This window comes from Oenanthe melanoleuca, chromosome 2, assembly GCF_029582105.1.
Source record: "Oenanthe melanoleuca isolate GR-GAL-2019-014 chromosome 2, OMel1.0, whole genome shotgun sequence".
Taxonomy (NCBI): Eukaryota; Metazoa; Chordata; class Aves; order Passeriformes; family Muscicapidae; genus Oenanthe; species Oenanthe melanoleuca.
The window spans coordinates 112845629-113133986 of NC_079335.1; the positions used below are offsets into that span (position 1 = coordinate 112845629).

At 36.1% G+C, this 288358-nt stretch overlaps 1 protein-coding gene and 1 pseudogene across 1 annotated transcript; both read right to left on the reverse strand.

Moving 5' to 3' along the window:
• Nucleotides 1-50700: 50700 nt before the first annotated feature.
• KCNH8 (potassium voltage-gated channel subfamily H member 8) lies at nt 50701-224026 on the reverse strand. The gene is made up of 16 exons (XM_056484401.1): nt 223951-224026; nt 167670-167903; nt 152780-152911; nt 137989-138116; nt 135498-135738; nt 121486-121643; nt 116625-116832; nt 94918-95115; nt 90962-91161; nt 89042-89291; nt 84894-85108; nt 70113-70151; nt 68073-68431; nt 64096-64202; nt 62943-63019; nt 50701-52238 (listed from the first exon to the last, which is right to left on the reverse strand). Exons 1-16 carry the CDS (start codon nt 224024-224026, stop codon nt 51528-51530), a joined length of 3333 nt encoding a protein of 1110 aa, XP_056340376.1. The 3' UTR covers nt 50701-51527.
• Nucleotides 224027-271311: 47285 nt separating this feature from the next.
• On the reverse strand, nt 271312-284770 carry LOC130248825 (uncharacterized; annotated as a pseudogene).
• Nucleotides 284771-288358: the final 3588 nt, after the last annotated feature.

The following is a 288358-nucleotide window of genomic DNA, read 5'->3' on the forward strand; positions in this document are numbered from 1 at the left end:
CCTATACTCCTCAGGTGGCCTGATTGGCCCTACTGCACACTTGGTTCTTCTGTGTGGCTTTGGGGGTGTTTGTTGTTGTGGGGTTTTTTTATTATTATTTTTAGCATTTCCAGTCAACAATTTTGGATAGGATTTGGCTGTCCCAGCCCACACTGTGTGAGGACAGTGTGAAGAACACCCTACTTGCCATTTGAAAGATTTTTATTCTGTTCAGAAAATTTTTCAAGCTAAAAAGTTTCTTTGCAATGACAATGAGTGAGACTGAAGAAAGTGGTGGGCACAAACTGTACAGGACTGTTCCTGCATCCTGTTGATGGCTATCTGAATCCTGTTGCACATCTCAGTACAAACTGCATTTCAGTCTCTTTTCAGGCTCTGCAACATAAGCCCCAGCTGTCTCAGTAGGAGTTGAGCCCTGAAAAGACTCTGTGTCCTAAGATCAGGGTCCTGGGGAGCCCCTTTCTAGTCAAAGGCTTTCTGCAACAAAGGCAGCTGATCTTTGCAAATGTGAAGTAGGATTTCCCTCCCCCACCCCTCCTTTTGAAAATGATGGTTCCCTAGGGTTAAAGGTGTTGTTTTCTGGTGTTCTTCAGAGAAGCAATGTTGATGTGTTTGGTTTTATGTTAGGTTTTTTGTTTTGTTTTTTTGTTTGGGGATTTTTTTGGTTGGTTTTTTTTGTTTTGTTTTTTACTTCTCCACCCCCAGCTGTTTCCTCAGTTTGGAAAATAAAGGATTGGATGAATCATCGTTTCAGCTTTCCGATCATTATTTTACCTGCAATTTTTACAGCTCCTAATAAGCTGTAGGACTAAAATGTTGAGATTCCTGATAGGGAGACAAGACATTGTTATGACAAAGCAAATCAGTGGTGCTGTCTCTCATGGGCTAGGTTTCACTGACTGTAACTCCCAAAATAAGCATCAGTAATTTTATTGATACTAGCCATCAATAATTAATTTGATTTAACTGCATACCAGTTAAATCCATTGCTATGTGCTTGCTGACTTTCATAGTATGTCTTGCTCAAAACAGCATGATTAGCTGTACAAATTTAATTTATGTTAAATGACATTTCAGCCTTGGGGATAGTTGCCTACATGAAATATCCGAGCAATTTCTTCCTTCTTTCTGTGAGAATAGAGTGGCAGTGTGGGTGGTAATGAATATTTAGAGTGTTTTTATTTTAAAAAGAACAAAAGAAACAGCACTCACAACCAAACATACTTTCTAACAGCATTCATTAGAAATAAATTGGAATTTTATCAAGATGAATGTGGTTAAGCATTACATTGTCTCTAAAGGCAAGGGGGAGCTTCCAATGCACTGTGGAACTATACCAGGAATGGATTTGGCATGTGTTCCACATATTTACTTGAGGCTGTTTGGGGCAAGGATACTCAAGAGTTGGAGGCATGAGCTTAGACAGCATAATGGAGAGAATGTGCATCTGTGGTCCTTGTGACACTTTACAGAATTCTTAGGTTCCATTTTGCATTTGTTTTCTGAATACACATGTAAATAAGTGAGTTCTTTTGTGGAAGAATTTTATAGGCAAGGAAAACCTTACAGCAGCTGTGAAGGGACTGCAGATAACCCTGGAGCAGCCATTCTGTACCAACAAGTGCACTGTAGAGGAAGTGGTCTCCTAAGACTGTGAACCGTGGCAAAACTCCTTTGTGCTTAACCTTTGAAACAGATAATGATTCCCTACATAGCAATAATATGCTCAGCAAAAATTTGATTTACATTTACAACTTTTATTCTAATCTGCAAAGCCGTGGGAGCCTTGTGAGGGGTGTAAGTGACCTAATGAAAGGCTGGAGCTGTTTAAACAAAGCAGATCCTGTTCTTGTCAAGTATGGTTTCAAAGCAGGGCACTTGGCTGCAATGCAGAAAAGTTTGGTTTCTTGCCATACAGCAATTCTGTGATGTTTGGGAAATCTCTCCTTCCTGTATGCTTCATTTATCTTTCTTAAAATTTATAATGATCTCACTTGTATCACCATGAGCTTCACAGCTTAAAATCTAGATAAAATGGGATATAATCTTCAGAAAACCTGTTTACAGGATTTCATGGAACAAGGGACTTTATGCATGGCAGCCTGTTGCTTCGGAGACAGACAGATATGTTCTGTATCCTGCTCAGTTTCTCGATTTAAAAGAGGCAAATATTCTTTTGGTTAAGAATCAATATTGTACATGTTCGAGCAAACCACTCTGATTTGAAGCTTGCAGGCTGTATGGTTTGTCTAACAATTTATTTTGAATGGGTTTAGACAGTTTATTTTTTTCTTTTCCTTTTCTGTACCTCTGCTTCTGAGAGATGCATTTTCTGACATCTCCTGAAATTTGATTCCAAGTAAGAAATTAACATTTCTTTCCAGAGCACCAGGAATCCTAATGTTTAGCAAGGCCACCTTCCCTCCTGTCTACCTAACTCTTGACAGCACTTTTAACATTGTGCAAGTCCTTTTCACATTGCCTTTTAACATCCACTTATTTGAGGAGGTCCCAGGACACCTTTTGTTCCCCTTCTCCAGCTGGACCACCTGCTATTCTCTTTTGAGACTGTCTTGTCTTACCTCATTATCTAGAGCCTTCCTGAGCAGGTGTTTAGCTAATGAGGCTCTGGCACTGCACAACAAAAAGTATTTTTAAACAAATGTTCAGATTTTAGTAACTCCACAGAAAAGCTAGTTTTTCAGTGGAAGCAAACTCACACCTTTTTGAGGAGGAGAGAATTAAAATCTGACACTGAAACAAGTAAAAGTACTTTATGGCATTGCTGATGGACTGCAGCATCAGAATCCTGGAAAAATCTACTGTATGATTATTGATAACTTATTTTTGTGCTAGATGCTGCATGGACCAGTAAACTTGTAAGTTTTTCAATCACATAAAAATTACGTGGATTGAATCTGGAAGCAGGGTAGCAGGAGGTTGATTCTTAGAGCTTACCTTATTTCCTTAAAAAATATCAACTCATAAGGAAAAACTCTTGCAAAATTCAGATTGTTCTCAGCTGAATTGCTCAGCTACCTTTAATAGAATAGTCTCTGAGTCATGGTTGTCCTCAGGACTGCACTCAGCAGCTGTGTGCATGTGTAATAGGCTGAGGAATTCCTCCTTCTTGAAAAGTCAAATGGCTCAATTTTCTCATGAAACAAAATTAGTTCTGTGAGTTTTAAATAAAATACAATGAGTACATCATACTGCAGTGGAAGTAGTGGTGTTGTACCCTCCCTTGTAGCCTACATTGAAGGACACTCAAGACTAAGAGATCAGCTTGGTTCACACATTTTTGTTGTCTAAGTCAGAACACAGACCAAAATGCTAGTTTCCTCACATAAATGGGGATTAAAACCCCATGTTCTCTTCCTAGATTTGACAAATGTTTGATTCAAAATAGCAGGAACTAGCAGAAGTTCAATACAGGAGTACCATATGGTTCATGGCAGGAATATGTGCTGAGGAGAGAGACCTGAGTCAATTTCTCAGTTTAATTCTGTGGGTTTTGTAAATATTACATGAAAGGATATCAGATGGAATCTCCACAGAACTGCATTTCTATTAAATCAAATTGTTCCTGAACTAGACTTGACTATTATTCCTGCAAAGACCCTGAATCAGTCATTTGTAGTTTCTGATGGATAAACTGTTCTTAAAACAGGATGTCTATTCCTAGGCATCCTAATTTACAATCTAAACAGTTCTGTGCTAAGTACTAGTGATTGTAGAACGTTTTGTCACAGTTGAGCATGATTTTTCATACTGAGGTCACCATGACATTGTGATTGATCAAGTTGGTGATATTATAAATTCTTAAGTTTTTCTGAAATTTGTGCTCTTTTTTCAAACTAATCCTTTTTTTTTGAGCTGTCAAAATCCTCACATCCACAATTGGATCCCTTTTATTATACTACTTTTGTTTGCAGAAAACTATTACTCTTTAATAAGGTCTAAGATTTACTGAAATATAATCCTACTGTAGAAACACATAGAGTCAGATATTAATACTTCTTTGTTACCTATTACTTCCAAAAATATGCCACTGGAGGAAAGAGAATGCCCTACTCTCTGAAAATGAACAGCTTTGTGGTAGTTTAACACAGGCCAGAAATTAAATTCTAAATAAGCCACTTTACCCTGCTCCTTCTGGTAAGAGAGTGACAAAGGTAGAGACCATGGGCTGAGATAAAAATTTACTGAAAGCAAAACAGCAGTGGAGTAATAAACACACACTCTGTCCCCTCTCTGCAACCAGGACAAGCTTGTAATACAGTTTCAGTCTTATAGAGTGGCACAAAATCCCTTGAGCATAAGCCAATATCCCTTTATGTGGTCAGACACACTCAGGCAAGTTTACTGTTGTCTCCTTTTTGCACATTCTCTTGTCTCTGTCTCTGGTTTAATCATGATTAAATCTCTGTGTTATAAAGCTCTTCACACATCATGTTATCCATGGATAGACTCCTGTGAGGCAAAGCTAGTTGGCACATAAAATGTAAAAAAAAAGGAAATAAAAAAATAGAAAATACGAAGTCAAGGCTCTGGGAAATGCATGTTCAGTGGTTATATCAAGATACCTGTAAAGGGAGATTATCAGAGTAAAGTCTATTTATAGAAAGTGTGTGTCAGGAGCACAATGCACTGAATAGAAGAAGTAATCTTTGAGCTAGCAATGTGCACAGTGGCAGATATATATATATACATATATATATATATATATATACACATATATACATATATATATATATATATATCAGTGCTTCTATAGAGCTTCTATGCTCTACAGAGGTTTTGTGGCTTTTTTAAAAGTGAATTTATTTTTTGAGAAGGTCACTATAATAACACCATTAGAAATAGAAATCCTTTGGCTACCTGCAAACAGGGGAAAATATGAAAAAATGTCGTGTTCAAGCTTTCACTGTTAGTACTTGTTAATCCTTTTTAAAAGCTGTCATGTATCAGATGAATCCTCATGAGTTTTATACAATCATTTTACAATTCCAGTGTTTCAAGGTGCCCATGGAGAATGTCTTTGTCCCAATCCTCTTTTATTTTCTTGGCCAGTGCCATGGCTTCAGAGGAGAAACATCTTGGAGCATTTATATTGGTGACTGAAGAGAACTTTAAATTGAAAGTTTGTAATGATAACAGTGCTGTGAAGCAAGCAAAAAGGTTTCAGAAGAATTGTGATCTCTCTGGTTTACTGGGTGTGTTCTTGCTCTTGGAGGTATGGCAAGGCTTAAGAAAAGCTAAATTTGATAACAAGTGTCTCTCTTCTTCCTTCAAAGGCCCTAATAAAGGGAAGAAACAGAGGGGAAAAGTCATTATGTCCTGTCTCTAAAATAACTTGAAGGTATCCCATGCTGACACGTTGCTGCAAGAGACAAGGTCTCAAAATATTTTGTTCCCTTGACAAAATGACTAGGAGTGATCAAATTGAGATGTTGGAGTAGCATATGGTCTGAACATTTCTGCTAGCTTGCCATACTTCTTCAGTCCCTAACCTGACAGCTGTCACCTGCTAGGAACTGGATTATTTTTGAAACTTCATACTATGAGAACAATTTGGTTTGTCTTCAATCAAAAAAACCAAAACTTTTTGCATTTAAAAGAAGCCACTGAGCATTTTTCTTTCACAGTTCTCTCCTCTTACATGGACTACACCTTTGCATGTTAGTTTAGTTACAAAATATAGTCCATATTTTTTCCCCTCTCTTTCTCAGCGAGGTTAATGCTCATGTTTGTCTTTTTGCTGTGTTTTCTTTTAATTATTTGCACAAATTAGTCTTAACATTATATTTTTTATTATGCCTATTGTGGTAAACTAGTACAGGGCATTGTAGGTCAGTGTTCTTCACTGCAATCAATTTTACAGTGACTGGGTTTCAGCATCAGTAGTAATTCTGTGCTCTAGAAGATGGTTGGAGGAGTTGTTTTACAAATGTAATTGCAAATGAAGTATGAGAATTACCTGTGAAGATACCTGATAACACCTAGATCCAGATGTTCCTGGTCTTGACCCTATGAGTGTGACAAAGTAGGGGATTTTTCTCTGTCTCTTTATTCTTACAAATGTAGTATTAACTCAATATGTTCTGAAATTTTATGTTCAGGATATTCATCAGCAATTGAAGGAATCAAAAGGCTGGTTCTTTGTAGCAAGTTCATTTGGAATGTTTACATTTCCATTGAGAAAAGTTGTTCCTGCACACACATTTTCAGACAATCAGGAAAGATTAGTAAGTAGTAGCATTAAGACAGCAATTGAAGGAAGAACAGCCTCTAAAAGCCAGAGGAATAATTAAGAGTAGCTGAGCAAAGCACAGTTTCAAGTGTATTGGTGCCCAAGTCCTTTGAGATTCCTTTTGAAAGGGAGAAAATGCAGCTGAAGAGCTTAGGTCAAGATCCTGGGACTGTTAAGAGTCTAGGTGCTGGCAGTGGAGCCCAGAACAAGCCACTTAAACTGACTTTCCATAAATGCTAGGAAAGCTTTGTCTCCTTGGTTCCTCTTCTGTAAACTACAAATATCTAGAATTTAAGAGGAGGGTGGAGATGAGTACCTTAAAGTTGGGTAATGTGTAATATGAATATTCTATGAATGCTGTAATTATGAAATATGTAACATAAACTAGAAATCTATTAGAAATGGAACTGTAAGTCTGGCCTGGGACTGAAGTTGAATATATTGAAGTAAAGAAAATCAAGGGCTTTACATTAACCAAATAACAAGAGAACAAAATATTGCAATGAGCATGTGTCCATCTGTTGCACAGAATCATGTGTGGAGACTGTAGGGAGAAAAGAGAACAACATGTTTTTGCTAGACATTGGAATTCAGGACTCCTTTCATTCTGGTGTTTCCCCAGTTCTCTTTCAGCTTCAGAATGCTGCCAAACATAAGTGATACAATTAATTTTTCTTGAATTGACATTGTTCAGTCTTCTGCTTTCAGAGGGAAGTCATTATATGAGGATAAAGGCTGCAGTTCAGTTGTCATGAGGGATACATGTGTTCCCAGGATTCCTTGGTTTTGCTCGGTTGGTTTTGGGCAACTGCCTTGATGACGAACCGAGACTGTTGGAATAAATAATCTCTTGCTCATGTAAAGTTTCCTTGTGTACCATTTGTATGAGCAATGCAAAATGGCCTCTTTCTGACTGGAGAATTTATAGGAAATGCTGGATTGGCAGGATAGGGGACTAGTGAGACAGTGGTGGGTAGGAGTTTTGTGCCCTGCTGGTAACAAATGTTTACTACTAAGTTTTTGGCTGTTGTCTGTCCCATCCTTTGTTCTTCCTTTCAGACCAATGAAGCAGAAGTGAGAGAAAGAAATATATGTGTAGTTCAGAAAGCTGCATTAAAAATAAAGAGGTTGAAATGAAATAATGTTGAAGTTATTTCCTTTTTTATTTGCTGAACTAATAACTTTTCTTGAGTAAAGTTATTTGAATAACCAATATAAAAGATAGACACGAACACTAAATCTAACCTCCCATAAAAAACTGAAGGATTTAGTGACTGCAAAATGTCTTTTGATTTACCTAGGGTATTTTACTTCTACAAAATTCCTTGCCTTCTCTAGTTTCCATGGGTGCTGGATTGTTCTCTCTTTTGTTTTTGTAGCAAATCTGACTTTTAAACTTCCATAAAGAGGAAATCAAAATTAATTCAAGCTTCCAGGCCTGATACTCTCCACTTGTTCTCAAACAAGCACCATAATTTATATATATCAAAGCAGTTCAGCTCATAGGTGAAAAGAATCAGATTACAGTTGCAGTGTTTTTCCACAATATGGCAAACTCATTTCATTGCCATCCCTTTGTTTTTTGCCTTAACATTTTTTGAAATTTAATTTCTGGTATTCTTTATTTCCTTTCCCTTGAAGAGAATGTAATAGTTATTTGTCAGCTTTTGATGCTGGCATTAGAAAGGCACAGACAATTGCATGTCTATCTCAGACCTCCATTTTCATCTGAATAAGACACATTGATTGCACTAAAATATTTATCTGTCTCATGTAAAGCATGCTAAACTCCCTGGGAATCTGAACTGGAGGATATGGTATGAGACATGAGGAGCTGTCTGCTCCTTTGCTCCTAAACAGATTTTCTCTTCCAGTACATTGCTAGTTTCATATGAGAAATCTGCTGTAACTGTTGGATGATGAAATGTCAGGTGCTCAGGTCAGTGAGGATTCATTTGTTTGGCCAGTTCACAAGGAAATGTGAACATATACATATAGATGAGTCAAATTAGTCTCCTAAACAACTGTTGATGTCAGGTGTGTACAACCAAACTAGTATGAATTTGCTGCTCCAGGTTAATGTGTTTCTCATTTCTCTTCAGTTTATAATGACTTTCCATCATACAAGCAGGCAGACAGGAAACATAGTCATTTTGACTGGAAAAATCAAATGGGATTTTCCCTAACTGTGAATTAGAAACATTTCTAGTTGTGAATTTCAGTAGATTTTCTGTTTGGATCATATTAAATAGCATGTAGTGATAGCAAGATAAAAGAATGTCTTAAATGGTTTATTAGCTTGGGGGTTAATTTTGGTTATTTAGAAGTGTGCTTCAATCACCCTATTCTCTTTCCTGTTACCTCAGAAACGACACCTACTGTGGGCTCCAAACTCTGTTTGATGTGGACAGTGGCAAGAAACATATGAGGTTTGTTGGTATTTTTTTTTTTCTGTTATATGTTTGTTTGTTTTTTTTTTTTTAAAGCAACCAGCTGAAAAGTACTGAATTCTGAATGGAGTTGAGATCAGAGCTTTGGGCCACACATATATTTCCTTTGTGGGATGATTCTGTCAGAGAGGTGGGATGTTTCTAGAGTAAGAGCTGGATTCCAGCAGAGAATTGTAAAGGTGCCTCTGAAGGAAAATGTAGAGACCCTGATGTGTTACACCAGCCCACCAGTCAGTCAGTACCAGACCTCCCTTTCTGTGACTCTTGCAGACTTTGCAGTGAGTGGGGGAACATGAGATGGATGGGATAGGCATAGGTAGGAAATCTGTCCCCAGTGTTATCACACAGCATCCCCAGGTCTGTTTTTGACACACCAGAATTGATCTCCAGAGTAAGGCTGCTTTGCTTTTCCTTCATATTAGAGCCATACTTGAGCCTGGACATGGCTCAAATGCTTCTGATCTTGCTTGGATAGAAGAGCATTAAATGTCAGCCAGGCAAATGGTTTGGTTGTAGAACCATGTCTGTGTGCTTCAGTATTTAAGTAGGTATTAGCTAAGTATTCTTCCAAAGCCCTGACATGGTGATGTACAATCTCCTAAATGTAAGTAGTTTCAGAATGTCACAGTATTCTGTGTGGTCTCTTCAGCTCTATATGTGCTGTGTGGGAGTGGTACAGATGGAGCTAGATAAAGATCTTGCTTTTTATTTTATGTGCTCATCCATCTGAAACACACAACTTTATTTTTTTTATCCTGTTTGTGTGAATTATTAAACTACTCTTGGAAAAGTTTGTTGATTTTTGACTTATGACATGACAGATTCTCTGTGTGAGTGTGCATGTGTATTTTCGTTTCTTTTTTCCTTTCCTGAGATAAAAACATGCTGTCAGAATTTTATATTCAGAAAAGTAATTTTATATTTCTTAAGAACATAAACCTTTAGCCTCTTATTTTGTGCATTGTTATGCTGAATAGATCAAATGCTTTTTGGGGTAAATCATATATTTAAATGTGATTGTCAGACTTCAACAGAGAGTAAATAATCAATTCTGATCTGATATTATATGAAGTTTTTGCCACTAAAAGGGTCTAGTTCTATATATTTTTGGGAGGGAGTTAATATAATTATGTCTTGTGAAAGAGTACAATGTCTCTAAAGTCTTTGCAGTTTTATTGCTAAAGTGCTTGCATAAAACTAATGCAAATGGTTTAACATAATTTATATTTTGAAGCTCCTTCTAGGGTAGATATTGTATCCTTATTATTAATATTTCAGCCTTGATTTTAAAAAGTTTCCTCTGCATTTTTTTTCCCCTAAGAAGCATGAACTATTATTCGCATACTCTCAAAATACAAAATACAAAAAACACCCTCATGAAACCCTTTCAATCTTCAGGATTTTTATTTTATTTTTAATGCATTTCTTTAAAGGTTTCAGAGATATAGAATTAAAAAAAAAAAGTTTTCATTTCAAGGATTGTGAAGCTATCCAGCATTTTAACAAAGCTATTGTTAGTGCTTTGGAAAGGCTTTTCTTTAATCAGATATTTAATGCTGCAGCAATCAGAACAGGCTAATGGTGATTCTTTAGCAGCTTGGAAAATAGGGACAATGGCTATTGTAGTGTGTAGCAGTGGCCCTTAACTGTCTGTCTAACACAACTAAACACCTACTGAGAGCAAAGGAAGATGTTTTTCCCCCTTTTTGAAGAGTTTCCATCATCCTCTATTACTTTTGATGCAATACATGACAAGAATTTACTTGTTATTGCAATGATGAATATCTTATCTTGCTGTGATGGCTGAAATCTTTCCTGTTTAATGGGGTAAAACCTAGAAGGGTCATGAAGGTCACCAAATCCTTTCATGACTGGGGACCATATGCCCTTTTTCTTTTAATAAGTACATATTGAGTGTCCTCTTCAAACTGCTTAGCTACTTGAATTTCAGGTTGCAGTCTGACCCTGGAATTTTGTCAGGGAAAATCTGATTAAAGTGATTTCCACATTGTGTGATTTATGTAATACCTTCTTTGTTTGTAACTTAAGTAATAACAGAGTACTGCCAAACTTTTTTGCCTTCAGCAACCCTGTTACAGAAGATCTTGACTGAAATCATATACTTTTGTCTGAAGTTCTAAATTTCTATGGCTCTATGAATAGCCACAGAAACAAGATGCCTGTGGCCATGAGGGACATAGTGTATACAGGTCTCTAAGTATTTAATAATTGCATAGAAGAGAGCAAATTAAAAACATGTTGCTGAAGGAGATACACCACAGAATATCTTAGAGCCAAATCAGGACAAGAATTTCTTCTGAGAGCAGAAAATTCATTTTCAAATGCTTACTCTAAATAAAACATGAACTTTGGGGACCTTATTTAGACTTTAAACTAGTAGTAAGTAACGGAAAGATTACATTTAATGGAAAGACTCCATTTAATTGATTTTTGTTTCCAGATTTCCTTCAGCTTTTTTAATTGTCTCATTTAAAAATGCTGTAAGTAAAAGTGGTGTTAGAATCATTTTCCATTTAGTCTAGCAAAAATAACCAATGAAAAATCCCAAATCTTTTTGGAACAGAAAGTGAATGGAGGAACAAATTTCTTACAGACAAGGCATTCCACTCTCTGCTACTGAGTTAAAGATCAACAGACAAATCTTCCAGCAGTGCTGGGCACTTATGGATCTCCTGCAAAAATTACAAATTACATGGCACTAGCTTGTTAAAGAAAAAAAAAAATCTAACTAATGCCGTTGAATGACAGAAGAGAACTCAGTTTAATCTTTGCTACACTTTAAAGACCTGGACATGATCTACATTTATTGTATTATGTCTCCTTTTCAATACTGGAATAAGGAAAAACAGTGGAGAACTTCAGGCTAGTAATTAAGGAGTGATTTTTTGGCAAGTTTTTGACTTTATTTATACCTTTATTAACACTAGGATAAGTAAAAAGGTTATGTGCTTTGTAAATGGGAGACAAATATATCACAACTGTGAACCTCCTCATGGGAAAAACTGAGCTTCCTTTGTATTAAGGCTGTCAGCTGTCATGTGAGATATTGGTCAGTCAGAGCAACATTCTGGTAAAACTGACTGGATCCTGTTGGAACAAGAGCTGTAAAGATGACAACAGCAGAATTTTCATATGGTGAATTGATGAGTTTCCCTGGCTCAGAGTGGAAACTTGATTCAGTATTTAAGAAGACATCCATATTTTAAGTAAAGAGGGCTGGCTGATGATGAACTCTCGGTTTTGTGAAAGTTTTCTTTTTTCATACAAAATATCACCCTTTCCTCAAATGAGACATTTGGGAGATACTTTGCTCGTTTAGTAGAGGATTCAAGCAGGTAGGGAAGTATCTATCAAATCACTAATAACATTATAGATAAAGTCAAATCCAATGATTTACATGTTGAACATAAAAGAAAGCATTGAGGTAGTGGGAATCTGTCTGTTAATGCTGTCTGTATGAACTTTTCAGTAATAAAAATATTAACTTCAACCTAAAACTTTGGCTGTGGGAACAAGAAACCTGGTGTTTCTCCTTTGCCACACTTCTAGAATCTCAGAGTGAACAGCTCTCTTGCCATAGAGTATGGACTAGACTGGTGTCTCTGTTAAAAAGAAGTGTGGAAAATGTCTTTATATCACTGGGGTGGATTAGTGACTGTTACACATGAGAACAAATACTTACATGCAGGGTGCATATTGTTAGCACATGTGTGCTGTGAACCACACACAGACTGGTGCAGAGGATCCTGAGTGGACAGAATGGCTCTAAAGTGAGCCCACAGGGTGTTCCTTCCTCAGCAAAGTAGTGAGGTACCTTCATACCCAGAACATACTGTCAAATCTCTGTAAATCCCTTTCCTGAACCAGTTGTGTCTGTCCTGAACAAGTTTATATGATGCCTCTCAAAGCATTGCAATCCTAAAAAGCTGCAGAAGGGAGCATATTTAGACTAATGTTTTTCAAAGGAATGTCAAGTAAAGAAAATAGTTGCTTCAGTCTGGAGGGGCTAAAGAAGAGATTACTGCTCTTTAATTTAAGATCTCTGAAAGTCAAACTAGCAAACACATCGTAAAATAACACCAGGACAGCTGGACAGCTGGGTTAGAGCATGAATAAGAAAGACTTAACCTCTAGTTTTGCACTTAGCTGAATCTAAAGAGAGCCTTAAAAAAGAAAAGAAAAAAAAAGTCTTGCATTACTGTGCGCATCAATTCTGTCCTTTTGTGCAGGTTTTGATGGGCTGTAATTGTGTTCCTGGCATTCACAGTGAATCACATTAATTTTGCTTTTAACTCTTTTGAAATTCAATAGAAAAATATGCAAATTGTTCAGAAGGAAGTATGTAATTCAAAAGAGGTGTTATATGCTGGGGTTTTTTTCCCTAACTGAAAGAACAGAAGCTTCATTGTCTTTTCAGTACTCCTTTATTCATCTTGATAAATCAGGAGTCTGCTTCCTCCACAAATTTTGAAATTAATTTTTCCAGGTCCTGATTCTATTCTAGTGTTTCTAGTGTGTGTGGAAGGAAGAAGTGGTTCTTGTTGCTGTTATGTAATTGCATACATTCCTCTGTGACAAAATGGGTTCCTCCCTTACGGATTTTCTTAAAAGTGAAACCATCACAGTGATATTAACTGATTTATTCGGCAATGTAGAGATGAGATTAACTCTGCTCATAGTCTCTTTGTGAGTAAACTTGCTTCTGTAACTTTGAGGTGTCAGGGATCCAGTGTGGGAGGAAGGGAAGTAGAGCTTGTGAAGAGTCACAGGCATAACAGAAAGAGTTTTACCCCTGAGCAGTGGGATGGCTTAACACCACTCCCATAACTAACACTTGTGCCATCAGATAATTGCTGACAAGTTCTCTCACTCTGTCCCTCAGCAGTCCAGTACTCCCTGTTCAAATACTGATTCCAAACCCAAATGAGGATTGCCCTCCCTCCCTTTTTTGAGCAGAATGGAATATGGATGAGATAAGGAACAGAAAAACACCCTACCAAACAAACCCACTCCCAAAACCTAGCCCTGTGCATGAATATTATCTTTAGAGGGGTGATATGCAACTATTCAAACTCTTATGTTTAGCTTAATGGCAATGCAAAAATATATTGAAGTTGACCTGCTGTGAGCAGGAGATCAGGCCATACAGAAAAGCACTGGCCTCTCATCCTATGTGAGCTTCTAGAAGTTACTCAGTCCTACATTTGCTTTGATTTTCCAGCTTAGTTCCAAAAGCTGCCTTTGCCAGTATATTTTGTGAGCTGAAAAGAGAGAACAGCCTTACTGCCCCATGCTTCCTGCCAGAGTGTCCCCCTGGAGCACTTGTGTGTTTTTCTCTTATGAAATGAAGCGAGCTAGGACGGTAAAGACACAGGAGCACTGTAAATGGCTATTGACAGTCATTTTAATATCTCTCATCTTGACCTAGGAGCATGTTATTACCCATCAACTGCACTGCACTAAGGACAAAATAGAAACAAGAAGATGCTGTGGAGAAAACACCTTGTGCCAACTCTCCATCCTGTGGGAACTTCTGTTCCTAAAGCTTCGAGAAGAATGAAGCAATTAATGTCTGAGAGGCTAAAGTGGATATTGCTCATTAAGGTGTACTTCAAGTGTATTTCTCCTGTTGTATTTGTGACTAACATTGGCCCCTAGGGCTACCTGAGGGATGAAGTGTTGCTGCTTTAAGCATGCTGCAGGGTAATGGCTGCTGTGGATGCCACAGCAAGCTGGTAATGAAGGGGAAGGTGGGCACTGAGTGGGGAAAGGAAGGAGATTTGGGACAAATTGGCAGTGTGCCTGCTAGATAGGGAGAGAAACAATAGACATTTCTGCTCAGCAAGTATGTTTGGTGTACCAAAGCCCCCAGACTGCATCACCTAGGACCTTTTGTTTTAGCCCTATTCCTACATTTTGGGTGCTTTTAGTTTTGAGAAGGGTGTGTCTGGAGTATTTGTGCGCTTGGGGATAGGTGTGCTTCCGATAAAGCCTGCAGGCGAGGTGTGTGTGGGAAATACTGAAAATTACTGATGCTTCTAAAAGGTTTTCAGTCTTAATGCTCTTTCAGTCTGTTTCTCCTCACACCTGAGGTTCTGCAAATGCTGGGTTTGGTTGTGGAAAAGGCCTAAGTGTTGTCTTTCCCACCCTTTCTCTGAAGTGAAACAAAAATAACAGGCAATGTATTACTCCACTGACAAAATTGTTTCTGTTTCATTTGGGGAGTGGACAGTGAGCAACAATATAAGGTTGACAACTCTCTAAGTTAGCATTCAAAACAAAACATTCCTGGAACCACAGCTTGAATTTTTTCTTTATTTGTGTGAGAAATCTTTGCTGTTTGTGCTGGAATTTTTAATTAAGAGTGTATCACTAGACTTTTATGATAGCTGCAAGTATGTTCCTTTAAGCTTACTGTTGTTTCTTCACGATTTTGTAGAAATACTTTGAAGAAATAGATTTATTGTCTTGCATGGTATAGTGCTTGTTGGTTCCTGCATCTTGCACCTATGCACAGGTGCATTTCCAAGCACATTACTCTGAAAACTTAGATCCTGCAACTTTTCCATAGCTAAGATTGAAAGGTAATGTTTGATACTTCAAGGGATTCTGATTTTGTTTCATTTTTTTCAAAGACACTGATAAAACCCAGGTGTATATAATACCTACAGTGCATAAAACTCTTTGTAATATGCAGTTATGTTCAGAGTCTTCAGGTGGTATTTTAAAATGGAAAGGCTGCTGAGAATACATGAGCAAGAAGGACAACAACTTCAACTTTGTTGTTGTAATTCAATGTGTGTAAGAGTGCCAGGGCAGCAAAACCAATTCTCTGGCATCCTCATGATCATTTTTCTATCAGAACTATTAAAATGTAACAATAACACTTAGGAAAAATGAAAGTTGCAAAATTTTATTAAATATATCAATATGTCAATTGACTTCTGCATTTGGCAACCTGGCTTGTTGCTGTCAGTGGAAGAGGAAGGTTTTTGCACACCTGAACACTTAGAGAAGCTGTACCATTTTATGTGAAGCTGTACCATGTTATGTAAAGCTGTACCTTTCTATGTGAGCAGTGTAAAAACTGCAGATTAAGGTCACAGTTATTGTTCTCATGAAGGCAAAGAAACCTTGAACAAGAGAAAGGTGGTAGCTTTCACAGGGAGGTGAGGAGGTGGGAAAAAATAGGAAAACTTCACAAACTGGGCTATTGTTTTCCAGAAAAGCAAACATGCTTGTGAATGGGATTTAGAGCAGGGAGTTCACACCTGATTGAAGTGAAAGAGCAGAATCTTAAACATTTGGCTCCATCCTTTCTTGATGCATCCTTTTTTCACTGGCTTTCCCTCTTTGCTCATTGTCATACATTCCTGTTTTTACTAGCCCATCTCAGGAAGGGATTTCCTTTGGCATTCTCCTTTAAAAAAAGAGAAATGAAAAGTTTCTGAGTTTACATAAATTTATTGTCAGCCTCCAGGCTTGTCTTGCTGCACCTGTAGTTCAAAATGATTTTCAATACACTATAGGCAAATTGAGAATACTCTTGTGTTTCACTTTTCTTTTATTATCTGCAGCAATACAATCTGATAAAGAAACTTTATCTTTTCCATGCATAGTCATGGAATTAAAGAAGGATTCATTCTTTCTCCTAACATGGAGGAAAGTCAGAGACAGAAGAATGAAAGTGGAAAAATTCTGACCCTCTGCAGAAACTGAAATTTTATATCACTCAAAATTACATTCAAACCCCTAGGAAAGGTGCCCTTGCTGAAGCGTTGGCATTCTGCAATATAGCAATCTGATGCAGATTTCTCTTCACTTTTGTTCATTTCAAGTATATAACTCACATTTGGTCTCCACTTTGTAAGCAGTGTGAGTCAAGGCCACTGTCTATCTGTCGGAATTCTTGGAAAATTTCTTTACCTGATCATGCCTTCCCTGGGAGGAACAGGAGCTAGAAATAGCAAGAAAAATATATTCTATACCTAAAACAACAAATAGGATTTATGTCTCTAAACAGAAACACAACAATACAAATTCCCCACAACAGCTAAAAGGAATAAAACCTCTCCATGCTGTCAGTCTTGTTTTTGCTGTATTTCATTTGTAGTTGCTGGTTTTACCTGTGTGTGACAAACCCAGGGTTCAATTCCTTGTACTTTGCCTGCAGTATTGGTTACCAGGAGGACTTGGGAAGGTCCTTTCCATTTATCCTTCATGGATTCAAAATTCCAAGTCTTTACATACACAAAATCCCCAGGTTGGTATAATTTAAGAATAATTTTTACCACCTCCCTGTTTTATTTGTGTGACAGAGAAGGCCTCTGGCCATCCAGAAAATGTACCTACTGACACCAGAAGATACCTGTACCCTATTTGCCAGTAATCTCCAGGTGAATTTCCCTGTTAACTGTTACAGGAGGTGGCCTTTTCCCATTTACAGGATTGTTTTTTGAACAAATTGGACATTTCAGTGTTATTGATTTTGCAGTTTCAGTCATTCAGACACTAAGTACAGAATTTTGGAGACTAGAGGTCGTGGACTCAATTCCTCAGTGGGTTTTGTTGTGTTCTTTTTCCATTATTTTCCTCATTACAGGAGGTGGAACTGTAACATGTTGGCTGCCCACATCCCTATTGATTCTTAGTGGGTTTTAATATATTCTGAGTTAAGTTCTCCTCTGCAGGTGTTCAATACTGAATAAGTTGTTTCAGTATAAATTTAAAAAAAATTACCTTTTCAGTCCCCACCAGCAATGTAACCAGGGGGTCAGCTGAGGAAAATTCCCCTGGAGCCCTTCAGGGCAATGCTTCATCTTCATTTAAGGTCATGGGTTTGATTGATTGAAGAGCTGGGTTTAGGTTCCCTGTCTGATTTTCCCCCAGCCTGAGGACACTCCCTTTTCCAATGTTCTTTATTTGGCTGGATGCACAAGGGGATATCTCCTCTGAAATATCATGCCTGCTAAGTACAGAAGAAGATCCTGTTTGTATTCTATATTTTACATGCATATTCATAGGTTTTTCTGTGCATGTGCTCTTCTGTCCTGGGGGCCTCTTTGGTGGTCCCTTGTAGTTGGTGACCCCAAAGTCATACCTGATTCCCTGGTGGTAAAAGTTGGCATAACTGGACTTGTTGCTTTCCATTTCTTCCTGCAGAATGAATATAGTGTGGCTCCATAAGCCAGTGGTTTTTGAAAAATAATTATTGTATTAACCCACCAGGTGCAAATGATTTTTCATCTGGCAACAAATGGGGAGTGGAAAAAATATGCTCACAGAGGGAAACTTAAAAAGATGGGTTGGATGTCCCTTATGTATCAATAGTCTGAAAGCAGATTGCTCCCCCTCAACCCTACAACATCCCATGAGTGTGTTTCCCAAACCAGTCTAGTGAATTTAGGTGAATTAATCTCAGTTCTTGAGCAGCTGGAGTCATAATGTGATCTTGCAGAGGAATTCATAGTCTAGTTTAATAATACAGAGGTGCCTAAATAGATTACATGGCTTTTACACAATTCTGCTTTTCAGTGCAGGGAAGGCAGAGTCAGATGCTGTGTTCAGGAGCACAGCATAGATATAACAGACCTGTACTCCTACACAGATCTATGCCACAGGTGTGACAGCCTTCTCCTAAATTGGCTGTAAGTCTTCATGCTGTTCATCCAGCTCTAAATTCTCTTTTGTCTCTAAAGAAGAAAGGGAGTTGTTTGTACTGTGAGATTTGATGTGTCTAACTGAGCCTTGGCTTTTAATTTACACACCTGCAGAAAAGGAGGTGCTCTGCATTGTTCTCCTGGGATGTGTATCTTCCTCTGTTGACTGAGAGATGAGATGTGGAGGGAAAGGCAATCTTCCTTTACATTTAGTTGGAAAGATATGAATATATCCCATTCTCTCCCACTACCCATGCTGATGAATATTTTATTCAAGCAAACTAATTTCCAGACCTGGAAAAAATATACGAGAAAGCAGGTGGTGATTTAAAAACAGAGAAGAAGCTGTCATGGAGAACAGGCAAAATGCCATATGTGTTGGTTACAGCAGTAAAGCCCATGGTGAGAGCAGTAGGGACTAGAATTAAACAGCTTTGAAAGCCATTTCACTACTGGTGTGTAAGCTGCAAGGTGGAGTGAAAGCCAATTCATGAGCCTCACAATCAAAGCTGTCTGGGTTTTTAGTTGTCACCTGGACTGTCAGGCAGAGAAAAGTGTTTGGATTTACCTTTATGGTCACATCTGGAGACAAAGGTGCTTATGCACATCTCTGATAGCAGGCTCCTCTGCACTGCTCAGATGTGCTTCCAGAGGAATCACCAGGAATGCTTTGCACTCAAGAAAGGCTTAATTTTTGTTTAGATCTCCACCTCCCACTTCATAGCCTCTACCAAGGCCACTGCTGATCTTTGAATCAAGAGGGATTTCTTAGCAGGACTTTTGCTGGTGTGATTGGAAAAAAAAAGACTGGTTCTAGAAATGGCAATTCAGGCCACTTTAAATTTTCTTGAAAATTTAAGTATTTCAGTTACATTAGAAGAATTAAGTCATTAATTGCTTTATTGATTGATGTATGTGTACTTTAGGAGAGCACATAGTATTTACCTCAACCTCCCCAGTATAACTCTGGAACTCTGTGAGAAACAAAGAAAGAGCTATCTACCTCAGAAAAACCATAAATGTCTTCTCTCACTCTTTAATATTAATATCAGCCTACAGTGGCTTCAGTAAACTTTCTGATACAGTTAACATAAAATTCAATGCTAAGTAATCCAGAGGACAATCAAGTCCATTATAAAACCAAGTTACAAATCCCTGTGAGATCACTGATCTCAATGGAACCCATTGTTGATTTAAAATTTGGATAAGTTTAATAACTTTGAGTAGAAGAAGTGATGCTTGTCAGAATAAAAGCTAGGGTCCACTGTAGGGAAGTGGTAGCATTCAGATTTCAAATAACTTCTTTCTGTTTGAGAAGAACATATATTTTTTTCCTCTGCCCCAGAAAGAGTTGCACGCCCTAAAATCTGGACATTTTTGTCAAGATCACTGTTGTTTATGGGTACTATTTAAAATTCTAAAACTACTTGAGATTAGTTCTATTGATCTCTGTCTTCCTCCAGACTTTTTTTTTTTTTTATGTGGTTGTTTGGGACCATTTGTAAAGCTATTTAAATTGCAATGCAAGTAAGGTGCTACCTCTGTAATACCAAGGAAATATCTTTTATCTTAGATAAAAACTAAAGGTCTTGATGTCATTTTTTTCAGACATCTTATTAGCCAGTATGACATGTATGAGAAACTTCTGGTTTGTAACAGTCAATGTGTATTTGTTGAGAAAAATCATGTCAAAACAATCTAATTTCTTCCAATGATGAGGTAACTGGCCTTTGCATAGAAAACAGAAACAGATGTTGAATACTTTAGTAAAGCTTTCTCTTTGATTTGCACTATATTCCCACAAGCAAACTCAATATATTTAATTGTAACTGGTAAAAAAGAATTTCAGTAGCCATGGGACAAAAAGACAGACTGGATGAGTAAGCAAAGTAGGATGCTTCAGGGATCCATCCTGTCTCAAATACAAATCAGTGTTTCCATCACTTACTACGATGACAAAATTGAGGATGCTCCCTCAATTTTAACCTGAGGAACAACTGTGCAGGTAGCAGGTCTCTAAAACATCTGGGAGGTTATGAGATCAGTAGTTGAACAAAAGCTGACTCTGTAATACAACTATCAGGAGGAAAAAGGTAAATTAAATGGAAGGGTTGGAAAAATGTGAGATTCTGAACATTGGTAAAAACACAGTTGGAATGTGGTGGCAAGTTTTGGTTTAGAAGAGAATCACATTCCTGGCACGCTGCAATAGTGTGCCCAGCATGTGACAATCATGTGGAAGTCACACGTGGTTTATGATGATAATAAGAATTACTATGCTGAGTTTCACTCTGTACAATGTAATATAGGAAGAGTCCAGGGCAAAAATCCTAGGAAGGCACTGAATTCTTATCCTTGTTTTTACAAAACTGAGGTCACTGGTGGTTAGAACCACTCACTCTTCACAGCTGTAAAGTAAGAAAAATGACTTGAAATCACAGCAGCCTACAAAATAGTACAGTTAGTCTAAAAACCACAGTAATTCAAAATAAATAGAACAATAATTCAAAATAGTACAATCAAGAATGTTCAGTATCTAATAAACACTTAGGCTTCAGCAGCTCCAGAATTCTGGATTCTGCTCTTTTAATGAACTCAATGTTCAAGATAGAGGGTGTAAGTGACTCCACAACATTTATCTCTGATCACTACAGGCAGGTTTTAAAGTATCCTAATGATTTTAACTCCAATACCTGTTAAGTAATAAGCACTGAAGGACTTAGTTTCCCCTTTTCCTGCTGTTCCTCCTTCCCTTAGGGCTGCTGCTTGCCATGAAAACACCCACACTTTTAACTGTGTCACCAAAAAAACGAGTGACTTGCCTTAAAAACTCTAAACATCAGGCTTTTAGCACACAGGGGAACTTGGGGAAAGGCAAAATAACCCAAAAACAGTGGAAAATAATAGAAGTTAATTTGGGGTAAAAGCCACTGGGGAATTTGGTGTTTGGATCATGCCCAGCAGATGGATCAGTCTGTCACATGAAGGAAGTAAACAAAGTTAAACTTCCCATGCTCTGTGCTTATGCCTCATCATTCCAATAGCCTGGCTAACCCTCAGAGCCACTTCTGATGTGGAACTGGAGGACTGGGCAGTCTACCAGCTGGATCAAGGAATTACTTTCACCAGGAACTACAACTTTCATTTGTTGCCAAAGAGCAATGAAATTCTTCCTTAAGGAATGCCAGCAGCACTTGAACCTGTAATGGGTAGCAAGTCCACAGGAGAGGATGTGCCAGGATTTCACTGCTGCTCGGAAAGATGTGAATGATTAAAAAAAAATTTGTTTTTTTTTTCAGTGAGCAGCTTGCTTTCTTATTTAGTAAACACCAAGCTAGCCACCCTGTGCAGTACCACAGTTTACAGTTTAATTGCAGAGAAAACACCATGGGTGTGCTGCACCTGCACTAAGGGAAAGCAGCAACTAGCAAGCAAGAACAGTTGAGGCAGAGAAAAAAAATGCTGGTAAAATAGAATAAGGAAAAGAGAGAACAAGGGACTGGAAGAAATTAAACTCAGGAATAAGCAAGATGTACTCAGTGTTTTTCACCAGAGATTCTATGCCCAAGCTTTGGCTCTTACATTAAGTCTAGGTAGCACTGCATGTGATTCTTGCTTGATGTAGATAAATTAAAGCTGCTTTGCTATTTGGGATATGTGAAATCTTTCAGCACCTTTTGATACTTCTGAGAGTGGAGATGGGGAAAAGTGAAGAGCAGTCTGGAGTTGTCATCCCATCCACTGAAGAAGGGAGCTTGGGCATGAGTTTTTCAAGGTTTTGGATGTATCTGCATCAAAAATGAGTTCCTTGCCTCTCTGTCTTCCTCTTCCTTAGCAAATTAAGAGAGAAAGTAAATAGGTAAAGGCAAAATATTTTATCTGTATAAACTTTATGGTATGAATCTGAGTTGTTATGGGATCTGGGCACAACTTCATGCGTTTCCTTTCCACACACACTCCCTCTTCATTTGAGTCTTTGAAGAATTGTGTTTCTATATGTTTAAACCAGTTTTCAGCACCTGGGATCCCATTTGGTTAAATTATGTGCTGTGTTGCTGTTAAAGCAAAGTGTTTTGTGGACCAAGTTCAGTCTGTAACTTTTACAATGGTGTCTGCCTTCTAGGATTTGTGAATTATAAAAATATTTATTAAATATAAAAATATAAAAATATTTATTAAATGTTTCCTTTGCTCTTGGTGATGAGGTAAGTTTTATGAAGACAATTATTCTTCCATCTATGGTTATATCATTCAACTTTGTTTTCTCTGTTCTGTGTTATTCCACCTACTGTACTCAGCATCCCTGCTCCTGCTGTTACAAGCTGTTGTCCCAGTCTGCTCCAGATTTTTAATCTGTGAATCTTGGTGTTTGTTCTAAGTCCTCCTTTGCTGCAGTGTCCCTGTGAGTGAGCTGCTCTTGGCCTTCCTGCCCTGCCAGTCCTCCAAATTAACTCCTTTCACTTCCAAATTTCTGTCTTTCTGCTGGAAAGTAGATTGTGCTCCTGATACTATGATTTTTGTGAGTAACTATGCTTTTTATCAGTGAACCTCAGCATGGTTTCTGCTGCTTGATTGGATGCCTGTGCTGACCTAGCACGTCGCAGCAATTTCTTTCTCCCTCCTGCATTGCTATTTTTGTTTCTTGCCCTCTTGATCACTACTAACTTTTGGTTTTGTTTTTTTTTAATCAGCTAATGCTCATTCATATCATTTTCTTTACCTCATCCCTGTCCAATAAACCTGCTGCTTTTGACTTGCTCTTCCATTTATGTGGCTTCTTTGGCTTTAAATGCACATATACACATATTTTAGATGGACTTGTTTTCCCCTTTTCTCATATGGCTTTTGCAAATATGCCCAATTGCAGCCATACTGTAGAGAAGTAAAGCTAACCAGGAAAATTAAGCTTCTACTTTTTCTGTGAAAACTAGAGCACTGGAATGGGCTCCTCAGGGAAGTGGTTACAGCACCAGCCTGACAGAGTTCAAGAAGTGTTGGGACAACATCTCTGGCACACAGTGTGGTTCTTGGGAATGGTCCTGTGCAGGGAGGAGTTGGATTCAATGATCCTCATGGGGCCCTTCCAGCTTAGCAAATTCTGTAATTCTTTTTGGTTCTGTTACTGTAGCAGAAGGCACATTTTAAAGAAGTTTTGCTAATGTATGTCTTTCTCAGTTGCCAGTAAATATAGAATTTGTGTACAATTGCTATGGAAAATGAATCAAGTTTAATTATACACAGCTGTTTAAAAAAGCTATATCCTATGTTCTTTACCATATAAACAAGTTATTTTTTTCTCTGAAGGCTTGTTCAATTGACAGACTGGTGTTTCTGTCTTTTTTGCATGTACCTGGCAGCTGCTTTTGACACCCTTTTTGCTTTCTCTTTTATGGGGTTCACAGGCTGCTGTTGAACAATTTCCCATGCTTAAGTACTCTGTATATGACCTTTTTAAATTTTTTTTTAAACTGCATTTATCATATGCATTTTTAACCCCCGCCCTTTTTTCCTCTCCTGTAAAAACTAGCTGGAATGGAATCTCTCTTCTTTGGCTCTATCTTGCCAGAGGTTATTCTACTCAGGCTGTCAATGGAAATGCATGAAGCTAGAAAGTCTGTAACAGCAAAGAGTAGCTGTAATCCTTTAGTGTCATTCTAGAGGCAATGAGGTCTTTCAGGGGTAAAATAAGTTCACAGTTCAGGCCATAGCTATATTATGTCCCATCTCTGGGATACACTAAAAATGACTTCTGTTTCAGTACAGATTTCCTGGCATGGAGAATAGTGTTGGCATGGGTGACAGCATCTGTTTGGATGACTGTATTTCCAATTTCCAGAGTTCTTCAGAAAAGCTCTGTTACTCTGAGAGTTTGTGCTATGGCAATTCTTATTTTGTGTTGCCCCATCCAAAGGTAATTTTCTTTATTATCCATGAATTTCAGTAGTTATTTTCTACATGGAAACTGTAAGATCTGCAGTGGGGTTGTTCTAATTGAATACAGTTGAATGAAATAAGAGGCATCAGGGTAAGGCTGTGCAGGGAAAGGACTGTCTGTACAATACAGGGCTCTTGCACTTGGAGGAGAGGCTGGTTGGCACAGGCTGTAATGCCTATGAGGGGAAAACCTTATCTCTACTACTAAATTTTTCCATTTTCTAATGGTCTGTCACATACATCTTCCATCTCCTTGTCTGTGTTAACCTTAAATGTAAGTACCTTTCACCCAAAATTTCCCACCTGACATTTCAGGCGAGAGTGAACAATTCAACATGTTACCTGTGGGGACATGTTTAATTGTCATTCCCTGCCTAAGTTCTGTCAGGTACTTTCCTCAGCACTGCCTCTTTGGTGAAGGTTTATCCTTCATTGCTGAAGGTGGGACTGTTCCAGATACCATGAAATAGCAATTAGGTATTTCCTGTTTTCTGTATTGTCATTAGAATTGCAAGAATTCTTTCCATCTGATGTTAGGATGCTTTCTAAACTAGAGATTCACTAAATATGTTCTTCAAAATTATCATGCTGGAGATAAAGATAAAAATTTCATGAGTGACACTTGCCTAACTTGTCTTTGCTATCTTTTGTCAGTGAGGGAAGGGCTTGAAACCAAATATAACTGAACTTAAGCTCTCTTTCTTTAGTGAATAAATAAAAAAATGGAAATTTATAGTATCTGGCAGCGTGACTTCAGAATCTCTGACAGGGTTGTTCAAACACTTCCTTGCATGATAATAATTTTTATCACTGTTGACTACTATGTTTCTTAAATTACCTCTAAATACGTCTAAAGCAGTGAAGAGCCATGCACATGCTTGCAAAGCATTTCTTACACAACCCAAGGAAGAATGGGGGAAGAGATCCAGATCTGGGTTATCTAAAGAAGGAGGAGGAAGATTTTCTGGTGCAATAACCCAGAAAAGGACTACAAGAAGAATAAAATTTGATGTGAGAAAGTTTTAAAGATTTACATTGAACCTAGATGCAATTTTAAGATCTTGTTTCATCCAGATGAGCAGTCATATTGGCAGAATACTATAGAGAGTAAAGATGTAAAAAAAGGAGACTTAATAGCATGGGCAAGACTCATGTTTATGACAGCTTCTGAAGGCTCTGTTCCTGTGACTGGTCAAAATAAATTTTCCATGCTAAGTTGCCTGAGATACATTCACGTACAATATAAATCTGAGATGAAAAGTGCCATAAACACAGTACAAGTTTGGCTTCTGTAGGAGAGAAGTTCTTTAATCTGTATTGCAAATCTCAAAAGCTGTATAATGAACATAAAAAGCAATATAAGAAAATCATGTAACTTAAAATTGCTTTGGAGGAAATTATTTTTAGAATGGTGCAAGTAGGAACAATTTAAAATTACTGCATAGTGCAAAAGATTCTTTTCCATAAGAGTGAAAATTGTGGAATGCTTACGTCACTGTTTCTGAGAAGAGACTAGAAAGAAAATCTATGAGGTGTATCTCTGGAACTAGGATCTTGCCTTTCAGCAACCCTTTGGATCTCTGTGGCAGAGATCTGAAGGGAATTATTATTTCAGGGATGCCCTGTAACACCTAACTCAGTCTCAGACAGCTAAGAAGAAACACACAATTTTCCATTAACAGAGTGTAGAAGGAATCAGTCTGTTTTATAGCATGCCCTCTAGTAATTAGTCTGTGAAATCTTTCCTAAGATAGTACAAGTAAAAGTAGAATTTTTTTACAGCGGTCAACTATATTCTGCTTTGTTTTTCCATGCAGAATAGAAAATTTTATTTACAGAAACTTATAATAATAACAATAACAATAACAATAATAATAACAACAACAATAACAACAATAACAATAATAATCCATCAGTATTCCACTATCCTCTACCAAGTTATAGGGTAGGGATCTCACAGATAACCTTGATCACAATATATTCTTTTTACCAATGTTCTTTTTACAATATGTTCTTTACCATCATCTAGCTGCATCTAATCTTTTGCTGTCACAACAGACAGCTCCCACTGCTGATGCACTGCCATCCCCAGCAGCTGGTTTTGGACAGGATGCTCCACTGGCAGAAGAACTCTGAGCCAAGCCAGCAGGCTCCTAGGTCACTTCCACGTGGCTGACCACAGGCATGTGTTCCACCAGAGCTCCTGTCCAGCTGTACCATAAGGATGAGCTCATTTGTGCTGGGAATCACAGAGGGAAGAGTGCTTGGAGTATTAAGCAGCAATAAAGACAGGAGGATCTTTTGAAGGAGACTGTGTGCCACAAGTACCCTGAACAAACTCCTAATCTTGAGGGAATAATTTTTGTCCTATGCTGTAGTAAGCAAGCTTTTGGTTTAGGCCCTGACATGAGTTATGCTGAGAGTAAAATGAGCAGCATTGACCCAGCTGCAGATAGAATTTTTTCTGGCTCAGTGGAAGAAAGCCAGGGTGTGCTAAGGAGGATGCTGAGATATGGCAAATTGTTCCATGCCCTCCCATTGAGTGTACTAGAAGTGCTGTGAACTGCTCGGGTGTTGCCACTCTCTCAAAAGGAAACAGACTGACTGTCTTTGGGTAAGCCAAAAGAATATGTGGGAACCTCAGTTGACAAATTATTGCTGGAAACTTTCAGATTAAAAAAAAAAAAATAAAAAATATTTGTAGCTTAGCATGTATAATTTGAAAATTGGACATTTTCAGGATTTTCACTGCACTGTGATTTGGAGACAACCAGAGTGATGATTGAGGGAGAGATGCTATGTAGTTGCAAGAATGAAGATAAGAAGTAGATTTGACTGAAGTGAAACAGCTCATGGAGCATGGAAGTGCCCCTGTAGCATGCAGCTATCAACCCTTTGGACCTATGATGGACAGTTTTTGTGGCTGATAAGGAAATTAAATGATCTAATGGAGCTTTTAAGTGGTAAATAAAACTCAAGTGAAATCTAAAGACTGTGATACCTGAACAAAATATGTATTGGTAGTTCAATAAAAAATTATGAAATGGGACAACTCTTTTGCAAATGCAAGGTTGTCTATAGTTACATTTCTTCTCTTTGCTCTGATGAATAAGTGAGGAAGAACAGGCTGGTGGATCATTTGTATGATGTGGCTGATATAGTGAGCTATTTTTTATTGTAGTGTCTAAGCCCTATCAGTCTAGCTCAAATGTTTCACTTGCATTTGTGACCTAAAAGAATTTTAAGCAATTATTTTAGGGGATTGATATTACTAGTTTGTAATGTCTTTCCAACAGTTTTGGTTTTGGCAAATTAATATTTTCTGACACTTTGCCCTCATCTGTACCAAAAATAAAAAAAAACCCCACACCTAAAATAATTTGTCAAAAATACCATGACCAAACCAATCTGACACCATTTGGGGAGGTGATATCTTTAAACAAACATTGATTCCATGCCACTGATCTGTTTGAATGTTGGCTCAACATCTGTTACTGTTTGGCAGAGTGGCACAGAATGTACAGATTTGTAAAGCCTTGTAAAATGCTTTCAAATTTATGTAATGATTGATATTTCATTGCAGTTAATAACCTGATAAAATTCTTCACCAGAGGTTGGAGGATGAGAGAAGTTAACAGACATCTGCTTGTCTTTTGGAGATTCAACAAACTTTTAAATGAGATTCAGACTTGGAACTCCTTTTGAGTTTATTTTCATCCTGAATTCCAGAGAGGATAGTAATGGGCTGAAAGGAAACACTCTGTATTGCTGTGAAATGTGTCCCAGAGGAGCCTTTACAATTGGTCTATCACCAGTTTCATTAGTCAAATGTTTTCACTGGAGAAATAATGGGAAGCTGGCTGTTTTCCTAGCAAGTGAATACCACTGTCTATGACACTTCTATGCTTTAAAATATTCCATCTCACAAATGATAGTAATCATGTAATCATAGTCAGTGGAGAAAGACTTCTGCAAATACTGTTTAGAAATTCTGCAAGCATGGAAGACATTAAGTATATATATATATATATATATATATATATAACTCATTAAATGGCAGAAAAGTGAAATTTTGAAAGGAAGAAAAATAATGGTTGCCATCCCAAATGTTCAAGTGTTCTATTCAAGATATTTTTGTTTACATTTGAGGTGCATTGCCTTCAAACCAGATATTCAAACTTTAATGTAATTAGATGTTATCCTCAATAAGTTTCATAGTATTAAAATGTTCTGTAAGCCAACAGACAAGTAGATATCCCCAAGCTGATGTTCAAAGAACTCAAAACAGAGTGGTGCAGCCACTCCACTAGTCTCATCCTGTTTGCTGCTTAGCCTGGCAGCAGCTGGTGGAGCTGAGATTGGAGCTGGAACCATTTGCAGCATTTTGCTGTTCCATGGATGAGTGCCCACCTTGCCTGGGGGCAGGCTGAGATCCCCTGCAAGAAACACAGCCCAGAGCTCCTGCACATCCCTGTGGAGCCTGCAGCAAACTGCTTTGTCTTTTCCAAGGCTAACTGGCTAAACATGGCCAGGTGTTGGCTAAACCTCAGGTTCATACCTTTGAGTGGGGCACTTCACAGGGGCACACAGCTGTGTTCTCAGGTGACTGAATTTACAGAACTAGGGGTTTAAACTTAGTTTCTCTTTGACTTAGAAAGAAAATTATAGCAGCCAGTGCTGGAAAAAAAAAAAAAAAAGTGAAAGGATAAAGACAGATGGCAAATCTTGAAAAGTACATATGTAGATAAAAATAAGCTGTTTTTATGATCGTGATTTAGGAAAAAGCCTTAACTTCACTATAATATAATGGTGTGCCATTTAAGTTGACAAATTAAGCTGTGACAATTGGAAAAGGCCAGCTCTCATGAGTGTGTATCACAGCAAAATATTTGCTCTCCATAAGTTCTCTCAGTCTCTGTTACTCCCAGTATATTCTGTAATGGTTTTGAGCTTGAATCATCGAGCAAGCAGCAGAGAGTGAGTTCTTGTGGGTTTAATTTCTTTCACGGACCAAATGAAGGGGAAACTGTAGAAGTCTGCACTAGAACAAGTCCAGTATAAAGAGAACTTATTGGGAACACAAATACACAACAACCTCTGTGGATCATATGTGAAGTTATTTTCTCAGAAAGCTTATAGTTATACTTGTTTGAATCTATTTAACTATTTTGTGCATTTCCTCTGCTTTAAATAATAAAAGTTTTATTCAGTTATGGTACAAAGCTTTCCAATCTGAGAAAGCCATAGAAACATGGATTCCCAATCTTGTTCTGGAAAAGCACAGAGCTTGTCTCATGGTATTATCTGAAGTTAACAAACACATTTTGTTTGAAACACAAACAAGGCTTTGAAAATTTTGGCACCACTGACACAAATTTTATTAGATCTGTGAAGGCAAATGGGGTTGGATCCTATTACCAAATGATTGAATGGAACTTTTTTAGTAATGATATTCCCACTATTTAGACCCTTGAGTAAATTTGCTGCTAGAAAAGCTATTTAATCTGTCATTTCCTTCCACAATAAAAATCTGTAGTAGAAGAAAAATGAATGTTTACTAGATATTTACAGCCTGTAATAAAAGAAAAAAAAAATAAATTGGAATATTTTGATTTCAAAAGCAAAAGCAGTTGATGTTAAAAAGTAAAAATCATCTTCCCCAAACATGGCACACATCAATTCAAGTTTAATTAAAAGCAACAGCCTCAATACCATCTTGATGCTTGTCAGAATATTGAAGAGTTGTTGGCAGATGCTGGCAATATAGCAGTAAATATGAATATTTCCTTGTTGTATCATTTAATTTTTTAATGAAATCACAATGCTTATAGACTCTTCAGGTGCACTCAGGCCCACAGGGTATTGTGTACACACAGCACAGCACAAGCCAAACTGTTTTCTTAGGTGAAATCAATGCAAGTCTAAGAATAGCTCTATGAACATATGTGCTACAGTATTTTGAGGTAACCTTTGTTTTCTCACAACTTAATGTAATAAATCAAAACCACAGAGCCAAGCACATGCTGTTTCAGCTCCTTTTGCACAGCTATACATAATTTCTCAGTGCAAGAAGGAAACTTCTGATTTGTATATAATATAAAATCTGTAGATAGTACTTATGGTAGGGTTTTAAAAAGAAATAGTAGTGTTTGTAAGGAATGTACCTCTTTAAAAAACCCATATGCTAACAAAAGGGATGGCTGATAGGAGAGTAACTTTCTATTGAACTTTTTACCACTTTAAGTGCTCTATACTTATAGATCACCTGCTGGGTGGTTGCTAGCTGTTCCTTATCTTGTGGTTGTGTTAAATGAGACCAAGGTCTGTTCACCACAAGCCTGTCTCAGAGCAACTTGAATAATACATGGGCCTTTCACATTGTTGTGGGTTTCTTCATGGCCCAGTACTTAGCAACTGGAGCTGCTTTCATCATCTGAGGAGTAAAGCAAATTGCTATTGAAGCTGAAGAAACATTGCTCTGTTTTGGCAAGTCTAACATGTGTACTCTCTTCAGTGGGAAAAAGTTTGTCAGGTTATCACTCACGATTATTAAATTGGCTCAAGCATTTAAAATGTGAAAGCAAATTGCTTGTGGAAAACAAACTCAGCTTGTGACTCTGAGAAAACAAGCAGCTGTTGTGCTTGACAATGAAGGGCTGTGGGTGCCAAAAGAGGCTGCTGCTGATCAGCCTGACAGAAGGACTGAAGGGAAGCAGGAAGATACAAGGGAGCTGATGTGAATGTCAGCAGTGCAGAGAAACGTCAAGGAGGCAAAAGAAGAGATGTGTAGGGAAATGTAATACATATGCAAAGTTGACAAAGGCAACACCCATGGCTTCAAAGACCTGCACCTACCTAATCAATGAATATTAATAGCTCTTAGAACCATAACAGCAAACAGTGCAGGAGGGATGCTGTTGGTTTTCTGGTTTGTGTGTCTTGTATTTTGACATGGTAGAACTGAGTAGCAGGGTGGAGTTCAGGTGTTTAGTGGTTTCAGCAGGTTTTTACCTTTTTGTTTGAAACTGCTGTAGGCTCAGGTAATGTCCCTTCTTATGACACCATGTCTTTGTCAATTAAAAAAATCTAAATCTGCAATCTAATATTTGTCTGCAGGTGGGTGAAAGAGCAGTTCTGTAATTTAAAGCTATACCTTTTAGCTGCTTTTCCTCAAACCAGCTGAATGAAATACTACAAATTCTCTTAAATTTCTTGAAGGCAGTTCTCACTGTATTTTCTTTAAAAAAAGGTATTTTTACATTACTGTTACAAATACGAAATGGTGTTAGGACTATGGTTTATATAGATAAAATACACCTATCTAAAAATGTATCAAATTCAATTTTGGATAAAATAATTGCCAACCGTCTGTAATAAATTTAAATAAAGGCATGACTTACATTCTCTGTAAAATGATCTGCTTGTAAATTAAAAGTGCAGATTATGATGCATAGATGGAAACAGTGATATGGAGTCTTTGGTAGAAGATTGATTCAGCAGTTCATTTTGTGGGACTGACATTGTGCAGGTATTTTTGGCTTGTCTTCTAGTTAAGTTCTTAATCCTTTTCAATTTTTCTCCTCATTTGGCCTTCATATATTCCTAATATCTGTGGGATGTGGCCTTTCACATGGTAGCAGCCTCAACTAGCCCCTGAGTGCTGGTTTTCTCTTCCTTAGGCTGGATTCTGAACTTAGTGTGCTCTCTGCAGTTGGAGTTCACTGCTAGTCTGAGTGGTGAGGACAGCTGACAGAGGCCAGCCCAGAGCAACACATGCCCATTTACTTCTGGTTTAATGGGTGCACAAAAAGCAGAAATATTGTTGTGAGAGGCTGACTTTTTTCCTGTCTTTAACAGCAACTGAAGAGTGTCAGGAGGTCAGTCTTTTGCCCCACCAAGAACTCTGACTGAAGGAAGGATTCAGCTTCTTCAACCAAAGTGAAACACTCCATCCTGTCCTGGGGTAATTTTTTTAGTAAGTCATGGTCAGTGAGTAAATATTGATGTTTGTGGTATAATAAGGAAGGGAGGAATGAGGATTCTTACCTTTATTGCTCACCTGTTGGTAAAGAAGGGTTACTTGGAGGGAGATGAGAGCAAAGAACCCTTGTGCAGCCTCCTGGACAGCACTGGGGCTGGTCACAGATGAGGGAGACAGGCCATCACTGTGGGGAGTGCCAGAGTTGGCAGATTTTTTTGTCTCCTGTCAGAAGGCCACAACGTAGTGGGGTGATGTATTACATACAAATGCCATATGGCACCTCTTGACAAAACTGCTGTAGTTAAAAATAACACCTGAACACCATAAGACTACTGTGGATTTTAAGAATGTGGTTTTTTTTTCAATCTATCCTATTAGCAAATTTTCCATTGCATTTAATCTGATTGCATTCATTGAAAGGACACAAGCTATGCTTTTTTAAAGCACGTTTTCTAGAGTAAGTCACTAGAAATACTTGAATACAGAAGGTAAATAAACAAACACATCTGTTTTAAGACAGTAATCCCTTTACTGTAAATTATATCAAGCGTAGAAAGAGGCAAGTTACTCCACTCAGAGCATTTAATCCCTTTTGAGATAACTTTCTTAGTTTAGGCTTAAATGAAGTGTGTAAAATGTTAATGCAAGTAATTCTGCTTTTGTTGCCCGTGAATTATTCAGATTTGAGTATCTGCTACGTGTAGTCTGCAAGTTCACAGACAATCTTATCTAACTACTCTGACAGTCAATCATTAGAAGCTTTAAGAAAGTATAATGTGCTCAAGTAATGTAACTCAGCTGATTGCACTAGCACAGCTCAAAGAGATATATTGTACTATAAAGGTTATTAAGAAAAAGGTAGTTGTGCGTTATGAAGGCAGGTGTTTTAAACCACAATTACATCCAGTAAAAAATTGTCATGCAAAGTCTAGCTGTTTTTGGCTCTGCTGAAACGTGCCTCTTTTGAATGTTTGACATGTCTTGCAGCTATAAAAAGAACTCATCAAGAAACAATTGATTATAACTAATCTTTAACAATTATATATATACAAATATATAGATGCAGAACAAATTGATTAAATAGTGTAATGATCTGAAACTTGGCTTGGTACATGAAGAAATAATTGAATGGAAACTGCAGTGAGGTGGTAGGGGCTGGACCTCTGCTACTCTCTTAAGCAGTGCTTTTCACCTTTCCTGTCTTTTCCTTTTTGTCTGCTTGCCATTTTCTTCATGACAGATGTGACCTACAACTGCATGCATGCTGTGGTACATGACATCGCACACAGGGTCTTGGGACAGGGGCAGTGTTAAATCCTGTCCCTGCAATATGAAAGCACAGGGTATGATAGAGACAAAAGGGGTGCTGGGAGGAGATGGGTGTCATCGTGGTTTTCTGGATTTTTTTCTCTTGTAGCAGTCATTTGTGTAATGTGATGACAGAAATAATTCAGCATGTGGAGTTCACATAGGTGGATGGGTCTCTAGGAGAAACATATAAAGGGGAAAGTAAACATCTACAGAGGGAAATGTAGGAAGTTATAAAAAGAGAGAACAGATACAAAGTCTGTATTTCCCATGGAAGGAGACCTGACCCTGAAGTTTTAAAGGAAATTAACTTCAAAACTTTTTTGTATCTTTACTCCTTATGAAAGATGGGAGAATTGTCAGGGAAAGCAGAAGCAAGTTTGACACAGAATTCAAAAGGCAGCAAATGTTTGATTCACTTCCATGACTAGCATCCTAAGCTTTATTTTGAATTTAGCATTGCACACAGCACATTTATGAATGAGTGTGGCCATAATGACTTTTGTCAGAATGGGGAAGGAGATTTTTGGGCAATTTCCAGACATTTCAGACTGTTTTCAAGGTGGCCCAGCAGTCTGTTTTGGTGCTCCCTTGATCCCACTCTGCATTCCAGCCTGCTGCAGTAAGCTCCACTATAGCAGAGTTCACCTTAATCTGAAGGCCAAATGCATTTACTTTTCAGAACAAATGAAAGTCTCAGCTTTTTCAAATGTATCAAACAATGCAAACAGCTTCATGGCCTGCAACCAAGCCTGCCCTGGGTTCCTGGAAGGATTTTCTTGTTTGCTGCATCTAAATACTGGGTTCAGCCAGCTGATTTCTAAGTCTCAGGTGACACCATAAAAAAATCTCTTTATGCATACAGGCTCAGGTTGTTTGCCTGGTTCTGGTTTCTCTGTATCTGAATTTCTTTGAATAATTTCATAAGGCAGCAAAAGGATAAGAGGACATCACAACTCCATTTCTATGATTTTTTTTTTTTTTTTTTTTTTTTTTTAATTTTTTTTTTTTTTTTTTTTTATTCACATGCTACCCTGGATATGTTTTCTGGACATTCACAGAATCAACTAGGTTGAAAAAGACCTTTGAGATCAAGTCCAACCTGTGACCAAACAGCATCCTGCCAACTATAACATGGCACTAAGTGCCACATCCAATCTTCCCTAAACACTTCCAAGCACAGTGACTCCACCTCCCTGGGCAGCCCATTCCAAAGCCCAGTTGCTCTTTCTGTGAAGAAAAAGCATTGGTTCTCCTTCTGCTGTACATTTATGGTTCTTGTGGTGATTTTATGTGGTGTTTTTCTTGATAATTGGAATAGATTTTTCAGGAGCAGATTAAAGATAAGTAAAATTGTCAAAGGCAATATGCAGTAATTGCTTTGTTCTTCAGAGAGCTTAAGAGAAGTGGCAGACACTCAAATGAGAATTTTCTAATCCAGGATTTTCTATGAAAGTGAGAGATGATAAATAGATGTATTCCTTTTGAAACCACTCAAAAATGCTTCAGTACACAGTATTATTACAAACCACTATTAGAAGTCATTTGCTAGTGATGCATGAGTGAGTTAAATGTGGCTTTGGACATTAATTATTCCTCTTGGTAACATTTACTATTCAAATAAATATCAGACAGCATTTGGGCATAAAAATGTGGAGGAAGAAAAATGGAAATATGTGAAAGAAATATAGAAATATAACTATATAATAAAACTGTAGTAAGGGTATGGGAAGAGGGAGGGTACTAAAGAAAGGTAAACTCCTAGAGAAGATGGTTATTATTTTTGTTCTTTTGTTGGAGATTATGTGCCTCTCAAGGGACATGACAGAAATGTGCAGCTCTGAACCTCAGCATTATCCTTCTAGTACAAAAGAAGCAAGAGTTTCTTGCGAAAATGAAAGTTCAGGTGTGCAAATAAAAGTCATATGGATGTGGTTCAGGTTGCAAATGACTGCAGTAATGATGAACTTCAGGGACTGGCAGTCTGGAGGCTGTGAGGAGGGCACAACACTCACAACATCAGCCAGGAGAGGAGCAGAGGCTGGAAACTTGTGTTAGGAAGAGTAAGCTCTCATCCTAAGCTATGACATGTGTGCAAGCTGTCTTCTGCATTGTTAAAGAGGGGCTGTAAAGTGCTACCTGCATTTAACACTGTGTTCATGTCAGGCTGAAAAAGAATTATCAGTGATGGCTCTATAACTTTAATTAACTTGGTCTTTGTTAGCAAATCCCCCTAAAGTTTGAAGTTACACTACATGATATCAGCTGCTTTTGCACTGCATGTACTCATGTCAGCTTCTGAATATGCTTTTGATCTATCTATATCAGAACTATAAACCTTCTGAAACATATTAATGTGGTATTAAAAAAATCCAAATGTCTAGATATGTTTGACCCTGTTAAATACCCTCATTTATTTCAGGGACTCTTATCACTCTGTCAGTCTCTAACATTTCTTCCTGTTATCCATGTATTGACAGAGACCCCCATAGCACTTTTGTCCTTCTAGGCACATACTTTTTTATTTTGACTGTTTTTGCCTCTTTAAATTTTACCTGCTGCTTACTGTGTGGCAGGGATTGTGGGTTAGTAGCATTCAAAATTACATTCAGGAAATGTGCAAATTGCCTGGAGAGCAGTAGAAAGATGTTGCATCCATTTCTTACTGTACTTGAATAAGATAATGAGGCCACAGTTTTCACCTTGAGTGTCACCAGGAGCTCAGGGATGGGGACTGGTACAATTTTCATATGGATCATGTAATTCTTGAGCATTTGAAAGGCTTGTGCAAGCTGCCAGGGGACTGGGGTTGGTGTTGGTGGCCAGCCTGGTGCTAAACAAATGCAGGATGTGCACTGGTACCAAGGTGGGTTGAGTGTTAGCTGGCATGGGGAGTGCTTAGCAATGCTTGGGAGATGGTGTGGGCTGTTTGGAGAGGTTCTGTCCTGTGAATCCAGAGAGCTCCTGCCTGCTCCTGCTTTCCTTGCCAGACTGCTGTGCTGTTGCTGCTTTTGCAGTTTATGTATCTCCTTTATTAAAAAGGAAGCTTTTGGAGGTATGCATTGTCACAGACTATGCATTGTCACAATCTGTGCACTGTCACAGAGTATGCACTATGCATTTGTGCCTTGCTGTCACAAGGCTCTGCTGTGAGCTGTCAAAAATCCTGGAGAGTTTCCAACTGTCAAAACCTTTTGTAATTTCCCTGGCAGAATATTTTGCTGTGGCCATTCTGTCCATTCCTGTTTTGGGATTTTTGCCTCCTTCTTATAATTCTCAATAATTACCAGCTCCACTGCTATTTTTTTTTAAACACACCCATAAAGACATACATGCCCCCACCCTCCTCCCAGTTTTTCACTTATTGCTTCTCATGTGGTTTTCTTTGTCCCTCTCCTCTTTGCAGTCGAAGTGCCTCCCTCCCTGGAGGTTTATTACAGGTGCTTCTTACCTACTGCTGTGACTCTGCTTTTGAAGGATTATCACAATTCACTAAAATCTTTTGGGTAGGAAGCAGATTAAAATGGTAGCCAAAGAATGCTCAGGTTATAAAGTCCTTTACACCCTGGACACTGGAGTACTCAGATCTGAATGGCAAGACTTTCTCTGTGGGCCAAGGAGCCATTGAGTCTGAGTTAACTTGATGGAAGCTGATTCATCCAGTTGTTAATGGGCTTCCTTAAGGAATCTTGATTTGGGGACTGTTTGTTTCCTTCTTGTGAAATGGAGTGTGGAGTGAAACGAAGCTGAGGGAAGATAGGTAGGAAGAAAATTCAGCTCCAGCTGGGCTGCCTGGTTTGATTTTGCTTTGAATTCTGTCTTCTTTTTTCCCTAGGTTGGTTTGACTTTCCAGACACAGATTTTAGTCTAATCCTGAATTATTTGTAATTTAAATGTATTTTAGTTATCATCAGCTGCAGAAGTACATAGAAGACCAAAGAAAAAAAACAAAACAGAAACATGCTTTTTAGTTCACTGATAATGTAAATGCTGGTTTGGGGACTATCTCACTTTGAACAAGAAAAAATTAGATTTGAATTTTTTGCTGAACTGGAAGTTTGAAAATATTTGACTTTTAAGTAGATGTGCAGTGCTCTGCATTCAGGCTTTCTACACTTGGTTTTAAAATGAATGGAAAGAAATAATTGAAACAGCAAGAAACTTGTGTTAACAGCACAGCTAAATGTTTACAGTTGTAGAAGTCCTGTTTCTCTTGCTGCAAACAGTAACTTGGTGATTTTACCTGAAGTGCAGCCTACCTCAGACAATTTTAGTTTTCAGCTATAATGACATTTATTAGCCATTCAAGTAACTGCTTTCTCCATGTGATGCTTAGTGTTTCCTTAGAGAGTTCAGGGATGGAGGTGAGAGAGGTGAAGTGTTTTTATTGTTGTTGTGTGAGTCTGGCCAGGGTGGGATGTGATTCCTTCCTTAGCTGATCAAATACTCTGCTGTGACAGTTCAGGCTTCTCAGGGAACTGCACCTGATGGCAAAAGTATTGTATAAATAGACAAACAGAAATCTACCTGCAGGCTGGAAATCTGTGTTCGCATCCCTACAGCACATCACTTTAGAAGTGAAAGGCAAGGTATTATCAAAGGAAAAGAAATTGTTAATGACACACAAAGTATCAGAAATTTATCACAAAACTGTTTCAGAAAATAATTTGAAAAATCTTTCTCTGGCAGCATGCTGATTGTATGTGTGGAGAAGAGAGAGATTGATTACATATTATAAGGCCTTAATTGGCAGCCATCTGAGTGAAGAATTCTCTCTGGATCTAAGGGCTATGGAAAATGTCCCTCCCTAGACAATGGGTTAATACAACTTTTCAGGTGTCCTCAAAAAGTTTTTTGCTTAGAGAGTGAGCTGCTTCTGACTCCTTTAATAGATGAGAAATGCATGCTCCTGCTTGGACCAGAAGATAATAGGAAAGTGGTATCTGTGGTTTGCAGACTGGCTCTGCTTGCAGAGAGAACACACTTGTCCTTGACCTTCACATACCCAGCTAGCTGAAAGCTCTGGCAGAAAGAAAATGGTCTCTTCAAATAGATCAAGCAAGGATGGCAGGGGCTTTTCAGTACCCTGTAGTAGTTACTAATGGAAAAATAACAGCTCAAAATAATTTTCTGAAATGTTCCCATAGAATGAGCATAACAAAGAAGGATACTTATTTATTGAGGCAGTGTCAGTAAAGTACACCTTAACAAGATACCTGAGATGTGGTGGTTCAAAGCTGGAATTTCTGTTCAGTTTGAAATATCAGCAGCTGGTGTTTTAGCAATATCTGACACAAACAGGAGATTTTATAAAAGCTTTTCAAAGTATTTTCTTATGTAGTTATTTGAAATTGAATGATTTACTAGTGTGCATATGACATGGCTTCTAAAACTTCAAAGCTGAATTCTCAAAGTCCTTGAGATTAGAAATTAGGGTTTAGGGTTCCTTAGTATACGTGATCTAAATTTCCAGTGCACCCAGGGTTTGGTATCACACAGATGAGAACATCTGGTGTAGTGTATAACAGGGGTACCCTGGAAAAGCAGACTTGGAAAGCCCAAAGACTTTCAGGCTAATTGTCTAGGACCACTCTTGGTTTTGTTAAACATCAGTGGCAACTTAGATAATTTTAGAAAGCATTTCAGACTCAGTGATTCTAAATTTTCCAGTTAAATTTGTTTCACCTGAAAATTCCCAGTGCAGCGTGTTCGACAGACCTTCATCATTTATGAGTACACATGACTACTTTGCTGAGTGTGTATTTAAGTTATTAGTCTACAGCTTTTGGCCCACTAGTTTGAGTGGACATCTAATTTGGGTGGTTTTGAGACTTGCATATGATTGCTGTTAAGTCACATAATGCCAATGCTAGTTCAGCCTTGCACCCTAAAGAGTAACAAGCAGAAAGCAGAAGATATCAATTTTTCTCATTATCTGAAGCAGAGGCTATGTTATCTTTAATATGGAAACCATAAACCTACTGATGGATAGGGATGTTCCATCTTTGAATATCTGGAGAATATGCAATCAAAAGAAATTTTTTCTTATGGACAACGAGCACCATGAAAGGGAAATGTGCCCTATAAGTACACAAATGGAATAACCAAACATATAGAGAAAAAATAGAAAACCCACAGAAACGTTTTCATGAAAACATAAGATAACAAGCTGGAATATAAATTAAGAAGCTGTGTGGAAAAATAGAACAAGGACCCAAGATTAAGAAAAAGTGGGAAAAAGTCTTTCTGAGCACTTGCTGATGTACCCTAAAGAATAAGACAACTTAAGGCAGGTCTTGGGTTTCCATTACTGCCTTCCTGTGGGTCATTATCTAAAAACAAAGGCATCAGAATTTTTGTCTGATTTTTGTTACTGACACTAACAAGAGAAGACTTCAGCACTTAAGTCCTGAGGCTCCTCATTTATTTCAGACAGCTCTTGTATCCATCCCAGCTTCAGGATAATGCCACAGATTGCTGGTGAACCTCACATTAATGTGCTTTTGCAATCCCCTTCCTGTGTGTTGGTGATTCTTTCCCCTCCCTTGCAGTTAGCCTGTCTTTGGTTGTTGTTTTACAGGCTTTTCTTGTTAAATGTTTTCCAGCTGGCAGTGAATCATTATGTGTTACTTTATCTGCTTTCCACCCCTCTGAGGGTTTCTTTATTTATTAATAAGAACAATAGCAAACTGAAACACATGTCCTTTTCATAGTCATTATTTGCAAAGGACTTTGTTCTAGGCCACCTTGCACCTCTGTCATAAATAAAGCCTGTAACAGCCACTTAACATGCATACAATGAATATTAAAAGCAGTGTTCATTTGGCACCAATTTAAAAATAATAGATTTACACTCTGTGTAGATCAGCAGTTTTATTATTTGGCTGAATCTGAATAGGATAATGAATTCCTTTTATCTTGCAATTAAGCCATTTATTTTATACCAATGTTGCTCACATGACAGAGTTTATACAAGATAAAACAAAACAAGCTCAGGAGCTCTCCCTGTGGAGAGGAAAAAGGTTATTTCTAAGTCACCATATTCTGGTTTAAACCAAACAATAGTGGGAAAGTAGAAAGTGAGAATGGATTCACATCAATATTAAGAATTAAGAGTTCACTCAGGAAAGATCAGGCTGTGTGAAAGTCATACCCTGTCTGAAGAAATACAACAAAGCTGTAGTTAAGGAAAAAAAAAAATTATTAATTTCTGCCACTGACATTTATGACTGAAAAACCCTTAAGTGTTCTTCCATCTTGCAGAACTCAGCTTAGAGCTGGCAAGGGACCTTAGAAATATTAGGAACTTGTCATAAACTCTCTAGGCTAGACTAGGATGTGTCTGGAAAGTTCAGTACTGTTATTTGTGAGAGAGAAAGAGAACTGGGAACTGTTTCACTGTTGGAAACTTTCACTTCTCAAATATAGTTTGGAGAACAAATGCCACTAACAGTGGTAGGCAAAAAGCACGTTGGAGAGACAACAGCTTGCAGATTTAATCACCAAATGGTCACTGAAAAAAAACAAGACAAAGGTCCTGTACCTGGGTCTATTTTGGACTTCTAACCAGGGCATTGCAGAAGGTAACCTTGGACCAACTGGCCACATGTAGAGAATTTAAATTAAATGGAAAATAGAAATGATATACATATGAAAATCTGAAGTTAGTTGAACATAATTGTTTAAGGATATGAATGCTGAGGAGGATTTGCTTTTCTTCAAATCAAAGATACAACAAAATGTCTAAGCTCCCTATTCCTAGAAAAAGAACAATGTTTTTAGAGGCAGGTTCCAGTTTTAACATCTTCATCCACACAAGAATTTGTGTCTACATAGGCCTATTCAGCATCACATGGCAAATTAGTTAAACATTCAATTATCCAACTCTGTTAACAATATGGAATTTGTTCAAATTTGAAACTTGAATTTTGGCTGTAAATAACTAAAGGACCTAATTATTGCTGGTGTGAGGAGAGCCTGTTCCCATTCCCAAAGCAGCCAGCTTTTTCCTTACCTTGTTGAGTGTCTCAGTGGATATTAAGTCATACAAAGGCTATGTTAAGAGGCAACATTGAACATAATTTCCCCCTTTTTTCCCCCCCAGTTTGTTTAATTTTTATTACAATGTTTTCCAAGTTATAGTTTATTTCTGATATCAGATAGGGCCTGGGGTCTTCTGGCTCCAGCTTGCACAATGGCTGGGGGAAAAGGTGTAGAAGTGAAGTCACAGGGTGTCAAAAGCCTCTCAAGGACTTGGCTGCTGTGGTTGCAAGGTTGGCTGTGGCAGCAGCTTGGCTTGCACAGCTGGGCCTGCAGAGCCAGCAGATGTGCTGGAACACACTGTCTGCCTTCTTGCCCCTGAAAATACTTGACTGAGGCAAACTTTATCCTCATGGGGAGGTGTTCTTCAGATGTGATTTTTATGTCTGATGGCAGGTTAAGGAAAAGGGCTGCTGTGCTGCTCTTGCCAACCTGGGATTGCAGGTGTGATATAAGCCTTGCACAAGGCCTTCAGAGACTTCCTTTTATTCTACCTTGCACACAAAAATGGGCTAATTAATTATCAAACTAGCTGGCATAATTCAAGCACCTGCTCTCAGAAACTTTATAAGTTCAATTACAGGAACTGCTGTGCTATGCATCCCTCACCACAGACAACCCTCCCATATGTCTTGTTTGTAGGTACTCTATTTTTTACAGAGCACAGTCCTGGGAATCCTCTAGCATTTATGCTTGGAAACATATTCTGCTCTCCTAGGGCTCTGTTTCCTGGTGCAGCTCACACTGTTCCTCTGCTGCTGGGCAGCAGGGCAGGTGGGGAGTCCACCCTGCCTGCTGCCTCCAGGCTGGGCAGAGGGACCCATGCTCAGGCAGCCAGCTGTTCTGCTCCTGCCTCCCTGCAAGCCATTGTAGGATCTTGCATAAATTTTTCATGCTCCTTTTTCTCTTTGTGCAACTCCTTTTTTTGTAAGGTTGAAAGCTGTCTGAACTTTGTGTTATCTCCATATATTGTGGTGAATACAACAGACCCCTGAACTTTTTTAGGTGCTCCAGTTTCTACTGCAATGTGAATAATTGCTAAACTAAGTTCCATATGATGCCATTTATTTTCAAATACAACTTTCTTATTGAAGCAAAGGGCAACCAGTGCTTCAAAAGACTCTGTGCTGTGCTATGGCTCTGGTAAGGATATTGTCAAATGTCCCTGAGGGTTTTTATGATATGCCTGTTTAATTTTTCTGTTAGTAAGTAGCTATGTAGACACCAGCTTTTCATAACAGCTGGTTGCTCAAAGACTCTGTTCTCACCAACATTTGAAAGAACATCACATTTATATACTGGTATGCATCAGAAATAGGCAGCTTATCACCTTGGATGCCCTACACTTGTTACTGCTGAGAATTCGGTCCTGAAGGAGAGTATTAAACATTGCATTAGGTCTGGCTGAGACTGAGTTCATTCTGCCTCTCTCAGTTACCATCCTTTTCTCAAAAACCTTATGTTTCTGGGTTCCAGCCCCAAAAAGTCTAGTGGGGTGACCCTCTATGCCAAACATCCTCCAAAACTTCTCTATCTCTCCACTCTGCATCTGGACAGGGGAGAGAAAATATAATTAAGGGCTCATGGATTGGCATTAGATCTGAGATCATTCAGTGAATACTGTCATGGGCAAAAGAGACTAAATTTTGGGATATTATTTGAATTTCTTACTATCAAAATCAGAGCAGGATAATGAGAAGCAAAAACAGACCTTAATGCATCTCCTCAACTCACCTCCCTCCTTCCCAGCTCTGCCTCCTTCCCCCCAGCAGTGCAGGGAAGCAGGGTTATGGTCAGTTCATCACTTGTTGCTCCTGCTGCTGCTCAGGGAGAGGAATCTTTCCCCTGCTCCAGTCTGCATTCCCTACAGGAGACAGCTCTCCATGAACTTCTCCAGAGTGAGTCCATCTCACAAGAAACAATTCTCCATGGGCTGCTATAATGTAGGTCATTTTTCCATGGGGTGCAGTCCCTCAGGCTCAGCTGGGTCCAACCCGGGTCCCCCACAGGGTCACAAGTCCTGCCAGGAAACCTGCTCCATTGTGGGCTCCCCTGTCCTTGGGTCTGCAGGTTCCTGCCAGGAGCCTGTTCCAGTGTGGGGCTCCCCCATAGCTGCAGGGGGATCTCTGCATCCCTGTTGACCTCCTTGGGCTGCAGGGGTCCAGCTGCTTCACCATGGTCTTCACCACAGGCTTCAGTGCCTGGAGCACCTCCACTGACCTTGGTGTCTCCTCTCATATATCCTCATCCTGCTTTTCTTTGGCTGCAATTACATCTATGCAAGGATTTTTTTATTCTATTTTAAAAATCTGTTATCACAGAGGTATTCCCACCATTTCTGGTTGTCCCTGGCTATTGGCAGGTTCATCCTGGAGCTGGTTGGCATTGGCACAGCTGGACATGGTGGAGGAAGCTTCTGGCAGCTTCTCACAGAAGCCACCCCTTGCTACCAAAACCTGCCATGCAAACCCAATACAAGTATAATGTTTTACAAAAGACCAAGCACCAATTTTATTTTTTTGAAAAAAAAAAGCTTTTTGTGTTGTTGGAGAGGTGGAGAATAAGGAATTTTTACCTTCTCTGTGATTGTAGTAAAAGTGCCAGTAACTATTTTTGCACTCTATATATACATTCATCAGAGATTCTGTGGCACAATGTGTAACACAAACTAGTAATTCTGTATGGGAAAAAAAATAAGCAGGTGATTGCATGTCTTTGAACACATTTAAGCTGCTTGACAGTTATGACTGAATAACATTTTAAAATGATGTTATGAGATAGTGCAGCATTCAGAGAGAGTGTGTGTTTGTGGTGGTGTTCCCGTCCCTCCTGTGTCATGTCCTTGCCTTCCACAATTTCATTGCCAGCAAAGGCACAAAAGAGACTTTTGCTATTTACTTTTGGAAAATAATTTCAGACTACTGGGGGTGAGATGAAAAATATTTTCTATCATGGGGTTATAATTTTTCTTTCTTATAAACAAGTACAATGCAAAATTCTGTTCATTTATTTGCATACTACAGGCTTTAAAATTCTGCTTAGAAGCTATTTGCATGGTTACTGAAATAATGTTGGCATTTTTTAGTAAGAATATGAGCTGTATTTCTGTGGATCAGTTCTGTGTAGGGGTGGGGAAATGAAATCCAGCAGTACTATATATATGTGTTAAGTTAAAAAATCATGTAAGGAAACTTAGGAAATAAATGATTGTCAATGCTGGCCTTTAAAAAGGCATAATTAGTCTGTAACATTGATTCTTGTGTTTCCAGCTTGTGTCAGGGTGCTGCTGTTTTTGTCCTGTATCTGACTGCAGAGTCAAAAGGGAACTGGCGTGTGGGATTTGATTGTTTGTACATAGGGAAGTGAACACTGCCTGGGTTTTTTCTAATCTCCTTCTTGAAGGAAGCTTTGACTTTTTTGAGCACAAAGCAAAATCTTTGAAGTGCCTTATGCAGGCAAAACCTCTCCACATATGTGGATTTTTAGTCATTACAGTTATTTTGCATTGTATTAGGGTTAGCAGAAGAAGAACATAGTCTGTTTAATTCCACAAAGAAGTCAGAGGTAGACTACACTAAAAATAAAGAATCAGAATAGTTACTATTTAGGCCAGGACAGGGTGAATACAAACAAATAACATTACCCACTACATATGAAATATGAAATTTAAGTGCAGATAAAGTGCACTTTGACATTTGGAAATTTATATTGACTATTGTCCTAAAAATCCTGAGGAAATGTGAAGGCCTATAAGCTTTTAATTTGAAAAAAAATTTCTTCTTTATATTTGCACGTTTCCCTGAGAAGTCTTCTATTGCTCTTTCATTTACTTAACACCTCCACTATTGTTTCCTAAGACCCTAGAATTCTGCACAAAGGACCTTGAGGCATCACAAGAGTCACAAAGAAAATGTTCAGCAACAGGCAAAACTGCAAGTTTATGCACCTGTTCCTACAGCTGTCATCAATGACAGAGTTAACTCTTGCACCACTCTACATTTTGAGAGAAATCAATTTCATAGGTCAAAGGCATTAAAAAAGGCAATGAATTCAAATAGTTTTTGAAGTTGTAACTCTTTTAGGGACCCAATCAGAGAACTTTGAGTATGTGAGGTTGATAACACATCATCTAGGATAATAAAATTTGAAAACCGAGGCAATATTTCTCAGAAGCCTGTTGGTGGAAGCATTTATTTCATATTATATCAATACTGTTGATAGTTTATTCTATAGTTAAATACATACTAGCCATTTACAATTGTAATGCACAATATGCAAAATTCAGTGTCATTGAAGATAAAGATCTTTACTATTTTTTCTACCTTTATATTTCTTGCTCATATATAAGACCTTTGGATTTACCACAGCAAAAAAATCAGTGGGTTCCAGAAGACCAGTGAAGAGAGAATAAATTCAGGTGTTAATATCTTGGAAATTAATGCATAGACTTAAAACTCACAGTCTAGGCACAAATGTAAGGATCCATACTAAATGTTAAAATTTAAAACAATTTGAAAGAGGAAGGTACTGCTTTTCCTCTTGCACAGTTTTGTGGTTCCAAGTTCTGATTGACATGAGTCTTTCAACTCTTAAGCTTCATTAACTTCTTTGAGAGATTTCCAAAGTTTGGGAAATTTCAGTATCAAGGTACATAAACAAAATTTTATTTTCATCCTCCAGTTCCTCTAAATGAAATGATCAGATCTGTGGCATTTCTTTGTGGTTTTGAAGCTAGAAATTGCTGTTTCTTGTCGTTGTTGTTGACACTGATAATGTGTAATAGGAGAAATGAAGAGACCCTGGGAAGAGAATTTTATAAAATACACAGGAGATCAGTGGTTGGTCTGGGAATGATGATGGGATTTTACACTCATCTTGGAAGGGGTAAAACTAATTTTGCACATGGCATTATCTAACAAACTGGCAGGTGTGAAGTATTTTTTACTAGTATCTAACTATTTTGACAATTTGCAGATAGTGAATGAGACGAGCTTAGATTTCTTGTGATAAGCTGATTGATTTTCTGAGTGAGGCAAAGACTCAGTACCCTGTAGGCTGCTGGAATTGATGACAGCTGGACAATTTCCTTTTACTAAGACAGGAGAGTGATCCAGTCAAGCACCAGACCTTTTCCTTTCCTTATTTTCTTAGGCCACTGCTGCCTAAATGACCAGCTATAATATCATTATTTTAAGGCTGAGGTAAATTGTTAGAAGTATTTTTTCTAGAACATAGGAATGTGTCTGTGCAATTTTTGTGGTAGTCCCAGCAGCAGAAAATACCTGAAGTGCATCCCACAGAGAGGCATGTGAGGACCATGTGCTTTTAAGTTAAGGAAAGAAGATGCAGAAAATGTTGAGAACAGTTTGTTCCATCCCAATACTTCATTTGTGGAACACAGGATTTTTTGCAAGATTCCAGGTAGGTTGTTGACATAGTGTATTACAAAATTGCCTCACAAAGGGAAATGTGTTGAAATCTCATGTGCAGTTAGCAGATGGGCTAATCAGAGTAAGTTGTTTGTGGTAAGTAACCAGACAATGGTCAAAGTAAAGTTATCACAAGAGCTAGTTATGATTTGTAAAAAAATTATAAGTATTTGCAGAATTTGTGATAAGAATTTTGCAGAATTGTGATAAGTGTTTCTTAAATTGAATCTATTAAATACCATGGGCACAAGACAAATACATATCTTTAATGATGTATCTGAAACAGAAGACAAATTTCCTACTTTTGGTATTTTTGTTTGTTTTCCAGTGCATTTTTTTCATGTTTTCCATTATTTTTCCCATTCTCAGTGAAAGCAACTGCAGCATTGTGAGAATATAAGAGTGTGGGAGATTTTGGTTAGAGTCCAGTGATTTACTGCCTGGGTCTTCACAGAGACCAAATATGATGTCCTATTGCATGACTGTGTTCAGTAACTATTTAGTTTATTAGTGGCAGACTTAGGATGACTCAATAGAAAAAGTACCAGGAAATGAAAAGCATGGTTGAGTTTGATGAAGTTAGAGAGAGGATATAAAACAGAATAAGTGAGAAAAAAAGATGGGGAAATAGAGAGGGAAATAAATACAGTTCCTGTACAGAAGAAGAAACTGACAGTGATGGTAAATGCAAGAAAGGAAGAAAATGTAGCAAATTTAGGAAGTAAACTGATGCAGAATTAGATGAGAAGAGCAATCCTTAACAAAAAACAATTTACTTTTTTTATTTTTGTAAAGCTTAATGTAAAAAAAAGAATAAATCCAGCTGTGTGAACCAGGTGGTTGGATGTTAGGGTGAGGGATGCTTGTATTGATTTTCATACTGAGAGTCTTTTGAAGGTAACATGTAAATATTACAGTGGCTGTTGCTTTAATCCCAGATATCCTCTCTGTGTGTAGAATTATTATGTCCAGAGTAATCCTGCCTGGATACTGTTCCATTCCAAAAGTATGTGCCTTCATATTTGTCCCTATTAATTCTAATTTCACCTTCAAAACTGAAATTTTTGTACTGATTGCAGATATTTTCCAACAAAAGCTGCTTGGAGAATGCTTTTCTTGGGACTGTCATACTGTGATGGTGTCAGAGAGTTTGAAACAGCATAGTCCTTCAAGACCTTCCTCTTTCCTTCCTTGATTTTGGCCAGGTGTGCTGGTCTTGGCTGGGATTTTTAATTTGCCTCTCACAGCTCTTCATACCAGCTCTTCACAGCAGCTGGCATGGGGCTGTGGTTTGGATTTGTGCTGAAACAGGGTAATGAAAGGGTTTTTGTTACTGCTGAGCAAGGCTTGCACAGAGCCAAGGCCTTTTCTATTCCTCCCCTCACCAGCAGCGAGGGGGCTGGGGATGCTCTGGAGGGGACACAGCCAGGACAGCTGACCCCAGCTTACCCAAGGGACATTCCATACCGTATGGTGCCATGCTGAGCATGTTAAAGCTGGAGGAAGAAGAGGCAGGGAGGGACATTTGGAGTGATGGTGTTTGTCTTCCCAAGTCCCAGTTATGCATGAGTGAGTCCCTCTCTCCTGGAGGTCCCTGAACACCTGCTGCCCACGGGAAGCACTGAATTCATCCCTTGCTTTGCTTGCACACATGGCTTGTGTTTTCCCTGCTAAGCTGTCTTTAAGTTTTCTGGCTTTTACTTCTTCAATTTTGTTCTGACAGGAAGGAAATGAGTGAGTGGCTGCATGGGGCTGGGTGCTGGCTGGGGTTGAACCACAACACCTGGAATGAACTCTTGCCTTGTCTGAAGTTCCTCGAGCTTTTCCCTGGAAGGCAGTACACTCACCTGTGTGATGCCCATCTTACAGAATCTCTGAAGTTCAGGTGTGTTCCTTGGAACTATGGCCAATACAAACAGTGTAGTGTTTGTCATCTTTGGGATGTGTTTGACAGTTGCAGAAACAAGGAACAACTTAGGACAGATATCCTGATGCTATTTCTTCATAATTACTGCACATGCATTTTTTTTTATTTGAGAATTAAATGTACAACAGTAAAGCTAAGGCTGTGTATGCAAAGAGGTTTTTTGTGTTTCCACTGGCCTTTTTAGACTTTCATACAAAACTGACCCAAAAACTCCAGGACAAAACATCTGGTTTTAGTCTCATGACACCAGTGTTTACACTGGGGAAAAAAAACAAAAAAACCCAAAGCCAAAATCTTAATGCATATACATAATGGTTTAAATGTCATAAAATGAGAAAGCAAATTCTTTTCCTAATTTATATGTGTAATTGTTAAATGATATTGGGAACCAGGCATGGTGTGTTGGTGCATTCCCAGTCAATAACAGGAATAAGGGAGGCTGAGGGATCAGAATTTGTGGATGGCTGTGCAGGATGTGCCAATGCATCCCAAGGAACTGTGCCCTGTGGTGAGGACAGCAGAGGACTGTGGCTACAGGGTGCTGAGGTGAGGTGGGGCTCCTGTCCTGGGAATGGGAGCAGGCAGCTTTTCCCAGCCTCCTGCCCAGTGCTGGGAGACAGCAGATGGCTAAAGGTGAGCCAGGGCTGTTTGCAGAAATACACAGTCCTGTAATTGCTTCTGTATTTGCTACTTCCTATTCTTATTTTATTATTTTTTTTAAATTCCTGGGATATTCTTAATCATCACTTCTCTATTTAACTTTAAACTAAGCAAAAAATGGAATAGAAGGAAAGTAAGAAACTCTGTATATAAATACTCACTTCGAGGTGTAGACACACTGGCAAAATTCAGGCAGGCCAAAATAGGACTTGTACCAGTAGGAAAATGACTGTGAAAGGATGTTAGTTGGGCAGAGAGCACCAGCTGGGGTTTGTGCTCCCACACACAGCCAAACATTAAAATATATTCCATCTTTGAAGTTTTCATTTAAAAACCCCACCAAAACAACCTCTTAAGGAAGTTAAACCTAAATCTGTGCTCTGTAAAAGTTTTAATTTGATAACCACCAGTTTGCATTAATTATTAAATGTAACTTAGTTTACTTAAACATTTTAGGACATTTATTTTTCTTGTAAGCAGTTTTGGTTTTTTTTAGAAAGCTTGCTAAAGGATATGTAAATATGATACACACTGCTCATCTTTATATATAAAAACCAAAATTCCAATGCAAATCTGTAGCTTTGGTTGCACTGCAGTGATATGTTTCTAGTACATTAAATGCTAGAAGAAATTTGGGGGGGCATTAAGTCAGATTCTGGATTAAATAATTTGCCAAAGTATCCCTTTTTTAAAAAATTCTGACTAAAAATCAAAGCTAGTTTTTAGATATGAAATAAAAAGATCAACTAATAAATAACTTTTTAAATCTTATTTTTTTGTTTTGAACTCACTAAAAATGTAATTTTTTCTTTTAATATTCCTTAACTTGCTCATTGGTTTTAATCCCTTTTAATTTTCTTAATCAGATATAAAGCCCCTAAATAGGAATATATTTTTAAATGTTGACTTGGTCTTACAAATGACAGTGCAGCACTATGACATAAACCAAGAGTACTTAATGTTATCAGTATAACAACTCACTTTTTAAGCAGTGATACCTTATTGTAGGATACAACATTCCAGCTCTTTTATTTTTTTAAATAAAATAATACCTTAATTTATTTATATTCTACCAGAATGAGTACATTCATTGCAAATTGCATGCACATAAAAGGGAAGCCATTTGTAAACTACATGATACCTTAACAATAAATTGTATTTGATCTAACACATGATGGTAGTGCATTTCTTGTTAAAACTGCAAGCTTTTACCAAAATGAAACCAAACTCTTATTCTCTTTATAAATATTTTAAATAATTTTCAGGTACATGTTTCATACCAAGTATATAAAAATAGCATTTTTAGATAAATTAAGAGGTTTCATTTACATGACAAAGAACGTGCAACAACTAAGCACTCTCTAGCAGCTCTATTTGGTTGATTGTCTAGATGACATGCAGCGAATATTGTCCCTTTGCCTTCAAGGAACTGACAAAAAGACCAGCAGGACCCACGATCACCTGAAGCAAACAGTGCCATAGATATTGTTTGGGAACAACAGTCAGACACTCAGGGAAAACCTTTGCTTCGAGGAACAAAAGCCACCCACGACAGTTCTTTGTGCTAGACTTCCAGCTGCTCTGACCCTCAGGGTCTTTGGACCATCACAAAAGTCTGTCAAACAGGCAAGTTATATCTGTACTCAAAAATGTTTTTTTCAACATGCTTCTAGAATCTAGAAATTCATTGTTTTTCCTATAGTATGAACCAACATTGCCTTTTCTTACTTTCTTTAAGTCTGATTTTTCATGTTTGTAAGTCTCCACGATCACCAAAACAGAGATCAAATAAAGCAGTCATGCAGTACTCTCTAATTTAAAACTGGCAGCTGTGGAACATGCTTTGAGTACCACTTCACTGTTTCTCATACGTCTATGACTTGCCAATCTTTATCTTTAACATCCCTTGTGCTTGTCATGATGTCTCTTGGGAAATCTGGGGTCTGTGCAGAAGTTATTCCAGCTGTTCCTTCCAGGTCCCACGATCCTGGCAGGTTCTCAAGGCTTAGTGAGCTGATTGCTCCTTGGCTAAAGCTCCCTTCCTCTGATCTGCTGGGCAGCACTAGGTGCAGTGATGTCTCTGATGAAGAGCATACTGAAGGAGAAAGGGTTGCTGAAATAGACTGAAGAGGAGTCAAGGTAGTGTCTGAACGGGAAGAGGTGCATCTTAAAAACTGCAGATTGTCTTTCTGAATTACCTGATACTGGGAAGGGGAATTTTGAAGGCCTGTTGTATAATAAAGTTCACCATCCATAGAATTTTGCAGGTTGGGTTCAGTCCTTTGGGGACTGCTGCCTACAGAAGACAGACCTGTACTCCGAATGTCACACAGTGTGTTCCCACGACAAAGTTGTGCTTTGGTGAAAGTGAAGTTCCCAGCTTGCATGTGGGAGCAAGGCTGGTGTGCAGTCCAAGCCACCCGAGACTGCAGACTGTCCGCTGTGGGACTTCGAGATATGCTGTGCACAGCACAGAATCCTGGAGGCTTCTGGGAGGTGAGCAGGTTTTCCAGAAGGTGCATCACATTCTTCATATCCTTACGCAACTGTGAGACTTCTTGACTTAAAGTTGTCATCTGTAAGGAAAGGGCAAAATATCACAGCATTTATTCCTGCACCATGCCTAAAATATGCACATACATCCCTCTCTTCTTTCTAGCAATAGCAACTTTGATCTTTGGCACAGTGTCTCTACACTAAAGAAATACACTCTGCTACTGTATGTGTGGGAAATTGTCCTTCCAGCTACTTTAAGCCATCTGCTTTCAAATGATTCTCTGTATATAAAAATGGTCATATGGTCAGAACTGAGATGATTTCCAGTTGCAGCATAACATCAATATTTTCTTGATCAATCGTTTAATATTTTAAACCATAAAACTTTCTTATTAAAAAATTTCATGCTGATGATTTACATAAAAATGAGGTCTTATGAAATCTTGTTTAGAAATTCATGTGAAATATGCTACTGTCTTCATAGTCAAATAAAAGAAATCCATACTCTAAGTTGCTGGATGCAAATAGTAGTTATATGAAAATCTTGTGGACTACTACTCAAAACAGAAAAAAAAAGAAGGGAAACTTGAAACTCTAAAACCCACTTGCTACCTTTAATTATTTAAAAATATAGAAGATTGTGAAACAGTTTGTTGCCATGCACTTTTGTGTATGCTTGAAAGATACTACCATAACAGACAGTAATCCATTGCATAGATTTCTCTACTGTGTGTGAAAAAGGAAGAGTCAGATTTTTTATTAGACCTTTTCTCTTGAATGCTGGAACTACTGATAGCACCCATTTGGTTTCATAAAGTACATGAAGTCTTTCCTCAACACTGCTGTTTTGGGTGGGGATCAGATTGGCAAATTCTGAATTTGTGTTTTAAAGTTGACTGGCATTTCAACATTAATGGGGACATTTTTAAGGCCTTTATAAGGATGTCCTGGGCAGTGAAAAGTCTAGCTCAAACAGAAAAGTAACCCACTCATTATTTCAAAGGGTAGAAATTAAATTTTTCTACATGATAGCTATCAATTTATTTTAGGTCAAAGCACCATGACTACAATTAGAGTTTCTAATACTGATGCTACTCTGCTGAAAAAAAGACATGATTGCACATTCATCTTCAAGCCACATGTCAAAAAGTAAAAAAGCTAATTCAGGGGGACTTTCTTTGACCTCGAGTAAAAACACCACTGATTAGATGACCTACACAGACTAATTTTCATTGTTCTGGCAGGATAGATCTGAAGAAATCTGCTGGAAATACATTTCAGGCTGAGGCTGACTGTATTACTACAGGCACAATAATTATAAAGAAATTCTGAAAAGAAAGCAGGAAGCTCCAATACAGCTCCTATAGATCTATTTATTTTTCTCTGAGCTGAGAGGTCAAACCCAACATATTGTTTAATAGTTTTGTAATGATCACACTGCCTCTGGAGAGAAAATCCTTAAAGGGAGGAGACTCTTGAGTGGCAGGTGACAGGATCTCTTTGTCTCTGCACTTCTCTTTCTTTCTGTCATGCTGTCTAATAATTGAGTCATGGTAGATAGAAAATACCATGAGAGCCCCTTCTGCCAGCAGAGATTAATGAATGCCTGATGACTTCACCTAATGTGAGAAATTAAAATATGTTGCCAAAGTGTTTTATGAACAGACTTCTTGTGGGGGTCAGAGCAGCCAGTGAAGATTCTTGGTACAGTCAGACTGTAGGAAAACACAGTGAGATTTCTGGACAAATCAACTTCACAATAAATCCTATGTTCTGATGGACCCTAGGAGATGATATTGCAAAACCTCCAAAAGCATTTTTGGGAAGAATGGAGGAAGACAGACAATCAAACTCATGGCTATCCAGATTCAGTGGTCATCAGTTATTTTTAGGATTATCACTGGCCCCTACACCTAGTGGATACAGCAATAATTTTCTGTGTATAATTTCCCAGCTTGCATCATTTTTTCCAGGCTTTCTGCAGGTGTGCAAATAAAAATATTGACACTACCTTATGAGTATGTACCTTACCTAAACTATGAATGCTATGTGAAAATATCCACAATTTTAAAATGTCTTGTTTGGTTTATCCATGTTTTGTTTGTCATTTCTCATCACTTATGAGCTTTTCAGAAGTTTAATCATTATTTAGCAAGTTTTTTTGCCAATTCAATAAGAAAATACAGCAAAAATCAATCCCAGAATCAGCACTTGAGTCAGCCCTGAATTTCTGTTCATTACAATTGGCCCTAGTGCCCAGATACTCTATTTTTGATATATCAGCTAGCTCATAGAGTGTTGCCTTCTCATAAATTTGTTCTTGCACCAACATAGGAGTTTACCTGATAAACTCCTATAAAGTAAGCTTTAATGGTTTCCAGTAGTATGATAGTCAGAGTAGTTATGCCAAACTTAATTCACCACTACCAGTTAGTAAGACCTGTTTGGACCTGTTCTGGATGTCACATACACAAAAACATTTGTAGCTTTCAGAATTTTATGATTACAAGATTAAACTTTGAGTATCTATATCACTATCAATTATCATCTGTCTCTATATTATTATAGTTCTAAACATTCATAGAATAGTATTAGTGCTCCTATCAATGTTACACTGTTTCTGCTATTTTTTATACCCTGCAGAGATCCCTGAGCAGATGCAAATAAAAAGGTGTAATGGGGGGCAAAACGTTATCAGTGCTATTAACAATTTCACAGTGTTTGAGAAAGAGCAAAAGAGCAGGGATTAAAAGCTAAAGGAATTTTAAGTCTATGAAAGAGAAATTGCAAGCAGTACAGTTTCCTCCAGAGGAAAAAGGGCTAATTCCTGGCATGCTGGTAAGACTGCACTCTTTTCAGGAGCTCACTGATTATTGCTAGGCAAAACAGCTACTGGTACAAATGATTCCTGCTGTGCTAGGCAGACAGCTTTAAAATTATCTCTGAGATCCCAAATATACTTGAAATGCTGCCTTAACACTTCCTGGGACTTGAAAAAGATACTGCAATGTTTCCAGATGTAGAAACTGGGTTTATACAGATTTAGCTTCAAGTAGCAAGAGATTCTTCTCAAACTGATTGAAAGCAGTGTGCTGGTGCCTTTTCAGTAGACCATGTTATCAGAAAAGAATATATTCAAAATAGAGGTGAAAGTAAAATTTTTAGTAGACGTATTTTGTATTTACAAATTACTTTGACAGTTTCAGCAGAAAGAGTATCTTTCTTTACTACCAGCATTAAACTGTTGAGCAGTTTGAGTATTTTGTTCCATGTAAGTAGTTTGGAATGGTGTGATGTAAATTGATGGTGATGCTTATTCCTTTGTTTAAATGGCTAAACATATTTCTTTGTTATATTCCAATATCTAATTTTTTTGAAGAATTTTTTTCTACTGAAATGCCTAGCTCTCATTACTGTTCCTGGAAAAATCTGAAACAAAACTATTTTCTGATTAGAAGCTGATTCTGATTTGTACATATTTTTCTCTCTCTGTGTTTACTCCCTTTTGAAGTTCAAACTTCAGACCCAGATATCTTCCTGCTATGACTCTTTATGAACACCCAAAGAAGTGAAGATGAATATTGGCTTCTTGAGAAATGGAAACATTTTGGCAAAGTGGAGGAGCTTCCTGGCTCGCTCTGCATATGGCTTGCATATTCCCTTGCTTGATCTTCCATAATTTCTTCTATTCTGCTTTTTCATTTAGTCAGGGAGACTTTCAGCTAGAATGAGTTACCTTTGAAGGCTCAGATTGGCTAACTGCTGGTATTCCTTTTCTTAGTGACTGTGTTTTTGAATGAATGAAACAAGAATTGAGTTGACACAGACTCTTCACTGATCAGCAACTCTGTAGCCATTGGAATTATGGTGACAGACGTTCCTGATTTAATGGCTTTAGAAACAAAGCTAGCTGCAGAATGAGAAAAAAAAAATCCAGTGCAGCTAATCTGAGTTCAGATTAAATCTATAGGATTTGTGCAATGATATGATGATTCAGTTTCAGTGAAATAAATCCCAGAATCTGGAAGGTTGTGCAATTAGCTTTACTGTATAGGAGTAGGAAATTTGGTAATTTGCTGACTCTCTAGCCAACTTTTTGGTAGTGTAGTTCCAGTGCCCAGTTTGCCTGGGTAAATTAGGACACCAAGATTATTGCTATTAAACACAAAAGGATAAATGAGAGAAGTATAAAGAACTGGATTATTTAAATATATTTCAGTTAACAGAGATGCTGTGAAATTCTGTCTAGAATAGGGGTTCCCAGACTGCAGTTCTAATAATAATTTATGGCTCTTCACTGAGAGTAAGTCTGGCAGGAAGAAGAGGGGAGGCAGAGGAGTATGAGAGGAAAGTTGATGAACCACCTATCCTACAAGGAAAGGCTAAGAAAATTGGGATTTTTTTCAGCCTGGAAAAGAGAAGGCTTTGAAATAACCTAACTGAAACCTTCCAGTACCTGAAGGGAGGCTACAAGAAAAGATGGAGAGGATTCATTTACAAGAGTATGCAGTGACAGGACAAGGGGGAATGGCTTCAAACTGAAAGACAGTTGGTTTTGTTTAAACATTAGGAAGAAATTCTTTACAATGAGTGTGGTGAGGTACTGGAACAGATTGCACAGGGAAGCTGTGGGTGCCCCATCCCTCGAGGTGTTCAAGGCCAGGTTGGATGGAGCTCTGGGCAGCCTGGTCCCTGTGCATGGCTGGGGGGTTGGAACTGGATGATCTTTAAGGACCCTGCCAACCCAAACCATTTCATGATTCTATGGTTGTTGGATGTGGACTCTGCCTTCAGGTTGGCAAGGAATCAGGATGGTGTCAGCATAATGCTGGCAATAAAAAAATCAGGTTTGGAAATTACTGCTTCAAGGAATTCAAGGAAACAAAAATCTACCAGGGACAAACTTACTGACAAACTAGTGATTGAGAGAAAATGGAGAACTGTGGAAATCCCAGGTGGCTGGGAGAGGAAAAGTTGGAAATATATACTGATGAAGGGGAGCCTGAGGTAGAATATATGATATTGGGCAAAAATATTAAGCAACAATTTCTACAAGCATCTAAAGGAATAGTTAAAGAGAGCAAGCAACATTACGTTTCTTAAGAATAAACCATGGCAAAACTCTAATTCTCTTCTTTGACTGAAAAGCTGTTTTAAAATACAAGAAGAAACTTTAGATGTAATATACATCTTGTCAGAGTACTTCTAAAATGTTGCTGTATGCCTGACATTCTTCTAGAACTACAAGAATATGTGAAGAGGACATAATTACCAAAAGCTGGATTTCTACATGATTGGAATTATTTATGACCAATAGTTTGGTGTCATCCATGGACATTTCAAGATATTCTTTTTAGCACCCTGTTTTTGTTTAATGTTTATTTTTAATGTCTAAATGAAATTCATGTTCACTTTTAAATATCAGTAATATGAAATCCGAGAAAGATAAATGTTAAACATTACATCTGAAAAGAAAATGTCAGAGGCATGAATATAATATTCTGCCTATGCAGAGTGTTATAGAAAATTGTCTATGGAGTTCTGCTGAATGACACTTTGTGGGCATTAATCATACTCCCAGGATATACAAACAGCATATTTTCTTTAATTAAACTCTAGAAGGGGATTTTCTTTACAAGGAATTACTAAGGCTACTTGAGATTGTGTACTTTGTCAGTGACTTCAAAGATGTAACCAAAGACAATTCAAAAGAAAATGATACCAATTAAGAGTTTTTAGCAATTGTAATGGGCACAGAAAGTCAAAAAGAATTTGGTTTGCTGGAATAGCATGTTTCCAGAATAAATTTACTTTAGAAGGAGAAAACCAATCAAACTTTTCTTATGATATTCTACGTAAAAAAGAAAAAGCAATGAACTTATGAACTTGCATACACACAGGCACTGACATTTAGATGTTGGGAAAATAGATCTCATGAGTACAGGAACATTTTGAAATACCTATTAGAGATTAACTGTACAATAGTCATCGTCTGTAATGGTTATAATATTTTTTATTCAAATTTGAAGCCAGCTTTTGGTGTCCTGTTGATTTGCATACTGCATGGCTGCCTCTTGGTTAATTCCTTTGTCTCAGGTGCCTTTCCACCATGGAAAAGTGGAAGGGGCACCCCACAGAATATGGGACTTCTGCCATGTATATGCAGTGTGTTCTGCTTAAAAAAAAATATAATCTAAGCTTCAGAGCATCAACTATTTTTGTTACATTCATCAGCCAATACCTATTAAACTAGCCTTAAAAGAAGAAAAAAATTAGCTGGAAAGGCTTCTCTACAGCTATCAAAGTATGAGAGTAGAGAGACAAAACAACAAGGCAGAAGTTCATTGGAAACATGAATGTCAGTGCTAAAAGAGAAGATATATTTTTAAAAATCTCAGTGGGCAAAGTGTGTTTACTCTGCATGTATTGTTTAGAAAGCTTTTATTATTTCATGCAAGTGATACTTGGTTTTATGTCTTGGCTTTAATGTGAAATTTACATGGCTCAAATCCAAAATGGACAGATTAGTTTTAATAGTTTTCATCACCTATAAATGTCATTAGATCACTTTTTTGCCACATTTTTCTTGATTGAAAGATGTTTTACAAACCAAATCATTGGGATAGACTTGCTGCAAAGTAATTTCTGTGATATGATAATATAGTTATGAACTTGTTAAGAACATTTATTTAATTACTCCAAGTCAAGTGAGTTCATTATACGAACTCTCAAGTTGCAATTTGAACTTTAACAGTATATCCCCTGTGTAAAACTGAAAGCCTGATTGGATTCACCAAAGTTTTTTTAGTGGCCTTGATTATCATTTGCATATATTTTTAATATTAAAAATGTTGTTTTTTATCTGTACTGAGGAGAATGGGATTGATTTTTGGCAGCTGAATTTGAAATACATTTTAAAATAATATGTATAAAATTTATGATTTGGAAAATAAACATATTTGTTTAGGATTGTTCCTTTTGTTAGATGAAAGTTAAATATCCCTGTGAATATATTTTCTCTGTTCTGCATAAGTGCCAGATGCTTAGAGTATTTTAAGTACTTGCATTTAAAAAACCTAAAATTAAAAATAGCTGAATTTCCACTAAGTGCTCCAATGTGGAGCTAAATAGAAGGTAATTATCTGGCTCAAAACCTGACCCTTTTCATATTTCCTCATGTTTGTTTGTTTTTGAGTTGAATGGTAGAAATGTGAGTACTGTGTTCATTATACTGTAATTGTGGGATCTACTAATGTGGCAAAGCATGGAATGAGCCCCCAGATTTCTGAAGCTGAGGGAGGCTGCACTGGAGCTGGGTTGCATATGAGGAAACCAGAGGACATGACAGAGCAATCTGAGTTTGTCTTCATGCACTGCATGAGATGGCTTTTTTATCTGAGCTCAAAATACCCATGTTTTTGAATGGAGAATGTGTACATGTAATTAGAGGGCAAAATATGACTAAATATTGGTTTTTTTTCTTATTTTAACTGGTCTGTTTTAAATAATTCAGCTTTGGGCTTTTCAAACAGAATCAAAGTATTTCTCTGCTCTTTTCATACAGTGCATTCAAATGATAGAGAGTTAAAAGCCTAACAAAATAGAGGCAATGGGACAGTGATAGGCAGGTGCTTTAATCTAGATCTCTTGGCCATCTGTATACCTCAGAAAATCTGCTTAGTGGTTTCATATTTTTACTTTGTGGGCTCCTTAGTAGTTATCTATGATTGCATGGGGTAAATGGTGCCTCTGAAAATATTCTCAGTGTTCAGATACACTCTTTGATCAGGCTTTGCAGACAAATGCCTTGGAAAGACCAGGTCAGGTGTACAGATCTCTGCAAAGGAAGGACACAGACTTGTAAGGCAGAACACTCTTCCTGAATTCTTGCTCTTCCTAGTTTGGAGCAGGTCTTTGAATCAAGCTTTCCCCAGCTCAGCAAATGTATAATGCTGATAGATACTCACTGACCTAATCTTGAAACTGTTGCTTAAATAACTCTGTTTTTACCAGAACAAGAAGCTGAACCTTAGCTCTCACCTGCCATACACTGAAGTTACTGAGCTATAATGAATGTCATGCCTGCTTTATTTGGTGATTATTTACCCAAAGTGGAAGGGACAAACATGGTAAGAGATAAAGTAGTCCTTTTCCACTTTACCTTGCAGTACTGGACTGGAAGGAAATTCCTGTATCAGCTTGAGTCATTCAGGCTCAATGAGCAGTGAAGTTAGGCAAGGAAGTGAAGAAAGTGGTTACTTGGCTGAGCAGCCAAACCATGGAGCTGTACAACAGCAATTAGGGGTGTGTTCAAGTTTGTCTTACACCATGCTGACTCTGGAGACTACTCTCCTTAGAGGAAGTCTGTGCATTCATTAGTAGTAAAGTTAACAAATCTGAAAAGTAAAACCAAGGCACTGACTTCTCTTACTCTCTAAGGTAAATAAAATGGCCTTTGGGTTATGTAGTGAATGCCATATACCTAAAATATTGCCAAGAGGTCAACTGTATTTCTCAACTAGATATAGCTAGTCTTGTAGATTTTTTTCTGGGGTAACATTTTGCTTTGCTAAAAAGAGGCTGTGTTGAAAGCCTGAATGGAAAGACATGTGTCCTTTTTCTTCCCATGAACAGCTGAAATGCTTCTAAGCTAACTAGTGAATGCTTGTAATACAATTGCCTTTCATGAAAGCAGTTATTTTTGTATTTGTTAACTGATTTCTGATCTCCATGGAAAATGTATTAATGACAGTGTTTACTGCTGCTGGCTACTTGTGACCTGTTTTCTCATATTTTCTTTAGCAGGAGGAGACTGCATGTCTTTAATAGAGAACTTTGTTTCTGACTCTGCTGGTATTTTAGCTACTGCTAGTAGTCTGCTGCAGCTCCAGTGATAAGTTCCCATTACTGGTCATCATCAAATGATGGAATGATGAAAGCACTGGGTCTACAAGTATTCTATATTTGATACAACAACAAAAAACCCCAAGCAGCACCTACTGTGGATCAACAGGGCTACCCAGAGGCTCATTTGGGTAAGCAACAACTGCATAATATCACTTCAGAAACTCCAGCTGGGACATGTTGAGTACATATGGAATATGCAATTAAGCAGCCTTTCAGTCATGCAGTCTTTACAATGTAAATTTTGATCCTTGGAAGGACTTGGAGGATACCCATCCATCTCTGGGATTTGAGCCCACAATATTACCTATAAAATCTAAATCTAGTCCTACTGCCTGTGTTATGTTAATTTGAACAAACAAGTTGCATAACATTTTGTTCAGGTAGTGTTATTAGGGCAAAATAAAAATTGCATGTGGAGAAAAATGACCTTGAATACGTGGAGTTTTTTTCTTTTTTTTTTTTGATTAACATATTGCCCTGCTCCAAGATTTATTTACTTATCACTTTTCACCAGAAAAGCAATGAGAAGTCCAGTACTGTTCCAGTTGAAATGCTTGTTTAATCCACAATATGCCTTCCTTGGAACATCTGTCACCATGATATATTTTCCAATTGCCTCTTGCAGATAGCCACATAATACATCCTCCTATTTTAAGAATTACTGTCCTCAAAAGGGATGAATCAATATGACTTGTGTGTTTCAAAAGCATTACATAGGAAATATAATTTTCTGTCATGATGATGGTGTCAGTGAACATCTTGAAGATTTTTTTTTAGTTCTTTGACCAAGTCCTATAAAAACCCATAGTTTTTCATGACCCATGGCCAATGGGCCAAGAGACTTTTTTCTGAACTTTGCAGTTTGACACACAAATTAGATGATGCATCCATAGTAACTAATTAACCACTCATGCAGTCTTAGCCCAGGATATTTAAGTTATCTAATCAAGTTAAGCTGACTCAGGATGAAAGAGGTTTTCAATTATTTCAAGGAAATAATAACTAGATTACATGTACACAATAAAGAAGGAAAAATAAAAATAAAACTTGATATTTCTGGTTACAAAAGGCTCAGGGAAGAAGTGAAACTGTGTGGTGTGACTTATTTAAATGTTTCCTTGCATGGAAATATAAGGAATTGTCTCTAATCTTTTCACATTGAAAGACAGAGTAGGCTGGGAACAGATTTTGGTCTTGCAGTACAACTGTGAAGTTAGTCTGATGCTTTAATCTTGTTAGCTAAAGCACTGCCAGGGCTGCATAAATGAAACAGTTTAGCCACAGAACATCTCCTTGGTGCTGGATTGATAGCTGATTACAGGTTTGAAGTTATTAAAAGGGAGGAATAGAAAGTGCCACTGAACACTATTGGCCCTGCATTCCTCAGGCCATATTGCTTGAGCAGGAAGGGATGATTTTCTCTTTCATTCTAAGCAGAACACAGGTAAAGTGATTTGAATCATTTTATGTAAATTTGAACATTTATAGATTTGCATTTCTTTCAAGGAAATTCTCTAAAAGCACACCACTCTAAAGCATCAAACCAAGAAAAACTGGGAGAAGGAACTTGGAGAAATAATGAGAGGAATGAGACAAATAGAGGCATACCCAGAAGAGACTAAATCCTAAGAAAATCAGATACATTAACCTCACTTTGGTTTTAGCCCAGCATGTGACACAAACTTTTATGTAGGTTTCATGTAGAAAATTAATCTGAGAATGTGTTAAAAACCCCAAACTGCCCTGCATGTAGGAACCTCATCCAGTGGTATAAACTCATTTATAACACATTTATTATATTCCTGAGTTTTGTGAATTTTCTCCAGCATTCCTTGGATCATTGTTAATATCCTTCAACCCCCACAAAATATTTTTACCTCATTGTTAAGCTTGCTGATCTGCTGTTTGGTCTCTTCTGCTTTGATAATGAGCACAGCAGCACCAATTTCAGCCTCTGAAAATAATTCAAATTCATGTAAATGAGAAGAGTATAATCACTTGGAAATGATAATACTATTCTTGCACTTAACCAATGCTTTAAATTTAAACCTGTTTTCCAGTTGGCTAGAGTGAAAATTAAACCATGTGTTTAATGTTCATTGTATAATGTTTGAGAGAAGTGCAATTAATAAAGTCCCTACTGCTCTCTTCATTCTGGACCTAAAAGGAATGAAAATCACAATCCTGGTGCCATCCACGTGACATCTTGACACTTTTAAAAAGTCATAAATATGACTAAATTTTAATTATTATTTTCCTGTTTGGCTTTAAGAGAGACAATATATGTCCTAATTCTCCCCATGATAAAGGTACTTAGCCATGTGAGGACTTTTTATTTCTAAAAGAGGGGATATTGGAAACAGTCCCTATGTCTCTTTTTTAAATGCTTTTTTTCCCCCATCCTGGACAAGTTCCATTGCTTTGTGGTGCTACTTCATCAACTTTTTCAGGGTGTTGGCCGTTTAAATCTTCCTAGAATCCCTTGCTAGCCAAGGTTTTCACTCTTTTAAAAATCTATATACTTCCATACCCCTCCAGTTCTCTATATATCTTTAGAAATGTTAAGAGCCAGGTTTACATATGGCTATTAATGAATTGGGTGTTTGGTTTTTTGTTCAGTTTTTTCTTTTTTTGTTTTTGTTACTGGGTTGTTTTTTTTCTTATTTATGGCTTGTATTTTTTTTCAGTTTGTTATTAGAATGTTTCTATGTTTTGTGTTTGTTTAATTTTGTCCTTGTGTTTAGTACCTTCCATGACCAAAGGTTTGGGAGGGTGAGGCAGATTTTGCAATTCCTCTGGTAAAGCAGTTCCCTCCACAAGCTATTTTATCATGACCATCTGTTAGCAGGAAAGCAAAAAATTACCTTTGGGACCTTGTTGTATTTTTTACAATTGTGGCACTGAAATGGTACTGAGAATACAAATATATGTTTAATCGATCAAAGAGGAGGATCAAAGAAATAAAGGGGAACAAAAAGCAGTTTTGAAAACTGTTTTCCCTAAAAAGTCATTTTCCCAGGCAATGCTCACCTCCAGTTGTAGGAGAGAACCTGGATTCAGGCCTGAGCTGATCAGAGCTGAAGTCAAAGGTTTGGCTTTCTTCATTACGGTTTCCATCCTCAATCCCATCGACAATTCTGTTGAGAAAAATTAGAATAATGGAATAGTTTCATAAACATCATGTTCATAATTATGTTGTAAAAATTACTCCCAAAGGGCACATTTTTAAACAATGGTAAATTTTTCACAGCATTAAGTTTAGAGAAAAGCAGAACATATTATATTGGCATAACTTCTTGTGAGTCACTAAAAATTAAAATTACTGATAATGGAAGGAAGGTGAGGCCAAGTATAATTAACTGAAGTATAAATAATTATCATTACTTTTGCAGCATATTCTGGGTCCAATCCAAAACTACATGGACTAGAGTTTGCTTTTTATATCTACAGTAATCTCTTGCTGTTCTTTTTTTGCTGCACAACCAGAGGAGGCTTCACCAAGCTCTTGTGCTCCCTGCACATAATCAGGCTCTTCTATTAGGCTTACTTGGGCAGAGCCTAAGCCTGAACATAATATATTTATGAAAACATCTCTGTAAACTTCAGTCAAAAGTGTCATTTCCATGCAAATAGTTATTCTAAATTTCTTTAAAATGAAGTAGCTCAGGCAGGGCAATCTTGTTTGCCAATTCCATCTAGGAATATGTGCAGACCAGTCTGCAGTATCCCAGTTACATTAATAATGGTATTGCATCTGACTACTAGAAAAGGTATTTTTACCAGTTATTTCTACCCATGCACACCAGTTCTCTAATTTGCAGAGTCAAGAAAGCCAAAGGAAAAACAAAGCAGCAATATTTTACATAATAATCATGTTCTGCATGCAAAGAATAGAAAACAGGCATTAGAGGAATCAATACACAGTATTAAAATGTATAATTATGAATATTTTCTGTTCTCGGTTAAAATAAATTGTGCTATAAAGAGAACTATTTTAAAGTCAATGAAAGAGAATCATACAACTGCCATACAACTGATGAAGCATCAATTTCTTGTTCTGTCCAGAAACAAGCCTCCTATTCTGCCTTACAGCAGACAGATGAGTTAAATACTAATCTGGAAGGGCTAAGATAGAAAGTTCTTAGCCTCTCAGTTACTGGGGATAAATTTGTGATGATGGAAATCAGAATTTTCATCTAATAAAGATATTTTCAAGAAAATTTCTTGACTGTAAATGCCTGGAGAGAGAAAGAAGAGGCAACACAGAGATATCTGTGATGTGTTTGACTTGAAAGACCCATGTAACTCAGACCTCTGCATGCACACCAGGTGTTCTCATCCTTTTTGGCTCTTTGTGTAGGTTTAGATCCCCATGTCTGAGTGTTCATGATGCCAGTTGGATGTTACTAGACTTGACTCTAATCTTAATCAGCCCCTGGTAGAAGAGGAGACTCAAATGTGGTGCTTGAGCAGCCCTGGCCTATACTGCTATCTGCAGCTGAAAACCAGAATCATTACTTTGTTTGAAATTTGCTATAAAACCTGTTTAATGTCATTTGGCCTCACTGGTAAAAAAGGCAAATTTTAAACACCAATATCACTTTGGTAGAGGTTTCTAATTAAATAAAATGCTAACATTTTAACTGCCTTTAAAGCACACAGGAGAGAGCTTACTCAGATGTGACTTGAATTTATAGAAGCTACACATTCTTTACAGTGTTTAAAGATTCAGACTAAAAGGAAATTATATTAGTAAAAATACCTAGTTGTGGAGTGCCAGGCTTTTATGTGGGAAATACATAATGTGCAATATGCTTATTAATATACAAGGAACTGGCTGGGGAACTACATAATCTTGTAAACATGAGTGGACAAAGGCAATTGGTAAGCCTCACTCCTCTCTGCATCAGCTATTTTACAGCCCCAAACTTTCTCCTGAAGACAGAAAACTCCACTCCTGGAAGCCAAAAAGTCAGAAAAGATGATTAGCATGTGATCTCTTCTATCCAGTTGCTTAAAGCCAGAGAGCACTTCTTCATGAGGGTCTGAGGAGATTCAATTACATAAATGCCTCCTCCTAGGGCTGCCTTTATTATCACTTACATTTTCTTCCTTTTGGTGCTCATCCACTTCATAGGCAGTACCCAAAAAGTAATTGGGAAGACTAGGGCTCTATTCTGGAAACTACAATTCTAACTTCTGATCCTTGCACCAAGAGCTCTTTAAAAATTTCACCCACTCTCTGGGCTTTATTGCTTTCTCTGTGGGGTACAAAGAAAGAACCTGAAGCACCCATAAAGAATTCTAGTTAGTTTCCTCTAGGAAACATCCACAGCAGAAGTTTCTTAAGAAACTTTTGTTATGCACCTCAGAACAGCACTGACTGGATATTTCAACCAGAGTCTTGTCTTTCCCTTGCCAACACCAAATATAAAAGAGGATTTCAAATTAGGTCCTATTTTCTCCTTAATGCTAACAAGGAAACACTTAAAGCTACTTTTTAAAGTGGTATAAACTCATTGGTTTAAATATTATAATAATATAAACTCCTTCTAGGAGATAACATGAAAATATTTTGCCTGGAAAAAAGGAGGCTGAAAAACATACATCTTGGGCCATTTTCCAGGCTATTAACATGATTAGTCTGCAATTATAAAATTATGTATGGAAATAACATGTGTAAACATTCTTTTTTCATTTTTCCTTTTGCAGCCTTGGGTGCCAATGTCTGGCTGCACAAGTTCAGAGCAATAATAAGCATGACTACATTTCAGCAGAAAATATAAAAAGTAATTTTTCCCTGAATTACCACTTATTATGTGAATGATAATGACCTTTACTCATAGCTGAATGAACCAAATTCATATGAGATCTAGGAAGAAAATGAGAAAATATCACATAGTGCTATGGCTTAGTTGGTATAGTGGTGTTTTGTCAAAGTTGGACTCAATCTTGGAGGTATTTTCCAACCTAAATGATTCTGTGATTTCTATGAGTTTATGAGAAAACTAAAATTGTTTTGTATCCTGTTAATATTTGAAATGTGTCTTTACCAATAAAATATGTGATGAGGGGAAAGGGTTCTATATAACCTTCCATGTCCTTTTTATGATTGCATCTCCAGGGACTGGTGCTTTGATAAACAAATATTGTTCAAACTGTGTCTACTTCACATTTGCAATAGCAAGTTCCTGAAAATTCCACTCTGTCTCTAATGAATAAAGGAAGTGCTTGAACATGTAAAGCACTTCAATTTACAGAAAACAAAACTTGAACTGGAAGGTGAACTACTGTATCTCCTTGTATGTATGCTTGTGATTTCTCTAAAGAGCTGGTCCTAAAACTAGGATTGCACTGCAGCAATTTAGGAACAACTTACATAAATGTAAGTAGCATACAAATAAAAAAATTGAACTATTTTAAATTGTGCAGTAGTAATACCTCAATAAACTGTTATACAATGCTCCTTTATGTCAGAAGACACAGCAAAACAGATGCTAAACTGTGTATTTAATATATGTATGACTTCCATTATCAGATTTCTTGTCTCTAATGAAAAAAGATCCTCTAAATATTTTCCAAAATTGCTAGGCAATTGTTTTCCATTATAATTCTCTGTTCCAATAATATTTTGTATTTTCATGGCTATGCTATAATTTCATCTACTTGCTTTCTAAACTTTTGTATCTCTGATGAAGTCAGAATATTTTGTAGTGTTGTGGGAATGAATATTATAGACAAAATGATACCATAAATCCAGGCTGTTTAAATAGCCATTTTTGCACTTGCTCATTTTTTTTAACTGCCCTTTTTACAGGTATAAATACTTTAGTTTGCAATAAAGTTCTAAAGTAATAATACTCTGCATAGTGTGAAATGGTTCCTACAATAATGTGGGATGAACAGAAGTATAAGCTATTAAATAATGAATCTTATAGTGTCAAAAGTATTATGTTTTTAGTAGGAGTTACATGATAGAGAAGAAAATGACCATTCATGACTATTACCTGGGGCTCAGATCTGGTGGGCCACTGGTGGTCAGTGCTGACAGGTACAATTTAAGGTTTTTCTCCTTCCTTTTGGAGTAGTAATGGAGCTCTGTTTCATGTTTGGCTCTTGAGGGGTTTGAGCTGCAGGCTCGGATGGGGGAATGGAAGGGCACAGTTCCTGAGGCCAGCTGCTTCAAGTTTCTCCCAAGGTGGCTTTTACTGATTGAACTCTTCTTCTGCTGAGAGCTGTTTGTGCTTCGTGTATCAATTGGTGAAAGGGTGCTGCTTTCTTCGTCTCCTCCCTCCTCTTCCTCATCTTCATCTTCCACAACTGAAGGGAGTCTCTTCTTTATATTTCCATTTCCCTTGAGATCTGTCTAAATTAACAAGTAGCACATACTAGTGTAAAATTCAGAGCTTGATGTTGCAGAAACACATTTTTTATGGTGTATATTATAGAAAAAACCCAGACCTAATACAGCTTTCATTTCTCATTAGGAAGAGCTCTTCTGGAACTCATCCATAGCCTCAGCTATGGCTATATGTGCAGACACAAGAAAAATACAAACAAATTTAAAAAGGTCACTTGTGACACAGTCAGCAAACTCACTGCAATATGTTTTGTTACTAAGAAAGAGTACACAACTAGTTCTTACAAACTATTTGCCATATGTACACTTGAGAAAAAGATTAATTTTGTTTAGCTGAGGCATTATTTCTTGAATGTTATGCTACCAGAATCTTGGTGGGCCACAAAAAAGATCTGAGGCTGGCAATTAAAATAAAACTGCTTTTTCATCTAGAACCTTTCATGATGTATGAATAGCATTTACACCAATTCAGCTCAAGCCAAACGGTCTCTGTGTCTTAATTTTTGTAACTGAATTGTCAGGATGGTAGGCAGATTTTTCATATCACTCAAAGTCCCATTAATGCACCAACAGTGTGACAGTTTTGGCTTCAGAACTGAGTCAACAGAAAGCAGAGCTACATCTGGTTTGAAAAAAATGCCATTTAGATGCCTGATGTTGGAGGCATGGAAATTTAGAGGCAACATAGATCTGGGCTCTGTAATTTATGTACCAAATAAAGCACAATATAGGAGATCAATGTTATTTTTTCATGGTAAAAAAGTATGCTGATCATGAGTGTTGACACATGCCAATATAGAGAGGGTCAGATCATAGCTCAGAAATAGTTCCATTTATTCCCATGGTACAATTCACTGTATTGGTAGTAGGTGAATGGCCTAAGGCAGAGTCAGGCTCCAGGTCAAATTAACAAACCAAATGCAACTTCATGGTTTCAAAGGGAGTTGTTTTTAATTTATTTATTTTGTTTTACAGGCTTTAACCAAGCTTTAATCAAGCTTGATTAAGGCACTGTTAGCTTTAGATAGAAAGCCTCAGATGACCCTGCATAGTCAGATTGGCTGGGTGGAAATACAGATTTGGGGAATTTATCCAAGTATTCTAAGCCCCTATTAGCATCTGTCTAAATGGTTTGCAGCATAGATTTAATTTTGCTGTGTGTTGCAGCACGCTTTCATTGAATGTATGCTTTTCTCTTGGTATATGTTGACAGATTTAGTGAACTGGGACCTTTTCCTTTGAGGTATATATCAAGAGGTAAGAACTCAAAGTTGTGACAGAAGGCATGTCTTTATAAAATAGAAAAGCCTTGTTGTCAACTGTAGTAGTCATTCAAAAGCTGTCATGATGATCAAATTGTACAGGACCTGGCACTGACACTGCCTGTACTCTATAGAGAATGAGCATTACTCATATTCCAAACTTTGGCTGGGGTAGCCATGTATTTAAAATGTAGTGCTATACAAGGATGTTCAAACTTAGCACCTGAGAAAAAAAGATCATAAGCTGCTACTCATAAAATGGGCAGTGGCAGTACTATCTGCAGGATGCTATTTAAATTCTCATTCTGAAAAAACTGAAGTCTGTTTTCAAGAAGGAAAGGAGGGGGTTTTCAAGCTTTGTTCTAGTTATAATTATGTGAATGTTCAAAGTGAAGCTTGGCATAGCTAAAATGGGATCAACATACCTGGGACAGTGTAGGCTTGTTGGATAATTTTGATATTACCTGAAAAAAAAACAAACCAAACATGTAGGAAATAGGTACATCTGCACAGTATGGCTTCCAACAGGATACAAACATCTAAACCAAAACATTTATGCCAATACAAGAAAAGACACTCATGATAAAATATCTGTATTAAATTAAATGGTGGCATAACACTGAACTGAGGATAATCCTTTCAAACAGGTGCTGTGAGAGAAAAAAAAGTTGTTTCAGTTGTTTCATCTTAAATAAAAAGTGAGTTAATGAAAAAAAATTAATATTTTACTTTATTAAAAAAGTAGATAAAGACTCCAAACCTGTGAATAAATGTAGATGTGTAGATGTGTGTTTCAGCACTGAAATGCAGGAATTAGGGCTCTGCTTTGGCCCTGCTTGGCTTTAGCTCCTGTGCCAGCCTAGTCTGTGTGTGAACATGAACTGAGTGTCTCCAGCACCTTTGAGGAATTTTTAAAAGCAGTGCTGGGACTGAGGCAAGTAGGACCAAGATAGTCCCAAGGCAGAGATATCTAACCTATTCGAGGCCATAATATTTTATTTCCTCAAATTACATAGAAAGTAAAACAAAAGAAAAGGAAGAAGAAAAAATTATGCAACTTTCAAATGTAACTACTTCTAATAAAATTCACTGTAACTGCTCAGTAATATCTGTTGTGAAAATTCTGCTGTTTATTTGAATGCCCATATCTTGACCATGGGCAAGTCTCTGTCCCCCTATATATTATATTTATATGAATATTTTAGTCTGCCAGGTAAAATTTTGAGAAATTATTTTCAGCTTTCCTAAATCCACATATCAAGACAAAAAAGTGTTTAACCCATCAGTCAATTTCTTTTTCTCCAAACATAGGTAAAAGTTAGGCATATCTGAAAGTCATTTGAACTTCTCAGTTTGTTTGACAAAAAGTCTTCAGAACTCCTAAATATTCAAATTTTAGACACCAATTTGAAAAGAATAATTTTGTACTCTTTTTAATTAATTTTTTTTTTTATTCCTTTCAGGTTAACCTAGAAACTGTTTTGTAGTGAGGGTACTAGTAGTGATATAATACAGAAATACAGAATATTTACGTTTTCATAAGCAGAAATCCTACTGCACAACATCCAAGCCAGTAGCAGGTGTATCATCAAAAGTAGCAATAACACTCTAATAACTGCCAAACAGAGAAACTGCAATAATGAGGCTATGTAAACAAAATAACTGCTGTGCTCTTGCTGAGTTAGATAAAGTACTAGATGATATTAGCAGAGGATGAGATGTCAGATACTGAAATCTCACGAGTTGCATTGTAAGCTATGCCAACTGAAGAATCAGTATCTTCTTCAAGATTCAGGATGAGAGGAAACCAGAAATGTGCTAAAATATTAAAGTCAGAATTAGGAAATACTTCTGATCTGCTTTGCACATACGTTTAAAATATTAGTTTAAAATTGTGCCCAGGCATCATTTTGCTTAGCTTCTAGGAACAGGTACAGCAGGAATGTTAAATAACATCTTTAATTAAAGCTCTAGGCAAATCCCAAATATTAGCAGCTTCACAAAAAGCATCTCAGAAAGTCTGCATTTTCCTGCTGAAGGTTTTAGAAGTGACTTATCATTTGTAATTTGTATACTGGGAGAAGATTTCCCTCACTTTTTTGTTTTGATGTTGGTTTTTTCCTACTTGAATACATGTTGACCATGACTGTACGTCTTGAAAACATAGACAGAGAAATTACTATATGGGTTTTAAGCTGCCTGACCAGTTGCTCAGCACAGGAGCCACAGCCACCCATCAATCCCCCTCTGCTCTGTGTTACCCTGCCTTGGTCATTGCTGCACAGCAAATGGGCTTAGTGGCAGCACTTTGTTGCCTTGTGACCTTCCCAGAAGAAGGGTAAGGGAATTTTTGAAGGCAGGTTGCTTTTGGCAGGGAAGGGAGGGAGTGTTCTCAGGAGGCCGTGTAACAGAAAAGAAGGGCAGGTGCAAACACAGAGCAAGTGATGTGAGATGCTGCTGATCAGAATTCTCCTGTTCCCCAAACTAGCTCCTTTAACCCACTGGGGACAATTTCAGTCTGGAAATATTGTTATTTTAAAATAAACTAGAGACTTATAAACTACCTTTTCCATGGCACAAAGTCCACAGTAAAAAGCATTGTAATTGACTTCATATAAATATACTGCAACCATACTCACTGCTTGTAACTTTGGATACCCTGTCCTGCACACACAACAGGGGTCTGGGCTTTATGGCTTAGTTCTTGAAAGTTGGAAAAATAAACTAATCGGTGCCCAGAGAGAATTCTCAAGGATTTTTGATTCTAAACTTGTTCCAGCACTTCCTCTCTGTCTCTCCCTCCAGCATCAAAGAGAAGAGATGAACAAGAACTTGGACAAAGCCAGTCAAAGTGCAGTAAATTCAAAGTCCTCATTATGCACATAGCTTTATCTTTGTAAAAATGTGGTATCAGATTAAATAATTAGGAGGTGTTGCCCCAGTTTCTAGAATGCTAAAACCTTTTATTTAGGGCAATGCACAGGTGCAATCCTCTATAAAATGCTCTATTTTTTCCCTATGTAAAGAGTGTGTCAAATACCTCACATCGCTGCCTTTTAAAAGAAATACAGCTCTTAAAGGATAAGGACTGCTGAAAGAAAAAACACACATATTTAGCTTACTATGCATTGAGAAAAAAACAAAGATTGATGTTAGCATGAGTTATGTGAAATAGTGTCAAAGAGTTCAATTGAATTTTTAATTTCAGCCTTGCAATCTCTTTCTGTCATAAAATTTTTCCATATATGGAATCACAAATCTATAATAATCCAATTTTTTAATATCTTAATGCACAGATTTGAAAAATTCAGTAATCCTTAAAATTGTTTATTAGAAGCAAAAAAAAAAAAAAGGAATATTTATCCATTTGAAAACAATAGTGGTTTGCTGTTGAAAGCCAGTGATCTGACAGTTTTTTTAGTGTCAAGAGGCAGTACTAAGTTATAAAGAACCTCTGCCAGGAGCTGTGGCCAACCCAGGTAATTAGATGCACAGTAATTCAAAATTAATTCCAATGATTCCAAAACCCTAAAAAGAAAAATATAGAGACACAGCTAAATTGGAGGCTAATACATTTTATGTCCAGTCAGTAAGTTTGTGTGCTGGGGCTCAATAAAATGTTACCAGTGTTTGCTGGTCTGATTCTCGTTGCCTCCACAAAAAGTAGGAATAAAAATAGAACCATAATTTCACTTATTTTCTCGTAATCTTTGGTACTAAAATACATGAATAATTCTTTATATTGAGGAGTCAAAAGGATAAAATACATTTTCAGGGAAGGATTTGAAATCAGAGTATTAATGTTCTTAGTCAGCATTTGGAAATGGGAAAAACCCATTTAGGAGCACTGGCAGTGTGGGAAAAACCCCAAGAATGCATGCCAGATGTTCTATTCTTTACAAATTTACTGTATGGTAATGGAAAAGATACAAGTACATAACAAGAGATTATTGTACTGCTGCAAAACTTAATGCCTCACATGTGCTCAGGCCTCAGTTTTCTGTAATCAGGAAATTTAAATGAAATATCACAAGTCCTCTAAATCACAAAAGACTCAATCACTCACAAAGAGCTTGTTAGGTATAATTGTTTCATACTGAGCAATTTGCCATGCCCAGCCCCTATTGGGTATTTTCTTGTTTTGTTTTTCTTTTTAAGACTCTCTATTGTTCATTGGCTTGTTCCTGTGTTTTCTCGAGGCTATTCTTATCTTCCTCGCTTAATGGACAGATAAAGAAAGAGTATTTTGTGGAAGCAGATGTTTTCAGCATTCTCTGATGCTTCTTATAGAAGAGAGTACATTGACTTAGCAGCAGAAGTTGAACAGCAGATCTGTCACTGGTATTTTGTCCTAGAGAGACAGTAATTGTGAATTGCTGTGAGCTCTCCAATCTCCTGTTAAGATGTTGTCCTGAAAGTTTTGTTTCTTTGTAGTTAACTTGAGAAGTTGGTACAAATGTTCTGTGACTGGCTGCTTGTGGTTAGCTTTGTATAGTTGGTTTTTTTTTTCCCCAAATAAATACTTTCTTGGATGTAAATCTCACATGAGCTTTTATATTTGGTGTTAACCTCATTGCATTAATTACATTTTTTTAAAAACTAAATTTAAATTTTTTCATGAGCAATACAGCATGTATTACATTTCTTAAAAAGATGCTACAGAAAGAGAAAACTATCCCTGTCACTTGTGCCACATTAAGAATAAATAAATTGGAAACGTGGATAGTATAATTAATAATTTTTACTTCTATTTGCTTACATGCCTCTATCCCACCCCAAAGCAGGAGAAGGAATTAGAGTCTCAACTGCTCTGAAAATGCATCTTTCAGAGTAAATCTGTAGCAGTAAGAATAAAAAAAAAAAAAAAAAAAAAAAAAAAAAAAAAAAAAAAAGAAAGAAAAGAAAAGAAAAGAACAGTCTATCAATAAGATGAAAAGAAGACAAAAGGAGGAATTGTTAAAATACACAGTAGACCTGGCACTGACTGTACTGTCTGGGAGGTTGTATTTTTGGAAAAGCTTGCAGATTACTGCAGAAAAAAAGATATAGGGGGCAAGCTTTTTAATATTCTAACAGTTTGATTACAGTCAAGTAAAGAATTACATTATAGAAATTACAATAAAGGCTAACACCTTCCAAAGTAATAAAACTTATATGCTTAACTTCAAGCAGCTCTAAGGTCTTGAACAGGCTCATAAATATTTGCATGATTGGCCCTGGATTGATTTTCGGACTCCTCACTTTGAGGCTGTAGATACAGTGAAGGAGTTGTGATTGTATTGTTAGCTTTTTATTCAAATGATAAAATTGTGCTATCATTTCCTTCATTAATTAGTCCTATATTATCCAAAATAACAAAAGGACAAGTCATTGTAAAAGTGCTTCTAAATTTAATGTCCCCAATAGATCAGTATTATACCAATTCAAATAAAAGGAATAATGAAAAAAATATTAAAAATCAATCCACTCTCCAAACTGACAAAATTTTAAAGTTCAGCTATATTAGGATTAATTTTATTTTCCTTTTTTCCAGCATCGAGACAAAGATAATATTAATATTGTAAAAGTTATATTATCATGTTCCCTGAGGGACATTGAGACATATTAGGAAAAAAGTTATCCTCTAGGATGCCTGTCTAATTAAAATAGAAATATGATTAGATTCCAAGGCAATACTCTGAAAGCCAGGAGCTTTTCCTGTCTAAAATTCTGTTTGACACAGTGTTTTATATCTTCCTCATACAACAGTCTAAAAACATCAATAAGCTGCTTTGCTAGCCTGGATTTTTTTCAATGTGTTACCCTTGGGTTAAGCTTTATAATCTGATGCAGAATGTAGTAATCCCAGGAAGTGAAATGAATGGGAATGGAGAGTGCCCAAAAAGACTCAAAAGTTAAAATTAGAAGTAAAATTTTGTCACTTATTTAAACATGTTCATTCTAGTTACATTGATTTTTTTTTTTTTTTTTTATTTGTCAAGGAAATGCTAATGTCTACTTGTGAAAAGCTTTTAATAAATATTTAAAAGATTTTAATAAATAATGTAAAGCCCATAATTCCTGTCTCTTAATCCATTCACAAAAGTAAGAGTCAGAATCTGGGCATAGGTCACATATACCTAACATAGTCCCAGACTAATGCAAATAGGCTAATTTCCTCCCCTCTTCTTTGGCCTTTTCCATATCTTTTGTGATTCAGTCTTACAGTGAATTACAGTCCAATTGTTTTGGGTGTAAAATGGGAAAGATTTATAAAAATACAAAAATAAATGAAAAAAAAAAAAAGGAAAAAATTACATAATTGCTCAAATAAATTGTGGTGGGATGAATCTTCTAACTGGAAAATGACCACAAATCAGAAGAAAAAAATTACTAGAGAGAAAACCAAACAGTGTAGGTGCCTGTTATTATTTTCAAAAATATTAGAATAACTGAAGGCTAAAGAAATGTAGTGGGAGATTATTAGTGAATAAAGATTATTTGGGTAAAGGTACTGGGAAAGAAAATAAAAAGACCAAGCAGTCTTTTTTGAATTACACGTTTCCTTGTTGCATTATTTCTCAGTGGTGTACCATATTGAAGAATATATTAGAAACACGACAGTGAGGTGATTATCTTGAGGGGTACTGGGGGAAGAGATGGCTCAGAGGCACCACACATCAGGCTCACAAGTAAACAAGCTTTATGAGCTACCAGACTACAAAAAAAGGTGTCAGACCTGGCCTGCACTATAGCTCCAGGTCAGCCTTGCTTCCATAGTAAAGAAAGAAGTTAATTGTCAGGCTGGGGGGCTGGAGGAAGGACTGACTGTAATCCCACACAGGGAGGAGGCTATTGCAGTGGATTTCCTTGTTTGAAACTAGCATCCAACTTAAATAGCCAAAGATCCACCAAAACATGCTGACTTGTCATGATTACGGGCAGCAGACCTGTGAAATATCTTGCAGAGAGATATTGGACAGAGCACATTCCCAAAATACATCTCACACATTTAATATCAAAAAGGAAGTGTGAAACAGGTGAATTAACTGCTCTGATTTTGTTTGTTTTTGCCAGTGCCCACGCTCATGTACAGCTGCATGACTTGTTCCCTAGGAATAAAGCTGAGCTGTGTAAATGACATTGTGTGAGTGCTGCCTTGTTCAGCAATAGAGTAATTTTTTGTGAAGAGGAAGAGAGAGACAGAGAGGTAAGGAGGAAAAAACATTCCAGATCATTCCAGAAGTATAAATGAAAAATAAAATCTGAGTAGCTTGTAAAAGGTGAGAGCCCTGAGTTATATTTGACAGCAGCCCTGCAGGAGAGTAGGGAGAGTGCCTAATTGGAGAGTAGACCATGCACAGAGGCAGGTAAGAGACCCACTCCATTGAACTTATCAGGAATCAAAGTTAATTATATGTTACCTGTTTTAAAATTAGTTTAGTTTATGACAGTATGAGAAGTACCTTCATTCCTACACCATAATCACTGGGAAGTTGAGAAGTTTATAGACTCCATATCAAGAGGTATAAAGGGAAAATTAATATATGGTGTCTTTTGGGCTGTTCAGCCATCAGCCACTTAGGGCTTCTACCAGAACCACTAGAGCAAAGGGAACCACGTGCACGTGAAGTAAAGAGAAAGATCATAAACAGCCAGTTCACAGTTTAAAAATTATTTTTGTAGATTTTGATTTTTTTTTTTAATAATCATACAGATAAAGTACTAGACTTCCATTGCTTTAGGTGATTTATTCAATTCTATATTCTACCTGTTGTAATAATTCTTGCATGGAAACACAAAAACTGCCATTGATTGGCCTCTTATTCTGCAAGCTTTATACTTACTGACAATAAACACCAGTGAGATACACCTGCAAGAATAATACATGATCCTCTGCCAGACAAGCTGCTGACAAAGGTGGAAGCTTAATATGCTCCAAGCTATTTAAAAATTACAAGTTTTCCTCAAAGTTGTCTACTCAAAGCTCTACCCATAAACTAGGATTGATTGACTTTTTTAAGGTAGCCCACTTCATTTTACACAGCTGCTGGGTGGTGTGACAAAATCATCTTTTTTATTAAAAAGTTATTTGGAATTTTTTGGGAAATGTTCTATGAAAATTACTTATTATTAAAAATATTTTGCAATCTGTGATTGTGCAGAAGGAGCTGTGATCTAGGCTGGAGTAGAGAATAAGTGACTAAGTACGGCAGTAGAGTAAGAGATAATTTGAAAATTAATTTTTTCAATGCATGACTGTTATTATAAACACATAGGTAATACCCATGATATAAAATTTCTTTTTAATTTTGCTTTGGAAGTTAAACTCATCAATAAGTAATTATACGAAGTTTCTATCAGGTTTTCTTATCTTAGAAAATTTGTCATGATTAAAAGCAACTTAGAAAAAATCCCCATGCTTATTTTTTTCCTTACTATTTATAGAATAGCAAATAGGGTAAGTTATTTGCTTCTTTAAAGTGAAATGCTGTTTACTATGCAGACAATCAATGGGTTAAAAATCAGAAACTTCTCATTATTTTCATTACTGATTAAGAATAGATAATGAAATACGTAATAGATTGTGTTATTGCTATATTGAAAAGCAACATTCATAAATTCAGATGACCTGTAGTCGAAATCTAGATCTAGAAAAAGAGACAAGAATGAATACATGTAAAATATGTAATCTTCTAGCTGAAAACCAAACAGTGGCAAGGCAGGATTTAATCTCAATTTTGTGCTTGCATTCAAAATATTTTTTGCTATTGATTTTCAAGGGCAATGCCAACAGTTAGAACAAAGAAAGAAAAGTCTTCAAATCAGCAGTTAAAATGACATGAAGAGGAATTACTTATATGCTTTAAAAATACTTACTTAAGACTTAGCTGGAACAAATCAGAAAGCTCAGTATATTTTAGATTAGAATTTGTAGACATTTTTCTTCCCTAGCTCTCCCTCCATTGCATGATCCAGACCTTAGAGCTACTTTCACCTTTATGAACAATTGATTTGGTCAAGTTGTCAGATTTTCAAAAAGAAAATGAAGAGTCACCCTTGTAATTTCTTAGATATTGCTAATTACAACTTGAACTTTATTACATTAAAAATTCCTCTTAACTCAGTCATTAAAATTTAATAAATTCTAAATATCAGCCATTCCAAAGAACAGGAATTAATCCCTATTTTGTCAGACAATGCCTTTCAGAGGGAAGATGGGGAGAGATCCTTTGGTTTTATTGCTTCTTGGCTGCTACGTTGCCTCTTAAAACGTATTTGTCTATTTATTTATTTTATTATCAAGGAGCCTGGCTAAGGTGCAGTAAGACTCTATGTTCCCAACTGGAGAAGGAATCTACCACATTTTCATGAAACCTTATCATTGTTTCATTTACACTGCAATCTAGTGACAGAATCAGTCTTTCCTTGTGTTTTCATTTTACAGAACAGCTTCTTTTCCAGAGAGAGACCCGCCATTAACGGAAGACCAGCCAGAAGAACGAACATCTGGGTTGCCCTGCTCATCTGCTCCAATTTCCTCCTCCCAAGTAATACCCACAGCCAAAACAAAATGTTTGGGTCACATCAGCTAATATTACCAAACAAGAAACCATGTTCCTTCCAGTAGCCAGCCCTTTTCTACCTGTCTAGTGGGGTTACCTACAAATGTGTGGCCAATACCAGTGGATGCCATCTGTACTCTGCAAATCTGGGGTCAAATTACTAAAATTATAAAACCTAACCCCGTAGATGATTGCGGTCACTGGATCAAAAAATTGCCACATGCACCAACAGATCACCAGGAACTGGAATTACTGAGGTAGGTCAAAATGGATTATTGTATAAATTTTGGGCATTTGTCATCTTTTCAAGATATTTCAGCAAATAATCAATTATATAGAAGCAAATCTTTATGGCGCAATTACACCGTTCACACTTCAGTCTGATCCAAAGTAAACCCAATCCAACTACCACCTGGTATCTTTTTCATCTGCAGAGACAGATATTCCATCAAAAATCAAGGGAGGCCCAAGCAGCTTGGGGCATCTTGGAAACCCAATGTATTGGAAACCCAATGTTTCCATGGCTCACATGTTAACACGAACAAAAACATCAATTCACCAATTTGAAAAAGATTGTAATGACAAAACTACATATTGTACAAGAACAACCAAAATCATTATGTTTTCTTTACTGCCATGGGTAGCTGCTGTTAAGGCCCTCAAACAATGAGATATTGTTGGATTCTGGCTCAGTAAACAAACCATCAGTTGCCCTCCACGAACTATTGGCTGATGTTAATGCAGTTCACAGTGCCACACTCCAAAACTCTTCTGCAATTGACTTTTTATTAATTGCACGTGGTCACGGCTGTGGAGATTTTGAAGGCTTTTGCTGCATGAATTTATCAGATCACAGTGAATCTATTTCCTGCAGCATAAGACTTCTAAAGGAGGGAGTTGCAAATTGAGCAGGCAAGTAATTGGCTCACTCATCTCTTCAAAGGCTGGAATCTATCTACTTATACCTTATTTATCATCAAAACTGGACTGTTAATTTTATTAATACTAATTACCGTTATTTCTTCCTGTCTATTAAAACTTATGATAAAGACTTTTGAAAAAACAGTTTATATTCCCATCTTAGGAAAATAAAACAAGGGAAATGTTTGAGGTAACTCCAACAATAATGTGGATGATCATGGCTTAAGGCCATGGGAAAACACTTTCAATAGGGGCGAGTAAAAAATCACTCCCAGAACCCTCCAGTTCCATATGTTGATCATTGCCAGAAAATTCTGTTTCCCTTATTGCCATTGGTTCCTTTTTGCTGCAATAATTTCTAATTGCCCTTCCCTATTGGATCCCCTCCCTAAACTCCACCCAAATTCCTACCCTCCTCCAAGTTCATAGATATCTCTGCCATTCCCTAACACTTGCTTTTTGCCATTGTCCTTGTGCATGGAATTAGCCACCCTGTACCATCTCTTTCCCAGTTCTGTACAAGCTGTTCTGCTTATGGTTTGTTGTTTTCTATTATTAAAACTTTTTTGTTCCCCAGTGATCAGGTCAGATTTTCTTTCTGCTTAAAGTTGCAGAGTTCAGAAGCCACTGACCCTAATAGCTGGTCTAGGATCAGACAGAGGCTTCATTCCACTTTGGAGAGAGGGTAAGGAAAGCTTTTGTAGGAGCCAGAACACTACTTTTAAGTCTACAAAAGGAAAAGTAGATTTTTTTTAGTTGCAAGTCCTATCTGCAAACAAAGATTTTTGACTGCTCAGGATTATAACCTCTTCTTTTTGAAAATGACTCACATCAATAGAACTTTAGTGAGACAAAGATTGTGCCTGCATGTGCCTTGTCTTCCTTTGGGACTTAATTATAGCTTGATAGTATAGGTTTTAATGTATCAATGTGGCTCTAACAAGCCTTTGGTTTGATTTTTTTTTTTTTTTTTTTTTTTAATTTGTTGGGGTTTGTTTATTTGTTGGGGTTTGTTTTTGTTTGTTTTTTTTCTTTTTTTTTTTTTTTTAATCTGAGTAATTCTGTCTACACTGTAAATTCTTCTGCGTGGACATAAGAAATAATCAGAAACAATAAATTCTCACAAAGCCTACAAAGGTATTGTCCAAACATTTACTTATCCTGAGTTAATAGGATAATTCAGAGTTGTGAACAGCTGCTACTACTCTCTAAATGCACCAAATAACACATTTTCTAGCACTGGAGGATAACAAAATAATTCCCAGTTTTTCATATTAATGTATGTGCATAGATGTATCCACATATGTTTTAAGAACCTTCTTCTGAGGGCTTAGTTTTATCAAATCGGATATGGGACACTCTCACTGCCTAATATATATGCAATTTGTAATTCACAGTGAAAAACTATACAGATAGGATGAGGTACATGTCAAAATCTGTGTCACTCAGCAAACTATTTCCTTATTATGACAGCATAGTCACAGACCTAGAAAAATTGGTTGAAATGGCTGAATAGTTACCAGAAAAATTAGTATTTTCTAACAGTCCTCAAATAGTTGAATACATATACAAATACAGTTATTGGTTATTGACCAAGAGGGAGCGAAGAAAGCAAGGGGCAGAATAAGCAAAATACACAAAATGTATCTTCTCCTAGTTCATTTCTTGCTGTGATGAAAATGTATAAAAAGATGGCCAGGTAGCACTGCCAGTGTGGTTGAACACACATTAATGATTTTGGTAATAAATCACAGCAATTCCTGGCTTAAGAGTTACCATGAGAAATCATTCAAAGTGTGTCTCTCTGATTCTGCGTCTGTTTTTCCTTTTACTCATTAGAGCCTTAAATAGTTGCCTGCTCCTGTACTTAAAATCTGGGCTTGTCTTCCAAGATTGCTAAACAATGCCTTTAATCAGTCTATTACCAGACAGCTACAATTCCTACTTGTTACTGGGAAACCTGGTTACATCTCCTGGTTTTACTGAAAAGAGACACAACTGTGGAAGTCCTTGAGCCTTTTCCACAGTTACACCTTACTTGGAGTTTAGTGCAGATGAAGAACATCATTATATATCCTCTTAGACTTGCAAATGAACCAAGAAAATAATTTTAAAATGTTTCCTTTTTGTGTGTGTGTAGGTAGGGAAAATATGTAATCTAGTGCCAAATATCTAATTTTGCCACTTCAGGAGAAGACACTACAGATAACATATGACCCCTTTTTTGTCCACATGCTTCTAATTCAGTTCAAATCTCTGATTCAATTTTAATCATACAACGAAGGTGGAAAGCAGATAAATTCTTATTTATTTACCAGAACTAAATTCTTATTAATTCTCAGCTTTTTAATGCTGGCTTAAAGTTTTAATAAATCTTCAACCTACAGTCGATTTTGTGGACTTTGACTGAAAATGGAAGAATATTCTAGGTCAAGCCTGAAACACAGTTCACAAGATATAGTGGGGAAATTAATATTATTTCACCCTTCAGTTCACCTGACCCTAAATACTGCTGTTGATTCATTTTAAGAACTAAATTCACATTTAGCTACAGATTTACAGATTTAAAGCATCCAAGAAAAGAGAGTGAGAAACAGACTTATTCAAATGAATAGATCTACTGTTTAACTATGGAAAAGTTCTCCAAATCCAAGCATTCCACAAAGCTGCAGAAGTCACAAAAACTCTTGAAAGTGAAATCTCCCTATATTAGGGAGAGGGAATCCAGATACAGTGGCCTAGCTAACAAACTCTTCCATAACACCATTTCTCCAGTGCTGTGTTTAAAAAAATAACAAAATAAGCAAGAAGTCATATTAACATATCTAAAAACTGTACATCTGATAACTTTCTTCTTAATTTTCTCTGGCAGTAATCATTGGATAACTTCAATTATTTCTGTTTACAAGTATTTTCCTGCTGAAGGAAAGCAAGTGGTTGATACTTGCTGCTGACATAGATATCTGTCCTCACTTGTACCACCTGATTTTGTAGTGGTACAATTTTTGGCTGCCTTATTTATGCTGTTTATCCTTATTAATAAGTAAAATGGTTGGAAAGGGATGAGATGTTCTACTGCAAGAGAAATAGTAGTGGAGAGCATAGTTAAGCAGAGGATGTAGGCAAAAGTGACACTGATAATCTGGCTTGGATTCTGTTTATCTGCTTGTGACACTGGATGCTACTCCATGTCACGACATTTTTTCCTTTAATTTCAAGGCAACAGATTATACCATGAAAACACAGCATATTCAAAAATGCTCTAAATATTTTCTACTTTAAAGCAGAAAAGTTACTTGGATGTGTCCCACATTGCTTTAAATTCCATCCTCCTCAGATAGCCTGAGAAACACTCACCTTCAAGACTGCTGTAGGCTTGCTCTCAGCAGTGTCTCTACATCTCCCAGCTGACTTTAACAGGGAAGAGTTGTGCCTGAATTTATAAAAACTGAATGCAGCTGAGAGGGTGATCCCCAGATGTGTCACCATACAGAAAAGTACGAAGCAACACATTGTTTGTTCCACGACAAAACTGCAGTGGGGAATGCAATCATCTTCAAACCCTAACTTTACATGGAGTTTTACTCCTTTTCAGATCAAACATTCCTCCCCTAGGGAAATGTGTTATACAAATTAATCACTGGGCTCTCAGAACAGCTGTGTACTCTCAGCTGCTGTTTTCAGCATCAAGAAGTTTGGAGACATTTCAAGAGACAAACAAATGAGATATCCTGGTTATTTTCCTCTCCAGAAGTACACACTTATGTATGGACTCCTTTCTGCTGCAATGGTTTAATAGAGTGTTGCTGTGGAAACACTGGCACCAAAGTACACCTAATAGGAAGCTGTGCAGAAAAATCAGCCCATATATCAAACTCATTGGGGTTTTGCACTGAAAAGTACTTTGGTGCACTCTTATATTTGTCCCCTGTCTTGAGAGTATCCTAGTGAAAATTCATGTTTTTCCAATGTTAGTTCTCTCCATGTTAGGAGAAGCACAAAACAAAGACAAACACCTGAACTGTAAAACACCAGGTTGAGAGTTTGGCTGTAACTGTCTTTGAGCATTCACGTGATAAAGTCAGAAAAAGAGAGATGTCATAAAAGCTTTTCTCTATTAAAACTGGAGTATACGTATTTTCTATATAATATCAGTGAAAGTACTTTGATGAGTCTGTATGGAAGCCTTTAAGGAGTGCTTCATGTAGAATCTCTTGTTTCATTTTTGTTTGGGGCTTTTGTTTGTTCTTCTTTTTTTCCCCCCCAAATAAAGTACTCGTTTAAGTGGAAAAACACATTTCATTTGCAGTGCATGAGAAACAACTGTTTTTGATTTTCAGTGTGTGTGATGACATTCTTAACTAAAAGTGATAACCAATGATGCATGAAATGACTGTTCATTAGGCTGGCACATGAGCTTCTAGAAAAGGTATGGCTAAAACCTTTATTTGGACTATTGTTTATATGACTATGAATTATTTTTAGACATAAAAAATATTTTTAAAAATAAAGAATTTTCTCTATCGATGACGTTTGTTATGGAAAATGAGAAGCAAAGAGGTTATTAAATGTTTATGACCTGACCAACTGATAAAAAATTCATGTAGGTAATATCTGAATTATCAAACAAATGGAATCAGCAGTTCCTTTAACATAATCTGTATATTATTTCTTTATTGTGGCAAAATTAAAAAGACCTGAAAGATTACAAAAACTGCAGAGACCTTTAGAGATACTTACATCACTTTCATGGCCTTCTCTTAGATTGTAAGTGAGATCATGCTGGATGTCTTCAACAAACTTGTGAGCATATTCTGGGTAGAGGTCGAGCACTTCAAAGAGACCTTTGAGTATAATACATTGGAGGTCACAGTATGTTAGAGCTTTAACATCTGCATTTGTTTTAATAACTTGATCTCTAATGGATAGGTTTGCTCCAATTAAATCTCCTTTACCTAAAAGAGAATACAAAAAAAATTATCTTCAGATCATAAATTCTTTACTTCTTTTTTGAATCATAGAGCTGTTTAATACAATTGCTATGCCTAAACCTGAAATCCCATTGTTACTAATGCCTTGTTTAATTAATAACAGGCTAAAAGGTCATAGACTAATTTTTTTCCTTTTTTTTCAGAAGCAAACTTATACACAATTAACTGGAGGTACAATGCTAATTTTCAGACAGGTGACTGGCTGATTTAAGAGAGCAATAAAGTAAATATGTATAAAATGAAGATTTATGCTAGTAACTAATACCAGGTGCAATTTTTTTTCTAAAAAGCTGTGAGGTGTTTTTGTGTGTCTCTCAAAACATGCAGGTGTTGAGGTAGCATTTTAACATTTCTGTAGAGAATTAAAAATGGCCTAGGAAAGAATAATTATGCTGTTTTTTTTTCCTTTATGGGCAAGATTGTCTTAGAACACCAGTTGTATTACAAACCTCAATTGACTATGTATTGAGGAGCACAAACATTTTGTTATTAAAAGCTTCTATAAACATCTGATCTGAGATATAAATTACAAAGTGGAGTAATTGAATCAGAGGTTTTCCCCAAAAGTTACATGCATTAGCAAGTATTAGCATACCTCATCTGGACCACTGTGTCCAGTTTTGGGCTTCCCAGTATGAGACAGAATATTGACATAATAGAAAGAGTCTGAAAGAGTCTACCAAGAATCAGGGACTAAAGAATATAATTTATGAGAAAAGGCTGAAAAAACAGGGTACTGTTCCATCTTACAAAGAGAAGGCAAAGGAAGAATATTATTACTATCTTCAACAGCCCAGAAGAAAATTGTAGAGAAAACAGAGTGAAACTTCCCTTCAGAGTGCACAGGGATACAAGATGTACTGGGTACAAAGTGCAACAAATTAAATTCTCATTATAAATCAGGAAATGAAAATCAAGAAGCGGTGGAACAGCCTGTCCAGAGAGGCTGTGGAATTGTGAGCTTCCTTGGAGAGGTTCAAAACTTGCCCTGAGGAATCTGAGATAAATTTTCTCTGTTTTAAGTAGGTCTAAGCTGGGTAGCTTCTGAAGGTCTAAAGGTCTCTTCAATCTTACATTATTCTGTGATTAATAAATAATAAGATAAGACTGTCACATTGGAAAATCCACTCAGCATGTGATTCCAACTGTATATTGCATAGGAAATGGTCAGCTTGCAGGGTAAGTTAAACTAATCAGTCAACCATCTCTGAATCTTCTAAAATGGGATAGTTTTGCACTCTAAAATATAACTTTTAGTACCTCAAAATATTTTTATTTTTATTTACGTGGTTCTTGAACAACTTTCTCAAAAGTATTCATCATAAACTCAGGCTAGAGAGGGGTTTTCTCTTATGCCAGGAATATACATACATTAATGCTATTTTGGGGTCTCTTAAAGATCTCTGTTAGTATTAATGAGAACTGGTGTGAGCTTAGGTCAATCTGGGAAAGAGAAATTTGATAGGTAACAATAACATCTGTCATTGCTCATCACTATATGTATTGCTACATAATAAATTACAGCATGAAGCTAAGCAATAATACACTGACATTTCGCTGTAAATATCAACAAGATATTAGATTTCTTCAATTATATTAAGCACAGGGCTGGCAATGTTAATTTATAGATAGCTGTTAATGTGGACAAGGGAAAGAATATTTTAAATATACCAAAACTTATCCTTAAACATCTTAATTAGAAACGTTTTAGTTATATGAACAGTATTAGTATCAATAGTGCATAAAAATTTTGGAAAAAATGTTAGATTTTTATTTGAAATAATTTCAGGCTTAAAGATACTACAACTGATCTGGTAGTGCTAGTATATGTTTCTTTTTCAAATGAAAATCATGCAGCAAAGGCTTTAGGTAGTAACCTGAAGCTTCATGTAGAATTAATGAAGTGATTAAATGATTCTACCTTGAATGTCAACATTTGTTACATAACAGAATAATTTCAGCTATTCTTAGTAGCTCTTTTCTTTTTTCTTTAATTGGATAATAAGCTTATATATACATGTTTCTCACGGACACATCTGTTTTTCGATAAGTCAGGGACATGTAGTCAAAGTTATAAATGTTCTCATTATGGATATTTAAAAAATAACTTATTGCTAATATTTTTAACAAACCAAAGATATATGATCAAACCGTACATAACTCATATTAAAACATATTTTCCTATAAAATATATCCTATCCATCATTATTAGAGATAAAGTAATAGTCTCTAGAGGAAGGAAAGATGTATTTAATGAGAACATTTCACTGAGTTGTTGCTGCAGTGCTTGTTAGTGAGAATGGTTCAGTAAACAAAAACTAATCCACTAGAATTAGAATCAGGACAGAATTATAAAATATTGTAGGAAATGCAAGTAACTCAGCATTGTCAGGGAAAAAACTGCTGTCTTGGATTTTGATGACATCAGTGACACAATTTCTCATAGGGACCTACGTGTTTGATGCATTCATCTTCTGCTGGTGCTAATTAGGTTTAAGTGATGAAGCACTCATTCACTGTAACAAAACATTCTTTCATTGTTTTATGTTTATGTTTTTTGCATTATGATTTTATTAACTTCTCTCAGAAATCCACCAATCTCTTTCTTATTGTTTGGGTTGTCACCATTACACAATGATGCCTTAATTAACATTTTCAGAAGTGCCTGAAGATGGAATTGTTAATGGAATCATAGTTCCAATGGAAATACCTCTTGAGCTTTAGCTTATATTTTAAGTCATATTTTATATCTTTGATCTATGTGATCCAATGGAATCAAGAGATTCTTAAACTTCCTTGAAATGAACAAGTGATGTGGAATGTCAATCTAATAGAATTAAAGAGTTCTGAAACAAGTAGGACCTGTATCACATTTATATTCTAAAAAAAGACCAATCAAATGCATTCTAGTAAAATAAAGGAAATTCAATTACAGAAAACCAGAAGCTTGCATTATCAGCAGTCTACTGTAATCCCATGAGACAGGAAGAAAAGCAAAAAAGAAAATGTTCTTTTAAACTCTGTTTTATAAGAATATTAATAGTTATTAATAGAAAGAAGAATACATTTAAGTCTAAAGAGCTATTAAAACCATAATAAAATAGTTCTCTACTTTTAGAGTAAAGTTTTATATTTTATTTTGCCGAAAAACTTCATAAACATTAACCAATACAGGTCTAATCATCCTTTAGCTGAAGATGAGAATTTCCTTAGTAGGCCTTAAGTTGAGGCAAATCACAGAAATTTATAGGTAGAGATGCTTAAACCTCAGTGAGTAAAAACATTCATCTTGCAAACAACAACTAAAAATTTATTAGAACAGAATTTCTGGCCTTTCTCAGTTCCAATATACTCAGATGTCTGCAGAGAGCATCAGTTAGCACGAAGTAGCCTGGGGGAGCAGAGCCAACAATGTTTGGTTTTCACCACATGGCTTTTCTGTAAGGGCTGTTTGTAGCCAAGTGCCAAAGAATGAAAGTAGGCTGTTATTGCTTTCATTTGGGAGCATTAACCTGGCCACTAATTTTCATGAAAGATTTAGGAACTAATGACCAATGTTCTTTGAGCTGTCAATACCATCACCAAATATAGCAGAAAGCAGCAATTTGTGTCAAAAGCTTGCAAGTACCTCTTTACATGAAAAGAAGAGAGAACAGCTATAGGGAAACCAGAAGTGAATTATTGCACAGCCAACAATCTGGCAATTGAAAGCTCCTTAGGTCAAAATATAAGGAAGTTTAAACTAAGAAATAAAAAAATTGGTGTGTACATAGAATAGGTATTGCAGATTAAAATTCAATAAATTCTTTCTCATCAGACAATTAGCCACCCATTAGTAGTGAAGGTTCTACTCTGGGGGACAATTCTTCCTCTTTGAGTCTATGATTGTGCACGTACCAAGGATTGCCAGCACAGTGCTGTCCTTCAGCACTTCCATGGAACCTGAGCACACGAAGTAGATCGCTTGCAGGGCATCCCCCTGCCGGAGCAGGTACTCCCCAGGAGCACAGAAGGAGGTTTTGATGTGCAGAGACAGAGACCTGAGGCAACCACGACTGGCACACTCGAAAAGGGAGAGCTGCAAAATCTCCTTGTTCAAGTGCATGGTGATGTCTGAGCGCAGCTCGTCTGGAAAGTCTTTTAAAAGCTGTCCAAAAGAAGGGAAAAAATGATGAAAAAGAAAAATTGCAAAATTATTTGTTTCCATTTTTGCAGAAGTGGCCTGCTTTAGTGGTGCTGCACATGTCATACTGTTGCAAATACTTCCCTTTGATTTTTCTTATTCCGTTGGTGAGATATGCCCTTTTAAGAAATTTTAACACTGATAAATTCCAGGAAAAACATGAATAAATATGTGCCTTTTACTACTGAGAAAAACAAAACCAAAAAGCCTCACCAAAAAAAAACCAAAACAGGAAAAAAAGGTCAACAACACTGTATGTATGAATTCCCTCTAATGCACAATTTAAGTTTATCCAACAGGCTTCTCAGGTACACTGTTGTATACAGTGACATATACAATGAAAATAGAGAACTTATAAAATTCATCAATATGCAATATTACTTCGATAATAAAACCACTGGAAGAGGAATAACTAGAAAAAACATGCCTTGAATGTGTTTTTGTTCTTGTTATTTTCATTTTTTAATTATGTAACTGGACACTGAAGGAGGGGTGGGAAAGGAATGGAGACAAGGTGCATGTTCAATGGAAGAACCCATGGAAACTAGATGACCATGAGGCCTCATTTTTGCCTTTCAAGCTGCAAGTCCACAAATATAGTTTTGTTTTTAGTTTGTGTGACATCTGAACAATGCAATCAGCCAATGCTTGACCAGGGTGGGCTCAGACAAGGAGTTTTACCCATAAGAGGGAAATAATGAAAGACTGAGGGTGTCTCCAGGAGCTGTGGTTGTAGTACAGCAGTCACTCACTTTCAGTGTGACTAAAGGTACAGAAGGTACAAAAGCTGAAGGTGATCATTAAACACATCTAGAAAAGCTTTGACATCTAAGTCATTTTTGTACCTTTGTAAATCTTACTAAACTTCTGTTGCTAAGGTGCTGTTGAAAATCCCATTCTTTGTGCTGTGCGGCACACAAAAAGAATTTATCAGGAAAAGAATGTTCCAAACCCCAAATCTTTCTGCTTATTTCCACATTATCTTTAGAGACCACTGAGTTTTATAACACAGATAACAAGAAATCTGAAGGGAGTGCTCCATTCAAATAACACTCCAGCAGAGAGAAGCCATTATTTCTTCTGCAGTACAGTAACACATAACCTGGATAAGTAATTTAAAACAAGCAAGAACAGACATCACCAGAAATCTGTCTTTTGATTTCACTCTCAAGTTATATTCAATATTTAAAAATGTGGTGATATAAATAACATAAAAGTTCAGGCTAAATCACTTGTTTACAGTATTGCAATAAATAAGATGAAGGAGGAAGCAATAGTCCCTCCTTTAAAAAGGACCTAAAATCCCCATGTAGATATTTTGTTTAGTGAAAGACAGAGCTACTCATTAGAGCATTTCTGCTGGCATCATCTAAAAGGTTTCTGATGAATGCCTTTCAGCATTGAGAATCACAAAGGACTGAATGTTACTACTTTGTCTGATGTTTTAAGCCTGCTTTTTCAATTGTGTATCCTCTTCCTGGGATAACCCAGGTTTATTTTTAGGCATGATTTTCTTTGGAATATAACTTCACACAAAACACAGCATCACAAAAGAAAAATTATCCCCCTCCTTGACTCATAGTCATAGTTCATAGTCAAAACAATAAAACTCAAATCCCTCCTCGTTTGGTTACCTCGTTGGAATCAATTCCATTATTGACAGACCACGTGGTTTGGAAATATTCAAGCATCCTTTGCTTTAGCTGCTGTGGCAGGTGATGGACCCGTATGAAGTCCTTCAAATCCTTTGTTCTGGTGTGATAAAGGGACCATCTGGAGTACATCCTCTGAATTATGGCAGTCACATTGCCAAACACCATGGCGTGCATCAGAGCTAGGAAGTATAAAAATTGCATGCAATGTGGAGTGATTTGTTGATGAATAAAACTTAACACAGGAAATAAATGGTATCTTCACAGAGCAAAAATTTCCTGATTGAGAGATATAAGAAAGCCTCTGAATATAAGACTCCTTGAGTAATGGTATATTAATACTGTGGTATTAATATGATTATTCATTCCTGGTGTTTGAGACACTGCAAGTCACCATCATGAGACAGGGTAGAACAACAACTTATTCTATATAGTCAGGGTACCAACAAAAGAATTAAGTCCATAGTCTAAGAGAAAAGGAAAACAGAACATAGAATCATAGAATGGTTTGGGTTGGAAGGAACCTTCAAAGATCATCTAGTTCCAATCACTACACTACACTACAGTCACTATAGGTCTTTGTAAAAAGTATGGGAAGGAACACATGTAAGCAGGTATGCTCAGAAAATGAGACACTAATAATCAGTATGAAAACTAGACTCCAGTGGTCAGCTGGAAATTACACAGAATGTAATAAATATCAGAGAACTTATATAAATAAAAACAATCACTAATGGAGATCATGTGTAGTGGAATGAGGTTGTAAATAATATTTAAAAATGTACCGTATTCTGGGGGAGATATTTTAAAAAAAAGTCAGAGAAAAAACCCATTGTTAAGCAGAAATTCAAGTTAAAAGAAACATGCAAAGAGACAATCTGATTTCTTATGTTTCTTGACGGGGTCAAATGTGGTTAAAATCGTTCTGACATCCTGGAGTTTGTCTGCAAGTAATTATTGGCTTAGGAATAAAAAGATCAGAAGCAAAATTGAAGAAATATTTACAGATATTGGCCATCTGGGTTTGTCTGTACAGAAATGGGTTTGCTTATTTGAGTTGGAAAAATCATGGCTAAATTGTCATGTGATATTGATCTGATGTACAGAATATACACATCTACAAAGTGTTTATTAAAAAAAAGACTAAAAATCTTGATTATTTCTCTAAAGAGACATCTCTCCATAGTGCTTGTATGAAAGCAGACAGACTTCTCAGAGTGACAAAGGAATTGGTTTATAAACAAGAGAAATAAGTTGTTGACTGTGCATGTCACTTTACAGAAGTCCAATGTGAGTGAGAAGAGACATGGAGGAATAGGAGGAGGAAAGGATGCACTTTAAAATGGTAGAAAGAGTTAGAAAATTCTGTATTTGGAGAGTCAGAAAACTTTTACAGGCTGAGAAAAATGGAAAGGAGCTATCTATGCCCTTATTATGTAGGTAGTGCAGAAAAACAGATAAAGAACTGCAGTGTAGAAATAGCAGAAAAAAAAAAAGAATTATGGATGTAGTAAGAATAGTAAGCCTAACTGGAAATTTATTTCTAAAAATAATCAGCTACTTCAACTAGGTGTTGTCCACAATGGTGCAGTGAATAGCTAAGTCATTAATGTCAGAAGCTAGAGCAGCAAAATACAAGGGACTGGTATAATACTGGATACAGGATATTGTATTAGAAATATGACAGCTGTGTCTGAAAGAATTTAGCCAGACACAGATAAATGGGTTAAAGAAATAGTGTAACCTCTTTAAGGATGCAATAATCAGTTTAAACAGGGGGAGGGATAAAGCATGAGGTGTTGTATGAATGTGAATTTAAGACTCACATGAGATGTAAGTCTCAGACTCCAAGGTTAGGAGCTGGGCAGTGTAGAGAGCTCAGTGATGTTGTTATAGGCACAAATATCATCTAGAATTTTATCATTATGACAGAATCTGTCGTTACCTATATACATTGGAAGGCAACTGCTTCTCATAATGACAAGCTATTCTTGGCTGTGACAGGCTTTAGAATTCTTTATCAAATAATCATACACTTACCCTACTTTCTGTAAGAAACCTCTTACACCTCTGTTTAAACTCAAGTAGGACAAGTTCAAAACTTCCAGGAACTGTATTTCATAAAGCCGCCTTTATTTTTATAGATATTTTAAATCATATTTTACTTGCTTAGGGAACAGAGGAACCTCTGATCCCAGATAGGACTGGAGCTGCTATAGTCGGCCTCCAATCTCTTAAATACAAAAATACATATTCCTTACTGAGAGAAGATGGAAAGTACAAGACAGAACAGGGTATGATCACCTGCTGGAGGGCAGATCTGATTATTGTTTTATATATGATGGACATCCGAGGAATTTTGGTTACATTTTAATACGTAAATTTCCTTTCCAACTTTAGGAAGACATACTGTATTGAACAAGATCTTTTATCTTCAGAATATATATACCTGTTGAAAATTTAAATTTCAAATTTATGCAAGATAAAAATTAATGTGGATCAGCTAGTAAATATTAAAAATATATTCTATTTGTTAAGTTTACGTTCTTTTTTCAACTTTTTCAAGATTTAGAGCAAATTTACTTCATTTTTTCCTGTTTGTAGTGTCATACATTAAAGAGATACAGAAAAACTACTGATAAACTAACTCACCCTATCCATTACACCTGAAATTTCATTAACTAATGGCTTACACCAATTTTTTCTCAGAACGTCACTTTCCATTAGGGAATTTTGAAATTAAATATCAGCCAAAACTAAAAAAGGTTTTAAGAAATGAAGAGGTTTAATGTCCCTAAGATACAGATTAGCACTTTATTCCTAACAGAGTTTTCTAAGGCATGCTCACCAATCTTCACAGTATCATTCTAACTCCTTCCAGTTTTCTTGATTTTCCTCAGTAGTGTCTAAAATATAATTACTCAAGAAAATACCTGCAGATCAGCCTGCTCTGCCTTTTTTTGCTTGGCCATATTTTGTTAACTGGACCCTTGCAGATACAAATGCATTCTCTTACCTGCTTGCCTATAACCAACTTCACCTTTTGGTCGTCAGTTCCCTCTTACTCCACTCAATGGACTGATTCTTCACAATTTATTCAATTTATACAACCATATTGCAAGAAATAAAAATTAAATTGTCATAACTGGGCTAAATAAATGTATAGGATACTTCAATATTCTATTTTATTATATTTATGAAAGCTCAGCCGTATTAAAGTGAATTAGATGTTCATCACTGCCTTACACAGGAGATCTCTTGATTTCTTGACAGAAATGAAAACTCCTTCCTTCATTCTAACAGATTTTAGGTAGTAAAAGCCCCAAAGAACAAAGACCACAGTGTATTTTAAAACTATAATTTTATGCAACAACCAAAAGAAATTAATGAACTGCTTGTGGTTTTGTGACATTGTCAAAAACAAAATTATATAACTGGATGATTTGTTATTATTTCTTCTCATTTTCAGGACTGAGGAAAATGAAAATAATTCATTGAACAATTTTTTTACAGATAGTATTGCAAATAGATAGTTTACAGGTAATTCATCATGCTCCCTGACTTTCAAGTGTCAAATTCCCAATTTGACAATTCCAGGAGAATTTATCCTGCAATACTGACTCCCAGGGCTTTACTGACTAGCCCTGGAGAAATATCTACTAGTATTTCCAGAACAGTTAAGCCAGCAGAAGTTAAAAGAGAGAACACTGTCTTTCATCACCATAAGAGAACAAAAGGTTAGAAATATGTCTGCCTAAGAGAGTTTATCTAGTGTAAGCCAAACAAAGTTATTTCCTTCTTTTGCCATTTTAAACTGAATTTATTAAGCTTTCCTCTGTGTTTGGGGTTTCTTTTAAGAAACTTAGAAAAATTTCAGCTTTAATTTGACTTTTTCCTACTCCTTGAAAATGTTTTACATGGCACTGGATTGTACCTACCCCCAATCAGCATTGTGCAAATGGAGAAGATCTTTTCAGCATCGGTATTGGCAGAAACATTTCCAAAGCCAACACTGGTGAGGCTGCTGAGAGTGAAATACAGGGCAGCTATATAGGCACTTCTGATTGATGGGCCTCCTAGAGTGTTATTCTGATAATAAGGAGATTCAATTCGTTTTCCTAGCTCATGAAGCCAACCTGCAAAACAAAGCGTAAAAAGAGTTATTTTTAAATAATACTGACACCACTATGAAAAGTGTACATTCTACTAAAAAAACAGTTCTTGAAACCCTCACAAATCTACTTAAAAGACATTACATTCTTCACACAATTCCAAGAATAAAAAGAACATTAAACTGTTGGAATTTATGCAGCACATTAAGTATTGTGTCTCTGGGGTATTTATTTTTATGTACAATTTTTTATGATAAGAATTGCATTTCTGCATTGAAATCAAGTGGTTTTGAATTGCATATTACAGGTCTAATTAGATTATTTATAAAATCCATTAAGTCACTAAAAAGAAAAAATCTTCACCTAATAGCACTGCAGCAACAATGCAACATCACTTGATTCTTTCCATTAATTAATGCTTGGAAAGCTTTTTGACATTCTAAGACTAAATCATTCTAATAGTAATTACATATTCAGAGCTTTTCACATGTTTCTTTTTACAGTAGAAAAGATTCAAAGAACTAAACATAACTTACAAACCAGAATTAATTTTCAAAACATGCTTCAGTAAGTATTTTCTAAATTGTTCATTTAATCTTTCCTTTCATTTTGACAAATGACTCTATGTGTGCCAGAGATAGCAGAATTAGCTACTGCCTCAGATATTTGAAAAAAACAACAAAGCAACCCCAAAGCAACAATGCAGGAAAAAAAAATGCAGCTGGAAAACACAACCTGAATGAATTACATAAACACAATTCTTCACAAAAATCAAAAGCAAGGAAAAAAGAAGGATAAAAATCTATTTGTGTGCCCAGTTTTGCCTGTTAAACAGCTTGCTTGGGAGATTGGGAATCTTTATTGGGTATACAGGGAGAACTGCCAAAAGAAAATAATCCTGGCAGACAGAGTTTTATTTTTAGAAAAATTGTTTGGAGGGTCTTCCTTTTGTAAGCTGGGACCTGACAGACTGAATCACCTCCTGAAGATTATTCTCTCTCCACTTCAGTCAGCATCCATTTGGATGAATCCAAATATGAATTGGGGGAAATCTCATTGCACAGAATGCCTGCAAAAGCAGGGGGTAGATTTAAAGTATCTGTCCCAGCACTTCCAATCCAGTTGGGAAAAAACTCTGTGGGAATTTAGCACCTAGAGTAGACCTGCTGAGGAACGGTTGCTCCCACGCTCAGGTCGAAGCTTTCTGCCATGCTGTCCTCCAGAGAAAGCTCAGTGGAAGGGCTGGGAAATGGCAGAGCAAGGTCTGGCCATGACCCTGCTGATCCAGTCTGTGCAGAATTTGATCAAAAGCATAAATGAAAGAAATCTGCATTTTCATACAATGGCAGTACTGAGTAGGATGTTTTGTCTTGCCAACAGACAAGAAAACATATGAAAATCTCCTTGATTTTGCCTGGATAGATAGTATTAATCAAGTGGGGCTATTTTATATTTGTGGCTCCCAATTATTTAAAATGCAAGTAGAGAAAAACAGGAAAAACAAAGAACAAAGCCTAGCTGATTCAATACCAATCCTCTATGCACTACTGTTTTTCTGAGATTACACTACATTTCCCCAACAGTAGCATGGTCCTTTGTAAGGCAGATTTAATTCCTATATTTCTATAGTAGTGAATATAATCACAAACATTAAAGAACCTAAGAAAAACTTAAGAAAATCTCTGGCAGAGAGGAGAAAATGTTTTAAAAAGTCAAACTAAATCTAATGTAAAGTAATACAATCATAAAGCTCAGGGTCAGCTCAAGATTGTTTCAGGTGCAAAACTGAAAGAAATGAGTTATTTTAAAGAACTGTAACTGATATGCCTTTTTGGAGACAATCTCCTGCTTTTGAGTGTTCTAAAAGCCACTAATCCTCAGCCTGTGTATTTCCATTTTTCTCACTTTTCATGCATTTCCATTGCTATCCAGGAAAGGTGGATGACTGCATTCTTTAACTGAGAGATATATGTGAATTGGTTTTTAATTTACAACTCACTTTATGTTCAAGGTTTTCATCCAAGCCTACTGAAAAATCATTATTCCTAAAGGATTCATACTGCTAGTAAAACTAAGGTACAAAAATAAGTGTTTACATTGTGCCAATCAGTAGAAGTCTATAATATTTCTACAAAATTCTACTACCAAAGAACCAATGCAATAATTTTACAATTTCTAGCAAACACTTCTGGCCAAGATACCAGTATTTGAGATGAGTTTAGTATTTAGTGTCTAGTTCTGTGGTATCACTGGAAGTCAGACAAATCATCCCCTCAGTAGGATATATGGCTTATCACTGAGCTAAAACAGCAGAAGTTAGCAGTGACTAGCAATTCTTCAGAATTATTAAAATAATGCCCACAATGTAAAGAAAATCTATGCAGTAAATTTATTTAGACATTTAGATGTGGAAGAGAAAATGTGTGTCTGAAAGGGAAAACCCCAAAAATACATTCCTCTGACTTGTAGATAAGACCATGTTTACAGCTTCTAATTTCTATTTTGTTTGGCAGAGATTATCCTAATCAGGAACTTTTGAAAAAATTATATTAAATGGTGTTTCAGCCAGAGTACATAAAATGCTGCAATACCTTCCAGATCAAGTTTACTTCTCATATTTGCTGATAGCACTGCATTTTTTTTTTTTTCTTCAGTTTCAGGGCAGAGGTAAGATACAGTTGGGTGTAAATACTTTCACCAGCCAATGGAAATAGTGATGAGGTAGCATCACTGACTAATGCCTTTTCCTTTTCTGTTCCTGTAGGTAATAGCCCTCAGCAGATTCTCCAGCAAGCTCGAGTAATTAATTTCTGCCCTCAGGGAAGAGGAGAAAAATAAATATACCTTGTAGTCAGAGGGAGCTTCCTAGAATTTAGCATTATGAATCTTGTCTGGTTCAGAATTAGTATTGTCTAGGTACAGATCTCTGACTTTGAAAACATTTTAAAGCTCCAATTAGCATAATTAAGAGAAAGACCTTTCAAAGGGAAAAAGAGCACTTAAGTAATCAAGTCCCATTGGAAAAGTCAATAGGAATTGGATATCTAGCTCCATTAGGCTACTTTGAAAATTGCTGTAAGAATCTGTATTGAGTTTCATTTACTTATATCTGAGAAGTGCTCAAGTATCAGCAGAAGCCTAAAAAAGCATTTAAACCTCCACAGATCACACACTTCTTAGCTGGATGTAAATCACATTATTTCATTTTCTAGACATCCAGAAAATCAGTCCTTCTCCTGCCTTGGTTCTTTCTCTGCACTGAGGATGTACTCCTTGTAATACTCTTTATAATTTGCAGCTTCATTGTTTAGTACTACTTAGATTTTCCTTTTATGCCAGACACTTAACGTAGAAAAATACTGTCTGGTACTTCAAAAACATAGAAATTAGTTGTATTTTCTAATGCATTAATTAACTGTAGCACTTATTTTAAAAGTAAGAGAAACATTTTGTTTTCCAGTTAAAAATAGACCAAAAGTCTCAGGTTTATTCTGCACTACAGTGTCAGGAAGGATAAAGAGGTATGGATAAGGAGTGCCACTTAGAGCATCCCTGAATGTCTGAAAGCAATAACTGTGATGAAGAGAAAATGATGAGACAAAGGCTGAGCTTCTCTCAGATGATTCCACATCAAATTTAGGGATTTCAAGTATTCCTAGGAGAATTGTGAAGGTAGAAAAGCCTGTCTGCTCTTACAAAATCACTTTTTTTGGATGCTTAAACAGTATTTAAACCTCACGTAGTGCCAGACCATGCTTGGCCCTTTCATGCTAGTGAGAAGAGAGAGTAAGCAATACCATGCTGAAAGTGGAGAAAATGTAGTGAGAAATGCTGGCATTACCTAAAGGACACTGTGGATTCTCTTTAGTGAGGATTATTGTTAAGGAGTATGTCTGAGGCTGAGTTTTGTTTTTCTGACTCAACTGAAAAGAAATAATAATAGAGAAATGTCCTGAACTGGAGCACATGCAGCCTTCTGATATAAATAAGTTTCAACACAGAAATTGCTATCTTATGACTACTAATGTGTGTTGCAGTGACCAGTTTAGGGTCATTAAGGAGAAGGCGAAAACTATACAAGAGAAATTAGATCCTTCATCACATTTTTAATTTAGAATCATCATGTAGCCTGAGAGCTGTGTTGGTTCTTACTGCAGTAGTCCCTGATCACTGCTGATAGCTCCTAATTTCAGATCTAGAGCCAGGCAGCCAGGAGCTTTAGGCTTGCAAAGCAAAGCACACCACCCTTTCATCAAACAGCAGCACCCTCTGATCTACAAATAAGTATCTCAGATTTCCATTTTAAATGGGGGAAAAATATTCCAAGTTTCTATTGAGTTCAGTGAACCAAGATTTCCAGTTGTATCCATCTCTATGTTTCTTTGTATTAAACTCCACAAAATAAACATGAAGTCAGAAAAATTGCTAAGAGAGAGCAAGTAGGTGAATTTCCTTCTTTTTAGGTGAAAGCACCTGTGATTACAGTTTCTGTGATTTTAGGTGTCCAAAGTCACTTCCCTCAACTGTTTGTGTGGCTTCTTTAGAATGCATCATACTTAAAGTTCATTTGAAGAAGGGAGGTCGTATTTGAGACAATATAATGAGTACATTCTACCATATCAAACTCTAATTATCATTCATTAGACATTAAAACATTTGCTTTGCTTTTAAAATTTCTTCCAAAGAATTTTGAACAGTTACTCTCTAGATGTTGCTGACAGATATAATACATTCAGAATCTAGAGGTGTATAAGATGATGAAATAATTTTACTTCTTCTTGTGTGTATGATTGCATTCTTGAATAATCATTGCCTCTGTTCTCATGGTGGTTACTCAGGTTCTTCAGAACAGTTTCAAATCCTTTTTAGTCCCTGTCTAGCCAAAATGTTTTTGACATGTGAAACTTTTCGCTGCTAAAAAAATTTGTAGTTTTTCCCCAGACTATTAATAGATCAAACAGCACCATTCCTACTATTTCACCCTGTGGAATATTGCTGTTACTCTCTCACTGTCACAAAACCTGATCATTTGTTTACAGGTTTGATTTATGGTGGAGCTTTGCCTGTCATGTTAGGGGAGGCTCTGAGGAACCAGAGCAGATGGTTTTAGGATTAAAGCACCCCAGAGATGACAAGAGCAATCATACCTTCAACCACTGGTTCTGGAGGACTGTACATGTGCCAGATCTTATTGGACTGGGTCAATGAGTAGAACAGGAATCAGGCTTTTTCTTTCACACAAATTAGGAAAAAAGAAAAAAAAAAAAAAGATACTACCCCCCTCCACTTTTCCTCCTCTCTCCCCCCACCCCCAAAAAAGAAAAAGAACAAGACACAGTCCTGAACATGTGACACAACTGCAGGTTCTGAGAGTTTGAAAACACAACTCCATCCCACATGCTCAAATGGCAGAAATGCATACTAGCAAAATAGAGGAATCAATGCTCTTTTCAAAGTGAAGAAAATAAATAAGCATTATCTGTGTAAGAGGAAACCAGGAGTGTGTCTATATGATATGTCAGCAAGTGAAGGAACAGCTCTGGCCAAGAAGCTTATATTTGAAGAAAATTAACTGGTATTCAAGAGAAGTAAAAGTTAGTTAGCAATGCATGAAATTTAAGCTAGAATTATTTCAATATTAGTAAAACAGACATAACCATAATGGCTTCAGGACAATCAGGAACAACTAGCATTAATCTAGTTCCCTTGATCTTTATTCTGCTAACACACTTTCCTGCAAAGAGTGGACACATAAAATGAGAAAGAAAACAAATATAATAAAGACAATAACATATTCTCAAGTATTGAGACTGCTTAAAAATGTTAAAGTAAGTCTCAAAATAATTTATTTAAAATACCTCTTATTTTAACTTTGTAAAGAAGTAAAGGAATACCTACTGCAGTATTCAAATTTTGTGGAAGGAAAAGAAGCAGGTTTAACTTGGACTGTGTGAAACCTAGTTCTATCTCAGCTGTCTGTGAATGAAGTCCCTGTGGTAGGGGTGCTCTCAAGGCTGCCCTGTGTGGCCCTGGGAGCAGAGCCCAGACACCAGCTGTGCTGACTTGGAACTGCAGCAAGGATGGGGATTAGTGCTTCAGATCAATGCAAGGCAGGGGTATCTGACCTCCACAGACCATGGCATTGCCTTTCTCTCACCTTTGAAACCCATTATCTCTGCACTTTTGAATCTAATTTATGTCTATTTTAGTATTTCCCCCCATTTTTTATGTTAAGGTCATAATCCCTGGTAACTTTCTGGTGCATTGGTTGCATCAGCTAAATTTGTACAAGCAGATTATACTTAACCTCTGGTTGAGGAGATTTTCAAGTGCCAAAATGTGGATATGACTTTGATGGAAACGACACAAGATTTTCTACAGACATATATAAAAGTTTATATACATTTACTTGATGAATGTGCACATTACAGACAATAAGAAAAAACCCAAACACCTCAAAACCTGCTTTAATATGCAATCAAAGAAGAGAAAAATAACAGCTTTTGTATCAAGTACTCTATGCCTCTTTCAATTCAGCAGATAAAATTTTCAGAGGGGAGAGGACAAATTTTATAAGAAGATTTCATGCTTCTGATCTCAGATGTTCACCTCTTTAAAGTCTAATCCATAAACAAAAATAGAGTCTTCTTTCATGTAAGTGCTATATTTATATGTCATTTAAACATCCCTGTGAAAATATTAGCAGCATATTTTTGGGGGTTTGCAAACAATGGAAATTACAAAAAAGGAATATTTTAAAAGTACAAGTAAAAGAGTTGAGAATTTCAAAGCCATGTCATTCTCAGAAATAAACCAGTATGAAACATCTCTCCAAAATGATAGATGAGGATCCACCAGTAGCAACTTTGAGGATCATTGTCATACTAGAATTCAGGTGAACACTAAGAATGGATAGATTCAATAAATATCCCATTTGATTTCCATTGCAGAGAAACTGCATAGAATTTTTATTACATCTCTTCCTAAATTAGCACATGAAGCGAGAGATGATCATGAGGCAAAAGCCAGGGCACAAACACACTCCTAATGTAGCTGACAATTCAGACCCTTGCATCTACTTCTTATTTATTTATTTATTTGTTTGTTTATTATAATTATTATGGATAAAATTTTTAAAAATCAGGGTTTGTACATATATTGAATGAAATTGTAATCTTCTGCCAGACTTTGGGAATTTTGCCACTGATTTTTGAGAATCTGTAACATCATCCATAGAAAGTTTGAACTTGGACATAATGTAGTCAGAAGAGAAAAATGAAGATAAAAATTAAAGTTTCCTGTATTGCTCATGAGGCTTGGACATTGAAGATGCACAAACCTCTGTAGTCAGAGGCAGTTAGGTTGCATGAATGCCTGCAGATCTGGTTCCTTTTGAATGCCTGCCTTACCCCTTGCAGGTACAATAATCTGCCTTATCAAGATACTTAGGGAAAGTTTTTGTCTATCTACAGACATACATTGAGAAATAGAGCTTTCCAAACTGAACATGTACTCCTTGTTGGTTTAGAGCATTTTTAGATGCGAGCTTAACCTCTGTCAGTTCTACCAAAAGTAAATTTCAGTTGAAAAGTGAATTCTTTTATAAGGCTAACTAATACTCTTTGTAAATAAATTGGCTGTTGTATTTCTAAATAAATATATACTAGAAGATAGCATTAAAAAAATACATTTTTGAGAGCTTTAACTCATCTAACTTAATGAAGTCTTAAGAAGATACTGACCCATTTTTCTCACTGAAAATGAAGCTTTCATGGTGAAATAAATACTCAATGAACTAAGTGGTTTCAGTAGAAAGAGGAGCTCAATCAAAGAATTAAAAAAGGAAAAAAATTCTAAGATCTAATTGCAATGTTCCTCATAAGAAAAACACAGCTGAACCCACAGAAGTGCTGAAAACCTGAAAATTTTGCCTTAACTATCTGATAAAATCTCTAAATTGCAAGTATCACTACCTAGAATGAAAAAGTAACATTTCTCTTTTCTCAAGGTAAAATTGATGCCACCTTTGAGTTATGGACATAACTTCCTCGTAGGAAGTAATATTCTGTCATCACCAAGGTGTGGTCTGTTAAATAATTTACATTTTGTTTTGGGTAGTCATAAGTGCAAGGAGAGAGACTTCCTATGGGAGGCTTGCAATCCACCCCACTGAAGGCACCCTATGAATTATGATGCAATTTCCAAAGCCTCTGGTTGATTCCTCCTGGGCACATTCATGGCTTAAAAATAGTAAAACAAAAGGCCTGATATTAAATATTTGCAATGATAACATTTTATTAGAAAACAATTTTGGAAAGCTATATTTTAAAATATTTAGTTAGCAACAAGTTAGAACAGTCTGGAGTTTGCCATATTTTCCACCTGATGCAAAATGCTGCATGAACATTCTACAAAACATGTACATGAACTACCAACAGCTTCCCACATTTCAAGCCCTGCACATTTCTAGCCAGAATCTAACTATAGTTGATGCATTAAATCTTAAAATTTCTAGATGATGTTGTATCTTCTTTTGTCTGCAAAATAAAGTTTTGTTCTTTTACTTTTTTTCCTACTGTGAGAAGTCCCTGAGGAAGAGCCCAGATAAAGTTTCACAGTCAGAGCTGTAGGTGTTGCTTAAAGTTGGTAGATAATTTCTGTGAATTAGCTATTTACATTTCTTCTCAACCATGTGAATGTTGTCTTTCTGGAGAAGATACCTCATGCCTACAGGTAGAGTTTATTCTGGTGACAGAAGAAAGAAAGGAGTGGTGCTAGGGGAGATATCCCTTTGGGCAGAGCTCCAAGACAGTCCCCAAAAATCCATCTAGTGCTCTGCAGGAACACAGAGGTTATCACCTCCATAAGGCTCTGGGTGAGTTGTCCCTCTCACTCCTATGCTGCCTCCTGAGGCTGCAGACTGCATCTCTGGACATGCAGCTGGTATTCTGTGGATGGCTAAACAGAGCAGACACATCTGTTCCTCACACTTATGAGGAGGACTCCAATATACCTCTGTACCAGTCCCACAATATAATGTAATAAAGATTCCTCTTACAGTAGAGATGCATTTATTCCAAGGTAGAGACCTGTCCCTATTACATATAAGAGCTATGTATAAGGATTTTAAGAGCTGACTCAGCAGACCTGAAAGGAACTCATTCCTCTTGATATTTTATGATAGTTCTCTAAACATTTAGACTTACTGTTGCAAAGAAGCTCCAGTGTACCTGGTCAGTGCACCTGCATTCCTGCAGAACTAGGTCATAACTTCTTTCAGCCTCATTTATCAGAGTCAGTAAATTTAGACAAGAATGTTCTTGAAACTCTTCTCTGTGATAAGCTAGTACAGCCCTTCACAACAGTAATTTGTCAGATGGCTGTGTTTGAATACGTGGGAGATTTAAATCCCTCTTGCTTTTGCAAGTCAGCAGTTTGCTCTCTTCCCCACACCATTGAATCACAGAATCAATTGAATTGGAAAATACCTTGGATATCATCAGGTCCAAAGAAAGAACAAGATGCAGAAATTTTCAATATCAACTTTCTGCAACGGTAGCAGACAATACATGCAAAGCACTTAATACAGCTAACTATTTTTATTAAAATTTTTATTTTTACTAGGAATAGTTTACAAGCAGCTCTAATGCCATTAACATACTTGAAGAGAAAAACACCTTTTCATTTAAAAAAAATTATCTTGCTTTGTTCTTCCCAGTATATTTTCCTAGGGTTCTTACACTAAAAAAATATTAGTAGCATAAGTAAATTAACTACTTTTTTGGCAATACAGTATAATGTTAATTTAACTTTTAGATTGTGGCTAAACCATCCAAATCTAAACATATAGGTAATTTGAGAAATAAAATTGTAAGGCCATAATCAGGAGTATATAAATCATGTGAATATCATCTTCTTTAAGGAAATGCTCACAGTGTCACTGCAGAAAGAGTTTCAGTATTTAACATTACTGCTCTTTAACTGGCTTCTGCTGTCCTTTTCCAGGCTATTAAATGCCTTGCAGCTGACTTTGGGATTAGACATGTCTGTGCTGGTCGTCCATTCAGTGCAAAGAGCATGTCCATCTATGCCCTCTTTGCTTCCCTGTGCTCCATCAGTCTGTACCCATCTGGTAGAGTTTTTCTTGTCTTATATTTAGACTGTAATATCCTCTTGGGCAAGAGCAGCCTTTTTATCCTGTGTTAATTCAGCAATGGAGACAAGAGGGCCTTGACCCATAAGTAGCATCCCAGGTGTTCCTGCAATAAAATTTACAGTAATGGGGCTGTTTTTAATGGTGTCAGCTAAAGAGTTAGAAACCTGTTTTGCTGCTTTATGTGTTTGGAGTCCAAGTCGTGCCAAAAAGGTTTTGAGCTGCTACAGGCAGGCTATTCATGTCTTTTTAAAGAAATAAGCACTCACCTCCATAAGCAATACAGATGACTTTAAAATGAAGCCTTTATTATCAAAATATACTAAAATCTCCCACACAACAAAGCCTTGCAGAATGTAAGTTTTAAAGATGCTGGAAAACTTTCTGTCTAAATGTGCCCAGCATGGCATAGCTGTTAAATTAATCTCACCTCTACCCTGCTGCTCTCACCTGCTCAGGTTTCACCATCAGAGAAATATAGAATAAAGTCTTTCAATTCTTATGACAATTTCTTAGTCCTAAGAGTTAATATATTAAAGTTCTGACTCAGAATAGGCAAATAAATTCTCATGAAGGCAATGACAGTGGTAATCAATATCTTAAAATCTTCGTAAAATAAAATATTGTTTATTTGCAAGAGAAAGATATCAAGAGGACTATATTTTTTAGAAAATCAGTGTGATATGCTATTTTATATTTTCATTCTGTTTAACTGCCAGCAGTCTGCAAGAGTAGAGCTGCTTAATTCCAGACTCTGCTTTTTAAATCTGAGTAATGCAATAAGTGGTCCCTGACAGGTGGTACCTTCCCCTCTCATGCCATCTTCCCAACTCCAGAAATCGAGCTGACTTTCAGCACCTACTACCTGTTCAAATGCAGTTTCCCAACTTGGCAAAACAGGGGCAGAAGCCTCAGTGCAGAAACTGCTCCCTTTTGTAGGTCTACTGCAAATAAAACTTAATTGCAGAATTGCAATAAAACCATGCTAATTTCCATCTGACTGGCCTGCAAAATTGCACAGGAGATGATAACAGTATGGAGTTCAATTTGGGTCAGGATAGACTGCTGCAGTCTACATGACATCCATTTCTCCTTGTCTTCTCTCTTAATACCATCCATGCTGCTTAGATAACAGCTGAGTGTGTTAACCCTCGCTACAATCCTCTCCTTGCTTGCTCCACAGATTTTACAGCATTGTCTAAATGTTCTCCTCTGTGTTCTTATCTAAGGAGCCACTGTGTTGTACAGGGACCTGCCTCTGACAGGCAGCAGTGTGATAAATGGTATTGGCACTTTATTTGCTCTTGCTTTGCCTCAGCTTTTTATTTCTTGATTCTACAACACAAGTAACATTTTTCAATTCTTTTTTTATTATGTGCCAGTTGAATCAAGGCAGTTTAAATCCAAACATATTTGGCTTTTGTGAGGGGGAGATCAAGAACAGGGGACATTTTTATCTAGATTATATCTAAAGATTATAAAAAAATCCCAAGAATTTGCCGTGTAATAAGGGCTTGATATAAAGAAAGAGTAAATGTAAAGAAGAAAGGTGCTGTCTTAATGGAAAAGCAAACTACATTTTTAAAGTTGATGCAATTCTGAAATAATACATCTGTCTCTGCAGACACGACAGGTCTTTTTGAAGTGTGTGACATAAGGGAATCCTAAGCATTAGCATTTTTATCTCCAGCTCTCTTAAACCTGACAATGAAAAACAATTTAAAATAATTAGGTATAATTACTCTTACAGAATGTGGCTTGTGTAAAACTTTACATACTGCAGAATTCATTGACATACTCTCACAGCTTCACATTGGCTTCTTTGGCTGAGAGCAGTTACTAGGTAACTTTAGCACTGTCACCTGAAAGTACAAATGGAACAGAAATATTTTCCAGGGTTTAGGAAAATGGAAGAGAGACTGGAAAGAAAAAGACTTGAATAATTTCCTCATTTCTGTACAGAAATGATTTTCTATTCTGGCAGCAGAAAACCTTTCTTTTTATCAAGCACCTGCCCTGGTAAAGGGCAGAGAATAAAGGATAAATAAATAGAAAATAGGAATATATGCAAAGGACATATCTAGATTAAAAAGTCAAGGCATGCTTGTGCTACAAAAGAAAAGAAAAGCAAAGGCTTTATGGGTTTAAACTGGATTGAAAAGTAATAGTTTGAACAGCCAAGCTGTGAGCTTTAAAACAGAAGTAGAAATTTCTAAGAAGTCCTAACAGAACCTCGTATTACACCTATGTATAAGAGAACAGATGTTTTAGCAAACTGCACAGAGCTCTCAGAGGAGGTAGTGTAACCCTAGAACAAGTTACCCAAACAAGGTTTTCAGGACCTGCATGGAGCAAGCTGTGTTTGACCTGATTTACTGCATAGTGATAGTCCTGGTTCAGCTACCTGGTTTAAATAAACCCCAGAGGCAACCTGCAGCCAAGGGTTCTGCAGCTCCAAGTACAGCAGTTAAGGGTTAAAGACTCTGATGCAACTTCAAATTGATTGAATAGAGCTTCTGTGCACAATATTTTCAACTTGCAATAACTTATGCTCTCTGGTGTTTCCATTACAGAACCATGTGGAAATAACCTGGCATTATTTTACCCCTTGGGACTACCCCCTCTTCTGGGGTGTTTACTGGGCAGATTTTTCCCCTACATGTGGCACTGAGAATTTCTATTATGGCTGCAGAAATTGGTCCAGATACAGCTTTTCCACTGAGATAAAAAACTGCTTTGTAGAATTAATAAATGATACTAGGTAATCTGTGGTTCAACACAACAGGACATTTGTCAAATCTCAGGGGCTTTGTCCACACTCCAGACTTTTGCTTTTGACTTAAAAACTGTCCAAAATTATTTTACTAGTTACAAAATCTTGGAAATATATTAACAATAATGTTAAAAATTCACACTCCATTTAATAAGCTACTTTTGTGCCTGTTTTTTTCCTGGCCTTCAAATCCAATTGGGTCTCTCAGTCCTGGGGTATTTGGTGATTGCTCAAAATGATTCAATCAGAGGGGAAAGTACAGTGTGTAAAGGAAAATACAGTTTAATCAAGGAACTGAGCCTGTAGGAAAGAACAGCAGGGAAGACTTACTAAGGCCCAGAGCAGCTAAAATACAAAATGATGTTAATCTAAATGCAAAGGGAATGTTTCAGTCCAGCTCAATAAATGATATTTTAGTTTCACACACCTGCACCTCAAAAACACCGCTTTGGGTTTACAAATAAGAAATTGAATAATTTCCACAAACTTAATTTCCATGAATATTTTAAAATATAAATTTGTATTTTAAATCCTGACAAGGTCTAGTGTACACTGGTCTGAAATGAGCAAACAAGCAGGGCCAGGGTTTGAGATAAAACTTTCCAAGATCTTAATTTGTAAGTGTAGGTCTTTACCATGTGCAGACAGGTTTCCACAAATACTTCCCACATATGTTCTGGTGATTACAGTTTTGCTCATAAAACTCCCTTGCAGCAGTTAAATTTCTCTGTGTCCATTCTAACAGACTGACAGAACAGAAAACACTATGTGCCCCTGCTTTAATTGTACTAAGAATAATTAATAACTGTGCTCATCTGCAAATAGGATTTCTTCAAAAGCCAGATGAACTTTCTTTCAATTCTACCTATTCAAAAGTTTAACCCAATTAGAGAAAAAAATAAAATTCTTTTATTAATATTTCACATCACAAGCTTCTCCAAATTTGTAAATACTATATAATATGTAACATCAGAACACATACAGTATATTACATCAGAATTATTTTCACCATTCAGGTAAGATATCCAGCAGACTTTAAATAAAGATATTTTTTTGTTGTTTTGAAATACATAGTACAATAATTCTATTTTTAAAATTATTTTAATGATTTTATCTGTTCTGTTTTATTTGTTCTTACAAGACTAAATTTTGTGAACCTCAATTCATGGAAAATTTACACATTCTGTGTACAATAAAAGCATTACTTTCACAGAGAAGTAAAACTTTTAAGGATTAAAAAGGCAATAAAAATATTTAAAAGCATTCCAGTGTTAGATATTCTCCTGGAATTAAAATTTTCTGTTTGAACCACTTTAGAGTGTTTCATCACTATGTAATGCTTCAGAATTTTGGTATATCCTTGTCTTTTTCAAAGCATGGGCAATGTAATAAGTACTGTTTGTAGTCACTCGTAAGATGAGTACTTTGAAAAGTTTCATAGCTTCAAAGTGATCATCTTGTTTTGGTTGTCTAGTTCATTCCTATTTATTATTTCTGTATGACACTCCAGGGGCTAATTATTTTACATAGTGCTGCAAGAAACCACCCAAACGAGTTGGCTGAGTCTCTCAGATATTGATACCCCAAAATACTTCACAAGAGTCGTAACCATCAACCATTTCCTTCAAATATTAATTAGAAGTGAATTTTCAGCCTTGCTTTCCACAAAAATATAAAAACAAAAAAACCAACAAAACAAAACAACCAAAAAAAATCCACAACAAAAAAGCCACCAAAAACTAGACTGGTGAGTATACAGATATTTCTATTCCACACAATAATGTACCTTTAATGCAGGTACCCCAGGTCAAGAGAGCATTAAAATTTATTTTACTAAATTGAAGATACCAGCACTCATGCATGACAGAAGTATATTTTAAATTTTTTTTTCTTAAAGGTGACTCTTCAAAACCAGAAAGGGCCATAGTTCCAGAGGAGCAGGTTCTGTTATTACTAGTGACAAAAAATGAAGAAAATCGATAATAGAGAGCATAATGAAGCAGACTGGAAGAGAAATTAAAATCAAACATTCAGGTAGAGAGATGACAGGCTGAAGTGAACAACTGATCACTGCTAGTGAATGATGTGCTGTGCAGTGGAGTCAGCATGATGTTCTTCCTTGTTCTGCACAAGGATTCATAAATCTACTCGTGTCGGTTCTAACCTGATGGATGTGTGTTTGGAGCAGTGAAACCAGACCAATATTTTACAGCAGAGCACAGTTCTCCTGGCTGAGATCCTTGGAAATGTACAAGTGTTCTCTCTGGCAGTGAGGAGGGTTCACTCAGCCCTAACAGTGCCACAAAACAAACTGAACTGCTGTTCCCACCAAAGCAGACCAGGGTGTGCTGGGCACCTGCGCCCAACCTTGCCATCTGCCAGCCTGCACCAGAGCAGAGACAGCTGCAGCTTTCCCAAGACTCCAGTTGGAGTTCATTAGTACTAGCTCTTCAGAAGCTGAACATTTGTTGAAATTACTGGAAACTGTTTTGATGTAGGTCCAGGCTCAAACTCTGGAAAGTAAGTCTGGAAAGCAGAAGTAGCTACACACACCCGCATGCACCAAACATTTCCATCACCTGGGTCTAAAACCTGATCATTCCTCTGCACTACACTTTTACCATGTGTCTTCTGCTAGCTTATTTTTCTGACAGCCCCACTACCTGGAGATTTGTCATCACACAACATCTCAGTTTTCATTCTTTTTTTTTTGAAACTAATTTCCTGGTTGCCAATGTTGCCAAGAATATGTTGTGAACATGAGTCTCAGAGGATGATAATCACACATTTTAAAAATATAATTGTTTTTAATATTTTTTAACTGTTACTTTAATGCCTGGATTTAGTAAAAAGTGTTCATGTCACATTCAAACCCATGTTTTGAATCCTTTCTTTTTAGATCCATATTTACCTGCTTCCACAGTACATTCTGAGACTTTGTATAATATGAAAATGTTAGGATTCAAAAGTTAATTATTGCTTTGACAAATTATATATTGTATTGATGAAGAATGGAAGTAATGGCACTGATTTTTCCAATATGACTTCTACTGTTGTTTACCCAATGGTTATGCTTGGTCTAAGAGGACCAGAAACTTGTTAGTTCACTAACATACAATATTTGTGGAAGCACTAGCTGATGCACACACACCTAAAAATTGTCTTTCTTCTGGAAGAAGGGTAGCCTGAGTTTTAACCTGAATAAATATACCAATGCCACAAGTATCTATTGTCAAGGATATGCTCAAATCTCCAGACTTCCTGGCAAAACTGCTCAGGACCTTGTGAAAACTAAAACCAGCTGCCTCTGATTTCTTAGCATAAACTAGGAAAAATCATCCTGGCACTAAAACTTCCCAGGCTGTTGAAACTCAAGAGAATTACAGGTAAATGTCTCTCTTAATGGATATTCCAGCTTGATGCTGACTTACAAAATTCTGATAAGAGTGAAGCTACCTGGGGACTGCAAAGGACTTGGGCAGAATTTAGAAACCTGAGTTCAAGATTTTAACCTAAAGTTTGCATCTAAGACATAGGACACCTGCATTTTGGAAAACCCATTGCAGCCAACTTCTGCATCAGGCCAGAAGCACCACAGTCTTTATATAATTAAGTCACTTGGAGATTCTCTCCTATCTGCACCATGTGGGGATCTTCCAGTCACCTTGCCTGCATCTAAATTTACTGAAGAGCTCAGTAGGAAGGCAGTTTTGTGAATTCAGGCTGTTCACTTCAGTCCAACATGGGACATGTAATACCTGAGTGAAAGGCTCTGAAGGCACAGTCTTATTTTCAGCATTTCCTACTGGCACTACTCCAGTGCTGAGCACCTTTTACTGTACCTGACTCTGCCACTGACAGCTAATTACAGGCATTCACTGGGAGTCAGCATCCAAGTCCTTTTAAAGGCTCTGACTGCAAGAGTGTGATAAACAAAGTGTGTGTGGGAAGTTTTATATTGAAGAGTATGTGGTTCAGTCACAATTGAGTTCTTGTTTTCAAAAGCTCTGTACATTAAAAAACTAATAGAAAATGAATAAAAACCTGAGATGAAACTTGAGGTATTCAACTGGAATAAAGATTTAAATAGCTGAAGAACAATGCCCTTTACAGGCCTGATATTAAAGCTTATTCCAAAGGAAATATTTATTAACTATAAAAACACAGGTTATTTTTTTTACTGTATTTTGCATTGATAGCAACCCCTCCATAGTCAAAATGTTGTGTTAATGTAGGACTAACAAAAAGTTACAGCTAAATTTATGGTGGACAGGAAGAAATTGTTTTTTGAGACAGTGGCACAAATTATACCTGACAGTTTTGATTATCTAAGGGAGCCAGCATCCTGACTCTTGGCCCTCTCCTAATCTCCTCACTACACTCAAGACAGCTGGGTTTCAACAGCTCACATGGTTCTCACAGAATGAATGCCTTCAGCAACAGGAAATAGTTTCAATATTATCTGTTTCCTGTAGAGACAGGTAGAATAATAATTTTCTCATATTTAATAAGAATAGGGGGAGACTAGGAGAATAGTTCAGTATATATTAATACAAAGCAGCAATCAGCAGATAAAGAGCCCATGCCTAAATCTGATCCCAGTTAAACTATAGAAATGGGAGCCAATGGAATTGGAGTGTTAAGATCAGCCAGGAACCTAAACACAGTCTAGCCTCTATTCCATGTCAGCTAATAGAAAAATAATCCTATTTTTACAGGTTGGTGAAGATCATGCCATGTCTCAGGGAGACATGTGTTTCACCAGTGAAAACAAATGAGGGGAACAAGGTGAAATGTAACAGAGAGGGACCTGAAAATGCTAGAAGGGAAAAGCAGGACAGGAACTGCACCACTGTCTCCAGTGGGAGGGAATGAAGTGTCCAGGAGTCATGGTTTTATCAGACATTAGAGTCAAAATGCTGCACATGGAGCAACTCTTCCCTAAGATGGGAGAACTTGCTGAGGTAAAGGTTTCCAGCATCTAAAAGAAGTTCCCATGCTGGGTATCTTCCAAATCGTGTAATCAGTTAACTCTGGCAATACTAGAGCTAAGCAAGAGATCCAGTTTTTCACATTATGTCCCAATGCCCCCACATCATGATAGTTCATCAGTAATAGACCCAGACACTTCCCTTTTCTCATTGGGCAACCACGTGGCTAAATTTGTGAATGTAACCATGTTTTTAAATTGTTTGCAATGGGAATGTTGCCTGAATAAAGACAAAAAGTGAAATAAAGGCTTACAATTAGGTCCAGTAAGAACAAAGCAAATGCCATTTTCAGTTCTGGGTATTTTCATAGGAACAACGTTATCACTCCCATTGCCCCAATTCAAATGCAAATTAAGCACCACATTTGTTTAAATTAGCTAGAGAAATAGACAGAAGCAAATGCTGCTAGATCTGGGCTATGGTGCATATCTGATGGCACAGCAAGGTTCAAAGTATTATGTTCACAGTACTGCAGCTTTAAAATGTTTGCTCTAAGTGTTAGCAAACCTCAGTCTTGAAATCTGTGCTACAGGCTTTCTGAGGAAGCACTAAATGGAGTAAGTAAATGCTAATAGCTTTTTTCCTCCCTCTGCCTCTCCCCTCAAAAATAGCAGCAAGCATAAAAAGCAAATTAATCTTCTTTTCATCATTTTAGTTTCTTAGAACAAACCCATTCCTATATTTCAGCTATTCCATACATTGCAGCATCCATACTCCTGGTGCCATACTCAGTTTTCAAGTGGACATCATCTGAGACACTCCAGTGAAGAATTAAAAGTAGAATTAGCAAGGAAGAGACACATTTCCTTTAATCAAAAAAAGTATAGGAATTAATTTTTGCATTTTTATGTTTTGCATTAGAAAGCCTCTTAATGGCTGGAATAAACTTTGTGTATGATTGATGGCAACTTGGGTCTCCAGTTCTGGTATTAATATATAGAAATTAAAAATTAAAAAAATTAAACCTGTAAGTATAAGAGTAAGGATCATGTTCTACTGCTTTGCCTGCAGTAAAGAATCTCTTTTACCTGCTCTCCAAAACAGTACAAATTTTTCAGTTGAGCTCTTCCTTTAGGGGAACAGAATATCCTCAATGTCTTACAGTAATACTATCTTAATTATGTTCCAAGAAAGATTTCTCCTGTGTGCATTATTTGCTTATGATTTATTATGATTTCCAGACCTCATTTTACTTTGCTTAATCACTCATACTCTAAATTACATCTACCATTCTCCCCTCAAAATATCCCCAGTGTGGATGCTGTGAGGTGTAGTGAACTTGTCATTTGAAGTTTTCTTAAATGGCAAAGAAAGGCTGGCTACATATAATCACCAGAATAGCAAAGGATACACAGAGGGCCAAGACTTAATTTCATTATGTTTCATCAGCAAGTAGTTTGCATGTGGAGAGCAAGAGAATTTGTACTGATTGAAAAAATGACATTATCTAAATTTTTGCGCTCCTATATGTGACATGTAAGCTTAACCAGAAATTCTGCCAGTGCTGGAGTGGTTCTTGCAAAAAAACAGCTTCATGACAGATATCTGGAATTTTCTGAGCTCTTTTCTTTAAACCAGAATCTAATACTTTAACATTTTGAAACTTTAACATTTTAAAACCATTTCACTTAAAAAAACCCCAAACAAACAAACAAAAAATCCAAATAAATCCCCAAAGCTATAAATTATTTAACTTAACTCTAGAACTAATATCTGTAGGAGCATTACTGGAGTCATTGCAGTAAAATTTTTATTATAAATTTATAGCATCTAAATATTTTAGAGACCATCCACGAAGGTGGTGGAACAGCCTTCCAGGCAAAAATGCAAACTCACACCTTTAGGAAAGAAAAACCCTAAAAATTGCCTGTCTTTAGGCCCAATAGAAAAGCCTTTTTTCCATGTAGAAGGTGGAAGTCTGAGAGCACACACCACCATGTGCTTTGGCCCATCCAATGTGGAAATGCACTACCTACAGCTGTTCAGGGAATGTCCCTGATTGTCACAGGCTGAGGTAATTAGTGGTGAGGGGCTGTTAAGGAACAGTTCCAGCTTAGGCACTGGAAGATGATCAATGTGTGATAACCCAGACACAACTTTACTGAAAACACAAACGGGACTTCTGGGACATGTCTTCATCCCTGTTAAACTGCGATGGGTTCTAACAAAGTTGTTGGGACATTTGGTTATTAAAGGACAAAACTGGTGAGTGAAGGTTAATGTGCTCATAGTAATAAATGCCAGGAGCCCCAGGGTATATGAGGAGTTTTCTGAAAGTGGCCTTGCTCCAGGGAAAAGGGAGCATGGGGAGCAGCCCTACCCAGGGAGCAAGGATGCAGCCCATCCTCACCATTTGGACTGCAATGAATGCTTTGAAAACAGCTATTGTTTGTGGCCTACATAGGCTGACAAAGTGCTTCCAGAGCTACTTCCTACCAGAGAGACATTATTATCATTATTATTATTATATGGATTTGTTTTTCTGTTAGTGGTATTTGACCAATTTTTGCACAGTGGGTTTTCTTTGTATATTCTCCCCTAGAGCTGCAGTCTTTTCTGCCAGAATTTTGCTCTCTGTAAGGAGTTCAGCAGCAGGTCACAGACCTGGTTTACAAATGAAAAGGCAAATCAACAATAAACTTAGAAGAATAAGAAGACTCCAGAAATCTTTAAGTAACCTATTGAAAAACTAGAAACACGTATTTCTTGGACTTTCTTCTTTCTTATTTTTCGCTTTCTGACCCAGCATCCTCACGTCTCTGAGGTCAAGCAATTTTATATGATTGTCATTTTCCCTTCAGATTTATCATGATTAGGTGATATTTAGACAGGTGATAATGGGGATAAGAGAAAATCAATAAATTAAAGGAGATAAAAACAGGGCAATCTGCAGTTTGAATGCATACCACTGAGCCTTTGGTCACATATGTTTGCATTATTTCCCCCACACCAAACGTTTTTTTCGCTTGGAAAACTGTCTCACCTTTAGATAAACTTTGTTTATGAAAGATGTTTTATTACAGAAAATGAAAAGCTTAAAATCTGAAGAGGTAATGTGGAAGACTTAGATCAGAATGAAGGCTGGGGTAGAAACTAAAGAATGGACCAAAACTGAGCATTTCATTGATAAAGACCTCATTTGTCCTGCAAAAATCAAAGCCTGCAGATCCTCTATACAATAATTCCGAAGGGAGCTTTTAACTGAAGACATTTCAGAGTCTGTCTGTTTCAATGTATAGGAAGAAATCATCAGCACACTTGAGGGAATGTTTTTGTGGACGAATTTTCCTAATTTGCAAAACCAGGATGAGTTGTCCAATCTATTCTTCTACGCAGTCTGTCTAGCCACTTCCTATACAGATCATGAATTTTCCAAACTTTGAATCACTCTTAAAAATCTAAAATTATTTCCTATTTTTTCCAACCGATTTTGATTTTAACCCTCATTTTCAGATTGACCTGAAATTCAGAAAGTTCCAGTCTCTTCCTTCTCTCTACAAACAGCGCTAAACAACGGACTAAGATAGAATGACTCATACATGCACTTTTAGATATTTACATACATTTATGGATATATACCTCTGTGTGTGTGCACATGTGGGAAGGAAGAACTTACCTATGTCCCAAGTCAGGGGGTTATTCTGCTCCATCTCCCTCTTCCCTATGACATACCAGATGCAGGCCATCCAGTGGGCGAGCAAGGCAAACATGGACATGAGGAGCGTGAGGACGATTGTGCTGTGCTGGGAGTAGCGATCCAGCTTCTGCAGGAGCCGCAGGAGCCGCAGGAGCCGCACTGTTTTCAGCAGGTGGACGAGGGAAACCTGGGAGAACGGGGAGAGAAAACCGCTGTCAGAGCCTAAACTGCTTGTCAGCAGCTTACTTCTATCACACGGCTCTCTTGTTTCAAGAGAGGAAATTCTAAAGCTCTGTGAAATGTTGCCCTCTCTTCAATCAGGTGCATAGCTAACTAGATTAAATCTTAAGACAGCAGAGAACAGCAAAGAAGAGGCTTTTAAAAAAGAAAAGTGTGAAATTTTGATGTGTAAGTACATAATTACTATTGCTGACATAAACAAACTTGAAACACCAGATCTTTGGTGTGTTTTTTTTAAATACAGTCTTCTTTCAGATTTAGCTTAAAAATCTGTGTTTGTGGAAAATGGATTCTTCCCAGCTCTAGAAGAGAAACACAATTGTCAAACTGACCAAAGATCATTTGATTGCAATATGAAACCACAAAATAGGTATCTCCAAGCAAACAATGATTTTCAGCTTCAGCTCACAGCAGACCTAATTTAGCTGTGATGAGATGAAACCAGCCTATAACTTAGCATGGAAGAGGCAATAACAAAAAGCAGATATTTTGCAGAACAATGAGAAGGCTCAGATTTGTTCTTGAAATTTAACCCTGTGTTCAGGGACCTGGGCATATTTTACTGCTCTGCACTAAGTAGTAGTCCAAAAAAGCTTTAATTAAAACTTCTAATACTGCTTCTTAAATTCCTTAACTGAAATATTATTGCCTTTCAAGTTAATGCTGCAAAAGCATCATCTAACCTGCTCAGCACCCAAAGTATACATCAGTTTATGAAGTATGTGGCTCTGGCCTTAGAGGAGTTCCAGAGTAAGGCAAGCAGCAAGTCTAAAAACACAGCTAAGTCAATATCCTTTTGCTTTTGCTATTCCAGAAGATCCTGAAGCTCAATCTTTCCATAACCAAAGCTAATAATCTGACATCTAAAATTTATATGTGCATTCACCAACAGCTAGATCTGAAGTGACTGATACATTCTGTAACATATGGTGGTTTTGATTTGTTCAGACTTAACAACTCATTGATTATATTCCACTCTCAGGAATTAGGTATGTGGGAAACCTGTAAAGAAGAAAATAAGAAATCTACAAGCATTATTTTTTTTGTCACTACAGTTTTGGTAGTGCATAAGTTATTTTCCCATGAGCCTCTTCAAAGGGCAGTATTTGCAGCCCAGTATTTAATGTGTTTTTTTTCTCAAGAACCTTTACATCTTTTCTCATGTGCATAGTAAGGAGAAAAAGAAAACCGACATAAACATGACATTTTTTCAAAATACATTGTTAACATAAGATCTAACATTTTAACACACCAACATTTACAATGTCATCTCTTGCATTTCATTCCTCATCTTACGTCATTCTCCATCTACAGTGTCAGAGAATTAGTTGTGTCTGTGCCTTAAGCCCAAGAATATCTTCAAATCTAGGGCAGAAGGCTGCAAAATATTTGAATTGCCATGTTTATATTACTACAATCATATAACTTTATTTATAGTTATTTAACTGCCATGAAACTGCACCAATTGCCTCTGTTTCAGTGGTAATTCATTTCCCACAGTCTTTTTTTCTTCTCTCTCATCAGTTTGATTGAGCCAAACATGGTTCTGTTGCACTTATGACATAAATGGGTCCCTATTCATAACTGACTCTTCAAGGTGTAGCAGTAACACACAAACATTTGTATAATGATTTTGTATACAATCATTGTATATGTGCTACGGCCTACACATTGGAGCTTTGGTGAATTTTTTTTTTTTTTAATTTTTTTATATTACTGCAAATAAGAAATTGCAAAAGGACAGTTACAATTATATGTGTCCTCTGACAGATATCAGTCTTTCCTAAATTCCGACCATTTTTGTTAAGCTACAGATATAAAGGCAGTTAATCATATATCATAATATTCTTTTTAATGTGGAAGCCAGCTTCATTTTAAGGCTTAAGAACTTCCCCTCTTTAAAATAATTTTTTCATAAAATTGAACACAGATGTAATTAATCATGTATTATTGCACTGAATTTTCTCATTAGTCATGCCAAACGCTCTTCTGGTATTGTGCCCAATATGTCACTGAAGATCTAAAATGCCATCAGGCAGCTTCTTTTTCTATGTCACAAATTTAGGAAGACAAAATAAGGAGTCAGCACTCATACTTATGCCCACAGATATAAAATCATCAAAATTTTCTGTTTTGTTGATCGTTTTAGACTAGCTGGGTTAACCTTTTTCTGTCAAAAGGACAGGGACAGAATTTTATCTGAGACTAACACAAACTCAATCAGCATAGTCCTGAGAAGTATTGACAAAAAATAAAGTTGCTACAAGCTAGTGATGAAATTCTCTGCTTGAATCATCTCCTACATAAAAAATGAATTAATGAAGAAACAGGACGCATTTTAAGAAATTACTAGTGGGAGAGATTTTTAATCATTCTTTGTCCACGTGGTTTGTTGCTTTTCCTCAAAAAAATTATACTCTTGCTCTACAACCATTGATAGCTACTCAAAAAGGTAGTTCAATGGTTAGTGGCCTGGTTCTCATGGCAACATCTGAAACCATATTTCCCCAAATTAAGGGATCCTTTATGCCAGATGAACACAAGGAGCTGGGGTCTCAGCATGCACTGAGGATAGGCAGGAATGTGCCTGTGCTCTCAGATCTCCAAAGAGTCCCTGATTTTAACAGTAGGGCAGAATCCTGGCGAGGTGTAAAGGCAGTAGAGCCAACTCATACAGTTTAACTTCTGTTTCTTTTGAAATAGATACAAAGATAGCAAAAGACTCCACAGCATTTACAAGCACTCTGTCTCCATCAGTCTCCAGCTGGGCTATGACATATATGTGCCATACATACATACATTGGTAGGTATGTATGGCAGTATACTTATGGCTTGCGGAATTTAGAGCGTCCCTAAAGGTTTGGCCTTTTGAGCAGCAAAAGGAGTGAGATGCTCCCTGATGCCCCTTCTCACCGTTCGGTTGAGGCAACATCTGAAAGTCGATGAAGTGAAAATCTGAGAACAGACATGAGGAAATGGCTCATTAAATCATGAAGTCTGAAAACAGTGTCCTGTGATTAACACCTCCCCCCGCTCTTGAAACAGTAAAGTCATTGTTATCTTGAGGTTTATATTAACAGTTGCCAAGTCTTGTCATGACAGGAGATATGATATAGTAAGGCACTGTGTTCCCATCAAGGAATCAAACAGAGGTCTTATTAAGGGAAAAAGTTTAAAACTATGACAGGAGATGTGTATTAATCATATTATGGCAGCATTTTTAACAATGTGACATTTTAACTGTAAAATAATCATTGCATAGTACTTTCCTTTCCAGAATTAAGTATGGAAAGCTTATCAGTCCTTCCAATGGGGGCAAAAATATGTTGTTTTCAGGTTTTTCAATTTTCTCTTTGACAGGAAAAGTAAAATGGTTAATTGAATGAAAAACATTAATAGAAATAAAACCAACAGCATTATGCTGGCTGGTTTGATTGTAAGGGATAAACTAGATAGTAACGTATTTAAATAGATTACCCGCCTTTTATAAAGAAACAGTGAACAGTGTAAAACTATTAACTATCAGGTTTAAAAATCATCTTCACTAGCATTAGATTGATGGTTCTTTATGTAATAAATGACATGAAATGGTAGTTCACTGAAGGAAATGCAATTAAATGATAAAATCAAACACAATACTTTACATAGAACCCTTCCTGATCAGTGTTTCTGGGGGTTTTTTTCTGATATGTGTTTATCCTATCATCTCTGTACTTGTCTGTAACTCACTTATAATGAAGTTAAGATTAAGTGCATCTGTTTATGAAAGATCAATATTCTTGGAATTAGGAAATGGATGGCTGAAAACCTTAGTCCTTCATCTTTTGAAAATCCACAAAATTAAGAAACCTCTGCTGACAATTTTTCAAAAACTTCTGGTTCAGAGGGGCAGAAGGTGTTTGCATTTTTGTGGGGGTGGGGGGGAAATCTTTTGCTTGTTTGTTTATTTCAATTTTGCTTAGTAGCTCCTTACTCTACAAGAACCAATAGGGTTAGCAGAATAAAAATATTTGTCTTAGTATAAATAAGCCAATGCAAATGTAGCCCATCATGATTGTGACATTGCCTAATTTTAGAACAAACATTTTCAAAGGAGATTAAGCTTTTTGTCATTACATTCCTAAAAAAAAACAAAAAAAAAGTGAGTCGAAACTAAAGCCAAAGTAAATGACAATTGTAAGCAATACATGTTAGAACATACAAAAATTAGTAGTCGTGCTGTAACTTGTTCACTACAATTCCCAGAAGTAAAGAGAAAGAGAATTCCTGGCTAAATAAACATGTTGACCATAACAACGATTTGCTTTACTACAGCAAAAATTTATGAGTCTTGAAATATTAAGGACGGAATTTATGTACCATAACAAAGCAAAAGCCATAGCAAACTGTATTTGAATAGAGTAATTAGACACAAAGCAAACATAGATGCAACTGTTTGCAAAGCAAAGATAATTGGTTAAAACATTGGTACACCCAGGGTGAAAATACACCACAAAGCTGCAAAAGACACCTAGTTAATTCAGTTTAAATCTCCAGATCTGGGAAAAAAAACCCACATCCACAAACCCAAAAGCAGTTAAGAAGATGGGTTAGTACTTACCACAGTGACGTTGAAAGCATAAAGAAGATCAAAAGGAAGTGCAGCAATTAAGTCAATGATAAACCATGTAGTCACATAGTGGATACAAATAGATCTTGCTTCAAATATCACCTGGCCAGACTTGCTGACATATGTTGTTCGGAAATTTAAGATAATATCTGCTTGACAAAGAATGAACAGAATCAGGACAGTGATTTCTAAATTCCTGGGTACAACACCAGGAATCCAGCATAACCCTGATTAATTTTCTTTTGCATTATAAATACCAGATAAATAATCTAATACAGAAACAAAACAAAAAAAAACATAGTGGTAAGAGATGCACATACAAGAAATTAAACTAATGAATGCTTTATTCCTTTCAAAGAGTAAACAGAATGTCTAAAACATTCATCACTCACTGATTTAAAAGGGGGTTTGAATTTAAAAACAACATCTACATACATTGATCTTTAAACTGTAAAAATATTGATATTTTTCAAAATTAAGAAACAAGGGTATAATTTTTGTCCATACAATTTATTTACATTTATTTGGAAATAAAAATAATTTATTGTTTTATTAAAAATGTGTGATTTAAGCTTTTTTAGTTATAGCTACTTAGCACAGATGACAAATGTCATCCTCAAGGATAACTGGTTTTTTATCAAGTGAAAAATGCTGAACACTCTTGAAAAAAAAATGCTTTTTGGGGTATGCTGATATGAATTGCTTGGTGGCTTGTATATTTTGTATGTTCCCATCTAACATTCCAGGATGCGTGTCTTTCAATATGAGATATACTTCTGGCGTGTCTTGCCAAAACACATTAGCACTTGGAAAAAAACTCAGGTCTTGACAACAGAGTCTCAATTATTTTCATGTCCTACAAGACAAAGACTATAATCTGTCCTCAAGCTACGCTCCCTGTTTCTACCAACATTAGTGAGAACTACTTGTGTAACTTCTACAGTGTCAGAAAAGAGTGCAGCCAACCATTAAGGCTGGTGTTTTACAGCAAGATAGCTTTAGGGGAAAAAAAAGATTGATTTGCATTTCTCCCTAGAAGTCCTTTAGGTAGGGTATGCTAAGACTGCATAAAGTATGACCTTTTCTTGAAGCCTGCTAACCATAATATATAAGAAGACAGGAAACAATCTTTTCTCCCTCACTGAGGGCAAAGAGAAGAGAGAGGTACAGCTCACAGAGAAAATCAAGTTGGATCATTTGGGGTATTAGAAAAGATTCCTTTAGGATAAATTTTGATCAAATCCCAAGTTCTAATGTTCTGGGTATGAAAAATTAATTTCCCAGGTTTCACTTGCAGAAAATTTTATGCTGTCTTCTGCAGCTTGAAGCTAGAACAGCTTGCTATGATCATTTGCTATGCTGGTTAAGCTGTACTTGCTAGTAATAAACTGTGGTATTTGCAACAGTTTGACCTGTCACTCAGCTGAATCAAGTCTTCTAAATTAATGAAATCTTCAGGGAATTTCTCAGTTTTTTTGGCACAGTGTTGATCCTGAAATTTTTTTTAGGATTAGTGCAAAACCGTAATGCCAAGTGACCTAGAAGGATATTGGAGGGTATCTGGTTCCATAGACTCAGGTCTTGCAGGTTGTAATTGGTTTGTGGTTTAAGAGCTAATGTTTTCATTCAACGAGGTCCTCAGGCTGAATACAACACATAAGTAAAATGAGAAATATAATCATTTCAGATTACCTCATGAAGTAGTCTCAGCTGACCCTGCATTCTTAAAGCTACAAAAATGCTGTGAAATTTTCAATAATGCAGTCAAGATGGGAATATAACATAATTTAATATGGTTCATAATGAGCAAGGGAGTGAGTTTAACTCCACATGCACTTTGAAGTTGGTTACTAGTCACATTTCCAGCTCAGTCACATACAGAACATCTTCATGAAGACTTGTTTCATAGAGATAAGAAAGATAAAGATATTTGCATCACTAGTATTTTGAAACTTCTCATTTATCTCACAAACTCCAAAGTGTAGTTATCAAAGTCAGAAGAAGTATTTGCTTATTTATTGCCCATTAACATCTCTGAAACAACTAAAGCTGTAACAGAAAAGGAGATAAAACTTGCTTAAAATGTAAGTACATCCAGTACACCAAAGGCTTATCAATGTGCATATGCAATTCACTGGTCAAGATTGAAGAGATTAGAGGTTTTTCTGCACTGCATCCTTTTCTGCTTTCCTATCAAAGCAATTTAGGGCAACAGCCAGATAATAGCTATATATAAAAAAAAAAATCGGAAATGCTAAGTGCTTCTTTCTGCATGCAGCTTATTAGATAAAAGTCCAGAGGGCAGGAAGTAAATGTGATCCATCTTGTATTTCTTGACAACTTTCTGAGCTATAGTTGAGTGTAAAGAGTTTCCTCATCTGGGCAATCTTATTTACAGCTTTACTGCTGTACTAAGTACTTACTGAGAAAACTGTAAGGGAAAAAAAAAAAAAAAGAACTCCTAAGGTAAAAAAACTTCTAAGAGCACAACAAAATCTTTAACACAATTTTAGAATAGACTATTTGTTCTGATAGATTTTACTATTTGTAGCAATCATATATTATATATACAGGTTTTTTTTAAAACTTCTGTTTTAAAAGAAGACTTTCTCCTCTTTTTAAAATAAATGTTTTCTTATCATTAATAATATCTTCTGAAAATATGAATGTACTATTTAATATTTTAGTAATTGCTTGTTTATCTTACTGTGCAGTAGCCTCTACGAATTGATGACCATTGAAAGAATAATCTGAAATTCAACAGAAGCATCAATAATGTAAAATCTGGAATCTTCAGTGATTCCAGACAAATTGAGAGCTTCAAAACTAATGGTTTTCTCTAGTGCTGAGTTTGCTCCAAACGCTCTGAGATGAGGTGAGTTTTAATAATTTCCTACAACACGAAGGGCAACAATTGTGTTTATACCTGTAAACCAGGCGAGAGGGATGTCAATCTCTGAGCTGATTCTTAAATCATTTAGGAAATGATGAATATATTTAGATAATTACTGGGTTAAAATTTTTCTACAAGAGATACATTTGAATATACTATCTTTAAGTTTGCTCTAACAAAAACTTCAGCCTGTGCAAACTTCTTGTTTAAAGCTCTGTTTGATATGTTTCTTTCAGGCTGGGACAAAGACTGCAATCTCTCTCCTCCTTTAGCACCTCTCATAACACAAAACCCAAACATTAATAGAAAAGGTTATTACTAAAGAAAAAAAAATTCTGAATTTACTTTATAACAAATTTTTTTAATGTGAGATAAGAAAGCATCACTTAAACTGGTCTTGTGAGCCACACATCATGTGCTCTTCAAATCAGAATAGTGCATTCAAATTTCTCTGATATGAGAAATGTCATTACAAAGTTACTCAAAACTAAAGCGGGAGGAACAGCAGAACATATCAAACTGCTTAACTCATTACAGCTGTCTGGAAGCACAGCACACACAAATCTAAAATACTATATTTTTCTTGATGCAGAGAGGGAAAAAAGAGTAAAATGTCTTTAATTTTGTCTTCATTAGGAAGAACTTGGGTTCTTATTTTGTTACATAATTAAATTTCAGTTCAAATTAGAAAGAAAAAAGTCAGGATTCAAGCAAATTAAAGTTCAATATAAAGTCTAGACTTTCTTAATGACTTTAAGAAAAGTCCCTAAATAATGTTTAACTACATGGCCTTTTTCACAAGACTTACACTGTGTTTAACACAGATAGAGTTGTGCTGAGAAACACCAATGTGTCTTAAACCAGTCATGATCTCCTCCTTCCCCACTCATTTCTGTACACACTGCTGTGTCTGAACTTTGAGCAAAGAGTGTCAGTCTTCCAAGCAGTGAGTTATTTCTTTTTCTGTTGAACACAAAAGTAAACTTGACCTGAGAGCACCCAACAGGGAGAACCCAAGATGTCCAATTTCAAAAGGCTTGGAACTAGGAATCAAATCACCCTTGCACACTGTGTAGGAAAATGGGCTTCTGCTCCACACACTCTCTGATCACAGCTCCCTGCCGATGCAATCACTTTCTCTTTTTGAGTCCTGTTCCTGCCCTGCAGACTGATCACCTTTCCCTACCAACCCAACCCAACACAGACCAGAAGCCCCTTTAGGCACTAAGCCCTTAAGATGCATGCAGAGATAATAAACAGTGAACTTGTGAGACTATGACTCTGATTTTTCCCCTGGCTGGATCCCATGGCTAATTAGCTCCATCTGACTGGATTCTCTCAGTCTGTTATTTCCACTACTGGTAACGTATGGGCATACACTCCTTAAAAAAAAATTTGTAAGAAATGTGATATCTCTTAAACTCATGCAAAGATACACTGAAAGATTATATATTTTTTATAAAAACAAACCCCAGTTTTTTCAGCCGGGAAATGTATTTAAAATTGTTATCTATATACAGTTGCAGTTCCTAATTTATTTACATATCTTGCTCCCATTAAACCCCTACATAGTATTCACAGTAGTAAACACCAGAACACTGGGACTATCATTACCCAAAAGTCTTCAAAGTTTGTAATTATCATGGCTACATGGGTCTGTGATATTTTCACTCCAAACACCTCTAGCCAATAGCATGATATAACTGGAAAGCTCTAAACAATTACTTTCCTTATTTAAGTGTTCTAATGGCTTTTACTCATGTATTGGTGACTATTTTCTATTTCACAAGCTTCCAGTGTGAAATCCACTTCCTAGCAATGCTCGATTCCTAAGAAAAGCCAACTTATTTCATAGCTGGGCATAAAAGAGCTGGGACATCTAAGCAAGTTCATAATGTTTTGAAACTGGTGATCTCTCTTGGACTAAAGCTCTGTATGACTTTCTACATCCTTGACCCTTGCCTCTCTCTAGATTTCTCTTATGCCACACATTCCCACACAGACACATTCACCTAGTGAATGGTACAAAAACACCAATTCGAACTGGTGTTCAACAAAGGGAAAAAAAAAATGATGAAAAAATGGAGGTTGCTTAGTACATAATGCAGATTGGTCTCCTAAATTATATAAAAGGAACAAAACCCACAAACTGATAGTCATCAAGCTAACCTATTAATCAAGATGTTTTCCAATACAATACACCTTGTAAAACTTTAAAAGCACAATATGTGTTTTGTATAGTCTCAATTACTAATCCCTCTTAAAAAATAGATATCTAGAGGCCAGCTGAGCCACTTTACCCATAAATAGGATTATTTTACCTGAAGCAGCTGATTTCCCTGTGACATGTTTTTTCTCTCTTTAGGCTTGATTGTTAAAAAATAAATCCTGCTTGGATTAAACATATGATCAAGTTATAGCAGAATAACAAATCAGGATTAGTCAGGTGATTCAATAGCTGCCCATGACAAAGCCTTAAACTTCAGAAAATGGAATTTAATATATCTCAGTTTAATTGTCTTTCACTGGGAGCTAAATGAAATTGAAAAACCCTGTGCCTTTAGGGCAAGTGGCATACATATAAGAAGTGATGTTTTATTAGACTGCAGTCATTCAGACCTGTGCTTAAGAACTAGATGATTTAGGTATGTTAACCCCATTGAATTTCACAGAAGACAGTTTTCTACATTATCTCCCTCTCCTAGATGGTATGACTGACTCATCTCTAATTTCTTGTATTTTTTTTCACTTTTCTTTATGTGATTGGTTGTCCTTAGCTAGTAATATTTTCCCCAAAGTCCAGGCTCTTTTATCTATCTGATTGTTTTAGCAAATTGTATTTAATGATAAGAAGGATGATGATATTAGAATCTGGCCAGAGAGCTTTTAGGAAAGTTTTTAGAAAATGTAAGTGCCATATTGTTTGAAGAAGAATTTATCTGTCCCTATATAAACTCTTATTTTTTCTATTCTTCTGCTGAGATAAACATAGATGTTCCTAACAAATTGCCTAGGAACAATTTATTCAAATGAAAGTGTGATTTTTCAGTTCAGTAATTTCCTTCCAGACATCTAAAATCACAATTAGCTTGATGACTTTCTTTCAGGGGCTGACATGTTCAGGTGAGGGAGAAGGAATTTGGTTTATGTAGGAAAAGAAAGTAATGCTCATATTATTGCATAAGAACTTGAGCCACTATGAAATCAAATAAAATTTACAAGAAAAAAAAAGCACAGCAGAGGTTAAGTACCACTAAATTAGCTACTAAAATGTAGGGATTTTATGTAATAAATATATAAAATATAATCAAACGCACACTACATAAATAATATAATCAAAATTATGTCTCAATAAAAGCCTATTGCAGCTGCTGGAGGAACAGTATTTTTTCTTCTATTTTAGAAAGTTATATCAAATGGTGAACGTATTTTAAGTAACAACCAATGCAAACTAGAGAAAAATAGTAGTGAAAACCTAGACCTGTTTGAGAAAGAAATCACTGGTGTCCATGGTGAAGGAAAATTACAGTTTTAGGAAAGAAACACTATTAGGAACTTTAGTTCCTTTTTAGTAAATAATGTCATGTCATTACAAGAGAAGCTAATAATAATCTCATAGAAAATCCAGATGTGTTCAATACATACTTCTTATCTAATTTTGGACTGAAGCAGTAAAACAAGGTTGTGTCATATTACAAGCTAAATTACAATCCAGTGTATATAATAAGAGTCAGGAGGTAGCAAAAACCAAACAGTTAATGAGATGTAAATTCTGCAGGTTGATGAAAAAAACCTCCAAAATAGAAATGTGTAGTTTACAAGCCATAAGTACAGTTGTAGATTCTTTAAGGTCTTTGAAGAAGAGTTGATGTCCTTCAGGAAAACGTGCTTTATCCGAATGCAGTTTCTTTACTACATGTGTTAAAAATGACATCTTTTATTTAAGATTCAACTAGGTGGTAACAATTTCTAGTTCTTGTCAGAATCTTAGAAAACTGAAAGATCATACAAAACTACATATAACTGAAGTCTCAGGTGTAACAGTGAGAAGAAAGAAGTTGGACCAAATGATGAACTGCTAAAACTGAAAGAAATTAAGTATCCCGAGATATGAGGTCTAGATCCTAATGGACTTGATATCTAGAATGGAATATCAAGATCCATCATTGTACTGCTAGGATGGTGTTTCGTTAAGTAGAAAAATTTGTTCTCTTCCACTGCTTAAACAGAAAAAGAAAATCTCATTGAGGAGTATTATCATTAAATATAATTATGGAAAGGGATTAGAATTAGCCCTTAAGCAACTGTAGATTTAAAAATGTAAAATGGCTATCAAGTATACCTCTCCCTCCTATTTTCCTTTGGGTGCAGCCCCAAATAGAATTTTCTCCTGGTCACTAGCACTTCAGAATATTGTGCCAATAATCCTATTTCGTTTGTGTGGGCAGTCACAGAGTCTGGAAAACACATTTTAGAGCCACATTATACCACCATTGAAAAAAGCTCTTTTTTAGAAGTCTTGTGGTTTAGCTGGACAACTAGAATTCAGATGAACAACAGGAACATGGTTAAGAGCTACAAATTCTTAAAATCTTTACCACAATTCACATGATATTATGTAACATGATGGGCATCTGAATAAGAGATTTCTGCTAGCATGGAGTAACTATTACTCAGAGACTTTTTGCTGTTAAAGTCACAGTTGAACACACTGAGCTGTTTTACCTGAAATATCTCCAGTGAGAGGAGTTTATTTACCATTTGACCATGTTGCTTATCACTGCACAGTACATGAGGAGTGGCACAGTCCCTGTCCTAAGGCAGTGCTATGATGTATGTTCTCAGCCTTGATTCATTCAAGTTCGTCAAATAATCAACATTTTCAGTGATTTTAATGGACGAAAATCCATTTTGGGGCATGATGGATCGTAGCAGAACTGACTCCCAAAATCCATCTGTAACTGACAGTCTGATTTGCTTTTCCTTATTATTTGTTTTTACAGTGGAAAGTAATGTGACATCAAAGCTACATCCAAGTGGAAATACTGTTTTTTGGGGGTAAATTATCTATCAGTATAAAAAAAAAAAAGAAATCTGAAGGCATCTCATGAGTGGGTATTTTTATAACAAAAGTCACTTTCTCCAGAAGGAGATGGCCAATGATAATGCACTAACATGTTCTGTTATATCAAACATCATACTTTGGCTGCTGTTGATGTGAATCACCAATGTCAAGACAGAGGGGTTACTTCTTTCACCTGCTTCTTTGATTTTTAGCCTTTGAAGTTTGCCCTTTTTAGTTGCATTCTTTGACTCTGAAGGTGTTAAACTGTGATTAGTTAATCTCAGTCCCTTAGCAGCTGACACACCAGAAAAGCATCACATATCATGACCATTATAATAACATACTAAACTGGAAAGACTTTTTGTGCTGTATCTTTTGGAAACTGACCCAATCCCCGAACATATTGAATAGCTAAAATATGTTTTATTGAATTTTCTACAAAGGAAGCTACAGGTTTTGGAGTCTTGAAAGAAAAGCAAAGAATTTGAAATATCTCTGAAAAATGAACTATTAGCTCAGCTTTGAAAAGAAGCTAGTATGTGTGCCTGCAGAATTGTGAAAGTTTCTACATGGGCAATTTTCTAAATAGAACCTGCAAAAATATAACAGAAAGAAGTAATTCCAAAGAGTGGAGAAACCTCAATCATATGATGTAACTTTTCACTAAATTCAACTTGTGTGAAGCAGACATGGTTGTTGGGTACTTCATGAACAGATTTTACTTCACACAAATGTTGCAGAGAACAAAGTAAAGCTCAAATCATTAAAATATTCATTGGGCAGTGGCATAACTGCTTCATTCACTTCCAATTTTTGAGCAGTTAAGAAGAAAAATCTGAAATATTTTTCTCAGAACTCACCCCATGCAGTTTGACATCAATTCACATAGACAATAGTCATAAATCATACAAAAAAGGGAAAAAGACCACATGCTAATTCAAAAGAAGTGTGGTAAACTATTAAACATCAAATAATTTCCTTGGAAATTACCTAGATTGTTAATTAAAATACTTTAATCTTACTGAAAAATACAACATTGTATTACCATTGTATTATAGGATAGTAAATGAAAAATACAACTTTTGATTTTAGCTCTAATGAAGAGGAGTTAGTAGAGGCAATACAAGTAAAATTTTCAGGGTGCCTCCATTACCATAATATTCTATCTACCTGAAGATACAGAAATACTTCCATGAAATAATCTCTTGTGGCTTACACTTTTCTGCCTTAGGTCAGGGTTGATGATTTTGTGCTTGGAAACAGCATCTTGTGTGCAGACAAGCATGTCTTCTCCTTACAAGTATGCAAGGAAGGTTATTGGAAAAATTGTCAACATTACTGTGGTCTATATTTTGCACTTTACATAATCCATAGACCATGAACATTTTCTTTTGATCTTCTCCTTCAAATATTAGGTGTATTAACAATGAGAGTCTATCTGTTTACATGCTGGTTCATATGCAATCACAGATGAGACCATTTGTTGCTTAGAAATAAATTCCCAGATATAATTTCAAACCACTCTCTTGGTTCTTTCGTGAATTTTAGAATATTACAGTCTGAAACCACACTTTCAAAATTCAAAACACTGCCATTTCTCAAAATGTGGAAGTTTTCTTACATGTGTGGTTCCCAGACATAGAAATTATTTTATATGACTTTCTGTGCATTTGCAAAGATAGGAAATGAGATATATATATATATATATATAATAATGAAAAAGAAGATGAAAGAAAAAAGAAAACAAGCCTTTCATTTTGAAGCAATCTAATAAAATTTATAGCATTTAATATTTCCTCATCTTATTCCAACAAATTTCATTCAACATATATTATTTTCAGTACAATAATATGTACACTTGAATGACTAAGTCATGAATGATTACATTAATTTCTACAAGGTTTATACCACAGTTTTAAGTCTCTACATATTAAATGTGTGAGACTCAAGAAATTCATATGATTTAAGACAGTTTTTGAAAGATTTTGAGTCATTGTTGCTTTTAAACATTCTGCTTTAAAAATAAAAAAGAATCACTGATAAAACAGTGATTATTATTGTTAAATATTATTTAATGGGGGATAGAGAGAGAAATATACATACAAAGAAAGGGAATTTTAGTGTAAATCAAGATCAGTTCTCTCTCTTGAAAGTGTAAGCCATAGATCAAGTCTTCAAATGCAAGTGTCTGTGTGGAGAATGGAGGAAGGGATGGGTATGGTTTTTTCCCCCACAGGTGGCAAAGTAGTATAATGCAGGAAGTCTCTTAAAATAACTCTCCAGTCTGTTTATCAAAAGCATAATTTTATGGTCATAAGTACCCAGTGTTTGTCTTTCACTAAAAACTAGATGATCTTCAAATAGAAAATTGAGTTCTTCTCTCTATAGTTGCTCTTGGCCACCTTAGACACAACATACTCAGACCCTTTTGATCTTATTCAGCAAATAATGCATTTCCCAGAAAGCCTGTGTATATTTTCACTGAACCATTGCATTGATCTCAACTCCTGTTGAAGGCCTCCTATACAAATAGTCCTGTGACTAGTCAATAAAATAATGATAATTTTTCAGGTATTAGTGCTTTCTTCTATCAAGATGTTCAATAAATTAAAAAAAAAAAACAACAACAAAACAGATAAAGAAAGGCAATATCTGAAAACTGGAATTAAACTGTTGCAGAAATAAAAATACTGCAGTGGATAGTTATGGAAGAGTAAAAGTTATGCATTTGGAAAGTTATTACTAATTAAATTGAGTGAACTTGGTGAGAGGCTCTCCTGCCTTTTTTCCTCCAGAAGAAGGAAAACTTTAAGCAATCAAGATCCATTATGCTTCTTAGAAGTAATGATATTCAGGCTCCCAGACATGCCTATCCAGAAATGAAGGACCCAGATACTGTCCATGCAAATAAACTTTGAAGCAAATAGTGCAATAAAGCAAGTAATAGCCCTCACCAGATAAAACACTTAGGATATTTTTAATGAGTTTTTAAAAATGCATTAAGGCTAACAAGCTTTTTTCTGCACCTCTTTATGGGTTTTGAATACATAAGACAATCAAAAAATTCTAAAACTAAACTAATTCTACTCTATCTTTTGTTAGAGGGAGCAAAAGATTTATTTACAGGGAGATGTCAGAGAATGCTTGCACACATAACAAAGGGAAACAGATAATGGAAGTACACTCAAATAAAACTTCACACAAGTTATCACAGGAAACATCAAGTGAAAAATTAAGTTTCATGTGAGAAGACCTAATTATGTTCTCCCTTCATCTCCTTCCCTGAAGGTGTCACAAAGTGGGCTGTTATTATTTTTTATCTCCTGTCTGTGTTTTAGGGAACTTTAAAGGCTAAAGCAGTTAAACCTCTAGCTAGATGCTTTTCTCATAAATAATTTAATTCATATCAATGCTCTTGTAAGCACCCCAAGTCAGAAGAACACTTCCATATCTATTTTTATCCTGCTTAAGCACAGGTTGGCACACATCAGAGAGTCACAGAATAAACTGAGTAGGAAGGGACCTGCAAGGATCATCAGGCCCAGTTCCTGGCCATCCACAGAACCATCCCCAAGAGTCACAACAAATGCCTGAGAATACAGTCAGCCTTGGATAACACAGCTAAAAACAAAATACCTCCTCAAGTCCAAATGAGTGCTTATGCAAACTGTGTTAATAAAAGGAGTATTACTCCATGTTCTCAGAAATATATATAAAATCAAAGAAGATACTCTCTGTTTCTCCAATCCATGACTGCTTTTGTGATACCTCAGTCTGTGCCTAAGAAGCTGTAATACAACTGAACATCTTATATCAGACAGATTTTTTTTCAACATTTCTCATTGACTTTTCTCAGAGCACATAGCTCATCCATCAAAGATGTGCTTGTCAGAGCCACAGTGTAACAAATGCCCAGAAACTTATGCTTAAATTTAAGTATGTTGTCAGTCTTACGACTTTCAATATAGTTATACACGTTCTGAGACATATTAATTCAACATTTTAACAGACAAGGGACCATGGAGAGATGATCATAAACGCACTAGTTTCTTTAAATTCACTGCAGGGATTTAAATGCAGTATGACAATGCCCTGAAAATACTCCATAAACCTTTCCTCAGAGATGGAGATTTAAATCGGATAATAACCTTAGAAAAAAATTATTCTGGGGAAAATTGAGCCATTATTCAAATTCTGGGGGAGGAATATTGGTATTCTACAGTACAGTGTTGTGGTTACCAGTAACATGATTAGTCAAAGTCTCTTCTAGTGCTCCATGCACATTTCTTTGAATGCATTTAGTTACAGCCATAGTTTGATTTCCTAGACTACAGACCTAAAAATCTAACTGGAAAATATGAAGTAAAATTTACAGAAAATCTTCTTTGCTTTATTTCTCTTATTTAGCTATTCTATTATCTGAGCTGTGTCTTTGAAGACTCCATATTTCCAGCAAAATATACAGCCAGAAAAGTTACACTGAGCAGTTCACCATCTGTCTTGTTTTGAATGAATGCTATAGCACATAAATCAGTTAAATACAGATTACACTCTCTTGTGCTTACATTCAAACAAACACATTTATAACACAAACCAGTTATTTGCACCATTATCAAAATATTGTAACCTTGAGTCTACTTTTTTTACAAAGTCACCCAGGTACATCAAGTGGGATTATTTGCTTTAGTATTAATAATGTAACATTAATTTATGACTGACTAGAGTCATAACCTCACTCTTTTTACACAAGACACAGGAAGATCCTTGATGATTTGCATTACAGAATGCAAGTTTCTTACCAAAGTGCCTGAGAATCTTTGGATGTGAATTGTTTGCATTAATGTGAAAGAGTCCACCAAGATCTAATAGTGAACATAAAATGGAAATTTAGACCTTAACTCTAATGACAAAGCAATGACCAAAGGAGGAAAAAAATATTTATTCATCATAATATCTGATTCTTCCATCAGCCATACCACCTATCAGTCTTACTGTCTACAATAAAACTGATATGGAAATTTTCAAAATTTTTAAAGAAGATCTTCTGAGTAATTGCTTAGTAGCAATTGTTTATGGTGTTTCAATTTTCTTTAGTCCTAGAGAAGATTGCAATGTTGCTTCTAATATTTGAACTAGCTATATTTTTTTTTGAAAAAATAGGGAAGATTGAAGTGGAAAATAAATTTCAAACCTGAAAATTATTTTATTGGGTTTTTTGCTCTCTTTCTCTCTCATCCAAACCCATCCAAACCCTTTTCATGTTCAAGAAAGACACACCCAACTTGACTTATTTCTTAAAAATAATAGCTTCTCCACCTGCAAGTAGCAAGAGATCTGAGCTCTGGTTTATCAGTGTGACAGCACTGAGTGGTATTATAATAGTAAAATCTTTGGGAAAAATCTGTTTATTCAGGGATTCTTTTCAATATTTATAAATAAATTTTAGAAAGATACTACAAAAAATTAGAAAAGCCATTTTTAGGTGCCTTCTCTCCTTTTCGATTCTTACAAAATACAAGAAATAAATACATCTCAAAAGTTTAGAGAATGGATCAGATGACAAACTTGAACATCCCAAATTCTGCCCCAGTTTCCAATACAGCATATTGGTGTTGTACATGTGTGTTATTGCAATATGATTTTTAATCTTACATCGAAATTTAAAAATACCTATTTGTTTTGTGCTCCATAACTCTTCTAGATGTGAAATAAAAAAAAACAACCCATAGATTGTGAACAAAACTGCAGCAATTCCAGGGCATATCCCTATAGTGGGAAGGTTTTAGGCATCTCTAGGGTGAAACAATGGGACTTGTTGAAAACAAAAGTTCCTTTACAGTAAAAGCAGAACTACCTAAACCAATTTAAAGTGTCAAAAAAAACCCAAAAAACCCCAGTGATCTAAAGTTCAGACAAAATATCAAGCCATACAGCTAAAATTGATTTTCTTAAAAGTCATGAAAGGGATGATTATTTCCTTTTCTAAAATATTATTCATTCTGCAAAACCGTAAATGTCAGAAAAGAGATCCCAAACGTATCTTACCAATGATAAAGAGAATTTCCACTGCAATGTCACTGACAGTTGTGCTTCGAGTTGTAGACAGCTCATCATGGCCAATAAAGGAAACATTGTAAGGTACAGTCACAGCAACATAAAACGTTGCCAGTAAAATAAGCCAGTCCCAGCCAGCTTTAAAAGTGCTAAAATGCAGCAATATGAATTTGGATTTTTTTGCATCTGAAACTTTGTATTCTGGAAATGCTGGTTTATCTACGAAAACATTCTGAAAAAGAGAGAAAAAATGTTAAATTAGACAAAACAATAATGTGACTACACAGAAGCATTTCTTGCAATGCAGCACTTAGATGGTTGATGTTTTTTGTAAAAAAAATCATAATAATATATGACATACCCATATTCAGACAAGAACAAATGCTACCTTTTTTCCAAACCTAGACCTCACATTTATTTATACAGATGGTTCTGTTCATGGAATAGGTTTTATGAATGCTGAGGCAGGAAGAAGACTAATAAGTTACAGATTAAATGGAGTAAGAGGAGACTGCCTCTGACAAACTCTTTCTTCCTCTCTTGAGATAATTCTCACTGCAGAGCAGTGTTATTCTACTGGATGTATAGCTGAGGGCTTTGTATAGTACTGTAAATAGGAATACACAGAAAGAAGCAGCTGGTATTGAAGACAACATCCCACACAGAGAGCTGTAAGGAGGTTCTTTCAGACTATCTCTAGCCTGGTCCTATGGACTGAACAGCTCCAGTACTTGGAGCACCTCTCCTGGTTTAGTTTCACCTGCAGGAATCCAGTTCATATGAACGAAAGCACAATTAGTAGGAATAACATTTTGATTTTATTTAAAATTGCCCTCCTGATCTAAATCAAACAATCTATCATAATATGGCTTCAGAACTGACTACATTTGTCACCAACTAAGCTTTGTCTTGAGTCTGTGTCTTATCACCGTTTTATGCAACCAAGTTTTCAGTGTTAAGCTGTCAAAATTCTTAGCTTTCACCTCTCACAGCTTTAACAAAAAGCACCTACGCTCCCAAAAAGCAGCATGTGGGACTTGACCTGCCTTGCATTATTTACTAACAAAATTCTTGCTCACTGTTACTGTGCTCTTGGTTAATGCTGCTCCAGCAACAAAGAGCTCCCAAAACAATATTGTGCGTTCAGCAAGCTAAGATTACTTTTGATCTTGAAGTTGCTCACTATGAAATCAAAAAGACAAAACCTGCATAACCATAGACTTAACTACATTTGCCTTGTCTGTCACAGCCTTTCTCTTTGTGTTTCCTTTGAAATCTTGATGTCATCGCCTTCTGTATTCTTGGTTCTTATTCATGAATCTAAGCAGCTGAATTCTCACTGTTCTTAGAGTCAGCCCATTTTTTAATCATAAAAAATAAAGCATTCCTCATATTATTTCCAGTCCATAGCTCCAAAGATTTTACTAAAGCTAGTATATTAGTCTCTGAATAAATGTTTTAAGATGGTAAGATAGCATCTGCAAGAGCATTTTGACAGTACAGGTAAGTCATCAAAAACTATTTAAGTCATGTTCCTAAAAAAATTATCATGGTACTATACAATGAAAATATTGCTGAAAGACTTTGTCAAACTTTTCAGGTGTTTTTTAAAAATTATTGTTATGTTTCTTCAACATAAAAATTGTAACTTTTAAAAAAATTACTATTTTTTCAACATTTAATCTTCTTCCAACATTTAATATTTAAATTCAATGGAAATGGCTGTATGGCCCATGACATATATACCAGTTGTGTATTTTCATGTAATTAATCTATACCAAGTTTTTTTTACTTTTAATTTGTACTGCACAAAGCAGGAGAGTTATTTTTTCTCATTAACATTTCTTTAGAACTCATTCTATTGCTATATTGTTGGTTTGTCTATGGTTTGATTTAGTGTTAGCAACATTCACAGCATGTTTTGTGATCTTACTCATTAGTTATAGTTACTGGGGGAATAGAGAATTAATTTGAAGAAAGAAACATTACCATTACTACTTCAATTAGGAAATGAAAAGATAAATATCACAGCATAAAGTTGGAGAAACTCCCATGAAAACTTGCCTAAATGAAGTGTGGCCTTTTGAAGCTTAATAACATTAAGAGTTTCAGCTAGAGTAAGACCTTAAGTCTCTTCTTCTTTTTTTTTATAATTGAGATAAAATAATTGAGATGACAAGGTAAATTGGAACTTAAAACCTGAGAACCTGTGGAATCTAAGTTCTGAGAAATTTTATAATGTGGCTTTCATGGCATTTAATGTCTGTTCACAGTATAATTAAATGCACTATCTTGCTATATGGTAACAAACACCACAGTAGGCAGAAATACACTTCAGTGAGAAGCATTAAAATCCTTGTTACTGTAAAATTATGTACTCACTGACCTTTTACACTTTCAATTCTTTTTTATAGATAGTGCAAAGAGTACTTTTTTTGTAGGGGGAGGGGAGGGTGGAGGGAAAGAAAAGAATTTCACCTACATTATTAATTTTTAATTTGTTCTTCTCTCTTCTTTGTAGATGTCCAGAGATGTGATAAAGGACAGCTCTACTCCTTCTGCGCGCCGACTCAAAATGTGATCCTGCTCTTCCTCTTCCTTTCCATTTTTCTGCTGAGCAGAAGTGAGAGTTCATTAAAGATCAGGAAATAACACTTTAACCTTTGGGACCTGAACTTCTGACATTTCAGACAATGGTAGAAATGTAAATATTATGCACACCTTTTCTTTTACTTAATATTTTGCAGCAAAGAAACAAAACCCCCCTCTCCTGAAGGGAAATAAAAGTCACTGTAAGGTTTTAATTGTAAAATGCCTCCACACAACTCAGAAGCAAGTAGTTGCAACACATGATTTCACAGATAAGATAAATGTACTTTCTACTGTTTCAGAAAGTAGAGATTACTGACCAGTGGGAAGGATGCCTAGAAGTAACCACTGAAAATATCCTTGAGGTGGTCCTACTCTCTCTCTCACTTCACAAAAAGAAAATCCCTTGCAGTGTACTTTTTAAAAATGGAGAGTCTGACTTGCACTAGGCTTCCATTATGTCAGAATATGCTAATTTGTAAGCTTGCTCATTAGTAATAACCAATTCCTACATTCATGCATTTAGATTTCTTTTCCCACCACATGGCCACTGGTAAAATCACTTGACATATTCCTTGGTGACATGAAACCCATTAAGAGTAAAGACTGAAGATTATTTTGGAAAGGTTTGTGGTTTTTACCTCCATTCAGATGTCTGTAATTGTCAATCATGGGAACAAATTTTGTTCTTGCTTATAAAGCAGTAAATTCAAAGTAATTCCAGTCACTCTGGTGGAATTACAGTGAATTGATGCCAGAGTAAATGAAAGCAGACTTTTTGTGATGTGTCAGGATTAAGAAAAAAGAAATTATGGGACTAAAGGAAGACGCTGTCTGTCAAGGAGGTTTAATTAAAGCCAATTGAATGCATACAAATTAAGGAGGAAAAGAATTTAACAAAACACAAAACTAATTAGCAGAGCCAGAAATTAGAAGCAAGCAAAATAGCTACATCTTGAAACCTGCCTAGAAAAGCAAGAAAGATTTGTATTATAGGAGAATGATGTATTTTTGGCTTAACAGCACAAAACCATACACAACAAAATGTGTAGGAGGAAAAATTTTCCGAACTTCTCGGTGAAGAAGTTTTTGTGTAATTCATCCAAGAGCACTCTCTAGTTGAGGATTTTTTTAACTTGTCAGTAACTAGAAGGGGGAAAAAGAAAAGTAAAATAAAGAAGGGAAAACCTTTGCATTGCAAAGCCAAATAGCTACTCAAAAGTTGAAGGAGGCAGATGGAGAAGCCTCATGCTTTCCCATCTCCAACACATACTGTTGTCAGCTACAATGAAGAAAGGTACAACAAAAATAATTTCTGAAAAATTATTTCAGAAAACACCCAAATAAATTAATATTGTTTAAAAAAAAGAAAATCAATCATCAAACCACTTAAAACTCAAATTTTAAGTCTTCTTAAATTCTGGGTAAGTACAAAGTGCTTATATCTTTCTCTGAGGAAAAATGAATTTAAATCCATTTAATTTGGTCTCCACTGTAGAACTGTTCAGCTATAGAAGCCTGATTTTGTCATATGACTTTGAAATTATATTTAAGACTATTTACAGGCCTCTCTTTTTGCCCTTTTTCAACCTAAACAGCCATGTTATATGAGGTCACTCAGTTTACACTACTGCATCCAAAAGTAGTCAATAAAATTCAGACCAGCTATGAGGCAGGCTGGGAAAACACCTTTCTTGAGCTTTTGGCCATCAATGCTTTTGAGATGCTTTAGCTAAAGGCTTCCTCCTCAGGCTGTACCATATCTAATTCCTGTCCCTGTCCTCAGCCCATAGAGCCTGAGGCAGCCCATGCTGGCAGATGGACCAGCCTTGGTGATGAGATGTTGAGAGACCCACACTGAACTGCATTCAGGTGGAGTTTCCTTGAGTGCTTCCAACATCCCCAGCAACACGAGGCTCTTACAGCATGGAAGTGGATCTCTCTACCTCTGGTCAATCTTGGAAGTCTTCTCTTTACAGATCACCCATGCCATTTTAAATATATTCGTTAAAAATATCCTGGCTATTTGCAGAATAACATGCTATGGATACACGGTTGCCCGATACCATGGTGTAATACTGCCTTCAGGTTTCTTCTTTATAGCTCCTAAAATTTGTATTGCCTTTCTCTCATATGCTGAGCACTGAGCTGAAACATGTGTAAAATTCCATCTCTTTCCAGAATGCCATGAGATTATAGAAAGAGTTGATGTACACATATTCAGTTATTGTTTTTCTTTCCCATATATTTACTGAAACAAAGCTTCACTTTCTATCCACCCTTTAAATGAGGACAGGTTTCCTTGTAAGGTTGTAAATTTTATGTGCCAGCTGTCTGATAATTTTTGGCTTTAAACAGATTCTATCTCTCCTACCTAGGCTCAGCATTTCATTCACCAAGGATGTTGTACTCACTAACCTGCTCAGGCTGTGTGACTTGATAAGGCACTTAGAATCACACCAATTGCATATTTTCACAGCAAGTGACCTCCATCACATGCTGATTACACTATTTGCAAAGGATTAATGCTATCTCTATGTTAATATTGGGAGTCACTCAACTCCAAGAGACAGAAAAGCATGAATCAATAAGGAAAGCATTACAATAATTATGAAGTAATAATTTTCTTACTAACCATAAGTGGCAAAAATAGTTTTATGGTTGTTATTGCAAGTGAAAAAAAGAATTTATAGTGAAGATAAGATACCATCAGAGCACATGTCAGTAGCTTATAACATAAATAAGTGAATGACAACTTTGAATTCCACTTTCTGATCTCCCAGTGCCTTCAGGAAAGGAAGCAATCCCGAGCCTTAGCAAACTACATTGTTCACCAGGTGTGTCTCTATGTGTGTGATTATTTTCTGTAACCTTCCCTCTTTTCTTGTCATACTCAGTTCACAGCTCACTATTCTGGAAGAGACAGCTCATTTTTTATAAAGTCCCATCTGTTTCTCTCTGGTTCTTCAAAAATTTAGGTACCTGACAGACTTGATTTTTTACTTCTTTCTATGGCTGATCATAGAAAAAAAAGATGCAAGTATAAAATCAAGCATAAGCAGAAAGTCACATTAATACATCTGGCTTATTTTTGTGCCATTTTTAAAAACAAAAGGATTCCTCATCTCCCCAAATACAGTGAGAAATCTTGTTCTAGAAAAATCCCAGATTTTGGGGTTTATTTCCTGCTGCTTCTACACACGCCCTCCTGTGTAATGGCAATCCCCTCCCCAAGATAGCTCTAAAAAAGGATGCTTTCAATTTAGTCTTATCTCCCCTTTGTCAGAAAAGTGGTAATACATATTTTAGCTCTTACTGCTGTCCTTCTGGTTGTTTTCCTTTCAAATGAAGATAGGAATAGTACCACAACTATCAGACATAACAATTACAAAAGATTGTCTAAGAAAAGAAAATAACACAACACAACAACTCTTTGCTAAGCTTAACATTAGCCTCCTAACAGCTTAAGCCTTCTTACAATCTTGTGAGGGAAGGTTGCAGTAAAAGAAACCACAATCAGACACAAATGTCTTTGTAACTCTGTTTTTTTCTGTTGTATTTTTACAAGAGCATGGGGCTTCAATTATCTACTTAAGGTTAATAGAAAATGGAGGCATAACTCTTTCCTTGTCCCCTTTGGAAAAAAAAAAAATCTAGGTATAAATCAGAAATATAAACCCTGACTACTTCTGACAAACTTTCATAGGTGTATGTTGTCCTAACAATGCAAGAGAACTGGAACGTCAGTTTTACTGCCTAAATTGATACCAAACATATGTCTGCACTCCTTCAAAGCAAATTCATTAAATCCTAAAATAATGCAATTTGAAAAAAACCCTTTGGATCATCAATTCACAATCACTAATTGCAAATCCCACAACAAAGCCATATCCCCGAGTGCCACTCTAATGTCTCTTTCAAACACTTTCAGAGGTGGTAACTCAACCACTTCCCTGGGCAGCCTGTTACAAGCTTGATAACACTTTTGGTGAAGAATTATTTCCTAAAATCAGGATAGTCAGAGCACAGCATTAGATAGAGTTCAGAACACCTTATGGTTAATAATGATCTTGTTCTCTGGGTAAAGTCTGACACATTTATACAATCAAAGAATGGTTTGCATCGAACTAGACCTTAAAGATCATCTAGTTCCAACCTTCCTGCCATGGTGCAGAGACACTTTCTACTAGACCTGGTTGTTCAAAGCCCTGTCAAACCTGGCCTTGGACACTTCCAGGGATGGAACTCTCTCAACTTCTCTGTTCCAGTTCTCAGCTGTTCCAGTCCCTCCTCACTCTCTTAGGGAAGACTGAGTAACCCTGATATGACCTGGAATCACTGTCCTCACTCCATAGCAGACAACCTGTGGTATGAGAGAGACCATCAAATGCATGTCTTTCCAAATACAAAAATGAACTAACCTGCTCTGGCCATAAAGTTTGCACTTTATTTACAAAAAAATGTCTCAGCCTTGGTAGTTTTCCCTCATTCTTCACAGCATTAATTTGTATCCCTTCAAAAGAACAGCTTTCTCTTCATGCATTAATTAAAACCACTACCTACAGTTCCCTGTGGTCTGATACATACCCAACATACTCTTGTATGGAAATATCTCCCAGTCTGATCATGAGTCATTACCATTGAAAATTTTCAATACAAGTGTGCATGGAAACGAAATAGAAAATTAAGATCTAGCATTTCATTTATATGACACAGGAAAATTCGAGAGATTTGCCTGTGTTTACCTAAAACATGAAGATAGGGAATGAATAAAAGCAACCTGCACCTCTCAAATTTAACCCAGGACACAATATACTGCCAGTATGTGAATGAAATAGAGAGAGAGGGATGATGTAAAGCAGCCTGGGAGTTAATTATGGGAACACATGCACAACTGAGTAACTTTATTCAGAGATGGTAGTTCTACCAACAACCAGTGTGACAGAGTTATCCTAAAGGCTGAGAGGCTGCAGACCTGGAACTCTGAGCAGTATTTCTGCAGTACAGCAGCCAAGGAAGGACAGGTTCCCACCAGAGACAGGACATGACTCTTCACTGCTTTTTTACACTTTCACAAGAATTTTAGCTCCATGCTCAAAATTATATTTCAGCCCCAACTAATTGATTGCCACTGGTGTCCTGTTTGCTTGGCAAGTGGGGTTGTTAGGCATAGGGTAAGATTGATGTGCAATAACCCTGACTGGGCAGAAGTAGGAAAGGTAGAATAGATATAGATCTCTTTAAATACTTTTCAAGGAAAAGTCCTAAAGAAAAACAGTGAGTTCTCGACTCTATAGTAGGTGTTCTCTGTGAAAATTCTAAATTGTTGGTTTATTTAACAGTGTAGTGTAAGCTTTTAAAAATATATTCCATAAAATAATGAGACTACTTCATCTTAGCTATTTTGAGAGCTAAGCCAGGAGCGAGTATGAAGAATAAAAGACAAAATTTTTATTCTACTGGCATTTTACTCAAGTGACTAGATAAATTGGCAGAGTAGTTAAGAACTTTTCATTTATTTATTTGTTTACAAAATTAAAGTCAATCATGAGATGAAACAGCAAGTAATGCCAACTCCCATCTAAGAAAATTTATCATAGAAATACCATAATTTTGAATGTGTAAACTAGATTTTCCTTTAGAACAATAACACCACCACCAACAGAGTAGAACCGGACAAATAGATACAGACAGAATTGAAGAAATCTATGATGCTGCTCCATGCACAGAGTGGAAGATACACTGACAATGCATAGTAACCAGGTTACCACTGTGATTTTTAATGCTGCTTGGACCCTTCCCTGCTCAAAACTCAGTGGTATATTGTCATACCTGTGTGATCCCTCCTGCTGCTCTATGCTGAAATCAGGCAAGGAAATAAACCTCCCCCATTACCTTTCCTGTGTATATCTTTATGCTGTCACAACCACACAGCCCAATCACACAGAGAGATGTTTTTACCTGAATTATCTTACAAGTACTGAATTGCTCCTTTTTGAACCCGGGTTCAGTGAATAATTTGTTAAAGAATTTGTCCATCATTTATTCGTCTTACAATTCAATTCCTGTAAGAAGTGCAATAAAGTTTCTTTTGTCCTTCTAACACATGTCTTGAGAATCCCTCATCACTTGCATCATAAGGTAAGGAATACCACAACAGAAAGTGTGGTCTTTAAATAGGCCCCAAAAAATAACCCATGTGCAATAAAAGAAATGCAATGATGTCTACAGGAAACACAATGGTTTTAAATTATATCCAGTATCATTGACACAAAACATAATTCATAGGCAGTTGTCAAGGAAAAAAAACACCAAGGAAATTCTGGAGACACCTGGGGTAAAGCAATTCTGAATGAACACAAAAAACCCTTTCTAAAGCCAGATGATAAGGAAAGTTGGTATACTTTTTTTCTAGGCTTTTAAAAATCTAGGAAGTTTTCAGTTATTAGTCAGGGGATGGCACACCAGCAGTTGCCAATACACAGAAAACTGATTAAAGATTTGGTATTAATGACAGAATAAAAGCATTACCATGGGCAAGAGGCTGCAGGATTCTGTTGGTTGTATGACATGTTCTTTCTGTCAACAACAACAATTCACAAAACTGTTTGCTGTGGATCCAGGCTAGCCTCTAGCTGCTTTTTGAATTCTGTTAACTGATTAATTGATTCAATAAGAAGATGCACCTAACACACATACCAACTATACACTGAAAACATTATTACAGAATATTTTTTAAAAGGGCAAATTTTACACAGAATCAATGGTATGATTATCATAATTTTAGTATTATGCCTTCAGAGGAAATTCAGCGTTGAACAGAAAGAGAAAAGAAGTAATATCATGCATTACTATTAATGTTTTTATGAATTAGAAAGACCTTTACACAGCTAATGAGACAAAAATTTTTAACCACATTTTTGGTCTGCTGATTCTTCCACTATGAAGGAAAAAAAGTGTTATGAAGCAGACACACAAAGCCAAAAGAAAGGTTCTTTCTCCTCTTCCATTTTGGTGGTTGATGGGAGTACACCCTCTAAATAAATAAATACATTTTCGTTTTTAAATGCCTGTATTTGGGTCTATCTCATTAAACTCAGAATTAGGAAAAAATAATTCCAGAAGACATACCTTCCTCCAACTGCTTCAAATAGGCTGAGTTTTGGCAGAAGAACTCTGAAAGTGAATTACTTTAAACTATTTTCTCGTCTATTAATACTACTGCCAAAAGCTGCGTAATTCTTGTAATGAAGTAAAATATTCCAACTCAAAAATAGCTATTTCATATTTATGTAAAATAGTTTATTTGCAAGCTTTCCACTGTTACTACTCTAGAATTGTCTCACAAATTGGAAAATTGTCATTTTTATTATGTCATCAAATTTGAGACATTGATTCTACTGAAGCGAATGGTCATATGTTGTTCTTGCAAAATAAAATGGAGCATTAAATTTACAGCTGGGTCATCACTCACTTCCAGCTGTTTTTAAAGTAACTGTTTCTTCCTGGAATAGTTTGCATTTCCCACAGCAAATTCCCACAAGGCTCATGAGACAGTGATATGCTCATATATCATTATGAACAAAAACATAACTGTGATAAGAAAGAGAATATTTGAAATATTTTTCAAGAACCCCTAGAACTTAAATAATGCCAACTATTTAGGTCACCAAGAAACTTTTCATTCTCTTCAGCAAGTGTTAATATCTCTTCCTCTGCAAGTGTGTTATATTTAAGGACAAAATATCATGGAACCTGAGGGTTTTCTTTTTTCCTTTAATTCCATAAATTTAATAATGTGTTTTATTTATTGATATTTCTCCTCCTTTTTTATTCAGAAAAAGATGATCATAATTTCCAAGTAGTTAGTTGCAAAAATATTTTTTTAAATATTTGCACTGATGATGGTGTTAAAGGACACCTTGCTCACTCAAGTGAAAATAGTGCTATAGGTACCTGAATAATTGCTATCTTGTAATGAAAGCATGTCTTTTGAGAATGAAGACTTGTTTTCTTACTAGATTTATGTACAATACAGAACCAGATAAACCCATAGCAATGTTTTGTGGTCAATGTAACTTGTCCTGAGTTAAAACAGCAGGGGAGGGGGAATAGATTGTTTTAAAATAGTTTTTAGACTTAAGAAATGTATTAATTCAAAATCCTATGATGTCTGTGTGTATGTTCCACGTGGTGATTGAAAGGCCCAGAAAATATCTCTGATTATCCCTCAGGAAATGAGATTCTCAGACTCTGAGAGTGACTGGTCCTAAACTCAATCAGTTTTAAAATTTTAAGTATACAATTTAGGATGGATGGTCGTAAACCCATCCCTTCTACAGCTATGAAAAACTCACTTGTAATAGATCTTACTTGCTGTGTCTTTACAGAGCCTCAGAATTGCTCTGAAGAGCTACAGCATGCCCTATGACTGCAATTACAGTTAAATTCTGCAAATTGCCCAAGGCATCCTAAATGTGTTTCTGAACACAAAATACACATGAAATATGCATTCTAGTCCTCATGGTCTCTCAGTAAAATGTAAGATACCAGGTTGTGTCTAGGCCAGTAAAAGCCTTTGAATATATTTCTCCCTTTTCAGATTTTTTTCCCCCCTTAGAAATAAAAAAGGTTGTAAATAATATAGGAATGTTTTAAACTATCTGACTGATTAAAAAATTACCTACCACAAACACAACTCTGAAAAGTTCTTGAACAAGAAATATACTGAACATATTCCCTATTTCTTCCATGCTTTGTCTTGTCTGTCTTACATGGCTGAGTTTTCAAACTTTAAAAGGAATGTCTGAGGATATTTTCCAACAATCTGCCAGCAAAGTGAAAAACAAAACAAAACAGAAACCAAAACAAACAACTTCTCCCCCCACCCTGATAACTTTGTTTTCTAAGGAAAATCTAGAAGCAATGGCATAAATTTATCTAGGAACTTGTGAGCATGAACTTTTTGGTTGCTAATGTATATATTCTCTCAACGTTCCAGGATATTCCAGAATACAGTCTGCTGCTCTGCATTTGCTCAAGAATCAGACTTTGCTTTTCTTTTATCTCATTTTCATTCTACATATATCACAAGAACACTTTTTCCTCATCTCCAGAAGTCCTTGAACCTCTCTGAGAGCTGCTGGAATGGAACTGCCACATGCATTTAACACTCAGTGCAAGGCTGAAGCAAGATCTGCAAAGATTGATATATCTCTAAAGATTCAAGGCTCAAATACAACTTATTTGCTCAGATAAGAAGGTGAAAAGGTGAGAGGAAGAGCATCTACGTGCTCACAAATGCAAAAAGGAATAGGGAAAGAAAGGCAGCTCTATTTTTGTCCCCTAAGTATTTAAACCATTGTCCACAGACCAGGAGGAAAGGAGTTTCTCTCTAAAGATGGCAGAAGATTTTCAGACCCTTCTTTGGAGAATGGAGAGCCAGGAGCAAAATCATTTAGGGAGGATGTAACTGGGTCATTTGCAGAATAAAGAATACTTGTGTACTACTTCCTCAATGTGTTCTTCCCTTGGGCAGTGGGAATATTGGGGTAAAACTCTGCTTCTATCCCACCTCCACCATTGGTAGAACTGTATGGTGCCTGTGCATCCTGATCAATTTTTAACTGCTTTGGTTATTGTAAGTCTAGGTGACAGTATGGTTATGTTCCCCATCCCAGCATACTGCCCCTGACAGGTATAAAAAGCTTTAAAACAAAAAATTGTCGCCTGAATATTCACTGCAGTAGCTTGAGCAATCATGAAGTAGCTGAGACAGTAATTAAGTAGCATATATCAAAGTGCACATTGCAGAATTTCTTACAAGAGACCAGTGCTGCTCCAAATAGACATCTTCAACATAAAAAATCTGGAATGTAAAATGCTTGGCACATGGTATTTCACTTCTGGCACACTGAAAAGAACAACTCCTCCCTCCAACAAATGATGCATAATCAAAATAAATCTGTCTCCTCAGAAATTCATATGGACCTAAGGATAACTAAGACACCAGACAGTTGAACCATAACATGTATTTCATTTTAATCTGTGGTGGCAGAAGGTGTAGACCAATTTTTAATTCACATTATTTCAAGAGTGAAGGCATCTTTGCCAACAGGCAGACCAACCTAAAACATGAAATTCTGTTTAAGAAAAACCCTTTTTTTTGGCTTTGTTAGGAGTCAAACACTGAAGCAGACTGCCCAGATAAGTTGTGGAGTCTCCATCCTTCATGCTATTGAGCACATATCTGCATGTCTTCCTGGGCAATTCATTCAATTTGACCCTGCTTTGAGAAGGAGACACTGGAGCAGATAATCTCCAGAGATGCCCACTTCAAATATTGTGTGATTCTGTGGTTACTATATACTGCACACATTTTTATAGTAATTCTGGAATAAAATTGGGAAAATCAGTTCTAAAATAATTGCTTTCAACAAAGAATTCAACATTTTCACAATAATAATAATAAAAAAAACCAAAACAAAAGCAAACAGATTCCCAATAAAGACTAAAGGAAGCTTTGTGGAATGAGTCAAATTAATCAGGGAATTTTGGCAGCGACTGTAGCAGTGGAACTCTACATCTATGTAACCTCAGTTATTCCACATTAACACACAGATTAGAAGTCTAAAAGTAGTCACTAAATAATTTAATTTTTCATTTTCCTACCTGGATTCCTGTATTCCCACTAAATTCCAGCATCTGTTATAGTGTCATATGCAGAAATGAAAAAGCCCTGACCTGTCCATGCCATACTGGAGTCCAGATTTGGAGAATGGAATTTTCAGTTTAATCACTTTTGCTCCCAAAGGACAATGGAACTTTGAACTAGTTTACACCAAAAAGTAGCTCATTGTAAGTTAGGAAGCTAAATAAAACTCCAATAAAACTACTTAAGAAACAGTTTATTAAAACAAATAAAGAAACAAACCTTTTCCTGTATATTGAAAAGGTATTTGCGTAAAGTGCACAGTTTTAGGAAGAAAAGATGGTGAGTTGCTTTCCACAACAGCAAATGATTACAGATATTATTAAGCAGATGGAAAGCAAAGAGTATTTCTACAGCAAACTTAGAGGTAGGACAAACATATATTATTAAAAGTAAATTATCAATACTGAAGAACTGAAACCTTGTCAAGTTGACTTAAAAACCAAACCCAAACCAAACCAAGGAAGTGTGAAAGTTGCTGACTGTCAGAGCGCTTCTTAAAGACTGTCAAACTTTTCAGGCATGTGTTTTTCCATTTCTCTTATACAAAAGTCTTAGAACAAAGTCTGCTTCTCCCATTGGTTGATGAGGCTCTTTCCACTGGAAACTTTTATACAGAAGAAAAGCAGAAAGAAACCCTGTTAAATTTGTATTTAGAATGACACATCCAAGAGAAAAGGTCACAGACGACATCTGACATTTGGGCTGGGTAAAGGAAAATAAGGTAAAAAAGCAGACTTTTGCAAGACACATTGGCACAAAGGACCAACTGAAGGTGTGTGAACAGATGAGATAAAATTGATAGGAAAATGTCTGCAGAAAATCAAAGACAGTATTGGCTCCTGAGATTTGCAAAAGTAAATATACAATGCGCAAGAAGAAAGAGGCTGTAAAATCAGAAGATAAAGTTCAGGAAGGTGCCATTGTACAAGGAGAACAAGATTTTACTGAAGAAATAGATAGATATCAAAAGTAGGAAAGACCTGAGGAAGTAGGAGTCTGGAGAAGGCTTTTGGAGGCACAATCAGTGACAGTGTGCTAACATAAAGTGCCAGTGGAATGTCAAAGGGGCAGATTTAGGAGAAAAGGAACATGAAATAATTTTGTTAGATAAGTCTTCTAAGGTGCTCAAAAATTAAAGTGAGATGGAATATAACTATTAATGACCCATGCAAAGTATAAAAGTCCGTTCTGGGCAGAAAAGAGTAGAGACTGAAACAAAAACGCTGATAAAGGGGCCTCGCATGGGCAGAATAATTTCACACTGATAAGGTTTGTATCTAGGTTCTCCTTCCATAAACAGTCTAACCTCAAGAGATATGCTAAATAGGCAATAAAAACCTGTGCATAATGGCAATTACCTTGTAGCAATAGCTCAGTGTCAACTATAGGTTTAAAAATTATTTGATTTTTGAAAGGACAAATTCAATAATCGTTGAAAAAGTAAATCAATCTCTGAACATTTAAAAAGCTTTTCCATACAGCCAAACAAAACATCAACTGAAGTTTTTGTTAATATAAGTGCATTATACATTACTGATAGTAGTTGTGGTCTAAGTAAAGAAGCACCAATTACTTCTAGAAGTTAAATATTCTGAAATTTCAGATAATGAATGAGTTGCACAGATTGTACTGGGAATTTTTTTCTGAAAATAACGAGATTATATTCACCACAGGAGGATTAGTAAATCACTCCACATAGGAAGAATTGTAATGTTATTAAAAAGGAGCTGATATACCCCTACATTTATTTTTATATAGTCAGATGGATATACACAAAATTAAAATGATGAATTAGAAAAAAAAAACTGTATAAATGGTGAAATCCTGTTTGCTATCTCACTCTATTTAATAAAATGCTATAATTATCAAAGCCCCACACTAAGTGCTACTCTCTGCTACCATGATGCTAATAACATAAACCGGTTGTCATGGTTTTAAAACTAGTAGGAAGGGACAGAGCAGCCAAGTTTCAGGATGGTGCTCCAAAGAATACATCATGGAAGGAAGCCAAGTGTTGATATCATTGCTTGTAGCAATTGGGTGAGCATTTGCTGGTGCAGTGTAGCCATGGGTAAGTGCTTTCCTGTGTCAGCACATGGCAGAGTTGTATTAATTTGTAAATGTGCTGCAGGAAACAGGAGTAAAAATCTGCTTAGATACATAATTTGACATGAAACCATGTAAAAAGACCAACTTAATCCATCCTAAAATAACCACAAAGCTACAAAACGTTTATGAGATAAACAATCACTGTAATTTTGCAAGTAACCTCCAACATATCTATTCCAAGTCATCACTGGCATACTGAATGTGATTTCTCACTGAGTCTATCCTGAAAATTTGCATCACTTGTAAGTAAATTTTTAGCCTTTAGAGCACAGATGTTCTGACAATCTCCCACCTACACGGTTCCACATATCAGGTTTTAATAAATTACTTTCCTAAAACTTGTATAAGAGCAAGGTTTTCTGAGGTTTAAGGAGAAATAAGGTAAAATAGTTTTCATAATTTTATTTTTTTACCTCAAGAGGTATCAATGGGTTGAAATTCAAAGTAAGGAAAGGCAGCCAAATGTACTGGTGTACTATTTCAAAACCATTTTTTAGTCTTCCAGATTAGAAATTTTCAAATATATATAAATTTATGCAAAGGGTGAAGGATGCAAAATTCCCCCTCATCAACATTCTAATATTCAGGTCTGGAAAATTAAGTAAAAGGTGAAACTATTTGTCCAAATGTACACAAGAGGCAGACATTGTAAGCATAAGTGTTGATTTATAAATATTAGTCAGCACAAGAGAACATAATATTTTACTATTTAAAGTACTAAAATTTCATAAAAGAATACTGTATTACACACCTCTGTATCTGAAATATAATTTTTTTTGTTGAAAAATTAACATTTAAAACCAGAAAAAGCTGAATATTAATTGTTCTCTTACTTTAGAAACTCATGAGGAGTAAATGAGGAGTAAAAAGGGCCATAACTATGCAGTTTTTCAGGTATGCAGAGATCAATGGCTATCACAGGGTGAAAAATATTTAAATAGACCCCAGAGTAGTACCAAGTTGGAAAATTCAACACCAATGACATTTTAAAGAATTCTGAGAGCAACTCTTGGTGTCTACAGATAAACTCTCGCTAAACAGTCCCTTTGAGACTGAAAAATTACAAAAGTGTTGGTTGACTATACCTTTACAAAATGCTAAATTGGAATAAGTTCACTGAATTTGATGCACAAGTCGATGCTCACTGCATAGACTTCATCCCCCTACATTGACTTTGCTTTGTGTTAGCAAAATTTAGCAAATCTTGACTACACTATACTGTAAAAATTACTTTTCGGCAGTTGTGAACCATTACCAAAAGACAGTTTTCCAAATTCATGGAACAGAGTCTTTGCAGGGCTCCTTTTCAGAAGCCAGTAAAAGTGAGAAAGTATTTCTTATACTATTGGATAATTCTAATGACATAATAAGTCATGCAACTCAAAGTTTAATGAAAATGATATGACACAAGAAAAGATATACTTATCAATAGGCAAAATAATTTTTGAAGCTGTTTTAAATTCTGCTCATTGGATTGGAAAACATGAAAAAATGCATTCATTTACTCTTAGCCGTGCTGGAATCAGGTTCATAGGTGGAACTTTTGAAAAGGTTTTTTGCTCTTGAAAATACCAAAATATACCTCTGTAAACCCAGAAAGTAAACAAATTAAATTATGGTACATAAAAACCAATTTTAATTTTAAGACAGAATATTCTGTCTCCTCAATTCCGTTTACAGAACTTGCAGCAATATGTAAATAATAAAAAGTCCAAACAGATTCTTTATCATTCCATGTCATATATTAATTTCTTCTTTGGAAAACTTGGAGGTCTCTATATTGAATAATGTGCATGTGAGAGAATGCTCATGCAGGTGCTATTCTTAAAAACATATAAATGTTTTTGCAATTCACACAAACCTTCCTTTTTGTCTTCTGCAGCAATCTTCGCTTTTGTGTCTGTTATATCTTTGAAAGAGGCCAGAAAGAGTACTACATCTCCTTTTTCATTCTTTATAGGAACAATATCCAGTAAGCACCAGAATGAAGACCCTGCAAGGATAAAGAATGAATTTAATTCAAACAGCTGCCTTTTAGCAGAGAAGGGGGGGGGGGGGGGAAAAGTGAACTGCTTATTTAGGAGGTCAGTAGTCAGGGAATCACAGATGTTCAGCTCATGTAAATCACTTTGCATCATTGGTTGAAGCTCTGTAATACTGCTTTCTCCAGACGCAAGACATTAATTTAAATGCAAAATTTATCTACAGGGATCATTAATAGAGTTTAATGAAGCTGCTTACTCCTCTGAAACCATGCTTCTCTTTGAACTCTCAACCAATGCTGCTTATTTCCTGGAATAGCTTTGGCATCTGAAGCATTCATGTCTGCTATAGAATCATTCTACCTTAATCATCTGACTTGATACTCATTAAAACCTCTTGACAGAAGACCTGATATTCAGAGCATCATTCCACTAATTCAAAGATATTTAAATTAATCAGACATCAGACTTACAACAGAAATAAACTCGTTGCACAGACAATGAGATATATAATATATATATAGATGATATTGTACATCATCTCTAAAATTAATATCAGCTATCTTCTTTACTTTCTTTAATGTTCACCTTTTTAAGACAGAAGCTGGACAAAGCTGAGTTTCACAATGACTTCATCCTTGTCAACCTTTCTCTGTCCACACCTGCTATGTAATGATGCAGTTTATAATAAATTCTTTCTGTTTGCATCACATGTTCTGTTTGCAAGATATGTCGTTCAATTCCAATGACATAATTCATAAGTTTCCTATCAACACCACTTGGTGGAAGAAAATACAAAATGCCTAGATACAAACATCCTAGATTCCACTCCCATCCATTCTGGGGTAACTCAGCCCAGTACCAGACTTTTGTCTCTTTCAGGTTTTAGGTATCAACGCTATCTACTTCCATCCACCATCGGTCTACTAAATATTATTTATAAGAGATATAAGTACCACTAGAGAGTTTAAAATTTATTTTTTGTACATGTCTTTACAGTTCCACAATCTGCTGCTTCACAACATGCTGTTTTTAGCATTAATTTACAAACAAAAGTCTACTTAAATTAATGAAAAGAAACAGGACTATTTCCCTGGACCACTGCTACCCCAGATGACTGCTGCCAAATGATCAGCTGAGCACTGGAGGGCTCCTTAGGAACAGCAAGCAGATTAACCACTTTCTGCTGTGCTGTCTTCTGAATTTTCCAGTTTTGAACAAAAATTTGGTACAAGAAGATCACATAAGATATAAGATCGCATTAAATTTTATAATTTAGATTTTCAAGTGGAAGTATTTGAACAATGAGCATGATAGGTGAAAGAGCAGCTTTTTCTTTGAAGGACCACGACAGTAAAAGTACAAAAATTTGTTTCAAAGGAAATTCATCCGGCCCTCTCTGTCCTGATCAAACTTTCCACAGGCAGCTTTGAGACTAACATTACTAGCTCAGCAATCTGGCAGCACTTCCACTTAAGGTATTTAAAGAAGGGACAGGCAGAAATTGGAACAGAAGGAAAGAAAACTGGAGAACAGGAAAACCTCTGCAAAGAAGCAGAGACTGGCTTTGTATTTGGTTTAGATATTCTTATTTTGAGGTTTGAAGACAAAGCAAGAAAATATGCCATTTTGAAAGAAGGTAAAACTTATGTCAGTATAACATTTATGCATTTATGTAAAACTTATGTCAGCAAGACATTTGTCTTGTTCTTTCCCCCACTTTGATTCTCTTTTTTTTTTTTTTTTTTTTTTTTTTTTTTTTTTTTTTTTTTTTCCTGTCAACAGATGTGACTCTATTAAAATTTCTGGGAAAAACTGCTCAGTAGCATTACTGTCAGAAATGTTTTAGAGAGTCATCACCCTTCCAATCTGAAGTGGTACATTCAAAGAGAAGAAGCATTAAGAAAATTTAATGCTTGAAAATAGAAATATAAATCTTTACAAAGTACTATGATAACTTCTAAACTGGCCAAAATCCTACTGGCAAAATTACTTTCTACCCAGCTGCATTCTAGCAGTAGTTTCAGTGGGCAAGAAGTCTCTCTCAATCCCTTCTTCTAAACACCACCAAGAGGGCCAATGGTCCTTTAAGAAGATGTTTCTATATTTTACTCTTTTCAATTGTTACGTGTTTTTTCTACACACAGACATACACACACCAGCCATTAAGGGCTGAAACAAACCTAACTCAGTTGCAGTAATATTTTCTGAAATTATAGATTTGTAGGAGTAAGTGAATTATTACAACATGGTTAATCATTAGAGACAAATCAGTTAATATTTCATGATTTAATGCATTGGCTTTTTTGTATAATCAAAGTGCATTTGAATTCTTTACAGGTAAACATTTATCACTGACCACTGGCTACTGAAATTGCTCCATGCCCAGTCATCATTTAGGTTCTCTCAATCATATTTTCTTTCATTTTTTTTTCTCATTCTCCTTCTTTATAAATATATCTGAAAATATTTTGACTAAGCAAAGCAAACGCGCATAAAATATGGTGTGTGCCACTAAAGAAAACACAAATCCAATACATGCACAGGCTACCTCTCTCCTGAAGAGTTCCAGACTAATGCCCTGTGTGGTGGCTGTCAGTCCTGGCTGTATCTATGCACTGAAACTTTCAGAGTTCTAAATCTGAGCTGGTTGGGTTGGTTTGGTTTGGGGGAGGGGGGAGGCGGGGGAGTTTTTATTTTGTTTGTTTTTTCTGCTTTTTCTCTGAAGGGAAGAAATTAATATGAAGCTGTTTTTGGACTAGGTGAGATGATCTGTTTTAGGACAGGACTAGGTCAATCTAAGGTTGCATTCTGTCAAGAACAGAAGAGTTTCCTCTTTCACTATTGAGGAGTATTCTTGGAAAAATAAACTGCAATGCAATCTGTTACACAGCTTTCACTGAAAGCCAGCATCACATAATTCTATAAACCAAAAGCAGAACTTTCTCCTCATAAAAAAAAAAAAGTAGTGCCCTATTTTGTTACAGTTATTTTGAATGCACTCATCTGTGAGACAGAAATTCCTTCCCTGCTTCAGATGGTGCATACAAAGGTTTTCCGTATTGTCAAGTCGTCTATCACAGAAATTTCTTTTGGAGGGTTATTTATATACAGACTCTTTTTATTGCTTCAAGCCACCACTCTTGGAGAAAGAGTCTAATCTATCTCTTGCATTATGAAGTGAAGGGTCAAAATATATTTTAATATCCTCAAGGCTTATATAAGCACATCACAGGGAAGGAGAAAAGAAACTAAATGAAGCATAATCTTATCACAAGGCAATTTGGCTATAGTCCACCTTTTATACATACAAAAAAAAGAGAGTGCTTCATGGTCACTCTCTCAACCACCCTTTCTACCTTTCCTCATTTTGACAGCTAGAAATCCCTCTTCAGATTGAAATCAAAACAAGGGTCAACAGACCACGAGATTTAAAAGGGAGATTTTATACAAAACCCTACCATTAGAATGCTAAGAGCCTTCCAAACCAAACACTCTTTTCACTAGAAAATAAGGCCTGCTTAAACTGTGGGACAGACTGAGACCATTAGCTCTGTTGATGAGCTGTGTGCACTCACCATACAATAATAGGTAATCTGTAGGCATGCCCACCCTATTCTGAGCCCAAAGAAATACTCAGAATGGAAATATCTTTGGTGGATATTTGGGCATTGCAGAGGTTTCACAATAGAGATATGATGTGGGGTGATGGTCTGCAAAGTTTATGTCATTCTTTAACAAAATAAATAAACTGCACCAATCCTGTTAAAATTTTATTTAATATTTTTTTAGCCAAACTTATATCTAAGAAACACTTGGAATGAATGCTACTCATGCCAACCTATGGCTTCCTTTTGCTCTTGACAGTCTGGGAGTAGTTTTGTCCAGGAAGAAAAGTTTAAGGCTTCCTTTTTGACTCGTGTGATTGTATCCACTTCCAGACCTCCAATTCCTCAGGACTTTTCTTGCCACACTGCTCTGCAGAGGGATGCTCATGCAGTTTTATACTGTCCATTCCATCATTCAGGGGCCAGAAATAAGAAACACACAAATTTCTGTGATCTATCTTCACTTCTCTGTGGCCCAAGGAAGAGGAATCAAGATCTTTTGTGAAGCTCATAATATCAAATTAACCAAATGTCATGATTCCTAGACTAAGAGCCCAAGTATCTGAAGAAAGAAAGTTTAAATGGTTTGCATACTAGATATAAAAGTCTTGTGGCCCAAAACAATAGTTCTTCAAGGAATATATATATATATATAAGGGGGCAGAATTTGGCTTCACAAACCATCATAAATCTGGAATATTTCTTTTTGTTTAGGTAGGTGATTTAGTAAACTAAATGCTTTTGTAGGGAAATGCAAATCAAGCCTTAAAGGAAACTGTTAAAACACATTACCCTATTTCCAGGAATCTATGTAGAAGACAAAGATAAAAATTTTCATGTAGATACCTGTAATAACTTGTTAACAAGATTGATGCTAAATCCTCAGCATTCCAACAGTGTCTCATAGGTGGTCACTAACTATTACTAAGATAACCCTGCTGCTGGATGCATCATAACACAGAGATGTTTGAGCCTCATCAATTCCACTTTTCCAGCTCAGTGTTCACTTCAAGATTGACAGACCAGGATGCCAAAGACTTTGAGGAAACCAAACTCTCTCTTTCATCAGCTTACCCAAAAAGTTCCCAGCCTCACTGATAACACATCATTTTAAAAGTTATGTGGTTTTGACAAGATGTCAACATCTTGTTGAAGAGAACAAAGAAAACAATGCTTAAAAAAATTGCAGTTGGACTGAACAGGAAAGGAAAGGAGCTGCAAGAAAACTATAGCTATAAATTCAATTGCTTTCTCTTTTGTAATAATACAAAGTTCTGTTGCTTTAAGGAAATTATTTCTTCATTCTTCTCCATCAACTCTGTCAAAATCAAATTTATACGTTAACAAAATCCAGAATTCATTTTTCTTGAATTCTGCTATTGCAGGTGCCAGCTTGTCTGCTACACCCTATGACGTTCTTTGGTCAGAAGAAATTGTGAAACTGAGAACTCATATGGGCAATGATGAAACTGACCTATATGGGAACAGGGAGTTGTGTTAACATTTTCATATGAGTGGTAAAGAAGACTCAGGAACTTGTTTCCCCTACTTCCGTGTGACCACCAGATCATGCTTGTATCCTGGAAGTCTCCTTACAAGTTTTAACAGTCAATGTAAATCTATTCCAAAATGGAATTTGTAATCCATTAATTCATCCAAAATGAATCCACTCCAAAATTTATTTACATCTCAGAGCAGAATACAGTTGTGTCCCAAGAATTTGGTAGATGAAAGATGATAGTAAGATACCTTAATAACAAAGCAAAAATTGTATTTCCATATGAATAAGCAGAGAGTTATTAATCCTGTGGAGTTGATTTAAAACTCGTTAAAAATAGCTCTCCAATCCTCTATATACCCTACGGAACACCATGTGCAATTATTCAAATCTATTACATCTCATCAGAGATACACAAATCCATCCCTTCATGTCTTACCAGCCTTTTCTGGGCCCAGCTTTAACCTGTGCTCTGTTCCTTCTGCTGCCAGGTAATCCAGTGCCTCATATGTCATATGCCTCATATTGCCAGCATGTCTAACATTCTCTGCCATCGCTGCCAGGATGGAGAGATGAAAAGAGGGAAGGGATGCCCTAAGAGAGGATTCTTTTCAACACAGCAATCTCCTGTCCTTGCCTCTCCTGCAAACTGCCAACGTTAAGCAGAGAGAAGCTTAATTCACAACCCCAAAGTTTCAGTTTGTCACTTTTTGGACACAGACTGTCGGTGCTATGGCAGCTCCTAGTTTGAGTGCATGTCTTTTCCAGCCTAAGTGGAGCAGTCTCTGTATGCAACAGCTAGTACAGTCTGCAGTGAATGCTTTATACCAATTCATTTATGAGCACTGGCACACCTACATTTCAGCTTTGTTTACTCAGCTTTCTGGTCTCTCCTTGAATAGCTCCACTATCTTCCCTACTTAAAGAAACCATTTCAAAATCCCTGGTTATCCTGAGTTTTCCTTGAACAAAAGCAGAGAATGAAGCAATGCCTTTTAATGCCATGTGAGATACAGTATCCTTAAGAGTACCACTTTCTTTTTGTCTGCCCTAATTTCCTTTTCCTATCTCCATCCAGATTAGAAAAGAAAAGGACATTTGGGGAGATAAGTACTTCCCTGATATAATACATTTACTGGGCTGTAGTTATGACAATTAGCAAAACACACAAGATTATCTAAAAACTCAGTTAAGTCACTCAGATGCATTCTGTTTAAATGCACAAAGCTTCAGGGCAGACTCATAAACCTTATCAGTCTGCAACTTACTTTCCCTCCCCCTCCAATAATAATGACTTTGTCACAGTTCTATTAGTCCAGGGCATTCAGCATTTGTCAACTAACTCCTGGGAAAGTACTAATTGAGACAATCTATTTATATAAACAAGTACACAATATCTACCGCTAAAATGCAAAATAACACGATCAAACCAAACCAAAGAAACAGAAAACAAAACAAAATACAGTTTTTTCAATATCTTTATACAGACTGCTTCAGAAATAGGCTTGATCCTTCCTGATCAGTTTAGTCTTTACTTCATTGCTTTCAGTCAAGGAATTTCCAAATAAGCCACATTTGCTTTCCATTGATTATTTTATTTTTGAGATCTATTGTTCAAACTGTGTTTATAACCTATGGTCCTTATTCCTTTTCAACTTTCAGATTCAACATGTAGATATAATCACAGCAGCAAATATGATTTCTCAGCCTACTGAGGGATGCACTTCTGAAAAGAAGGCAAGAATTTTTTTTTAAAACAGGATGATCTCATATACATTATGTATGCTGGGATATATATTTGCATATATATTTGTATATATATATATATATATATGTGAATAAAAAAGTCTCTATTATTTTGAAATTGTATCTTATATTTTCACATCTGAAGGAGTTAAAGCACACATTAATCTAAACATAGCTATGTTTTCAATTTACATTATTTTGCTTTTAAGCTCATTATTTTATTATCTGAAAAGAGAGACTTCAAAAATGATGTGAAATTGACTGCAAGCAAACAACCCAGCAATTTCCAAACAGACCAGTACACCTATAAAGAAAAATTTCATGTTTTCAGTTTCAAAAAAACAAATTAAAATTATATAGCCTAAAATATCTTCAAAATATTTTTGTGACCCTCACTCTGGTGTCTCTGGCAGTGGCAGCCCCTAGAAAGAGAAGGCCTGGAGTCTGCAGAATGGGAGATCTCCCAGCACTGGAAAAGGTGCTGGCTGCAACCTTGTGCTTATCCATGAAGTTTTCTAAAGACATGACACAGAGAAAAAGGGGATTCTGCTGGTTACTCATCCACTTTGATTGAAAAGCTGTTTTAGAAACTGATCACTTTATTTTACACTGCTTTTCCCACAGGGTCAGGTCAGAGAATGTTTTGCTCTATAATCCTTGTCTTATCTGTTAATGTTACTCAGAAGTCTTTGCAGATCTTCTGTTGAGGCCATGATTCAAGAACTTGAACCTGTACTTCATATGCAGACCATGGGCACCTTTCTGGATGAGGGGGCTAAAGCTGGGACCTGAGATGGAGTTGAGTCATGGATCTGAACTGATAATTCCAACCAGTCAGGTTGGAGGCATTTTGTAGAAAAGGGTTTTGAAACACACACTGAGCAATTATGTAACATGGTAGAGAGGATTAATCTTCCCAATTCACCACTTCAGTCCAAGTGAGCACATGCTGTTAACGGTCTCTGAGTCTGTCCAGTGAAAAAAATAGCAAATAAATAATAAAAAAGCAAACAAAACCCCAAGTAACCCCACCAGTTGGAAAGCAGCAGTTTTTATCTTCTAGTTATTTAACTGCTCTGTAAAAACAAACTGCTTTTGCAATTCCCTACCCAAATCAGTGAGAGGGCTCAGTAGGCAGTGCTAAAATGAGACTCCTACCACCTTCCAAAAAACTATGGTGCTTCAGCAAGAATCCATTGTGGTGGACAGCACAGGAGGTGGCAAATAGTCTGCACTATAATCCAGAACATGGATTTAAGGATAAGGGACAAAATAAGGAATGCTTGCAGAAGAGAGGCTTATGGTCAACTGGAGAAATGATACTTTGAAATTTCTTTTTCCAAAGAACAGCCTCACTCATGATGAAGTACAGGCAACCAAGTCAGCTTTTAGCCAAAGCTTGATTTAAATCTCATAAAAATAAAAGGCAGCAGTGTGGTCATAAAATTGTGAGAAAAATTTGAAGAGAAGGGTGACTAGTCTAATGTCTTATGAACTTACTGCAAAATAAATACCAGTATCTCTTACTAGAAATGGATGTATAAAAAGCAGCACAATTAAATGTCTTTTAAAAACTAAAAAAAATACCCATCTAGCAGCACCAACAGCCATTCATTCCAGGTGCAGCTGGAAGCCCAGAGTTCCTTTGTGGAAACACTAATTGCATCTGTTAGCTGTGAAGGGCATCAGGTTGTAGCAATATAGCAAGTAAGAGGAAAATTTCACACTGATTTATTTACGTATCAGTGTGGTTCTAGAAGAACTAGTCTTTTCTCAGTGAATTATGCTTTTAATACATCATATTGCTACTGAAAGAAGCTATTAGCCAATATCACTGTGAATGCCATCAGAACAAAGTATCAGCACTGTCATTAGCCTGCAGTCTTGTTGATGTCTCATTAAATTCTGGGAAAAGATCTCAGATGGTTTAGATCACATTGCACACAGAGGATTTTGCTGCTGGTTTGTTTTTTTTTTTTCTCCTTTTTTTTTTTTTTTAACTTCTAACTGAAATCCATCCCTTTGTTTTGTCTTCTTTCAGGCTTTTGCTGACCACCTCAGGCCTCTGTAGAGTTTAAGCCAGGGCATTACAGAGGAGCAGAAGCCTGCTCTGTCTTCCTCTTGTGCTGCAGAAGCTGGGGCTGTCTCTAAAACATCAAAACATTTCAGAGGTACATGTTACCTTTCATCAGAAACCATGGGTCAAGCAAATGAAGGGTTTGGAGAGAAAAGAAGACAGAATTTCCCTCTTCTGTGAAACAGGAAAATAAGGATGTGTCTTCTGTCTATATTCTATACTGCTTTTTAAAGAGGAAGGCTTTCCAAAAATCAGTGAAATTTCCTAATGACTAATGAGTTATATGAAAGGGGGAAATTAAAAAGAACAAGAAAACAGAAAAAAGAAAAAAAAACAAAAAAAACCACAAACAAACAAACAAAAAAACCAAAAAAAAAAACCAAAAAAAAACAAAAAAAAAAAAAAAAAAAAAAAAACAAAAACAAGAAAAGAGAAAAGAAAAGAGAAAAAGAAAGAAGAAAAAAATTATTTTATAAAGTAAAAAATTATTTTTTATGGCTCAGGGAATTGCAGTTAGATATTACCTTCAGATCAATCTTTCAGGGTTGCTTGCTTTTTTTTATTTCCCTCCTCCTGTATTTTGTACTATAATTTAGCAAATGTGAGCAAGCCTACCACAAAATCTTTTCAGCTTTCTTATTTTTAGATGAGGTTTTTGAGGCAGAGAAGCAGTGAAGCAGCAGTGAGGCCACATTGCTGCAAACTTCTCTGTCAAGCAACTTGTCAAGGGGCTTTCTCTACATAAGTAAGTAGAAAATTGTCACTAGGAAATAGTAGAAAGTAGTCACAAGAAAACTGAGGTCTCTGCAGAGATCTTTTTTAGAGTTGGAAAATTCTAATAAATTTTCTTGCTGCTGGGCTTAACTTCCAAAAGACATTGTGGATTTCAGGAGATTGCTAAAGAAGGCAACCAGTTAACAATAAACTGGTGCCATACAACTCCCAAGTTTCAAAATGCTACAGGATATTTTTGGACAACCAATAAAAGCATGTGTTTAAACTTCTTGTTGGAAAGAAAAGATGCCATTTCTGCAATGAGAAAAATACTTTCTGTGGAGAAGCTTGAGGAAAATCCAATTTTCTTCCCTTCCTTAATTTCCCTTCAATTTCTTCAAAATTAATTAATTAATTCTTCTACAATTTTAAAGAACATTGAACTCTTTGTCTAACAAAACCTCTTCTATTTTCTTATTAAACAAAAATGATGTTGTGTAGCCTTTGCTACTCTTTAGCCACAGTATTCAACCACAAACATGGCAGAGGCAATGGATGATGACTCATGGCCTGAGCCTTATTTCATTTACCTGTGGCTGTCATTGTTGTTCATGTGAGAACACTGTCACACACCCAGAATTCAAGCAGCCTTTTGCCTGGTGAACCCAGTAACTCAGTAAGAGGCTTTGATTTTCACCCTTTCTCTACTCATTTTCTGCCCCTCTGCAACAATACTTCAATCCTGACCTTCCAGATATGGAATCAGCCCTATCAAAACACATATTCTCATGCAGTGATGAGAAGAGATAGAATACCTTGATTTAATCTTAGAAATAAGCACAGAAATTAAAAGTATCATATCTTCTTGACCTTACAGTTTACCTACCAAACCTTTAAGGACCAAGAACTACAAGGCACATGTGAGACATAACCCAGAAAGTGCTTAAATCAGGGTACATATAGAAGGTGACAAAGTGTCCCTTGAGTCCTGGTTAACTGTCACAGATAAAGCAAACTCTGCTTGCACCCAGTCCTAAAGCACCTTGTAAAGACAACCCCAGCATCTCCCACTTGCCCCATTTCTCTTGCAGCAGGGATTTTTAGCTATGCACAAATGCTTGTGCCAGCAGCCCTTTTTCTGGGGTGCACAGATATGAGGTCACCACAGCGAAGTCTCTCAAATGTCCATAAAGCACAAGTGTCCACTGCTGATTACAGAGTGTTTCACACAATTTACATGTGCACAGAAAGAGGCCAATTTCCTTCCAATGAAGGAAGGCTGTGGAATTAGAGCATATTTTAAGAGGTTGTGCATAGGCACAGACCTCCTTCCAAACATTCCAAGCCTAATTTTGAAAAGGAAATAAATCTGATGGGTCATAGGGGACCTAAGGTGTGACCTTCTCAGCAACTGAAGATGGAGAGCTTAGACTGGACTAAGGCACTGATTGTAGGGCTTATTGTAGCATTATTTTAGGCTTTTAACAGAAAAGGGAAAAATTCCACACAGCTGCTTCATTGTAGTTCAGTTTGAGGGAATGTGAAGACCTCACTTAACTACCTGTACTTGCTATTGACAAATTTCAGAGGAGGTCTGACAGGGAGAAAAAGAAGGGTTTATTTAAATATAGCTCCTCAGCATAGTGCCCAGCTGCTTTTAGATTGTTCTAAAGAGATCCAGGAGTGAGCATTTTTCTCACAACTCACTTGAATTCCAAAAGGTTAATTTGCATTTCCATTATCATAATTGACAACTTAATTTGTTGCAGATGTTTTAAAGAAAATGTAGAAATAGTAACAGAAAAAAAAAGTTCAAAAATCAACTCCTAAGCAATATAATTTTAAAACTTTCTGGAGAAGGCAACAATCATAAAATTCCTTGTCTTTTAATATTCTCCTTTTCTGATTGTCTTCAAGAAACTAATATAGCTCTGTCAAAGAAAAAGCAAGAAACTAACTGAAGAACAAAAATAAATACTGAAACTATGATGAAAAGTATATTTTGAGTTGAATTTTCAAAAGACATCTCTCTCTGAAGCTGCTGTATCTGCTGCCATGGTTCTAATAGTGCTCTGTTGCTACCATGGCAGAAAATGTTCAGGATGAGGAGTTACAACCAGTTTATCCTATTCTAAGAATTCATTACAATTCCCAAATGAGAACACAGATAGAAAAAATGTTCTTATTCACTTCTAGTGGTCTCAGAAGGATTGGTCAGAGTACAATTGCTTAAAATCATTCTTCTCTCGAAATGATAAAGACAATGAAATTCTGCAGTTCATCCAACACAGACAGATAATCCAGACAGATAATTTACTCAAACCCCTACCCAGCTCCTTGCACACCACTCTTGCTTCAGTATCATCTCAGAGCAGTCTGAAATTTCCATGAAATTTCATGTGGATTGCTGGGGTTGCTTTAGTTACAGAAATCATTCCTTTAACTGACAATTACTGAGCAGAGGTGCTATGTGAATTCCTTAATGAAGGTTAAATAACTGCAAAAGGTCCATATTCAACTTAATAAATTCAGATCAAAGCGACTTTTTTAGAATGAACAATCTAATTTAATGATAAAAATTGAATAAGCTTTGAAATAAGTTTAAATCAAATTTAAAATATTGAAAAATGTGACAATTAAGGAATAGATGCATGTTCAGTTTTGTAACCTAGAATGTCTGGCTCAAACAACAGGACATATATGATCTACATTTTAGACCAAATACAGAAGAACAAACCAAGAGTAAGTTATTGGATTCATACATCCATGACATCACATAGGAATTTTTAAACATAATGTTGTACGAACTATTAAGATTTCAAGAACTATTCTGAGGCACATCAGTCTATTCTGTGAGCTCAGAATTACCCCTGGGGCTTGGAAATGCTCTGTTGGTCTTGTAGTTAAACCCACAAAGCAAAGCTTTGCTAAACAGCAGACTAAAGATGGTAGTCCCCCTCTGACACCCTAAAGCCCCAACAGGACACTGAAATGTGGCCCTGTGATAACCACACATTGCTAGCTACTTGTCTTCCACTGACCTATGTTCCTGGCATTATACCAGCCCAAATTACAATGATTTTCCATGTTGGATATACTGAACATACCCATACCATCATTTAAGGGATATTATTCCTAAAATTCTTTTGTCTTAAAATATTTTTTAAACCTTTTTCTGGACAAAGACAAAGTTGAATAAGCTAAACAGTTTCAGAAGTTCAATTTTTTCTCTGAAAAAAACCCCAAACCCAACCCAAACACTAAAACATTTAGCTAAAATGGCTGATTTACCAAATTTGGAGCCTGGACTTTGCAGTTCTGTTGAAAAACCGAGATTATTTTTTAAGATAAATGTTGTTTTTATACAAGAAACTCTCATGTTATTTTAATACCTTTTCATTTCTTTTTCCCAGTGGTACAGAAATACATGGAAATAAAAACATAATGGGCAGGGGAAATTTATTCTTATTCAGAAAATGTATTGGAGAAGCTTCCAGTCAAATTATATAGAGGGTGTATGTAGGATGGCCAGGGGGAATTCTTTTAGCCTCAACAATTTCTCTTTATCTATTTATCTGTGATTCAGCTACTTCTCAGATAATTGACCTGGAATCTCTTTCTGCCTGTATTAATCATACCTGTTATGGTTTTGAAGCACCCCTTCATAATGTAAAGGAATCACAATTTATCATTCAGGACAAAGACAATGAAATGAATGTCTTAGCTTTACTTCTTTAATTTAAATACCTTGAAATATCTTCTTACCATGCCCAGTTATTACTATAGAATACTGGAAAAAAACAGCTCTTATTCTTTCAGGTTAAAACAATTTTTCCTCTATATCCAGACATGCTTTAAAATTTGCAACTACTTTGTTTGAATAACCTTCCTGAAACAATTTTAAGAAACTGTGTGAGTCTCTTCTGTACGTGAAAGACAAAACCAAATACTTTCATAAATTCCCAAGCCTCCCCAGATAGTGAAGATGAGGAAGCATTACAGATTAACTTCAAACTTTCCTACTATGAAGAGCAGGAATCATGAACACAGGCCAGCTAAGGAACATTCTTCCTTTTTTTGTTAGTGAAAGGGAAGCTGCCTTCTCCTAACACTCCAAATCACTTTGTTGTCATTGTGCAGTTATCCCTTTTAGAAATTAACTTTTTAAAGCATATAATAACAGTAATTTTTTGAAAGGAAAATGCTCCATTAATAAAGATAGAGGAAGAGAAAATCTAAGAATAACATGGTCTAGGCATATGCCTATAAACTCTAGCAATATAATGAAAGAGAAAGTTATATCAAACACACATGGATCCACAGGGTCAATGGATCACTTGGCTCCTGTTACCCTGGTTGGAATCCTGTCATTATCTCAGACTTGGTGTTACCTGTTTGAAGATCACATAATGCAGAAATAGGAATACATGGAATAAGTACACTGAAGGAGCCAAATATAAATGAAAGAGTCTGGGAACTGTGCATCATGAGCTGCTGTCTTGTGTGCCTCATGCATCTCAACTGTGAAATTGTCCTTATAAATGGTTTGCCATAGGAGTCAAAGATTTGCTGGTGCAACTTGAAATTTTCTGTAGTATGAAGAATGCTTAATGTCTGGAAATTTTCTTTATGTGACAATACATGCTTGAACATAAGTTTTTAACTTTTTCACTTTTCCCTTTTCAAAAATCATTGTTATGTTTATGTATAGCAGCTGTTGAGAAGAAATCACTTTGCTCATTCACATATCCAAGTATTTTACTGATGGCATTGAAGAATTTACATAGCTTATCTTGTGGTGGATATGAATATTTTTCAATACAGCTTCAGCAATAAGAGGTAAAAAATTCAGAAAAAGCAGAAAAAACAGTGTCATGCTGACTGCAAATAACAGCCTCACAGTGCAGTTTAGTACCCTGAATTTCTTCTAGAAGCTTTGCAACATATTTATATAAAATCAGTAACACCAATATAAATATGGAGTCAAAGTGTACTCTAATATGTTTATTCAAATCTATTCTTATAGTCTTGATGATAGACACACCAAATTATTTCTTAGAAATGAACATTATATATATGCTAAGTTTCATTCTTTATGACTGACAGAACAGGAAAGAAAGACTTACCATTCTTCTTGTAGAACATGATTTCTCCTTTAAATTCTATCTTTTCCTCCAACGATTTCTCAATTTGAAGAATCATCTGCTCATTTGTTTCAGCACCAAGTAAAAATTTACAGCTGCAGCTCTTCTGCATGACTTCAGTCCGTGCAAATCCAGCAAGCTCACAGAAGCCATCAGAGCAGTAAACAATGGGGAATCCCTTGGCCACCTGAGCATTTGCAAGGATGAAGTTACTATCTGCAAAAGAACACAAAAGTAAAATATTAATTAAAGTCTAAATTTTACACCTTTTGACACAGTACTTTCTTTAGCATCATAAGAGGGCATAACTGGACAGACATTTGAAAGCAAAGTCCCAACTGACTGCAAGCAAAGATCTAATTTCTGGTTTCAGACTATTGTGAAATTAAGTCACGGATCTAATCCACAGATCATATACAGTAGTTCTTCATGGCTTTGTACAGCTTGCCTCATTGTCTCCTCCAGGAATACTTTATAATGGTTGCCTCTGAGATAGATGTCAACATGCTAAAACAATCACTTGACCAAAGCTTGGTGACAAATACCAAAATTTTGGAGAAATTTCAAATGCTGTGTTATGCTGCCACTTAGACTACTCTGTAGTCTGAACAGCTACAGCTATACCATGAAAAATAAAAAAAAAAAAAAAATCTTCATGGTCTCAAAAAGATAATGTTGACCTATACCAGCAAAATAATTTATTCCAAATAATTTTGCAAGGAATCCTTAAAAGCACAGTTGAGCAACATGCCAGGCCATGAGGCATTAGGGATATTCTAGACTACAGAGAATTATTTGTACATTTTGGGGAGTGGGGTTGATTTTGTTGGGGTTTTATTTTTGTTGTTGCTGTTCATTTCTTTGTTTTTTTTTCTTTGTTTTTGCTTTTGAGGAAAAAAGATTTCATCCAAAATCAGTCACCTGTCTTTTAGGGCTCCACTCATATGAAACAGGTACATCAAAAATTCAGCATTCCATTATACTTAATGCTCTCTATAATTTCTCTGTGTGTTTAAGATGCAGCTATAATGTATGATACATTCAAGAGTAGCATATTGACATGGACATCAATCAGCCAAATTTGGTGTCCTAATTTGATTTAAAATCTTTAGCAAATCTAACAGCTCAACCTATTGGCAGCCTAATAGTTCATTTCCATTCCTCTCTGAAATGTTTTTGAAGGCTTTGTACCCCAAAACTTCATCTTCAGCCTATGTCAACAACTCTGGCCCTTTACAGTCTTTTTCAGTTGTCAGGGAGACCCTTTTCAGATAACATATGAACTTCTCATACGAGTTTTTTGCCTGCGTTTCCTTGTCTTGAGGAAAAAAAAAAAAAAAAAAAAAAAAAGTTTTATGGACAGAATCTGTCTACATTTCACATTGAAGGAGGAAAAACTATTTTTTTCCCATTGCTTGTTAAGGAATGTTTACCTTACAACTCACAAGACAGAGCTTGGGAGCAGTCTAGTCCCAAGACAGATACCCCTCATTTTTCAGACTTATGTGCAAGAATTCATGTATATGTATTAAGGGGAAATACTATTAACTAACCCATAATCCCTTGATAAATATTCATAAATTTAATGGGAAAGAAGTGAATTATTTTAATGGAAAGCTCAGGTTGATATACCTAATCCCCGTACAGGGATATATTATTTATGATTGCAAAGGGAGGGATAGAAATCATATTCTAAAATAGAGGAAAAATAAGACTGTCTTTCAGTCTGAACTGTCACAAGAGTTCTATATCAGTGAAGTCCCAACAACTTCAGCTATGTTACTCTTTAATTATCCAAGGAATAATATGCTGTGTCTTATACTGCTTTCAGTATTTTAACGACAATGGAGATTTATTAAATGATCAATTTTCTCTCAAGACTTTCCTTCAGTTACCCACATTTTGCACAAACTTAACTACATTCTTTCAATAAATGATTGCTATTGTTAAAACAGTATTTTCCCATTTACCAAATAATGTGTTTTTAAAATGCATTCTGGTTCAGTGCAGTGCTTGACTTAGCCTGTCATTTTTATTTGCCTAACTGGAGAATAAGTATCATTACCATTCATGCACTAACATGCTGCTCCCCCTGTCAACACAAAACTAAATCCCCACACTGCCAAAAGAATTAAAATCATGTGCTTGCAGTGCATAATGAAACTGTGACAGTGCAAGACCAGCAGATCATTCCTACCAAATATATTTCAGCTAGAAAATTAATTTACTTCTGTGTTTCTTGTTGCTTAAGACACAATTATATGATTCAAAGACTGCTGTGGGGTTTTGTTTTTCTTTTCAATTGTAATTGTTGAGAATTGTATGAAACAGAATATGGAAAACTAAAAGGATAGAAAAGGTAGAGAGGATGTGCAGAAGTGAATGAATGTCATTATGAACAGGAATACACTGGAGCTTACCAAGCATGCCATGATTTTATTGAAAATGTCAGGTGGGCAAACTCTATTGTCATTTACACCAAAATAAACCCAGAATATATACTTTAGCATTTTAATTAGCTCAACATTCATGGAATGAATCAGTTTACTTATAAATGCCAATCCAGTACCAGTTAGGATGACAGCCAGTCTTTCTCTTAATAGCAGGTGTCTGATAAGGCTTGTAAGCCTAATTTTGCAGAGCTTTTTGAGTACAACAGCAAAGCATCAGGAAAATACAATCAGAATTATATTTGCAGTTTTTATAATCCCAAACTAAGGGACATATCTAAATAATTTGTTGAAAATTTTCTTAATAAAAAGGACAAAGAAATATTTTTCCCAGTAATTACATGTATCATCCATTTCTTCAGTAACATTTATAAAGTGATTTATATTTACATATAGCAAATTTTTTAAAAAACCCAAAAAGAAAAAGTCCAACAAACCCGTACCTTAAAGTATTCTGATCAAAAGTTTGTTTAGTTCTGTAATTTATTTTTATAGCATCAAATCTTTAATATCACTTGTTACTCATGTTTTTGCTCATATATGTTAAATATAAAATATTTAAAATAAAATATTTCAAGAAACAAATATTTAGGGTGAAATTTCTATAATTCAGTCTTTGTTGTGACACAAATAACAAATTTGGCATTTACTTTCATGATGTTCAATGATAACTAGCTGGATTTAAAAATCTAGAGTAAGACTAAATTTAATTTAGAATAATTTATTAGAAACTTATGGACTGGAAGACAACATATTTGCCTGTTTTTGAACTTGCAGTAGGAAAGTTGCAATGAGTGATACAACCAATGGGTTGGTCTATATATTTTGGTGTATGTCTGTGTGCAACACTTCCATAATAATATAGAAATCGTTGAATTCAGTATTATGCTTTCAGAATATTAAGTTATTTCATTAATCAGGTTGGTTGATCAGGAGACAATATTAGATTACTGATGAACACTTCTTTTTAATTTTATTTTCAGATAAGAAAATACATCCAAGCAAAATACTTGATCTATTGAGAAAGATGCAGCCCTGAGCCTTTGGAATAACAGAGTAGAGCTGCTGAAAATCTGTGTAAGAAGGAGCAAATTTGGACTATTGAGGATTAAATCTGGTGCAGGTGGTTCAGTTTGCCAACTGCTCACTGGGATGCAGATTGAGCTCTGGGTGGGAGCCTGAGACAAGAGACCATGAGCTGCCAACCCTTTGGTTAGCAAAGGGCACAAAGATGGGTGGTGCCAGCTGGGTGGATGGACTCTGAGAGACTCAGCAGGAGCAGAGGACTCAGGAAAAAGAGAGACTGGTGTGGACAGAGACTGTGAGGGTATCAAATCTTTGGGTTTCTTTGCTGAGGGTCCTGCCTGGGGGCACCAGCTGGGGCTGTTTCTGTGTTGTTGCTCCATAATAAATAAATGGCTTTATGGAAAGAGTCATCTGAGGCTCTGGGAAAGCTGGGGTGGATCAGGTGGGGAAACCTGGTGTGAGTGTGTGAGTGTGGGATGTGCAGGAAGTCAGGTGGGCACCTGTGGGGTCACTGGAGCCACCCACAGGGAAAAGATCTCTGTCCCAGCAGTGAAAATCTCTGAGCTGGGAGTGGGACTGCCAGAGAGCCCAGAGAATGGGCAGAATCAGAAGCTTTTTTAACCATTTGACCCTAGGTTTCAGCACACAAACGAAGTGGTGTAAGTCTCTGCAAAATAAATTTCAAAAATTCAAATTGGATATTTGTATATTAGCTTTGAATAGCAATTGTTTATTTGTCCAGGCCTGTGAGAGTTGTGAGAAGGATGATTTAAAAGTGCTTTTGCTAAGATGGGAATTCTAAACACAAAATTTCCAACATGGACAAGATTTTCCTTTAGCAGCAAGTTAACAGAGGTGGATGAATATGAGAGATGTCCCTGGCTCGCCAGCACAATTCAAAAGCAGATTTCTTTCAGTTATGATTCTTTTACTTTAAGCTCATTTTCCATGAAGATCAAGTTATTTTTCCACATGAAAGTTTGAAGGAAGACTATTAGGAGTTAGCATGCCTGCCTTCATTTCAGAAGTAGAACCTACTGGAGAGGATAGGACATTGATCAATGGCAGACTCATGTGGTTTTCAGAAATGTCTGCCAGAAACACAGCATAAAGCCAGAGACAAACAAATAAGAGGAACCAGAACCATAATAACTATACCTTCAATCACAGGCTTAGACCATGTTGCCCTGTTTCAATGATGTGATACCCAAAAATCATAAATGGAGCAACAGAAATTTAGATGTCATGCTTTCTAATGCAGTGAATCTTATTCAACAAACATCACATGATAGAGTTTTAGAACTGAGATAATTAAAGAAAAAGGCTTTATGCAATACTCTTCCTCCTAATTAATGCCCACAATTTGTCTGGCTGTTTGTGGTGGCATTGTGTTACATTTGTACTCTGCACTCCCTTAACGAATCCTACTGTCATATCTAGCAAGGAATTACAAAAGGATTTTTGCTTTAATACTGTGGCTTTGTGTGCTATAAGTCTCATCATTGTGCTTCCCCAGTTTTTTAACAGTTATTTTCAACCAAAGTCTAGAAGTTTTCAAGAACACCTGACTTATTTGCAACTGAGCAAAGCCAACAACCATTCTAATTTTTAATGTTACATTATTTAAGAATTAAAGAGGAAGAAAAAATCCTACAAAAGAAAAAATCTTTAGCAATCAAAGAAGCTGCATTAAATAAGCAAGTGACTCACATAGTTACAGATTGTAGAACAGTCCACAATTCTTCTGGATGAAAGGATTTACTACACTTAGAATTGATTCCACAGTTTGTACACAGGCAACTTAACAAGGGAAATCTCATTCCAGGTTGATGCAAATTACTGTGACGGAGAACATGACCACATTAACAGTTAAGATTACTGATTAATTGAATGATTAAAGTAGTGTATGAAAACATTTAGCTTTATGTCAGCATATTTAGATGCCAGTGAATTTAATTAGAGCTCAAAATCATTTGCCAGCTAGTGTCCTTTGAATCTGATCGAGACCAAGATGATTTTTATGCTGCATACACTTTAAAATGCAGACATTAAAATTCCTCTTGAAAAATCTCAGTACAGTTGACTGGGTCACTAATGTGAGGTGAAGATTTATCTAGATCTAAGCAAGTTAGAAAAAAAGATGATAGAATATACTGATACTTCCACTCTTCTCTAAAAATGAATTCATATTCCAATGAATTTATAGTAGTACAGTGAAAGGTAAAAGTTTTGCATTATAAAGTACAAGTATGGACTGATGAACAAAAGACCCGTCACTATAACTCACTGTAACCTTTATAATTGATTTAATTGGCCTACTCATTTCATTACAAGGATTCATAAAACTGGGTAACAGCTACAAATTTAGAGTTAAGAATCAGTATTTAAAGTACCCAGCCCTATGGACTCAGCTGAAGGGGTGAGCTTCCATAGTTCCTGCTTGACCTGAACTGACAGGAATAATTTACAGTAAGTAGAAAAGTTCTGAATTCAGCAGCTAAGAAATAAACCTTTCACTTTGTATTTACAATAATATTTAGTCTGACAGTGAAAATGCTTTACTGTATACAATATTTATAGCTACAAGAAAACTTAATCTGCAATGCAGTTCAGCATGGAGATATCTAAGCAAAATTTGGGCACCTGGTTGCTAAATCATTTCCCAGTCTTACTGATAAACAGAAGATCACAAACCACTTAAGAGACTCGGTGTTTAATGATCCTGAGCCCAGCTTTCACTGCCATTAGTGCATCAGGTCAATACTGGAATAAAGACTGCAGCTTTCTGCATGGCCAGTAAAATTACCTATTCCTATAAGAAAGCAGACCAAAAAGCCAGCCTCTATCAGAGAGAAACAAAGAGAAAAACAAAAACAGTAGTGAACTTGATGGTGAAATGAGCTTCTGGCATCTTAGTGAGGAAAAAAATCATTTGTTACTCCATTAGAAATATTTGTGCATGTTCCCATTGCTTTTGTAATCCCAGTATCATTTGAATCTACCTGAACTCTGAAAGGACTTTTTTGAAATAGTAGTACTACTGTCTGCTCATTTATCACCACAGAGCACCCTTCAAATAAACAACCAATGCAATTGTAAAGGGTGAACTATAGCAAAGGAGAAAAAAACTTTCAGCAAAGTTGACATTTAAATTCTTCAAAATGAAGCTCCACTAGCAGAAGTAAATAGCTGCATCTTTTCCTCAGAAGGAAATATTAATTAGTCTAAAATATGTCTTTGTTTTTGCTTTTATCTTTACCTGTAATCATAAATTCACATATATCAGTTGAATAAAGGTTGTAACAAAGTATTTCTTTTCACACTCTTAAGCTTTGTTGATATTGACAAAATTTTATTTTTGAGTTTAAAAACAAAGATTACATTCTATTTGATGAACTTTTTTGTGTTATTGATTGTGCAGTGGCTGCCAGTGCACAGTGCAGATGTAACTAAAAGAGCTGTATTGCAGCTGTCAAATATTTACATGCCAGTTTTATAGGCATTGAAGTGCTGCAAGTGAAACAGCACACGGCACTGGGGAAAAAAATGAACCAGAAAAACGAAGACATTAACAATCAAGAGACTCTGTAACTCATGAGTCACCAGCATGTTGTGACAATGTGCAGTGGCATCCAGAAGTTACTCTCTGGGTGCTTGTTTTTCTGACAGAACTGAACCATATATCCCTCATGAGGGGGTTCAGCTACTGTTCAGTGTATTCTGTGAGCACCCACTGCACAGCAGGGTGCACAGGTTCACATTTCCAAAGGAAGCATGTTTTGCAATTTCTCCAATAAAATACATGGAAATTTTAAGTTCATCTACCAGGCAGAAGAACCACTTGTGCAACCCAGCTATATTTGATTTGTTGTTAGGGGTTTTTTTTCCCAACTGCTCCACTGATTTAAAATTCACCTGGAATTTAGAAACAGAACTGCTATAAATCAAACTAACACATAGGGTTCTCATAAGCACAAATCACATAGCCCAATGATTTAAGAGCCTGGGACCATGACTTGCTTTCAGGTGTTCAACCGAGAAAAAGGTTTGCAGACAACATTCTTCCTGAATAGAAATATTTTCAAAGACAAAGGCCACATGATCAACAGATATTTATTAATGTGATCCTGTCCATGCCTTCCTTATCACTTGTCTGAAGTAGAAATGAAATAAGGAGTTGAAAGCTGTTTTGTTTACAGCTGTATTAAGCACTATGTCACCTACTGCCAATTGGTGCTCAGTTTGCAGGCATACTAAATTTTCACCATTTCACAATATTTTGTGGGTTTAGTATCCTACACTTGCCTTTAATACATACATGCCTAATGAACCTATTTATAACGTTATTGCAGTGGATAACCCTTTGAATATTTGCACCCAATGTATGCACTGCTGATAGTGCAATATATCACCAGCCATATGTTACAGATTCTGCTAAGAGAGCTAGTGGAAGAATACAGGGGAAAAGATTTTTCAGACATTATTCTTGCACAACTGAGAGGAAGAACATAAGCTAGACATTTTGAAGCCAATGTGAAATGACTCTCAAAGATCATGTTCCTGGCTTTTTGAAAGCTAATGCTCCTTTCTTCTTGTGAGACTGTGTTAATTATGGAGTAGGGCTTGGAAAATATCTTGATACCATCTATACTGGAAACAAGAAACTGAATTTCTTTATAATATGATGATGAAGAGTTCAAGGACTATTTACCTATCATTGGAAGAGTTTTATCACTTGAAATGAAGTGGATATGGTCTGGAAGACTCTAAATACCTGGAACTTTTTGCAGTAAAGGACCACATATACAAAAACACAGCGAAATTGCCAGTGTTTTGAAATTAGTAGATTTCACGGAAATTTGTTTCCCCTTTAAAGTGACCACGTTGAAAAAAAAAATTGTGGATCCTATATAGCCTATATAAAAGAATGTTATCTGTAAGTACATGAAGTAAATAGTTCCAACACAGAAATATAAACAAGATATTAGTGCAAAGAGAGGGGAAAATCTTTGAGGTCCTTCCACTAGCTTCTACCGTGCAAGGCCAGGTGGTATTTACTGTCCACATGCTGAGCAAAGGGAACTTTCAGCCACCATTCCCAAGAATGAAGGAGGAGAAATTCCACTTTCAGCCCTGGAATTAACCATAGAAGAAACAGGCCAAGCTATCCCCTGTGGAGAGACTCCAGTGAGATGTGAATCATACACACACTAATTCTCCTCTGGTGGCAGTAGGGCATTTCATACCAAGCCTCCTCACCTGAACAAAATTATGTATCCTCAGAACAAAACCAGACCCTCATCTGGGTTTAAACTGAAGGCAAAAGGGACAGAGATCATCCTTCTGCCTAGTGCAGCACTTGAGCTCCACAGAGGGTGATGCAGCATCCCCAATTTTGCATATGATTTTCATTTTCACAGGCAAGATACACAAATAACAATGTCAAAACCAATATCTGTTCAGATACCACATGTTGCTCTTGTATTCTCTGAATAAGAAACTTTTTTTCCATTTTATACAAGTGCTACACTACCCTGAATTTGTTACTCAAAAAGGCTCAAAGATGATTTTCATGTATGCTAGCCCATATACGTAATTTCTGGGCTTTTCACTGTCACTTTTACAATCCCCTATGACTCCCATGACAATTTCATGACAGCTAGTGGTAAATTTTATTGTATTGATTTACCCCTATATTTCTTGTACTTCAATATTAAGGTGTCAGAACTTAAGAGTAAGCGTTTTGAATCTTTGTAGTTTACATGCTCATCTCTCAATCCCTGAAATTAAAGGATAATCTTGAGTTAATTTTAATGAGGAGAAAAAGCAGACTCCCTTGTGCCTATTCCAGTGAAATGAGCTCTTTGTAAACAGCAAGAATTTCTGCACACAGTTTTCTCAGAGAAGCAACACTAATCTGAAATAATGCAGTGGAAAAGAAAGTCTGTTCCAAGAATACTCTTCTGAAAAATTGACACAAATCATATTAAAAATGATTCATAAAATAATGAACAGTGTCCAGAAAATGCCATTTCCAGAGGGGAGAGTTGCATACTGCACTATTTGCCATAATAAAGAATTACACACTATATCCCAAACTCAACCTTTCTGAGTAAAAATATCCTAAGAATTTCATTATAAGGATCACTGACATTATCTTGAGCAAGATCTGTGAAGAAACAATATTTTGAGAGTGGAAAAGGATGAGAAGGAGGTTACAGGTGAGATTGTAATTAAGGTACCATATTCAAAGGAAAACAAATCATCTCGTAGTGGATTTCTCAACTAAGAATGGTCTCATAAAAATCCAGAGGAAAAATGCTAAAAAAAAATGGAAGGATGAGTCTTGTCATAGAATAAACAAGTAGAATAACCTTAATGGAAAAGCAGATGTGTGAAGTAGACATGGATTATTATTTATTATAATACAGTTTCTTTGGACCTCCTGGAGGACTGGCATAGTTTACACAGGAGTGCCTGAGCTTGTACCTCCTGATTTATATAAGATATGCAAATAATTATGGAAGAAGCTACTTGGGGAGCCAGAAAGGCTTAAAGTGAACAACTGCCATAAGATAGTCTTCTGAAGAAAAATCCAGATTTTGGCCAAAGAAATGAATATGATCTGAAGATACAAAACATCTGGAACTTCTTTGCAATAAACTTCTTTGCATATATAAATACACAGTGAAATTGCCAGTATTTTGATTACCTTAGGAGAGGAAAATACCTTGGACTAAGTATTGTCTCAATGAAAGAAATCAGGCACAGGAAGAGATTGCTACAAAAAATTCACTGAACTGAACCCCTAAGGACATTAACAGAGCAGGTAAGAGAAGAAATATACCAAAATAATGACAGGACTGAAGACAGTTACCCAAATCTAGACCTTTTTGTGTCTGCTTGCTTTGTTCTATTTCTAGTTCATTTTTACAGGAAATAAAGAGACCAAGTATCACAGAACCACCTTTGGCATTTCTAAAGCAAAAGTTTTATTCTGCCATGGAACAAAACCAATACCCCTTCCTGCCTCCTTTCCCCAAAGCACTACCTAAACATAAAAAACCCAAACCTTACTTCAGAAAGAGACTCTCAGGAGAACAATAGGCCAGTGCTCAATAATTAATGCAAGTCCCAAACCTCCAAAATCCCAGGAAAATGTTATCTATTAACTGTACTGCAGGGAATCCGTATTATTAGAGAGGCAGGTAATGTTTCAGAGAATTCTATCAGTCAAAACATACAAATTCCACTAGGGTTTTTAACTAAATTCTTCTAACTGGTCCAAAATATTTTAAAGTTAAATAACCCCCAGCTGCTGGCACTGTGCTTGCTAGACAAAAGCAACACAACTTTTTTGTTCCACAGGAAAAAGGTATAAGAATGCTGCAGTCTAATTCCAGTGTATTATGGGAGGTGGTTTGAAGTCTTGCTTAGTTTTCCTGGAGCTCAATCTGAAGAAAGTGATGAAAATTATGTTGAGAAATGGCAGCAGGTGCTTGTATCTGGTTGCAAAGTTTCCATGCTAGAGAGAATCATCTTTTTCATTCTGAGAGTTTAGAAATAATTTGTAGAAAGTCAGATATTTATATCTTTATCTCATCAAGTAAAAGTGGCACAGAGAAAAATACTAAAGATACAGAAATAAGGTTCCATAAATTACACATACCGAAAACAGCAAAAGTAGAAGGAAGCTATAAATTACAACATGATTATACTGCCACATTTCCTATGCAATCTGATGCTATAAATGTAGAAATTCATTGCTGCTCTAAATACTGTTTTTAAAGTAAAAAAAAAAAAAAAAAATTAAAAAATCAGAGACTAAAAACCAGTTGGAGAATTTAACCAACAGCATCATACACACCAGCAGAAATGTTATTTGCAAAACAGGTGGCCAAACCACCAAAGCAGTGTAAAACCTTCCCTTTAACCTACTCAACCTCAGTATTGGGGTCAGGAGGTTCAACCCCACTGGAATGGTAGGAAGTGATAACTTCAAGGGGTTACTCAGAATAAGAACTTATATTTATCATATGTGGAGGGTGTGGTGACCAAAATCCTTCAGGTCTAGCATCATCTTAAAGCTCAGGAATTGGGTAACATCAGCATCAAGCCAGGAGAGAAATCAGAACACTTCTATACTACAGCCAGACTCTAAATGTTGAGGAAGTGAACCTGACTGTGCCCATGTCTTTCCTTCTTGCAAATAAAGGTCAAAGAACATCTGTAGGTAAGATATTGTAGAACCAATTTCTTAATCTGAAATTACTCTGAGGAAAGAGAAAAAAGATACTTTTTTGTTGCTGGTTTTGGTGTTTTTTTTTTTTCTACTAATTGAATGAGATGCATAAAGTAGGAGTCTGAACTTGTGGATTGTATTGTGAAGTAGGGAAGCTATTCCATTTCAGGCCACTCCATATGTGTAAAAATAAGTGAGTAGGGTAATTACACAGACTGTGAAAAGCAGCAGAAATAAACTTTCTTGAGTTACAATAGCAGTAATGAAAACTCTGGGCAAAACTTCACAAAATCTACAACTCTTAGCCAAAAATAACAAACAAAAGGTATGAAGCATGACCTTTAAAGTCAAATAACCTCACACAAGCATAGAAAACATGATACAGTGGATTTGCATCAGAAATAATAACAATGTTTTGAGGTGTCTTAGGTACTGTAGTTGTAGCCTTGGCAATACTATGGCTTTGTAACCTTCACCTGCTTTATTGGGGCAGTTTTCAGTCTCTGCAGTATTATTTTTCCTTTATTCTCCACATACTCAAGTTCTTATATCACACTTCTCCCAGCCTTGCACCTGCTAGGCTGAACAGTGATTGCCTCTCACAGTAGACAGCTAACACTGGGTAAGAATGACCATTCCCACTGACTCCTTACCTCACTTCATAAGATATCAATTTATTAGAAGGAACCAAAACACTGTGCACATGCAAGTAATTAATACTGATTTATGTATCAATAAATGTTAGCCTGTAAAAGGTGTATATACAAACTTAACAACTAATAAATACACATCACTACTGGTTAATTCATTAATTGGCACTAATGCCATCATTTAATGATAAAAACCAGTGGTGAAGAGAAGGAGGGTTAAACGAGGTTCTGATAAAAGTGAAGAAATAGAGAATAGAGAAAACCAGGTGAAAAATCTACCTCACTGCCAACCACTGCCCTAGAGAACTACCCAGAGCTCTTCAATGAATCCTGCCACTGCTTCCCAAGGTGGCTGCTGGAGAGTGTTCCTTCTCCCACTGCACTCCCCATCCTTTTTCAGGGTTACTAACTACTTGCACTGCGCTAGATGCTTATGTTCTAGGGTGCTTTATGAGCATATACACATAAAAAAATTAAAAAACTCCACTAAGCTGCTTCAATCATAAACCAAATTTAAATGAAGAGACACTAAAGAAGGGAACAGAGAGGGGAAAAAATTGATTAAAAAATGGGGGTGAATTCAGGAAATTTGTTATTGACATAATTGTCTTGCCTCTTCTAGGGGAGACTGTGGGATATAGATGTCTGCACAGGTCAGGTTGTTAACCTCTTGACTCACTTCCTCACTCCACTTCATTAAAGATATTCCAAAAAGAAAAGTGCATAAACCATGAGTTTTAGATATTAGTAAGATATTTTGTTATTGAAGTCATCATAAGAGGCAATTTTTTACAATAATACCTTGAAGTTAATTTTTCACTATATAAAAATGTGTAATTAATTAAAATCCTTCAAAATTAATTGGAATACTGTCATAGGATTAAGTTTTGGGCTTGTCCCAGTGCTTCCTCATGTCTCCAGCCCACCAAATAATTGACTGTATTTCAAAGGGTTCTTTAGAAGCAGGAAGTGCATTAAGTATTTCTCTGAAATTACTACTAACTAGCTTTTAATTAACATTTAAATTTGATTTTAAAATACCTTGTCCATATAATCTCTACATTGTAAGGGCATGACTTCAAAAATTATTCAAATATGTACATGTATTTTAAAATAAGACTAAAATGAAATAAAAATTGAATCAAAGTTTCAAGTAAATGAATTTTCATTATGAAAAATGGCTTTATAAAATAAAAAGAAACCAAAGGTAATAAGGATAAGCTCTTTATTTACCATTTCATGCATCAGGATAATGAAAATATAAAATAGCACACAGAGAAAAAAATCAATTAGAAAAGAAATAAAGAAAAACATTTCCTAAAGCTTTTGCTCTTCTCAGGATATACCCTCAATAATGCATTAACCAACATTTTTTGCAGCATGCAAGAAAAGTAAATATGCTTGGAGCTCTGGAAAGTAATACACTGGTGGTATTTCAGTAAAGGATTTTCAATTTGGCTTTGTATCCCTACATTTTAATGAGTGAGTAAATTGGTAATGTATGAATGGTATTTAGAGGACCAAATTCTATGCCACAGACACAAAATTTCATTCTTCAGAGGCACTCTCAGCAGTTTCTTTGAGTGCTGGGGGCATCCAGGCTCTCTGCTTTAAACAATGGCCAAACTCGTTTCTCATTTATTTACCCACCTGTTCTGGCCTCCACTGCCACTGCAATTCCCAGAACTGTCCCTATTTCTTTGGGTGCTCTGGATCCCTAGGAAAAGGGCTTTATGTTGATTATTATGGTATCAGTCTCTGACTGGATTTAGGAGATAGGAAATAACGAGAGGGAACAGAAATAGCATTTGCCTCAAACTTGAATTAAACAGGAATCTGAGAATCTTGATCTTCAATCTACAGTACTAAAAGGTTATAACACAAAAGTTAACCACATGGACCTTTGCCTTTGCAGCATTTAACAACTAATCTTCTTCCTGAGCAGCTTTCTCTTCCATTTTGGTTTTCCTAGAGAGGAATGAATAGCCTTAATAAAGAGTTTGAGTCTCTTGATCTTATCCCAGCCCTCAAGAGATACAACTAAACCAGATTATTCTACCAGCTATATGCCCACACTAGAAAAGAGAGTAACCTAGCAATCTTTTCTAGATATTTCAGCTTCCACAAGTGAAGGAAACTATAAAACTTACATTTAACATCCTCCTTTCTAAAGAGAGGCAATGTTAAGGATTTCACTTTACAAGTATATTCCTGTACCGTTACCATATTTTCAATTAAATCCAGTGACATTCAAATTTTCCAATATATTTGTATGCAATTATTTGAATATTTAATTTTTGATTATTAGTTTCTTAGTTTCTTAGTGATGTGCCAGACATTTTCAGGTACTGCTCTTAATTATGCTGAAGAAGTAGGAGCTGATGTTAATTGACCCCTGTCCTGTTCAGCTGTTGAAATTAATAAGTAAGATTTTACCTTCTGTAACTCAAACCACACTAGCAGAGACAAATTGCCCATTTATTTTATTTCACTTCCAAACCTCACGTGAGTTCTTTCTAAAAAAAACTTAGATAAAAATTAAAATCCATATCTGGCAAAACACTTATGTTGCTACATGGACATGTAAGCAAGATCGTATTGATCATGACAACCTATTTTTGTAACTGAGGTGTTTCATTTCCAAAAGGATTTTTTCTCTGCAAAGTCACAAGTAAACAGAGACCACATCCATCACAAGATTAATATGCAATCTATAAAACTTTTCAGGAACATGATAGTTTACAAGGAGCCTGCTTCTCAGCTGTGAGACAGATGTGCCCCATTGATGTTCCACTGAGTTCAACACTCCATCTCAGAACACAGAATTACTGATGGTTGACTGGCATCATTAGTGATGCTTTCACCCAAACAATGTCCAGGCCAGCTTTGTTTTGAAAGGAAAGTGAGGCACCTGCAAGCTTTCTGCTTTGCACTTGTGTTTCCTAGAGTTGATTTCAAATTTCAGGAATATTTGCAAGGAAAAAAAATCCTAAGTAGGCCTTTCACAATAGAGTTATAGAGAGTGAGTTATAGACATTCCTTAATTATTAATTGAGAAATAAAAATTTGGGTTTCTTTAATGGGATGTATAATAGAATCAGAGAATTGGAAAAGACTCTAGGATCATCAGGTATATGGATATGCAGCTCATAGTAACTTCAATCCACTATCAAAAGAGCATCTTAATAATTCTTTTCCTTATTCCATAGTACTAAAATCCTCTTCTTTCTCTGTTGCAGTTTTCCTTACATGCTCCTTTCATGATTCCCCCAGTTCCTCCCTTTCTTCCTGAGGTCCCTATCTCAAGGTGAGTAAGCCAAGTTGAATTTCTCAGGTGCTGAGAGCCACATAAATGGCTTGAAATACATTATGTGACTTCTGATTGTTTCTTTTGTAGACCACTTGCACAAACTTAGTATTTTTTAATTCATCCAGCAAGTTCCCAAGTGTATTTTCTGGGGAAAGAGAACTGACAGAGAGTAATACAGAACACATCTTGTTTTGCATTATTATATTAATTTTAATACTCAGAATTTTAAGATGATGCAACAATACTGCATAATGAAAATTATGAAATTGAAAATCTCTAAACAACATAATTTTCTTTATATAGATTTAGATCAATTCAGATTCAGTAAAGTCATTGATAAAGAGTATGCTTACTTTTGTTTGGAATTGTTCATATACACTGGTTTTGCTCATCCAAAGGTGTCAGCTTTAGGTCACTGCTGTACTGTTTTGCACAATATAATGGCCCAGTACTTTTGTAACTGTACTGAGCAGAAGAGCCCAAATCAGACGTGACTCTCCTATTTCAGTCTGGCTTTTTAATCAGTGAGGTTTTGGCACCAAAAAACCCTCCATGCTGGTTTTTGTTGTTCTTTGTTTTTGGTGGTTTTTGTTATTTCTTTGTTTCACTTGGGGTTTTGGATGTGTTTGTTTGTTTGGTTTGGTTTCGGTTTTTTAATTAAGAAGTTTTGAACCTAATTCTTTTTTTGGGTGGTTAATCTATTCAAAATTAAATACCATTGATCATAGTTGAAAGATACTGTATCCATAAATAAAAAGTAGTAGCTAGGATAGAAACTCTCAAACTTGCTATTGACTGGATATGTAAATTGTAGTTACAGTCCTTCATAGGATTCCTACAGGAGCTGTGAGAGCACTGAAGTCCCCTTTATTTCCCATTATTATTGTTTCTCCCTCATTTTTTTTCTTTTTCTTTACTTTGATTCCAAATGTATGGAAAAACTGCCTCATATCACCTTGTTTTACTGTCACAATATGCATTAAAAAAGGTTATTCTTTTAAGTGTGATATCTGCAACACAAGGTTAAATTCTATACTTTTACTTCCCACAGTTATTCTCCATTTAATAGTTTTTGAATCTGTCTGAAAATATTCAGCTGAATGGATCCTGATAAAAGCTTTTTCAAGGGCCACCCGTTTGGTTTTCCATGACATCTCTGGAGTCATGAGCGTAAAGACCAAAATCATGCTATCAAAAAAAAGAATAAAGCAAATTTGCTGATGACACCAAGCTGTGCAGTTGGCATACCTGGAGAGTGGGATGCCATCCAGAGAGAGCTGGATGGCTCAGGGAGTGGGGCCCTTGGGAATCACATGAGGTTAGACAGGACTGAGAACAAGGCACTGCACCTGGGTCAGGACGATGCTTGGTATCAATACGGGCTGGGGCATGAACAGATTGAGAGCAGCTCTGTCCAGAAGGACTTGGGGTGCTGCTGGATGAGAGCACATGACCCAGCAAGGTGCACTTACAGCCCAGAAAGCCAATTGTGTCCTGGGCCAGCAGGGATAGGCAGGTGATTCTCCCCCTCTGCTCTGGTGAGACCCCACCTGCAGCACTGCATCCAGCTCTGGGGTCCCCAGCACGGGAAGGACATCAGCCTGTTGAGAAATGAAACACTTCTCCTAGAAGCAAAGGCTGAAAGAATTGGGATTGTTCAACCTGGAAAAAGAAGGATCCAAGGTGACCTAACAGTGCCTGTAGGGAGCCTGCAGGAAGATGGAGACTTTTTACAAGGGATGTAGTGACAGGATGAGCAGGACTGTCTCCAAACTGAAAGAATGTAGGTTTCTATTAGATATTAGAAATAAATTCTTTACTATGGGGATAGTGAGATACTGGAACTGGTTGCCAAGAGAAGTTGTAAATGCCTTGTTCCTGGATGTGTTTCAAGACCAGGTTGAATGGCACTCTGAGAACCTGATCTAATGAAAGGTGACCCTGCCCATGGCAAGGGGATTAAAACTAAATGAACTTTAACGTCCCATCCAACCCAAGCCATTCTATGATCCAGTGATTCCGTGGTTCTGTGTACTACTCAGATGTACTTTACTACTCAATGTAAAGGTAAGAAGCAAGGTGGGAGGGGAGAAACAAACAAAAACCCTTTCCTCATATGCAGCATCATTTCTTCTCCTTGATTCCCTAAACAAACAGTACATAATGAGAAGGAATTAATGCCATTTTAATCAATGCATATTTTCTCCACTTCCAAATCTTTATCTTCAGAGATATATATATTTAAAATCTTATTCTCTGTGCTCTCACTTACTCTGGTACATCTCCAGGGCAACTCATTTAACAGTAATAAATTTATCTTATTCTAGAAGAGATGGAAATCTGGAAACTTGGATTAAGTTTTTGTACTTTTGAAAAACATTTCATTTGAATCCAGCACTTTCACCCTGGCAGCTGGCAGATTAGATTCTGATTTCAATAATATTCATTTGCATTTTGTACAATATTTTCTCTGCATACTAAAGGAGAGACAATGATTTTAGGATCACAATCTAGCAATTAACCAATTTTATTGAATTGCAATATTGTTATAGAGGAGAACCAATGGAACAGCAACTAAGGCAATAATCATTTTAGGTTGCTGTTTTAGTGTCAATAAATAGAATTTGTTTCTAAACTTCCATGTTCTCTCTTTTATAAATTGTTTTATTCCACTTTACAACAGATGTTGCATTATTTATTCTCCTGCTAATTTTAGTTTGCTATTGTTTCATTTTTAGAATTCTTTCTCCCTGCAAAACAAGGGTGCCAAACAGCATTGAGCTGTCAATCTGAAAATATGTGACAAGCTTGAAACCTGTGTTGATAGGTTTTTCATCTTTATCTGTTTAAGAGAGAAATTTTAATAGTATCAAACCCACTAATTTCTTGATAAATTAATACACTTAGAATATTTATAAACCAGAAAAGAAAACTTATGCCAATGGATTTCTCTAAAAGTGAATTAATGGACCATTCAAAAGATTTTTCATAGGAAAGACATTCCAAAGAAATATAAAGTGTTCTGCAAATTTTGCAATTTAATTTATAATATGACTTTTCCAGTCATTAATGTACAGAGCATTATGTAAAAATTAGAATGGAGTTTTTGTGTCTTCTGAGATCTCCTCTGCAATTGCATATTGAGTATCTACTCCCTTGATTCAATCCCTTAAAAATCCCCAGTTTTTTTCTCTATAATAACTGTAACAAAATCACTGTTTTCCCTGACACCAGACCCGAAGTTAATTCAAGATTCATTCTTGTCAAATCTCTGAAATATTGCATCTATCTGCAAATCACTAATCACAGCAGAAAAATGAAGAGACTTCAGAGAGCAAAATCATACCTTCATTACTACTTAAAAAAAAAAAAAAAAAAAAAAAAAAAAGAGAATTTTTGATGGATTCTTTTATGTGACCTGCCTCTGCATGAAACTGCTGTCTGAGCTGATCCTGCTCCAGATTACAGGGCCTGCTGGAGGAAACTGTTGTTCAGTACCCATTCCACAAGTCTGCTTATTAAAGATTATTTTGCAATTTTAGCATCTGATATTTCACCAGAAGTTAAGTAAAACAAAACTGAATAAACATGAAATTCAAAACTAATTCAAGACACAGAAATATTTATAGTAGATTTATGCATGAGAATCAGTGCCCAGACTGAATTATATAGAAATGGGTCTCAGTGCTCCCCAAAAAGCCCACTGGTTTATTATACTTGGGACAGGGATTGTCCTGGGGTTTTGTCATGGGATAGACTGATACTCTTTCCCTCTCATGTTTACTTCTCTGATTTCAAATATCTCCCATTTCTCCTCACTTATGATTGTTCTCATTTATGTTTTTCTGACTAATTTCTCTCAGTACAAGCCATTTCTATCCCCACATTCCCAGTCAGAAGATTACTGAGAAAGGATGTAAAGGTGCTGCCTGCAACTGAGATGAAAGATTGAATACAGGAGTTCATTTTTGTGTATTATTTTTGAGCTTGGAAATTTTTTGTGACCTGCTCATGCAGCCAGCTATAAGGTGCAATACAATAATTTCAAAGAGCAAAGGGCAGGTTTACCTTCCTGACAGCCAACTGTATAATCCACTAATATAACTCAATATACCTGTGATATAGACACAGGACATGTGGCAGCTTTCCTTGCCAATACTAACCTCCTCCTCTGACTTGCAAGAAGATTGTCATCTTGAAGAGATTCATTAAGATTAGGAAAAGTTGACTGAAGTTTATAACTTGCTTTAAGCTGAGACATTTTGCTCAACCTCAAGATTAAAAACACAGTATGTAGAATAAATGAAGCTGGCTTAAACTGAAAATGTGTACTTATACTTCTTCAAGAACATAGACAGAAATAAGTATTAATTAAGCAGTCATTATGTCACTTGCAAAAACTACTTACCAATTATTTAAGAATATTTTCCAAGTCAGCTAATGAAAGCTTAGAATCATACAACTGTTTGGTTGGAAAAGACTTTTGAGTTCCATCATTAACCAATTACTGCCAAGTCCACACAAAACCAAGTTCCTGAGTACCACATCTACATGTCTTTTAAATATTTGCAGGGATAGTAACTCCACCACTTCCCTGTGCAGCCCATTCAAATGCTTGCCAATCCTTTTGGTAAAGACATTTTTCTTGATATCCAATCTAAAACTGCCTTGTTGCAACTTGAGTCCCTTTCTGGTTGTTCTGTCACTTGTTACCTGGGAGAAGAGGCTGACCCCCACCTGGCTATGATTATTTCCAATCAATATTGGAAAATTTCCAGTTGTAGACAGTGATAAGGTCCCCCCACACCCTTCTTTTCTCCAGGCTAAGCAACCTCAGCTCCCTTACTCCACATCCTTCACTAGTGCTCCAGACCCTTCCCTAGCTCTATTGGCCGTCCTTGGACACACTCTAGACATATGTAGGAATGCAACAATACTGTGAACTAAAATGGGTGATATAAGCAGAAATATCAGTAAACTGATTCTTACATGGCAGGACATTTCTAAATGAGCAGACTTCGTATTATGGACAAAGAGCTGTAGCAGACAAACAGGACACCCCTACTCCCAAACAGGCATTTATTTGTTCTGGATTTCATTCTATGACTTAATGAAATTATAGTTTTTCCATCAATTAAGCATACATTTATTACATATTCTACCTTGTCATTACAATTTAGAAGCATGTTTATGGAAGGGCTGCATTTATTAAGAGTGCTTTGAAAGTGGTCTCTAGATAGAATGATTCAAGTTTATTACACTGCAGGAGCATAAACTTGAGTGGCAACGTGAGGCATATATAGAAGAGTCACAGCAGTGTTTGTGAATTATACTTCAGCAAGCTTGCAAAAAGATTTAGACTTTAAACTCACAGCCCCGTGGAATTTGGTACCCTGAGAACAGAGAACCAATTTCATCAGAAATGCAATACTCTGGAAATACAGATTTTAGTCAATGTGAGGTACTTCCTCTTCTGAGTAGAAAAGGAGATTTCATGCATCTTTGTCCTTGTTGCCTTTCTTGTTTTTTATCAGTAATCAGAAATTAACAAGACTGGACTCTTATCCAGCATGCAGGATTTGATGCATTAACCCCAAATGGGTTAAATCTGTAAATACCTGGATTATTGAATTATGTATTCAATTTCTGTCTCTCAGTCTTTCTACTCCACATGAAAAATAACATTCACTGAGTCAGAGATTGACTGAGCTGACCATAGTCAGCAATAACCCAGGACATTATACATTTTGGGCTTGAGTCACCCCCTAACTCTTTCTCCAGAAATTTTGTCTAGATGCTGTTAGACTGATTGTTTTCAAGAGTACATGAAAAGGAGCTGTCTTGTTTTTCAGAAGACAGACACCACCATAGCTTCAAATGTACTACTAATTGGAACAAAGGAAAATTTCAGTCTTTCTTTTAAATGATGTGCTTCTGTGACATGGCTGCCACTGTAGACTCCTATTTCTCCTTCACAGGTCTGACACTTAAATGCAAGGGCAGAAAGCACCATAAAACCTATTGCAAGATCTAAGACAAACACAGCAAATATTTAAAAGTTTACTAGTTTTGATATGCATTGTTTGCAATTCTTGTATTATGAAATAAGTATTATAAACTGAGATTTCAGGATTCCATGCCCTTGCCACCCACATTACAGTATGTTCTGACACACTTGTGTAGCAGAATCTTTGAAGCTATTTTTCCCCAGAGATACCTAGACAACAGCTACTAAGCCACATACATGAAAGAAAAGGTAGACTGTATAAATTCACTGTACTTTTTAAGAAGTCTATTACTTAAACCTTGGTGAATTCTCACCTGACTAGATATATTCAAATCTGAACTAGACATCTGGTGTCCCTCTATAAATAGAGAGATGCTGGGTGTTTCCTGGTCACCATTCATCTGTTTTAATGTAGATGTCACAGAGAGGTCAAATGAATCATGCCCTGAAGCTATTTCTATCCACTAATTATAAAGAGAGACAATGGCTTTGGCTTAAAGTAGATATTTATATAAGAGGAACAGAATATTTAATATAGTCAAAAAAGTCTTGGAAAAGCAGAAGTCAGCTGCCATTTATTAGTTCACTCTACTACTCTTCTAGAAGGTAAGCCATAGTCTACGAAAATCTGGATGACAAATTTTAAAAGGGTGAAATGTTTTAAAAACTTGACACCGAGAACCAATTTAAATTCAGTCCTTCAAAAGGTGAAGCTCCATTTTGTGCCTGCTTTTGTTTACAGAAGACACCTGCACAAATATTCCAGGATTCCTCTACTCCACTATAAATGCAAAAGGAGTTCAAACATCCTCTGACTTGAGGTCACCTGTGGCTTTGTCCTGGAGCAAGCCTTCAACACAGTCTGTAGAGAAGCAGCAGCATGGTCAAGCTTGCCAGTTCATAGTAATTTCCTGATATGTTTGGGAAGAAAATGCCTGTCTGGCCTGGATACCTGATTCCTCTTGTCCAGGAGACTCCACAATGGTATAGCACACAGCTTCACATTGCCAAAGAGGCACACAAATAATCTACAAGTTAGATTTTTCCTTGAGCAAGAACCAGCAGGCTAACCCTACCCAGTACAGCCCCACACTTCTACATGTAGTTATCCTCATGAGTCACCTTGTATGATTCATGCTGTTTATAAATAGGGGCAGAAATTCTGAATGTGCCCTTGTGTAAAAGTGTTTGCAGAACAGGTCCTACATAAAATGTTTTCTTACAGGCAGTATGAGACCTGACAAGGTAATGAACTCAATTTTAGCTATATATGGCCTTATATGTATGCTATGTGCTGTGATTTATCTTACCCAAGTTCTCTGAAAAAAGTTCATTTAAAAGATTGACTTTAAAGAACCTGGAGCTTTGGTATATAAATTAAGGGACTTTTCCTATATGCAAAACCCAACATATATTATAAGAAGGATGAGAACAAGAAGTTATGTTGATAGACCATCTAGATATGGCAAAACGAAAACAGGAGAACAAAGAAAATATGCCTTAAATTTGTTTAGCATCTCACATTCCACTAGTAACACAAGGTCAGGTTTTTGCCTTGGCTTCCCACTGTCACCTACAGCATGCAATAAACTTCAGCTTGTGCTCACTGACAATATCTTGGCTTTCCCAACAGTCTAGAGAGTATACTGGCTATTGAGAACACACTTGAAACATGTTTTCTTTTCTGTCCTCAAATACTTTTAACATATTAGGCTATTTGTGAGATACACCCTGAACTGAGACCAGTCTTCTCTAGCAGAAACTGTCTACACCTACAAGCAAAGGGGAGGGAGAGCTTGAATGAATCATACTCTGCAAACAATTAGCTCAGGTCACTATGTACCATCCTCTGAAACCTCTCACTTTTCTCTAATGACTGAACACTACACATTTCAGGAACTCTAGTGAAACAAATTATATCTTAAAATCTTAATGAATGGTGAAACTTGCAGTGTGACTAAAATATAGGCAGGATTTTTTGATAGTGTTTTTTTTATTGTTTGTTTGTTTGGGGTTTGGTTTTTTGGATTTTTAATTCTAGAATGAAATGGTTAAAATAAACTGAGAATTGAAAACCAGTGAATTAATGATTAGAGCTAATACTTTACATCCATGAAATTAATATTAAAAAATTTCAATGCAGTTCTAGTAGCTTATGATATTATATTGAAAGATTGCAATAAAAATAATCTCAAATCTTACTTATTATAAGTTACTCTTCTTTTAATGTCATCATGAGTCTAGATTTATAGGGAGGAAATTAATTCCACACTTGCTGACAATTCTTTTTTCAAAGTACGAGTACAATGACAATAATGATTTCAGTGAAAGACTATAAAGAATCCTCTAAAATGAAATGAAATGCCAATGTAAGTCATATTACTGTTCAAAAATGAAAAGGAAATTAAAGCAAATAAAATCCATGTAAAGCTTATTACTAGGATTTACAGGCATATCTGCATACATGTTCCATTTCTATTTTTCTGGTTATATATCACAAAGCATAAGTTTACGATCAACTTCATGAATACACATACACAAACTGAACAGAAAGCTTCTACCTCAGCCCTCTGTTTGGGGGCTGCACCCTTTCACAGGTTTGTTAGCCTGTGTTGTTTAACAATGCCATTTTTTAGATCAGCTGGATTAGAGAGACTTCAGTGTTAAAAGAAAATCACTGAGAAGGCATTTTCTGGTTTATGACTAAGCATAAGTGCAAACAGCCTTCAAAAATTAATTTCTCAGCTAAAATATTTATGGAAGATCATCACCTGTTTGTGTTTGAATGAGATTATCTTCCTGTTTACTTAACATGGATTCTGCAACAAGATGCCAGATTTTGGCTGCTGCTGGCCAGGCAAATTTTCCTCTCTTGACTCTCAAGCAAATATTAATAGGGTCAGCAACAACAGGCTCCAGGTTTCAACCTGAGACAGAAAAAGTGTTTGAAGGGAGCATAAAGTGGAAGACTACAACTATGTGATGTTAACTTTCAGCATGTGCTGAAAAGTTCACATAAACATCTTTTAAACTGCTTTAGTTCACATCAAGGCCACAACAACAGCACTTTCTGAATGAGAAGGTGCATATGGCTTTTAAATTGTGATTGCTCCATCTTCAGAATTAAACTACTTCCAGTGATACAGACAAACAATGTGTTAATCTATCCTTCTTAATTATCTGAAAAAGGTTATGTAACTGAATAGGTCTCATATCTTCAGCTCTGCTTCTGGTTTATGTTTACTTTGAATGTGTTCTTACATTATTGTAGTAATTTCATATTGTTTCTGCTGACATGAAAGGCCATTACTTTTAGAAAAAAGTCAGATCTGTATGACTCATTGTAATGTCTTTTTCTACACAAGAACATCAAAAATAGAGACATTTTAGGAAATAGTCTGAAGTGCTCAATAAAAAGTATTCTACCATTTACAATCAGAAAGAGACCCAACCCAAGAATCTATTTGGTCTTGCCTGTCTCTGATGAACTTGATCAAGAGTAACTCAACAGAAGCTGAAGTGGACCACAGCAGCAGCAGAGGGAAAGAGAGCAGGAGCCTCAGCATCCTGATGTAAAATTCTGACTCACTAATGGGTCACACCTGCCTCCAGCTCCTGCCCTCTGTCTGGATACAATGGAATGACTCTGCCTGGCTCGCCCTTCCTCTGACATGTCTGTGATAGCTCTAAATAATACACTGCAAAATTAATTGTAACAATATAAATAATCTTGGAAAGTCAGCAACATCCTGTCAAATTCTCCAGTCTATGGCAATTACGATATGCATATGGAGAGCATTCATCTCACATAAAAAGTTAATCACTAGAAATATAGAAAAATATTGTAGAAAAATACAAGAAAGTTTAAGGCGATATTTTTTGATAGCACTTGATTTTTTTTAATTTTTTTTGAGTTCTTTGCCTGGTAAGTAAACTCAAAGTGTATTTAAGATGATGTTCTGTTGAATGTGCCTAGTGGGAATTGGTCCATAAGCTTCAATGGGACAATACTATATGCTATCCTTTTAAATTAAGACATTTCCAGTGAACTTGATTATCAGAGAAGTCTGTATGTAGCTTTCCTTAAACAATTTCCTTGGTAAACACATGACCTAAGCAAATTTCAAAAAGTAGTGGTGCCTATGTGGCACCACAGAGCAAACCCTAAAAGCATGGGGACTTGATCTTGAAAAGAAAAATGTCAAAAAAGTATAATGAAAGAGTAACTTAGAAAAAACACTAATGGATTCAAATAGATACACTCAGACATTTTACTTCTTACCCTTATGTTTCAAGAAAATTCAGACTTAAACAAGTGAAAGATTTCATTCAACATTATATTTTCCTGCAAGACAGGAAAGAATAATCAGGAAAACACGAAGTGCACGTAAAGAGAAAAATTTTTTAAAAAAATCTTATTTCCTTCAACTCAGTGGAGCCATGATATAATTCACATAAAAGCAGATGTAGATAAGATTCTGTAAGCAAGAACCTACAGAGCTGCATTCCATTTCCTTGGCAGAAAACGGTCTGGAAACAAGAGCAGCAGCACTGAAATCTTACACTGAAAACAGAACATGGAACTTGTCAGGAGCTAAGAATTCAGAAGCATCCTGCAGAATTTTCCACTCTATGGCACATGAGGTATGAAGGAGGGGTGGTAGTGTGCTCAAATACAATGCAGAATTCTTAACAGCAAACCTAATAACACTTGCATGAAATACTGAATGCATAATAACATTGAAGAGGAATTCTATTTATTTTTAAAGGTTGCTTATACTGTTCCAGAATTATTTTTAGAGATAGTTTTGATGAATGCTGCCAAACTGGCAAACCAAGACAAGAAGAGCATGCACTGTTCCATTCTGATAATTATGACCAAATACTTTTTGTGATGACAAACATAGATGATTTCATCTTTTTATAATATTGTTTCTTTTTCCTTCCAATTCTTGAACTATAAGTTTCACAGGGGCATGCCAGTCCCATTTAAATATTCTTGGATTGTATTTACCAGAATGGATCTTTCCTATTTTATTGTGCTGCACAACTGAAATGTATGGCTGGTATTTCTGCCCTGGAGACTCATTTGAAGATATAGCTCTGTCATAGCTTGCTGAGTCTCCTATTTCAGAATACCAATGTAATTTTATTTCTCTCAAGAGTTGGGAAAAACTCTAACAATAATAATGCTTTTGGAAATTCCTCTCTAGTCACAAATTATCTCCTAGTAAGTGTTGTTACTTACAAGCACATAAAATAAATACTTCATTGAAATGTAATGTAATTTCATATTTATGAATTGACTTGCCTGCACAGCTGCCACTTATGTTAAAATAGCTCAATTCTATTTAATGTTCTTCACCTATGACAAATCCTTACTTGCTGCTAAGGACACACAAGTATGAAAATTTATTGTACTTACGATACTTAGAAAAAAATTAAACAGCTTGAAGAGGAGTTTGATTTAGGGATGGAAGATGATCATTCCAAACTCTAATTCAAAGTATCCTAATGAAATATAATTTTTTGAAGAAGATGAGTAAGAAGAATTAGACAAACCTTAACTATCTAGAAACAGAAAGTAATTTAGCAAATGTATAAATCACAGTTTATACCAAGGGCCACAGTTAGTATTGTAACTTAGTGATTCTAACTCAATACTTTTTCAAAACTACACTTTGGGTCATTGTAATATACATTAAAAATATCTCATATGTATAGACAGAAGGGATTTAGCTATCTACTTTAAATAAAAAGTTTTCCTTCTAATATTTGTAGTCATTAAATCTGACATTGAGTTTCATACTTATATTTTCATTTTCACCTTCTTGACAAAAAGATACACATTCCCATACAGGACTTGCATAAAACCTCCTTATTCCTCTTTCTTAAAGGGAGTGATTCTCTCTATACCTGTGGCTCCTTAATTGATACTATCCAACATGACACAGAGGCTCATCTTCTCACATATATGTACAGTCACAGGTCAATACTCAGCAGGTACACCACAGTCTCTTACCTTATACTTTGTTATATGATCATTATCATCAAAAGTCAAAGTGAAAAGAAAGAAAAAAAAAAGTCCTTTAGCTGTGCAGTGTATTAGTGTGTTTATTTCATTTGAAAGTTATTTTACCTAAAACTATTACAAAAGATACCTTAAATTTTGTCTATTTAATCTTGCACACTCTATAAAGAAGCTGCTAGTAACATAGGAAAAAATGTGGGAGTTTGATGGACACCAGTAGATTAAACTGAATGTTTTCCTTGGTGAATTTTTGCTTATGAGAGAGGTGTGGATTCAGAAGAAATCACATTTTATACCTTCGAGGAAAGAAGCTCAAAGATATGACTTGAGATTTCTGTTGCAAATCTTTTCCTAAACCCAGACCAAATTCTATTGCATGTGGTCGAAAAATCCATTACTAATAAGTGAAGTACAGTGAAAGGTTTGCCTGGAATGAACAAACTAATGAAAGATCTGATTAGGCAGCAATTTCCTGCAGATTTCTTCCCTCATGAGTTGGAACATTTTTCTGACTGGAACATTCAGTTAGCATGATCCAATCCTGTTCTCCATGTTTATTAAACACATACATCAGGATTGTGCTCACACATTTATCTCCCATACATATTTCCTCAAATACACAGAGGAATAAACACAAAATTCTTATAGCAAGTTGCATATTCAATCAGCTGGGCTGGTGGAGTATTGCCCTTGGTTCACAGCCTAACCCTGTCTGTGATAAGAGGTGTTTGCTACAGGCTGAATCACCAGTCACAGGAGTTTTCAGAAGTAGTTTTCAGTCAGGCAGTTCAGGACAGTCAAGCTATTCGCTTTTCCTTTAGAAACTCAGCACCTCTTTTCCAAGTATGTCTGCTATCCTAACAGAAAGACATTAGGGAAAGGACTGACATTTAAAATTTGATGTAGATCTGTTACTGTAAGGCTTTATGTCTTTCTACTCAAACCGCTCCAAGATTTGCATTTGCTTAATCACATAGTAGATCAGAGTTTTCATGCCTTTGTGTAAAATGCATCTTTTCTTGATCAACAGCTAAAATTGTTCAGTCTGTCAACGCTCAAACTTTCTTAAAAAATGTCATTGGACCAAAGCCACCATTCTAAATATTTAATTGGACAGTACTTTACTACATGTGTCATGAAATTACATGTAGCTGACACAGAAACTGTTGTTTTCTAAACATTTCTTCTCCTTACAGGGGGGGAAATCTTCCATCATCTGTAATCCATTTAATATTTTCTTTCTTCTGAGTGATATAATCTGTCAAAGTCACTCATGATTTTTTTCAAAGAAAAGCATACTTTCAAAGTCAAACCCAAGACATTTTTATATAATGTGAAAATATTTCAAGGGATTTTTCATTTTTTTCAATATATTAAATCTTTCAAGACACCAGTTAATAAGAAAGGCTATAATCATGGATTTCTCAAAGGATTCACTACAACTCAAAGATATTTTAAAAAATGAATATGTGAAGAGGGGACAGTAAGGATAGCATCTCACAAATACACCTTTTAAAGACTGGTATGGTTATTATGTTATCTTTTGTTTGTGTAGCATTTTGTTATGCTATATTAACAAGTCAATGCCAAAAAAAAAAAAGAGAAAGGAGAAAAAGACCTGGTGTAAGAGCTGTAATGGAGCAATTATTAATGCCTGTAGAACTGGAAAGGCAATTCTTGAGTCTACAGAACTTCTGAAATGACCTCTATAAACAAAACCCAGCTCAGCCTTGCCTGTTGCTCTGTTTGGGACACAAGATCTCCTACTGATAGACACCATCACAAATGCATATTATCTGACACTATGATGCAAGTTTCATCAAAAATAATGTTTAGCATGTCTATTCACTGTCTCTCATATCTCATCTGCTGGGAAAGACTATGCTCAAGACCCAACATTAGTCAATTTTACTTCTTTTTCTCTACCTGATTCTTGTAGCACTGTAGGAGAAGATGTAGAAACTCATATCTATCTGTTCAGTGTTCCTTGCACCAGCACAACATATTTTTCATAATAAACTAAGTAATGTTTTTCATGCCTCTGAAGCAGCTCTGCAAGAATTGGCTGATGATGTTATTGGTTGAAGGAAGAGGTGTACAGATTTATATATATATATATATATATATATACATATATATCTTTAATCTTGTGTGCTTTGGGAAGATGACAAGTATGTGAACTAAGCAATGTCTGCTAAATAAAATCTAGCAAAATCCTTTGTACACAATTCAGTTATCTATTAAAACTTCCTAAAATTCAGCTAAAATAGAAACCTTTTTAAATCTTTTTAATTTTTAAAAAATCTCTAAATAACATCTTAGAAAGTCTTTAAGTCTAGTGCCCTATCTCAAAATCTCAAGGCACCACACTGGTATTACCTTAGACACCTCATGATGCTGTTTTGTGCTCTTACCAAGGCAGTTCCCAGTAGCTCTTTCCTCTCCTTGCCAGTAGGTGTATGACCCTTTCAGTTGCTGCTCATGTCCTCTACTTATGCCATAAGCACATGGTTTAACATTTGAAGAGAAGCAGAGACTGATGCCACTGCCAACAAGAAATGAAATGAAATCTGAACAGGCTAAATCCTGCTGATAACAACAGACAGATTTCCCATTTTCTTCAATGAACTGTGAATATCTGTGCTTTGTCTAGTACTTGCATTCATTACACTTGTAACCATAGCTGCATATGCTCTAAACCTAAGAATATGTGTAGAGATGTTTATTTAGAGACACAAAATCTTGTTTGCATGAACATCCTACATGCCAATTTGCAGATTTAAACATTTTACTCAGTACTCACAGAGAATTTAAAAATAAATTATATTCTAATAACTTTGTAAACAAGTTCCACTGAAAAATAAGTTGCACCAAAATAAAACTGACATGAAAGATTCACCAAAGGCCAGTGATTCCTAATGTATTTTTCCATTGTTCCTCCTTCATCTTTTGCATCTACATCATTGCTGACAGTCTGCTGTTCAGCATAATAGATATGTCAGTCCTTATTCTTACCTTTTTTAAGTCAGTAATTTTAGGACAGGTATAGAAGAATCAGTGCCTTAAATTTAGAGTGTGAATTTTCTGAAAAAAAATCTGTTTGGGATGAAAAGGAGAAGAAGCTAAAGGAGGTAATAAAGTGAACAGAAAAAAACTTAGTTTCTGCATTACAATGTCTACATTATGTAAAATAATTCTTTTCCCTTTTTAAATAGCATTTTAGTCAGCTGAAAATGATATAAGTAGCTTTGTTTTGCCCAATAGAATAATTTTCAGCATACTATTTTAATGCTGAGCATGTCTTCAAGTTACAAAAACAAGCAAAAAAAAGCTTAAGGTTTTTAAATACCATGTGGAGTCTAAATAGGAAGAGTTCAGATGACTATATCATTCTACAGCCAGATTCTTCTCTGTGATGATACATCCAAACACTTGAAGGGAAAATGACTAATTCCCTTATTTATCCTTTTTAAATGCATGTGTAACCAATATGTCTTTCATTTTCACATTTTCAGCTTTCTTTAAAGAAAGCTCTTACAAGTTTAGCTCAGTATTCTAGGACTACTTTCCTCAGAAACAGTTTCTCAACTACAGTCTTCAGTTATTAGTGATCATGACGACAGGTCACAGATTCATAACCTCTCTGCTCAAAACTAAAAAAGACAGAATGAAATATTTTGTGCACTTTCCTGTGACTTACAAGCATGATATGGAAAAGTAATATCAAGTTCATAGATTAATATTTACCCATACATCACTCCTGGGACCACAACACTTCAGTTTTAGGCAACATATTACAGTAAGAAAATTAATACTGTGTTCCATCTATTTTATGATCACTTTAAGTAGGTCTTGTCAGATAATCAGGATGATTATTTTAATTTACACTGAATATGCAAAAGGATCTGGCAACAACTATATTTGAAGTGTTGTCTAATTAGAGCAGGATGAAAACCACAATAAATTTAATTTAATTATTTCCTCAAACTTAAAAAAACAGTGGGCAATATTCTGCATTTTTCCTTCTACACCAAATAACTACACCAAATATGTCAGAGAACTTAGCAAATGCTCCTTCCAATATATAAAACCTGTTTTCCATCCCTTCTTATCTTTGGTATTTAGGGAAGGAAATAGAGGATAGAAAAGAAAGATGAGTCAACACTTTTTTTTTTCTCCTCAGCTACAGTTGATGATGTATGATAGAGAATGGAGCTCTCAAGGCTTCACTTGCTCCTTACTATTTAACTGCTTGCCTCTGCTGAGGAAGAGCAGCAGCTGAGAAACAGCTGCTTTTCTTCCTCCAGGATTCTACTGGGAATAATGGAAGATACCACCATGGGTAGAAATGAGCCCAACTTAGATAATTTACTATCATTGCCTGTCCTCAGAATTTCTTAGGTTATATCTGCCCTGGAAATGGCTCCACTGAAATTAAAGGAGTTCTTAGTGGCATAAGGTAGTAAACAGAGTCATTATAAAATGATCAGTAGTGAATTTCTGCCTTCCTCTTTGAACCAGTCTTCACCTGGTGAAACCACAATCTCTTGTCTCAGTTGCCATATATTCCTCCTGAGTATTCCTCACCACCTCTCTACAAAGTAGGCAGAAATTAGATTAATCTGTGTTGGCTGATTTTGCACAAAAACATATCAAGAACACTAATAATATCCATTACACTGGCTGCACTGTGAAGATCCTAATCACCCCCGAGAGAATACAAACATTGTAAATCAACATGGATGTTTGTGAAATAATCATTAGACCATGGCTGAAGGGAATGATTGCAGGCTCTGGCCCTGCTGTTATTATTAGTGAAACTGGAATTAATTTAAAACCATTCTCCAGCAGAGTTAGCTTGCTGGGATTGCACACAAAACGAAGACTTGACCTAAAGAGAAGGTTTTGTCCTTTTCTATAGAAATGCCATACATGCTTCAAGCTGAAGTTGAAATTGCAACCAGCAGTGTGCTGATATTCACCACATATTGACAGGGAAAGTTCTGTGATTCTGTAGCTTTAAAGAGCTAGTTGAGCACTGAGATAAACGACTATTGCAGAGGCTAGTGTGAAACTCAAAAATCACAACTGTATGGAAAGGGAATGAAAGGGGGGAAAAAAAAAAAGAACTAAAATAATTTAAAGCAAACTTTGTCCCAAAAAGAGAAAATTTCATCTATTCAGACAAAAAGAAAATCACAGTAAAATATAGACAGACTAGAAAAGAAAATATTAATCATATTAATCCTTATCAGCATTTAGAACCTACTTAAAGATACAAATTTATAACCACTATTAATAATATTTTAAAAGTCTGTTTTCACAGAATTTTCCTTCTTCTAAACTTTATTTACCAAATATTTGTGACAGATTACTGTCTGTTAAATATGCCTAATATGTCTATTAAATATATATAAAAATATCACCTAATTCAAGTTATACATTTATAAGTGCACAGGTTCCTTTTCTAAAATTCTTTGTACCTACATCTAAATGAAACAAATAATCGTACATCATGGACTAAAACCAATCATAATATTTTTTTCCTGTTTGACAAGTATTTTGGCATTTAGGACTCCTTAGTTTTATATCTATTTAACAAATCTGAAGCAGAAAACAACCATTGTGTTATTGATTTATCTCCACGTTGACAGATTTCCTTAAACTTTATGTAATTACTTGCATTTATTATAATCTATCTATCATCTATGCAGCTCTCATAGAAATGCTAAAACATCCTGCTGGGCTGCTGTGTTGACGGCAGTTTGCCTCCAATTTCCACCTGTTATACTGTATTAAAATAGATAAGAGAGTATTAAATACAGCAGCAGCCCTACTTAGTGTAATTGCTGTGGGGATGTCATTCCATCATTACTGAGACACACCACAGTGCAGAAGATAACCCTAGGATGCAGCATATGCCAGGAAACTGCTTCTGACATGGTCTGCAACTGAAACTGAGCCTAACAAAAGCTAAACTACAAACAAGAATGCAAGTTAAGTAACAAGTGCCCCCTGAACCACGTTTTCATAAATTTGAGCTAACACCACTTGCTGGCTGAATTTTTTCATTGGTTTCATCCCAGAGACTGTGACTACAAAGGGAAAAATTGTTCAAAATATTGTGAAAGCATTTAAGACATCTACAGTTCTTGAAGATTTTTCACAAAAGCCCCAAAATTCTTTTTTTTGTTGTTTGTTTCGTTTTTAAACTCTATTAGGCTTCCGAAATGAAAAAGTCTATTATTTACTCAGGCTCATCCCTAGTGTTTCATATAAATTCCTTTATACAAAATAAAGTTATGAAATGTACATATATACTTACACATAAGTACACAACAAATATCTAATCATCAAATTCTGATCATGGTCAAAGCAATACAAACCCTCACTAACTGAGAAACACCCAAGGTTATTGAATTAAATAATATGGAAAAGTTAGAAATAAGAAAAATCAGGCAGCTTTAATAGGAGGACCATCTATTTTGTGGGGTAAAAACAGAGACTTAATGGCCACAAAAGTGGTACCTATCATTGTCTTGATGAAATAAAGGGATTACCTATATTATGAAGGTCCATTTTTCAACAAACAAATGTAAAAAAGCCAAATAGACATAATATAGTAAACCAAAAGCTTCAGTCACTATCAGAAGAAAAAAGCCCACCACTTAATGTAATGTCCCTCCTTTTCCACTCAAGCACTAATTAAAGAAAAAAAAAAGATGAAAAACAAAGCAACTAGATTTGGATGTACATTTCCTCTCAACCTTCTGCTTCAGTCCTTTCTAAATCAGGGTTTTGGTAAGCAATTTAAGCAAAAGAATGTGATTTATTGTCCCAAAGATGTCCTCTCTCCCTTGGGATCTGGAATATATACAGAAACCTTTACTTAATCTCCCTACAGGCAGAAGACTGGAAGATACTTGGTGTGATGATAAAAGCATAAGAACAAAAAGAAAAACAACTTTGTGAGAGAAGTCAGTGTGATAACAAGGCCACTTATCAAATGAACCAGATTGCTGAGCAGAATTTAAAACCAGACACTGGGACACAGAACCAAGGCAAAGGATTTCTCCTCTGACAAAACAATCAGAGCCCCATTTTTTTTTTTCTAAAAATGTAGGATTTCACTGTGCTTTTCAGTGTAATGAATCCTAGATGAGTGTTTCCCCCCCTCAACCCTCATTTTGCAAGCACAGCACTGTCTGGTAGAGAAATACTGTTATATTCAAGAGCCACATATACATCTGGATATTTTTTTCTGCAATTTTTGGAAACACTTAGAAGGGTAATTTCACTTTTTGCTGGTTCTTATTGCTCCTTTCAACATTTAAAAACTATTATTAAACAGAAAAATCTTTGTTATGTTTTTTCTACACTATAATTAATATAAATGGATAATCTGACTGTACAGGAAAGTAGAAGATGCCTAGTGCAGCTTCACTTTTCAAAAGCATATCTGACCTGTCACTTCTAAATCACACATGAAAAAGGAAGAGGAATGATCCTGTAGAGATAAACAGTGGGGGTATTTGGAGCCCTGCATGTCATTAAAGTATGTCATGACCATAGTTTTCCTCAGTATTATACCAGAAGTTAGAAATGACATCATTTGCTGGTTAACTGTAATTGATTAAATAAAAGATTAATACATTCCTACTTAACAACATGCATAATGCAAGATATTTAAACACTTATTGTTCTCTGCTGAAATCAGTTATCTCCATGGCATTTAACAGAGCTGAAAGACTCTAAGATGTGATATTAGATTTCAAAGCAATAATGAAAACATGAAGATACACTATTAAAATTATCAAAGGGTTTTCAGGGAGAAAGTGCTACAATTTACAAAATTTCAGGAGTGGAACATATCATCACTGGAGGAGATGACAGGGAAAGGAATGGTTTTCATCAAGAAATTCTACATATAAAATATGCTTAAGAAAAAAAAATAGTTAATTGCAAAGAAGTACTCAGGATTCAAATTCACACACACAAAAGAGAAAATTATGTTCTGTAATAAATCAATAACAGTAGGAGAAAAATGAAGTTGCATTTTTAACCAATAGTAGAGCAGAATTTTTCAGATGATACTTTTGCATTTTGATATGTTTATCATCTGATGATAATACACCCAAAAAAGTTTTCATAGACTATTGCACAAAGCACCATTACTTAACATCATGATTTTTGGAAGTGGGGTATATGTCAGCTTTTTTCCTTAGTTAATTTACTAGTAATGTAGTAATATTCTTACCTAGCACTGTAACAGATTAAAAGAAAATTGTAGTCTGCATTTAAAATTAAAAGTGTCTGCAAATACTCATTTTTTTCTGTGTATTAACCATTCACTTTGTCTCCTTACTACATCAGTGTGTAGCTACTACAATTTGGGAATAAATTTTACAAATTTTTGTTGCATATATTTATCAATGTTTCAAAAGGTTGCCTTAGAAGTTATGCTTGCTCATTCTTATCACAGCCATACATTATTTATGAAATGTCTGTATAATGATAGATTATTTATACTCTGATATTTATGGCACATCCTAATCTGAAAGCCTGTACAAAATTGTTCAAGAAACAGCACAAACTGTAGCACATAACATGAAAACCTATTATTAAAAATGGATGGAAAACAAGGCTTATTTTTTTTTTTTTTTTAAAAAGGCATTTCCTCCTATCGTCTCGCAGATAAAAATCTGCTTTAAGGTTCACCATTTATCATTTATTATGGTTTTTTTTTTTTTTTTTTTTTGATTGCACATAGGCGTAGGAGTTTTTTAAATATTTCAGTTGGAACAGTGAGCTATTGCTGAGCTATAGTGTCCTGTAGATACTTTTCCTTCCTCTAAGGGTTTAAAGGTTAAGATTTAAATAAATGTGAACTTCTGGAATTTATCCCCATGAAATAATTATTTACTTTACAATTCAGAAGATATTTTTCTTGCTAAGATTACATAAGACTTTGTTTTTATATGTTCTAAGGACTATTTTTGGCAAAATCTTAAAGAATATATTAAGACAAAGTGCCAACACCTCCATGATTTGTACACAAACAGTTAAAGAGTGGGCCTGGGAAAACTCACAGCATAAAAAAGGAGAAGAGACTAAGCCCTGGCCCATGACAAGCTGGGAGTCAGCAGGGTTGAGCACACTTATCAGCCAGTAAACAATTAAGTTCCTCCTAAACTAGAGCAGTGGATATAACTGAACAACAGCTGGAGTGACAGCCAGCTGTGCAGCAGGAAAGGATGAGGGCCATCGAGGAGGGCATTTGTGATCATGCTCTTCACTCCCCATGTACACCCAGTCCCTATGGGAAAGCAAAAAAGGCATTATAAGAATGTAAAAAATGCACTGAATACTATGAAATAGCTATTAAAAAAAACCCAAACAAACCAAAACAAAACAAACAAACAAAACAAAAAAAAAACGCCACCCAAACTCAAAACAAACACAAGAGACTTTCAGAAATTAAGGAAAGGAAGAAAAAGGAAATTCCAGAAATAGGCATTTTAACAGGTCCATGATAGGAGGATTTGTCTATAATGAGTCTCTGAAAGAAACTCATATGCATTTTTGGCTTAAGACTCAGCAGTCTTTAGCAAATAGAATTTCTGGTCTTCCAGCTATTAATTTCCCTGATCTGTCTCTTCTATCTCTCACTGACTCCTAGAAAGTGGGTGTGGAGCATTCACACACAGAAAGGAAGAAAAAGTAAGTGCTGCAACTTTAAAATTACTATGAAGTACTTAACAGAAGAAAAAAAGGAAGGGAAAAAAAGGATGCTGTATAATTTATTGCCATATTTTCAAAAAAATTACGTTACATTTAGAAAAAATTGATAACTCCAGTTGAAAAAAGGTACAAGGAAATGAAAAAATAGTATTTGAGGAGCAAAATTATAAGGAGTAAAAGCATCATTATATATAAACTTTGAAAATAACATGGAAATAAACTGTTCTCTACAACGTGTTTCTGTTTCAATTAATTTGGCAATGATATGTGGAGAACATGAAACTACACAGATATCAGAAATCTCAAAACAAAACTGGCATCATAACTGAGAAACCCAAAGTTTCAGTTAAGCTGGAGCTAAATGAACAATATAACAGCATCAGTATTGCTCTGTGGGTGAGAAATCACAGCAGCAGCTGGAACTTAGCACCACCTTACTGCTCTGCCAAACAGGTGGGACATGGATGGAATTGGCCTCTCACCCCAAAGGAGGCTAGGCTGGACCAGAACAAAAATATTTTCTCTTTTAAGTTTAACTGATACCTTTAAAAAAGAAAAAATTCAATCAGAGCAGTAACCAAAAGATAAAATATTAAGTGTTAATGGATTTGGGAAATTAATAATTTCTTAGTAATTAGGGAACAATAGTCAATATTTGCAGATCATTGCACACCTTGAAGATTCTTTAAAAGCATTAAATATTCTCCAGAGCTTACTTACAAGTTAGGTGTACATGATGTCTCATTTCAAGGATGGAAGAAAATTGATTTAGGGAATTTTGTTATTTACTCAGCCTTGTAACTGCCTCAAGAGCCAGAATGAAGGTATAAAATCAGCCAAAAAAGCTACTTTTCTATTCAACCCTAGAATTATCAGATATCTTAATTTCCCCTCAGATTTGCCTTCTACCACACTCAGTCTTCCTACCTGGAAAGAATTCAATTTCCTATGATTTTATGCAATGCACCCCCAGGGACTTTTCTGAAGAAGATAGAGAGCATGACCATGGGATATCCAGAAATAGTGGACAAAGCCTTCACTGAGGGACAGACCACCAAGGCAACCTGTGGATTATCACCTCCAGAAAACTGCAGAAATGCAGTCTCCTGTGCATATTACCATGGTCTCACTGCAGCTGGCACGTTGCTAGAGGACATCATGCACAGTGTCAGCAATGCTTCCTGCCATTCCAGACCAGGAATGAGCCAGGACTCCATGCTCACTCTACCTGTCTCACAGATTGCATGCATTTAGCAAGTCACTTTGGTTGGTGCAATGCATCCAGCAAATGTGAAACTTGCCAGGGATACCATACAGAGATCACACATGCAGGTTTTATTTTTATCTAAAGTAAAGGACATTTAGGACACCTATTTTAAGAACCATATAATGATTAGGGTCAAAAAGGACTTAAAGTTTCAACCCCATTATTATGAGCTTTTTCAGGCCACACCTCATGTTTAATGAGAACTCATTAAGAAGAGGAAATTATGTATGTTAGCTTGAACTGAAGCAATAATAATGTTACAAAGCACAGACATCAAATACTTCTATGAACCTACTGCCTCTTTATTTTCCCATTGGGCAATGAAACACCTTGCACAGCTGCAAGCAGTATCAAGAGAGATGAGGATAACATTCCCATGGAAAATGTTCTGTGAAAGATCTGATCTGTGGAGTGACATTTTCAGCCCTCTTTCCTTTTTGAAGTCTGGGCTTACAAGTTCCTGAGGTGCAGTGAAGGAGAGCATAGAGTAGAAAGCAGCCAGCATTTCCAGCCTGAGAGGAAATGTACTCGGGAAAGGCTTATGGTCTGGTGGGTGCACAGAGATCCTTCTGTTTACTGGGAAAGAGGTTTTATTCCTGATTACTAGTAGGTGAAACATTGCTAGAGGACTGCTCTGTTCCAAAGGCCTACAGGATTTTGAACTAATATAAGGTAAATTGCAAACAACAACCTCCTGACCCACCTATGTTTCTTTGTTACCTAGAGTGGACAGCTTCTCATGTTCACCTACTCTGTTTACCCCTACACTGATGGCTGAGGGTAATAATTTGAAATTTAACTTCATTAAAAACAGAATTAAATTCAAACCTAGAGTAAAATCAGAGCAAGCCTGTGAAATACCGTTCCCAGTGTTAATTTGGCACACAGCTTTTAATACATTGCTCTGCAGATGTAACCTACTATTGATGACAAAAAAGAGCCAGTAAGCTCAAGTTCAAATATCAATACTAAGTTGGTTTGTCAGGAAAAAAATTTATCTCTGAACTGGTTTTGAACTCAATCACTGCAGCAATTAGAACTTGCTGTAATATATATATACAAATATATTTTAAATTAATTTATTTAAAATAGTCACTGTTTGAACTTCATAACTATGGCCTGTATGGCCATTTAAACACAGTGAAAAAGACCACCAGTGGTGCCTTTTGTCTTGTCAAATTTCATTTGACAGGCATTTATTCTTTACTTCTGTACTCTAATCAATGGAGAGAAGGACACTTTTCAGATGGTGAAAACACCATCTGGACCCTCCTGTCCCTTTCCTATGTCTGGCAATCCATTTAGTAAGTGTGTTCCTAATAAAGACATTGAAACATTTGGCTGTCCAAAAGTTTCAAATTTTAGTTTAAAATTTACTTAATTCCTTAGACTTATCAGAAGATTATATTTCCAAGAATGAAGTCACTTATAAAAAATAATGCACTGCAAGTTAAATATAACATGCTGGCTCATCAGACATGGACTGCATATAAAATAATTTTGTATCTGTATTTTGAGATCTTTCAGGGGGACTTGTTCCTTATTACCCCATTTCTACATGTGGAAGTATGAATGTTGACTAAGGCAACCAAACTCTCTTGTTTTTCATTTTTAATGATAAAGCTTTGGCATTTTACAATCATTGATTCTGAATGAATATTTAAAAGTATTTGTTCTGCTGATTTTTGTGTTATAAATGCATAACTTCATAACTCTTCCTAACAGTGGATAAAACTATTTTTAGTTTTAAATGCTTAATGGCATAAAATGTTATAAATCAATGGTTCAGTTTATATGGAAACTACTTTGATATAATTTTTACCATTGCATAGAACAACAGAGAATGGAGTAAGTACATGATGTTCAGACACTGCATGCCAGATAATGTTGTTATTTTAGGAAGAAATTGTTTTCATGGGGAAAACCACAAAAGACTGCATGAAGGATTAGGAGTATCTTGCAATGTGTGATGCAGTGGTAATTACATCAGTGTTTATTTCAGTATTTTAAAAACCCAAACAACAACCAGACTTTGATTCTAATAACAAAACCAGCTAAGTTCATACTCCTCAAATATATTTTTAGGCAAAATCAAAATTGTATTCAGCAAAACTAAAGATATTAAATAGCTGAATATATACTCAAAAATCCTTTAATTATCAGAAAATAACTTATGTGCAGACTTAGACTGGTAGAGATATCACACATAGTGAAAAAACTATTCTTCTTATTCTTCATTATTTAACCCAGATGGATTAAATTTATGGCTATAAATTTGGGTCTTCTCTCAAGTGTCAGAAATAGCTCCAGCTGCTTCATTTTGTGTGCTAATATATGATTTAGATGAAACAGTGTAAAAATGAATGTTAGAAAACTCATTTAAGTGTCATTTATTTCTAAACTGTTTCAAGCAAATAAATTATTCCACTTAGGCTTTAATTTCTATTGATGAAATTAGCTCAAGTCCATCTGCATGGAAAAAATTGCAAGACATAAAACTAGGTGGCTGTCTTTGACTGCTCCTTCACTTTCTGCATCAGTTCTCTTAAGAGGTGTGATTCTCAGGGTGTTATGCAAGATGCTTCCATAAAAGCAGAAAAAGGCAACCCTCAAACATAATTGGTTTCACTACTCCCAGATGTGAGAGATTTGAGAGGAGCTATTATGAGACTCTTATAAGTTTTATCAAGGGGAGTTATACAGTCTATTCTAGACCTCTAATTAGAGTGCATCCAAGAAGCACTAAAGTTTAGGAATGCAAGATTCCCTCTGCAGACAAAAGAAAGAAAAGCACTTTCCTGTACTCCATTCTGCAAATAACTTGAACCAGTTAAGGAAAGGAAAATAGTGCCACATTCACCATACCTTTCAGAGGTATTCAGTGCTAAAAAAACCTCCTGTCTAAAATAGCAAGAAGGGCAAATAGCAGATATGACTATCTGCTGAGCATTTCAACTGATTTTTTTTCTCCCTCACAGCAATAGATTCAGAATTAATGTATCACATTTATTTTAGGTTACTGAAGCCAAAAAAAGCCTTAAATTGGAAAGCTTCAATACAGAATCAGTTAGGTGTCTATTTCAGGTATTATAAAGGGTGATGTTTGAACTGCTAAGGATTGCTAAATCTCTAAAGAAAGTTTTAATGTACTGCTGCTTTTTGTAATAAAGCAAACAGGACTTCAGTGAGTATGTTTCCCATACTGCTCAGATTCCTCTCCCCCTCTCCTTAAACTAAATCCCTTACCTATTTTCAGTAATATTTATCAGGGAAGTAGAGATACAATAAGCTTTATAAAACAGCCAGGAGAGAAATTACCCCTGCCCCATTTTCACAAAATTTCAGCATCAGCTTGGTTGTATTGGATTACAGAATATTCATGTAGCAGCTCAAATACAAGGGTAAACAAGGATTCTTTGGCACATAGAATCATTTTTTACTCCTTTCATATATTTGCAAGAGATTAGGAGATTTTTTTAATCTGATAATTTAAAAAATATTAAATATTAGAATTCCAGCACTTTGTGAAATTAGGAAACAAACATTACTAATTGAAAACAAAGAGAAAAGGATTATCTGAAGAAATTTGCTAGATGTCCATTTGAATTGGTACCATGTTCATTGCATATGAAAGTTGAGAAATCCAGGGCTAGGGTCTAAAGGTTTTCATTTCTCATCACTTATTTTATATTTCAGTTATAGAGAAGAACCTGGTCTTGTGTTATTGTTCTCACAAAACAGTATGGAACCTATTTATTATTTATGGAAATAAAAACTCCCAGTACTTTCATAGTTAGCCTGGTGAACGAGGAAGCAACTGAATGTCTGCACACTTCAAGGACAGCTTGCTCATACTTGAAAAAAGAAATTTTCCAACTGGTATGAGCTGGGTCAAGAACTGTCTTGGAAGAAAGTCAGGTCAGGTCACTGGTATCCAGCTGGAATGGAAGGAATTGGAAAAGATACTACACTGAAGAAACAGATACGTGCATTTGGTTGAAGTGCCTGGAGGTTCTGGTCTTGATTTAGAAAGCAGGAAAACACACCATGACACCTTAGAGTATTCATAGTAGTTCTATTTTTACACTCAGTAGATTGGAAAAAAATTCAGCTGTCCCTCAGAAAATGCAGTTAATACCAGTAAAAGCCACTCCATTTTTGATGCTTCCCAAAGTGTGGTAGAACACAATATTGCGATCCTGGAGTTCTGAAATAAAAATATATCAATGTGATAAAATACATAAATTTATTATTGCCACATTTTCACTAGTGTAAGTTTGTTTGGGTTCCTCTTTTAGTTTTAGGCTTTTTTTTTTTCCTTTTTAAACATTTATGCCATTTGCTTTCTGATTTTGGTCTGAAAGCTATGTGAAAGCCGTGTCATTAGAACAACTCTTTGGAAAGTAGAGTACATTTTTAGAGGAACATATTTTTCCTCCTGGACATTTCAAACCACTTTCATATGAAAAGTTTTTGCCTTGCTGACTGAGCATTAATGTTCTGAAAAATATGCATTGCAACTAAATACAGAATTGCTCTTTATAGACATACTGTTTCATCATAGTGTAGGTTGTTACAAATCCCCTGTCATGAAAAATCCGCATCATTTCTTCAAAGTCTGTGATTGAGAACATTACAAGATTAGAAAAAGTGAGATATTTTCTCACCAGATGAGTTTCTGTGGCCTAGACTATCTAGTTCCATGCTTTGTTGCTTCCTGTTAGTCATCAGTATAGTTTAAGCCAAGTTTAACATTTCCAGATAGTCTGGTCTTGTCAGGATATAATTTTGTAAGAGTAATTTTGGAAACACAGTGTAAGAATGGAAATAAGCTTCTCATGTGCAGCAATTAATTCATATAAAGTAACTATGCTGGAAGGATTAAGGGTATGAAACACGTCCCTTTCATGGCAAGAATTGGATAGATAAAATGCAAAGTGGTCAAAGTCTTTCTTGTATCTGTAACTCTCATAATAATTAGCATTTCTCAAAATAAGATATAGACTTCACTTTTCTTACTTCTCTATTTCTCTTCTGCTGTAGCTATTATGTTCTCTAGAACTACCTAGATGCTACAAGAGATCTTGAAATTATTTTGGTCATCATGATATTTGAGTAGCAAAATGTAAAAGGCTACTGAAAAGTATTCCTAAAGCTTAAAACCTGATAAAATTTCAGGACTTGATAAAATATTTCAGATAATTAAAAATTAAAGATAGATTTTTTGCTTCAGAAATATGTTTTGGTTTTTTTTTTGTAATAACATCACATTTGATTTTAAGTGCAAGTATAAATTCATGTAGGAACTACTGAGGATTTAACAAGCGTGCAAACATATCCTTTAGTGTGGAGGAGCAGTGCTACCAGAAAGAAATTAAATTTCTGTAGAAAATTTGATTTATTTTTGGGGAGCATTTTACTTTCTTGATAATGCAGAGAACAGCTCTTGACTCTTGCCTCATAATCCCAGCACACAGTCCTGTGACCATCAGACAGTGTCATAATTTAGACCCTTTCCTGTCAGGGGTCCACATTGTTTATGTAGATGCCAGCTCTGATACTTGATTTGTTATTCAAGGACTTATTCCAGGACAAGCTGTTATTCAAGGACAAGTTCCCAGAACAAGAGAAGTGTTGGTGCTTCCCTGCAGCAGAACAGCAAGCCCTGCAATTGGACCACATACCCAAATATTTTTCACCAGCACCAGAGATATTCTGTGTCATGCAGCCAAAGATTGTATTGTCTTATGTGCTGAAGAAAAAACACTGGTCTGTCAAAAAGCAAAGATTCAGTTTTTTTGTGCAGCCAAGCTATTAGAACACTCATGGTAATATTTTACTGCCACAAACTTTGCTTGCCAAGCCTCAAAACCTATCAGGAAGCACCTGCTAACTATTCTGTTATTTTGTTTTGCTTATTGTGCCATTCACAAACTCACTCTAGAAGCCATTAATTAGCCATGATAAATGAACACCAAAATATTTAAGTGCTGTGCAAACTGCTACAATACTCTAAGCATTAAAATAGATTAAATAAAATCACTGTTCTCAGCACAGCAATATCTCAACATTTAATAGCTAGAAAAGCAGCCTCTATCAAACTAAGAAACACCATTACAAGGATTCTTTTCCATTAACTTCACCTTAGAAAAATATTTCATTGACTAAATAGTTATGTACATCTTAATTAAATACAAATAATTAATTTTATAGACTTCTGAGCATCAAAAAGGTTAGAAGCCAATGCCTTCATTCTGTAAATGCAAAAAACTTCCTCCTTCATTCTTGCTTATCTTAGAAAGTAATTTCAGATAAAATAGAATATGTAAAGGTGGTAGAAGATGTCTCATAACTTTTAATAGAGCACCTGGAATTGTTTTCAGTGATAGTTCATATAAACTGACATATCAACCATATCAGGCTGGAGAAAAACCTAACAATATTCTCCCAATTAATTCTAACCTCTTAGCTTTACTTGTAAATTATTTCACTCAGCTCATTAAGATCCATCTATCATGGTGTGGGTCACACAGTATTTCTACTATTAGGCTTTCTGGTTTTTGTCTTCTTTTCAGTGAGGGGACCTTGCCTACACTGAATTCATAAAAGGGAAACTTGTTTTTAAAAAAAGAGAATAAAGCTAAACTGCAAAATAATTACTATAATTCTATAATTCCAGGCTTTTTTTTGGTTTTTTTTTGGTTTTTTTTTTTTTGGTTTTTTTTTTTTTTTTTTTTTTTTTTTTTTTTTTTTTTTTTTTTTTTTTTTGGTTTTTTAATTAGATTGCTTCTATTTTCCTGAACTTAGTCTGCTGCTTCCCTGGAAAAGACACTGCTTGTGCTCGTCACTCATGAGACTGCTGGTTGAACTATTTACCTGTACTTCACATCTGACTTATTGATGTGGTGGATGGTTTTATTCCCACCTTTTTCTTTGAGTGATCATACCTATTTATATAAAGTTATTGCTTCGGTAATTTGATATATTCCAGGTGAGATTCCTACAAAACCAGGTTGTGATTATTTGTGTTTAAAAAAGCATACCCACATAAAACCCAGTAAAAATTAGCAACATTATAATTCATTACAATACATTATTCACCACAAAAGACACAAACAGAAGGCCTGCATAGTTCAAGTTCATAGACAGTTCAAGCAATCATTCCCAGGAGACACATATCAGCAGAAAAATTAATAAATGAACTATTTATCCTATCTGAAGCATGATTTCTTCTATAATTAAAGCTGGTTATAGCCTGCATATATGTTTCTCTATTTATAAACATATTTGAAATATAAATTATTGAAATATTCAGATAGATAATTGCTTTCCTGAAGATACTGTTGGTGTCAAAAGGAAGCACATTTTTAGTACATAACTGCCTTATTTAATAAGGAAAATGTGGGGGGAACACTGCAATTCAGATAGTTCCAACTGGATGCAGGCAGCAAAGCTTCTGCATTTCTCCAAGAGTTACTGTTCCCACTATCTAATTTGATGATTAGCACTGAGTTGTAAATGGAACCAAAATCCCAAATCCCCGTCTGGATCCTGCTCACAGTAGTATGAACGTGGTTCAACACCTGCCTGTTTATTTATCTAAGAATTTTGGCAGATGTGTTCAAATGTCTGCAGTAATTTCCACCTGTCCATCCTGACTGTTGTTGATCACTGCCTCTGCAGCAGGGATCGATCAGCAGTGTGGGGAAGTGTTCAGTTCATTCCAAAGCAATGCCTGCTGCTCACTCAGCAATCCCATCAGTCAATCCATCTCTGCTTCTTCACAGCTGCTCCCTCCTTTTTTCTTTCTTGGCCAAAGATCGCTTGTGCACTTTACTACCCAGGACTACACCTTTCCTCTAAAAATCTATCACCACTCCAGTTCATTCTGTAAGTAAACTTTAAAAAAAAGAAATCAATTTTGTGTTTAAGGTTGCTTACAATCTGGGTTTTTTAAAGGTTCTTAATACATCTTGAAGGATAAGAGGCTGCTTTTTGAAAATTCAGACATCACTTATGGCTACTCTCTACAGGTACAAAAAAAGTTAATAATAATTAACCGTAATTGCTAATGAATTTGAAGAAAAGAGAAAACAATCACTGATTCAGAGAGGAAATTTCAATTCAGGGAATTGAAAATAGTTGGATGTAAACCTCCACCCTATCAGAAGAAAATCTGGAAGTATGCTTTAACCATCACAAGCTTTGCCCTACCTGTAAGTGTGTAAAGGATGAATCCTGTCTGTGGTCTCACGCTGCACTGCAGTGAGTCCGCATGACTGATGTGGGTAGCCAAGCCTCCCACCCCTTTCCTTAGGCAAGGTACTCAGTGTAAGACAATGGAAGAGCATCACTTGCCTAATTCCAGGCAGGAAGTTGTTAGCAGCAGATCCATGGACTATGCCTTGCTCTAATCACTCTCTGGTACATGCTCTGCAAGGCAGTGTCAGCAGAGTCACTCTCCTGGTGAACTCTAAACATCTCATATACCTCTACTAAAAAAAACCCAAACGAACCAACATCTTTGGGTAAATATTCCTGTAAAAATACAAAGAGGTCATAAAGACAGTCAGGATTTGAATGCATCCTGTTTTCTGTTTCTAATGCAAAAGCAACTCTTGAGCATGACTAAGAAGATAACTTAGCCATAGTTCAGCTTCAAAGAGGCCCATTAAAACCATGTTTTAAAAATCCTAAACACTAATTTACAGTAAGACCTTGAAAGCCCCCCAAAATATAGTGCATAACCACACTATTCTCTCACCTTTTTTCTCCCATGCTGTCACCTAATTATTACAGCACTGGAGCAGACACAACTTATAGCTATATATAGTCCCCTGTAAATCAGTGATCCAGGTAATTTTCCTTAATCTTGGCAAATGTGTGGCTCAAGACCTTTCATTAATATTTATTAACTATTCTTTTCTGCATTGAACATTTAATTATTTAAATCCCCAACATATAATTCTATAACTACAGGTTTTATGAAGTGCATTCTTCTTCCCACTGTTCTGGAAGTGAAAAAAAGAAAATGTTGAGTTCAAATTCCAAATCTCAAGATCTTTCAACACAAAAAAGAAACAATCCAGTTTAATAAATGCAGTGAATGTCTTATCATCTCAAAAATATAATCCATATGTTAAAAAGAAATATGTGGATTTAAATATAGTGTATTTTGATTCCAATCATTAAAAAACCACAGAAACAAAAAAAGAAGAGTAAACAGCTTGTCACTGTTGCACTGTGATTATTATTGTCTTTTGAAGGTTTTTTACTCTCCAAAGATCCTTTTGATCTTACCCAAAGGAGGTTTTTTTTTCTGAAAAAATATTTTCCTCTAAAATAGTATAATTTCCCCATTGTTTTTCATATCACTATAAATTTCTAAAGAAAAATGTGAAAAATTTCTAACTAAAACGTGAGAAAAGGCAGAACTTATGCAAAAACACACTCATCACTTCTCCAGGAGTTATCTGACATTTAGGGGAAAAAAAATCAAGCTATTTGTCTGAGGACATTTTTCTCATTCTAAACATCAAATAAATGATGAAAGGACCAACTCAGAATTCTCTTTCATACTTTTGGAATAAGATGCCTGGTCACACATCATAACTAGCTATTGAGTGAGATGGTGGGCAAAAAAAAGGCCCCACAAAAAGGTGTAACAATGAATTTCAGGTCTATTCTGCTCAGATGAATCCTTCTGTATTTCTATAAATTTAAAAAAGAGAAAAAAAGCAAAATAATCCTAGATTCCTAGTCATAAGAAGTAAGGCATGAGGAGAAAGTGATTTGAGTGCTGGCACACTGGAAACTGTTTTCTCTTCAAAAGATCAACAGGGAAGACAACATATTTCTCCATAACGCAATTGTCTTCAGCTGTCATTGAAATGATTGACAGCCAGCATTAAGCTTTAGGGATGCTCAGACGATATTTAATGTCAAGTTCAGTGTTGAATGCGCTGGTATTTTAAGAACAACACCTGTTCCAAAGTCTTTGAATACTACTATCAGTCCCAGAAAACAGAAGGAGCCAGAAGCTCTTGGCAAGATAAAGCCCAAAAAGATTTGGTTTTTTTTTGTTTTTTTTTTTTTTTTTTTTAAGTGTTAAGGAAGTCTCTCTCCTCTCTGAGATTTGACAATGTTTTGTTCGTTTTGTTATCTTGCTGAGCCTCCCCTTCCCCCCATCCCCTTCCCTTGCCACCCTTTCTTTTTTCCTTATTTCTTATTTATTTATTTTTAGATTGAGTGGGCAAGAAACAGCATTACCCTGTGAGCAGGTTGTTCCTTACCTGCTTTTTCCTTTCAGTCACTTTAACACAAGGTAAAATGAGCTTGCTTGTGATAATGCAAGGCTGCTGCAGCTGCTGCCTTTGTTAACCTTTTCCAGGCTATAGCATAGGTAAGATATGTACCTTGTTTTTCTTTCAAAAATGCATTTTCTCAGAATAGTACTAGAAGCAGTGAATGCTCTGTAAACCTATATCTTGCCTTTTAAGATTTTAAAAATATATTCATGTACGTCTATTTACTTGCTCTTCTACACATGCTTGAGGCAATGTTTTTGTTGTATTTCTGTTCTTTATTGCCCTGAAAAATACTCTGAGCATCTTTCCTTTACATCCAAAAAAAACTGGGAATGTGTACAAAATTGCTACCTGAACAAATAAAATAAAAAATTATAAAATAGAAGCCAAATGTACAAATGTAATTATAACAATAAGAGAAATCTGTTTTCAGGATAAACCTATTTACTCATTGAAATGCGTAAACAGAGAATAACGTATATATTTGGGGAAGGAAAGAAGGGGACATTTACAGAAACTCTCTAGTGGGAATCCAGGTAATCATCTAAGGTTTAGAAACACTAAAAAATTTCTTCCACTCACACAAAATACACATTCATGCAAATATATGTAACTTCAAATATATAGATTTTTTTTGATCACTGCGCTGTGTATCAGGTCTCTACCCAAAAACAGTACAGGAAAAAAAATTCTTTATTTAATGACTATTTTCGCTCTTAAAGCTCTAATACTTGCCTTGAATTCAAATGCATGGTTTATTTCTGAAGTAATGATGTGTACTATTAGTCCAACTTGATATTTATAATACTAATCTAAGATTTGTGTGATTACTGAATTATATAGCCTCTGAATGGAAGAACTACATAATTATCATCCTGTCTTATTTCTGTCTAGCAAAAAATAAGAGATCACCCGAGAATTTAAATACGTCAGTATTTTTTTTAGCAATAGCAGGGACTCTAAATAAAACATAAAGTAATGTCCATTTTTTATGATTTTGAAGGGATTGCACATTAAAAATAATGTGTGAACATATTTTTGTTTGCTTGAATCAGATCCTTAGGACTAGAACTCAAAAATTAAGAAAAATGGTCTTAAGATGCCTTTGAAACCCTTCCATTTCCATCTTTCAAGTCCAATTTCTGAGCAAGTTAGAATCAAAAGTTACTACAGCTGCTGAAAGCAAAGATAACCAGATAAACTCACCCTAAATTATGAAGTTCTACATCCTCAAAAGAAGAGGAAAAGATTCTCCAGGTAGCTGCCTAATCTAGCCATTTGGTTACTTCCAGCAAAGAGCAACAACACAACACAAGTTGTGTGTGTTGCTGCTCTTTGCTGGAAGTAACCATTACACAACACAACATCAAATCCCTGGTTTATATTAAAAATCATATTTGCCTTTTTCAGTAATGGAGCTACAGCAAGGTGCAGTGCTGGTCATGTCTTACAGAAAAAAAGTAGAGAGAGGCAAGGTCTGCTTTTTTGGGGCTCTGAGCTGAGAACAGGCAATATATTCTTTCCAGTCTTGACCGTGTATTTTTCCAGTGACAAATGATTAATTCACAACACCACATTATTTACTTGTTAAAGGATACGAGTAAAAGCACTAAACAATTCTGTATTAACACAGGAGCAGCAATAGAAGTATCTGTGGAAATTTCCCTCTGGCCAACTCACTTCATCAACTCTGCAACAAAGAGCTAGATCAGCTTCCCTGCTCTTATTCCTTCAGAGGGACAGTTTGACACACCACCAGATTTTCCACTGTCACTGCTTTGAAGTCTCTTTGACTTTGATCAGTGCTTATCACAGTTTGAGTCACCCTTCCTTGGTCACAGGATTTTAGAGAATCACTGAATCAACTTAGTTGGAAAAGACCTCTGAGATCATCGAGTCCAACCTATGACTGAACATCATCATGTTTACACCAAGTGCCATGTCCAGTCTTTCCTTACACATCTCCAGGGACAGTCAAGAATTTCTTCCTGATGTTCAACCTAAACCTCCCCTAGGGCAGCTTGAGACTGTGTTCTCTCATCCTGTCACTGGTTGCCTGGGAGAAGAGACCAATACCCATCTGGCTACAGCCTCCTTTCAGGCAGCTGTAAAGAGTGATAAGGTCTCCCCTGAGCCTCCTTTTCTCCAGGCTAAACAACCCCAGCTCCCTCAGCTGCCCCTCATATGACATTCTCTCCAGACCCTTCACCTGTACCCACTGCAGCACCTCAGTGGCTTTCCTGAATTGAGAGGCCCAGAACTGGACACTGTGCCCAAGGTGCAGCCTCATCAGTGCCATGAATGGAGCTATGATCACTGCCCTGGTCCTACAGTCCCCATTATCCCTGATCCAGGCCAGGATGCCAGTGGCTTTCTTGGCCATCTGGGCACACACTGGCTCATGTTCAGACAGCTGTCACCAGCACTCCAAGGTACTTTTCTGCTGGACAGCTTTCCAGCCACTCTGCTCCCAATCTGTAATTGAAGCATATTTTGTCTTTTTGAGGTGGGCCGTTCTGACCCTAGAGTCTGATCAAAAGCTTCCTTCCCCTGGAAACTCAGTTGTTGCTTCCTTACATCAGATGCTGCTGCAATTCCTTGAGCCTGTTTGAGGGAGAACCCCCAGGCAGCCAAGAAGCACTTATCTGCTTTTTTTGTGGTACTGTTAAGCGGCACATTGACTGATGTAGAGAGAACAGGATTCATCCTGAATGAGACAGAATCTGACAACAAAGTTGCAGAAAGTGTTAGTTCATTGGCTCAACCTAGCAGACATCACCAGTTTGTTTATGAGACAGAAAAGCAAGTGCTGGGGGTAGCTGGGAAAGAGTGGGGGAGGAATCTGACCCTGCAATCTGGAAATATCACTGCATACAAAGGCTTTCAGCTCTGTACCAACTGACAATGATGCAAAAGAGACAACTGGTTCTGCCCACAGTGCCAGCAGAAGTGTGCTGACATCACATTTGGTGTGCTTAAATCTGTATGTTCTCATCAGGTAACTTTCAGTCATACCTTAAGGGTAACTAAAACAATCAGAAAACTGATTCCATTTTATCAGGAAAGAAAAAAACCCAAACAGTTATGAAAATTGCTGCTTAGCTGCAAAGATCCTTTTGTTAGCACTTGAACAGGTTTTTAATTTGAAAATATATTTGAACATAGAAGTTGTTCAGCAAATAGAGAATTAAATTATCACCATTGACACTGAGCAAGAAGGAATTTACTAAGCTCAATCTTCAGGTTAGACAGACAGTGTAAAATTATCAATAAGAATGTGAAGTACACACTTACTTTGGAATCTGATCACATGACAGGAGATAATTATAGAACTTGAGCTGTCATTTCATAGTATAACCATACACAAAATTGTTGTCCTTTTTAAAATACAAATTTAGAAGGCTGTTTGCTGAATCTCTGTTCACTTTGCTACCTGAGAAAGTCTCACAAATTTTCAGAAACAACCACCTTGGTGTCTAATTAATCTATTTAAATAAATAAATTGTTCATGCAGAATATTTATGTATGTGTGTGTGTATATATATATATATATATCTATATATATTTGAAAACAATAGAATATAATTTCCTACCATGCAACTTTTGGAATGCTTTGTCTAATCTAAATAGGGTTAAGAAGTAACAATATGCAGATTTTCCATTCAAAAGCTTGAAGTGAAATAACTCACTTCAGACATTCAGTTCCATAATATTTGGTGGTGGGGTTCATTATAGTTTTATATTTGAAATCTTTCCACACTTGAAAATGCTATTTTGTCTCAAAAATCTAAAAAACAAAACAAACTAAACCAACCAAAATCCCTAAACCACAAACCACTCATTTGAAAATACTTATGGGGCTTTTTTCCATACAGGCAATAAGCACATTTTTAACAGCGGGGGCAAAAAGTCTTTGGATGACTTGGTGCTTATAGTTTGGATGGGGGGAGGGGAAGATTTCGTTGTGAGAAACCATTAACTTAAATTAATATGTCAGGAACACAAAAGATATTTTTGAGTTGGAAGAAGGTGTCAGTGTAACAGCGCATGGGCAGAGCAAAGAGCTCTGCCATGGAAATCCAGAGAAGCAAACCTTTATTGGTGCTCTTCCACACATGCAACACAGGTAGTGGGAAATTTGCAGACCTCTGCAATCTCCTGCATAGCTAATAGCAACCCCAAAATGAATTTAATTGCTTTCTTTAGCACTTATTATTGGTTTTATATGTAAAGTGTACTTACGTGCAATAAAGAAAAAAAAAAAAACTGCAAAAAAACCCAAAAAAAAAAAAAAAACAAAAAAAAAAACAAACAAAAATACTGCTGGAAGAATTCTGAGCAGCTGAAGCACCCACCACGAACTTGCTATATATATTTTTGAGATATGCATCATTTCATAGTGTTGCTTATAACTGCTAATTAGACATAAATAACTGCAATAGTATAAAAAGTTCAGTCAATGAAATTTTGAAAATTCCGTGCAAAGCAAAGCATATTTCTATTATCTGGAATCCCTTCTTGCACTTTTGCCCGGAATTAGAATTATCCCTCTTCTGGATTAAAGATGCATTGGTGGATTAGTCTATCACTGATGACAACATAATATATCCTTCCCAGAGGCTTAAACTGAAAAGAGGTCTGTTAACTACAGACTATATTAAAACAACAGGGAAAAAAAAAAAAAAAAAAAGGGATATTGGACACGAGACAGTATTTTAACAATTAAATATCTTCATATGGAGGTCAAAGTTTGTGAAACATAACCTCAGGTTCAGTGCCATGTATCAGTCCTACTCTTTCCACAGAATGTATCACCTGTAAAACTAGTCAGACATACGACTGATTCCTGCAAGGATTAGCCATGGGTACATGGGTATTAGTTTTAGCTTTAGCCACCTGAGCAAGCTCAGGAATACCAGCAACACAGGCAATTTAAATGAAAAATAAATTTGTTTTAATTTTTCTACTTGATATGTATATACTTGTCAGATATGTATACACATTTTGAAGAATTGTGCTTCTGTATCTGATTTTTTTTTTTTTTTTTTTTTTTTGGCTAGTTAAAGTATTTGTTTTATATTTATATTTAGTAGTTCCAATGAAGCAAAGTAGATGAGCTGTTTCTGGACTGAAATACTTTCTATTTCTGAAACTTTGTTTCAGATGACATGAAGTTGATTCATCACTTTAACACTCTAAAGGAGATGTTATATTATTCTGTATATTATGAGAGGTGCCAACAGCTTTCCATGGAATAGCATCATCCTGCAAATTTTTCTAGATGTAAGACCATGTAGTTCATAAAACATCTTTCCATGTGAACATCCTGGAATATTTCATGTGCCAGTAATCATACAATGACTACTTTTAGAATACACCTGTTTAATATTTAAGCCAAATTCTGGAAAACTAACTAAAAAGAAATATTTCACTGACTATAATAAATAGATAATGTGCTATACTTTCTGGTGAAGTTACACACCTAATTACATTCTTTTTCAATTATATCCCAGGAAAAAGTAGATGAGTTGTTAGCACTAAATTTCAGTGTGGGACGTGGGGTCTGTTTTTTGTTCAAGAAAAGGTCAGTCCTTCACTTCATGAAGGTCAGTAAAATCATTAGCTTGAAAAGGTAGCTCAATTTGGGTATAGAATCCAGCTAAGAAATAAGCTTTCTACCACACTTGCCTGTTGGTGTCACTGAGAAGATAGGGTTTCAACATTTTTCTGGTGTTTTATTTAATAAGAGACCTGGATGTCATCACTAATGTTGCTTGCTAAATTGAATCTTTGAAGAGCAGTATAGAATATGTGAAGTGTTTGTGTGTACAGCTCACAGGCTGTGTGCTCCAGCCTTTGAAAGGAAACCATTGTGAAGGGGGAGGGTCCTGAGCACAAAGAAAGGAAGAACTGCTTTTCTGGCAAATGGCAGTATCAGCAACAAAACTCTAATAAGAGCCTCATGCTTCAATACGCAGTCAATAATACCCATACCCTTTGTAGAAATAAAATGTTGGAGGATGGGGGAAAAGGACTTCGAGTTCTGTAGTCAAAGGAATTTAAAGGTACATCTAAGTAGTCTTATGAGAGATTGCTTTATAGTGAAGTATCAGTTACACACAACCTTGGATCATAATTATCTGTGTATCCTCAGAATAGCAGAGCAGTTCTAATGCAGTTCTCTGCTTCTCTGCAATTGATCCCTGTGACTGCATCATTTTCTTGACATTTTACAACTTACTGATTCAGTAATCACAGTTCAGTTATCTTAATCACACAGTAATTGAACTATAGAGGAAATGCCAATACTCAATCAAGAAGATAGCAAACTAATTAGATAGCAATATTTTCAGTCAAGAAACAGCTAACAGCAACTCAGATCTGAGTTTGTTTATTCTCCACTATCGATGTCTAGATTTCTCAAAAGAGAGTTAAAGGGAAGGCAGTCCATTTTGGCCCAAATCTGCTAGCTCCCCACTCCTTTTATTTGCTTTATTATGCTCGCGCTCCGTTAAAGAAGAAACAAAAGTCAAAGTACGGGCGGGTTCTCCTCTCCCAGGGGAAGGCAGTGCCCGCCCGGGATCTGTTCCTGGTGCTGCAGCCGGGACCTGTCCGCGGGGCTGCAGCCGGGACCTGTCCGTGGTGCTGCAGCCGGGACCCGCCCGCCCGGGACCTGTCCGCGGGGCTGCAGCCGGGCCACCACTGTGCCAGAGCCACCACAGAGGGGTCTAAGTCCCTGCCTGCCTCCCGCAACGCCCTGCAACACTGCTCTCGCTGCTGAGCCCGATTTACGGAAATTCAGCTTTCAGGGAGATTTCATACCCTCTCAAGGCTGGGGGTACCTAAGAAAAAAAAAATCCCCAAACCGCCTACACAGCCCTGCCCCGGCTCTGAGCGTGGCGGTCTCTCGGCTGCCCGGGGTGCTGGGGAAGCCCCAGCCCAGCTCACAACTTTCCTGCAGGGAGCCGGGCTTCAGCCTCCTCGGAGCATCCGCGCAGAGGAGCGAAGACGGAGGGGACCTGGCGCCCTCCTCGTCTGCAAAGCTGTGGAGAAGCCAGGCAGGACAGCGGGAGAGGTCGGGAGCTCCCTCGCCTCCCCCTCCTCACTGCCGGCTTCTGGTACCAGGGAAACCCCGAGAGGCGGAGGGGAGGGAAGAGGAAGCTCCTGCCGTGTGCGCGATGCCCCCCGTGCATCCCCTTCTCCGGGAGCCCGGAGCCCCAGCCTGCACTCACGTGTGCCGTCAAACCGGGTGGCGATGGTGTCGAGGAAGGTGTTCTGGGGTGCCAATAATCCTTTCATAACCGGCATTTTTCCAGCTTGGTGCGAGGTTCCCCATCAAAGTTTGTCTACGAGGGTGGTTCGAGAAGAAAGTGCAGAGGGCGCCCGGGGGAAGGCAGGGAGGGAGGAGGCGGAGGGACTGGGAGGAGAAGGAGGATGGGGATGCCGCCGCGCCGCCTCCGGCGCCGGGAGCCCCCCGCTCGTCAGCCCCGGCCCCGCACAGCGCTCCAGGTGCGGAGCCGCGCCCCCGGCCGGCAGCGCCCGCTCCACCTCCCGGGCCCCTCCGAGGCCAAAGGGGAGGGGAGCTCCTGCGGAGAGCCGCCGTGAGGGAGGACGGGCTGGAGGGGAGCAGGGAGCTGGGGAAGAGCCACCTTTATCCACCTGTAGCCGAGCCGGGTGGGGCGGGGCAGCGCGGGGACCGGCGGCCCCCGGGGGCTGCGGAGCCTCCCCCTCCCCCGGCCGGCTCAGACACATTTCGGGAATAGCACCTGAGAAGGGTCCCAAGCTCACAGGAACCCTCTTTTATGAGCAACAATATCGCAGGGGCTCTTACTTTGCTGAAAGGAGAAAGAGCCTTGATGGATAGCAAATTCCTCTGGAGGTGCTCATTGGAGAGTGAGACTGGGACACGGATAATGCTCCACCAGTTGTGTGGCCTCAGGCATTATTTGCATGTTGAGGCTAATTAATTTATTTAAGGAATAGGCACTTTTCTGTGATTGTTATAACATTCTTTCAACGTTCTTCCCTGAAGAACTCCTTTATTTTTTTCTGCCAGCCAGAGAGAGAATTAATACATATCCCAGCCCAGAGGGTCTAATGTGTAAGCTCAAATAAATAAATATATAATAATAAAGAAGTGGCATTCCGTGCTCAGATGAGTAACCGGCTCAGACTGGTACCGTGGCCCTTTAAATGCCGATAGATAACTCCCCATAGTACAGTCGTTTCACTTACTGTAGCAGAATGGCAAAATTTCCCCATGTTCTTTCAAGATTAAAAGACCCTAGAGAGAAGTGGGAGTACACTCTCTAATCTACAAAGTCACTGTGCAGAGAAAACCTGTTGGGTTCTTGCTATTTTACAGTACTGCTATTTGTATTTTTTGCTATTCCTGTTTATTTAAGATTCTATCTTTCTCCAGATGGTTAGAAGCCTTTGATTCCCACTTTTTAGCATAGCAGCACTGAGAGAGGTTACAAAAGAGAAAAAGAGGTCTTTCTTTACAATAGATAATGAAATGTGAAAAACACTCAGAACCTCAGAAAATGCTGATACTCAGGGTTTCTGGCACAATATAAAGCCTAACCATGGTAACCTCACCTTGCCTCTGAAGAATGCAGCAGTATTTTGCTGAGATCATGAATCTGTCCAGTTGCCCTTGTACTGAAAGCCTTTTACAACAAACTAGTTGATATAGAGCTGCCAGATCAGTTTTCAGAATTAGCACATGAACTAAGAGACTGCCTGTACAGAAGTCTCCAAGACTTTGGAAATCTCCAAGATCTCAAAGTATTATCATTTTCTTGCTACTTGATAATCTTCAAATTCCTATCAGCCATGTTCCTAAAATATATAAGCACCAGCCTTGTTCTTAAAATACATTATTTTTAATGCTGAATGCCAGCAATTTTTAATTTTTATTATTTTTCCCCCATCTTCCAATTCTATATAAGCAGAGTCACAAAATTAATTTCTATTGATAGTTTTCCATTTAGTCTCTGGCTAGTTTGGTTTGATGGTACATGTACTCACAAGTGAAATAGAGAATATCCTGTTTCAATACCTGGAAAACCCTCAAAAGCATGATCAAGTTTTCATTTCTGACAAAATGCTCAGCAACAGAGGCTGTTAAGATAAATCCAAACCTTTTAAACCTGACAAAAGACTTGCCTATATTGTAGCCTGTGTGCTGCAGTTGTGTTTCAGTTTGCATTTTTTTCTGTGGCCTGCTCAAACATTATTTAAGTAGGGATGCAGTGAAGGAGAAAGGAATGCATTTTTAATCCTACTACAGGCAGTCAGGGGAGGTAAACCCACAGATACATTTAGACATATAAAAGTATTTCTCAATTTTGGTCATCACAAAGGGAAACGAGACAATTTTCCAGGGGAGTCAAGTTGTTATCTAAGTCTGCAAGCCCATAAATGTCCACACCAAGTCTGAGATATAATCATAGTGTTTTGAGGGCTGTATGACATAACAGCTTCACTGAGTTTAGAGTTTTATTAAGAGCTCATGGAAATTTCTTAATCGTGAGGCAAAAAAATGTTTTAATAAAGCCTTAGGACTTAACCAGGACAAAGAATGCCAAACAGTTCTACAAACACATACCTCAGAAAAGATGGATGAGTGCTGGAGGAATTACATGGCACGTTCCATGTTGATAGGGGGGAACACAAATTAATTATTGAAATTCACCACTGGTTAGGGGGATGTGTGCTAGCTCTACCAACTCTATCAGCTCTAACAACAAGGAATTCTGCTGATACACAAGAGGGAAGGATACCAAGTTCTTTATAAGGAGAACATGCTGAAAGCCCCTTCATCTCTGAGAACTTCAGGAAAGAGGAAGGAAGTTTGCTGTTCTTCACAAGTACCCACAATCATGTCAGACTGTTATAACTTGGTTATGGAAATAGCTATGTACTATGAACAATTAGAAACAGTTGAGCTACTAAATATTATGTTTGTGCTCCATGTATCACAAAGCAACCACCCAAATGTCTCTGAAGTAGCTAATAAAACATACTACAAAAATAATGTACCTAAAAAAACTTACATTCCAAAAGATGAGAAATTGAAGTGCAGTATCCTATTTTGCACTTGTATTTAGCATATTCTAGAGATTTCACACATAAGAGTAATCCTTTCTAATAGAAATTGGTACTTCAGAGAGTTAACTGCAAAACAGAGAAGCTTAATGTTGCTCAAAGCTGACAAATTGAACAGGCTGAAATTTCAGTGAGCAAAGAAGAAATAGTTAAGAAAAGCAGAAAAACAGACAAGAGCTGAGCATATGTAAAGGGGAGGTAAAAGAAGCAGCTGAAAGTTTGCAGTCAAGTGTTGAAAAAATATTTTTAAGCTGTAAATGGAAAGCAAACTTGGGACTCTGAATAGTCGTCTTTTTTTTTTTTTTTTTTTTTTTTTTTTACGAACCCAGGCAATTTTTATCTTGTTTCAAGAAATCAGCTTTCAGTTTTGCTGCATTAATTTCTAATACCTGGAATCTAACTTTGATTTTTGTGTCTTTTTGTGTCTAAATCTATATCCAATTTAATAGCCCACTCCCCATATTCCTGTCTTTTTAACTGTGGAGCATTTTGTTGAACTCAAAATCATAAATATATGCAAAAATATGTAGATAAGAGTTACAGATAAACAGTACCAAAGCTGAGAAATTAAGGACTAATAGCACTGCTGCTACTCTTCAGGCTGCCATTAACATCCAGAAATTGCAAATTAAATTTACTCAGGGCCTTGCAGTTTAGACCAGAAGGAGTATCTAAGAAAATAAGGTTTGGCACTTCAAACTACTCAGCAGTATATAAATAAAATCTCAGCCATACATTTCCCTCTACTTATCCACAACTATTTGAGCACTCAACATTTCATATTATGTTGTGAGGCACAGTATAATCTATGTTATTGCTACCCAGGAATGTGGGCATGGGCAGAGTTTTGCACAGAATATATGCATGGAGCAGGATGTTGTAGCATTTTTGCTCATAACTTTTCTTCATTTACGATTTTACCAACAGAGCTTTTCCCAAATTTTGTTATTAATATCCCACAATATCACGAATTACCTCAAGAAGCAAGAAGTTAGGAGTTGCTTCCCTGGAATAGCCATTTGACCTCAACTTACCTGCTACAGTTATGCAAATTAAAGCAGATAGTGAAAATCAAATTAACAAGGACTGCCTGCAGCTTAATTTTGTGCTTGAAATTGCCACCCACTTATTTGTTTGTTAACCTTGGCATCCAGTGGAAGAAAAAAAATTATGAAAAAGCCTGAAAATACTAGCAAATGGCAAAGAATGGCAACCTGCTGTTCCTCTGCCATGAACAGGTTAATTTAGTCTGAAGCACTGAATGTTAAGAATATTATCCTGATAAATGATTGCTGTGCTTCAAGAAATGCTAGCCTCTGCCATTTGTTGTGCATAAGCCAACAGCAGAACTTTTCAAGAATAAAGCTTCATAATTAAAACTGTGACCAACTAGGGACAGTTTGGGTTGAAGTTTAAGTGCAAAGCCAGCACCTCTGGCTCAGGAGGAGACTAAGTTCCTATAAACTGGAAGAAGTGGCAAGCAAACAGAAGAATCCATACATGATGGTAGTTTAAAGTTAAGGATTCAAACTTCATTTGCTGGTGTTAAAGGATGCAAACCTGATGTTCAGAGACATGCCATTCACTAATGTACTAAAAAAGCACTGTGGTAGATGTACAAGGTTCTAATTATACAGATATCATCACCATATTAGGCTGCAATTTATGCTTTTGTTTCCTTTTGAAATATATAGGTAATCATGGACAAGATTAAATTTCATTATAAATATTTATAATGAGTTATACAATATTGATTATTTTGTATAGTTAGAAAGCTCTTCATGCACTCAGGGACCCAGGTTTCATGTGTCCATCAGATTTACAAAGAGAGAAGATGCTGTCTCTCATTTCCTACAAAGCAGAAAATTAATTAAGACCTAAAGGTAGTTCTGTTTAAAAAAAAAAAGGTTCAATGGTGAATAGACTATCAGATCTCAAAATTTATAAGATTATGAAATTTGTTTTCCATTTTCCTATCTATAAAAGCAAAATAATAATTCTCGCTCCAAGAATTTTGTGGATATGATTAATGTTCACATAAAAACAAAATTTCACAAAAAACTCTGATAAAGCTAGAAACAATTTAGCAGTTGTTATTGAAGAGATTGGATAGCATTCAGAAAGTCATTGAACCACATTTCGAACAACAAGGAATTAAGAAGACTCTCAATTGCTCTAACATTAATTGAGCACCATCATGTGGGGAAAAAATAATCATTGTTTATTGGAAAAAAGTACTGCATAAAGGAGAAATGTACCTCTATGCACAAGATTTGCATCCAAAGCTGAATAAACAATATCTATTTTGAGTAGAGTTTGGTTTTCATCAGAAAACAAAACCAAAACCCACAGCAAACTAAAGCAAAAAACCTCAAAATTAATGCTACTAATATCAAATAAAAAGTAAAATAAAATAGCTACACTACAATTCTGGTGATGAGCCTTATAGTTAACTAAATAAGAACAGATTTTTTTCTTCTTAAAATTGTTGCAGTAAAATAAAGATAAATAGAAAGTTGAATTCAGAAGAGACTGGGCCATTGTAATGGCTTATTTTGTATTTCCTGGGTATAAAAAACATCATAAGCCTTTTACTCTCACTGCGGTATTAGAGGCAATGCTGATATTAAGTATGTTGTAGATTATTTTACACCTCAAAAAAGTCAGATCACCTGCTAGTGAGGAGTGTTAATTTTGTTCCAAATTATTTTTTTTGAAAAGGAATGGATTTCCTTAGTGAATATCAAAATAGCTATTGATAATATTCTTTATAGTAATATCAGAACTTCACTTATTTATGATCTGGAGTTTAAAATAATTTCATTATAAAGTGTAATCCATTACCATTGATCTGCTTGAATTCAAAGTATAAAATACTAGAATTATTTGCAAGGCAAGAGAGAAAACAAAAGAGAACTCGGTCCAAAAGTTTAAGAGGTGATACTGATTGTATAAGAGACATAGAAGGATTCTTTGAATACAGAATAATCACAAGCACAGTTCTTGATATGGGATTTTCTCTTAAGCCTTAAGCATCATCTTCCTACATGCAGGTGTAAAAAGTGATTCCTCCCACAGATCCCTCCAAGTTAATTAGAAATTGTGCTACCATTCTTCCACACAGATATCCCCTGAACACTGAGAAATAGCTGTCTAAATTTGATGATCACAATCTAAATACCATTATTGAAAAGCAGCTCTAAAGACAGAACAAATTCCTTCACAATTATTTTAAAATCCTTAAACCAGATCAGTCTAAAATAATTTCTTCTGTTCCTTATCCAGTATTTTTGAGCATAATTTATATTGTGCTTAAGCTTCTTCCACACCACCAAAAATAACTCGCATGACTCAGCCATATTTTTCCTGACTTGCACCGGTGCAATAAAGAGCAGGATGAGACACACCTGCTGGTTTTACTTTATTAATATTTCTGACTTGCAAAGCATCATAGATAATGCTGGAAGAATTAAGCAGTACAACTATGCTGGTCCCTAGCAGTGTTGTGGTGCTGATGTGAATTAAGATTCTGGTGGCCATCCATGAAGTGACAAGAGGACAGGAAGTGGCAGCAACACTGTTTGTTATAAATCACTGCAAGTCACGAAAGACTACCAAGGCACAGAATACTCAAAAGGAAACAGAATAGTACTTCACTAGATGTCCTCTTCAGTTTTTTCAGGTCAATTGCCTTGACAGAGGATTCATTAATAAAAAGCCTGGGTGGTATTACTGGGTCTTACTCCTTCTTTTCTCTTAGATCTTACTGTGTTTTAAAAATAAAAATCTCATATTAAAATATAAGAATAATGCCTAAAACAAGTTGAAAGCATCAGAAAATTCCAAGCTCATAATGTACAAGTATTTCTAATCACTTCATATCATACACAGAAATTAGTGCTATGATGTATGTACTTTTATTAAGCCTTTATATTAATATATAAATTAGACCTGACATCTGATTTAGCCACCAAAACCCTCCTCCTGGAGATTCATAGGTGAAAGTTCTCTGATATTTAGGGGTTTTGATGGTAAAGATGAATACCACTCAATTACATGGCTTGTTTGGGTGTTAACAACAATAGCACATTTTCTCTAAGGTGCAACTGGCAAACTTTGCAGAAGTCAACAGCAATAACTTGAAGTCAGATATTAAGTTTTGCTTTAAAAAACTCCCAACAGGGAAAACGGAAGGTCTCCCCATACATAAGTATAATCAGCATGTTTTGTAGCACCTTTCATAATAACAATAACTGGACAATATGAACTTAATTCTTTTAGCATTGTTTTATACAGAAATATTTCAGGATTAATGCTTATGGCAGGTCAAATGTACCTTCTACTTCAACACATGTAGTGAATGACCTAAATTGACATGTACTTTAATGGTATCTTGAGGTCTTTAATCTTTGCCATAGAAAATTATAAATACAATGATCACAGAGACAAAAAAGGGTGTATTTGATGTGTCATTAAAATGCCATAAAAAGTAGCTTAAGAAAACTCCTGGATTGTTAGATAAAAAAAAATATATTACTATAGTTCAAAAATACCTGTCTATAAAGTGTAAATGAACTTCAAAATCCCCAAGATGATTTATTAGTATAAGTACAGACTCACCAAGATCAAATGCTTTGCCAAGTGTTAGTTGAAGCAATAATAAATTTGTCAGGCCATTGAATGTAATAATACATTTTCCTATATGGAGAAAGAGTGAGGATAAAAAGAAGTACTGATTTTAAAAGTATTTGAAGTGGGTCAGACTTTTTTCAAGAATCCTTGCATCAAGGTAAAATTGGTAAAGATACTGCAATAAATACATCCTCCTTTCAGAAATATAAGAAAGCTGTCATTTTCCAGAGATTTTAGATAAAACTTTTGTTAATTATAGTTCAGGTTACATGACTTTTCTATTTTACCAGAGATAACTGAATTTTCTTCTCACTTAAGTCAATAGCATGATTGTTTAAAAATAAATTGAAAACCCCTAAAAAACAAGAAATCTTCCACCACCTTTTGTTTTGCAGTAAATCTTACTTCCACATAACAAGTTCTTCAGAAAACAACAGTTAAACTGCAAGTAATTAAGGAAGAAGAGTCTAACTTGATCCGTCAAGGCTGTAACAGATCAGCCTTAATACTGATTGATTTGCTTTTTAATCTTCTCCAACTCATCAACTTCTTTCCCATCTTAATAAGAGTTTCATTAGTCGTTCTTCTCATGAGGCCATTTAAACAGAAGAACCAGTAGATATTTCAGTAGCCAGAAGTAATGTTTCTCTACCTAGAATATACTACAAATCTTCACAAATAAATTAAACAAACTACCCTGTTTTCACCCTTATTAGAAAAACATATATCTTGCTCCCTTATTTTGGAGAGATTTTCATAAATGTGTCTTCCCTGAATGTGTACTTTGAGTTAGAGCTTTGGAAAAAGGAACACTGCAAAGGGATAGATAGAGAAGGAAGACTGCAGGAAAGAAGTTTTCACTGTTCAGAGAAAAAGATTCTCAATGACTAAGGCAAAGAGTTGGCAAAGAAATCCTGCAGAAGTAGACAGAAAAGGAAACATCTAATAGGTGAAAGTTACCATGTTTGGCACAGGACTGAGCTTTAGACTAAATCTGCTGTGCAGCACACGTGACAACAGGCAAAACAGGGTTTAAGTAGGAGGAGATGAAATCAAGGGAGAGGAGAGTGGGCAGCACACCAGGTCTAAGAATGAGCAGCAAGATTTAAGCAATGCTTAACTGTGCAGAGGCCAGAAAAGAAGAAAGAAAAGAAAAAAGATAAATACAGCATTTTTGTCTGTAGCTGAAACAGTTGTGAGAATGCGGAAATAATTATTAAGAGGAGTTTTATGTTGCAATCACATCCATCTAGTTTTTGTGTGCTCTTCTTCTGGAAAACTCCCAACAGGGCAGAAATAGGTTATTTTTGGACTTTGTCTGAAGAAATGAATCATGAACTCCAGTCAGCTCCAAAATACACTGCAAAATGATCTGCATGACACTTTGAACCTGAAGAATTCTTGGTTTTATTTAGATTTTGATCTGTCCCATTTTTTTTTTTAATATTTCAAAGAATTTGGGATTTCAGGTGTGCCATTCCTCTATTAGCTTATCTTCTATATCAAATCTTCCATTTTTCTTTTATATGTCCCATCTATAAGCAGGGCTCTGATCCCAGAATGCATCCAAGCAAGTAAAGCTTCAGGTATGCAGAGCTCTCTGCATAGGAAAATTAATATGGCATAATAGGTAGGTGTAAGGATTAGACTGAGGATCATATTACAGGATTAGGGCAAATACACATGCAATGGATTTTGTAGGAAATGACCAGCCTTGCAGTAGATGCAGCCTCAGAGTCCTATTTATAGTATAATCTACTCCCTAGTCAGGTTGAATTAATATCCTTATCCTTTTTGCATAGACTAGTTGGCATATTCTTGGTACAATTTTCAAGACTAATCTTTTATCTAGGATGGCATTTGCTGTTACAGTACAGTTTAAAGCTCAGTACAGAATTTGTGTCAGCACTTTTTGTCCCATGAAGGACTGAAATTAAAACATTAAAATAGGTAGTGTAGCCATTGTCCTGAAAAAAGCTCACAGCTTCTTCCAAGCACATAATAACTGAGCAATATAAAATCCGTGGGTATTTTATAAGCATTGTTTTGAGATTTCTGAGCCATGGAAAAGGTTTCCCAAGTGTTCTTCTGAAGCACATTTATTTTCCAAGAAATAACATTTTATTCTGCTGCTTGGACTAAAAGTTTCTTCAGATTAAGGTTCAAACTAAAGTAATTTGTTTCATACTAAGGAACACAAACCTGTAATCATATTCATGTATTTGATCTATTGTCAAACAGCAGAGGTGGGAATCATTCTATCTAGCAATTTTGTAGGATCAAATAATGTGGAATCAAATTCAGGGTGAGCTGAAGCATTCATTTGGAATTCAAAATTTGGACAGAATTAATTTTTCTGCCTTTTAGTACCATTTTTCTACCTATTTTGTTCTATTTTTGTTCAGGTTATCCACAGGAAAAAACAATCAAAAGCCTCACAAAAATAAGCATCACAAATTTACTCAAGTGAACTAAGAAATATATGAACATTATGAACCTTTATGTATATCTCCACTATCTGATCATCTGTCAAAAGATGAACATGGAAAATTAAGGGCTGGGTATTTTGAACCTCTATCACCCAATCTGTTTGAAGTTATATATACACAGGTAAACATGTAAATGTACTTTATGGTATTATCTCATTGGTATTAGCTTACAGTTTTCCTAAGTAAATTTAATATTACAAAAATATGCTTTCTAAATAAACTTCTAGGCTCCTGCAATCTAAATAGCTGTTTTTCTTCATTTGAATTTTAGCTCAGATATTTACTAGAAAGGTCAAGAAACAGATATTATCTATGCTCTGAAAATGGTTGGAAAGATAAATTCACAGCTGCAACATCCTAGAGTTTACTGTCCTGGACAGAGAATAATCACTTTCTGTAGTTTTAGTTTGTTATATTCTTTTAGCAGTTGAGATAAGCACTTTGCTATTTTCTTCCTAATTGTGAAAATTATATAGTATAGTTTTGTTTATTTTTTATGATAAACTATGTGCAGAATGAACACTTGAATAGCTTGTAAAGAAATTAAATGTGATTGTAAATATTGTAAAATCAGGATTTAGGAGGGTGTTTTCAGTTACAAGAAAAAAGGAATTATTATAACAAATAATAAGTGACCAGTCCATGAAAATGCCTGCTGAAAATAATCCAAAGATTGTAGTCATATAATTGATGTATAACATATGGTAAACAAGAAAAACAAGCATTTGACAATCTACAGACCATAATAGGTTATTAAATAAGTAAAAGCAGAGTCCTATTGCTTTATTCTATCATTTTCATTTAGTGTTTTTCTTGTACAGAACTGAGAAAAACAAAATGCAAAGTCTAAGTTGTCACCTGATAACTGCCAGCCTGCCTTTGGAATTAATCCTGTCCTCTTTGACAAGACACACAAAGTTTATGAATTTATGCTGTGGTTCTCAGATTTATAGTAACAACTTTTGACTAATCCTGTTGTTCTTCACAAACTTTAAATTCCAAAACTCTGAACGTGACTTCCAAATTTGGAATATTTGCATTTTTAAGTACACTTCCAGACTCTGGAATGAATATTCTACATTTGTCATAGCTGTTAAATATTGATGTCCTTCTCTTAAAAGTTCATCTCATTCAATTTCACATAATAACAAGCTTATTCTAACACCTCTGATATTTGAGCCTCTTATCCTACCTAAAATAGCACAAAATGTAAGATTGCACTTGGATTTTCACATTCTTTAAACCAAAACACAGACAACCATTGCATTTCACATTAAATATTACCACATTTTCTTACTCTGAAGAAGATATGAAATAATTTTTGCAATTTACTTTTTGCTTATCTTTGGAATATTTATATCTTTACTAAAGTATTTTGTGACTAATGGATGAGAATTACAAGAATTTCAGTGGAGAATCTTCTCATATCACTGCTGAGATTGCAATGTCATATTGACTAAAATAAAGGGCAAGGATTAGCTTGCCTCTTCAAACTTTAATTAAGGTCAGGTACAAAATTGACTTCAAGGTACTAACAACTAAAGATCAAATTTTTAAAGGTTCTTAGGTGTCTTAAGAGGAAGGTGGGAAAGATAGAGGATTTACAAAAATGTTTATTTGATTTGTGCACTTTCGCCTTCTGGGGAGCACTTGTTCTCTAAGTCCCAATGGGGGCATGAGAAGTTGTTCTCACTTTAAACTCACTGTGAATGAAGCAAATTATTTATAGCCATCAGGACTCCCATTGTCCTTCTCAGTCTTAATATCCCCCTTTAATCATTTCCTCACCTTTGCTTATGCAGCCCATTTTGATAAATATGAGTGAGGCAGGCTGCTCCAGTGACCACCATCCCAGGCAATGCTGGACAAGTCAGTAGACAGCAGAGATGAGTGAGTAGGGACAGGAACCTTTTCAGCCATCCAGCAGCAGCTGCTGCAGGAGGATGCAAACAGACCCTAAACACTCTGGAAGTCTGGCCTGTGCATCATATGTGATCTGCCCTTACCCTCCAGGGTAGCTACATCACTAAAAGAGCAGCCATATCACAAGTAACAGAAAGCAATCTTAATGGGAATAAAAGAAGCATGTGAAAGATTCTGGAAAGAATTAACTTAAAAATATGCTTTGAAATATTAATTTTGACCAACTGCTTCCTTGGGTGAAAATACAAGCTAACAACCTGCTGATTGGTAGAAGCTGGAAATTACTTTCACAGCTAGATGTTTCCATAGCTTAATTGGACAATATGATATTCTGAATATTATAACTAGCAGAAATTTGTTCAGATTAATACTTTTACTGAATACAGGTTGATTTAGAGAAAAGGAGCTTGTATGAGCATATTTTGGCCCACTTCAATTCAGTAATATACACATCTCTTGCAAATATTTTGAATACAACTTGTGCTTAAGTACGTTTTTTTCCTAAACTTACTTTTCTGAAAAAGAATTTGGAATCATTTCTAGTACTGTAAGCACAAGCTTAATGTTCTCCAGAGCTAATCCAGCAAAACACTTAAAACATATACTAATATAGGACTGGTAATATGCTTAACATTAAGCTCTATTTAGTGAAATGCCTTTAGCACTTGCTGCAGTGTACTTTGTAAGATAAGCATACTCAAGTATTAAACACTCAATATCCATTTTTCCAGGACTGTGGTCAGTGTTTGCCTCCAGCCATAGCATGACCCGATTACTTATATGTTTTAAAGCTCCTGAATAGACAAAAAGCCTAGGTCAAATTTCTTACATGTTTTAAAGCCCCTGAATAGACAAAAAGTTGATGTAGTAATACTGATGGCACTGGAGATACAAAACAGCTTCCAATCCTTGGCTTTAAACAATATACAATATACAAATTTAGTGAGTTCCCACTGGATCTATTGCTGTCACTGCAGGTGTCATGGACCCAGATCAGATGAACATTTTAAAAAAACCCTGAAAAATGAAATAATACTACCCAGACTTGATTATTTAATTCACTTGGCTGCATCTGATGTGGCTTTAAGAACTAAGTTTTAAATGTTCACAGAATTACTTTTCTTTCAGCAAAGAAGGATTTTTATAGCAGTTTTGTTTAGATGTTGTTAACAATCCATGCTCTTTCCTTAAAAACCTAAAGTTTCAACAGCTGTTATGTAACAGTTGAAACTGGCAAAAGATAAATACAATATTTCCAGCTATGGTCTAAACACAAAATTGACACCAAAATTGTTTGGTTTTTTTCTCCCTTTATATGCTTTGCACGTGTTGTCTCACAGCAACTTATGCTATATTTCCTTCATTACTATTCCCACTTTTTATACAGTCTACACATACCAAAATTCCCATGCCCCATTTCTAACTGTATTTGCCTATTCTGTAATTAGATTATGGACGGTAAATTAGTAAGAGCTAAATATAAACAGGAAGATATTTTTTATTTGAGGAATAGTGTTTCCATTCATCAAAAATTGTTTGCAACATTAGCAAGGCTTCATCTGCAATACAGAACAGCAGGTAATTGTTATTGTTTCTTATTGAATGGCCAAGTGATATATTTCACAAAGATATCAGTAATGAAGCAGACTGTAGAGACAGCAATACTCAAGATACAATGGCCCAAGACCTAACATGTTACTGTAATATTTTCCTTTCAGAAATATAAATACTGAGATGAAAGTGTGTGCCATAAAAATTCTTTCATAAGCCTGTCTCTCCACAGCACACATTCAGGTGGTTACATAAGTGCATGAATGATGTTAAGCAAATGAGTTATTATAATTAAGTTAAATACAAAATTCATATCAAACTAACGTTTAAACACCTTTTATGTCTTTGTACATTTTCATGGAACATTTAACAAGGCCTAAATCTTTTACCACTTATTAAAACAGAGCTGCTCTCTTATGCAAAATCTAAGGGATCAGCTTAAAGAGAAAAGATTAGACAATAAATCAAATATTTTTATGTTGAGCACCCATGTGATTTTGAATATTACAAAAGCTGCTTATTTGCATCACAAGGGCCAGATACACAAAAACATTTAAGCACAGAGTATTCTTCCTTTTCAGCATGATACAATTATCATATTAGAAAGAGAATGAGCAGCTGTTAGGTAAATCTGTCCTGGCTCAAATCCACACAAATGAATGCATGCTGAAAAAAAAAAGAGGTACCTCACCCAGTTCAGGACACTGAGTTTCAAATGTTACCTAATCCTGGTAGCTCCCATTCAAACCTGAGTGAGCACTGGTATTTCAAAAAATACTCTCAGGGATACCTCAGCAATCTATACTTGAATTCTACTGAAAGTGTGTTTCTATATGCAAAAACCTCAGAGGGGTTTAGGGAGGAAGGAAAAGGAAGTTAGAAACCTTTTGGAGGCTACTAAAGCAGCTCTGACAAGCTTTGTTGAGTCTGCAAAGAGAATAGCTAATCCAAGTCACGGGGATTCTGGTGAAGCATATTAAGACCTCACAAAACCAGCTTCAGTTACTGATTGATTTCCCTGTCATCCACTTCCCAAGACTATTACCATCCCCAATTTCCTTCTGCATTATCACTTAGAGCTATCACTAACTCTTTTCCTCTCAAAACTTTGTTTTAGATTTTTTCCATTAAACACATCTGAGTTATATTTTTTCACTAGCTTCTACCAAAGCACATAATCTGCCACTTTGTGATATTGAGTGAGATGACTTAGGGATAGTGTATCAATACTAGCAATTAATTTCCTTCCTTTTATTGCTTTGAACAGCCATTCAATCTAATTTTCAGGATTAATTATTTTCACTTCCCACTGGTACTGCAGACAGAACACAATGAGCATCTGAGAAAGCTGAAACCAATCCAGCTTCTCAGAAAAGCCTGTAATAATTTGATTTTGCTCATCTCTCCTGATTTAAAAAGGTCTGTTTCGAGTCTTGCAAAACAAATTCCAAATTCAATTTCAACTAGGACTTTCACTGCATGGTACTAGCAAGCTTCCAATATGCAGTACTCCCATCAGAACTCATACACATTCTTGTTTACTTTAAGGAAAAAAAAAATCTTTTCTTGATAATACTGCACAAATAGAAAAGTAATTCTAAGAACTTTCTAGACCGAGTGACAACTCATGCTAGGAAGTCTACAGCTCACTCTAATCTTAAAGTAGGATGCCACCTACTGCTAAATAGCCTGAATTAAAAATAAGAGAAACCAATTTCTTAATGACATAAAGTAACCTGGAAGCAATTATGACTAATGTTTTAGGATTCTGTTGCACAAGTCCAGTTTTCAGAAAAGAGCTTCACAACCAGTTTATCGTGTAAAAATTGGTGTCCACTGCTGGAGGAGCAGAATTCTTTACAGTTAATTGAAAGAGCACATGCACTCAAGAGGTAAGGTTATACTTATGGAAAGTAGCATTACTTTGTGACATAAACTTAGTTTTTGTCAGCCAAGTTTGTTCTCCAGTTCACACAGGAAGTCTTTGGATCAAAAGCTCTGGATTGGTTGCTCAGTGGGTAACTTAGTGATTTTTTGCTTTTCTATCTAAGAGTTTGTTACATTTTGGGGCAAAAAAAAGAAAAAGAATGTAAGAAATAAAAATAACATACTCATGCAGCCTAGGCAGCAATATACAAATGTTCAAACTTGGCTAAATGTACATAAATATTTCCAATATTCCTACCTGCAGTGTATTCTGTAAGTCTTTGCCCTCTCACATACAATCTAAGAAAAAAAATTCCATTACTACTATAACCAACCAACCAACCAACCAACCAACAAACAAACAGAAAAGCAGTCTAAAGCAAACAAGAGCAGCTTAAGAAGTTCCTTCTTGGTGGTCCAAACTTCCCTGGAAGAGTTTCAACCTCCTTACTTTTGGCAGTAGAATTTGTTGTTGCTGATTTGTTTGAATCAAATCAGCAAATTGTTCTAGATTCAGAGTAACCTTAAGGAATAAAATGTATTTTCCAGCCTGTATATTTCTTCTGATTCAGGTTATATTGTAGCCCTGGCAAAATCTGTCAGCACAATGTGTGGGACAAGGTTCCCTAGCATGAGGTCTGGTGACACAGGGATTTCTGAAGCCACCCCTGCTTCCAGAGGCAGTGCACAGTGTAGTTTCTTAAAGTTGTCCTCTGCTCACAAATTGAAATAAAACAGACGTTTCTATCACATTTTAATTGCATGTGACCTCTTCAACTCAGGAAAGAGCCACAATAATTGGACAAATGCTTTATATTTTTACACAAGAGAGAAGTATTGAACAGAGAGCAAAAAGAGCACACACACCCTCCACTTACATTTGTGGTTCTGCATGAAACTCCTCAGGGCATTATTTGCATTTTCAAGAGACTATGGTTTATAGAGGAAAAATATACTGATTTAGAGGGTGGAGAATGAAATTAAGGTTTTTACTAGGGCGTTCAGACCATTTTGAGTTTCCTGCACACCTTAAGCCAGCAGGAGAATACTTTGTCACTACCCTCAACTAATTTGAAAACAGGTTTGTACTACTTCTGTAGTACAGACAATATATTTCATTTGGATTAAAAAACTACAGCCAACAAATAATGGATATTGAAAGAATGGCTTTAATCTATCTAAAATTTCCATCACTCACTGTACAAACTAACTTATTATGAGATACAACAGGATGAAGTTTCATTAACATACCATATATTAATATAAGCAGCTTGTTTTATGTGATTAATCAAGATCTTAATAAAAGAATGCAAAGCTTGTTTTGGGAGAAGAAAGGCACCAGATTACAGCCTGGCTGTGATACCAAGTACTTCCTAGCCATCCAACAGCTTGGTTCAGAAAATCCAAACAATGTCTTAGCTCCTCCATGATATATAATCAGTTTATTAAGAATATGTCATAATCTTCCATCTATTACACACAATAATCACCAGGTAATCACACAAGTTTCAAAAGCATGGAACCAATTCTGTGAGGATCAAGCTGTACTGCCATGTCTAAGTGTACCACAACTTGTAGGTGCAACAGCAAACACAGTTTTTCACTTTGAAATTACTAGCTCTCTAAGGAACCAAGACATCACCAGGATTAGTCTAGCATCTAATCATCTACCACACCAAACCCCCAATCCCCCAGGTCATTTAGAGAACTTTTTGTAACTGCAAAAATTAAACTTCATATTTCTTGATCTTTACAGAATAACTTTAGCCTACAGTGATTTCCTTCAGAGATAAAGAGGGAACACTTGCATAATTATATCCCTTACTCAGACCCAGCCTGCTCATTTTTATGTGGGATGGGGCTGGCCATACATGTTTCCTCAGAATCTACCTAAAAATGTGACTTATGATGATATTATTTAAAAAAGACCATTATAAGCATATGCATAAAGGGATCAGAAGTGACCTACAGGAAAAGAATGTGAAGCTGTTCAGTGAAACAACTTTACCATTCTGATGTGTGACAGCAAGAGTTCGCCCAAAGGGCACAATTCTGGGAATATGAGAGTTCAAAAATTCAGCACAGAGCTCCTGTGCTTCACCCATTTTTATAGGTAATTATGTGTGTTGGTTTTGCACAGCCTGGTTTTTGGTAGTGGGGAGACTACAGGGTGGCTCCTGTGAGAAGCTGCTAGAAGCTTCTCCACGTACAGCAGAGGCAATTGCTGGTGGCTCCAAAGGTGGACAGGCTGCTGGCCAAGGCTGGATGAGCTAGAAAAGGTGCTTATGCCTCTGTGATAAATGATTTGAGAAGAAATCAAAATTAATTGTGTTGCAGTTTCAATTGAGACTAGAGAAGAGTGGAGTGAGAACAATTCTGCAGACACCGAGGAGCACGGGGCAAAGGTATTTCTAAGGCATTATTTCACTTCTCATTATCTTGCTCTGATTTTGTTAGTAATAAATTCATTTCATATGTCTAAGTTGAGCCTGTTTTGCCCTTAATGGTATTTTGTGAGTGATCTCTCCTGGTTCTTATCTTAATCATGAACCCTTTATTAAATTTTATCTCCTCTGTCCCTCTGCAGAGGGGAGTGAGTGACTGAGTGAGTGAGTGGCTTTCCTGGGTGCCTGGTATTTGGCCACTATCAAACCATGACATTATCTTAGCCCAAGGAGTGAATCTTTTGAGATTACAAGTGGAAGAATTCTGAATATTAGCTGTAAGATTGAAAACTGAGAGAAGAAACCTAGTAAGCCTTATCTCACAGTCCTAATTAGTGAAATTAACAGCAATTATGACAATGAATTGATGCATTTACCTTCAATGGACACTATAAAACCATTTCCAGCAAAGCCTCTGGAATCTGATTTTCTTTGGGAAAAACCCAAAGCTTTGATACTTTGCCTCATTACCTCAAAACAAATTTTTCTCCCTTAAAACCCTATTATGTTTCAAGTGTGAAACTTTTATATTTACCTAGTGTTAGATATTTTTCCTTGTCAAAATTAGGTATCTTAAACACTGAAATACTCCACAACAAAATTTTATAGGGCTTAAAAGAAGATTTTCAACATTGTTGTTCTTCAGAAACAGAATATTTCATTAGTATTCATAGTTTGGATCCCTTCATTCATAACCTCTTTTGAAGTAGAAATAAGTTTGTTTTTTTTTTTAGATGACTATTTAATAATTCCTTCACTTGTTTTCTTTTCTTTCACATCCACCAACCTTACCTTTTACTTAGTGTGGCCTTTTACATATCCTACAAACAAAGAGAATGAAACAAAAAGAATAAAACAAAAAGAATGAGCCCAAACCAGCAATTCGTATTTGGACTTAAGCTCTAGAAACAGCATTCTAGCACTACAAGAAATACCTTGACATATTTTATATATATATATATATATATATATATACATATATATATATACATACATATATATATATATATATACACACACATATATATATAAATGTATATATATAAATGTATATATATATATATAAAATAACACTTTGACATATTATATGTGTATATATATATATATAGTATAACTTTGACATATTATATATATATATATATACATAATATAACACTTTGACATATATGCCACTTCAGGCATACTAAAGTACAGCAGTGTTGATTTTTAAATCAAAGGAACAGGAGCTGTAGTTGGTTTTGTTGTATCATTCTTCTCGCAAGCCTTATTTATTAATCAAGAGCCCTTATCCTACCACTTCTGTGGGTGTTGTTTCAGGATTTCCCCCCTCGGCTCCTTCCCGTGTAACACCAAGGGCCGATCCATGCTGGATTTCTGATGGATTGTTCCCGCCGCTGCGGCTGGCGTGGCGCGGCCGCCCCCTGGCGTTCACTTGCCCGCACTGCGGCCGGGGCTGCGGCAGCTGGTTGGGGGCAGCAGCGCCAGGGAGCTCCGAGACATCATCCGTACTAACTTCATCTAGCAAGGGGTTTTCTTCCTCCTCTTCTTTGCTATGTGAAGGATGAGGGAGTCATACAAAAATAAAAGGCTTGGCTTTAAGGTGGGAGTAATGGGAAGGGTGACAAGACAATGATAACAAAAAGTGACCCTGCCCTTTGCTGTGACACCTCCCACCAGTTACTAATGACAGAGGCCAAATTATACAAATGTATTTATTGGAGAAGCCTGATTGCTCAGAAAGGTCTGTTGTGCATCTATCTGTCCACAGCAAATGTAGTCCAAGTGTTTAAGTGAAGCAGCTTTACAGGATATCATGAGAAATTGGTGTTGCGTTTTTCTGAAAGCTGAGAATGAGAAAAAAAACAGACATAATCAGATTTTCTCTCTCTCTCTCTTTTTTTTTTTTTTTTTTTTTTTTTTGTGGTGACTTAGAAACTTACAGAAAAAATAAAACAGCTTAAACTGTGAATGATAACGTGTCAGAAAACTGTGTTCATCTACGTGAGTATCAGAAACTGAAGCCTTGAAGTCTCAGGAACAAGCCTAATCTTGGGATGAAGTCTCATTGGAGAACAGTCCCTAGAATACCCAAACATTCACCCTCAAAACAACACACAGTTAACAGAGTTCACTCTGTCAGCCTCCCACGGGCAAATGGGAGGTATCTGGAGTATTTCTGCCATTCCTACTGCCCAATGAAGCCAAATACTTTCCATTAATCTTTATTTACTAATTCTACTTCTATTTTGTCTTTACTTAAAATACTCCCTTACAAGTCTTTCTCCTCTGCAACCCAAATTTTTTCCCTGTTTCACAGTATTTCTTTTCTATGCAAGCACACTGGCATATAAGCACACATTTTCTACTGCACTGATGGAGTTGGTCATGAATGCTCCAATTCCAGCTTCTCCAGCATTTCCAAATTTAATTCTGCATTTACTCACTGTTGTAGAATACTTTTCAAATTGACAATAATTTGCTTGAAAACTGACCCCTTTAATCATTATTACAAAGGCAGGTCCAACAGTAAAGCCCAGAAAACTGCAATTGGTATGTTTGTGCAGCAGTTGGAAATAAACGATTTTATTTGTCATTGAGTATCTGACAAATTCAAAATGAAACAACAATATCATAGGAAAGAAGCAGGATCCCATTGATGTTATCTATAATCTCCTTTTTGCTCTCCTTTTTGGTCCTCTTAATTACTTGGGCTTCATTCCATATTAGACTATATTTTCCTTGGAACAAGAGTGTTACTCATCTATCCAAGTACTTATTAAATACTTGGACATTCAGATTATAATTTTTTTGTGGGCATAGAAAAACAACAGATGATAAAGAAAACAGGTTAGAGGTAACAGGTTACTGACTTATTGCGAGCTCAAATTTGTGGCCCATGTTTTCAATTTAGATATAATGAGTGCCATAAAGAATTATCTAAGCCTTATAATTACTGCGGGGGTTTTTTTTGTTTTGTTTTGTTTCTTTTTTTTTTTTTTTTTTTTTTTTGCTAGACTGATAGATTTTTTTTTTTTTTAATCCTGTTTCCTGATACTTCACTCATTGTGGACTTTTGTCTCCTGTAAAATTAATTATTGATTTTTCAGTGTAGAGACTCTGTCCTTGGAAAAAGATACCTCAAGATGTGTACATACAAATCCTACCAGCTAAGGAAAGGTGCTGCAAACAGTGTTTACATTTTTGGGGCACAAAGTAGCTCTTGCAAACTCAGCCCTACTAGTGGAGTGGTTACTATGGCTACCTCAGATTGATTTTAAGCACGAGTCCAACCTTATGCTTGAGTTCATACTTATCTGATCTAAGTTTTGTGGCCACAAGCCCAGGCTGTGGTGAGGAACAAATCCTGTTTCCATGGCACCAGTTAGCACAGGTCCAAGTGGCATTTGTCTGTTGTGAAGAGCAGTGCACAGGAACAGTGGTGTTTTATCACTCACATCTGCCATGCCATCTTCCAAAAGTGTCCATACACGATTGAGGAAGGGGAAACAGGCCCAGAAACAAAGCATCGTTGAGGTAGCAGTGACAAACTTGCTCTGCCTTCTCAATAGAAGCTTGTGCCATCAGGTCCTTCCAAATGTCACTCCACAATACATATGCCACCAAGACCTGGCCACCTGTGGGTGCAGGTCCCAGAGCAAGCCATATTTCTGCCATTCTTGTGCCTGTGCTTTGGCAAATGGTCATAATGGTTTACCAAAATGGAGTTGCTCAACATGTGCCTGAAAAGGGGGGGGAACTACCAAAGACAGATTTCTGGAATGTTTACAATATAAAACCACTAGGTGGTGAAGTATTAAAAATACATTTAAATCCAATAAAAGTTTATGAAATATATACAGCAGAAGTGCTTACCCTGACAGCAGTGGTTAATTAGGCAATAGGAATTAGTGGGGGCAGAAGCAAGAAGAAAAACTTACACTCATGCTGGAGCATATTGAAAACTGTAAAATGAGGCTTTGTTGGTGTAAAGAGCAGAAAACTCTGCTTTTGTTAATTTCTGCTAAATGCTTATCAGCCTTCAACTTTCCCTTTGGCACAGCTTTGGCACACCTAAAATACCATACATATGTGTGAGAAAAGTCTGTGTGCATTTCCATCCTAGAGAGGTAAAAAAATACCAGTAGTGGCACGTAGCCTGATAGGAATCATATTGTTCATGACTGGAAGGTGTTCAGAAGCAGGTGCAGTGTGAAAATAAATATCTTGTTTCCTCATTTCATAGCTAAGGTAAAAAATAAACTTCACTGTTATTTTGAAAATACTGTATATGTTTTGATCTTCAGCAGCCATGCAAAGTGGTGGGGTTTTTGTCCTCCATCCTGACTCTATCAAGCTTAGAGTTTGATTCAAATGAGAGAAATCCAAAACAAAACCTGCTACCTGGAATCTCTTTGAATAACACACTGTAAAACAACAGAGAGAAAGTAATCTCTATAGCTACTCCAGTAAAACACTGATCTTCCAAAATGCTGTCCTTCTGTTTTCCAAGAGGTTGTTTTCATCCCTATCCACCCTTAGCCCACAACATATATGTACCTAAATATTTATTTCCTACTTTGATCAAATCTACATAGATATTTTTAAAAGAAATCTTACTGCATTATTAAACTGAAATGTTAATTCCCAAGATAATAGTAACAAATATTCATCCTGTAGCAGGAGTCCCTGCAAGAGTTGTGAATGATTTAGAGTTTAGCCATGCCAGTGTATTGTATCACCTTCTTCTCCCCAACAGCTACCTGAAGGAATTTGCAAGAACTGTCTTGAAAACAATTATTTTTTTGATGTAAAGCGGGAGTAAAAGCACCTGAGGAATCACTACAAATTGTACCAACAACAATTTGTTTTCAGCCTAAACCCAACAGCTCCTGCAAAATGTTTCAATCTAGCTTCTAGCAGCACACACACAAAGAGACATCTTTGTGCTGCATTATAGCATCAAGTGTTTATTGCTGAAGCCTGATAAACTGACAGAAGTTGTCCTCACCTTTACGTGCCTTCATGATGTTAAAATATTTAAAGCTGCTGTCTGCCTGCCTCCAGAGTGCTGCCTGCACACTCCCAGACAGATCTGCAGCTGATGGAAGTCGATCCAGCTGCACCAAGGTAAATGGAGCCATTTTGACTAGGGGAGCCACACTGGCAAACTCCACTGGGAAGCCATCCCCACTGTTACACAGGGACCACAAGAAACATGTGAAAGAACCTTCTCAGGCCTATCTTGGACTCAAAAGACTTCAGTTCCCAAAGGTCAATCAGATAATGAAAGTGATGGTTTTGCTTTGCTGAAATGAAGTTTTCACAAAAGCAGATTTCTGCTACTTCATACCTTCTCAAAATTGAGTTTTACTTCATTCTTAAGATCTTTATAAAGGCTGACATAACCACAGTATGTAGAGTGAAGAAGCATATAATATTGTAAACACAAAGAAAAGATCATTAACAAGCATAATTTCGTACAAAATTCCATCTAGGAACACATTGAGCTCTTAGTAGTATTTAGTATTACTTAACACATTTTTAAACATCTCAACACAAACAGTAAATGCAGTCTGAATGTTTTCCATAGAGAAGAGACTTGCTGCCACATGATAGTCAATTTAAGTGTCTGTCTGTGGGTTTTTTTTCTTTCATTAAGTGGCAATTCAGCTCTTCATCTTTTCCGATTTTCTTTACTCACTTTCAAGCAATTACTGCTGGGGGCTCTGATGTTAATGAGTTATACACAGCATATTTAGAAATGAAATACGCTTTTAGAGTATGAAGTTAAGTTAATGGAAGCATCAACCTGAATAGATGCAAAAGCCAGACATCTTTGATATCAGTGCTTGATTGATTTTATAAGTCAGGTGTTCACATGAATAAGTAACCCTTACTTAGCTCAAGGAGCATTTTGACAAGAAATTTGCACTGATGAGCTATAAAGGCAGCCTTTTTATAAGACTCTACTTTGCATTGTCCCTCATTTTTGATCCTGTTTGCTTTCTCTCTTTAGTAATCTAAATCCTTATCAACATTGCAGATCTCTATATTATCATAAAAGCTGTCATACAGCTACTTATAAAAATCTCTACAAATTAAGAAATGTGAAACTACTGATGTGAAAAGCATGGCCCTTCTTCTGTAAATATTATACTTTTAGTATGAAGGGTCCTCTTAATTTTTGCAGTGGAATACAGTTTACAAGTATTGACCAAGGTTTTTTTCCATGGAGCTCAATATAGTTGACAACTAAAGTCATCCAATTTTTAAATTCTCCTCCATCTATTGTTTATGTTGACTAAAAACTTTAAAAAAATTCAATAATAAGATCTAAGAGGCACTTTAAGTACCATAATACTTAACAGCATAGAAACTTAATCTATTTTACTAACTACAGAAATTGTCAAATTTTAACCACATAAAGTTAACCAAATTTTGCAACTTATTCCCTTGGTTTTGAGCTTCATTTTTTTTTACTTAAGATAAATCCCTAATCTGAAATGCAATTGATTATATTGGACTAACAATACAGAGTTGACCTACTAGGAATTTTTACTTTGCTCCTACTGAATATCCATGCATCACATGAGAGACACACCTAGATCTCCTTTAAATGTACAACCACAGAGACCAAATGGAGGGAACCTCCCCAAATTACACTTTATTACTAAATTATTATTTTATTACTAAATCCTTTTTTCTATTACAAGCAGGAGGAATTCTAGTCTTCACTGAAAACATCCAGAAAGTTCTCCTTCTCTACAGCATCCCACCACCTCTTCACCCAAAGACCTTTAGAAGCAATATTATCTGAAAAATACATTATCATACCTATTCTTCAGAATTGTTAGCCAATACTAGCAAATTTGTGGAAAGAGAAAATAAACCAACAAGATACATTCATTTGTTAATCACAAAGTTATATAAATAACGGAAGAACTTACCCATGGAAATTGTAGACTTTCTACACCTTAGTAGCTTTAATCCAACAACACCACAACAAACAGTATAGAAAAGCAGAGACCAGAATAGTTACCTAGATCATTAGGTACCCTGGAACAAGGGTACATTAATTCAATTTATATCCTCTTACAGAAGCACTTTAAAATGTTGAAGGATTCACTGTGTTTCCAGGTAATGAATGGCACTGTTTCACTAGGGTTATGCTAGACCAGAATCACCTGAGGAAATTATGAGACCTGTGCTCATTTCCAGGTGGCTCACATTAATAGAATCCTTCTGGCTTGAAAATCTGTTAGTCTGTCACAATGTGCATTATGAAGACAATATTCTATGCAGCCATCAGGTGTCACTCTGTGTAATCGAACATTAAAAATGAAAATTAAATCTCTGCCTCTTAGGTTTCAGTTTATAATTGCTCTTTAAACAATAAATAAATAAATATGGAATTTGAACCTAGCTCTTGCGGAGGGCAAGTTATGGTTTTTATATAATACCATGAACACTTGAATTCTGCCTGACTTCTGGTAATGTTGAGTTATACAGCCAAGACTGGCTCACTGTCAGAGGCAGCAGAGGGGGGCTGAATTTCTTGATTATGGCTTTGCCTCTGAGCATATTTATTCTAATTTATCTTATGTGATATAGTAAATCAGGTTTAAGAGCACTAGAAAATCGAGTAGAAATATCACAGCCACAATATGAAGTTCAAAACTAGAATATGCTTTTCATATTCATATTAGTCCAAAACACCATGGAAGTATGTCTTCTAGGCAGACATCGTTCCTAGACTAGGTGTCACCAACCTGCGCTGCTCCATTGCTGTTTCAGTGTGATTTTTCTCTCCCCTACAACCAATATTAACATTGATTTATGTACTCTGGACAATTTAACCCTAACAGTGTATTCTGTGAAGTAATCCTGCACTTCACAGACTCAAATCTGTTACCAGCAACTACAGCTGTAAAACATGTATAGATCTTGGGTAAGGCAAAGTGAAAAGCAATATTTGATCTAACTCAATGGCAGAACATTCAAACATTTGCAGATAAATAACTAGGATTTCTGCATCTGCATCATAAAGACCAGAAAATGGCTTTAAGTGTTCATACCATTTCAACTCCATCTCATGAAACAAAGATAGGTTTGTCTGCAAGATGCAAATTAAAAATACTTCAGATATTACTTTGGTAATAATCTTATCCAGTTATTGAGGTATAATGCTCAATTCAAGGTGTTTCATTTTCTGGTCTCGCATCAACCGATAAATCCTACCCAAAAGTTTCGGATAGGCAGTGTTCACACATTGGATCTGGTATGGAAACCATTGCACCCAGCAGTCCAGCTCTTTTGTGTTTTCAACAGTTCTGGACCAAAAAGCACAGTTAGTGGCACAGCCCCTTGTACCTCTGTCCTTATGTAACTTCACATGATTTATAATCTGGAAGAATTTTCTTGGCTGAAAAGAAAGGATAAAAAGCAAATTTTTAGAGTACAGGCACAGGGAAACCTGAATTCAAATATATCCTCTATGAGGAAAGTCTATGCAGTATCTGCTATGCAACCCCAACATGAGGGAACAAAAGGGCAGCTGAGCATTACAAAGAGGGATTATTCTCCATCTGCGCTGCCTAGCAGCAGCAGCACCTGATGTAGTCTCTAGAGCAGCAACATTGCCACAATTCACCACTGCAAACCAGGGTGAGATGCTGGCACATCTCAGCCTAGTGGAGCTCTGACTTCAGCAAGACCAGAATTCAGCCCAGGCTCTTGCTGCCTCAAGAGACGGGAAAGTGTGCTCACAGATATGAAGTAGAGACATTTATACTACCACAAGCTGTAGTTTGTATTTTTATTCTGAAGGCAGAGTCTTATGGAGACCTATTGGATGCTCATGCATTATTAAATTTCTTCAGCTATAAAAATATAAAATGGAGCATACAATAACATGTTGTTTATTGCTTATGCCGGTATGAGGCTCAGAAACTCGGATCTCCTGCCAGACACTTACAAGCAGAACTGTTCCACTTCATGCTGATGACACTGCTCCATCAAACAGCACTAATCAAATTGCCCAGGGCCTTCCAAACAAACTGTTAAACTGCATTATCAAAAAATAGTCCAATAATACTGCCCATCTTAGTCTTATATTGAAAGTGTGGTTTGGAAAGCCTCCAAATATGCTACAAAAATATAATAGGTTCTGCAGATTTGCTTCTGAAATTCCAGCCATTTTACATCACTGTCCTTAAATGAAAGGCAGCTGATAGCTATCACAATATTTAGAGGTTTGTAAAGAAAAATGTTCCACTTTAAAGGTAGCAATGTGTTTGTATCAAATTTTAACATGCTTAATGACAAAGATTCCTGTTTATCTGGAGAAGCTGCTAATACCGGTCTGCTGGTTTCTCTAAACATTTCACAGTAATTAAAAACATTTCATTCCAAAGAACAAAGGCATTCTGGTTTTCTCAGTCCTGTACCACAGAAAAACTAGATTTTCTATTATCAGAAGGTCACCTTCATACCATTAATTTCTGGCCTTCTTTGATTTTCTTGCAAGCAAACCCTTCAGTCAACACCACTGAATTAAAAGAGTAAAGCTGCCCTTATGTACCTGTTTTTTTCAGTGATGAAAAAGGGCAAGGACCTTCTTTTGGTTAGTTGAGCATCTCCCTCTTGGTAGTCATCAGTATTATCCATGTCTTCTGCTTTTTCTTAGAGCTTTTTTTCAGCAGTGTTTTCAAGATGAAAGAGGAGCAGCTGGTAGGACCATGTCATCAGAAGCAGGCAGCTTTCAGACTGGGGAAAGGCTCCAGAAGCATCATGAGTTGTATGTTCTCCTAGAAACTGGGAGATGATCAGTGCTGTCCATGTTGTCTTCTCAAAGATCACTGACCCCCTTTGGAAAACAGCAGAAGGTGAAGAGCTTTTCTGTAATACAAATTTCCCACTTGGAGTTAGTGTCAAGCTTTTGTGCACATTATTCTGCTTTCCCACAATCTGTCTATCCAGTTGCTAAGCAGACCCTCTGAGGTATACAGCTGGCCAAGTCTGTATTGGCAAGTTGTGTCATATATCAGGAAGAGATCTGTGAAACACAACAGTAACTACTGAACATCTGACATGAGCACTCCTGGTGATTCTTCCAGTACTCATTGGGAGGTGCAGCTTCCACTTCAGTTTCATCTCCAAGTTTGAATAATTTCAAAATGTAAACATCAGGGTAATGGGGATTACTGGATGATTCACTGCAAAAACACACTCCTGATCTCAAGAAAAATGTCTTTGAAAGCTTCTTCATGCTTTTACCTCCCAAATTATATAAGCTCTTAAGAGACAAACTGATATCTTAAAACTTGAAAAAACCTTCTTTCTTTCAGATTCACCAATGTCAGATATCCCAGGCCTTAACCCCTCAGTTGAGGGGTTTTTTTTGAGTGTGGTCAGTAAAGTAAATAAGCATGGTAGAGGTGACTCAAATGATGCAAATTACTGGAAGATTCATCTGTAATATTTGCCATTTTATTTTCACCTATTTTCCTAGGTGAATTTGATTAATACAATAGAAGAAGCAGCAACAGAGATGTCTAGCTGGATCCTAGCAGACTGTAAGCACTGTGAGTATGCTTCTGCATATGTCCCTTAATGCCTGTTTGCAGAGCTTCAGTTCTTCTAGGGCTGAACAGCTCTGTGCAGAGGCTGCCATCTAAGCTATGGTAGTATCCCAGCATGGGTACATGAGAAGGGCTGGGAATCATGTCCTCATTGCAGATAGTGATATATAGAGTATCAGTTGTAACACAGGAAAGTTAGACATTTATTTATTTATTTATTTAGACTTACAGGAAATAGTTGTAATTTTTGGAAAAAGCCCACAAAACAACAGCAAACAAAAAAGCCATGGATAGCAGAATGATAGACCACTGAAAGTTATTTTTCTTCTAAGTTATGTGCACCTGGGTGAAGTTCTACTTGGAAACTCCACTAGCTTATCTCTAGTACTTCAGACTATTTTTAATGAAGTACATATAGTAATTATCTTTGTCATGATTGCAGATAGATTTTTAAAAATTATCCATGGCATTAGAGAGCCTTTTATATGAAAATAAGATCAACAAGGTGAATAATTTGTTAAATAGAAAACTTGACACTTCCTTCATTACCAATGTATCAGCAGTTCAGCAGAATCCTTGGGAAATGGAAAAGAAAAAAATTATTAATTGCAGTATATTTTAAAACCCATCTCATGTAGAATTAATTCCCCAGGTCACATCTAAATTAGTTTTGAGTATTCTGAAAATGTCACATGTTTTCTATTTACAGGCCAGTATGATCAAACTCCCACAGAATGCAATGATGTTTCACTACTTTTAAGTGTCCAACAAGGAGATTTTCTTTCTATCACTAGAAATGAAATACAAAATCAAATAATACAATGTGCTTTCCTATAGTGACAATTTCCCCTTTTGAGGAAATGCAACCAGAAGATATTGAAAATGAAAAACATCTTCTCATTCCACAGGCATAGACATAGGTTAAAGCTAATTAACAATGTCCTGCATTACAATTCCATGAAGCTCCTCCATTTCCCATGTACATACACTATCTTACAGACTAGATGCAATGACCTGCCACTGCACTTACATATTTCTCTAGACCAACAATTCAGCAATATGCACAGAGTTCCAATACTGTTACAAAGGTAAGTATTTATGGTGAAATTCTATTTTCATTTATTTCTATTCATTTCTATTTTCTCTTTCCTCAATCTTGCTTAATGAGAAGTCTCATACATTTTCTTTAGCAACTGTACCTCTCTAGGATGTGATTTGGCTGATAATAAAAAAGTCATATAATCAGAAAACTGCACCTAGAAAATCTAAGATATTCACAAATTTGTTTGCTATTTTTACATGCTTTAAATAATTATATACAGATACATATGTATATCAAGATATACTTGTAAACAACTAAGAAGCAGAAGAAAAGTTTGCAATCTTTATAATTGTAAGTATATGATTAATCATCCAGCTTAATAGTGTAAATAACAATATGTAACATGCATTATTTCAGAACATTCAAACAAAAATAATCCAAATGAGCCTCCTGTATTCAGAGGGACAATTCTTTTACGACAACATCACAGGAAAAGGTAATTAATACAAAAATAAAGCAGACAATCTATTAACATAATCTGAATGAAATCCTTTCAATGTTAAATGCAGACACTAAGTGCTAGTATAATACTTTATTAATTAACAAAGTATTTATCCACTGGGAAATGAGGATAAAAGACCGTACACTTTGTCAGACTGCAGAAAAATGTGTTAGCTCTGCATAAGAAATGCATAAAACTCAAACAAAAGAATTATTATTTCTTTAAACCAATTACATTTAATCTCAGAAGAAAGAATGAATAAATCTGCTCCTTAGTGTTACTTTGATACACCACCAAAATTATGGAGATCAGAGTCCATATAAATTTCAAGACTAGTATCCAGCTATTCTCTTGAACTGTTAAAAAGTGCTAGTATACCACATGGAATTTTAAGTGGCAGCATTTTTTTAGTAGGAGGAAGAATACATTTGTAAATGCAATAATTTAAATGGGGTTAGTTTTTTGGTAAATGAAAGATATGGTTCTTCCTAAGTGAACAGTCTTTGTCACACAGCACAGTCATTCTAGTTAGACACCTTTATACAGTATATCCTTACTTGCCATATTCTCTGGAATTTTTACTTTTCCTTCACTTAAATTTTGAAATTATTATTTTTTGGATAGTCCTACTTCAACTAATTATAAACAATTTCTTATCTCTTTCCTGTTAAAAACAAGCAAACCACCAAGAACAGTACAAAAAACCAGGCCTTCCAAATTAAAAAGAATTTACAGAGCAAAATAAACACAAAGGAACATCCTACTCAGAAGAGAAAATACATCAAGCAAGGGAAATTAGAATAGTAAGGATAGAGCAGTACTGCTCAATGGAAGACAGTGCTCATTGAAACCTGGTGAGTATATGGAATAAACTAGTCTAAAATTGCCAGCAGATGACTTAAAAATTTCTACTTTGACTGCTTACCAATGCAACTGATTTTCAAAAATTAAATGTTTTGACTCCCATAAGACATAACTCATTATATTTTGTGCTATTCTGCTATATACTGAACCTGATCATTAAGATGCTTCCTAGTGACTTTAAATATCAATTTCTATCCTTTAATTCACAGGACAACTTTGGAGGCTTGCAAATACAGAGTTCTCCAAAAAGCTGAGTCACTTTCCTACAGACATTTTTAATGCAAGTTCTTGCAGTATCCCAGGAGTAAAGAATGGAGAACGCCAAAATCTACTCCTATGCAGATAGCCACTGCGTCATTTCAATCTCCCTGAAGCCTTTTATTTACAAAATGTTAACTTGCATTTACACATATCACATTCTTTTAGTAAGAAATGCAAGTCAATTACCTCTAGATTATCCCTCAATTTTTTATTTTTTTTAAAGGAGGCTGTAAAACTAATAAAAAGAAAAATTCTGTTCTGCTGTAAAAACTGGCAAATGATTATTTGAAGAATATATTAATCTTTTCTGTTAGGAGCTCTAGTTATAATCATTTGTCCTTCCAGACTTTTTGTGGACTTGAGTCTCAGATAGACTGCATCTCCTTTATTGAAACAAAATATCATGGTATTGTAAAATGCAAAGTCTGCTCACAGCATAAATACTTCAGGGCATAAGTTCATCATCAATTTATGAACTTTGAAGAGCTAAAAAAAGTCTTGATGTGCAGACCATTCCATCCTGAGTGTGTGCTGGAAGAAAATCTTATTCCTCCCTTCAAGGCAGTTCTTTCTACCTGGTGGAGTGCTATGAATACCACTTACTGTGACAAGAGGCAAAGCATTCATAATGAATATGAGAGAACTAATTTATTTACTATTCATGGGTATGCATTGGCTTCAGATTATTATCATTTCCCCTTTATTGGATAACTTTCTAGAAACAAAAGGACAAAAATAAAACACATTCAAATAGGAAAGATAAAACTTTTATTACAATGTGTAAATGTTTTTTTTTTACATCAATATTCCAGTAAACTAATCAAAGCTTACTTTTACAAGGGCTTGTAAAACTAACATATAAGGCAGTGAATAACTCAAGTTTCTAAAACTGAATAAATTTCTATGAAATTCAAGATTGTCTGAAATTTCCTCTCACTTGTATTCATAAAGAATGCACATGTACAAAATGACTGATCTAGTGGATAACTTGTTTTTTTCTGCTTATTGTTCATCTCTTATTATTACTATTGCTCCATTTCACAGAATCAGAAATAGAAACTTTCACAAAGTTGCACAATGTCTTGCTCAGAACCAGAATTAAAAGTCAGAAGTTCCTAACTTGTCTCTCTGCTCTTCACATACAAACCATTCTGTAGCAGCATCAATAATTGTAAAAATATATTCTTGGAGGCTCAGATCCTTGTAGAACAACCTTCTTTACCTGAAGCCTTAATACAGAATTAAAACTTCTTTTTATCAAAGTTTGTTTTGTGTGGCACAGTCATCGAAATGAGCTACTGCCTTTCTCCTAATGTCTTTGCATTTTCAATATCCTTCTGATACACTCTTGTTACATATTTAATGTTGTTACAGGTGCAAAATTGTAATTTCAATCTTGAATGCTGTTGCACACGTGCCTCAAAAACACTGAAGGCCAAAACTCTATGCTGCTAACACAGATTGTGGGTCAACAACATTTTCCTTTGCTTGCTAATGCTTTATTGTCTCTTAGTATACATTGAAATAATAATGGTAATTTATGCAGATATTTTGTATGCATAGCAAATAATGAGAAACACCTGCAGAAATTTCCCTCCTTCTCTGAGTTCAGCAACTAATTATATTTTTAAATAATGGCTACCATTGAACACAATTATCCAAATCACTTTAAGTAATGGAATCTTTTAAAGGTGTTTTTGAAAATTTTCACACAGTTTTTAAACAGTCTTTTTATATAGCAGATATGAGACAAAGAACATCGTAAGCAGCTTAGTAACCCAAAAATGTTTTGGCAGCTATAAATCACACAGTGCTTTTTCTTCTGCAGCTAATACTTTGCTGATTTAAAGAAAGGCTAGGATTTCCCCAATACTTTCCCATTCTGATTAGCATTCATGGGTGCTACAAAGAAAAAACTATGGGGAAAAGTAAAATACTGAGCCACCCAGCTAAAGAGACTGATTCAGCAAATCTTGCTTTTTCAAAGTTGAGATTTGAAAGCATAAGCGGGGATGGAAAATGGCAATCTTATGAATAAGGAATGAGAGTCTAATTTAAGGCAAAGAGTAGACCCAAGGTCTCTGAAGACTGAGCATCCACTCATTTGAGACATACTCATATCTTCGTACTTTGCATGTTGAGCATTCCTTCCAAACCCCTAACTAAATAGGACAGAGGTACTGCTTTCCTGCTATCTTCTCCTTTGCAAGTAAATAAGTGAAAAAGTGTCAAAGAAAATCACATGACAGCTACAGCAATCAGCTCGTCTCATGGATTTGAGTCTTTATATCTGCTTGTAAAGGAGGCAAATGGATCAATTTTATTTCAACATTTCTTTCTCCTGCTTCGACTTCCAAGCTTTCCTCAATGATACAACAAAGTAAAAAACTGCTTTAAGTACATGTGAAAATAAAACATATAAATACCCCAAAGCAATAAATAAAAGCAAAAGATTACCTGAAATCTCTATGGCATTTTCTGCCTTATATTCAGATGTTTAACTAAAAGTTTCCTGTGTTTCCCTGCACCTGGATAAGTATGTAACTGTAATTGTTGTATTATTCACACCAGACCCACCACCAGGCATCTCAGCAGTTAGTTAAAACCAATTTTTACAATCCCAAAGATGACAGATCAATATTGACTCAAAGTCAGAACGCTCAGCTACAGAAAAATAAGCACACAGGTGAAGGCTGAGGTGGTCCAAACAGGACAGGGAGAGTCCTGTGCAATCAAAGCTGCACCGTTTCTATGGGGTAGAGGAGATGATTATGGAAAAGTCCACCCCACAGACACAGGTCCTAAACTAATCCACTGTAGAAGCACAAGAGCAGCTCAGTTTTCTAGGGTACTACTTCTCCTCTTGGGGATCTGTGACCTGGGTCTACCTTCCTTTGAGGCTTGCTACAGTCCCTGACTGTACAGGTCACACTTTGCTGCTATAGCCTTTTGACTCCAGAATTCATGGATTTATGTTTTGTGTTGCAAATTCAGCTTACCCTTCCACAACATTGCATTGCACATAAGAAATCTCACATTACAAAACATGCAGATTCCTGGCATCTAACATACAAAAATTGAGGAAAACGCAGCAACACCCTAAACTTGAAGTATGTCAGACAAGTGCTGAATTTTAGAGCTCATCGGGGTCACTCCAGCTTGGTCACTTGGACAAGGCATGGCTGCATCAGATTTGCGATTCATCTTTTCCATCTTCTGTTGCTAGTGGAAACAGACATCTTCTGTTGCTCCTTGAGCTGGACAGGGATGACAAAAATTGCCATTACAGCCTCAAAGGAGCCTATTTATCTCTAGTATTACAGGTGCATAGCACAGTGAAATGGGGCAATTAGAGTTAAAAGGGAGGGAAATTAGGATCCAGTTATATATATGATACTTCTGTGTGAAATGAGCTGTTATTCTAACTCATATATCTGAAGCCAGGCATCCATATAAATGTGGGAACTGATACTTAGAGCTCATCTTCTGAGAAGAAGTCAAGAATTAACTTCTAATTTTGAGTTAATCAGAACAAGGATAAAGCAGTTTGGAAAAGCATTGACACACCTTCTTGCATGTTTCATAGACAAACAGTAGAAATTATTCCTTAAGCCTTTGTATCTATATCTTCTGCCTGCACACAGCCCTGTGATGTGACTTCCAGAATCATGTCTTTTTCACTATTATTTTCTTATTTTGTACATGCAATATATTTTTACAAACATTACATAGATTTAGTAATGATGTCATATTACAAATGTCAAAAGCATTTGAGTGAGTGATTTTAAAATTAAACCCACTACTTCAATTTTGAAATTCATACTAAATAAACTTTTTCTCCCCCCCCCCCGCAAATTTCTTACACTTTGGAAAATTAATAAAAATATTTTCACATATGCCTCAATAGAATGCCTCCTCACAAACAGTTCATTTTGACAGCTGTGTTGGGTTTTTTAAAAGCCTTTACAAAAAATTTTAAGATGCTAGAATAAATCAGTACATAAATAATTTCTGTTTCCATCCTAATTCTAAAAATTTCGTTATGCCTTTTGCAATTCTGAAATTAAGAGTAATTTTTGTTAACAGCTGCAAGAATGTCTTGTACCAAGATAAATTTGGAATGTAGAGAGTAGCATATCCTGGTTGCCTTGATGTAGGTCAAATACTGAAAATTGTATCCAGGAAAAATGTCACTTGTCATCTGTCTTCAGCCTTTTGCATATACATTTGTTAAACTGGTTGATTGAACTACACTTTCTGAAAGAGAGATAACACAGAGATTTTGAAACGTATCTCTGCAAGAGTGCAGTTCCAAGCTGGTCCTGCTTTCCAAAATAAAGTGGGAGAATGTTAACATTCAAAGCCCAAATTGATCTGCAGAGGGATTAAAAGGCATTTCGTAGGACATGTAAATACAGAAAAATAAATGAATAGTTCTCTTCTGCTTTCTGTGTGATGTCCCATGTGGTATTTAACTGGAAAAGGAAAAACCAACCTAATGTTACAGAAGCAGACAGCACAAGAATTAAAGAACACCAATTTAAGGAAAAGCAGAGAACTCTTTCCAGAAATATCGTAGTGGGCATTTAAGGGAGAAAAAAGGCACTGTGGGAATAGAATCCTCACATCCCTGCAGATTACAGGGATTACTTTACATTTCCAAATGGAAACTCAAGGTTTACTATCTTGCAGGATCAAACCCAATGTCAAGATATCAAAGACTGATCTTAAGTATAACTACAAAATACATGATCCATTAGAATCTCATTTGACCAAGTTATTTACACTAACTTGTTCTTTATTGAGATTAAATGCTAAATTTTTCTGTTATGGTGAGAACTGAATAAACAATACATAATATTATTATAAACTCCTGGTAAGTATTTTCCCAGTTAAAAATCTTACAGGGGAAAAAAAAAAAAAAAAAAGTACATCCCTTTGCAAAGGGGTTGTAAAAAAGACGTTGCATTCCCACCTGCATTTGGCATGGGCTAATGATGGGGGTTTTAAGGGACCATTTCTTCTCTCTTCCATAAGCAAATATCTTGTATTTAGCACGTGGAAGAAGCAAAATAAAATTTTATTTTATCTGCTGCCACTCTCCAGCCACATTTTGCAAACTGTGGTAGCTTCTAGCGTCCATGAGAGGGAACTATTGTTTAACAGTTGAAGATTCATATCCCCACTTCAGTTCATTCAGCTCAATTTCCCTCTGCTTATCTGAACCCTGCCAAATGGGATGCTCAGAACGTAAAAGGACAATCCCGATCCTCATTAGAATGCTATTTTTGAAAGCTAAACTGTTTTAACTTTTAACAAGAAGGGTACTAAAGATGGTGCTGCTAATGGGATTTGGTGTGCTATGCAGATGGAACCAAGTGACAGGCGCCTGATACCAGAAAACGGAGACATGATAGCAATAGACATCACAACAAGAGCACATTTGCTACATTCAGTGCTTTCTAGAGAAAAAGGAAACTTTTCCTAGGGATCTATTAATTTCAAAAAGTATCATTGTAAAACAAAAAGAATAGCTCGGTATTCATCGGATTCCTGCTTGACAAGTAAAAATAATGATCCTTAACTGGTACAATGTAAACATATGCTATGAAGTACTCTTTCTTACAATCTCCCAGGCCATTTCAACTGGCAAAATCCAGACCACTGCACCAGAAGATATACAGAGTGAACTCTTGGAGATTACACCATCTCCTCCTATTCTGCTTAGCCCCCACAGTGGCAGAACTACAAAACAAATTTGAAAATATATGCTTCTTTAAGGTTTGCTGGTTTTGTGTTGTTTTTTTTTTTTAATTTTTTGGAGCAAAGGAGGAGACAAATATGTTCATTCATCTTGACAGTCTCCTGATTTATTAGAGCATTGACATCCATTCTCTTTGTACAATTTGGCAAATGATCAATAGAATTATTCTTTGTGCAGGCAGCCTCAGATTGACTGCGGCAGCAGGTACAAAAGGCATCATACTAGATTAGGTTTTGGGATGAAATGACAGTGTAAAGGGACTTCAGTTTTATAGATTAGGTTGAAAAGCAGTAAGTGGGTGGATAATGTAGCTGAAATTTATGGAATCAAAGCCTTTTTTTGAAATTCACACTGTTAATTTTTTTGTTGTTGTTGAACAAATTTTACAGAGACATATAAAATATATATTTATTTTCTAATAATGATCTGAGAACTGCTAAGCCAAAAAAGAGCAAACACCATTATTGACTCAGTCTTTTCCTACCTTCCTAACCATGTATAAGTGAGTAGTCCAGCGGAATTTAATGGGGGTAACTTGGATTATGCCTCTAAAGTTAAGAAAGGCTTTGAAGGTTTAAATAAGATTTTTTTGTGCATTTTGATTATGTAGCTATTTTTTTGTTGTATAAAATTACTCTGAAATAAACAGAATTATTTAAATATATGTTGATTTAAAGTGTTACACATTTCCTGGCCTTCATTTTGCCCTTTGTTTGAAACTAATAGTCATCAAAATTGTAGTGGCTTAACCGCTATCTTTAAACAAGAAAACATTCCACATTTGATTAACAGAGAAACCTCCTCATCAAGTTTTTAAAAAATATTCTATTTTTTAATCCTTCATTAAAAAATGCAATGAAATAAGATGTCTTATAAGTAAAAAAACTATCACAATTAAGCCCATTCTCAAATTAATTAAATAGAAATGTCCTCCAAACATTTTGTTCAAAAATGTAAAATCCCTCAACTTAAAATGTTCTGAATTAACATTTATTTTTTCTATTAAAAAGACTCAGCTCCTCTCTGTGCTTCAAAACTGACATATTGTGCAATAAACAGCAATCAGCCTAAAGATGCTATATTAAACAAACCAAGTTTTGTTTTGCTAAACTAAGCAAAATTAGTTGAATGCCCTAAGTAATAGTTGCTGGTATTTTTTTGTAAATTATTTCTCCACTTGTTTTTGTGTCTATGCATAAATTAAAAATCTGCTGAAATTTATTATTCATCTGAGATGTAATTAATATGCAAAAATATGCAAATTAAGATGCAATTAGGCTTCAATTCTCTAGTGGAATTTTCCATTATAATTTAATACAAAGTAATAGAGTAATTGGTGTCACGTGTAATTACGGTTACTCACGTGTACTTGCAGACGTGAAAATGGTGTGGTATATGTTAGTTATCCTATGCAAATGCACCGTACCGGCTCTTAACACTTGGGAACTAGGTAAACAAAGATTGTTTTTAAAAAGAAGTGAGCAATAGTGACCCTTCTTACTTGTCATGTACTGTCATATTCAAGAACATGAATAATTGTAATTAATTTTTGCTGTGTTTATTCCTTAGAATTTATAAATAGGTGGCATGATGCAATACTAGGCTTTCTGGTTTTAAAGTCTTCTCTAGGAAATCATGTTTGGCAAAACAAAAAATGGTCATCAAAAAGCCAAGAACCTGGAGGATCAGTAAAATGCATAACACCAACTTGTCAAGTTTTTAACACAAAACACATTTTCTGTCTTAATGTAATATATAATCAGTTTCAATTCTTTTATAATTCACTGCTTCTTACTATACAGCTTTGCACTACAACCTAAAATTCAAGATCGGATTCACACACTTTGGCTCGAGGGAGAACCCCCAAACAGTCATGGATATGAGCACATGTTCTGGGTGAGCAAATCACACTGAATTCAAGTTTTCTGAAGTGTTAACATCTGCAAGATCAGCCTCTGAGTTTATATGAACTTTCAATATAAGTGGCTATCTGTGATACTGCAAAATAATTCACAAGATTTTTAAGTCTCTTTCCTGTCTAAAGTATAGTTCTTGCTTTGCACTTACAGAATTTTGGATATAACAATAAATTACTCAAATCACACAAGTAGTCAAAATTTCATAATTTGGCTGAAAACTACATATCCAGTTGGATCAAAGGGACAGATTGCCATGCACTTGAATTCACAAAAATAATAAAGAAAAAAATATGGGGAAAAAACCCAAAGCAAAACCAGAAAAATGCTTTCCGAATTTTATTGTAACAAAAGAAGAAAACTGAACAAATGCAATTTTGTTCTTAGCTCTGATTCCAAGCTCATCATTCCTGCACAGCAGCATACACCTCTCATTTTTAACACCCTAACAGCACTACACATAAACCAGTAGCATGTGTGAAAAAGAATGATTGGGTTCCAGGCTGGTTATTTTTGGGTGTCTTTTGGCTGGTTTTTTTTTAGTGTTCTAAGGTATACTGTACACACATGCTTTTGTGTTAATGCTACCACATTCTCAAAACCTTTTCTTTTTCCCCATAAAGGCTGGAACTTGTTAGAAGTTTAATGTGGATGGATCAACGTCTAGGTAGGTGGGGTGAAGAGAGGGAAATTGGAATGATTTAATGTAATGACTATAGAGCTTCAGTGTGCCAAACTAGTCTCCTTCTCTTTCTTTTCATTTGCTTCTATTGCCGCTGGCTAATTATTTAAAGGAAAAGCCATCTATGTGAGAAAATAAAATCTACCATTAGTCTCTCGTGCTGCACCCTTCCCTAGCCCCACCCATTCATCCATATGTAGCTTTTCCATTCACTCCCGTAATACCACCAATTACTATGCAGTGAGGACCATTCATATTCATATTCACATCTCACTGTGGACATTTAAGCTACACTCTGAGCAACACTCATACCTTAAACTACACCTATTATACAGCTGTTGTACAATTACTGTAAATGAAGTATACAATATGGGGCTCAGCTTGTATAATAATTTGTAATCAGTGATAGGGGAAGAGGGTTTTATGTACTTCTGCCCTGCGTACCTTTTGGTCTCCTTCTTTCCATCATTCTTCTCTCCCTTTATCCCATTGGGCTTGGTTCAATAAAGGATTATTCTGAGAGACACAACAAAGAGATTCTCATCTAGGGCAAAATAACTTAGCCCTCCTGCAACTACACCAGTTTATGCCAGCTGAGAAAGTCAGCCTGTCTGTCTCAGCACATAGCACTGATCTTTCTTTCCTGAAATGGACTTAAGTTTGATTTATATCAGGGACCAGAACAAAATATGTAACCTATGTGTGATAAGGTGGTCAGAAGAAAGGTTAAAGAGAATCATTACAGGAAGAGCTGCTGACAAAATTAATGGCCTTTGATCTGGTTCTTTTTAAATGTTTATAGTGTATTAGCTGTTCCAACAGGCAAGAGAATACTGATTTGATGGATCCAGTGGTGAATTTCAGGTTGATAACAAAGGAAAGGATATTCAGTAGAATAGGATTTATGTAGGCCAGTTATCTCACTGGTGGGCTAAAGTTTCCACAATCTTTCCATCTTTTTGATTTTGTCACTTGAAGTTGGGATGGATGTATCTCTAATAGCATCAAAGCTATGTTGCAGTATCTTGAAACAACAATATATTTTCCACTGCTACCCAGTGCGTGGTCAACATGAACTGCATTTTGCAGAAAACATAAAACAAGAATTGCTATGGATGATTTAGTATAATTTTTTCAGATTGTTTGCTGTTTATAAACATGTTTATAAAAATACTATCATGCAAAAAAATTTAACAGTTCTGGAGTCTTCGCTTGCCTAGAAATGTTCTTCAATAACATGGAAGTCCATTTCAGTATTGGTAGATATTTTAAAATCATAAAAACAGTTGAAGACCTCCTAATTTTTTCTTTCACACAGATTATAGCCCGCAGACTCTATTCAATATTTTCACAAATACATACGTGTGCTTCTTCATTGCATTGTCACATCCTCCTATGTTTTGTCTGATCTACAAATTCCATATAATTTGTTCTTGAGACTGTCTCCACAAGACTGTATGGGGACTAGTCACATATATTCTCCTCAGTAATTGCTCCCAAGACTATATGATAGCCTTACAATAGTTGGTCAGGCTTAGTAGTGCTTTAGAAGTCCTGTCATCTGACATGCTGTGATCCCAAATAGAATTGAAATGCTTATAACATTTAATAATATTGAAATAGACATTGCTACTCAAATTATAGCAGGCTTTCTTCTTTTCTCCCTTAAAGCAGAAGGTCACAGTCAATATTACTGATGCCACCCCATTGGGTGACCTTTAACTGAGTTCTTGTGGGTTTTCATCTGAATAATTGTGGGTTTTTATGCTTCTCTACTAAGTGGATTTCATAATAGAGAGGTGTTGTACATCTTTTCTCTTTGTATTCCATGTTACAAGGAAGTTACATGTCTGCTCTTCCATCAATATTTTGTTTATAGGCAGCACTGTCTCCCTTCCTTTCTCTTGCAAGGCTCCTGCTGTCCTCTGTCATTGGTGGAAACAACTGTTCTCCATCAGAGACTATTAAAAAGATCAGTCTTTCCATTTATTCCTGTCTCTCAAGATATTTATTGTAGTTCCTTGGGAAGATAGTTTCTACCACAAAATTAAGGACCAAAGAGAGTTTATTTGTTTGCTGCTGCTGTGTTACTTCTTCACCAATTCACTTTCACGGGGTGACTGTTGTTCCTACATTCGCATGGCAATACCAACACTTCACACATTTCTCACAAACTTGCATGTTTCTGCAGCGAGGTAGGTTAGTACAAACTGTTGTCAGCAAGGCAAAATACATTGTCTTTTATGGGAAACAAGTACACATACTATTCAAGTGGTTAATGTTTCAGAGTTGTTGCATTTGCCAGGTATATCAAAAGATGCAGCATGAAAAGAGAAGAAACCTCATTCTCAGTTAGCCTTGAAGAAGGCAGATGTTCCAAACACAATACGTACCCACGACATCTGCTACAGTTCAGCTGTCTCAGAACATGAGAATTAGAACCTCACATTCAGATAGACACCTGACTGCTTCCTTTATGCCTGTATTAAGGTCTTCTAGCCCAGGTTTGAGACAGAGCTTTGCAGAAGACTTGCTCATTCTGTAGTTTAGTAAAGGGCTTCAGGAAAAATAAAATCACTATTGTTTAATACAAGTCCTTCTGCAAGTAACAACTGAAACATTAATATATAATTTGTATTAGGAGCTTCTGGTGACCTTCCAAAGGCCTGCAGTAAATCAGTAAACAATAAATGTTCTTAGCTGGAGCTGTATTTTGGACCCTAAGTTCTCATCAAATTACTTATCCACTCCAAATTTATCTTTCATCTCTGTGTGTAGGTGCAGAGAAAGAAATGGTTTTAGCTGTTTGATCATGGAAAGAAATGTGGACAGCATCATAGCATGCCAAAAAGTTATAGTCTGGTGAGGAGTGGTCTTGATAAGAGCACCATCTTAAACAGCCAAATCTTCCCTCTCATCCTTCTGGTCCCTGGCTTAATGTTCCCACAACATTTATACTCTTCAGCTGTACACCCAGTAGCATGGGAGTGTGATGAACGGACAAGGATTAAAAATAACCTGTTAAAACCAATTTGTTTTAACCTGACTGTGTTAGTCATACTGCTGCTAAAAAGAATTTTTCAATTTACATTCCTGTTTCCCCAGGCTCTTCCCTTTTCTACTGTGTCCTCTAAAGTAACAGAGGTAGTAGACTTAATTCATTGTCATTTCCATGGAATCAAGATGATAATCCAGATCACAATTGCCTCTTTCCTCCTTCCTCAACAGCCCTACATCTTGCTGCTCTTCTTTTTATCTCTCTGACAAGTATCAGGTTCCAAAATAGGTTATTTGCAATGTTCCATTTTTACTTTAATGATCTTGTACTCTTACCTTCTGTCTAGGAAGCACTGTCTGTCTTCTTAGTCATTCATTGTAGTAAAATCCTTCCCCTCACCTTTTCCATCTTTGGCAGCACTCTACAACAGTAGAGTTGTGTTCTCTGATGGTAATGGCCTCACTGACTTGCTTTATATTACCTCATTTTTATCATGGATTTCCCTGTTTTAGCCTCCCATGAAATGTCCACAGTTCAGAACTAGAATTAGAGAAGACTCTAGTCTGTAAGAGGTTAAAATTTCCTGGAAGTTCCGGTGCATTTTTTGTGTGGGAAGTGCTAAGAGAAAGAAAGAGTGACAAAGAAAGAGGAGACCTCAATTATCAACAGAATAGCCAGTGACCCACATTTGCAATGCTGAAATAGGATAAGAGGCTGAACTTCAAGCTCAACTTAAATCAATATTTAGTTACTGATATAGAGTGGAACAAGGTTCAGCAAGAAACACAACAAATATCTACTGGTTGGGTGCAAGACAGAAGCCCAAGCTGTGTCTGGTGTCAGTCCATAGGAGATTTAATATTGATTGGCTTAGGGACTTCCTGCTCTGGTTTGTAATTCTCTCTGTCAGAGCAGCACTGTAGAACAGCATCTCTTCTCAGAAGAGAAGCCCATCCTTGCCAAAGCTGAAGCTTGCATTTGAGGTGCAGAAGGGACATATAGAATTTTAAAAGCAAAAAGAAATAAAAGAAAAACCAAAAAGCTCCCCAAAGCTCTCTCAATTAGTTGAGAAATCTCTAGTCTGCTTTACATAAGACCTTTCTTTCCATCTCCACCCATAACTAAATAGTATGTAACTTCTATCTGAAGCCATTTTACTTATTTATTCTGCTGAAAATCTGTATTTTACTACATGCTCAAGACTATTTCCTCCTCTCCAACTGCTGATCACCACTACTATTCTAACAAAGATGCCACATAACAATTAATTGCTTTGCTTTGTATTATAGCTCATCAACTTGTTGGGAGCTAGGAAAAATGAAATAATGGGGGTCACTTCTGGAAAATGAGTTTATTTTCATGCCAGCTGCAGAAAATGAGCAAGGCTGGCTTCATGCCAGTTAAAGGGACGCTGTAAGAGGTTTCTTTCTGTTTGCCTGAAGAACAAATGCCAATCTAAAGAGTTACACATGCTAATACATACATGCAGGTTACATACATGCAATCTAAAATAATCATTACTGAACAAAATAGGCTAAATTTCACATTTAATATATTTTGCCCTCACCTTTCCTGCTTTATCTTTTTAACTTATAACAAAAACTCCTTTTCTTGTGCATTTATCCTTTTGAAAATGGTTTACTAATTTAACATAAATACCAGCCAAGAGGGATTTTGCAGCTACATGACCTGGAAACTAAATATTATTGAACAACTTTAGAGTTTGCTTAGAGTTTTTAGCCTTTTAAAAGCAAGTGTGATCACCTGCTTCATCTATCTGTGAAACATTAAATGATTAAAAGTTTTATACAAATGGAAGGAACCACATAGATATTTTCAAGCACTCAGCACCTGTGTACTGATATTTTGACTAATGTGTCTTAAATCTCCAAGAAAGCTGAGCTCTATAGAGTTAGCAGATTACTTAATGGCAACATTTATTAAGCTACTGCCATAAGTCAGTTTAGAAGTAACTGATGACTGGACTCATCATTGAGCACAGAGAGGATACAGCTCCTTTCTAACACCAACATATTGTTGAAAATAATTTGTTCACTGAGACACAAATCTCTGTGTAGCACTTAACGTATACACCCCACATGGCAGTGCCCTTAACTTCCCTATTTCTGTCATATATGAAATGCCTGTTTCTTGTCATAAATTCCAAAAATTTGAATCAAGAAAAGAAATTATTAAAAGAGAAAGAAAACCTTTTTAATATTGGAATGTGTGAGCCTTAATGGCAAAGGAAAAAAAAAGAAGAATGTAGCTGATAAATAAATGAAACAAGGTGTAAAGAAGTATTAATGTTTTCATTATTTCATACCATTTCTACTCTGTTGCAACTGATTTCCATAGTAATATAGTTAGCTCAAAATCTGTCTATGCATATAAGGTCTCCATAGAAAAAGCAAATGTGAAAATGGCAATATTTTCAACACTTCTTTTCTTTAATAAAACTAACATTTTCAAATCTGCTTTTATTAAAACACAATAAATACCATCAATTTTTGACATGAAATCTCATTACACACTGTAAATATTTATCACTTTGCAGAAAGAAGATTATACATTAGTTCTATTCATTCAATTCAAATCTGAGTAAGAATGAATTCATGTTTTATTTTTCTTCCTCTATTTAAAAAGGCCCAGTTGCTGTAAGAAAATGAAAGAAATTCTCTTTGTTGCTGCTAACAGATAGGCAGAGAGAAATATCTCAGAGGTAAGTACTCTAACACACTGTTCCTTGACCCAGCAATTACACCTTGCCAATGCCATTTATGATGCTCACAAACTCCTGTTGATTTCAAAGGAGTCATTCCATGAAGACCTCTTTGTAAAAAAGAAGATACTAACCTTTCTGTTTCAGGAATTTAGCGTCAAGCATGGAGGTTACAAGGGGTGGGGGGGAGGAAAGAAAATCTGATTATTTGATTCTCCTTTTAGCTTTGTAACAGAATGACTGTTATATTAACCAGTAGAGCTCAGAACATGGATATGCCTCTGTCCACAAAGCTCAAAATTGAAATAGCAGTGGTGTAACAGCAGGACAAGGTGAATAGATGAAATAAATTGTGGAAGCCTATGTTATGTCTGTCTGTACTAACCAACATGAAGACTCTTTATTATTCTTTTAATTAAATCTAAACCCAAGTATTTTAAATCAATGTTTTAGCTTCATATATCTAGCTTGCATAAATGGCATGTTTTCTGAGAAAATCATTCTTGCATATTTGTGGCTCTTTGAGTTTATGGTTTTACCTAGATAACAATATAAACCATATCCTGTTGCACAGTCTTTGAAGAATTCTGCAAGTGTCATAATTTAGTTGCATATGTTCCATAAGTCTCACTCAAATTCTTTGAAGAATGTTTTTGCTAACCTACATACATTTAAGAACAAAAAAAGTGGGCTTCCTCTCCTTTTGGGGGGCACAGTCTTTGCAGAATAAAACAATTTCATCACACGCAAAGAGAATTTGACACATTGCTCAAGCAATTTGAAATTCTACAACAGACACTCAACTACGACAATAAACAAGAAAACAAATAAATAAAACTGAGAAGCTTTTGACCACAATTAACTCTGATGCCAGTATAAATTCTCCTGCACAAGCTGGGAGATGTGGCTGAAGATCATTCCCACAGAAAGGCATCTGGGAGTCCTGGTCAGCAGTGAGCCCTGTCAGCCCAGCAGGCAAACCCCATCCTGGGGTGCAACTGCCACAGCACCTCCAGCCAGTCAGAGGTGACCAACCCACTGTGTTCACCATTGGTGTGGCCTCACCATGGACAGTACATGCAGATCTGGGACCCACCATTTAAGTAGGATGTGGTAAGCCCTGAGGAATGTCCTGTAAGGAGTGGCTGAGAACACTGTGTTTGTCTAGTTTGGAGATATTAAGGCTTTTGGAACCTTCCTGAGGAGGGGAAGTGGAAAGATGTGCCGATCTCTTTTCTCTCATGTCTTGTGATAGGATGCATGGGAATGGCTCAAAGGCGCAACATGAGAGGTTCAGGCTAAACATTAGGAAATATTTCTTTACAGAAGGAATGAGCAATGGTCAGACTCTTGGACAGGCTTACTAGCGAGGTAGTTGACAGCTGCAGTGCTTCAGAGGTATTTGGACTATGGTCTTAAATGCATGCTTTGGTCAGCCATGAATTGGCCAGACCATTGGACTAAGTGGCATTGTAAGTCCCTTCCAAATATTCTATTCTATTCTATTCTATTCTATTCTATTCTATTCTATTCTATTCTATTCTATTCTATTCTATTCTATTCTATTCTATTCTATTCTATTCTATTCAAAGATATCTATAATTGTAAGGCAAATGTGTGGTTGAACATAAAACACTACTAAGTAGAATGTGTTTATTTGTAGTCATATGAGAATCAAAACAAACTGAATTAATTCAGTCAAAAGGATACCAAAATATTCTAGCCCATGATTTCATATTTCAAAGACTCACAGAATTGTAAGATTTGGAAGAGACTTCTGGAGATCATCTAGCCAAACCTCTCTGCCAAGGCAGGGTCACCTAGAGCAGGTGACACAGGAATGCATCTGTGTGGGTTTTGAATGTCTCCAGAGATGAAGGGCCCCTGATCTCTCTGGGCAGCCTGTTCCAGTGCTTTGTTACCCTCAATGTAAAGAAGTTTCTCTTGTTGAGGTGGAATTTCTTATGGTTTATTTCATGGCCTTGTTTCTCCCTGTCCTGTCTCTGGACACCGTTGGAATGAGTCTGGCACCATCCTCTTGGCATCTGCCTTTGCGATACTTAAACGTATTAATGACATCCCCTCTCAGTCTTCTCTTCTCTTCTCTTGGTTAACAGGCCCAGATCCCACAGTGTCTCATAAAAGAGATGCTCTAGATCCCTAATAATTTTTGTGGCACTCCACTCAATCCTTTCCTTGGCTTTCTTGTACTGAGGAGCCCAGAACTCTATACAGAGCTGGATGTGGCCTCACTGGGGCTGAGTAGAGGGGAAGGACCACCTCCCTCGACCAGCTGGCCACACTCTTCCCAATGAAACCCAGGTTACCACTATTTGGTCCTTCTGATTGCAAGAGAGCTGCCAGCACAGGGTCAGCTTGTCTTTCACCAGGGCTCCCAGGTCCTTCTCCACAGAGCTGCTCTCTAGTAGGTCAAGTACCAACCTGTGCTGATACCTGGGGTTATTCCTCCCCAGGGGAAGGCCCCTGCACTTACCCCTGTTAAACTTCATTAAATGAATCTCTGCCCAACTCTACCAGCATATCAGGGTCCTGGTGAATGGCCACACAACCTGCAGGTGTATCAGCCACTCACCCCAGTTTTGTATCATCAGCAAACTTGCTGAGGGTGCATTCTACCCCTTTGTCCAGTTCATTGATAAACACCTTAAATAAGACTGGACCCAGTATTAATTCCCAGGGAATGCCATGGGCTACAGGCCTCCAACTGGGTTCTACTCCACTGATCATGATCCTCTGTGCTCAGCCAGTGCTTGAACCACCTCACTGTCCATTCATCTAATCGACATTTCCCAAATTTACCTATGAAGGATGTTATAAAAGATAATGTTAAAAGCCTTGGTGAAGTAAAAGTAGACAAGCTCCACTGCTTTCCCCTTATCAATCCATCCAGCCATGCCATCATGGAAGGCTATCAGATTGGCCAAGCATTATTTCCCCTTGGTGAATCCATGCTGACTGTGCTGATGACCTTTTCCTCTATGTGCTTGGTGATGACCTCCAAGATGATCTGCTCCATATCTTTTCCAGGGATGGAAGGGAGGTGAGACTGACTGGCCAGAAGTTTCCCTGGTTTTCTTTCTTGCCTTTTTTTAAGATGATAGTAGCATAGTCCTTCCTCCATTCATTGGTCACTTCTCCCATTCTCCATCATTTTTCAAAGATGATGGAGAGTGGCATGGCAACAGTATTTGCCAGCTGCATTAGCACTGATGAGTGCATCCCCTCAGGGCCCATGGATTTATGATATTAAGTCTGTTTACCTGATCTCTATCCCAACTCAACCAAGGGGAAGTGCTCCTTTCTTCAGCCTTCTGTTACCTCCAAGGTCTGGGACTCCAAGGGTCAACTTCAGCAGTAAAGATGAGGCATTCAGTAATTCTACCCTCTCTGTGTCTTCCATTATCAGGACATCCATCTGATTCAGCAGTGGCCCGACATTTTCCCTAATCTTCCTTTTACTACTGATGTACTTGTAGATGTCCTTCTCATTGTCCTTGATGTCCCTTGCCAGACTCAATTCCAAGTGGGCCTTTGGCACAGAAGATGATAGAAGTCCAAAGCGATTAAGCCCTCTTTTTATAGAGATAGAGAAAAGTACAGGAATTTTTTTTCAGTCATCTGGCTGGCTATTTATTCTATCTGTCAAAATTAGTCTCTGATTTGTTTAAGGTCTTCTTTTTCTGTTGACAAAAGTTGCTCTTTGGAAGACATACAAATAACAGAACTGTTCCTGTCTTTTAAGAAGACGTTGAAATGAACAAAGGAAGAGCAAAAGATAATTTAAAACCTAATGCAGTGAGGATGATCATACTTCCAAACTCCACTTTTGGGTTAATAAAAATAAGGAAAAATTTCATCATAGTTTTACCTCAATTTTCCTTTATCCTTACAATCTTAATGCCAATTATACAAAGCATGACAGGACATTCCTAGACTTAAGAAAGCTGGAGATTTTTTTTTTTTTTAACAGGAGAAAAATTTAAAAATTATACATAAACAGTCTTTATTTAAGGTTTTTCTTCACTGAGGTTTCCCTAAATAACAAAATATTGAATATTATGGATGAAATGCATACTTTTGCAATTCACCTCTCTAACAATAGGAAGACTGAAAGAATCTTTGAAAGATTCTGAATATATGCAAATTCAAGATTTTTACTTCTCTTCTGATGGGTGTTCCTAAGTTAGAAGGCAATTCAACTGAATGAATGACTATAGTTATTGTTTGTGGGTTTGTTTTTTTAATCCAGAATCCAGTGTTTCACTGTATTTAAAAACTATATTCATGCAGATAATAAAATTTCCCTTTCCTATATGAGTGTCTCTTTAAGATGGTAATTTTTTTCATGGAATAATGACTTTTATCTCCAAGTAAGCCTTAGCAGTGCAAAAATAAATAGAAAATAATTAAAAATATTAATTATAATTTAAAAAATCTAAGCAGAAATAGAAATATTAGAAGCTTACAATATAAGTTTGAGTATTAAAAAAAAATATTCAGTGAATATTTATCTGCATGATAAATATTGGATTGACGAGTTTAGTTTCCATCTGAACAAGTCTGTCCATCCTTATTTCATTCAGTCTTGGAGAAAATTCACCTTCGTTATTCACATACCTAAACAACTCTGTTAACAAGTACTTCTAATTGCCATATGGAAGCAGAGCTCTGGGAGAGATATTTATATGAAACACAAACTCTAGAAAAGGATATTCTCTTCTTTATTAATCTGATGCCAACATTTTGCTAATTAAACCACCACATGTCTCATGTCACTTCCTACGTAGGTCACTGGAAGAGGAGATACATTCGGGCAACCTTAAGGATGAATCCCAGGGGAGCATCCCACAAAAGCATGGTATTTAAGCTTGCAAGTTTATTAAACAAATCACAGAATATATTGCAGTCTAAATCACAGTCATGACATGACACAATTAGAAGATTTATTGATTCTTTGGGCTAGAGATCTCACAGCTTGCACTGGGGGCTCTACACCCACCAGAACCAACAGATTTGCTTCATCACAAGTAATATTTCTAAACTAGTGCAAGGAAGTTTATAAAGTTGAAACTGCCTGACTTCAACTCTGCTTGTTTTCAACTTTGCTTCTATTTTAGCCCAACTATAAACTGAACACATTTTGTATTAGTCCCATGTCTCAACACCCTGAATTATTGGCATCCAGCCTGCAATAGCAGAATCACTGTATGAAGCAAAGGAAAAAATATTAATAAGCAATATTTTCTACGGTCTAGCTACCATCTGCCTGTATTAGAAGTTCTTACCTCTTTATGTAGTCCTTTACTTATTGAGTAATAGTGATCATAATAGTGGTCAGAACCTTGACTCAAATAGAAGATGCTATAAACAATTGGCTATGTCATCTACATCATATTTCCAATAAAAGACAGCTGATTATGACTGAATTATATGTTTCCCAGAACTCAGTTCAGGTATGAAATAGCTCTTTCCAATCATGCCTTGGAGTTCACTACTTTCCAGCAAAGCACAGGGACATTTCTTTCAAAAGTCTACTTTTTGTTCTCCTTTGTGGCATGTAAAAGTGCCAATATTTCTATCAACAGAAACTCTATTCATTCTATGAAGTTAAATGAAAGGTCATAAGGATGATTAAGAGATTGCAACACCTCACTTATAAGCAAGACTGAGAGAACTGGAACCATTAAGCCTCATTAAGAGATCGCTCATGGGGCGGCTTAGACATATCTGTAAATACTTGAAGAGGACATGCACACAGGACAAATCTACAATTTTTAAGTGTCAGCACAAGAGGCACCATAAACACAAGGAGGTGCTTTTTTACTGTGAGGGTGACTGAACTCTGCAACAAGTTTTACAAAGAGGTTGTGGTGTCTCCTTCCTAGAAGATTTTTAAGAAACCCCATCTAGACACGTTCCTGGGTAACTGGCTCTATGAGACCCACCTTGAGTGGGGCGTTGGACGATGACCACCAGAGGTGCCTGACAATTTCAACCATTCTTGATTCAGTGATTGCATACTAAAGCCTGTCTGTAGTGGAACAAATTCCTTAGGCTCTTTGGATCGAGAGAGCCATTTCATCTCTTCAGAAGCAAACAAGTAACATTATCATCAACTTTTTAGCTGAACCATTAATGTTAAAGGCTCTCACTAAATCTGCATATTGGTGCAGGCTTACCCTCATGATCTCATCAATACCAGTGGTCCATGAATCACTTTTTAACTCTGAGATTAGTCCCTGTCATGGCTATAATTTAATGAAAAGGAATTAATCTTGTCCATCTTCCTTCTCTGATGCAAAGAATGAAAGTCATAGAATCATAGAATCATAGAATCATAGAGTCATAAAATCATAGAATCATAGAATCATAGAATCATAGAAGGCTTGGGTTGGAATAGACCTTAAAGATCACCCTGCCATAGGCAGGGCATCTTCCACTTGACCAGATTGCTCCAAGACCCATTCAACACGGCCTTTTCATAATCATTTAGGTACTCAACATTGGTAAGCTAGGTGAAAGTCATTGAAGTTATAAAAACTTATGACTTTAGGCTGGTGCCTGTCAAATATCTTTGTGACGGCAGCTGATATCATATATGACTGGAGTGCTTGGCTGAGGTCTTATTCCCTTTCTGTAGAGTAGTGCATAGTGAAAAAAGGTCACTGGCAAAGACAAATCAAGGACAACAAGAAAAGAGCTAAGTCAAAAAACATGCGTAGTTTTACATTCTACTGATGTGTAAAATTGAGGCACCCTATAATCAGTGGTAGCTCTAGGCAATATGGAATGCCTGACTTCCTCATTCATTCACATCAGCTTTTGACCCCAGTATCCACATGATACTAATAAAAGGTATAGCATCTTAATTTTAGGCATAAGAGACTCTTTCAATTTCATTAGGGATGAAGGGATGCTGCTCTGGATGGAGCAAGTACCTGTGAGTGTGCTTAACTTTAAGTAATTCCATTACTTTCTTTGGATTGCAAAATTAAGAACAGGCTTGAGTGCTTCATAAAATGGATTTCAACATAGAATTTCTGATGGTTGCCTGAAATTATAATAATGGAAATTCTGAGAGGAGGGAGAAAAATATAAGGTTTATCAGTTTTATCATATATTAACTTGATATTTATTTTGCTTAAACTGTTTTCTGAAGTGTTCTCCACTGTTGTTTTGTTTCCTTTCTCTTTTTTTTCCTTTTTAGAATTATCACACATCTGCAGTGGATCATATTTTGTCATTACACCAGAAAAAAAAAAAAATCTGCATAGGTTTTTAGGAAAGCCGTAATAGATTATTGTATTTTATATTAGTGGGGTTTCTTCATTACATTTCTTCTTTTGTCAGTCCCAATCTTCTGAAAACTTGAAGTGGCCATTTCAAAATCCATTCAAGCCTTTCCCTTTTAAAGAATTCAATCTATTCAACAAATATCTTGCTTTCTCCTGGGAAGCTTTTCCTTTTAATATGTCAAATTATATGTGAAGGGCTAATTTCCTTCTGGAGACATCACTGAGGATCTTTCTTTTTCACAACCTTGGGAGGGAAATATTTTCCTCCTGAATAACTTACTTTGGTTTTTTTGGGGTTTTTTTCTAATCTGGGCCATTTCTAGAGCTATCGGGAAGTGTATGATCCAGAGTGCAAAAGCATTTCAATTCAGCTTAGGTTCCACTTTAAAACAAGTCTGCAGAAGCAGTTTTTTCTTATTCTCTAGATATTGGAGAATTCCATCAGGATGTTTCTGAGTTTGCACAACACAGTTTTATGTGGGAAAATTATCAGCCTTTTTTGTTATGGTATAAGGAACATTAATGGTTAAACTACTTTTGTCACAAAATTAGTTAAGGCACATGTCAGAAGTCATATCTTTCCTACCCTCAAATACTTAAGACAACATGATATATCAGCCCAATTCTGAGAAAAGATGATGCTTCGTCAGGAACAGAAGCTAGATTTTAGTTAATATTTTAATTTTAGTTCAATTCTAGAATCTGAATTTGTAAAATTAGTGAAATGTACCTCCTTTTATCCCCTATGTCTATCTGATTAGACTGTGTTATAAAGGTATCTTAACAACTAATTTCACTTTCTAGGTTTGCAGTGGAACGAATTCACCACATTCAGCAAAAAAACATAACATGACATCACTCACAGTTTAAGTACTGGTCATAATGTTAATTCTTGAGTGCTTCAAAGGTGCATCTAAAAAATATGTTTTGAAACTTACATTTTTTAACAACTAAACCATAGTTGTACAAATTTTAAGCTGATTGAGTGGGGGAAAGAAACAAGAATTTCTATCCACTTGGTTGTTTTCACTCCCAGTAGAATGTTCCAGTTTGAATTTTTTACTTTTGGTCCATAACGTAAATTTCCTATTAATGTTCTACAATGTATGCTTTTCAATTTTCAGCTGCTACCCTTGGTATTTCTAATAAATATGTGACAGAAGAAGTTATAAGGTGACTTCCCTTAGCTACTTTCAGTACTGGATTCACATTCTTATGCCAAAAAATTATAAAAATAAATACCTTTTTTATTATATATATCTAGGTAGCATGTAGCCAGAAATTTTGAGGTAATTTTATGACAGTCATATTATATCTTTTTCTTATTAAAGTATTTAACAAATATCTTAGATGAGAAACTAAACAGTCAAAGGATTTTCTGTAACACAGTTTCCATCTTCTAGCTTCTAAAACTAGCTAATCAAACAATGACCTTATTTTTTAATAGAGGGGGCAATTGAAAATCATTGAACAGCCCTACCCCTTAATGATTTTTTTCTCAGACATAATTATAATAATTAGCATTATAAAGTGCTAATTATCTTTGGACACGAAGGACTTGCACACCAGAGACAGAGGTCCACATTAAGTAAAGAGGATTTTGTTTTCTTCTGTCACCATTTTTTTTCCTTTTGCAAAGAGGTAGAGGACACTCAGTCCATCAGGCTTCCTTTCTGAATGTTCATTTTGTTATTGCTGGATGATTAACCCCAGTACAGAAACAGGTATGTTCTCAAAAGCCATGTAGATTGATCCTGCACTCCACATGTCCAGTCTGGACTTCATATTGTCCAGTATTATTGCCAAGACCTTGGATTATTGTAAAGAATTGCTTCAGTTCTACTCAGTCCTGAAGGGATTGGATTAATTTTGTTAGCAGACAGTATCATTTTCTCATAAATTCTTTCTCATTGGCACAGTAGAAACGAAGTTTCAGTCCCCTCAAGAAATAACAGAGGGTTGTTTTTAAGGGCTGTAATGTACCCTACACATGTTCGACAATCAAGAATGAGAACATCTTAAGCATGACATAAAGAATAAAAGATTGCGAGTTATTTTCTTGACTTCCTGTACTGAACCTTACATCTGTCCCTGGCTAAATAGTCCTTCGCCTATCCGTCATATTGGATATCATTCCTTGAAGTAGGAATCATTTATCTCACCAAAATTTTTATTCTCGTTTGATCCTACAGTCTTTAAATATTGTTTTACATGGATTTTCTCCTTGTACCAAGCACTGCTATTTCATTCAGGTGTTATGCTCAGTCCTTCATCTATCTTCCACAGACTTTTTTTCCAGTGCCTTAAAAACAGATTTTCATCTCCCTCATTCTCCCTCAGAAGATGAATTTCTAAAGCATCACACAAAAAGGTGTTATCCATATATGAATATTTCCTACAGTCATCTTGGTGTTTTGCTCAGTCATCGCAGATGTATATAAAAGGTTATTCCTCCTGTATGTGTGTCTGAGCTGTCTTCACTGATGAACTTCCACATTAAATATGTATAGAATATCTTCTCCTTTAACATAAGCAGATTATGAGTTCCAAAGAAATTGGCAACTGCTCATAGCATGTGTGTCTTGGATAGATTGTTCTGGATATTCAAGTTAACAAATAATAGAATAACTGCAAGAGTTTGCTCTAGAGAATTATCTTCTGTTTCTTCCAGAGAACACCTACTATCCATCTCTCATAATATTATGGGGCTATCAGCAAGGACTCAACCATCGTCTAGCAAGGATTGTATGAAAGCTTCTCTAAATGCCAGCTGAAACCTTCTCCAACAGTATTCCTCAGACAAATTCCAGTAAATTCCTTCAGAAAAGACCACATATTTTTCAGGTTGCTATGTTGTTTCCCTGTGTATGAACCAATAAATCCAAATTTTCTTTGAATGTTGAGAGTCCTATATGAGCTTACAAGAAGACGTCTTTCTCTCAGGGGCTCTGTCTTTTCTTTGATCTCATTTTTTTTAATGGCAAGTCACTGGTCAAAAATAATCACTTTTGAAGATATAACTGATGAGTATAATGGTGATATAATGATAATATAATCACCTGTGAAATTGGTATAAAAAATTCTCATGTTCTCCCACAGCAGGACTGGCAGAACAGTTTTGCATGCAACTCTTCTGATTGTATTGCCTTTAAAGTTTATCTTCCAATCAGCTGCACCGGTCATTTAAAATCACACATACTATTATAGCTTTTGATTGAATGACTATGTAAGTATTTTAAGTATATGTGTCTATATATATAGATTTCTTTATATATATATCTTTCCCTGACTCTTCTGTGTGAGAAACAGCTTTGGGGAAAATAAATGGAACAGTAAATGGAATATAGCCAAATATAATTTGTTAAAAAGGTCTGTAAAATCTCTGCTTAAAATGTATTACAGTATGCTCAGATTCTGTTTAGCATATGCATCCACTTTTAAGTTTCTTACTCTGGATGTCTGCTTGGTTAGCAAAGGAACTTCATTTCGGTTATTACAAACTTGGAGTACTGATTGTGTGTTGGATCAAGACAATATCATTCATTAGAACAAAAAAAGCATCTTCTAAAAGCTAAGAGTTCCTTTCTTTATATATATGTCAATTTTTAATGCTTTTTTCCTATTTGAAAGGTTTTTCATTTTAATAAAAATATAAAAATACAAACTTAGGGATAAGAGGGAATTAAAGTAATGCGATATGAATAGAATGCATCACACTCAGCATCTCAAACTGTATACACTCACTGGAGTAATGAAAATCAAATATAACGTCATCATCTACTTCCCATATGAACAATCAAGGGAGTCAAAATCTAGCTAAACCAGCAAGAGTAAATAGTTTAGTGATAAAAAATTGATATAAAAAGTTCACTGAAAATATAAATATCCTCTGGGCTGTCAAAAGCAATTGGTTCAGCTCAATCTGGTAAATCTACTTTTAATGATAATGGCAACAACTTTTCCTTTTTATTACACTTTACATAAATTTATGAGCTTTATCACTTCAAAACAAAAAGAAGATATTTGTCTCTGTATCAGGTTTTAAAGTTATCATATGTCTTGGAAACCTACCTAGAAATACAGGAATATAATTGTGCTTGTAAGCCATTTCTGCTAGGATGGAAATAGAATTCTTGTATCATACAATTGCTACTAAAAAGGAAGGGGATGAGCATAAAAAAGGACTACAGCAATTTAACTGGTTTTCTGTTTTCTTAAACAGCTAAAAAAACCCCCATTTATTACAATTAATGGTCATGGAAAAGATCTGTGGTTTAGAACTAAGATTCTTTTCTTAATAATGCTTTTTATACTAGATTATATATTTACGAATGACCTTTGAAAACCGAATGGCCACTTGTCTGTTCAATCTATAAACAGTCAGATTTTCAAGGCCTCTCCAGTAGATACAGAAAGATTATTTGTGATTATTAAATTCCAAATATCTAATTTTTTTTCTCCAAGAAAACTACTAAAGTTAATGATATATATATAAAAAGTGGGAACCTATAAATCAGTAGCCATATATAATACTACTAAGAACATTACTAAAGATATTTGGTTTCAGTAAAATATGATGTAAAATGTTGGTACATGTTATGCACCAATAACAAGTCAATACTACTTAATAACCAGGTCTACCATTAAATTCAAGCCAGGCCACATAATTTTTGCTATTATTTTAACAGTGGCATATTGTCAGGACGTGAATTAAAAGCTGATCTCTCCATGAACTCATTAATTACCACTGCATCATGTCCAGCCCTGCTTTCACTTTTGTCTTGTGTTTGACCAGTCAAGCTTAACAGTCTGTTAGAAAAGTTACTGCTCTGTTCTTTATGATGTTTCTACTCACAAAATAAGATTACTCTGGTTTACTAGTCATCTGAAAGATTGAGAGTATGCTTTCCTATTACATTTCTGTCACTACTTCTAGAAATTACAGGTGCATCACACATGCATTATGTTTCATAGAGTTTTAGGTTGTGAGAAACAGCTTAATGTTTTTTTTTGCTTCTGTCTTGTTTCCAGCCATTAATTCAAATCCAAATGTGCTTAATCAGAAGCCTACCTTGTCTTACTGTGCAATATCTGTGATCTCCATTAATTGCTTAGTTTCATAATTAAACAGCCAGTAGGTTTTCCATTGCTTGTTCTCCCTGTATCCAGAAATCTCCTTTGAAATAAGAAAACCCTTCTTTTTAGCTACATATTTGTATCGTCTCTCTGAATAGACTTTTGACTTTCCTTTACATCCAGAAAATTTACAATTAATTCCCACTGTTGAGATAAGAACATCTTCTCCTTACTTGCCAATGGTAAAAATCCTTGCTCTGTTTTCTAGATCTCTGAAATTAATTATTATTGCCTGAAGTTCATTGTATTTCATGCTTTTAATTTATATGATTTATTACATTTTTCAGCTTCAAAATTACTTTTAAAAATTCTCTACTTGGAGAACCTCACAAAGTTGCAGTTCTGACACAAGGACAAATATATGTGCAGACAGAACAAAAAGTATGGCCATGGTCACACTGCACATAGTGAAGCCGGTATATTTATGTTCCAGATAGATACATAAACTAGAATCCTCATTCAAGATGGAGTGGGAAGAAGATTTCTTCCTGTCTTCACTCTTTGAAGCTTATCTAAAGCCTATCTAAAGTAGTCTGATAATATATAAACACACATACGTTGTCTGTGCAGAGTCCTTATATTTAGAAAATACATAATACTCTACATAAAATTGACAGTTTCAGTATCGTATCCAAAACAGAACACAAATTCAGAATTTGTAAGACTTTTACTGCTGCAAATCAATACTATGCCTTTACCTATTTTCTTTAACTTCTTTACAGTGGGATTACAAAAGTTGCTCTAAAAATATCAAGGACAAGCCATTTTGATAGTTCCTTTTTCAGTATTTATGGAAGAGTGGAGGAGTTGGTGACTGGAAATTAATGTTTCTATTTTTTTCTGGAACTGGTATTATTTGACCTCAGCAGTTTTTCTCATGGACTGAAAATAAATTTTCTTATTATAGATCTCATATGTACAAAGACAGCCTGAATAGTTATTTCAACACAGTATGGCAAAATGCCTCAAATGCCTATAGAATTTAAGCATTATATTTGCCAACTAAGGATTTAGGAAGCAAAACCCAAGTAGGAATTGCCACATACAATTATTTTACATAGCACAGAAACCATTACGCAATATGGCCAGCCTAGCATTGCTCATAGGTTTTTTGTGAGAGAAGTTGTTTTCTAAATATAGATAAAAATGTGCTGCACTTAGCCAATAACTCATGACAGAGAGGTAACATATGCTATCATAATGCAGAGGGAGCTGCATGACACAAAGAAAATATGAGCAATACCACCTTCTAGAGTTACAGCCCCTTATTGCCATTATAAAACATCTTTATTGGAAGAGAAAATGCAATATTTTGGTAGAAAGAGGAGATGAAGTACTAGGACAAGTGAAATTTTTCATGGAGAACATTCAAATTTACAGCTCTATATGTCTCCTGCTGTGCTCAGGGTCCATCAGAAGACAGATGTCTAAGGGTCTCCTGCTTGATATACAAGGCAATGATAGAGTGACATTTTTGACCTCTAAACAAAAAAGAATTTTAAATAAAAAACACTTCAGTGCACAACAAACACAGAAATTCCTGTTCCCTTCTCATCTCTCCCTTTCGTTGAAAGAATTTTTTATGAATGTTTCATCAGGAAGAATAATTTTACTGTCTGCCATATTTCATTTCATATAATATAAACTGCTAAAATAGACTCTAGGGTCCAAATTCCAGTTGATTTTAGAAGGGACAGACTAGACCCAAGCAGTTTGTTTCATGACTGGAAATAACATTTGCATTTACTTTTAAGCTCTTTTGTTATTATCTGACTCAAGACAACTGTACTCTTGCTCCCAACTCCATTAAGTCCACGATAAAAATCAGTGTTATAATGTGAACCTGAGTATACCATGAGAATTCATTAGTATTCAAGATCAGACTCAGGGAACAAAACTGAAATATGCTGGATTTTTACTTTTAATCAGCACATCTGAAAGAATATTATCTGAAATATTTTCAAGCCCATCAATAGGTGTAGTTTACTTTGGTCATTCCTAACTTTAGAACACACAGATTGCCTGAGAGTGAGACAAGTTAAAAAAAAAAAAAAGACTTTTGCTCTTAGAAAGGTTTTTTTTTTACATTCTTTAGGCCTTTTCATAATCTATCACCTAGTGTGCCCACTCAGGCTATGCAAGTCAAAAGCAGACCTAGGCAGCCAACATTTACACAGGCACTAAAAGAGCACTTCTGAAAACAGAGGGGTTTATGAAAGAACTAATAAAATGCTTATCATTTTAACAACTAACTATATGAAAGAAATTCCTTTAGAAAACGAGATTCAAAAACCACTTTGAGCTGTGATCTACAGCTATTTTCACAGAAACTCCAGCACTGAATTTCTCATCTCTGTAATTTAAATTCTTAAGAGAGGTAATAGTGAAAAAAATTTTTGGCGGGGATTATCAGCCCCCAATTTGATTTGAAAACAATTAAGACATGCTACTACACAATCAGCAACTGGTGCATTCTCAACTTCCATGAAAAATAGTGGACTGCAAAACATTAATTTCTGTAAAATCATACAGACACTTTGCATCAAGTTTTCTGAAGTCAAAGAAGCAGGAAAACCAAAAGCTTTGTAGAAGAAAAGGCCAATATTAACTAGTGCAGAAACACCTGCAGCTTGACACATGTAATTTAAAGCAACTTATGTCAGGATTTATGTAGGTCATTGCTAGTTATGTAGGTGTGTGTGGGAGATACCGGTCTTGATGCAAACGATAAGCACATCTCACAGTTTTATGCACATGTTGGTCAGCCAATCTGTAGAAGAGCAAAAAATGTCTACAGAAGCAGAGTTAAAAGTGCCTGAGAAAACGTGCAAAACCCCAGGTGCTACATATTTAGGTTACTGTGCCATCTACTCAGATTTCTATGATCTCTCTAAGTGTGGGTAAATTGTAGGTGTGCGTAGGCTGCAGCCTTCGTAAATCATGGGTAAGGCTCCAAGCCTCTTCACAAACTTGGTGTGAACCAGGATTCAGCACTCTGAGATGTATAATCTCAGAAAGTACTGAATCCTCTACAAAAGTCTTGTTACCGCATATGAATGGTACGTTCTACCGCAGATGTGAGATAGTGCCCGTAGCGTGCAGTCAAGAGGCATCGTATATAGAACGCAATGTGGGACGAGGTAGGGCAGAGACGCACAAACTCTGGCGTTCCAGATAAGGTGGCGTGCCATCTTCCCCTTTACCACTAAACAAACTCAAGTCACATTTTGTATTATCTTTTCTATCTGTGATGTGAAAGTAATGCTCGGTTAAGGCTCCTTTTTAGAAACATCTCAAACTACAGGTTAAACTAGGCATCTTCTCACAGACATGCTCTATCTTGCATTAATCAGAGTTTGCATGTTTGTGCCCTTTCACTAGCTGACCTTGCAGTAGATTTCTTTTTGCCCAGTTGTGGTAGACCCACACTCATGACTTCCATCTGCCCGCTGAATTATGCTCTTAAGTTCCCAAATATTTCAGATGGAATTACAGATGCTTATCAGAAGGCAAAGAGCTGAAAGATTAACTCTTGGATAAATTGGAGAATATACATTTTGCTTCTTTAATAAGTATTGTTACTACTGTTACATGCTATGGGCCAAATACTGTAGACATTATTCACTTTTTAGTTCTTATTCCTGGAGGATGATAGAGAAAAACAGTTAATAGCTCTACTGAAAATGAGAATAAATAGTTTTTTACTAAGTACTAATTTCAGGCCATGATTTTTTTATGCAGGTATGCATGAAAAATTATTTCATTTTTATTTTTTTGTTTGATTGATAAAAGGACATATTTAATACACTGAATTCAATTTTGCTTTATTTAAAACATCTTTATGTACCCTGTGTGAAAGTGTTGACCATACTAAATCCAGAAATCCTTACATCCTATTCCCTGTTTAGAACCACTCTACATACAAGTCAACAGATTCAAAACAAATTAAGTATATTGCAACAAGCTACAGATGAGGAGAATTTTTTTTTTTTTCTGATGGGAAAGAGAAGCACAAGGAAAAAAGTACATTCATGATCTGTAAAAAATAATATTTCTTTTCTCCTCAACCCTTACAACTAGAAAAAAATGAACCTGAAGGCCTTTTGTTTTTAACTAGTGGGAAGGAAAAAAAAAAAATAAATAGAGTGTCTACAGAACTTTCTCATAGGACTCATCATAATGACATAATGGTTATCAACTGAAAATGTCAGATGGGATCTTTAAATGGCAATTGGTTCACGAACACAGATGTCAGCAAAGAACTAACTAAGTTCAGTTCTTAAAAGTTGCTAGACTGACCTTATTAATGGCCTTAAACTGCAGTGATTTCATTGTCAGCACTCCAAGGTAGTGATACCTAGTACATAAGTGCTCTGCAGAAATAAGATTGCAGTAGCTCAGACTAATGAGAGAAAGTACTGAGCAAGAGAAAAAGCACAATGATACTTCATGCTTGAAGCATTCCAGTAAGTAAACTTAGGAATCATGATGGGATTTATTGCTCTTCCAGGTTCAGTCTGGATAACTAAGGATGTCTCTCCATGTTACTGTATCACAAAACAAGAGGCTATCCATGCAGAAAGCACTGTCAAGAATGAAATTAAAATGGGCATCAGTACAGAGATGGTCAAACTGGACAAACCAGACCATGTCTCTCTGCAGTACACTGTCAATGTTGCTAAGACTACACAACTTTCAGTGTTGACTCTCACAGTCTGTGCACAATTCCAGTCCCAATGTTAGTTTGTTCATGTGGATCCAGCTAGAATTTGGCATCACACACAGTAGGCACATACTAGACCACCAAATATTTTGCAAATTTTCTGCTGGAGATAGGAACTGCAAGAGCCAAGTCAGCTGCTCCAAACTTTAGCTCTTTTTAAGATATGCCTTTAAGCATCCCTTTCAGAAATTTTCTTAATATTTATAATAGTTCACATTAATTTGTATTTACAATTTCCAAGTATTTGTTAGAAGTTGGGAGGAAAGTAGACTAGTTCCCCAAGACATTACTTTTTCCCAAGATGTCTGAATATTAGTTTATTCTGGTTAATACTGGTAGCTAAACCAGAACACATATGGACAGACTTTACTGCTAAAAGAGAAGTGGTTATAAGATATTCTACTGTCATCCTGTCAAGTGTATGTTGTTCATAAATTTATTAACAGTAAACCAAATTAGCAACATCCCAAACAGAAACACACAAAAGTAGTATTTGCCAGTGCTCTAAATTTTCATGTCAGAGAAAGAATCATTCTAGTATTTGAGTTTATTCCATGTATTTGTGTTTTCAAAACCAGATTAAAAAAATAGAATAAAGAAACACTTGAAAGGTTCCCACTAGTTCCTGGTTTGGTCACTCAATGTAAGATAGACTTCAAAGACTTCCATGCACATTGCAAAAACAGTTTTAATCATCATTGTTTCTGCTTCTAATGTCTCGAAAGATTGTGTGCAATTGAGATGATATTGGTGTACCCCAAACCTCCTCTCCTTTAGCTGACTTTATCAAATGGCCTAATGAGACACTAAGTCTTACCCAATCAGCCTTGACATCCTCATACAGTTTCTGTAATTTTTTGCTTCTCAGAAATTTGATAAACTTTAAACAAGGATTATATTACATAAAGGAAAAAAATACTCCTGTTTTTAAAAAAAACCAAAACTGTGAAGTAATATCTCTCCCATTTTACAAATCATAGCTCTTATCAGAAAAAAACCCTGACTCTAAATATCCTGCCACACATTCTAGCAGTGCTAGAACCTAAAAGAAATACTTGTACTGCTACTGTGGAAAGAATAAAAAATGTGGGTATCTAATAGAAAACTGGAAGGGAAATATTTGCCAGGCCCAGGCAATTCATAGAGTCTGCCCTCCAAAGGTTGCAGGTATACTTTTCACCACCAGAGATCCTGTGCCATGTTCCATTCTCATGCCCACATTTCGTGGTCTGTACAAAGCCAATGAGACAGGTATTCTTGGATGTGAACATAGCCTTTTGTTCTCAGATATGTCTCTCAGTTCATATATAAATGATTTAATAAACTACCTCCTTACTAACAATTCAGGAAAATAGCTGTAATTTTCTTTTATTATCTAAGCAAGTAACAATTTAAATGTATATTAAGAGGGAAAGGATTGTCTTATACCAAAGGTGCAAGCTGTTTTGCTTGAAAGTTTACGGTGTCTCAAGACTTTAACACATTTCTGTATTTTCTGCACAGTGATAAGACAGAGAAAAAAAGAGACTTTTAGCAGTGTTTTGAAAATTCTCATGAGCCTATTTACTTTTCTAGCCCTGTAAGGGAAAAAAATAGTAAATTGTGATATTCGATAAACCTAATCTTCTTTAGCTTTTGTTCTTGACATATCTTGTTAGAGTACAACAAGGTTTCAATAGCAGACTCACATACTTTTCAATAAATATAATATTGATGAAAATTAAGGGTTAATGCAAAGATCACAGAGCTCCTCCATTTCAAAATTAACTGACAGTTCTGCTGAAAAAATAAGATGATCTTTTTAACTAAGGCTAATTCAGTAGGAAAAAATTATAATGAAACAGTTAAACGCCAAATGAAAGGGTCAGCTCTTTGCAAGATTAAGCACAAACCGATTTTTATTTTACTTCTGGGCCTCCACAATGGAAATGTACAACAATTATTTAGAATTAGGTGTTATTAAAACTTTAGGCCAAATTCACTTCACTTGTATTCCATTGACTTAATAAGACTGTATCAAGAATTAATTTGGCCCAAAGTTTTTTATTGTCATCTG

Coding starts and splice junctions, on each gene's coding strand:
- KCNH8 (XM_056484401.1), bottom strand. CDS start 224,026: ATGCCGGTTATGAAAGGATTATTGGCACCCCAGAACACCTTCCTCGAC. Junction 138,117..152,779: donor TGCAGAAGACAAAAAGGAAG/GTTTGTGTGAAT, acceptor TCTGCTCAGCAG/AAAAATGGAAAGGAAGAGGA. Junction 52,239..62,942: donor TCAGCAAGCTTAACAATGAG/GTAAAAATATTT, acceptor CTTTCCTTACAG/ATGACAACTTTAAGTCAAGA.